At 38.6% G+C, this 269,687-nt stretch overlaps 1 protein-coding gene across 1 annotated transcript; it reads right to left on the bottom strand.

Moving 5' to 3' along the window:
- Nucleotides 1-104,009: 104,009 nt before the first annotated feature.
- mRpL15 (mitochondrial ribosomal protein L15) lies at nt 104,010-266,103 on the bottom strand. The gene is made up of 5 exons (XM_067145472.2): nt 265,789-266,103; nt 175,181-175,335; nt 162,446-162,611; nt 134,505-134,664; nt 104,010-104,477 (listed from the first exon to the last, which is right to left on the bottom strand). The coding sequence occupies exons 1-5, from the start codon at nt 265,888-265,890 to the stop codon at nt 104,173-104,175; spliced, it is 888 nt and encodes a 295-aa protein (XP_067001573.1). The 5' UTR covers nt 265,891-266,103; the 3' UTR covers nt 104,010-104,172.
- Nucleotides 266,104-269,687: the final 3,584 nt, after the last annotated feature.

Below are 269,687 nucleotides of genomic sequence, written 5' to 3'. Positions count from 1 at the left end.
AGAAATCATAAGAATAGTTGTATGAGAGGCATTGCCATAGTTAATCTTAAATCTGGTTCACAACACGATCAAAACAAACACATCCTCACATTACTGCGTATAATTACATATCCTATGTGTCCACTGACTCATGTAAATACACTCGCACATTTTTATTCTAGAAAGAAACTAACATTTATCGTCAACTGTCATTAAATTACACTGACAATATACGATAACAACAAACTAAAACAAACCCACGTTTCCAACATATCCGGCTACTAGATTCGCCATCTTTGAACGATCGAGAGTAGCATTAAGGTCTGAGGATTGGAGTCGGTCTTGGTCACAAAAATTAAGATCGACTACAATATTTCAGACCTTAATCAGGACGAATATAAATGAATAGTGTGACGACGCTCTCTGAATCACATGTTAACAGACACGGTGTACATGTTCTCCGCCACCTGCAGCGCTGCCGTCGATAAAAGTCCAAATACACGCGCTTTTTGTCGGCTTAATGTGGAAGTGTGTAAACAGTTTGTGATCTTTCTTCGGTAGTTTTGTACGTTCTTCAGTTTTATACGTGCAAAATATCTGGTGTTAACTTTTCGTGAACTCAAAAGTGAAAAAGATTAAGCATTTGATAAGTGGGACGTATACTTTGGCATATGCATCAATTTACTAACGCTTGTGAATTTGCCTACAACTTGCTATGTCCCGGGTTGCAAGTCGGGTTACGATAAACATTCGAATGGAAAACGGCATTTTTTACACAGAAAAGATCCCACTCTAATCTCAAAGTGATCGAAGGCTATCCCACGTCAAGATCATCCTTTAAGTGATAGTACCTTTAACATTATTTTTCAGTCAGATTAGAGCTATGGCAAAAGCTGTTGTCAAAGAGAACGCCAAAAATCATAAGTACAGCTCAGAAAAAAGTACTACAAACTTACTTTTGATCGGGGTAATAATAGGAGAACTCTGGAGGAATTCATGAATATATACCCAGGTATGAAAATAATACATGATAAATTAACCAAAACAGAATACAGGGGAATGATATGGTGGTTGATGGGAGTTTATAAAAATAAGGCATTTACAGAAGTTGCAAATGCATGTTTATTGTGTGAAAAGGAGTTAGGAAATGCACATTTCTTGAGACAGTGTGAAAGTACAAGAGCATTACGGGTTAAATACTTGGAAGCGGAAGAGATAAATAAAATGGAAAGAGAATCTGAGTACTATACTCTTGTCAAATTAATAAACAGGGAATGGAGAAGGCCAGGGAAACTATCAAAACTATTCACAATTATAAAAAGCTTGTGGGAGAAAAAAATGAAATTAGTGCATGAGGGAAGGGGCACATGCTACTGAAAAAAATGAAACAGCGAAATTAGCACGAGTACACATGGTTGAAAGGATATTATGGGACACTTAAGCTACACATACAGGAATGCATGCTAGTATTTCAGGATGAACCAAGTCTCGGCTCTCCTACTTCGGACGACCGAAGTTGGAAGAGGGAGACTCCAAATCGACCAGTTACCCGTACACTGAATAAGAAGTTTAAAATCATTATAGTCAGTAGAAGAAAACATACGGAAAGTAGTTATCTCTGAAGTATCATCTCTGTATGGGTTAATAATAACGAAGTTTTGTAATCATGTATGTACATAAAACAACTTTGAGTCACAGATATGGAACATTATAGAGTTTAACTCACTAATAACTAAGGACGACAATAATTATAAGTTTTGTATTATTTTCGTTTTTTATATCTGTTCAGTTTTGTTCCCTTGTTCCTTAGGTATTGTATATTTCTAATTAGTAGATTCAGTTCATTGATATGTAAGCCGTACCGTATTACTTCTAATGAGGTTGTTTGTTGTTTGTCTGCCTGTTTTATTTTACTTTGGTTTTGTTAGTTAGTTTGTTTTGGCTACCTTCTAATGAGATTGTTGGTTGTTTGTCTGCCCGTTTTATTTTATTTTATTTTGGTTTTATTTTAGTTTCGTTTTGTTAGTTTGTTTGTTTTTGGCTGCTGACGTACAGTTGGAAGAGGCGGGGATAGGCCTGACCTATCTCAAGCTAAAGTGTTGATTCGGTACGTCTGCACATGTAAAGTAGAGTAAAGTAGTGAATAGTGTTAGGTTAGAGGAAGTAAGTTGTCAATGAGACAGTGAAAGATGAGCCGAGTTATGAAATCCGTCTCGGCAGTGAAATATAGGTGTGACAGCCTACATGTAGAGCTAGGCAATCCGCACACATGTGGGTTGTTACAGGAAGGAGTGGTGAGGAAATAACATTGACAGCTTAAAGGGTCTATGAGGTATCGGTTTCCGAGCCTCATGAGACATGTCTGGTCGTGACATCCCAGGGAAGGGTGGTAGCAGTTCCTCACCAGGGATGATGTCGCGGCCAGACAGATTTAGGATTTAGTATATATTCATGTAGTAAAGTAGTTAGTTTAGTTAGGTGGTGTGTTGCATGTGGAGCTGGCGATCCGCCCATGTGCAGGATGCTACAAAGTAGATTTAGAAGTAGTTAAGTAGTATATTTATGTAGTAAAGTAGTTAGTTTAGTTAGGTGGTGTGTTGCATGTGGAGCTGGCGATCCGCCCATGTGCAAGATGCTACAAAGTAGATTTAGAAGTAGTTAAGTAGTAAGTAGTTAGTGTCTAGCTATAGTCTGTGAGTGTTTATTTTATTGGAACATTGTAACTGGGCGAAAGCCTGTTATGTTCAGTTCAATAAATTCATTCATTCATTCATACTTTTGATCAGCCACTATTATCAAGTTGGGAAGATGAACAAATATTTCCTTTCACCAGTTCAAAAATGAATGTTATTCATCTCTTCTGTGGGGATATTGTTAAACATGCAAGCAAAGTTACAGATTTTACAGCATGTATTGGTTCTCTGCAAAACAATACAGAGGAGTCCGGCTCGATGGCTAAATGGTTAGCGTGCTGGCCTTTGGTCACAGGGGTCCGGGGTTCGATTCCCAGTAGGGAATTAACCAGAATTGGTTAATTTCGCTGGCGCGGGAGCTGGGTGTATGCGTCGGCCTTTCATTCTCATCACGACGCGCAGGTGGCCTACGGGTGTCAAATCAAAATACCTGGGTCTGGCGAGCCAACTTTTCCTTGGACACTCCCGGCACTAAAAGCCATACGCCATTTTATTTAATACAGAGGAGACAAAAGGCAGTCCTTTTTCAGTCCTAACAAGTCTACCAGAATATAATCACACACTCAACTATCCCATTTACCCATCGAATTAATTATTTGTTTCCTCATGTAGAGGAATTTGTGAGAAATTTTAGTTTACAAGAAGCATTATGGTGAGAAATATTTCAAGAATGCCTGGATAGTTTACCTCCAATTACTGTTTCTCATGGACTTGGCTCCTGTACTGAACATTGCTTAGGACTTTGCACCAAAATTAATTTTCCATTATAATACGATGCCAATTTTATTTCCGAATAGAAGAAGTATGGAAAGAAATGCAAGCTCGTACGACCGCAAACATACCAGGAAAATGTCAAAGGTGTCCAGTTAGCTGACTGATGGGGTGAAGTGTTGGCAAGATTAATTAAGCTAAGCATGTTAATGTATTCTTTAAGTAGTTATATAGGAATTAAATGTGTATGCCATACCGGTACTGTACCTTTACGTTACAGTTGAAACGGTCATTAACATGGAGATGTAGCGGATAAAAATGGCGCAGAGCAGCTTCAGGCGGCGTAAATGTATACGGAATGTAGTCATATGGCAAGTCGATCGTAATTAGAAGGCGGAGGCTGATATTGACCGGCGAGAAGGAAAAGAGTTCCTAGATAGAACAACTATGGTCCGTAAAAGTAATTGAAGTCAGTCGATTCTTAACTCCTTTGAGAGAAGAAAACTGCGCTTAAGAAGGATAGCAATTTTCGCTGCAAATTAAGAAGAACATTCATCGCGACAGAGAAGATTATCGTAAAATACACGGTCAAAAGAGGGATACAGCTATTTTACATCCGTAAAATAACTCAAAGGCGAAAGGAATACGTACAAACTTCATTTCCAAATATCGAAGTAAAGAAAGCCTACGGACTAGTGGAACGGTGACGAGAAAAAGGCCAGTAACAGTACAATAAGTGGCCGTATATTATCAAGAAACGCAGAAATAACTGTCAGAAACTCTAAGCAATATTCATTAGGCGATATATTTGATAGAAAGCAGGCCTAATTGAAAAAATATATAATTTTAGAACACTGTTTTATTAGTCATAAGGAATATGAATACCATCATACGTATTGGAAAACCTAAAATGCAAGAGATTGATATGTATGCTACAAGATTTCTGCTGTCTTTTCATTGCATGGACACTGGAAACGTGATGGAACTCGCTTAAACTGATGGTGAAGGACTGCTCAAGATGCCATGGCTCAAGCCAGACTGCCTGACCCGTGCCCAGCCGTGACGTGATCCTGGATCATGGCTGATTACTCAGAGATGTCGTAGTTGAAGAAGAAGCCAGCAGCTAACCAGCCGACACGAGATAAGCAATATGTTTCAAGGTATTCATTTAAAATTAGTCTTGAATGATGAGAAATATTTATATGAGTGCAAAAGTGCCTACAGATAAATTATATGTGCCAATAAGTGAATACTTGTGCGTGAATTTTAGTAAGTAACCGCAAACATGTGCCATTTAGAGTAATAGTAATGCCGTGCTCGTAAGATAATTTTAGGTTAATGTAAACAGAAACTGAATGTGTATATCAACGTTTAACAGCCAATCTACTTGGAAAGATCAATTAGTGACGAACCAGATGAGGTTAAGAAAGGAGTCTGTGATGTATGAAATGTAACCTAGATATTACTAATACTAGATCGGCAGACATGGCTAAATACAATTATGAAATTAGAAGAAATTGATTTAATGTTAGAAAGTTCCCATTTATGAATAGATATTGAAGTCAATGGACTGTTTTAACCGTAACAAAGAAGTTGGATGAGAATATGATTTAATATGCGGAGGTATCGGGAGGAAGAGATATATGAGAGTAATGTAATGATATTAGTGGTTGGAAATATTAATTGTTCCTTGTATAAGCAATGGCTGGATGATGTCATTGCGTAATTCAATGTTGGTTACGGTTATGGTATGGTAGATAACACTGCAAACGATGGAGTTAGGTCATGTCTGAATTAATATAATATACAGCCCAAATATTAAATGGTCGATTGGTAGTATTTACATCAAAGACATCGCTAGGTTATTTGAATATCAGATAGAGTAAATATAGGAGTATGAAGGAACATCGCTTAACAGGACAAACGTCTTATAATGTGAATGTGGATTGGTAGAGCAGATTTTAACCTAATTTTGGCACAGCGGTAAATGATATGAGAGTTGATTTGAACTGCAATGGCACGTAAATAATCGTTTGGCGCGAGTTTCGTTGTTTGAACTGACTGATTATCTTAGTTGTGGCACTCACTACTGAGAATATTTGATTTCTTCTGGCACATATGAAAGAATATAGTAATGATATACTTGGTATTAGTATAGATAGAATTATTTAAAATGCATTGATGTTTTGGTAACATTACTAGGGAAACATATTGCTTATCTCATGTCACGAACAAGTCATTACGAAAATCCAACGGAAATCCAAAGAAAATCCAAATAAACCAAAAAGGAAGAAATACCACTCCCTCCTAATAAATAAAGATTTAACCCTCTCCTACCCCATGATATATGTTGAAATGATGAACTGTGGTCATACAACAGGACGATAATGATAAATAATGAATGCAAAGATTGTAATTTAACGAATTTCAATTATGTTTATGGTGTTAACTTTTGAATGCAAGGATAGTAATGTAACTTAACTTCATTTTCTTTTCGCTGTTGCCCAGAACGTAATTTTTATTTCATTAATATGATATTAGCATGCTAATAAATTAGATATAGGACTATTTATGCGTTTTCTTTCTGAGAGTAACTTAAAATACGTAGCCATAAGGTAGTATAAGAGCTAATAATATATATTTATGTTAAGTTAGGAGCATTTTCGCGGAATATTACTAGGTTTTGGGGGAATTGAATGATTAATTATGTATATTATCACTCTTCAACGGAACCTGCGATTTGTTTATATGATTGGAGAACCGAATTGAAGTATTTTACCCTGAGTAGCTAGCTGAACATATACTTCCAACCACCGTACATGAAATACGCAGTAAACCCCCGCTTTATGAAGATTCATGGAAGTATTGATAGGTGGAAGGGTGTAGTACGTAACAATCATGTGGCTGCCTGCAGAGTTATAGTACGTTTATATTACGTAGCATGTACACTAACAGTTGAACATTGGTTTTTAAGGTTATAATTGATAATTGCAACTGAGTTTGGTTTCGGGGTCAATTAATGAAAGATCACTTAGCTCTATAGACACATACACGTTTGAGATATTCGTTAAGATACTAACGAACCAATTTCAGAAATAATGTCATTAAATCATTACTAAATGCAAAATACTCCCTACTTATTTTTCACTTATTACTTTCAAAACAAGGAACACTATATCTTAATTTGAACGAAGCACAGATCGCACATAAACACAGTCATCGGTCAGTAAACAGAATACATAGTCCTGAAACATCACAATAATTAACACACGGTTTTAAATAATTTATTTCAACGAATTTCCGAATTGTCACACCAGATATCATTTAGAATCACATGTTCGGAGACAACTGATCACCTTCTATCTACACCAGCGCCGAGTTGTGTAGGAACATATCAACCAGCAGAAATCGTCACACTATGCACTTCTATTCGCCCTGCCTTAATATTACTATCGATCGGCGGGAAAATGGTGGAATTCTTGGTGGTCGTAAGGGATATGTGATTCGCACATGGTTATGTTTGTTTACATTGTGTTTAGAGGATAAGAAATACTATTTCAACCGCGTTATTGAAGGATAAAGTATATATGCAGGCTTCAACGAGTAATTCATATTGTGTAGTGTTAGGGATGTAAATAATTGTTCGTAATAGAGTCTACTGTTGTGCTGTAATGGCTGTAGCACCCTCTAAAATGGACCGTTCGTGCTGCGTACTAGGTTGTAGATGAATTTATACTGTTGAAGATACTTCACTGTTTAAATTCCCTAAATATGAAGCTTTAAGGGAGAAATAGATAAGGAATATACATCGGGAAAATTAAGTCAAATGTCAAACCGTGTAACGTATTGAACTAAGATTTGTGATTAGAAAATATATCTTTCCAACAGAAAGGCGTGAGTATTTTACGGAGACGGGTTGAATTTTGTCAAGTGCTGCGAGCATGATTTGATCTACTTTTGATGACTTCAAAACAAACTCCTGGTTCCACGTAACTTAGTAATGAAGGATGAGAGTGTTCCTTTTATTAAGGTACGGTACGCGATGATAGTAGATTTCACAATATCCATTAAGAAATGCCTATTTCGAACTGTAGAGTGCCTTGAGTGTGAAGGTGTTTTATAAGAAAGTAGGCGTGTTCCAATCGAGACCTGCATTACACCTGGGATACGCTGTACAATTTAGTGAGCTAATTAACAATTACGAACATATTTCCACCTGCAGTAGGATTTATATCCCAGTGAATAGTTTGGAGAATGTCTTGATTCCTGATAGTGATATGGATATAGTTAGATGTAGGAAAACATTTGCTTTAGAATTATATTGGAATTACAGTATTAGTTTTAGCTTAGGGTACAGTATCCACCAGCGCTTCTGATATGGACTGCTATAACTTCTTGCACGTATCCAGGAGCGTATCAGTTAATACAAAGATTAACATCATGACTGTGTCATCATGTAGGCGGTACCTTTGACAGAATATGTTCCTAAGAATACTATTAAAGCTTGCTTCTCCCCAGTTGTATTCACCAGACCCAAAGTTGCACGCTTCAAGACTTTTCCCTTGAGGCGGTAGAGGTGGGATACCTCGCTGAGTCCGAGGGGTAAACGATTAAGAAAGAAAGAAAGAAAGAAAGAAAGAAAGAAAGAAAGAAAGAAAGAAAGAAAGAAAGAAAGAAAGAATAAATAAATAAATAAATAATAGATCAACTGAGATGTGCCTAGCCTATATGCTCATATTTGATTACTTTGAATGTTCTACCGTAGCAATTCTGCCTTAATATTTCCGTATCTACTCAGTTAGGATTGCGTTGATGGATATCGTCAAACCTACCAACATATTGTACCTTAATAACAGGAACGCTATCATCCTTTTTACTATTGTCCCCGTCAAAATTGTACTCTTCGTGTATACAAGTGTGTTTTCTAATAGCCGATGTTATTTTTACGTCATATATTATTTTGAATATATTAATGGGGACAGATACTGAATTTTATTCAGCCATGTATTGTGGCGAGTTCAAGTCGTCATCGTGCTTTATTTTTCTTTCTACCCTAGGCAGTAGAGAGTGTGCGAAATCACGCGATATGCTTTTCAAAGCTCAAGGCTAAATTTGTGTCTATCGAGTGTGCGCGATATTGGAACATTCTGAAGCAAAGTGAGCCAAATCACACGACAGGTTCCCTTACAACCACCACGAATGTGAAGCAAATGTGTAGTAAAAACGCCAATCGTAATGTTTCTAAGAGCCCGCGCCTCCAAACTTTAATGATATTTAACCCAAGTGAAACCGTTCTAACCTTCCCTTTTATTCCAGATATTCTTGATCTATTCATCGTAGAGAGAGCCAAATTTCGCTTGAGACGTGACATATTTATTCTGGTCTGGCAAAACTTGTCGTAATTCTCGTTTGTCAGTTTCAGGTTACACTAAAATTATACGGAAGGAGACGGCAGACCAAGGATAGAACGACTGCACCAGTCTCAAGAAAGTCATCTTTAATTTCAAGAGGACCACTTCGATCAACGCGGGATTCATCGTCAACTGCAAACATGTTGCCGCATCAAAAGGAAGGACATGAGGGGCAAGGAACTTAGCAGACCACAGACGGAAATCGAGTTTCATCAGTAAAATTTAGTACCGTACAATTTTGTAAATATTATCTGTCCATTTACTTAGAAAATTTAACCATCTTCTTCAGTAGAATTGAAGTTCTATTAGTTTTAGTAGTTTTGAAATACTTTCTTACTGCATCTTACCCAGGTACAGGTAGATTTGAACGTGTGTGTATTGGATTCTATTAGACTAGAAGTACGGTACCCTATTTTGTCTTCTGAAATATTACCACCCCAGTGTATTTTCTAAAAACAAGAAGTTAATAATTAATTGCCCTCCCGGATAAATGCTAATTTAAAGGGCCATTTATGAATGTCATAAAGCATTGCAGGATAAATTCTAGGTTGTGGTTCATTCAATGCATTGCCACGCGATGTTGCAATTGTGTCATCTTCCAGTAACGTGTATTTCGATTTCAGACGTCTATGGTAGATTCAAAAATCAATAATAATAATAATAATAATAATAATAATAATAATAATAATAATAATTGGAGACATATATGTCCTGAGTGATAAATGAAAGTATATTTGCTCATGTGGAATAAAATGAAGTTGTGCTCAGCTGTAGAAATATTTACCTGGAAAATGGTATGCCTACGGGCAAATATATACTTTTTGGATGCATTAATAATGTGATACAATGCGTTCCGATGAAAGGGGAGGACGCGTTGAAGAGTTTTACAGCATTTGAATAATATTAATAAGATTTTCTAGACACTCGATGACCACGTGGTAGAGTAGAGTCATTTTAACCCAGGTATCACAAATGATTTTGTAATATATCGTCGTTGTAATGTCAGAGGAATATTTAATTAAGTAATTCATATCCAATCAGAATTCATTGGTCAATTGTTGGAAGTATAGAATTTAATAGAAGGTCATCAATCGATGCAATCAAACCTTCTTTTCCCATAAAATTCATGACTTAAAATAAAGCCTGGGATTCGAACGTAAACTTGTAAAGAAATTTCAAGTATCCTGAGTGCATGGAATGAATGTGGTTGTAGTTAGAAACATTTTTCAGTGTCATTTACTTAAATGTTGTTCCATAATCTGCCCTCGTGTTCATCACGGTGTGCCATATTATTTCGGCGCTGTCAGTGCATTTTTCCTTTACTGAGGATTATTTGTTTATTTCTTAAGCCAAATATTAGTGACAGGATTAATCCATTTATTAAGTGAATTAGTTTGAACTGAATAAGATCGGCCAATTTGCTAAAAACGAGCAAGTACCAGCAAAGGAAATTATAATACTGCAACTTAAAATGTAATTAACGTCTGTAAAGCTTATTTAAAGTCATAGTCGACTCAAATATTCAGATATTTTAGGATGCTTAGGACAAACATGAATTAGGGTTTGTTAACCAAAATCTTGAATCAGTTGAGAGACTATATTCATTTATAGAACATCCATTATGATGCTTAAATCATGTCAAATTATGCCTGGAAAATCGTCGACAAATGTAGACATGATTTTTTCTGTAATATAATGTACAAATTAGGTTTATGGATAGCATGGTCATCGACTAAGTGTACAACGTTGGACATGTACGTAGGTGGATCAAAAGGTTAGTTGCACTAACGCGCCGCAGCAGCGCGCTGTGTGTGGCAAACGTGGGCACAGCGGAGAAAGGGACAGACACTGGCCACACATCTGTTAGGCAGGTCGCTGTGGTGTCTCGTCTAGTATTGTGTGAATAGCGGATAAATGCAATGGTGCGTCAACTGGACGTTCACTCCAAATATGAGGTCCGTGCGACAATCCGATTCCTATGGGCCAAAAGGAAGAATTGCACGGACATTCATCGTGAAATTAGTGCTGTGTATGGGGACGGGCCATTTTCCGGCAAGGTATCGTGAAGTGGTGTCAGAAATTCGAAGCCGGACGCAAGGATACCACGGACAACCATCACGAAGGCAGGTCCACAACGTCAAGGAACCGTGCAAAAGTCAACAGTGTGAATGCGATCAGTAGACATAACCGGCGCATTAAACTGAGAGAAATCGCGACGCAGCTGAACATGTCGCATGGCAGTGTGTTCGCCATTGTTCACGAGGACCATGGATATATTAAGCTGTGTCAAAGATGGGTCCCACGTCTTCTCACCGATGAGCAAAAGGGACAACGTTTCCAATCCTCCCTGGCATTTTTGCAACGTTATGCCGCAGACGGCAGCGGGTTTCTGCGGCGCATGGTCACATGCGACAGGGTCCACAACCACTTCACCCCCGAAACGAAGAGGACATCAATGGAATGGGTGCACCCCTCAACCTTCAGCCGGTAAAGTTATGGCGACAGTGTTCTTTGACATGGAGGGTTTGCTGCACGTGGAATTCATGCCGAAAGGAACGACGATCAACGCGGCGTCGTATTTTCAAACTTTGCACCGATTGCGTAAAGCGATTAAAGAAAAGCGCCAGGGTAAATTGAGCGCCGGTGTCATTTTGTTGCACTATAACGCAACACCTCACAAGGCCCGCCAAATTAGAGAACTGCTGCAGCGTTTCAAGTGGGAGGTCTGGCAACATCCACCCTACAGTCCCGACCTAGCGCCATGTGACTTTCATCTGTCCGGTAAGCTCAAAACGGAGCTCGGTGGTCGACGTTTACAGACCGATGAGGAGGTGAAGGCCACTGTTTCCGAGTGGTTACAGAACGCTGGAGGAAATTTCTATACATACGGCATCAACAAGTTGGTTGTGCGTTCGCAGAAATGTTTAGAATCTCTGGAAACTATGTGGAAAAGTGACGTCACAGTGTATGTCGTTATAGTCGTGTTGCTGTTGTATAGGTGGTGTCATAAATGGCCATAACTGGGAAGTGCAACTTATTTTTTGATCTGCCCTCGTAATTCCTTTGCGAAGTAATGGACCTGGATTTATGTTTAAAGTCACTGAAATGAATGTCTATGGCATAATTTATTACGATAGATCAATTATCCAAGTATAGAAATGAGGTTATTTAATTTTGCACAGACACAATACGTGGCTAATTTTATTATTGAATGGGTGCTTGCAAAAACGGGCTAACCAACAAATTTGGAAAAAATGAGTTAATGTGCTGCCATCAAATGGGGAAGGTTCAAAGTTACTTCTGTGAGTTGGACTAACATGAGACAATCCTGTGTGTTGAGATACAACGCTTTGGATTTTATGCCATTTTATTTAGGCCAATTTTGTTATTGCAAAATCGGGCTAACAGACGTTTACGGAGGAGGCCGTAAAGTTGGTGTTGCTGTATATGTAGGTTATCAAACATTATCCCCATGTATACTAGAGGCTTTGGGGGTTTCTTGTGTTTTTGTGCCAGATGAATGGAAGGATTTAGTAAAAAGAGCTAGAGTAAGAAAGCCATTTCAAGTAGTAAAAATGACAAGTGATTAGTTTGTGAGCACTCAACCTTTGCTATAAAAATTAACCAAGAGAATGGTATCAGTAAATAAGCAAAGCGTACTAATTAGTAAAGTTTCAGGCATACTATTTATGAAAGATGTACCACTTAAGTATTTTAAAAATATTTATATGGTATTGTCGAGGAATATTATTGTGTTGACATTCACAAAAGGAACAGTAATGGTGGTTGGCCATCACATACTAGTGTTCAGCTGTCACCAAAGTACAGTGTTACAAGGCCAAAAATTCCAGCAAAGCTTAAGGACTTGCTTGAGCTACTTGAATATGTCCCTGCAATATATCACCAGTATTACAGAGAACTGACAGCTGGCAATGGCCAAGAGGTGACTGAGGAATCATTTTCCAATACATTAGAAGATGACCCATATGACTGACGATTGTCCCATGAGGGAAAGTTATGTCATATTTCAAAATATGTCTGAAGCATCTTTATGACTAAAAAACCCACGGCAATTATGCCCATGGAAGGGCTATGACCGGCCCAGCGACCGCTACTCAGCCCGAAGGCCTGGAGATTACGAGGAGTCGTTTGGTCAGCACGACACATCCTCTCGGCCGTTATTCTGGATTTTAGAGACCGAGGCCACCATCTCACCGTCAGATAGCTCCTCAATTCTAATCACGTAGGCTGAGTGGACCTCGAATCAGCCCTCACGTCGAGAGAAAAATCCCGGACCTGGCTGGAAATCGAACCCGGGGCCTCCGGGAGAGAGCCAGACACGCTACCCCTACACCACTGGGGCTGGCATCTTTATGTCTAGTTTACTGTATAAAACACCTTTTTGTATTGTATGATCATAAAATAAAGTTTGGTTACGAATCTAATGTAATCTACAGTATTAACTATAACTAAGTCAACGCAGAAGTTAATTTTATTCCATTTTTTATATTTTATTTTTCCAAGCACTTTTCATTTTTAATACAGTTCCAATATATGGTAGACCCTATAGATAATATAAAGGCACTACATCAAGGTAAAATAATGAAACAAATATTATTTTGATGGTATAATTTTTGTTTTTTGACATTTGCAAAAGTTGATTTAACACTGTTCCGACAAAATGTTGGTTAGCCCGTTTTTGCGAGCACCCATTCTATTGTACTTTATCTTGCACAACGAGCTAGAATAACATAGAGAGGCGGAAGCGCTGCCTGGGTGAACCTAATAGAACGAACGTCCGCCATGTTTCCTGTTGTCACACAAGCAAGGGGGCATGGACTTTAAATGACGAAAAGTGTAGAAAATGCGCATTTTAGAATCGCTGAGGGAGAATTAAAGTCCGTTGCCGAAAGCTTGAAGCATGAAAGCGAATACCGCCACTTCATCATATTGCGGCACGAGGCCAACATCACGATCAGTTGATTGTAGCGTAGTTCGAAATCATCGCACACTGACATACGAATAGGCCTCGAAATCGGAACAAGAGCGTTACCCTGCTTGGCTGTTGTGGTTAAGCGTAAATTAGAATAAAAACGGTGGACATAAATATTTATGACAGGAAACCTTAAAATCATAGGGACCTATAATAGGTTACAACCTCATTCTGTTCATATTTTTAAAATTATTGCATCCTCATGAGTACTGTGTTCCTTTCTTAATCTGTTTACCCTCCCGGGTTGGTTTTTCCCACGGACTCAGCGACGGATCCCACCTCTACCACCTCAAGGACAGTGTTCTGGAGCGTGATACATTGGGTCGGGGGATACAACTGTGAGGGAGGGCTGCACCTGCTATGCTGAACAGGGGCCTTGTGGGGGGGAGAAGGAAGCGGCTGTGGCCTTAAGTTAGGTATACCATCCCGGCATTTGCCTGGAGGAGAAGTGGGAAACCACGGAAAATCACTTCGAGGATGGCTGAGGTGGGAGTCGAACCCACTTCTACTCAGTTGACCTCCCCAGGCTGATAGAATCCCGTTACAGCCCTCGTGCCCCTTTTCAAATTTCGTGGCGGAGCTGCGAATCGAACCCGGGCTTCCAGGGGTGGCAGCTGCTCACGCTAACCAGTGCACCACAGAGGCGGCCCATGAATACTTTACCACAATAATCGTTTAGTGTAATTATTTATTATAATATAGGGGGGATTTCATGTTTCTCCCATTACCATATCATACTCGGATTACTAGCTTGAAAGTTGTCCAGGGCCGATGACCTTCGATGTTAGGCCCCTTAAAACAACAAGCATCATCATCATCAGAAAGTTGTCCATTATGAAGTGTGGCATAGTTTTAAAAACCAAGGCAACAGACATCTACAATAAAGGCTGTATACATTTCAAAAATAGCAGAAAAATGCTGTATTTATCATACTTGGTGTACGTTTGAACGAAATAAGTGATTTTTGTGGTTACGTTTTCTTGGCGGTGGGCTTTCCATTTCCTTTATTTGTAAATGTAAATGAAAATTAAATAGGGCTGGAAATGTACAGAGGATAAGCAACTGAATTGAGTGGGATACCATTTATCTCTTTTCGCCCTTACAACGCATTGTTCAGTTAATTCCTTGTTCTTTAAACGAAATCTGAAACAAAATTCGACAAATAATTACCGTGGCTATCCGTACTTTCGCTAAGTAAACAATAAAATGGATTTAATTACAAACAGAAATTACAAAAAGGAATCTCGGCTGTAATTCAGTAATACTTACTTAAAGTACGATATATTGGTTTTATTACTCCGATTAGTACAACCATACGCTGAGCTTACGCCTGGCATTCTTGAAAGCGAGAATCTATCTTTTCACTTCTTAAAACTTAGGGAATTAAATTGGCATGCACGATCTCCCTGTCACCTCAACATATGCTCTCGCGCCAATTAGCTTTGTTTTGACAACCGTTAACATGGCTGCCCCTTATCAACTTGCTTCAAGCAGGGAGCGCTGATGTCAGGTAACAGCCCCTCTATGTTATTCTAGCTCGTTGATCTTGCAGAATATTCCAGATATATAGTCGTCGTCCAAAATCCAGCAATTTGATTTTTGTAAATTCATACATTTTTAAACTTCTAAATTCGTGAGTCATTCAGGCAACTTCTAGCAAGAGACGAGTTTGTTAAATATTGATTTTTGTTTTTGTGCATATCTTAGAATAAATGTAAAGCCTGTTTAAATAATTTTCTTTTGTGTTGACGTCAAACCTTATCTTTTAATTGCCTGTAAATTGGGAAAGCTGGAAAACGAACGGTCCACCTTGGGATCTCTCATATACTCGCTGAGTTACACCGGGTAAATAGGAGGCACTATGTTAAGTGAAATCACCTGGTTATAAAATGAAATTCATCCATTGCATGTTATATTTATTTGCTTACATGTTTCGTTGTGTTAGTATGTGTTATTTTCATTTTCAACGATGCAAAGGCAATGCATTAACCGAACACATTTCAGACGGTTGAGGCGCTGGCCTTCTGACCCCAACTTGGCAGGTTCGATCCTGGCTCAGTCCGGTGGTATTTGAAGGTGCTCAAATACGTCAGCCTCGTGTTGGTAGAAAGAACTCCTGCGGGAATATATTCCGGCACCTCGCCGTCTCCGAAAACCGTAAAAGTATTTAGTGGGACGTAAAGCAAATATCATTATTATTAACCTAACAAGTGCATTCTTTCGTAATCCTCTTCTTGTTTATTGTGCAACATTTCAATTATTGTCTTCAAAGTACATGTTCTTGACATTAATCTTGGAGTTCCTGAAGGAATGTATTCTAATATGCGAAGCTTCCACGTCGAAATGATGTTATTTAGATGACTTCCTAACTTTGAACAGTCGGCAGCTGATCCTTGTATTATGTGCACCATTTTGGTTTTAATATTACTGTCTGAGATATTGTAGTTGGTCTTGCCCAAATCATTAATCTCGAAATACTTCTTCAGGAATCCGCAGAGGCCATCGATTCTCCTGAGGTTCCAACATAGAGCAATAATACCGTCAACTTAACCTCCCTTTTAGGAGATGATTTCCACGTTCCAATCATTTTTAATGGCTACTTTATGATTACATAAACTTAGATTTTCGTCTAACTTTGGACTTAGTTTAACGTCTAATCAGTACATGTTTCGTCCCGATTTGCGAGTTATCTTCAACTAAAGAAGCGCGCAATTGGAAAACTGACGCAGGCAGTAAAATATTAGGTGATATAAAATTGTTTATACTCCGCACGGCTTTACTACTAAACTGACGTTTTGGCCAATTTTGACTCTAACTGGTGGTTCTGCGCTGACACATAGACATCCAACCAATCCCAAACTGCCATTCATATCGACAGAGTGCGGTCTCGAAACGTAGCTGCCAACTCTGATATTTACATTCACCACCTGGTTAACCTACCTACCCAGCATGTATGGTATTCGGTCCGGTTCATGATCTTTTGCATTATCCTTCAGTAATTTGTGTTTTTTCATATTAGTTTTTATCTCTTTAGTATAGCGTAGTTTACAGTTTAGCATAGCATGAATGAGTAAAATACAGGTTTAGTAGTTCAGTGGATAACAATAGCTGCAGTCTTATTTACGTCCGTGCATTCGTTAGTGTGGGGTCGAAGGGGTAGTATGTGGTCATGTGGGTTCACTTCTTGCTGGTAGAAGTGCACTAATAAAACACGGAAAATGCCGATACACGCTGTGGCTCCTGGGTAACGGGTACACAGCGTGTATACGGCTAAATCATTAGGGCGAAAAAGGCGAGTTCCCGACGCTTCAAATGGGGACCCACCAGCTAAAGGGGAAACCACGAAAGAAAACATCGGCCCTCCAGGAATGCTGGGGGTTGGCGTTGGGCTGACAACCCAATCTGTAAAAGAACTCTCGTTACGAAAACTTGTGATAGTACATATATCACACCCCCGAATTATATGTAGAAGTTAGAGATATTATTGTCAGTATTCGATTTATTATTATTATTATTATTATTATTATTATTATTATTAACATCAACATCATCATTATTATTATCATTATTATTAGTATTTCATTTGTATAGTTTGCCATTTTTATTTGTAAGCTGGAAGATATCCACATATGTAAGTATGAGTAATTTGTTTTGCACGAGTGAGAAAACATTGCTTTAATAACTCTGGTAATTTGAATGAGTAATGTGGCTACCCGAGTTTTTGTTGTGATGTACTTGTGTCGGGACATTCCACGAGTCATGTATATATCCCAGCCTGATGAGATGAGCTTGTTGTTGTATTAGGGAAGTTCGTATGACTCATATGATATACCCGAGCGTTTGTTATTGTCTTGAGACCAAGTATAAGTTCAGGGCTTGGTCTTGACTAGAGATCACTCATGATTGGCGGGCAAGGACCAATCCAGACGTATCATCTGAGAGGAAGGGGAATGCCGAAGTCTTTATATACTCCGACATCACAGCGGAAGAGAACTACTACAACTACAACCAGTGACACTGTATAAGAGAACCACTCGGTACGGACAAGAAGGACAACTGACGCACTGTACAAGTAGGAAGTAGTGCTGGATACACGGTACTCGAGTGACACGGCTGCAATGGACTGGACTTCAAACGTTTGTGGAGCGTAGTCTTGTTGTGTTCATGGAAAGTGACTGATCAACAAATTGTGGAGGGCGCACGCATTAAGTGTTGTAGTACCTGTGGAGGTCTGGCATTATATGTTGGTGAAAGCTATCTCAGACTTTCCATAATTTACGTTGAGGATCGCCAGACGTGTGTATATATCTTTACAACAAGTGTTAAAATATGTGAACATAGTATTACAAGGTACAGTATCTGTGTGATGTGATAACTGCCGATTATGAGAATCGGTGAGTCGAATCGATATAGAGACAGTGAAGGGTATTTATCTCCATACATGTACATTGTTCATCGGACTATCTGCAAATGGTAGCTTAGTTCTCGCTTTCGTTTTCCCACGGTTTTCATTATTGTTGTTGTTGTAAATATGGAGTCTTCCAGCAATATTTTGTGTGTATATTATATGTATGATGTTGGGTGTTGATGAGGTGCTCATGCACGGATTTTGTTAAGAATATAGTTAGCTATTTTAGAATCAGTGGAGTTATTGATGAACCTAGGTGCAGTTCCTACTTATTTAGTCGTTTTCAGGAGGTTAGGTAAGGCCTGCAGCAGATATACCAGTACGCAGCATTATGTACACGCCCTGGGATATAAAGTTTATCATGCTGTATCAAAATTCGAGGGATCCATTCTGGTGAACTCTGGCGCCCATACTACGGACATTTCGATTAACTATTTTTATTAATTTAATTTATTTTCAAGTATTTTATGAAGTTTGAGTAATGTTATTTATTTATATATTTTTATTCATGATTTTATTTATTATGGTAGTCATCAAATGGTTACAAACTGAAGAAGAAATAGCCAGCCTGACCTTTTTACGACGACCTCGCAAACGTGTAAAGGACTTGAGAATTGGTTCGTGGAATGTTTTAACGTTTTACCAAGCTGGGAACCTAAAGAAAATTGCTCGAACAGTTGGATGAGTATCGACTATATATTACTGCTATTCAAGAACTGAGATGTATTGGTGAAGGAGTGACACAGAGAAAGAGTCACGTGGTATTCTATAGTTGCCACACGAAGGATCACATGCTTGGTACTGGTTTTATTGTCAATAAGCAGATAAAACATCTTATCAGCAGTGGCGTATCCTAGAACCTCCACCGAGGCATGCAACTAGTAACCATGCAGTAACACAATGTATTAAGTAAATTTAATTTCTACTCACCCTAATTACATGCAGGTGAACTCGACCCTGCGATTCGTTTTGCACAATTCCTTGGTGAGGTCATTATAGACGTCCTCACGTGTGTTCATCTCGACAGGAAGAACCTTTCCTATCCTTTTCTATAGATATCAATGCTAATGCAGAAAGACGACTTTGAGAATTGCGGACGAAAGGTTTTATTCACTTTAGGGCCGAGAAAGTGTATTCTACAGAAGGTGTTGTGCAGGAATAGTTGTAATCAACATGCGCAACTTATAAAGCTACGGAAGACAGCTGTGAAGACCACTGGTCAATAGAAATTTCTGGATTTGAGCCACAGTCTTAGAAGTGTTCAGAAGTGAACATTGCCCTCAATTCGGATTTAAGTCGTACTATATCAAAATATTTTCCATAAACTTTAATCAATTTACTGAATTGCTCTTCAGAAAAATCACCAGAAAAAATGAAAATTCCTTACAATCAAGCATTTCAATGAAGGACAGACCTCCTAATGAATAGAAGCGATATTTTAACTGTAGTAGAATAATATCATGTACCGGGAGATTTGGCTGTGCGGTTAGGGGCGCGCAGCTCTGAGATTTCATCCGGCAGATAGTGGGTTCGAACCCCACTGCCGGTAGCCCTGAAGATCGTTTTCCGTGGTTTTCCATTTTCAAACCAGGCATGTGCTGGGGCTGTACCTTAATTAAGACCACGGCCGATTCCTTCCCACTCCCAGGCCTTTCCTCTCCCATCATCGCCATAAGACCTATCTGTGACGGTGCGTCATAAAACAAATTGTAAACAAAGAAAATGTAATATAATGTATTTCCAGGTAAACCCTCCTATATTAATCTTTAACCAAAATTGAATTTTCTTTTTTCTCTTCCTTGGTGTATCAATTTTAACTTCTCTTCTGTCCCAGATGTTAGAAAATCTACTGTTTCTCATTATAGATACTTTAGTTTCTAAAGAATTCACTTCTTTTGTGCAATACCCAATGTCTAGTGTCTTAGATTGAAGGATGTTACATGTAACAACAATCATTGAAAATATTTCATGAAAAACATTCAGAAAAAAATTGAACTGAAATTCCATTAACTTCGCGAGAAACCAGCTTGGCTCATATTGTTATCCCAGTTCACAGGTTCCTCCGAAATATTTTCGTAAAGCTCTTAGAGAGGAGTACGATATTCCTCGATGGTCTATACTAAACGGCTAGAATACTGTAGTTCCACCTTGTTGGAGCTAGTTTAGGAAACCTTTCCTTGAGAATAATGTCCATCAGATCAGTTATCTTAGAATTGCTAAACATTTCGCAAAGCCACTCATTTTTGCGAAGAATGTGCGACATTCTTTTGTGCATGACACGGTTTGAGAAAGGACCAAATTAAGCTTATGAGCGCAGCAGTGGGTGAATACAGCCTCAGAAACGACTTTCAATTTAGCTTGCACACCATTCAGCTGACCTGCAAGCACCGCTGCTCTATCGAAAGTCTGCGGAACTAATTTTTCGCGTGAGTCAAAGTTATCCAGACACTCAATCACTAGTCTCACTAATGCATTCGCTGCCCTATCAGAACTCACACTATAGAAACCAACAAATCTTTCAACAAGATCACCATTATGAACGTATCTGGGGACAATAAATAACTGTGAAAAGTTCGAAACATCAGGAGTCTCATCAATCATAATTCCTATGCATTTAGCTTCCCCAACATGATTTTTTTTATTTCAGCGGTCATTACGTTGCAGATGCTTTGAATGAAATCTTTCTGAATGAGTGGAGAGAGTCCTGTAAATACACTCGCTATTGTGAAGTGACTGTTTAATTTTTCATAAAACTCGGCTAACAATTTATTTAGTTCTGTGTAATTTCCTCTGTTGTTGAACTCGCTAGGCTCATTGTGCCCACGGAATGATAAGTCTTGCTTTCCCAAAATAGCATGTCACTGCAGTCAGCCGTTTCAGAATTTCCCTATTTTTCTTAACGGTTTCGTTGTTCCTTAGAACATTTTCCTACTTCTGCTTATCCAACTACAAATCTATCCTAATTTTACCAAAGGTACCTAAGGATATCCATGCGTGGATATGACAATCTCGCAATAGCAGTGTGCAGATTGTTTAGATCTGCATATCCACGTTTCTTGCCGTTCCAATGGAATTTTCAGCAACAAACAATAAGCAAGGCCAACATAATAATTTGTTTAGTGACTCAGAGCAGCAGAGCCAAACAGTTTTACTGTAAATTTCTGGATTTAACATGTGAACACAATTCTTATTTTCTGTTTTTAAATTTGTGAGCGAAACTAGAGGTCTCCCGGCTTTAACTATTTGAATCTTTTCATCAAACGAACGGGTAGTAAATGACTTTTCAAACAGATTTACAATTATACCCGTTTTAGACTTATCCATCGTTAATACCACATATGCAAAACATATAATAAAACACCGAAACGACGAATAGCACAGTATCAGAACACAAAGAATGAACTCAATAATTAGCAAAACACACAATGAATGAACTCACTAGTTAGCGAAACTGCTTTGAGATATGGTAACTTTCTTAATGGGGCCCTGGACGATTTGCCTAATAGTGAGAGTATCGATGAAATCTGGAAGAATTTTTAAGACGCACCATTAAAGACTGCAAATGAAGTTTTAGGAAAGGAAGAGAAAGTTTGGCACAACAATTGGTTTGATGAAGAGTATGCACGAGCAACAACCTTGAAAATGAAGCATACAAGAGAATGCTACAAAGGAACCACACCCGAAAGGCAGTGGAACAGAATCGAACTTCCAGAAGAGAAGAAAAGAGATTGCACAAGAAGAAAAAGAGACAGTATGAGAGGAAAGAATTGGAAGAAATGGAACGGTTGAAAGGGATGAATGATGTGAGAGCCTTCTACCAGAAGTTAAATAAAAGTCCGAAGCATTTCCAGCCTATAACAAATTTGTGTAGAAATAAATATAGCGTAATACATGCTTTTTGTTCAGTGTAGCTTTGGAGAAAGTTATTAGAGATGCGATTATCAACACAATGGGAACCATCTGATATAAACCAGTTCAAATTTTTGCATATACAGATGATATTGATTTAATCGCAAGAACACCAAGAGCATCGAAAAAGCAGTAAAACAGATGAATTTACAGATTAATGAAGAAAAACTAAGTACATGCCCGTAACCAAAAAAGACTACACTAGTGAATCTACATTCATAGGAACTGACTCGCACAAGTTTCATGTTGTGCATAGCTTTACCTACCTTGGCTCAGAAGTTAATTTGAAGAACAATGTTAGTACTGAAATCCAAAACCGTATACTGTCTGCTGACAAGTGCTATCATGGCCTCAGAAAACATCTGAAGTCTAAGTTTTAGTAAAGCCTGTATTAATATATGGGGCTGAGACCTGGACACACTGAAAATCTGATGAAAGACAGTTCGGTGTATTTGAAAAAAGGATTTTGAGGCAAATTTTTGGGCCAGTGGAAGAAAATGGTGTCTGGAGAATAAGATATAATCATGAATTGTATAATTTATATAACGAACCAAACATTGTTAACTGCATAAAGATCAGAAGGTTGAAATGGGCAGGACATGTGCTGCGTGCTAATGACAGGATGATAAAGAAAATATTTAATGCAGTACCAGAAGGAAACAGGGAAGTTGGAAGATCAAAGTTAAGGTGGGAAGAAGAGGTGAGAGAGGATGTAATGAATTGGAACCAAGAATTGGAGGAGTTATGCACTTAACAGAAAAGAATGGGGAAAAGTTCAGAAGGCCAAGTCCCACTAAGGGCTGTCGCGCCAGTGATGACGCTGCTGTATTCGTTAGTGTACTTAGTTCGTGCCTGTTTAGACTGTCTCGGTGTATGTCGGGAAAGACAAGTGGCAAGAATATGACTCTCAGATCAGTGAAGTGTTTCATTTACAGGCCATAACATCTTTCCTGCACCAGCCATTAGCAGCGAGTGATGTGTTTCTTCCTCATTCTCTTTTCTTCTTAATAATGTATTCTCTTTACTAGTGTCCAATGTTGTTAGTAAGTGTAGGTTTTGTGAATCTGTTTTCAATCCCAATTTATTAACGTTTCTGAGTACGTTATTACATTTCAAGAGGGCTTTTTACAGCGGGCATATTGCATCAGCTGTGAAGCATGGTAATATTCCAATCTATGAAGAATAATGCACACTAATGAAAAAGTTTTGCGGAGTGTTGTTTTCCTTTCTCCCTCCTAGACACCCTGTTGTAATTTGATTAATATTTATAGTTTGTTGAACGTATATATATGTACAATTAGTGCTGTTTACTTAAGTTAATGTGGATTTTTAGATTCTATATGGACGGGGAAAATCCTTTAAACTGTAGTTGAAGTTTGGTAGGAATGTAGTGTTATCTTTCTATAATGAATGTGTAGTTAGGAGTCTGAAATTAAAAGGGAAAAGAAGAATGTTTATAGAAGTGAAAATAAACCTTGTAGTTTGGAAATGGCGAAAGAATGGCAAATTGTTCACCTCCCCGCTGTTCCCGTTAGGCCTGCTGTACGTGTTTTGTCTGTTGTGTGAATGTACGTGTTAAACAACTGAGAGAGTGAGATGGCGGGGGAAGTAGGGGTAATGTTGAGGTGAACGGAACTAGTAGAGGGACAAGAGCTGGTGTATTTTTTGGGTTTCTTTCTAATACATTTTCTTTGTGACTCTAAATTTGAAATCTATTCTAGGAGTATGTTTACGCTTTCAGTAATCTCATTAGTATTGAAGTGCTGCCTGTGTGGATCCGTGGTAGAGTGTCGGCCTCCGGATCCCAAGATAGCGGGTTCAAACGCGGCAGTGGTAGTCGGATTTTTGAAGGGCGGAGAAAAGTCCATTCGATACTCCATATCGTACAATGTCGGCATGTAAAAGATCTCTGGTGATACGTTTGGTATTTACCCGACAAAATTCATTAAATCTCAGCCATAGACGCCCAAGAAAGATCCGGTTTACTCGGTCTGACATCTAGTGGGCCTAGAGTAAAACGGAACGTCGAAAGTGACGATCAGACAGCCAGATGGCGTCAAGTCGAAATGTCTGCACACGGTAGCTGACGCCATACGATTATTATTATTATTATTATTATTATTATTATTATTATTATTATTATTATTATTATTATTATTATTATTATTATTATTATAGTATTGATGTTAGGGTTCTGTTTTTGTTCCCTTTCAATATAAAAGTGTTCGATTATATTCATTACTTTACCTTTATTTAATGTGTCTAGGATTGTTTAATTTTATCTATTGTGGTAAATTTATTAGTTCAGCCTATCATTTGTGAACTCATGGCCGAGTACGCTTTGTGTCTTTCTGCTTTGATTTGTCCCTGGTATCGTATTGAAAAATTCCTCCCTGTTTGTCCAATATAAATTGTTTTGCAATCCGCGTATTGTAGGCTATCTATTCTGGAATATGGGTATCTGTTATTTTTTGTTAGAATGGTGGTTATAAAGTAATTATTGGTTAGTGTCGTTGGTACGGAAAGCTAAATTGAAATTATGCCTCTTGAAAATATTGGTAATTTGGTAGATGTTGCTGTTATTGTAGATAAAAGTGGCAAAGTTCTTCTTATTAGTCTGTTCTTTTATGAGTTGTGTTTGTGGTTTGCATTTGATTTTGCTGCATAGTTTGTCGATATAGTTTTTCGTGTATTCGTTACTGATTGCTATTTTATATATGAGGTTAATTTTCTTTTGTAAATGTTTATTTTATAGCGAAATATTGTAGGCACTGTTGAGCATGATCAAAACTTAACTTTTTGTGCGCTTCAGAATGGTGCGGATCCTTCTGTGCTGTATTTACAGTTTGGATAGGCTTTCCAAATAGTGCGTAGGACAGAGGTTCTTTTTTCTTTTCTATTGTTAAATCTAAAAAATTGAGTATCCTGTTATTTTCAGTTTCTCATGTAAATTTAATATATGGGCTTAAATTATCAATTTGCTCTAGAAAAATATACTACTGTCAATTTGGACATCTATTATTACAAAACTGTCATCTACGTAACTTAGCCAGAGCACAAACCCTTTCGCGTTATTTAGTATTTCTTCTTTGTAAATGGTCCATATAAATTTCGGCAAGAATGCGAGAAGCTGGAGTTCCATTTCGGAGTCCTTTTGTTAGTATATTGTGTTGGATGATAAGTAGTTGCTATTAAGAGTAAATTCAAGAAGGCGTATGAATTTCTCTATTTCTTGGTTGCTCAGTTTTTTTATTCTGCATGAAGTTCTTCTGGATTCAAATGAGCTTTTTCTTTAACAGGAATATTAGAATGCATGTTGGTAACATCGAGCGATTTTAAGGCAAAAAAGGCATAATTTCAATATAACTTTCTGTACAAAAGCGCTAACCAACAGCTACATTATAACCACCACAGCCTAACAAAAATTAACAGATACCTACATTCCGGAATATACAGTATAGGCTAAAATGCGCGGATTGCAGAACATCTTATATGGTACCTAAAAACAGGGAGAAACTTTTCAATATGATACCAGGAATACATCACAGCAGAGAGACACAATAAATACTCGGCCATGAGTTTAAACGACAGACTTAAATCATAAATTTATCACAATATAGAAAGATTTAACAAACCTACACACATCAAATAAAGGTAAACTAATACATATCGTTGAACTCAATTATATTGAAATACATCGAAAACAAAACCCTAAATTCAGCACTAATGAGATTACTGAAAGCGTAAACATACTCCTAGATTTTTCAAATGTTAAAACACAAAGTAAAGTTACTAAGCAGAAACCGAAAAAATACGCCAGCCCTCGACTCTTCACTATTTCCACTCACCTCAACACTATCCCTACTTTCCCCTTAGTATCCCCTCTTGTCACTTTCGCTGATCAGCTGCTCGACACGTACACTCAGCCAACAGACAACACACGTAAACCAAGCCCAATAGGAACAGTGGGGAGTTCAGCAATTTGCTATTTATTCAACATTTCCAACACTACAACAAGGTTTTCTTCACGTCTACAACTATTCTTATCTTCTCTTTTCATTTCCGACACATAACTCTCATAACTACACATTTATTATCGAAAGATAACACTAGATTCCTACCAAATTACAATTACAGTTTAAAGAAGTCTCCCCTGTCCAAATAGAAACTAAAAATCCACAAGAACGTAAGTAAACAGGATTAATTTCAGATATACACGACCAACCATCTATAAATATTCATCAAATTACAATGCGGTGTCAATGACCAAAACTAGCTCCTAGAAGAGAAAGAAAAGAAGAATACACTTAACAAAACTTTTTCATTAGTGCGCGTTATTCTTCATAGGTTGGATTATCACCATTCCTCCTTAAGTGTAACCACACATTTTACCAATGTTGTGAAAATATATTTAATAATTTAAAATCGCCTAATATTTCATTGTCTGTCAGTTTCTGTATTGCAAGTTTTTTAACTGAGAATATCCCACAAATCGGGACGAAACATGTACTAATTAGACATTAAGCTAAGTCCAAAATTAGACGATAATCGAAGTGTATGTAATCTTAGATTAGCCATTAAAATTATTGGAAAGTGGGAATTATATCTTAAAACCAAAGCTGAGTTTTAACGCATATAAGGAACCCCACAATGAAATTTATAAACAGTTAATATAGACGAAAATTTTCAGCAGGTAGTCATTAAGTAGACACCCGCGTCCGCCTAAGGCGGCTTTGCTCCCAAGTCCCGAAACACTTGATTCAAACTCTGGTACCAACAGCATCCAACATGTTTCAATCCGTCTAGCACTTCCTTCTTGGGGCATTCAGTTTCATTTCTGTAGCTCGGATAATATTTTCTTGATCTTGTTGATTACACCTTCACGCCGTACTTCCTTTTAATGATGTACTTTAAAACTATTTCTATGTACACCAGAATCTCTTCATCAACAGTAGCATTAAGTAAGGCAGTGAGGACGTCAAACTTTCACTCATACTGTGCTACGTGAGCCATACCAAGGCGAATAGAACTGAGTCTTGCCACAGGAGCATAGGTCTCGCCGTAATTCATCCCAGGATGTTGAGAAAAACCCTTTGTAACAGCCCTAGCTTACCGTTTAATTGCAGAACCATTGCGCCATATTCGTTTCTCAATACTATCCGACTCCCGACAGTTGAACAATTCTTCGGACGCTCCACCAAATCCAAGGTAGCATGCATCAATATTGAGGAAAACACTTCGGCCATCGTTTGTATCCACATTTCTTCATCAGTACCAGAGATTGCGGACTTAGTGGAAACTTCCGCTATGCACGCGACATATGGATGATCTGCGACTTCATCTTCAGTAACCTAGTGGTTTCTTTCTCGGCCCAATTTTCCTGGGAGAACCTTCTGAGGCCTACTCGGCCTGTGCTTCGTCAAGAAGTCCGGTTCGATCTCTGATTCCATTAAATGCGGTTGTATATCATTTTTCTGAACTTGAACATTGATCGATTCAGCCCTGTTTACGACGTCGTCAAATGTTTCCATTATCGACACGTTCCTCTGCTCTGTTGTCAGCGCTCAGATCGTCAACAGTCTCGACGATATCTGTCATCTGTTCTGGGCAAAAACCTTCATAATGACGAACATCCATTTTTGAGTCTCTTACAGGAACTGCACGCCGTGCGAAATCCCCTCGACGTTCCCCGGGGATCTAAATTCTGTAGGCCTTGGAATCCGTAGCAACGCCCAAGAACACGTCCTTTCGCGAACGTGGCTCAAACTTGCCTGAGCTCTTGGTTCGACTTAAACAGCAGACCAACGAACCAAAATCCTGAATGTTCCCCACATATGGTTTTCCTCCCAACCAAAGCTTCAAAGGGGGTATTTTCATCTAATGCAGCAGTTGGGCAGCGATTCCTGATGTGATTCGCAGTTGACACTGCATTTGACCAGTACGAAGATGGAAGGCCAGACTATCACTACTTGCCGAGCCATTTCAATTAAGATGCGGTTTTTCCGCTCGGCTGTCCCATTCGCTCAGGGTTGTTCCAGACCGTTGTAATGTGAATAACGAAATTAATAAAGAAAACTGTGCCATTTGCAAATATTTACAAAAAATAACTCTGTTTAGCATGAAGGGACTTCTCCCAAGGCGATTGTCATTAGGCTGACGAGGCTCAAAACTTGCTTCATTACTTTACCTGCTTCTATTTAACCCCTGAAAATGAATCTTGGTAGAATGCCAGGTATTTTTACTCCACAAATAAGATTTGCTGTAAGTTTCACTATGTAAATTTAATACATAAAGAACATACATACATTATCCTTATAGATTGTTATGTCTTTCAGCGTTCATTCTGCACGCCACTATGAATTTAATAAACGTCGCCACAATCCTCGATTTGCAACTAGTGTTGTGGCCTCATTTATTTCTATACCTCTTATGTTTAAATCGTTAGAAACCGAGTCTAACCATCGTCGTCGTCTTGGCCTACCTCTACTTTTCTTACCCACCATAACAGAGTCATTATTCTCCTAGGTAACATAGCCTCCTCCATTCGCTTCACATGAACCCAACACCGAAGCTGGTTTATGCGTACAGCTTCATCCATCGAGTTCATTCCTAAATTAGCCTTTATCTCCTCATTCCGAGTACCATCCTGCCATTGTTCCCACCTGATTGTACCAACAATCATTCTTGCTACTTTCATCTCTCTTACTTCTAACTTATGAATAAGATATTTTGAGTCCACCCAGCTTTCGCTCCCGTAAAGGAAAGTTGGTCTGAAAACAGACCGATGTAAAGGTAGTTTCGTCTGGGAGCTGACTTCCTTCTTACAGAATACTGTTGATCGCAACTGCGAGCCCACTGCATTAGCTTTATTACACCTTGATTCAATCTCACTTACTATATTACCATCCTGGGAGAACGCACAACCTAAATACTTGAAATTATCGACCTGTTCTAGCTTTGTATCACCAATCTAATATTCAATTCTGTTGAATTTCTAACGTACTGAGATCAATTTAGCCTTCGAGAGGCTAATTTTCTTAACATACTCATTGCACCTCTTTTCAAATTCCAATATATTAGACTGCAGGCTTTCGGCACAATCTGCCATTAAGACCAAGTCGTCAGAATAGGCCAGACTGCTTACTACATTTCCTCCCTGCCATTTTATATCTTCCAGCAGATGATCCATGTAAACTACGAACAGCAAAGGTGAAAGATTGCAGCCTTGACTAACCCCTGTAAGTTCCCTGAACAAATAACTCACTCTACCACCAATTCTCACTGAAGCCCAATTGTCAACATAAATGCCTTTGATTGATTTTAATAATCTATCTTTAATTCCATAGTCCCCCAGTATAGCGATCATCTTTTCCCTCGGTATCCTGTCATAGGCTTTCTCTAGATCTACGAAACATAAACACAACTGCCTATTCCTCTCGTAGCATTTTTCAATTACCTGGCGCATACTGAAAATCTGTTCCTGACAGCCTCTGTATGGCCTGAAACCACACAGGTTTTCATCCAACTTCCTCTCAACGACTGATCGCACCCTCCCTTCCAAGATGCCAGTGAATACTTTCCCTGGTATACTAATCAATGAGATACCTCGATAGTTGTTTCAATCCTTCCTGTTCCCTAGCTTATAGATAGGTGCAATTACTGCTTTTGTCCAATCTGAAGGTACCTTACCAACACTCCATACAAATTTTACTACTCTATGAAGCTATTTCATCCCTGCCTTCCCACTATACTTCACCATTTCAGGTCTAATTTCATCTATTCCTGCTGCTTTATGACAATTGAGTTTATTTACCATCCATTCCACTTCCTCCAGTCTAACCTAGTCAGCGATCGGGACAAACGTGCTGAGTTGAGTGTGCCGGTAGAGCGGGAATGGAGTGTGTGCGGTGAATGGAAGAAAAGACGGGAGGGAAGAGGAAGATGATTGGTGTGGATCAATATCGGGTAGTGATCGGAAGTTGGCAGGGGAGATGGAAGAAGGAAACAGTAAGGAATAAAGGAGGTAAAGTGGAAACAAGAATGATGGGTGAAATGATACTGGTGGCAGCGGTGATTATAGTACTGCTAGCTATAGGGGATGTGGAAGTTAACCCCGGCCCGACTTCCAGTGGCAACATGGTCTGGGAAGACGTGGAGGTCATAGGAAGAGTGGTTAAAGAAGTTGTGGAAGAAGTATGCCCGTTTGAGCAGATTAAAAATATGTTGAAGGAACAAGTGAAAGAATTTGAAAATATGAGGTGCTGGATACAGGAAAAATCAGACGAAACGATGAACAAAGTGGAAACCAACGAGAGAGAAATTATATCACTCAAGGTGAAAATAAGGGAGATGAAGGAAGAGATGGTGAAGCTGAAGGCAGAAATAGAAGACAGTAGCCAAGACCGCAGGAAGAAATGCTTATTTATATATGGAGTACCGGAAGAAAAAGGAGAGGACAATGTGCTAACAATTTACAAAATAGTGGAAGTCATACAAAAAATGATGAAAATTAACTTTAGTGGGTTTAGCTTTGGTGTCGGTTTGTCTGACTGATTCTTTGTCTGTTTGTTTATAACATTTCCACCAACTTCATATTTAGAATCCAACGGTGCTTGCGTAGGTTTTAGGGCACAAAGTACTGAAATGGAACATAAGAATCCACCTATTCAATGCTAAATTATGTGAGAGATTCTTAAAACACCACATAGTCATTTATTTATTTCATGGTATCTGTTTTGGCAAAGTGATTGCCATCATCAGCCATAGGGAGTCTACAAGGACATATACAGTGACACTGACATGTTAGACCTTATAGTTAAAAGTACAAAAAGTTGGATTAAAAGAGACATGGGAAGAGAAGGGATTAAGAATATAAACACTCTGAAAAAAACATTTGGTCAGGGCTAAATTGCAATGGTTTAGAGCCTACATTAAGAGTCATCTACTAGTGGTAACCGATGGACAATGGACCAGATTTTGGACTGTGACGAAATTACGGGAAATGGTAGAGAATATGAAGAACGAAGTGGTAGTGCGGAAGAGAGTGGAAGAAATGCAAGTTAGATGCAGTAAAGTTGGTGATGATGGTCATGGGGATAAAGAAAAAACCAAGGAAAATAAGGCATTGGAACAGAGCTTGCAGCAAGAAGAAACTAGCAGGGCAGAGAAGGACGCGCGTGCTATCTTCGAATCGATCATAGAAGGAGCCAAGGAAGCAGCAATTGAGATGAGGAGGGAGACCAGGGCAAGAGTTAAGGAGCTGAGGACGGAGGCCAGTGTGAGAGAAGAAAGGAAGATACAGGCAGTGAATGTGGGGGGGGGGAGGAGGAAGCACAAGATGTGACAAGTGCACATAAACGAAGTGAAAATACGGCTTGGAGAGAGAAAGCAGAAGCAAGAGGTACCTTGGCGAAAGGGAGAAGCTTGAGTCTAAAAGAGATGTGGAGTAAGACGAGTAATTTGGACGTAGGCGTAGTGACAAGAAAAAAAAAACAGCAGCAGTAAGTAAATGTTTAAGCTCATGAGAAAGTGGAGGATGTGTGTTATTTAAAAATGAGATAAGAGTGATTAAGCAGTTAAATTAGTAGGCGATGAAGTGTGTATATTAATTACTGCCATGAGATGGTATAGGAAGGCTGTAATTAAGATGAGGCGGGTATTTGCTAGTAAGCAAGAAAGAGAGTGACTGTAAGCATGTGTGGTGACTTAGTAAATAATCACGAGGTTTCTTGATTAAGTTAATGTGTGGAGATGGATGGTATAAGGTAGTAGAGTGGATGTAAAATTTGCGATGGGGTAAGGCTGGCGTATGAATAGGGAGATAGTGATGTTTGGGTTGTAATGTATGGAATGGCTAGCAAGATGGTCTCATTTAATGTGGAGAGTTGCCTGAAGTTTTAAAAGAAAATAAGTGTAGCGAGATAATGGAGTTTAACAGTGGACAATAGTAAAAAACGTAAGGAGAATAATTGCACACCGGCACGACAGGGGAGGTAAGACGAAAGCTGGGTCTGCAGCTCAAATAGAACATCAGAGAGGTCAGTGTTCATGAAGGATTGCGCTGAGTTGCGAACCAGGCCGGAAGTGATATGTAGTTTGTTTAAATGACAGATGCCTTCTGCTGGCTCTATTGTACTCTACACAGTAATATGTTATTATTTCAGTTACTTATTATCATACTGCCATACTGCCTTCTGCCATGGCCAACAGACAACCAATAAGGGTTGATCTCGGGCCAGGCGACAGTGTTTATCCTGCCTCTTTGCCATGTTATTATTATTATTATTATTATTATTATTATTATTATTATTAGTAGTAGTAGTAGTAGTAGTAGTAGTAGTAGTATTACATATGGTTTTGTTCATGTATCTGCCTATATGGTGGCATTCTTTTCCTTTTACTTTTGTGAGCTGGTTTAGGTCAGACTTGTTATTTTTTCTCCCCATTAATGGATCATATACATATTATGTAGATCTGGAGAAAGAATAAATAAAGATAATAAAGGAACATTCCACTTCCTCAAGCGTAATTTCACCAACATCATTTTCCTCCTCCCCATGAGCTTGGCTGTTCGCAACACCACCAGGATGATTTCCTTTTACATTGAGAAGATGTTCAAAATATTCCCTCCACCTCTCCAGTGATTCCCTGGGATCTATTATGAGTTCACCTGAATTACTCAAAACACTGTTCATTTCCTTTTTCCCTCCCTTCCTAAGATTCTATATTACTGTCTAGAAAGGTTTCCCTGCTGCTTGACCTAGCTTTTCCAGGTTATTACCAAAATCTTCACACGACTTCTTTTTGGATTCAACAACTATTTGTTTCGCTCTGTTTCTTTCATCTACGTACCAATCCCTGTCTGCCTCGGCCCTTGTTTGGAGCCATTTCTGATAAGCCTTCTTTTTACGTTTACAAGATGCTCTCACTTCATCATTCCACCAAGATGTTTGCCTTATCCCATCATTACACACAGTTGTTCCTAGGCATTCCCTTGCTGTTTTTACTACAGCATCCCTGTATGCCACCCATTCACTTTCTATATCCTGAACCTGTTTACTGTCCACTGTTCGAAATCTCTCACTAATCAAATCCATGCACGTCTGTCTGATTCCTTGTCCTGGAGATTTTCTACCCTTATTCGTTTGCAGACAGATTTCACTTTCTCTACCCCAAACCTAGACATACTTAGTTCACTATAGATCAGATGGTGGTTTCATCGAAAAATCCCCAGAAAACTCGTATATTCCTAACAGATTTCCTGAATTCAAAGTCGATTAAGATATAGTATTATGGATCTGGTACCTCTAGCCTCCCATGTGTAGCGGTGAATAGCCTTATGCCTGAAGAATGCATTCGTAACTGCTAAACCCATACTAGCACAGAATTCCAGCAAACGCTTCCCATTCCCATTAGCTTCCGTATCTTCCCCACATTTACCAATCACCCTTTCGTATCTTTCAGTTCTATTCCCAACTCTCGTATTGAAATCGCCCATTAGCACTATTCTATCCTTCCTGTTGACCCTGACCACGATGTCACTCAATGCTTCATAAAACTTGTCAACTTCATTCTCATTCGCACCCTCACATGGTGAATACACGGACACTATTCTAGTCCTAATTCCTCCAACTGACAAATCTACCCACATCATTCGCTCATTTACGTGCCTAACAGGAACTATGTTCCGTGCAATGGTATTTCTGATAAAGAGCCCTACCCCAGACTCTACCCTTCCCTTTCTAACACCCGTCAAGTACACTTTATAATCTCCTATATCTTCCTCGTTATCTTCCCTTACCCGAATATCACTTACTCCTAGCACATCCAGATGCATCCTCTTTTCTGACTCAGCCAGTTCTACTTTCTTTCTTCTATAAGCCCCATTAATACTGATAGCTCCCCATCGAATTCCATTTCGTTCGCCAAGTTGTTTTCAAGGAGTCCCTCGCCTGTCAAATGGGAGTGGGACTCCGTTACTCCCATAGATCCGAGGCTGGACAAAACAATAATAATGTAACGAAACAAACTCATTTTGCCGCTTACACAAACTCATATATGACCAAAACTGACAACCACAGATGTGCAATATACCCACAATTTAGCTACATTCACAAGGGACAACTTTGACCTCGAACGCTCGGAGACGCTCGCAACCATTCTTAGAATAACAAGCAATCATAAACAAAACAGTGGTGTGCGTCATTCCATGCAAAACCTTGCGTTCTACCTCAAGTAACATTTCAATAGAGAGAAACAAAGTAACAAGATATCATTACCATAGGAAGGAAGTTATATGTAATTTAATGGCGTCAGTTTATCATTACATTTTCAATCAGCAGCGCCAAAAGCTATCTGCTTAAAGTACTTGTAATAACGCAAAACACAAATATACAGCAGTACCACACACCTGAAAGTGCTTATATTAGTACTCAAAGTGCAGATGCGCGATTTCGATATAGTGGTTAAAACAAAGTGGAAGAGAACAATGTGCACATCTCACTAAAGCCACCTTACAACGTTCCAAATCACTTTCGCATTCACGCAGTCCAATATCAAAAGCCTTACTAATTACATGTTCAAATGATGATGTTGGTATGTCAATGTGATAACCTGGCTTTCGCCAAGCATATTGCAACATAGACTTATACGTATGTGTAGCAAATTGATAAGAAATCACAGAGTGAAGTTTCACGATGAAATAACGATAATGTATCTCCACTTGTTTGTTTGGCACATTGTAGTCTTACAAAATCAATGAACCTTCTGATATAGAGTTTATATTGCCGAAAGCAGTAAACATCAAGTGGTTGGCAATATTTTGTTGTTTTCGGTGGCAATATCTTCAGCATAACATCTTTGTTTGGAAAACTTGCATCTAGAAGGGTACGATCTGTATGACCTGCCCAGGAATCACACAATAATAGGCTCTTTTCATTTGTTACATTTTGGCAAGGACTGAAGTTAGAAAACGTTCCATGTGTTCTTCATACTGGAATTGACTCTGGTCACTGTTATAAACATTACCTTTCTCCACTTCTTCCTGTGTTATAAACATGTTCACTTCTTCCACAAACTGTTATGCCCTCTGGCGTATAATATTATCGTCTTCTATGTCCTTACGTGTGACAAATGTAGCAATATGCCTGGATGAAATGCCATATTCAGTTTTAGATGGTCGATAAAGGAAATGGAAGCTTTGAAATTGACCAAGCCAACCACTTTAGACACTTCTAGTGACCACATCTGCAGATGCCAATAGTGAACTGTAGATCCATACCTCCTTGCACCATCAAATTGCGATGTTACATACTCTTTTATAGTTTGCAATTGCGACAGTCTGTTTCCTTTAAAACGAGCACCTGGTCCCCGCTTCCTATACACATAATTTGATTTACTTTTGATGCACTTACAGCGCTTCATTAGTTTGCTATAGGAATTGAAGCCACGATTGTAATAGTCTTCATAAATGTTCTTTAGTACGCTGTCATCAATATATTTTAATACACTGGACTCGACTTTTTGGGTGGAGAGAGTTCGTACTCACTTTGAATTGACTCTTCCTGCTGCTCCGGAGATGAATGTCGTGTACTGCTTGAAGAACCACCTTCTGGTTGCTCCTGTCCTTCAAAATCCGTATATCTATCCAGCGTAACGTTGTGTATTTCTGCGTCATCGCCATTATATTTCTGCATTGTTATGTTATATAATATATCCGTGAACTCCACATCCTCGGCCCCGATGTGATTTCCATATTCTGCACGTCGCAACTTGGTCCGTAATATTTGGACCACATGCGTAGGATTAATTCTCTTCGTGATATCACTGCACTGTACACAGTTTACACAGTAACTCGCTTGCGAACCTTCCAAGGGACAAGTACGTACTGCAGCCTATACCACTCACGCAACTGGAGCACTGGTTAGTGCATGTTCACTATGCCACATTTTAGTGGCGCCAGCAGGCAAGTGCGGAAATGAAGCACACTACTGTTTTGTTTATGATAGCTTGTTATTCTAAGCATGGTTTCGTGCGGTTTCGAGCGTTCGAGGTCAAAGGTGTCCCTTGTCAGTCTTCATATATATTGTACCCGTAACTGACACGCACGAAATTCCGCGTGTAATGGACCATGATAAGTACGCAGGGCGTGTGCGATTTCAGACCAGGAGAGTGTACAGATACGGAATAAACATTCTATATACGGGCCACACAAACTTCATTAATGTTAGCGAATGTAAACTGATTCCCTGTGGCTTTATTAAATCATTGTAAAATTGAACTAGCATCAAAATTAGATGTTTAAGGTATTCATATACGTTCCATTAAAAAATCCATCATTTTACACCGAAACTTTTAAAATTTTGTTAGTAGTTAACAGAAAGGTAAATGAAGTCTGTTATGCTATCATATTGCCCAATTTAAAATTTAAGGGGTGTCCAAGAATTTGTTTCTTAAAAAAGATGGCACTTTTTTGAGACTACCTAGCAACTACAGAAATGCTTTTATTTTAATGTTTTTTCACTTAACTATTATCATTAGTGTTCTTGATGTCCCCTACTACATGTATTAGTTTATCATGATTACACGAATAATTATAACACATTCTCTCAAAAATGCAAAATTTCAAAAATAATTTTTCATTTCTTCGTACTCAGTTTTGAATGGGGATATATTTTTTCTCAGTTCTAGTACAGGACATTCCCAACTTAATTATCTTCAATTTGAGACCTTTTTGAGGTAGATACCTGAATTAGATCTCGACTTATTGTTGTTCGAATTTGAAAAGAAAACATGATTCTTAGTTTTGAGTAAATTAAGTTTAAAGTTTTGTATTATGATTAGACCTCTTTCTTTTTAACTGAAAGTATTAGAATTCTCTCGCTGCATAGGTGGGACCTTCCTCTTCAAGTTTCTTGTCCTCTTTCAGCTATCTTCTTCCCCTGAGGTACCTCCTTCGCTGTCTTTGTTCAGCAGTGCTCTGAAGCTGACTTCTGCGTACACGTGCCTCATCAGCTTGTGACACTCCCGATGCTGAATACATACCAGGCACAATCTTCATTCTTCTTAAAACCTCTATTTCAACCTTATTTCCACAATTGAAGTGTAAAACAGCATCCATGACACCCAGTTTGAGAGTGGACAGCCCCACATATGTATCTTTTCTACACCTCTTCCATACCGTAGCGTTGAATGACTCATTGGTATTTTGAGTCAAACCATGAAGACATTTTGATTACATTTTTGGATCACAGAGCCTTTCATACACAGGCTTCATTGCATGCAGGACTTCTAGTGGTATTCCTGCTTTATGCTTATAATTGTCAAGTAGATTGCCAGCTTTGGCTCGTTGGTATGAACACCAACTCTCTGCTCCTATAGGGCACCTGTGATGGGATGGCCTGTCTTTATGGGCAGTCAAATGATACAATGTTGCCCATATAGCATTTGTCATATCTTTTATGGAACTGCAGTTGGAATGCAAAGCAATTCCAAAATAATTCTCACACTTGTCTATCAGTGCCCCAGTTAATTTGCCTCGACCACCCATCGTTTTGTTATGTTGTACAATTTTTCTAAGAGCTGTTCCTAAACGCTTTTGGTAGTGGCCCACACATTCCAGTTTATTGACTTCTTTACCATTGTATGGATTAGAATCACACACTGCCCTGTAACTTTTGGAATCCCCATCCCCATAGAAATCTACATACTCCAGTCCTCTATTCTCACTTGAGCGAGAAAATATTTTTACTGCCCCATGAGGTTCCATATTAAGCGAAGACCCACTGTAATTTTTGGCACAGACTGCAGCATGATCAGCCTTCCAACCTAAATAGGATGGGGAATGCTTATCATCATTTGCATGCTTCTTACATCCAATAGAGTTTCTGGACATTATCTCAACACCTAGAACTTTGCCTGTGTCAACAGATATTGCACATAAAACACCAGACAATGAAGAATAGCCACGTTTCTGCCATGTACCATCTACGGAAACACCACATTCTTTATCTTTCTTCTTCAGAACTTCTTGGGCAGCAGACTTCATGCATTCTTCGGCGTAGGAAGACACAACACAAGATAAAGTTTTCACATGCTCATTATAAGCCTTTAGGCAAGGGTGGTGGAGGGAGGTTCATGACGCAAGCAAACTTTTTGGCATCACTGTATCCACAACCTACTAACCTCATGCTATAAACAAGGCGTCTGTTTACCTCGGGAACGTGTTCCTGCCTTTTTGAAGAGCAAATTGTCTTGCTTTCATAACCACACAATTCACATACCGGTTATATGAACGCTACTGATCCACGAAATATCACTGTAATATTTGTCACATGTGAAAGGTAATCATTGATTTACTCAAATAAAGTCTCGAATCCCAGGTAGATTAAGAAATACCGTCGTTACTAGCAAGAAATATGAATACGTACTTATGAGCTGTAAACAGGAGTCCATCATGTTGCATTCCGCTGCTCGCGCCGTCTTTTGTTTGTTTCTTGAGGTCCAGGGCTGGCACCGATGAATGGGAGTGTCATGTCTGTGAATTCTTATTATCTTTGTGCATTTGTCTAGCGCGAACAGTTCAAAAGGCAAAATGGAGGTGAACAACATGAAGGATGTTATCGCTTTTTTTGACGACAAAAATCACCATGTAATAAGGAAATTACTAGACCTAAATCTCGTGCCGAAGCAACCGGAAAATAGCATGATCCCTGGACCAATAGATATATTACTTTATTAAAGGAACAGCACTATTAGACAATTGACAGTTGAAGTGACACGACACCAAAGCATTACCGTGAGCAAAGACATGACACACGAAAGTGTTGTGTTACACACAAACAAAACACGGAAGCCCTGCGACGCAGAAAAAATTGTATATAGCTGTAAGGCAGTAAAGTATGTATTCTGTAAAATTAAATATTTCCATTATTTCTTAATCTACCTGGGATTTTAGACTTTATTTGAGTAAATCAATGATTACCTTTCATATGTGACAAATATTACAGTGATATTTCGTGGATCAGTAGCGTTCACGTAACCTCACATACCAAACCAAGAACTACAGCCCATCCAAATCTTTGATTTTCGAAATTCATAACCTTCAAGGAAGAGCACTGAAAGCAGCTAGGGCATGCTACAATATTTATTAAATTCTTAAGACAATCTGTGTCAACAATTATGTTAAAATTATCAGCTCCTAAGTCACAGTCATCTGAAACACTACCATCACCTGTAGGTCTGATCTTCGATTGTGATGCACAACTTTGTCCAGTACTTACGACATTTACATTGTTTTCGTTTTGACTAGGTTTTGTATACCGGTTACCACGAAAACTACGTTGTTTCTTTTTAACGTTTTAATATTTAGAGCCCATGACAATGAATATACATCCAAATGCACACAGGCAAACAGGCAACGTGACAATATTTTCACTCAAAACATGCAGTTATGGAAACCAAGGAAGCTGCCATTACCAAAGATTATTAGTATTACTGCTGAATACAAAGAATACGCATGTGGAGCCATCTGTGGAGAGCTATTCTGTAACAACAAGCGCCAAACTTGAATTTAAAACATCGACATGAACCCTGAAATTCTCCGTGCAGTGATGCCACGCCCACCTCAGACCGAGACACGGGTGCACTGTTCCCTTTAAATCAATTTTCTGAGCATATTTATGCATGAAACATGCAAGAACTATACATTTTCTTAAAGCAGAAGAATTAAGCTTTCATCAGGAAACATAAATGAAAAAGTGAGAATTCCGTCCAAATACGTCATTTCAAACGTATATGAATACCTTAAAAAGCAGATAAAGTTAATTCTTGATGTTAAATTTCACTTGTGATAGACGTTTAATTTTAGTAAAGTTTGTTCTTGAAAATTCAAACGCTCAATTCAAATGAAATGAATAACAAGTAAACCAAGTTTCCTTTTGAATTAACTAGTCAGTTTGATTGACCATAAAATAAATCAAGTTTTTTCTTGAAGTGCCTAAGTCAAAATTATCGAAACTAACCCAATTTCTCTCTTGAAACAATTAATTGCTCGACTTATTTTGAAATTAAATAAAGTTTTAATTCACTGGAAAGTTGTTTTATGGCGTGGCTAGTCTTAATTATGCTATAAATGTTCTTCGTAGTCCCACTCATTAGCAAGTTCGTTGGTAAGACTTAATACTACACTGGCTTTATAAAATCGTATGTTATTTGATAAATTGGAAATGACTTATGAGCTCGAAAGTCATCTTGAAAGTCACTATAAGAAAAAGTTGCTTGGAAGATTAAAAGTGACTTGTAGACTGGAAAATTAAATGATAAGTCACAGTTCATACTGTTGTTTGATAACAAAGATGTATATCAGGTTTTTGAAGTGCTGACTCCGTTTGCCTGTGTTCTCAGAGGTCCGTAGAACCATGTCCACCGGCGATCAGGAACACCATTACTGGAACACCATAACCACGCATCTCCCGAAACTACCACACCTCCATCGACGGAAGTTCACACGGTGATGCATGTGGCGCCAAATTGCACACGCCACTTCGAGTGATATAGGACCGTCTGTTCTTAATTAGCAAGTCTAACGATGGAGTGATTTTGAACCAAGCTTCCACTTAATAAGGTGATAGAATATTTATGATATACTGAATGCACTATATTCCGACCAGAAGTTTCAATGAAGTTCGAAAAGTTTAAGCAGTGTGTGTCCATTCTACTTCATACATGATGATGTTTTAAAACTCTGTCTATGTTCCCTTACGTAAATTTAAGAAACAGTCTACTATTAATCCAGCACCATGAAGTATTAATATTCGATTTCACAGTCTATGTCCCACTGCGTGAACAAATAGGCACACAACTTCAGTAAACAAAGTCTTAACCAGTTGGTTACTTGCAGAAATTCAACACGTAAACTTGTCTCATTAAGTTATAAGTTTGACTGTTCTATAGCACATGGTATAAATTAATAATGTCCAACATATGACACTTGTGTTTATAAGTAAACCACGCATAAGTGTTTAAGTGTTCGAGTGCTTTATATGAGTCTTTTAGAAAGGGCGGAAAACTTTAGAATGATGAATTGTACCGCAGTTAAAAACCTAGACCGTACGTCACCAGTACCGAGTTCGAAGTTCGGAACTTGCCACTCACGCACTAAGTTGAGTCGCACAATTGCCGGCAAATCGCGTGCAGCAGACCTTCACCAGTCCCTGCTGTCGGTCAATTTGTCGTTTGATTTTTTGTTTCTTCGTGGGGCCCCCGAAGCCCCCCCCCCCCGTGGCAATCAGCTCAATCTATATCGCCTCCGACATGCTATAAATTTCTAAGAAGGAAAGATATAGCAGGGAAGCAGGGAAGAGTGGGAAGTGATACAAGGAGTATCTGCCGGTTTCTGAGTTAGACTCGCTACCACGGTGAGAATTTGTGTTGGTAAGGTGGTGTTAAGGGTCAGGGAAAACCACATAGGAAGAAAAGAGAAAGAGCCTACATGTAAAACCTGACAGTGTCGTTTGAGATTTTAGGCTCGCCTTATATACCAGAGCTTGAACCTGAGCGTAAACGTCATTTATATGATTTGATATTTTAAAATCTAAATATCTCCTCAAATAATACGGCTATCAACTTGAAATTTGAACACTAGCTATCTGTTATCGCCAGTTATAAAGTTTTATTGTCCATTCTTGGTATCTCATCGGGAAAGGGAGATATAAAAGCTTCCAGATGATTCTCTCTGACGTGCAGGCCACATTCCGTGACGTCGTTGTCGTGTCTTAGCAAGCTTTAGCGACCTCACTAGCAGGAAACGTTGCATTACAGGCTACAACGCGCACAATTTGAACTAATGAAACACACCGTGGAGTTTCCAGTTCAATCACGGATGGTTCCTGTTTCAATATATATAAAAATAATTCCTAGTTCCAGCTGGCTAAAGTGGAATAAAAATTAAATGTTTACTCCACAAAGTGGGGGTAGGGGCGACTGCCCCTCCTCACCCCACGCCCTAATCGCCGCTACTATTTGTAGACACGCCAAAGATGCAGAAAAGGAAATTTAATAACGTATTAATTTATACACGTGTAGACATTCCACTCGATGGAAGAGTTGCTTGTATGAAACAAAAACTAATACTGTTCGGTGAAGTATGTGTGTAGAAGGCATACGTCTGTTTTGAGCTTCTGTTGCATTACGACCAGATTGTCCAGGTTAAAATAATATATGTGTATTCGTCGCTGCTGATCACACTAGCCATTGCTGATACGCAGACAGCAAATATAGTGTGGCTGTACCATACACCAGCCTAGAACTGTGCGGTCGAAAACGATGTTTGCTAATGCAAGGGGTGCATTGGACCGGTAGCTCTGAGTAACACGCTGCGAGCGACACTCCGTTTCTTATCCCTTCATATTCTGACGTAACCTTCCCGCTGGCAGTAGTTCCCCTGTGAAAATCGGTTGGTAGATATCCCATTCATCATTTGTGCATGCGGGACATTTATAAGTAGAAAATACGGCGTTCGAGAGCCACCTGGTATATATTAGGCCTAGTTGCACTTATTACATACCTCAAATTAACAATCCAATAAGCACTGTCTGATCGTACTAGAATTCCACTTTATAGTGAAAGCGAAAGCTTAATTATACACTTCCTCTTCGCTGACGCCTTGAGTTCTCCGAACTTCCAACAACTACTTCCAAAGGATGGTCTGGTCCGTCATTTCGCTCCCAGTCACTAATATACATCAATCGCCTCTTTGGATCACAGATGTATGTACATAGTGCGCCATCTCCCGCGTCCAAGATGATTGCGTCGAAGAAAACTCCAGCCAGGGTCGGTAGGCATCTAGGGGTAATATCGAAGTTAAATTTAATTTTTTTTCCTTTTTCATTTTTACGTGGATTCCAGATCATGCAGAAACGCAAGGACGCATTTCTTCGATCAAAAAAATATTGATGGACGACTCCACCAAACGCTCAATAGTGATATCGTTTTTCATAATTGGGCTACCTTAACTTTAACTTACGTACTATTCAAACTAACTATAAATGATATTAAATTATACCTTTTTTACTAATATTTATTCATTGAAAAGGAAATATGATGGATAAATTGTAAAGTATCTGCTTGAAAATCCAAAAATTAACCAATTGATTCTAATTACAGTGTTCAAATTATTTTTATATAATCATTAGTCGCCGTATGAATTAATATAATCGTCATTGAAATGGATAGCCGCTTCATATTTATCTAACATTACACAAGAAAATAAAAGAAATAAGGTATTTACAAATTCGCGTGAGTTAAATACAGTTAAATTAATTGTTCAGCCTATCTCACACAAAACGTTCTTCATTTTATCGAAAGTTCATATTTGATTTCAAGGACAATGACTTTCGTTGTTCATATTAATTATTTCATAAACTTGGCATAAAGAATAAGATAATTTTCTTACCTGGGTAGCATTCATGGGCTACAATTCATTCAAAATTAAAATCCTACTAGTGATTAGCATTGCGTTAAAATATCTATTATGTTTCAAAATCAAATAAACATACCATAAATAACCAAATAACTTCTCAATTGAATTGGAAATCCCATGTATGACCTCATGAAGTTTAACTTTAAGTATAGGGAATACCTACCATGGATGAAGATTTCAAGGACTATCAACTTCTCAATATTTTTAATAAGAAGTATTAATGACTATGCATGCCAATAAATGTCTGCCATACTTGAACTACTATCATATGCAACCTATAAGTAGGTATCTAATGTTGAAATATTTATTTAAACGAATAACCACGCATATTAGGTTTTATTTTGATGATCGATTCCTGCCATATTATTCATACGTATCGTATCATGCTGCCCTTTTTTATGTGATATGGATTATCTACCAATGATACATCTTTATTGCTTCAATAAGTATAAACGATCCGCGTCTGCGCCAATATTTTATTCTTTCTCTTCTCATATTTCATTTCAATCATATCCTCGCAGCATTAACATATTTTCTCAATCCTTTCCTTCCTATCTTAATATAACATCATCTCATATCTCTATTCTCATATTTCACTTCATATCTAACGTAACACATTACAATATTCATCTTAAATAACCCACATTGACGCAAAAATTCTCTTCATTTCTAAAATAAATGAATCTCCGGACCATTATTTACATTTTCATTATCAACACGTCTTCCGTCTATCTATATAACCATACCTAACCTTTTCTCACACAGTTATGGCAACAGGTAACCTATATTTGCTAAATACGATATCCATTATTTCTCCTAACTTCCTACGGCTTCTATTCTTAAAATATTTAACACATGTTATGGCATGATATACACTTAAGAAAATGGAAACTGCAGCACCATGAAGGCATTGGTCGTTTGTGTTGATTTTCAAGATCTGGAACGATGCCATGTAGGTATGTAAACGATCAAAGTTTCAGACCCATTGGATTGTTGCTACAGGTCTCCCCACGTGATTGGTCGCGGAGGAATCAACTCCAGTATAAGGACTCTAGTGTAGCGCAGTTGACTTGCAGTCTGTGCAGTGAAGTGTTCCCCGTCAAACATGCCTCGACGACAGAGAAGAGCACGCTATCAACAACTGTCGCCGTTTGAGAGTGCTCGGATGATTGGGCTGTGTGAGGCTGGATTATCGCTAAGGACTGTCGCTGCACGTGTTGGCCGACAGGTATCTACGGTTCAACGTGTATGGCAGCAGTGGTCAAATGAAGGTACCCACACTCGCAGACCTGGCACAGGCCCAGCGCGACAGACAACTGTGAGAGGGGGTAGCCGCATCATTCGGATGGCCCGGATGGAACCCCATGCAACAGCAGCGCAAATTCGAGCAGCTGTGGCACCCCACGTTACACAACAAACAGTTGGTAATCGCCTGCGTGCAGCTGGCTTACGAGCCCGTGTCCCTGTAGAAGGTGTTCCATTGACCCCACAACAGCCACGTGTAAGGATGGCCTGGTGTCGAGAAAGATCGACGTGGATCGACGAATGGCATAGGGTCGTCTTTAGTGATGAATCGCGCTTCTGTCTTGCCCGCAGTATCGCCGGAATCGTGTGCGCCGACGTACCGGGGAGAGGGGCCGCCCAGATCTTATTGTCGAGAGGCACATGGGGCCAACAACAAGCATTATGGTCTGGGAAGCTATTGGCTTTAATGTGAAATCACAATTAGTGTTTGTTGAGGGCACTATGACTGTTCGACAGTACGTTGATAGGGTACTCAATCCAGTGCTTGTCCCTATGATGGCGAGCATTGCTAATGGGATGTTTCAGCAGGACAATGCCCGGGTTCACATTGCAAGCATCTCCAGAGAAGCTCTCCACGACATCACAACCGTAGAATGGCCCGCCAGATCCCCGGACCTCAGTCATATTGAACATGTGTGTGACATGATGGGTCGACAACTGGCCAACCGTCCTCAGCCACACACAACTCTGGAACAACTGACCCGTGTAGTGCAGCAAGCATGGGTCACAATTCCTCAGGAATCGATCCAGGGCCTTATTGACTCCATGCCTCAACGAATTCATCAATGTATTGCAACTCGTGGTGGGCAAATCCTATATTGATTGTTGTCCAAACTTGCGGTCAGAGGGACCTAACCGAACATTCGTCCTGCATGTTCAGTTGCAGCAATGTAGCACCACTCCTTCTGGGTGTTGCAATTTCCATTTTCTTCAGTGTACTATAACTGATTGATATCGTAGAAATCACATTATCATATAATATAGTCTCTTCCCTAATTGGATATGATCTTATTTTCTTAAGGAGACTGCCTAATTTCTTCCTTAAAACGACACACTATTGGGTCACTCGAAAGAAAATAGCTTAGACTCATATGTCTCGAAGATCTAAACGATCTACCACATAATATTCTAAATACAAACAATCTACAATGCATGAAAACTATGGAATTCAATTGATATTACTCTGAAACTTATCTTATTCTCCGCCTGCTGGGATTGCGTTAATTCTGTCTAGCCATCAGTTGCATTGGGCAGTCCCGTTGTTTCCTCGGGAATCGAGCTCTGCTTTGCCCGTGAAATCGGCTGGGTTTTCTAGGAACAGCTCCCCCCATAAGTGTCTTGCGCAATCGGGAAATACAAAATCATAGAAGAGATTAGTGAAAACCGTTACCTACGAGATACATAAGGCCGGGAAATACAGCACACTAGACTCGGCCTCGAGATACTTCCGACAAGCGCCGCTAGAATTCTCTTTACTGAGTTGTCTCGCCTACTCATTTCAACACGTTCCAGTACGAAAACGTATAAAAATTCATTAAAACTAGCAATTTCAAAAGACATCAAACAGATGTGAGATAAAAAAGACCACGAGCAGTTGTATGACTTACTTTCTACAACGTATTTCTTACACTTTGCTTAAACAAAATAAGTAATTCACGAAAGAAGCAGAGAAGTTTATTTCACTTCTTCCCGTTTTCTCTAATTCTGTCTCAGTGTATCCGATAAACTGATCGAGATTGCGGTCATAAATAACTTTGGGTTTAATCACCACCTTATAAATTATCAGCTATCCTACCTTTTCCTCCACACATCTGATGTTGCGACATTCGTATTGAAGCCGTTGTTTGGAGAGCGATGTTATGTCCGTTTCTCCATTAGAAAATACTACATAATTTTTCAGCATCTTCTGATGTGGTACAGTTAGGCAGTGCAAGGTTTTCAAATCTGTAGCCGGTAGGTGCTTTCCTATGCCCTCCCCTTGCGGGTGGGGGAGGTAGAATAACACCCACGATATCCCCTGCATATCGTAAGAGGTGACTACGGGGCCTTCAGCTGAGTCCTGGCATTACTTCCACTTACTTGTGCCAGGCTCCTCACGTTCATCTATCCTATACGACCTCCCTTGTTTCACTCTTGTTCTTTTCAGATCCCGACGGTATTACGTATGGAGGCCTAGGGAGTCTTTCATTTTCATGCCCTTCGTGGGCCTTGTCTTTTCTTTTGGCCGATACATTCATTTGTCGAAGTGTTGGACTCTTTCTATTTTTTCTCTTTGATTAATGTTATGTAAAGGATGGTTGCCTAGTTGTACTTCCTTTTAAAACAATAATCACCACCACCACCACCTTCCCTATGCCAGAGGATGTAAATTTTTAGCGTCGTTTTTCCGTATTTCACTTTTTCTTCCCTTAAGATTCAAATTGTTCTAACATGAATAAAGCTCCTAAATGATCATTTGTACCATTACTATTTATATTTGGTTTACTTTTGGTCAAGTTCAGATACCTTAAATAATTTTTCTGATTTCATTACCGTACCCTACTTCTCAATATGAAAACTGTTTTCCGTAATCTGGCACTTGAAATCTCATCAATATATATTTAGATTTAACAGAGATACTCGCAGCCTTTCCTTGGCATAGAAACGAGACTTGTAGGTACTTCTTTTTTGTTTGTGGATGACGTAGGTCAGTTATATGCTGATCTTCATCGTTATCTGAATCAGAAATTTTTCTAAATTTTGATGGCAATACGTCATTTCTTGGAGCTGGAGCCTTCCTGGGTTTGACACTTTTCTGTTGTGAACAGGATATACACTAAAAACAGAAGGAACTTCGTTGGAGAGAATGCGCTTGATTGATATGCTTACACTGAAATCAAATGTATTAAAATGCAAGCTGCATACTCGCGATTCCAAACAGCTTGCCTGCATTTCTCTCTTAAACCGCACTCCGAAGGAAAATTATGGAACGTCACATTTTCTTGCATTTTAGCGGTATCTTAAGTATCGAGGTACACAACAGTACACCATATTTTTCAACCTCACGGACACTCACCGACAGAAACGATACGCAAAATAAATTGCATAAAATCAACACAAAATTACAATTACTCCGTACATCACAATGTTAAATTCCGCCAAGTGCCAAGATCTGTCTAGGGAGGTCTGGTCACGCTACCACAATCCTTTGTGGTGGTGCCATATTAGGTCTTAAATATCGTTGTTATGCGGGCGTGCCCGATGTAAGAATGTGAGTTATTACTTGTATTTTGAAGAAAAATGGGATACTGCGCCGCACGAAATTGTCAAAATAAGACTACTGACGGAATTAGTGTTTGGTTTCCCGAGAGATAAGCAAAGAAGAGCCCCGCGGGTACAAAATTGTGGCATGACAAATGGCAACCTACAGATAATTCCGTCTTGTGCGAGGTTAGTGAAGTTATACATTCGTATTATTCCTGAATAATAATATGTTTATGTTAACGATGTTTTATTTGTATAGGTCTTATTATGTATTTTCTTCTAGCATCATTTTGAAGAATCGCAAATTGAACTAAAGAGGGCAGATGGAGGGAAACTACTAAATGGAATTCCATCCCAATTTTCAACGTCCCTAATCCACCCAAGTCTTTGACGTATAATAGGAAACCTCCCAAAGAAAGAGAATAACAGTGTTTCAAAACAAGCAAGAAAAGCAACAGGAAATGTATGATGTTTATGAAAATTTCCTTTTCATGTGTCCGGCACTATGGCTAAATGGTTAGCGTGCTGGCCCTTGGTCACAGGGGTCCCAGGTTCGATTCCCGGCAGGGTCAGGAATTTTAACCATAATTGGTTAATTGCGCTGGCACGGGGGCTGGGTGTATGTGTCGTGTTCATCATCATTTCATCCTCATCACGACGCGCAGGTGACACACCTACCGGTGTCAAATCCAAAAACCTGCACCTGGCGAGCCGAACTTGTCCTCGGACGCTCCCGGCACTAAAAGCCATACGCCATTTCATTCCATTCCTTTTCATGTAAACTACAGACAGAATCATTCTAACACTAATGTTGTTCCTCTGCATTTTACAATTATAATCAGAAGAAACAATAGGCCTATCACTTCAAACCAACAATTTGTGTCCAGCTTGCCATCATTACTACAATATTGCAGTCTTATACGGTACTGTAGTTATTATTTACAGCTATATTTCATTCGTCTTAAATGCTCTCTAGAGTACGTTATATGGCTGGACACATACATAAATACACTCGCTTCATTCGCACTAACCAACTACTGTAATTTAATGTACCGTAGCCTAATATATTATCTAATGTAATCCCTAAAAATAGCCTAACAGAGGTTAACTCAACTTAATAGTGACTGAATTTCTATTTCTCATGGAATCGTGTATATCAATAGCTTTAATTTTCTGAACCATTATTATTATTGTGTTGTTTGATTCATCAGTCCATAGACTGGTTTGATGCAGCTCTCCATGCCACCCTATCCTGTGCTAACCTTTTCATTTCTACGTAACTACTACATCCTACATCTGGTCTAATCTGCTTGTCATATTTATACCTTGGTCTACCTCTACCGTTCTTACCACCTACACTTCCTTCAAAAACCAACTGAACAAGTCCTGGGTGTCTTAAGATGTGTCCTATCATTCTATCTCTTCTTCTAGTCAAATTTAGCCAAATCGACCTCCTCTCGCCAATTCGATTCAGTATCTCTTCATTTGTGATTCGATCCATCGATTCTTATCATTCCAGACTGATTTTTATACAGATTATAGATAATTCTTCGTTCCCGGTATTTGATCCTAATCACCTTCTAAATCTTAAATAGCTTGGTCCAATCACATTATCAAATGCCTTTTCTAGATCTACGAATACCATGTACGTGGGCTTGCCCTTCTTGATTCGATCCTCTAAGATCAGACGTAAAGTCAGGATTGCTTCACGTGTTCCTACATTTCTTTTGAAGCCAAACTGATCTTCTCCAAACTCAGCTTCAACTTGTTTTTCCACTCTTATGTAAATAATACGTGTTAAAATTTTGCAGGCATGAGATACTAAACTAATGGTGCGATAGTTTTCACACCTGTCAGCACCGGCTTTCTTGGGAATAGGTATAACAACATTCTTCCGAAAATCGGTTGGGAATTCTCCTATCTCATAAATCTTACACATTACATGGAATAGCCTTGCCATGCTGATTTCTTCTAAGGCAGTCAGTAATTCAGACGGAATGTCATCAATTCCAGGTGCCTTGTTCCTATTTAGGTCTATCAAGCTCTGTCAAACTCTGACCTCAAAATTGGGTCTCCCATTTCATCAGCATCAAGAGCCACCTCTTGTTCCAGAACCAAATTATCTACATCTTCAACTTGATACAACTGTTGGATATGTTCCTGCCATCTTCCTGCTTTGTCTTCTTTCCCTAGAACTGGCTTTCCATCTGAGCTCTTAATATTCATACACCTAGATTTCCTTTCTCCAAAGGTTTCCTAGATTTTCCTGTATGCAGCTTCTACCTTTCCTAGGACCATTCAAACTTTGACATCCTTGCACTTCTCCTTCAGCCATTCTTCCTTAGCTACCTTGCAACTACTATCCACTTCATTTTTAATCGCCTGTATTCTTTTCTGCCCTCTTCATTTCTAGTATTCTTGTATTTTCGTCGTTCATCAATCAGGTCTAGTGTCTCCTGAGTTACACACTGATTCTTAGTTGATCTCTTCATCCTTTCTAACATTTTCAGCAGCCCGACTGACTTCATTTTTCATGACTATCCACTCTTTCTCTATTGTGTTTCCTTCAGCCTTTTCATTTAGTCATTTGGCAACATGTTCCTAGAAACAATACCTCACGCTCTTTTCTTTCAACTTGTCTAGATTCCATCTTTTTGCATTCTTTCCTTTCTTCAATTTCTTCAGCTTCAGATGGCATTTCAAGACCAACAAGTTGTGGGCAGAGTCCACGTCTGCTCCTGGGAAAGTTTTGCAATCCACTACCTGGTTTCTGAATCTCTGCCTAATCATAATGAAGTCTATTTGATACCTTCCAGTGTCTCCAGGTCTGGTCCACGTATAAAGGCGTCGTTCGTGGTGTTTGAACCAAGTATTGGCAAGGGCTAAATTATGATCAGTGCAGAATTCAACCACCCAACTTCCTTCTTTCCTTTGTCCCAGTCGGAATTCTCATATTGTATTACCTTCTCTTCCTTGACCTACCACTGCATTCCAGTCTCCCATCACAATTAGATTCTCGTCACCTTTAACATATTGTATTAAATCTTCTGTCTCTTCATATGTTCTATCGTTTTCCTCATCATCCGCTGAGCTAGTAGGCATATAGACCTGCACTATTATGGTGGGCATTGGTTTTGTATCTATCTTGAGGACAATAATTATTTCACTATGCTGGTCGTAGTAGCTTACCCGCTGCCCTGTTTTCTTATTCATTAATAAACCACTCCTGCATTTCCTCCGTTTGATTTTGTGTTGATAATTCGGTAGTCGCCTGACCAAAAATCCTGTTCTTCCTGTCAACGTACTTCACTTATACCAACTACATCTAACTTTAGCCTATCCATCTCCCTTTTCAGATTCTCTAATCTACCGCAACGATTCAAGCTTCTAACATTCCACGCTCCGACTCGCAGAATGCCAGTATCCGTTTTCCTGATGATCGCCCCCTCTCGTGTAGTCCCCACCCGGAGATCCGAATGGGGGACTAGTTTACCTCCGGAATATTTTACCCGGGAGGAAGCCATCATCATGACATCATTCATACAGAGAGAGCTGCATGTCCTCGGGAGTTAGTTACGGCTGTAGTTTTCCGTTGCTTTCAGCCGTGTAGCAGTATCAACACAACTAAGCCATGTTGAGTATTATTATAAGGCCATAGCAGTCAATCATCTAGACTGCCGTCCTTGCAACTTCCGAAAGGCTGCTACCCCACTTTCGATGAACCATTCGTTAGTCTGGTCTCTCAACAGATACCCATCCGATATGGTTGCACCTGCGGCTCGGCTATCTGCTTCATTGTGACACGCAAGCCTCCCCACCGCGGCAAGGTCACATGGTTCGCAGGGGAGGATTATTATTATTATTATTATTATTATTATTATTATTATTGTTATTATTATTATTATTATTATTATTATTATTATTATTATTATTATTATTATATGTATGAATGTGAGGACTCATCTAAGAGCCCCGTGGTCGCCAACCCATGTTCCCTAGTTAGGAGCTCCTGACGTCCCTTTCAGTCGCCTCATGATAGGCAGGGGATACCGTGGGTGTTATTCTATTACCCACACCCACAGGGGAAATCTATTTTGGGTTGTGACGATGACGAGGCCCTTAGCTGAGTCTTGACATTGCTTTCACTTACTTGTGTCAGGCTCACACCTATTCTAGCCCATCCGACCTCCCATGGTCAACACTTGTTCTTTTCCGACCGCGACGGTATTAGCGCATTCGAGGCCTAACGAGTTTTTCATTTCCACGCACTTAATGGCTTTCATTTTTTGCCATTACCCTCATTTTCGGAGTGTTGGCTCCCTTGCATTTGTTTTCTTCTGATTAGTGTTTATAGAGTATGGTTGCCCAGTTGTACTTCCTCTTAAAACAATAATCACCACCACCACTTTGTACTATATAGCGGTATGGGTTATCAATAAACTAGTTAAGAGTATCTAAGAACACGACGGGGTCAGGAATGGAATGAATGAAGCTCCCATCTAGCGGCGAGGATATGAATTTTGCCGGCTTCCGAAGCCTGTTGCACTCCTCTGGGGCAATTATTAATGAATGACAGATGAAATGATATTGGTGAGTGTTGCTAGATGGAAATATGACAGGGAAAACCGGTGTACCGGAGAAATACCTGTCCCGCCTCCGCTTTGTCCAGCACAAATGTCACATGGAGTGACCGCGATTTGAACCGCGGAACCCAGCGGTGAGAGGCCGGCGCGCTGCCACCTGAGCCACGGAGGATCAATTTTTTTGCCTTAGAACCCAAAGAAATACCACATGAATGGATAACAGCAGTTACCATACATAATGACCGAGCTCGATAGCTGCAGTCGCTTAAGTGCGGCCAGTATCCAGTAATCGGGAGATAGTGGGTTCGAACCTCACTGTCGGCAGCCCTGAAGATGGTTGTCCGTGGTTTCCCATTTTCACACAAGGCTGTACCTTAAGGCCACGGCCGCTTCCTTCCCATTCCTAGGCTTTTCCTATCCCATCGTCGCCATAAGACGTATCTGTGTCGGTGCGACGTAAAGCAAAATAGCATAATTTAATGCACTCAACTCAAGAGGCATTCAGTGTTTGTCAGCATACTGAGATAACCTTTTTAAAACGCAGTATCGGTAATTACTATCTTAATAAATAAAACGCTGAAGGTAATTTATTTAAACTGTCTTTTAGTACTTTAAGTACAGTACCGGTACTTCAAGTTCAGTATTTCATGTACCGGTAATAATATGATACATGTACTGTACAGATTTCTACGTTTCTGTCAATAAGATTACGTATTTGACAGATGATATTAATAAGAAACACAGTAAGACCAAGTTGTAAGGATGTAAAAGAGTAGGACATGAGCTTTTCTGTTGATTCTTGTTTCTCAAAATATATATATATATATATATATATATATATATATATATATATATATATATATATATATATATACAGGCTCTGTTAATGTGAATGTATTCATATCATTTAAGTGTTATACAGTTATATACAGTAGACATAAACCATAGATGCCCAATTAAATTCCTTATGAAAAATAGTTGGTATTTTGTTTTTATTTCAATGCACGGTACCGAAATCCTCTAAATTCGAATACACTTGCCTTTGGTTACGCTCGCTTAAAGGCCCAATATGGCGGCTCCATAAGTAGCATTCGTGACTTGACCTCCCTAGACAGACCATGCCAAGAGCAGAACAGAAACCTGACATGTAGCGGCCAAACCGTGAACGCGGTCGGGCCCGTCTTTTCAGCGGCAAATTAGTAGCTATGTCCCGGCCTTGTAAATCTCGTAGGAAACAGTGAAAACATATTGACAAATGCAAAGCCTTATTGTATGATAATGGTCGTGTCGGCTTAGATATTTATGTTTTTTTAATTCTATGAAGATTACCAATATGTCTGTTTTAGCTTTACGTATTTATCTCAATTGTAATTGCTAGTTGTATTTGTTTAGCTAAAATTGTGTATTCTAGTCGAATCTTTCTTCTTATAAGCCAAGGCCCGTTCAATGCCCTCTTCTTATGATTTGGGTAGGTGAGTCTTGCCATGTTTTCCGTATTCAATGAAATTTTTTATGTTAATATTAAAATTATAGGTATTTTACATGTACAAGCGTATAATATCTCTTTCTTCTTTAGTTGATATTATAACCTTGATGATTTCGTTCCGAATTGTTCTTCTTGCAGCTAAATTGCGTGTGGTTTTTCTTTCAACGTGCATTCAATTCGGTTTTACTTTTCTAAGCCAATACCGACTCCAATCCCCAGACCTTAATGCTATTCTCGATCGTTCAAAGATGGCGACTTGAGTAGCCGGAATTGTTGGAAATCTGGGTTTGTTTTGGTTTGTTGTTATTGTATGTAGTCTGTGTAATTTTATGAAAGTGAGCGATAAATGTTAGTTTCTTTGTCTAATTTAAGTATGCGAGTTTATTTATATGAGTCAGTGGACACATACGATCTGTAATTATACGCAGTAATGTGAGAATATGCTTGTTTTGATCGTGTTTTTACCGTTGAAGAACAAGAGTGTACTACTATACGCGAGCTTTTTCTTGAGCCCGTTTTTTATGGGGTGAGGGGTAAGGAGGGAGCGCTGACGGTTCCGGTTATACTGCCAACTGGGTGGAAATGAAATCTGAATTGAATCGACAATATGATTGATCGATATGAATTTTCTAAACATTTATTATCTTATGCCAACAACTCTGTCACACATACATTATTTAACAATATATAACATTTCTCGATGCGAATCTTGTCCCTAGCATGAATTATATAGTTTGGCTTTGCTGTGTAAACAACATCGGTACTAGTTCGTAAAGTGTACGCCAGATGTCGCACAGCGATGCATAGTTTGTGCTTCAAAGATTGCCAATATGGATGTCGAAGATAACCGAGGTCTACCGATTCAGCACTAGGGATCTCAGGGCTAGAGAATAGGTTCGCGTATAGTAGGTGGACCAGGTTTTAGCACTGCCTGGTCGATCTGCATCCGATGGCAGTAATCGGATGCGGATCGAGCAGGCAGTGGTTTTAGTCTAACTATGGCAATGCCTCTCATACAACTATTCTTAAGTTTCCTACGGAACAGAACATTGACGATAGAAATGGATTAGGAATGCACATCGTGATTATTTTGAAGTCCATGACAAAACTGTAGCGTGCATACATCATTTTGAGAAAGAGTCTGAGGTTAGGGAAGCCATTCTCTACTTCCAAACTCTTCGCGTTCCTCGAAAAATATTAATTTAGATAAAATATAATTGATTTAGTGCTGGACAAAGTGGAGGAGGGACAGGTTTTTCTCCGGGTATTCCGGTTTTCCCTGTCATCTTTCATTCCAGCAACACTCTCCATTGTCATTTCATAGCATCTATCCTTATTAATAAATAACTTCGGGAGAGGCGACCCCATCGTAATAATAGCCGATATTATGCTTCATTCATTCCATCCTTGACCCGGTCAATGACTGGAAAACAGGTTGTAGGTTTTCATTTTTCAAAATATAATTGATATTGTGTTATTCCGTCAGTGTCTATGTGCTTCAATGTGTCAAGTGATTTAGATGCATGTTTATTTTACAATAATCTGTGCTTTGCCTGCGTAAATGTTTGGCTGGATCTTGAAGTATAACAAAACTTATAAGCTGGGTTTTTAAAGTAGGGTTTTACACTGCCAACACCTTCCGATTCATGCTGCGGTTATCTGTTATCAAGCAGACTGCGTCGAACTGAAGCTCGTGCATGTGATTAAATATCAATGTTTAGTCAATAGAGTTTTTGCACTCAAGTTGTTTAATGGGTATAGTCCATCTTCGTAGTAAGCGTCTTTCTGGACGACCGGAGGTGTGGCCTGGCCTCGTGTGCGAGGAACTATGGGAGCGTTCGCGCTGGTGGTGGGGGAAGAACTTGAACCTTTCCTCCAGCTGACACAGTCGAGTTCAGGCAGCGGACGTAGCCCTGGGAACTGACTGAAATAGTGTGGAAAGCTTAGGCGCGATACATTCCCGGGTCGGGGTGGTCATTATGCAATGGCTCATTGGTGTACATACATCACACTAACTCAAAGGTGTAGGAATTACTTAATATGATAAACTAGTGAAAATAAAATAGTACCGTACATTGTACAAATCGAGTCTTATATTTCGATTGTCTGCCTTAAAACCTTGTCAATTAACTACACAGGCCTTTGAGCATAACATTCTAAAATTTCAGTTCTATTCCAGTACGGAAATACTTCGTAACTTTCGTCGTAAATGTTGGTGACGTCAAGAAATCAGAGGGTCATGCCTAAAAGAATTCATATCGGATGATGCTTTCGACACAACGTGAAATAAATCTCAGTGTATAGTAAAAGTGGAGGTCAATATTTTGGCACTCTGTAGCCTTTAATTTATTCTTATACATTCTTATTATACATTCTTACGAATATGAAATCTGTTATATAAAATTGAAAGGTTTGAACCATTTGGTAGAAAATCAATTGAACATAAGACAGTAACTTGCAACTGGTAATACTGCGAATAAAGGAAGTTCGTTTGAAACTGTACTGTACTGTATACCAAGGAAAGGCGCATCGGTACGCGCTATCAGTTCATCAATCGCCTAACGAATAGGAGGAAGTTGTTTCCACTGACAGCCTGGAGATATAATCTACTTAACGTGATTTCTGGTGAAATACGTATAAAAGAGATTAATTAATGCAAATTTGTCGGGAAAATGCAGAGAAGAAGCATTAGTAGAAATACTTCAGCTACTTTCATAATAACATTAACAATGTCTACTTTTCTTGTCCATCAGAAGAAATATAATAATATATAATACTCTTGAATAACCTGCTATTGTTATGACAGAGAACAGATCTCCTACAGCAACAGCAGCAACAAAAACAACGAAAACAGCAATAAAATGCTCCGGAACAATAGACAATATAAATCTGTCTCATAAAATCAGAGCAAAAATATTATCGGATTTCTTACGTGTTCTATGATCACTTTTGTTTAATATTCGAAGTTCGGGGATCTTATTTACAAATTATTCAGAATAATCTTCACTCTCGTTTGAATCAGTGTCATCTGAAGTTTCACCGAGGTTGATGTCGGACTGGTCTAATTCTAATTCCTTATGCATGTTGTTGTCACGCTCCCAGTATTCCTGCTCAGTGTGTTTTACGTGGTCGCAACATTTTTTTCCGTTTGTCTTGCGAATACTGTGCAAGCAATATCCGCAAAGAGCTTCCTTTTTGTCGAGTGTGTCTGCTGTCAAGTCACGAGTGATCTATAAGACAGAGAAATATTTCGTACAGAATAAGCATTTTTATTTATATTGGGAATAGGAGCGCGTCATTTATGAACAGTGAAGGCATTAGAGATGCTATGGCACACATTTTTATGCTAAAAAACTAATTATGCTGTATTACTATTAATTGAGATATATATTTTTTTGCTAGGGGCTTTACGTCGCACCGACACAGATAGGTCTTATGGCGACGATGGGATAGGAAAGGCCTAGGAGTTGGAAGGAAGCGGCCGTGGCCTTAATTAAGGTACAGCCCCAGCATTTGCCTGGTGTGAAAATGGGAAACCACGGAAAACCATCTTCAGGGCTGCCGATAGTGGGATTCGAACCTACTATCTCCCGGATGGAAGCTCACAGCCGCGCGCCTCTACGCGCACGGCCAATTCGCCCGGTGAGATATATTCTTATCACGGACCTCTCCTTTGATATCTCCCCAAACCGCCTCAGTGTGATTGAGATCTGGATGATATGTTTCATATGTTCACTCATGGTATAAACACTTTCACGTGCCTAGCCTCGCAGTGGTCTCCCAGATTTAGAAGAGGACCTAGAAGCCATGCTCGTCACTTCAGTAATTTCAACTTAGCCCGCACGTAACAACACGCGCCGCTTGAGAGACGTTTTCACTTCAACGCTAGCCTGGCGACTGGACCTGCTGTAGGAGTGGGGGGACGATAGCTCCCACCACTGCATGCGCAACCATTTCTCGCGCAGGACGCTTTCAACCAAAACGGACTATAAAAACCTATTATATATTTAGTGTCTGAACGTTTCATTACTAAGGTTACTATCATTGTGTGAAGTGCTGTTATGCCTTATGTCAACATTACCAGGGCCGTTCATTGGGTTAAAATAATCATTTCGGGTGTACTTGGGCTGAGTGATTCAGACGGTCAAGGTGCTGGCCTTCTGACCCCAAGTTGGCAGATTCGCTCCTGGCTCAATCCGGTGGTATTTGAAAGTGCTCAAATATGTCAGCCTCGTGTCGGTAGATTTACTGGCATGTAAAAGAACTACTAAAGGACTAAGTTTCGGCACATCGACATGTGTGAAACCGTAACAAATGTAGTTAGTGGGACGTAAAGCCAATAACATTATTATTTCGGGTGTACTTCCTATTCGTTGGGTGCTGAATTTAAGAAAAAATCCACCTCTCCAAAACTAAGACAATAAATTATGTTTCAAAGTTCTCATGAGAGCGAATAAATGGAAGAATCTCATACCTTAATTTATTTTGAAACATTCAAAATGATATTAGAAGTATCATTTTAACAGTTTTATCGTGTATTTTCATCTATCCAGCGAAGTTAAATATAAGAAAAAGCGTTATTGACGTTTCTAAAAATCAGCTTGTTGGTCTTTTTTCTGGTAGTATATATGCGATTCTTGTTGGCGAAGCATTTTCATACGTGTAAAAGTGATGATGTTACATTTATCATGTTAATTTACCGCCGTTTATATAATTCGTACGTGATATTTTCGTGTTAGCCAATACCAGCAATCCGGCTACTTCGGCCGCCATGTTTCTTTGATATTACGGTCTGAGGATTGGAGTCGGTCTTGTCTAAGCGTTGGCGTTAATAATTCGACCATTGCCTGATGTCCATCTCACAAAATTATCGAGGTCATGTTGCTGTTGCTCACAATCTTGTTTATTTCTCTATACAGAATAACATCATCCGAAAAAAAGCCTTACCTCTGATTCCACTTCTTTACTCATATCATTTATATATATAAGAAAACATAAAGGTCCAAAGGTTCAATAATACTGCCTTGAGGAATTCCCCTCTTAATTATTACTGGTTCAGATAAAGCTTCGCCTACTCTAATTCTCTGAGATCTATTTTCTATAATTATTGCAACCCAGTCGGTCACTCTTTTGTCTAGTCCAATTGCACTCATTTTTGCCAGTAGTCTCCCATGATCCACCCTATCAAATGCTTTAGACAGGTCAATCCAGACACAGCATATTTGACCTCCTGAAACCAAGATATCTGCTATATCTTGCTAGAATCCTAACGGCTGAGCTTCAGTGGATAACCTTTTCTAAAACCGAACTGCCTTCTATCGAAACAGTTATTAATTTTGCAAACATGTCTAATATAATCAGAAAGAATGTTTTAACAAAGCTTACATGCAATGCATGTTAAACTTACTGGCCTGTAATTTTCAGCTTTATGTCTATTAACCTTTCCTTTATACACAGGGGCTACTATAACAACTCTCCATTCATTTGGTATAGCTCCTTCATGCAAACAATAATCAAGTAAGTACTTCAGATACGGTACTATATCCCAACCCTTTGTCTTTATTATATCCCCAGAAATCTTATCAATTCCAGCTACTTTTCTAGTTTTCAACTTGTGCATCTTTTTGTAAAACTTTTCCAAGAACTAAGTCCAGCGGAAGTGGAGATAGACATGGATAGAGATAAGATAAAATAGGTCATATTCAGATGTATGAAGTACCTAGCAAACTGGAAAGCAACAGGACCTGATTTTGTATATAATTATTTTATTAAGAGGATGTATGCACTACATCAGAGGTTAGTACAACTAATCTACGAAATAATTCAAAACTTAGACTGGATCGATGAAGAGCTTTATGCTGGGATAACATATTTGATTCCAAAAGTCCTGAATGAAAGTATACCGCAGCTCCTAAGGCTAATTATATGCCTTTCGAATGTATTCAAATTAATTAGGAAAGTGTTCGCGATAATAGTCAACGACTTCTGTGACGTGAACAGTATTATTTCAATAATCAAATGGGAACACGCAACCGATGTCAAGGCGCTAAGGAACAAGCACTTATAAGCAAAACCATGAATGAAAGGTACAATAATAAATTGTGTATTGCTTGGGTGGACATTCACAAAGCATATGATTCGTTGTCACATGCATATCTAATTGAATGCCTACGGAAGATACATATGCCAGAAAACATCATTAAATTTGTCAGTAGGACACTTGAAAAACAGAGAACAACATGAATATGTGGAAATAAATTGGTTGGTGACGAGAAAATAAATGGACGAATATTACAAGGAGATGCTCTATCACCCAAGTTGTCCCTAATTGCCATGGAATCGTTGAGCAGAATCTTAAATAAGAACTGCGAGAAGATCCTAGCAGATGAACATGGAAGAATTAAATGCAACCAGCTCATTTTCAGCGATGACATTAAATTGTTTGCCAAAGATGCGCAGACATTGAACGAGCTGAGCCAGTGGACGAATCAGTGTCTCAACAACATGGGTTTTACAATCAATCAGCAAAAGTTAGCGAACAATATCAATTCGAACCATATCTTTGGAGAGAAGGTAAATGATGTGGAAGGATACAAATACATAGGAATATTAGAAAATTCGAGAAATAATTAAGCCCGAGAATTATGTTATCATAGCCAACAAGTTTGAATCATGGGTAACAAATATATGCCAAACATAGTTGAACGCGAGGAACCCGTTAGCAGCAATAAACGAGTATGCGTTGTCCAACGTTAACTATTATATTGGCCTGATCCCGTACGAGCACGAAGAATTTAACAACATTGTTCTCAAGGTGAGAGGAATCTTGAGATGGCACAATATCGTCAGAGCAGCAGGTAATATTCAACGACTGTACCTGAAAAGACATGAGTTAGGAAGAGGACTACAAAATGTTTTTGAGAAGGCCGAATTGATTTTACTTGAATTATGTAAATATTTGTCAACAATCACAAGGACGAAGTTTATCGCAGAAAGTGAAAGAAGAAATGCAACCCATCTTGGACTGATTGAAGAACATTTGAAACGGAAGTACCTAATTTAGGAAGTAAACGACATAACGGTAAAAGTAGTTAAGCAGAAACAAAAACAGATGCGAATGGATCGAGTCATGGCTAAGTCAATGCATTCCACATTGTTCCGTGAACAACAGGAGAAATTTGTAGACGAAAAACAGTCATCGTTATGGCTGATGAGGGGGTATATATCTCCGCAGGAAGAAGGAATGTTCTGTAAGATACCAGACAGGAACATCTTCTTTAGTTATGGGTGTATATTCCAGAGGTGCCCACGCTTCAACCAGGACAATAAGACAGTAGACCATCTGGCAACACAATGTGGACGAATGCTTAATTGAGACTACAAGAAACGCCACAATGACGTTGTCAGATGCTTGAATTTCATGTTCACCAAAAATAATTTTTTGAATAATTCTAAGAAGATAAAGAACTATGAAGTGGAAAATGTCATATCCAATCAGCGGATTAGAACAAAGTCAGACGTCACCATACAGACTGAGCTCCGCATTGAACACAACAAACCGGTTCTGATGATACACGACATTGTAAAAAATGAAATCCTATTAATTGAAGTTGGAATCACGAAAAAAGTGTCCTAAAACAGACTGAAACCACTAAAGGAAGAAAGTACGAGATGCTAGCCAACGAACACTCATTTATGTACAATGCAGCCAAGGTGACGATGGTCCCTTTGGTAACAAAGTGGGACGAGCTAGTCACCAACTTGTTCAAGATGCACATGGACAAGTTGGAAATGAACAAACAGCCTACCTACAGGCCATCCTACTAAAAAGGCGTGAGAGTTTGCTAATCGACTTCAGACGAGGCATCTTGAATAACGAGTTGTGGATGGAGGACTTGCAAAAAATGATGGAGCAGATGGAGGAACTCCTGGTACCGTAAATGTTGTCTAGAAAGAGTGTATATAAATATGTAGAGTCATTGGATGTAACATGGACTTGTAATCTAATTGAATAAATTAGTGTTATTTATCTGGTTGTAAATATCATTGTTAACATATGCAAATTTTAATACTTATTTAACATTAGTTACTTCCTCTATCTGGACATTATCCTTGTAACCAACAATCTTTACAGACTGCTGACTGCATACTTCTGTCTTTTGAAGATCCTTACATACACACCCCCTTGTTTATGAATTATTCCTGGATTGTCCTCCTTGGAACGTGTTTCTGCCTTAAATTACCTATACATACCCTTCCAGTTTTCACTAAAATTTGTATAACTGCCAATTATGCTTGCCATCATGTTACCCTTAGCTGACTTCTTTGCTAGATTTAATGTCCTAGTAAGTTCCTTCAATTTCTCCTTACTTCCACAGCCATTTCTAACTCTATTTCTTTCCAACCTGCACCTCCTTCTTAATCTCTTTACTTCTCTCTTATAATAAGGTTGGTCTGTACCATTCCTTACCACCTTTAAAGGTACAAACCTGTTTCCACATTCCTCAACAATTGCTTTAAACCCATCCCAGAGTCTGTTTACATTTTTATTTAATATTTTCCAGCGATCATAGTTACTTTTTAAAAACTGCCTCATGCCTGCTTTATCAGCTCAATGGTACTGCCTAATAGTCTTACTTTTAAGACTTTTCTTTCTATCATATTTATTTTTAACTACGACAAAAACAGCTTCATGATCAATAATACCATCTATTACTTCGGTTTCTCTATACAGGTCATCTGGTTTTACCAGCACCACGTGTAGGAAATTTGTGGAGGTAAGGAGAAATTGAAGGAACTTAACAGGAATTTGAATCTAGCAAAGAAGTCAACTAAGGAAAATATGACCTCTGTGGGTGAGGGACGCAAATGACGAATACATCCACGGTATACCCTGCGTATCGTAAGAGGTGACTAAAAGGGGACCGTGGATTGGCGACCACGGGGCCATTAGCTGAGTCCTGACATTGCTTCCACTTATCCTTGCCAGGCTCCTCACTTTCATCTATACTCTCCAACCTCCCTTGGTCAACTCTTGTTATTTTCCGACCGCAATAGTAATAGAACATTTGAGACCTAGGGAGTCTTTCATTTTCATGCCCTTTGTGGCCCTTGCCTTTCTTTGTTACTTCATTTTCGAAGAGACGTATCCTTCCTTTTTCTTCTCTCTCTCTCTCTCTCTCTCTCTCTCTACCCCCGGTAGGTTGGGACGCAGACTAAAAATACACCTACGGTATCCCCTGCCTGTCTTAAGAAGCGACTAAAAGGGTGACCAAGGGATGACTGAATTAGAAAAATGAAACTACTTGCGATTAGTAATCTCACGCTGGGAACATCATGAATCGCCTTTACTTGCGCGTAGTACCACTATGCAGTGGCGAAGCGTGAAGTAAGTAAGGGGGTAGACAGAGTTTTCTCTATTTAGACTATATTAATCACATTATATATATATGGAATTTTGTTTTCGGCTCATACAAATCTGAATTCAATATTTTATTAATGACTGAAACTAAGGCAAACCCTATAATGCTACGTGCACTGGGAGTTGTCAAATAAAAACATACTTTTAGAACAAAAATAGCAATATATTTCATTGTTATGTAGATTTAATAATATAAATATGAAATAAATAGATTTTCGTACAAGTCACCCTAAACAATACTTTTGTAAATGAGTTCAATCCGCCTGTCCTTCATTTCAGCAAATATATTCTATTAGTCCCGTCTTGAAGTCGGGCGTCTTGCTAATATGCCACAGCAGTTCCTTCTGTATAGCTAAAGTACCCTAGTTAAACAGTCTCTGGTTGTTCATCGAATTCCCTTAATAGGTTTTAATTCGTTTGAAGACACCCATAGCGCGTTCACTAGCAACTGACGTTAACGGAATAAGAGTAGCGTTAAAAATGTTGCAAAGTTTGGGCTGTGAAGAACTGGAAGAAAAGAGACAAAGCTGCCCGATTAAGTGGTATGTTCCGAGCTGTCAGTGGAGAGATGGCGTGGGAGGACCAGTAGACGAATAAGTTTGAATTGCGTTTATAAAAGTAGGAAAGATCACAATATGAAGATAAAGTTGGGATTCAAGAGGACAAACGGGGGCAAATATTCATTTATAGGAAGGGGAATTAGGGATTGGAATAACTTACCAAGGGAGATATTCAATAAATTTCCAATTTTTTTGAAATCATTTAGGAAAACAACAGATAGGGAATCTGCCACCTGGGCGACTGCCCTAAATGCAGATCAGTATTGATTGATTGATTGACTGATTGATTGATTGAGCAATATATTGTGCCCCGTGGTCAGCAAATTATTTTCCCAGCGGCTCAATTTCTTCTCAGGGTATCCATCAGTCAAGTAAAATCTGAGTTTTTACAGTAAGTTGCGTTTTACGTGAGTTGAAAAGAATACCGGTCCACCGAAGACGTATCACCGAAGAATTAATTCACCTAAGAAAGTACCGACTACCGAAAACCTAAAAAATTCTTACCATGCATCAATTCAATCAATAAATTACTCAACTTAACAACTAACTTATAAACTAAGCGTAAGAGAAAGAATTCATAACACATTCGTTCTAGAAAAATAATATAATAATATTTATTTAAATAAAATATCGACTTACGAAAAAGTAGTGTGAATTTGGGTAGTATTTTTATGTTATTATACCTGAATAATAGTTCAGAGTCAGCGCTGGCTCAAATAAAAGAAAAGTAATTGCAACGATAAGCTATTTACACATATTCATACTCATATTCATGTTGAGATTCATATCCCTGTTCATATTAACATTCACATTCCGAAATGAGATCAAAATGAATCTTACTATTCACAATTGGGAACATGCATCATTTTCAAAAATAGTTTTTTTGAAAAGTACACCAATGAAATAGTATGTAAACGTATTACATTGTGGTATGTTGCCTTGTTTTCTACCATTAAAAAAATTTAATAGTGCCTTTCCGCAAGGCGAGTGAAACGGCCTCTGACGTAAGCGGCGCGCTGTGACGTCACGATCCAGTACCGGATGGAGCTCTACCAGCCGTTGTGCATCAGCCGTTGCTAAAAGCCGATTGTTTATTATTCATGATCGCGAATAACTTCAAAATGACAGAAGGAAGGTTCAAAACAGCACAATCAGACAATCTAACATGTGTAGATGTCATCATTCTTGAAAAATAGTGACTTTTGTGGCCGCAGAATTTTGCGGATAAAAAACAAGTTTGTAAGTGGCATCTTTTATATACGTGCAATGTACTGTAACCCATAGTATTAGAATAACAACTGAACCTGGATAGATATCACATCACTTTCAACATTTCCTTCTAGACTGATTCCCCTATTAAAGAATAACATTACATTTTCGGGCTTTCAGCATTAGTAAAGTAAGAAATCGGATTTCAGCACTAACATAAACATATAGGTAGCATTATAGTACTAGTCCGCTTCTGTGGTGTAGTGATTAATGTGTGCCACTCCCGGAGGCCCGGTTTCAATTCCCGGCTCTGCCATGAAAGTTGAAAACAAATAGTACGAGGGCTGGAACGGGGTCTACTCAGCCTCGGGAGGTCAACTGAGTAGAAAGGTTTCGAATCCCACCTCAGCCATCCTCGAAGTGGTTTTTCGTATTTTCCTACTTCACCTCCAGGCACCTAAGGCCACGGCCGTTTCCTTCCCTCTTCCTTGTCTATCCCTTCCGATCCTCCCATCCTCCAACAAGGCCCCTGTTGAGCATAACAGGTGAGGCCTCCTGGGCGAGGTAATGGCCCTCCTCACCAGTTTCATCACCATACTCAAAGTCTCACGTTCCAGGACACTGCCCTTGAAGTGGTAGAGGTGAAAGCCCTCGCTGAGTCCGAGAGAAAACCAACCCTGAAGGATAAACTGATTAAAAAAGAAAGAAAGAAAGAAGGAAATAAAGAAAGATCATAGTACTATAGGGCTATAATCTATCATTCCCAAAAAAATATATGTTTATGGTTGGGACAATTGACCTACCCACTTCCGGGGCCCATAAAAGAGAATTAAATATCTTTGTGGAGGGAAAAAGTTAAACATGGTAAAGGTAAATATGACTTCATCTAGTTTTCACAAGTCGGGCTGAGTGGTTCAGACTGTTGAGGTGCTGGCCTTCTGACCCCAACTTGGTAGGTTCGATCCTGGTTCAGTCCGGTGGTAGTTGAAGGTGCTCAAATACGTCAGCCTCGTGTCGGTAGATTTACTGGCACGTAAAATAACTCCTGCAGGACTAAATTCCTGCACATCGGCGTCTCCGAAAATCGTAGAAGTAGTTAGCGGGGCGTGAAGCCAGTAACATTAATTACATTTGGCTTTTAACAAGCTGAGCATATCACCCAAGAAAAGTGTCCTGGTGACATTTTAGTCACTCAATACAAGAATGTCTATGGGTGCTGTGACTTTAATTTTTTTTTGCTGTTTGCTTTACGTCACACCGTCACATAATGGCGACGATGGGACAGGAAAGGCCTAGGAATGGGAACAAAGCGGCCGTGGCCTTAGGTACAGCCTCAGCATTTGCCTGGTGTGAAAATGGGAAACCACGGAAAACCATCTTCAGGGCTGCCGGCAGTGGGGTTCAAAACCCACTATCTCCCGGATGCGAGCTCGCAGCCGCGCGCTCCTAACCGCACGGCCAACTCGCGCGGTTTTTTTACCCTTCGGTTTATTGACTTGGCTTGTATAACCTAAAACTTAGGCTAAGTTGGATTATATTTTAAACACCTACATCACTATTTTCACCTGTGTGCAATTATGTTATTTATTTCATTAATATTATGATAATTATTATAATTGAGCATTGTTAACTTATAAGACTCCAACAGACAAGCATTGGTTTTGTGTAGAGTTATACATTTGTTAAATTCACGTCGTTTCCTTTCATGATGTACACGCCTATTCTTTGTTTTTACCAATTAAGCTCTTCAATAAAGACATACATAACTGTCCCATGCCAAGATATATTGGTAGAATTAGAGCTGTCAAAATGGTTCATAACCCCTTTGATTTATTATCTTGACATGGATCACCCAAAACATAGGTTAGGTTTGGAGAATACTTTAATAATCAGCATTATTTAATGCACCGTTTATTACTTTCATATTCCAAGATGTAATTGAAGCATTTAAATAAAGCATCATACATTAAAATTTAAAGTTTTACCACTAGAACAGCTGACATGGAAAAGTGATTTGAAAATTCAAACAAATGCATGTTACGTTAAAATCTTCAAAAAATAAACTGTAGACTTTTCCGATATATCACCAGCATTTCTCCAGCTCGCCAAAATCCATTTCTCCCTAGTTTTAGCGTCTTTGGAACGTTTATAAACAATTTGTTTGGGATGGTATGCGATGTGCTATTGCACATCGAAACTCTACACCATTTATAAGTTTTCTGCCTCACTATCTGCGCAGGATTCATTTTAAGTCTAAAATATACCACTCAGATTATTATCCAATGTATAGACCTCGAATTTAACCATACTAGACACTAACGTAAAGTAGAAATACGCGAAGTGTATCCTGCTTCTCACAGCACACTACGTGTTATTTCGTCTGCTAATTCAGTCAACCTGTACGATGACGTCAGGCCAATGAGATCGCGTACTTGCGTGACATGACATTTTCGTAGATTTTTATCATGTTTGGAGTTATTATTTGTACATTCTGATCACATTTTTGAATTCTGCATGCAATTTTGTATCAGATTAGCATATTTTTAATTAAAACCCCGGATCATGCATGTTCCCTATTGATCATTGAGCATTCACAATCCTCCATTGAAATACTTCATTAGGTTGACGAAAATACAGTCATATTAATTATATTACTTATTCTCATCACATTCAAATCAATTACGTCTTAATAAAACGTTTAGTTTACCAGAATGAAGCGCAGAAATAACTAAATAGATTAGTTAGAATGTAAATATAAATTTGAGCATATCTTTGGATATATGTCTCTGAAAATTAACCCTAGGTAAACTTTTAACTCATAAATCTGATCTCATAACTCTGCGTTCATAAATTTGAACTCATATTGTTTGGTCCTTCTTCTTAAATACGCTTCAATAACAGCTTTCGGGCTAAGGCAATACTTCCCTAGTGCCTGTGACATCTGGCTCCTAGCCTACCATTTACCTATTCATTATATTTTTCAAGAAACGTCAATTCAAATAATCTCTGTGTCAAAAGAAACAAATTATCTATCTATGTACGCAGTTTCTGATCCACACACACATCTATTTCCGGCTCAATGTGCTTTCCCTTTCTCATATTACATAGTATTTCTCATCCTTGCAAGCTACTGAGTTCATATGGTCAGTCAGAATGAAAATAATACGCATTCATGTTCGGAAATGTGTTACCGCATCAAAGAATATCATGATTACATTTGGCCATGAACATAGTTAAATAATATATCAACGTACTCTCGTATTTAACATACAGCATCTACAACTGTCATATGATTCTGTCACGAATCTCAATTCTATTATAGTATATATCAATCTTACCTCAATTAGGTCATCCACGCGATGTGCTCTCTTTCACGTACTCTATTCATTTGACACGAAATCTCACCTCATATAAATGTAACATAGAGTTTCTTTAGCAAATAGCATTCTTATCCACACCAAAGCACATAAATAAACATCCACGTTTCAATATTCATAAATACATTCCGTCGAATAACCATATTACAACTTCATTTCAATACACAACTATCACTTCATTTGCATAATCTCTACCACAAACATATCGCCGATTACTCTTATAATGCTATGCTAACTATCTCAGAATTGCTTTTCTATTGAATGCATTTCAATAACCATGTATATTCAAACCCAAAACAGAGTTCAGTGCCCTCATGTTACAGAGCAAAGAGTACGTAACTCAAATACATTCATATCTGACGCGCGTGCCAAACGTGACGTAAACATTGTGCAAATTAATACGAGATCTATCGAAGTTCCACAATACCTGTTAACTCATTGCTATCAGCTCTTAATACAAACACTTCATTCATTTACTCATGCCACATTCTACTTATTCTGACCAAGTGCGGTAGCGCGAATATAATGTAATAAAAATCTATTCTACACTGCCATATTATATTATAGCCTTAAATATCTCACACTTCACTTGTATAATTCACTTGCATTCTTAATTAAACGGTTAATATTACCAACTAATCAGCACATGCCGAACTTAGAGTGCGCATGCAGATAAAAAAACTACGCAACTAAAAAAAATGTAAAGACTTAGCTCGTTTGATGTTATATCTGGTCCAGTTGTCGCTCCAGTGCTCGGATGTGGTTAGACCCGCGGTTGGAATCCGGGTCTGGTCATCCTCCGTCCTCCCGTTCAGAACCGCCTTCTGGTGGGTTGAGATTCTCCCTCATCATGGTCTGGACATCAGGTTGGACATCGCCTTCCTCGTCATGTGCTGGTCACTTGGTTGGGATGTACCTTTCCCCAGTCCGGGCCATCTTGCATTTTTAGCAGGCACACATCATTTCAGTTCTGTAGGCAGCAAAGATATTCATTTTGGAGAAGGAATCTGTCATTATATTTTCCATTTTTACGATGATATCTCTTCAGTTGATATTCTTTTCCTTGTTCTTCGGGATGTAAATTTTTCTTTGGTCGGCATTAAGTTCTCCGTATATAAGAATTTATATATCAGCTTTTTCTGTAGAACTCGAAATTGACTCTCCTCCTTCTTGAATTGAGCTAGGATAGTCTTCTTCCCGTTTGAAATTATTTCTCCCCTGTTACAGTTGGTCCTTCTTTACCAAACGTAAGACGATTGCTCACGGGATCCTGCTAGATCTAGATCACCGTATTTTACTTATTTTTTTATTTCTCGGCTCTTCTTATATCGTCCGCTGGTGAATTATTCCGTCAGTTTTTGAAGACAATCCTTATTCTTCGATATTTTCTTCTCAGTTCTTATATATTCTTCCGATATGAAGCTCGTTTGGCAGATGCGTCTTCCCTCTTGCGATGCAAATTTTTAAGTGAAGTTTTTTTAACAATCCCTTCGCTGCTATATTTTTTTAAAAACAATCACCTTGACTCTCTACTGTCCCGTAGTGCCTTCCAAATTGGTTCATTCCGAGACGTGTGGCCTTCTATGACATCGCACTATCTAGAAATTCATAGTATCTCATAGATCGCATGGGCCATACCTTCCTACGCCGCCATTTTGCAAACGGTCTATGAGATGTGAACGGGCACAATATATATGAATTTCAGCAAGGAATCACCCTATACACACAGCTGCTACTCTGTGGCACGAGCTTTGAGATAAGAGAAGAATTATTGTAAGTACACAAACTGTGCACAAGAGACTCCATGGTGGGGAACTAATCAAGATAACCCCCTCAGGACTCCTCCACATGGTGGATTGCATTCAATAGGCTATAGCACATCAGACTTGGGCACGGGATCAATGATCCAGAACATGATTCACTGAATTGGTTTACACCCTGATGATGCCTCCCCTCGTGTGTGGAGGGCAAGAGAGGAACGTTACAATGAACTGTTCTCGGTAGAATATCACCAACATCTTGGAGGTTCGGCGCTATCCTGGACAGGCATTGTTTCACATTCAACGTGACGGCTGATGTGTACAACGCAACACTCTCCAACCCATAGCAAGTCATTTTGCTGAGACTGTAGGAGATGTATTTACTAGATAAGACGATAATGCTTGTCCACATCATGCAGCAGCTGTGAACATAGATGGAAGGATAAGTGATCGGCAGAATGGACTGGCCAGCATCTTCCCTAGACATGAACTACATAAAGCATGCATGGACTCTTCTTAGAGTAGTAATTTCAAACCATCAACATCCACCACTAACGATTCAGGTCCTAAAACATGCTGCCATCAAGAGGTGGGATTGTTTGCCTCAAGAAATGTTCAATAATTTGATACTGAACATGTCCCGCTGTATTCAAAAGTGCCACAAGGTTCGTAGAGGACAAACACGCTGACTTGTGGATGCATTAAAAACTGTCTTTAATTTGTGGGGTTTAATTACATACCAAGTGTTTTAATTTTAACAATGGATCCTAAGTTATTGAGTATATTTTCATTGTACTTATTATTCTAAGTTTCACATGAAGCAATATGATATCGGTTCTACTTGAAAGCAACAGAAACTGGTATACACTGAACATTGTTTGACTGGGGTGTATTTTTACAGGGACATTAACAATATATATATTTTATACATACATTATAATTAATTACAAAAGGAATCAGATAGCATTAAGTACATTCAGCAATACAATATTTACAGAGAATTACAGCAAACATGAAAGTTCAAATAACATACACTAAATTTAGAAACAAAAATTATATCACTCCTGCCAATAACCAACTGTTAAATGCACACGGGGAGCGAACATTCAAATCATATTTTCTGCCAAAAATAATATTTGAAATATAACAGTAATGTACAGCATTATTTTCAGCTTATTAAGGACTTTCAACCACTTTCAACTTTCAACTTGTGAGGTTACTTTGATTTATCATACGGAGTTGTAATTCATTGTAACTTCTGCCGCAACTTTTCCGATATTTCGTATAGATATCCGTTCAAACTATTACGAAGGTAATAATTTATTAAATTAAATAACACCTATAAACTTCAATTTAGAAAGAAGTTAAAGAGAATACACGGTAAAGTCACTGGATAATTACGGTATTTAACAGTTTTGGATTGTTGATGACTGTTGCTACATGCACATGATAGTTGTGTAAATAAATACAAAATCAGCTGATTATTACTTTACTTCGATAATTTGTAGTTTTAGTTCCCTGCATACTTTGTACTTTCCACCTTCGTTTATTCATCGAGTAAAAGTTTATAATCAAATTCCTATATCCCAATAATATTGCAGTTCAAGCCCCCGGCGTAGTTTTGACAGAAATTATTTAGACAACCTCTTATTTTTCAGCATTTTAGGACACTTTTATTCTCCGTCCCGCATAGCAGGGAAAATAATAGTAATCCACCAGCGGTAAAAATTCATATACCCACATTTCAGTTGAGAATTATAGTGTAGATACAGTACGGTATGTTTAGATAGTACCGTATCTTGCCTGCTATATTCGTGTGTATCTTTTGCGAGTATCAATTAGAGCATAGCACTAATAATAATCTGTCTAAGCATTTAGCTTTGTTGGTAATCTTTGAGTACAGTAGTTCTTGCAAATTTGAAACTTGCAATTTTCATTTCTGTCTGTGCTTAGTAGTGACATACGGTACCGGTACTGTAATTAGAATACGCCTGAACATAGTTTAAAATTATTGTAGTGTACTGTACATTAGTAGGGGCTGCCTCGCCGAGGCGGTAAAGGCATGCTCGGTTCACCCTGAAGGACGTGGGTTCGAATCCCCGTCGGGAAGTCATAAAGTTTAAAACGAGATTTTCACTTCCGGAGGTGCACATGGCCCTGAGGTTTACTCAGCCTACACCAAAAATGAGTACCAGGTTAATTCCTGTGGGCAAAGGCGGCCGGGCGTAGAGCTAACCACTCTACGCCATCAACTGCCGAGGTTACGGATAGTGGAAGCCTTTACCTTCCACCCCTCCAAGGGCCTTCATGGCCTGAACGGAGATGACTTTGCTTTTACTGTACAGTAGAATACGAGTAATATCCTATTAGAATTTAGCATGCTTATTATTGTAAAATATTTGTGTAGTGCCGCTATATTAGAGGTATCCATAGAAACGCTTACTAAAGTTCTATTGTTGTAATTAGGAGAGGCTTAATTGCAGTTTAGAATTGTGTAATTCTTGTGTATTCCATTCAGTATTCAGTAATTAACAGCAGTTTTCATCCTGTTAGGGTGTTGCAGGATATAAATAGAATATGACTAAGTAGTATTGTAGTGTAGTCGTATATTAATTATCTTATTGTCGTGTGATCTTTGAGTACTATCCCAGACAATATATTCCTCTGTTCATTTATTTTTTTGCAAATAAGTTATTTTCTTTTTTCTTTTTATTTCATTTTTTCCAAGAATGGCTAAGGAGTGCAAGTACAGGAACTGTGAATGTGGCAAGGCATTGAGGTGTATGAGGGAGGAGTTGGAGAGTTTGAGGGAGATAATTAGAATTCTCACAGAAAACAGGAAGGAGATAGGACTCCCTCAAATAATGTACAGGTTACAGTAGGTGTACAAGAGGGAGCGGAAGGAAAGGGGAGAGTTGTAATAGACAGGTGGTCTAATGTTCTAAGGGGAAGGAGATTGCAGGCTAAGGGCTCTATTCAGGATCAGAATTCAGGACAGGTGTCTGTGCAAAATCAGCATGAGTCACTCCAGGTAGAACAACAGAGGGAAGATGAGGAACAGGGAACTGTTGCTCAGATGCGTGGAAGTAGGGGGAAGGGAAAAGGTAAGAAAGGGAAATGTAGAGTAGAGGATAAGACAGGTGGAACAGGGTCATGGGAAAGAGAAAAGGGAGGAGGAAGTAGCTTCTGCAGCTATCAGGAAAGATAGGGCTGACCAGGAGGGGAGGAGATCAAATGAGGTGGGTAGGGTTGAGGCTCTGGGACATGTGGAGAAAGTGTGTGGAGGAAAGGGAACCAGGGTATAGTGTTATCCAGGAATTAGGTTGAGGTAGATGTTGCGGAAAGTAGAAGAGAGGGAGGAGGGAAAGGAGGTGGTGGTAGTGTTTCACGTTGGTACTAACAACGTAAGGCAAGCTGATATAAGTACCAACATAGTTTGAGATGTGTGGGATCTGGTAAATGCAGCACAGGTGAAGTTTAAGGAAGCAGAGATTGTTATCAGTGGAATACTGTGTAGGAAGGATACTGACTGGATGGTGATTGGGAATTTAAATGAGACTATGGAGTGGGTGTGTGGTAAACAAGAGTGAAATTTCTAGATCCTAATGGGTGGGTAGGAGATAGGGATCTGTGCTCAGATGGCCTTCACTTAAACTGCAGTGGTACATGTAAGTTAGGATATTTGTTTGGAAGGGTAATAGGGAGATACATTCAGGGAAACGGGGTGGCCTAGGGAGCGGTGATAAGGGAACGGGTAACTGGAAATCAAGTAGGGATGACATAAAAATGTTAGTGTTAAACTGTAGAAGTAAAGAAAGGAATAGAATTAAGTAATTTAATAGATATAATTTACCAGATATTGTAATAGGAGTTGAATCATGGCTGAGAAATGATATAATAGATGCAGAAATGTTTTCATGGAACTGGAGTGTGTATCGTAGAGATAGGATAGGAATGGTGGAAGAGGGAGTATTCATTCTGGTGAAAGACCAATTTGTAAGCTACGAAAAAGTTAAAGGTGACACACATGAAATTCTAGGAGTAAGGCTATTTCTAAAGATAATAGGCAACTTGATGTCTTTGGAGTGTATAGACCGGGAAAGGGTAGCGCTGATGCTGATTCAGAATTATTTGATAAGGTAATCAGCTATGTGGGAAACGATAAGGAACGGAACGTGATAATAGCGGGTGATTTCAATTTACCAAATGTCAATTGGGAAGGTAATGTGAACGACAGGAAGCATGAACAACAAATGGCAAATAAATTAATATGGGAAGGGCACCTGATTCAGAAAGTGATGGAACCAACTAGAGGGAAAAATATTTTGGATGTGGTGCTAATAAAACCAGATGAGCTCTATAGAGAAACCAAAGTAATAGATGGTATTAGTGATCACAAAGCTGTTTTTGTCGTAGTTAAAACTAAATGTGAAAGAAAGGAAGGTATTAAAATTAGGACTATTAGGCAGTACCATATGGCTGATAAAACAGGCATGAGGGAGTTTTTAAAAAGTAACTATGATCGCTGGAAAATATTAAATAAAAATGTAAACAGACTCTGGGATGGGTTTAAAGCAATTGTTGAGGAATGTGAAAATAGGTTTGTACCTTTAAAGGTGGTAAGGAATGGTAAAGATCCACTGTATTCTAACAGAGAAGTAAAGAGACTAAGAAGGAGGTGCAGGTTGGAACGAAATAGTTAGAAATGGTTATGGAAGTAAGGAGAAATTGAAGGAACTTACTAGGAAATTGAATCTAGCAAAGAAGTCAGCTAAGGATAACATGATGGCAAGCATAATTGGCAGTCATACAAATTTTAGTGAAAAATGGAAGGGTAGGTATTTTAAGGCAGAAACAGGTTCCAAGAAGGACATTCCAGGAATAATTAATGAACAAAGGGAGTGTGTATGTGAGGATTTTCAAAAGGCAGAAGTGTTCAGTCAGCAGTATGTAAAGATTGTTGGTTACAAGGATAATGTCCAGATAGAGGGGAGACTAATGCTAAAGATGTATTAAAATTTACATGTGATAACGACATTTACAATAAGATATAAAAGTTGAAAAGTAGAAAAGCGGCTGGAATTGATAAGATTTCTGGGGATATTCTAAAGACAATGGGTTGGGATATAGTACCATATCTAAAGTACTTATTTGATTATTGTTTGGTCAAAGGAGCTATTCCAAATGAATGGAGAATTGCTATAGCAGCCCCTGTGTATAAAGGAAATGGTGATAGACATAAAACTGAAAATTACAGGCCAGTAAGTTTGACATGTGTTGTATGTAAACTTTGGGAGGCCATTCTTTCTAATTATATTAGACGTGTTTGTGAAATTAATAACTGGTTTGATAGAAGGTAGTTTGGTTTTAGGAAAGGTTATTCCACTGAAGCTCAACTTGTAGGATTCCAGCAAGATATAGCAGATATCTTGGATTCAGAAGGTCAAATGGACTATATCGCCATCGACCTGTGTAAAGCATTTGATACGGTGGATCATGGGAGACTACTGGTGAAAATGTGTGGATGTTAATTATATTTGAAATGTGTATTTGAAATGATTAGTGAATGGAGTATAATTATTTAAAATTGTTTAGTGGTCTTGGTGGTGTTATTAGAATTGAATAGTGAGATGATGGTTAAAGAGATGATGAACGTGACTACGAGTGGTATATGCTTGGTAGTATTTGAAATGTCTAGTGTTTTGTATATATAGACTACAGATGGGTATGGTAATTTAGGTGAATGTGATGATTAGAGGGAGGATGAAGTGATTATTGATTGTGATGATCGATGGTTGAAGAGAGTGATTAGAGTTATTGTTCTGATTGGTGTATGGAGGTTGGTCACTAGGATGATCAAAGTTTGTGAGTTTGGTGATATACTAAGGGATTGATCAGAGTTATTGTGGTGGAAAGATAAGATGTGATGGTATAAGTATTATGGAGAATGGAGTGGGGTAAGTGAATAATTGTAATATGGTGAGGTGAAAGGTCGGAGGATGATGAGAGTGGTAATACAATGGTGATATAATAAGAGACTGATTAGAGTTATTTTGGTTTATGAGTTTTATGAGATTGGGTTATGATGAGGTAAATGGTAAAATGCGATGGCATAGTTGTAGTTATTATAAGTAGGAGTAGAAAGATGAGTAATGCTATTTTATTGTATGTATAATGTGTGAAGTAGTTCATACAGGAAATGACAAGCGAGGAGATTACAGCACACTAATGCAGCAGATTGTGTAAGGCTTTGGCTGAATCAGTGAACTGGAGTAGGTCAGCAAGTGTGGAAGGTAGTAGTTAGGGAATGTGCGAGGTTCGCAAGTTCAGCCAGAAGGGAGGTGGAGGTCATTAAACCTCCATGTGCTGAATTGCCATTCTTATATTTTACCTTTGTATAGGCTATTTTCCAGTTCATGTATTGCCAGGTCTATCGGGTTTCCATACAGGAGTCGCCGGTGGGCTATTTAATGTAATTTATTGTTTTGGTTATACTAGTAATCTTATTTATTATGCTTTTTATTATTATTATTTCATTATTACTTTATTTAGGAGAGTAAAAGTTGAAGGTGTTTGCCCAGGTTGGGCAATATTATTTTTCTCCATTAAGGATCACTAAGATAGGAAATGCTGTATATCTGGAGGGAAATAATAATAATAATAATAATAATAATAATAATAATAATAATAATAATAATAATAATAATAATAATAATAATAATAATAATAAAGAGTATTCGGAACCTCAACCTTTCAGTGCTTTTACACGAAGCCTTACTCCAGCAGCTGATGTTAGACAAGTTAGATCCTGCTACCCGTAAAGAGTTTGAAATTAAAGCTCCCAGCGATGATTTTCCGAGACTTGCTGAGGTATCCACCTTTTTGGAAGAGAGGGCACAAGTGTTAGAATTGATGATGGCAACACGGGAACAAAGGGGGAGCATGGCAAATCCACCTAAGTACCAGCATATGAGAAACAATGAAAGCCCAATTTGAGTTAACTCATACATATCTACAAGGGGGAAGTGTGACTTTTGAGACTTAGATCATCCGTTACATTGATGCGAAGGATTTCTGCAAGCTAACACAAGACAACGGTATGATTCTATCAAAAGGAAGAGTTTATGCTTTAACTGTTTCAGGCATCATAGTGTCAACGTGTGCAAATCTGATAGCTGTAAGACAAAGTGTAACGTAGGCATCACACTTTGATTCACTTCGACAGTGCCACACACAATCAAACGACTACAAACATGGTTGCCCAAGCTAGGAGAGGTACCGGTATTAAGAGGTGACGAACAAGGTCAGAGTAATGCTAGTTACTGCACACTAAAATTCAAGCCACAGTCGCAAGTAATGCTGTCCACTGAACAGTACGAGTTGCAGAGAACAATGGTCGAATTCACCAGTGCTGAGCTCTACTTGACAATGGATTGCAATCACATTTCATAACAGAGTTGCTTGCAAGTAAGCTGAGGCTGCAGTGACATAGAAACTGTATTCCAATTAGTAGTATAAATATCACTGCTGTCACCGCATCTCCAAGTGTTGACGTTAGTATCATTTCTAATGTGTCCAGATTTGAAACTGCTATAACATGTTCTATACTCCCTCACATAACAGGCGATATTCCAGCGAACCATATTGATTGTAAATCGTGGGACCTGCTTGAGGATATCACATTGGCAGATCCTCACTTCAACAGGCCAGGACCAGTGGATATGCTCATCGGTGCTGAGATTTTTATGCAGCTGTTGCAAGAAGGGTGGTGCAAAATCTGTGATGTATTACCCATCTTGAAGAATACTGTGTTAGGATAGATACTATCAGGTCCAATAAAGTCCCAGGCTCGGACTAGCGAGATAGCAGAAACTCCACCCACTTCATCATTTTTCCTCAGACAGGACGATGACCTCAACAGGAAGATGGAAAAATTCTGATCAATTAAAGAAGTGACAACTAGAAGAATGCCCCTAACCAAGAAAGAGCAGCACTGCGAGGAGCATTTCATAACTCACACCAAACGGGACAACAGTGGACGTTTCATTGTGAGGTTGCCTACGAAGGCAGAAGGTCTGCAACTTGGAAACTCTTACAAAGTAACGGACAAATGATTCAGACTACTGGAACAGAAGTTTGAGAAGAGACCTGATCTGCAAGCTGATTACGTGAACTTCATGGAGGAGTATGAGACGCTGGGTCATATGAAGCTGGCCCCAGATATATGCAAGTATGAAGAAGGATTCTGCTGTCTCCCACACCATGGAGTTTTGAAGGCAGAGAGTACCACTACTAAGACACGGGTTGTATTTGACCTGTCCTGCAAAACTGACAATGGCGTTTCCCTCAATGACACTCTCGCAGTGGGACTTACTGTTCAACAAGATCTACTATCAATTGTGACAAGGTTTCGCACAGATCAGATTGCGATGACGGCAGACATTACAAAAATGTACCGTCAAATCAGAGTAGACGACAAGGATGTCCACTTACAGCGCATAATCAGGCGAAAACATCCATCCGAGCCGCCACGCACCTACCAACTGAAGACTGTAACATACGGTACATCCTCAGGGTCCTTCCTAGCCACAAGGTGTCTAACTCAACTGGCTGAAGAAGAAGCCCACGTGTTTCCTACAGCATCTCGCATGTTGAAGCTGGACTTCTACATGGACGATGCATTGTGTGGTAGCGATACAGTGGAAAATGCTATACAGCTGCGAGGAGAACTATAAGAGTTGCTGCAACGCGGAGGCTTTTCGCTCTGCAAGTGGACTTCGAATCACTCCGCTGTACTTGAGACGATACCAGCAGAACTCAGAGAATCACAGTTACCCCCCCTACGATCTGATAAGGAAGGCAATATTAAATGCTAGGATTGCTGTGGCATCACTTTCTTGACAAGTTCCAATTTGATGTTCACATCAAGAACAATGGAGGCCCTACAAAACGAAAGGTGCTCTCAATTATAACCTCTATATTTGATCCACTAGGGCTGATAGGACCAGTAATCGTAAAGTGTAAAATTTCCATGCAGCATTTGTGGCAAGAAAAACTAGGATGGGATGAACCACTACCATCTCCTTTACTTGAGGGCTGGATTCAAATCTTTACTGATCCTCCAGCACTGAACAACATTCATGTAGACAGGTTGAATCTTTGTATGGGAAGAGTCATCCAAATACAAGTTTGTGGCTTCTCAGACGCTTCTGAACGGGCCTACGCAGCGTGTGTGTATATCTGTAGTACCAATCAACACGGTGAAGTTTCGGTACATTTGGTATGTTCGAAATCCAGAGTTGCTCCTCTGAAATAACAGTCTCTACCTAGATTAGAACAGTGTGGGGCTTTTTTGTTGGCACGTCTGGTGGATAAGACCACCAAAACCCTGAATCTGAAAATCGACAACACTTTCTTGTGGACTGACTCGACAATAGTACTCTCGTGGCTTGCAGCTGAACCAACGAGATGGAAAATGTTCATCGCAAATCGTGTCTCTGAGATAAAGCAGTTGACTGAAAGAGCCAAGTGGGGTCATGTTATGTCAGAAGACACCTCGTCCGATGTTCTTTCAAGGGGAGAAGGAACATTCAGCCTACAACATAATGAACAATAGTGGCAAGGACCAGCGTAGTTAGTACAAGACTCAAGTACCTGGCCCACTAAGGATTCAAACGATTCTGCAGACAAACTTCCAGAAAGAAGGGATACGGTACAATGTTTAGTTAGTGCCATTCCATATGACGAAGTCATGACAAGGTTCTCATCTCTCCGTTGTTTACAGAGGGTGATGGCTTACTGCAACAGATTTGTTTTCAATTTCAGAAGACACAATGTAAGAAAAATGGGACCATTATCTGCAGAAGAGCTAGCGATGGGACTTCAGATATGTATCAAACTTGCTCAACGTGTGACATTCACAAGAGAAATAGGCGAGTTGAAGTCGAACTCATCAGTTTCACAGCAAAGTTCAATATGAAATCTGAACCCATTCCTAGATGGGAACGAGGTATTACGAGTAGGACAACACTTACAAAACTCTTTGAAACCATTTGCAGAAAGGCATCAAATCATATCACCTCAGCGTCATAATGTAACCCAGTTGATTGTGGTGGACGAGCATATTCAGCTGCTACATGCAGGTGCAAATCATGTAGCAGCTTCTCTTAGGTCCAGATATTGGGTAGTGAGCATAAGGAAAGTGGTACGAACTGTCATTCACAAATGTGTGAAGAGTTTCAGACTATGAGCCTCAACAGCAACGTAGCTCATGGGGCAGCTACCTTCTCCTTGAGTGACTCCATCGCGGTCATTCTTAAATACAGGAGTTGACTACGCTGGCCTGTTGTACATTAAACAGGGTGCGACCAGGAGCAAGGTCAAGGTAAAATGCTACGTAGCATTGTTCGTTTGCCTTTGCACCAAGATGATACACTTGGAATTAGTTCGTGACTTGACCACACAGACCTTTATTGCCGCCTTATAAAGATTTGCAGCCAGGAAGGGGAAGTGTACAAACCTATATAGTGACAATGCTACTAACTTTGTAGGAGCTAGAAATGAATTGTTGAAGGTGCACCATTCAGAGCAGTGGAAGACAGAAATGCTGAACAACGCAGCGCAAGAAGGATTCACTTGGCATTTCATTCCTCCTGATACGCCTCACTTCAGGGGACTCTGGGAAGCTGGAGTGATATCCATGAAACGTAATTTGCGAAGAACTGCTGGCAATGCCTGATTGGCACATGACGAGATGTATACACTACTTTGCCAAATAGAGGCATGCCTAAACTCACGACCGCTCGTTAGACTCTAAGACGACCCTGATGAATCCTCATACCTAACTCCTGGCCACTTTCTGATCAGAGCTCCCCTGCTATCCTTCTCTGAACCTGACCTTGGTGATGGTGTGCACTGTTATACATCCTGATGGCACTACATTCAGGGCTGCAGCAAAACTTTTGGAGACAGTGGTCGAATGACTATCTTAATAACTTACAACAGCGGCAGAAATGGATGACGAGTCAGCCTAACCTTCAGCCTTAAATATCGTCTTAGTTAAAGATGACAACATGCCTCCTTTCTCTTGGCGACTTGCAATGGTTGAGGAAAATCATCCTGGGAAGGATGGACGGAGTGCATACCATTCCAATACGCACCAGCAATGGAATTTTTGAGGCGTTCTGTACATAAGGTATGTCCATTGCCGGCTCAAGACTGATACTTGCAAATACATTCAGTGTCTCATTTTGTGTTGGTGTCAAATTCTTTGCTCTTGTATTGTAAGATTTTAATTATGGTCAGTGTCCTTTATTGTTTGTGTTTAGTGCTGTACTTTTTATTGTAGGATTTGAATTTGTTCATTTAGGTTTCATTATTTGAACATCTGTGTACATTTCTGCTAAGTTATATTGGTTGAAGTTGTGTGTGTCTCGTATTTGGCATATGTATTGATGGTGAAAGAACTTCATAATATGACTAAGTGTTTAATTTAAATTCAATATTTCTTGTAATTGTTAAATGTGATACATTTAGGTGTGGCGGTATGTTTGCGATTGATCTGAGCGCCACTTCCTGAGGTTGTTTATATCGGGAGTGGTCGGGCACCTTTGCGTGCAATCGGGTGTGTGAGTGACTAGAAAACAGCATGGCTGCCGGACTATGGTGAAATGTGCTATACAGAAAAGTTCTGTAAATATCTAAATCAGGGCCTTCCAAACAGCGCTCCCCAAGCACTAGCACTCTGGCCGCGCTTGAAGCCAGTGCTCCGAGCGCTTTGGGGAAGTTAGTTTCGGTAGTGGTGGGAGGAGCTTGGCTGGCTGAGTGAGCGGTCTGCCCACCGCACCGAGGAGAGCAGCCGATCCATCAGTCGCTAGTCTAGCCTACAGTGACTCTTTGGTCTCTATATGTATAGAGTGACACCGAGGTGTCGTTTTAATTCGTCTTCCCCCGCCCCCCTCCCTAACGTTTTTGTTGTGGGCTAATCGCCGTTGAAATTCGTGTCAAACTATCTTCGTTCCTTTTTTTCCTACTTGTTTTATTTAATACACTTGATCTCCGAGCATTGCGCTCAAAGTCTGGGTTTGAACTTATGAAAAGAAAGTTCCTTGTATGTGCTGATCTCTACACAGAGTGTTCGTACTACGATGCTCCGCCCCCTAACCAATTAGAGCTCTCTGCAGAAAGATCTCTTCTTTGTTCATCCTTGCTCAGTGAGAGTGGCCATTAAGGTGTTGTGAGTAGTAAGATATGGATCTGTGTACCGTGTGTCTCGTGCGAGAGGATTTTGGCGTGCGTTATGGATTACGGCTAAAGTATATGTGTGAGGGGGCTCCTTCTCTCGCATTCAATATATTTTTAATGTAATCTACATCTTCTTGGGAGCGTCACCAGACTGTATGTTTTTTAAAAAATTCCTTATGGTTTTATCATCATTCAGTATTAAAATGGCGCTATGGCGTCATCTCAAGTTCTGGATTTTCTTCCGTCCTTTCGTGAAATGGAACTTCTTTTGGTATGGATCTACTTTGAAAATTTACGGGATTATGTGGCATGTGGGACTCTAAATAGCTTTCAGTCTTCACATCTCGGCTTAAATTTTTTTAAATTATTATAAATCAAAAATATAATTCGGGTTCGTTGTTAACCGAGGTGTTCATGCTATTGAGCGTGTACTGTAAGTGCACTTAAACTTGGGGTGAAGCTGAATTATCATATTAATTACGTTAAAAATTTGAAAGATTGCGTAATATTTGATTTTGATATGCTACCAAATCACCCCACTAGGTAATGTTTTGAACCATTTGAGTTCTAACCAAGAGGACGGAAATTTTATTTCATTTTTCTCTGTCTTAATTTCAATTTTCTTGGTTCATTCTTTGTTCTTTTAGTGTAAAATTATGCTTTACTCTTTCGTTGTTCAGGCTATTGTTACCGTTGTAACTTTTGGTTATGCTTTGGTACATGGCGTTCGTACGTTGCTATGACGAACGGTGATTAATGTGATTGTTGATAAAAAGAAGAAGGGATGATGCTGATAATTTCTGCTTTCTCGGAGACTAGCTATCTTGTGTGACGATTCTATTTTATTGTATGATTTCCCCTTGCTCTTATGAAATTTTTAGCTTGCATTTGAGCTATTTAATTTTAAATTTCTGTCTTTATTTCTCCCTGTGTGAAGCAGTCGTCGTGATAATTTTATCTGGACTGCCGGTAGCCCTTCCTGTTGGTGAGAACTCTGTGGTTAAAGAAGTAATATTTTAAAGTATAATTATAAACAAAATAATTATTTTATTTACCCTATTCCTCTGGTATGTTGAGGCCTCCAAGATATTAGTTTATGTTATGACTAGTTTATTTTCCTTTTGCATTGGTCGACCATGATTTGTCATGTTAACTTTTCCTTTGGTATTCTAACTTAACTTAATTTTATGACTGTTTCTTTTTAAATTTTACTGCGTGAACTATTTCCCTGTTACTAATTTTTCAGTTTAATTTCCTTTTGAAATAAATCGTATTGTATTTTCTTTAATGAAAACACGTGCTGTTTATCTTTTAAAAGGTAGTATTTTGATACCAGATACTAATATTATTTATCCACGGGTTTACTGAGACACCTTTCCATCATTTCAGGTAAGTTCTCTTCTTGTTTATTTTGGTGATGTTTTGAGGGTGTCTGATTACGCTTCCTGTTTTTCTTTATGAACTAGCTCATTTGTGTACCAGCTAGTTTGTTTTCCCCTTTTTTTAACTGCCGTTTTCGTAGTGGTTGTGTGTTGGTCTACGTAATGGGCCAGTAAAGTGGTAGCAGAGCGTGGTTTTATTTTGTTCAGGTGTTGTGGGATTCATGTAGGTTTGTTGCATCCTCAATTTTGTAATCTGGTCTGTTGGAGGTGTCTATGCTGATAGTTGATTATTTTGAGTGCCGGCTGCTCATATCTACTGTAGGTTGATTGCACCCTTCCTAGGCTCCATATTAATGGTACGGCATTAAGTTGTTGAAGGACTAGCAGAAAAAAAAAGAAGCAAATATTGTAATATAAAATTGTAAAAAAGAGTGCAGCGATCTTGTCTAATATCTTATTTGTTTGTTTCATGTATGTGCGATATGGAGTCCTATCTTTTACTTCATCTGTATTGATGCTGAGCTGAATGATTTACCGATTTGCTGATTATGATTTTGAAACCCTTCTGGTAACTGTGTGGTGTATGCAGCCTCTCTGCTTGGATGCTTTGAGGTGACCTGTAATATTTTCTTCCTTATTCTTGGCAGATTTGGTGAGTGACTGCATGCAACTGATTATCCTTGGTTGGTGAAAGTTGAAATTATTGAACAACTTGGTGTTGTGTATGACTTGGTTGGCTCAGGGTTATAAGTGTACTACCGTTGGCTACATGTTCGGTATTGTGTGTGCTGGCTGTCAGCTTGGTATTTTTGCTATCTACCTGTGTACTGTGTTTGCGATTTCAGTGAGAATTAATTTTACCTTAACTGGAAGACCTTATCCGATCATTTACGTTTGGGTGAAGTTCGGTCTGTTGCTATTTGTGGAGTGATAGTCTGCGCACTGGGAGCATTTTATTGTGTTATCTGTTCTGGGCTTGGTTTTGGCTCCCAGACTTAATGTTGATATTATTATCATTATTATCATGGTTTCCTATATTGTGCTTCGGTGGTGTACATGCTAACCGTTAATTTATCTTCTTCTTAATTATATTTTCAACTGCGTTAACTCTGGCATGTGAAACTGGTGAATAATTTACCTAACATCTAGGTCTATTTCTTTGTGTAAACTGTTATGTACTGAAGTATATGGTGGTTCACGGTACCCTCCCATAGTTACTATCTGTGACCTTGTCCTGTAAACTTTAATGAATTTATGTAATTGGTGGGTGTTAATCTTACCTGAACTTGTGGGGTGTATTTATCTGATAGTAGTACTAATTTATGGCCTAACAGCTTTTATTGGCTTGCCAGTACTGGTTTTTCTGAAATTATTATACCCCAACTCTCGTGAATTATTTATGCTGGTTATGAATTAAATGTGGCACATGATGTTTTAGTAATCTATGGCTTGTAACTGTCCCGGTATTGTTAAAGCTTATTTATACTACTGCGGTAAGTGTTTGATGTTAATGAATTATTTTTGCTGTTGCCTTTCATTTTCTTGCCAATGTTTAACTTCTGCTGCTGTTGGGTTAGTTCTTGAAAAGTTTATTCCTTCTTTAGCTCTTAAGAGCCTTATACCGCAACATTGCTTTAGACCACAGTACCTGAATGAAAATTTACTAGCCTATATTCTAGATTTGAAATTCTTTTGTAAAGTATTCAGGATTTCAGTCCCTGAAGAAGAAACGGTGGCTCAGATCCTAAAAAGAATATCTCCTTCATACAGATCCTATCTTTCCCTTATGAAGTGCCCCACTAATTTTATTGAATTAGAGGCTGCGTGTTCCTTCGCAGAGGATGTGAAGCACGGAGACCAATCCAGATCTGTACACCTTCCTCCTCCCTCTACTAATCCTAATTGTTCTGGTTATGCTAACGCGCCCTGTAGTGTGAACAAAAAAAAAAAAAAGTTATGTGTGCAGTTCTGCTGAGCACCTTAAAAATTTGTGTTCATCCAAAGGTCATAAACCTGATATTTGTTGTTACCTATGTGGCTCTAAGCAGCATACTAAATATTTCTGCCCTAATTCAATTCAAAGGCGTAGTAAATGTCTAAAAACTAATAACAGGTCTTGTAAATTTCAAAATTCTGGGAATGTAGGTAATTTGGATGAAGTTATTTGCCCTCTTAACTGCAACAAAATATGTGGTAATGTTGTTTCTCAAGGTACCTTCAGTGGTGTTGAAGTAAACAATGAACCATTAATAGGGAACATGCATAATTTAAAAAAATTTTTTTTTGAAAAGTACACCAATGAAATAGCACATAAACATATTACACTGTGGTAAGTTGCCTTGTTTTCTACCATTAAAAATATATTTAAAAGTGCCTTTCCGCAAGGCGAGTGAAACGGCCTCTGTCGTTACGATCCAGTACTGCATGCAGCTCTACCAGCCATTATGCATTAGCCGTTACTAAAAGCCGATTCTTTATTATTTGTGATCGTGAATAACTTCAAAATGATAGAAGAAAGGTTCAAAACAGCACAATCAGACAACCTACCGTGTGTAGATGTCATCATTCTTGAAAAATAGTGACTTTTGTGGCCGCAGAAATTCGCAGATTTAAAGCAAGTTTGTAAAGTGGCATCTTTTATATACGTGCAATGTACTGTAACTCATAGTATTAGGATAACAACGAACCTGGATAGAAATCACATCACTTTCAACGTTTCCTTCTAGACTGATTCCCATATTAAAGAATAACATTACATTTTCGGGCTTTCAGCATTAGTAAAGTAAGAAATCGGATTTCAGCACTAATATAAACATATAGGTAGCTTATAGTACTAGTCTGCCTCTGTGGTGTAGTGGTTAGTGTGATTAGCTGCCTCCCCCCGAGGCCCGGTTTCAATTCCCGGCTCTGCCATGAAAGTTGAAAACAAATAGTACGAGGGCTGGAACGGGATCTACCCAGCCTCGGGAGGTCAAATGAAATGAAATGTCGTATGGCTTTTAGTGCTGGGATATCCCAGAACGGGTTTGGCTCGCCAGGTGCAGGTCTTTCTATTTGACTCCCGTAGGCGACCTGCGCGTCGTGATGAGGATGAAATGATGATGAAGACAACACATACACCCAGCCCCCGTGCCATTGGAATTAACCAATTAAGTTTAAAATCCCCGACCCGGCCGGGAATCGAACCCGGGACCCTCTGAACCGAAGGCCAGTACGCTGACCGTTCAGCCAACGAGTCGGACAGGGAGGTCAACTAAGTAGAGGGGTTTCGAATCCCACCTCAACCATCGTCGAAGTGGTTTTTCGTATTTTCCCACTTCTCCTCCAGGCACCTAAGGCCACGGCTGTTTCCTTCCTTCTTCCTTGTCTATCCCTTCCGATCTTTCCATCCTCCAACAAGGCCCCTGTTGAGCATAGCAGGTGAGGCCGCCTGGGCGAGGTAATGGCCCTCGTCACCAGTTGTATCACCATACCCAAAGTCTCACTGCCCTTGAAGCGGTAGAGGTGAAATCCTTCGCTGAGTCCGAGGGAAAAACCAACCCTGAAGGATAAACTGATTAAGAAAGAAAAAAGAAGGAAAGAAAGAAAGATCATAGTAGTATAGGCCTATAATCTATCCTTCCCGAACAAATATATATTTATGGTTGGGGCAACTGGCCTACCCACTACCGGGGCCCATGAAAGAGAAACATTAAATATCTTGGTGGAGGGAAAGAAGTCAAACATGATAAAGATAAAGATAAATATGACTTCATCTAGTTTTCACAAGTCGGGCTGAGTGGTTCAGATGGTTGAGGTCCTGGCCTTCTGACCCCAACTTGGCAGGTTTGATCCTGGTTCAGTCCGGTGGTAGTTGAAGTGCTCAAATACGTCAGCCTCGTGTCGGTAGATTTACTGGCACGTAAAATAACTCCTGCAGGACTAAATTCCTGCACATCGGCGTCTCTGAAAACCGTAGAAGTAGTTAGCGAGGCATAGAACGAGTAACATTAAATACATTTGGCTTTTAACAAGCTGAGCACATCACCCAAGAAAAGTCTCTTGGTGACATTTTAGTCGTTCAATACAGGAATGTCTATGGGTGCTGTGACTTTTACCTTTTTCTTTCTTTTCTATTTGCTTTACGTTGCACCGTCACAGATAGGTCTCATGGTGACGATAGGACAGGAAAGGCCTAGGAATGGGAAGGAAGCGGCCGTGGCCTTAATTAAGGTGCAGCCCCAGCATTTGCCTGGTGTGAAAATGGGAAACCACGGAAAACCATCTTCAGGGCTGCCGACAGTGGGGTTCGAACCCACTATCTCCCAGATGCGAGCTCACAGCTGCGCGCTCCTAACCGCACATCCAACTCGCCCGGTATTTTTACCCTTCGGTTTATTGACTTGGCTTGTATAACCTGAAACTTAGGCTAAGTTGGATAATATTTTAAACACCAACATCACTATTTTCACCTGTGTGCAATTATGTTATTTATTTCATTAATATTATGATAATTATTATAATTGAGCATTGTTAATTTATAAGACCCCAACAGACGAGCATTGGTTTTGTGTAGAGATATACATTTGTTAAATTCACATTGTTTTCTTTCATGACGTACACGCCTATTTTTGTTATATTATAGTGTTTAGCTATAGCGTAAATTTCTTTACAAATGTAAGCTCTTCAATAAAGACATAAATAACTGGTGCAAGCCAAGATAAACTGGTATAATTAGAGCTGTCAATATGGTTCATAACCCCTTTGATTTATTACCATGACATGGGTCACCCAAAACATAGGTTAGGTTTGGAGAACACTTTAATAATCAGCATTAATTAATGCACTGTTTATTACTTTCATATTCCAACATGTAATTGAAGCATTTAATTAAAGCACCATACATTAAAATTTAAAGTTTTACCACTAGAACAGCTGACATGGAAAAGTGATTGAAAATTCAAACAAATTCAACTTACGTTAAAATGATCTTCAAAAAATAAACTGTAGACTTTTCCGATATATCACCAGCATTTCTCTGGCTCACCAGAATCCATTTTTCCCTAGTTTTAGTGTCTTTAGAACATTATTATAAACAATTTGTTTGGGATGGTATGCGATGTGCTATTGGACATCGGAACAATACACCATTTATAAGTTTTCTGCCTCACTGTCTGCGCAGGATTAATTTTAAGTCTAAAATATATCACTCAGATTATTATCTAATGTATAGATCTCGAATTTAACTGTACTAGACACTAACATAGAGCAGAAACACGTAAAGTGTATCCTGCTTCTCACAGCACACTATGTGTTATTTCGTCTGCTAATTCAGTCAACCTGTACAATGACGTCAGACCAATGAGATTGCGTACTTGCGTGATGTGACATTTTCGTACTTTAATTTAGATTTTTATCATGTTTGGAGTTATTATTTGTACATTCTGATCACATTTTTGAATTCTGCATGAAATTTTGAACCAGATTAGCATATTTTTAATTAAAACCCCGGATCATGCATGTTCCCTATTGCATTAATATGTTCTGGAAGTGTTGTGAACTTGATCAATTCTGCATGGTATTCTAAACTGAAGAGTGCTTGTAAATTACCTACATTACAACCTGTTGAGGTAAAATGTGTCACTGCTAATGGTAATAATATGGTAGTTCTTGGGGCTGCGAATCGTGAAATTGAGAATAGGAAATTTTACCTGGAGAATCCTGTGCCTTGTAGTAGCTAATCTATCGCGCAATATGATTTTAGGAACTGGGTTCTTGTCAAAGACTGGATTAGTTTTTGACCTTCAGGACAAAAGATTTTGCTTTAAATTTTCTCCCACCTGTAAATTTGACTTGACTGATGCTCCTAGGGGTGCTTTTAATGTCTCTTGTGTATCTGGGTCTGTACCAGATGAAATTAATAGTATTGAAGACTTAAAACTTGATCATTTGAGTAAAGAAAAGGCTGAGAAAATTCGTGCCCTCTGTAGTGAATTTCCGGAAGTATTCACCAGTAAATTAGGTCTGACAGATGTCCTTGGGTATGATATTGAACTAACAGGTACCCAACCCGTCAGATCTCCTCCGTATCGACCCTGTCCTCCGCGTATGCTTGAACTGAAAAAGATTATCGAAAAAATGCTCGAAGAACGTGTAATCCGACCTTCTACCTCTCCTGTTTTCCTGGTTCCTAAGCCCTCTGATGGCTTCCGTGCTGTTGTGGATTATCGTGCCTTGAATCGTCAGTTGATCCTTCAGTCTATCCTATTACCTGCTTTGGGCGGTTTTCAGGGGCAAAATTTTTTACTGTATTGGACCTTAACCAGGCTTACTACCAAATTCCTCTATCTAAGTGGCCCATACCACTTACAGCTTTCATTACTGATTGGAATCTGTATGAATTTGTTCGTCTGCCTTTTGGATTGAGCTCTGGTGCGGGCGTTCTAACTCGTTTACTTGATTCTATCCTCTCAGAGGTTAAATTTAAATTTGTTTTTAACTACCTTGACGACCTGGTGATATTTTCAGAAACCTTTGAGGAACATGTGAACCATGTACAGGAAGTTCTTGAACGCCTGAGAAAAGCTGGTCTTACCGTTAAGCTATCTAAGGTAGCCTTTGCCCAACCAAGTATGTCCTTTCTGGGGCATGTTGTGTCTTCAAATGGAGTTTCCATTGATCAGTCTAGGACACAGGCTATTCGTGAGTTTCAGCCCCCTAAAGATGTCAAAGGCATTGCCCGTTTTGTGGGAATGGTTAACTTTTTCCGGAAATTTATTCCAAATTTCGCTGAGGTAGCAGCTCCTCTCAATTATTTGAGGCAGAAAGATGTGAAGTTCTTCTGGGGTCCTTCCCAACAAGAAGCTTTTGAGAAATTGAAGCTCGTTCTGTCGAATGCCCCTGTTTTGGCCATACCTGATTTTAGTAAACGTTTTATAGTTCAGACAGGTGCTTCTGGAAAGGCTATTACTGGTGTACTATATCAAGAGTATGAGAATGGATGCAGACCTATTGCCTATGTATCCAGAATCCTAACTGACCTTGAGAGCAAATACTCTATAAGTTGGAATGCCTTGCTATCCTGTTCGCCCTCGAAAAGTTTCGGCCCTTTGTTGAGCATGTGAATTTTGACCTTGAGACGGATAATCAGGCTCTCTTGTGGGTGTTGAACCGACCCAAAAGAACTGGAAGGTTTACTCGATGGGCACTTCAGATTTCTGCCTTTAATTTTCAGGTTAAACATATCAGAGGTACGGAGAATGTCATCGCCAATAGTTTAAGCAGAATGTTTGATGGGGAACTTTGTCCTAATGTAAAATCTAATGTTGAAAATTTTGATGAAGATAATGTTGTTGGAGTTAGTGCCATCCTTTCTGATCTACCTTTACTTTACCATGAATTCGAAGATCATCAGAAATCTGACCCTGAATTAAATGAGATGATCAACAAAATTAAAGAAGGGATTCTAGTAAAGCCTTACTCCCTAGTCAAGGGTGTCCTGTGTTGTAAAGGTCGCTGAGACCATTGTTTCAAAATTGTTGTTCCAAAGGTACTATTACCAATTATCTTCAAGTATTATCACTACTGTCCAGTTGGGGGTCATTTAGGGATGTTTAAGACTAGGCAGAAAATTAGGCAGTTTTTAATTTGGAAAAAGATGGACCGTGATATCCGAAACATGGTTAAATCTTGCAAAATTTGTGCCATCAGTAAACCTAGTCTGAACAACCATGTTGGTTTGTTATCATCTTCACAAGTCTCTTGCCCGATGGAGTGATTATTTGACTACGTGGGACCAATGGTTCAATCTTCTCTGGGGAACACCCACATTTTTGTGTGTGTTGATACGTTCTCACGGTTTACCTGGATTATTCCCACTAGGTCTACCACTTCTTGGACTACTATTAACTATTAACATCTTTTGGCCCTCCCAAGTTTCTAGTTTCTGATAATGCCAGTGCGTTCACTAGTCATCTGTTTAAGAAATATCTATTTGAGTTGTGCATCTTGCATGTTACAACCACCCCATATTATCCAAATCCATCTTATGCCGAGAGAGTGAATAGAAATTTGAAGTCTGCATTGATAGCCTATCATCACAATAATCAGTCTAAGTGGGACTCCTGTCTACATTGGTTAGCTCATGCATTCAACTCTACTATCCATGAATCTCATGGTAAAACACCTATGTCTCTCATATTTTCTTATACTCCATATTCCCCAATGTCAAATGTGCTTGGTATTGATGATCTTTTGCCCGATCTGTCTAAACCATATTATGTTCGAAGGGTCTGGGATGAAGCAAAGAAGACTCTGCCCGTCTCGTATGAGAAAGCCAAGAAAAGGTATAATGTTGGTAAGAAACCAACAAGGTTGAAAGTTGGAGATACAGTCTTCATTAAATGTTACCCCATCTGTAAAACTGTTAAAAAATTTTCTGCCAAGCTAGCGCCTAGGTATCAAGGCCCTTGCACTGTATTGCAATTTCTGTCCCCGGTATCAATGTTAGTGATCCGGTTGCTAAAAGAATTAGGCGAGTCTATCTGTCCCAGATTAAGTCTGGTTAATGTGCAGTATATTTCCTCCTTTCCTTCCTTAATAATACTGCTTGGTGAAGCACTTGGGTGTTGGTATTGACATGCGACTGAGAACTGCATTTCAGTGAGCTAATTGAATTTTATCCCCTTATTGTTTAATGTAATTGTACCTGGGGGTATTTATTTTGGTAAATGTTTCAGTGATTATTGAACCTTGGTTTCATATGTTTCTATCGGTTCCTTGAACTGTTATGGTTTTCGGAGTGAGCACTGTGGTTCTGTGCTGTGTGAAGTTCACCTTGCGGCTGCTACTTAGATGTTTGTTACTACCGAATAATATCTGACCTGTGCACCTTATGTTTTTCCTTTACTGGGTTTTGACATTTATTTCTCATGCCAAGTCTGGTATGATTGTGAGTTGGACTATGTATTGAGTATTGCGAGTCTGCCATCCGTCATTTACCTGCTGATACTATGGTATTTCAAATATGTTATGATTATGTGTAGCAGATATGTATTTTTCCTCTTGCACGGGGTGTCTATTTTCTTGTAGTCGGACTATTGCTTGTTTGATTTTTATTTCTTCACCTGGGTGATTGTTTCTAAGATTATTAAAAAATTGGTTACAGAATATTACCTAATAGGGTGGTAGATTTAAACATGGATTATCATCAGTTCATATCTTTGGCCTGCTAGTGGTTTTGTAAGCTTAATCCTTATTTATCTCTTGAAAAATTTTCTTGCTCAGTTTCTTAATTCACCCCTTGTAGCAAAAATTTGTTTAGATGTTGTGTTTTATGTGTGCTTCTGTATATTATTTTGGGCATATTATTGGTCTGTGATAATTTACTCTATTTCCATGTACCTTCCACGTTTGCTTTAACGCTTTGAAATTTATCACTACTACTTGTTGCTGATCAGTCGCTGCAGTTCTATGCTCTAGGTCAAACTTTTGGGCGGTTGTTAGTTATTGGGGAGGTCTGTTAATCCATGTTGGAGTTGGTAGCCTGTTTGCTTCGTGCATGGACCCTGGGTCTTTACGGTTTTCCCTCCTCTAACTATTGGTTACTGGAACCCCTTCATTTCTAAAAGTTGTGTAGCCCTCTTCGCAATTATTCTGGCGACTGATGGTGGTACGTCTATCCTAAGTAATCTTTGTCTAAAACCTTGCATGACTTGTGGAATTTCTGATGTCGAAACTAGTAATCCATCTTATTTTGAAATTTTAATTTGTTAAAAACTACTTTTCTGCTATTGGTTGTAAAAAGGTTATCCATTATTTTTAAAATTTTTTTTTGCTATTTGTTTTACGTCGCACCGTCACAGAGAGGTCTTACGACGACGATGGGACAGGAAAGGGGTAGGAGTGGGAAGGAAGTGAAAAGGTGTGAAAATGGGAAACCATGGAAAACCATTTTCAGGGCTGCCAACAGTGGGGTTCGAACCTACTATCTCCCGAATACTGGATACTGATACAGATGTTGATTCCCATAGCGAACATGAAATAATTGTCCTGAATGAGTAAATTTATAATACCAATATAATGGTCCGTTATTGGACATTATAAATTTTCCAGCTAACTCATTCTTGGTTGCCTGCGTTTCGCCCTCGTGTGCCAAGTTGGGCTCATCAGTTGGTACTTAGCACACCTACCAAGACGCAAGGCTAGTGCATACCGTGGAGGCCACCGCATAGGTTACTTGAAGCCACCAGCAGTGCCAATGCACTATGAGAGACTATGTCTCACTTCCAAAAATTGATGCCTGCCTGGCCATCAGATGATACAGATGTTGATTCCCAAAGGGAACATGAAATAATTGTCCTGAATGAGTATATAATACCAATATAATGGTCCGTTATTGGACATCATAAATTTTCCAGCTAACTCATTCTTGGTTGCCTGCATTTTGCCCTCGTGTGCCAAGTTGGGCTCATCAGTTGGTACTTAGCACACCTACCAAGACGCAAGGCTAGTGCATACCGTGGAGGCCACCGCATAGGCTACTTGAAGCCACCAGCAGTGCCAATGCACTATGAGAGACTATGTCTTACTTCCAAAAATTGATGCCTGCCTGGCATTATTAACTGAACGTTATTGTCGACTGTCTGCTTCTTACTGTTTATGACAAACTGTTGCTTTGTTCTTTCTTTTTAATTATAATAGAAACCTTCTAATGTCATATCACCATTACTTCCACCAATTGTAATTTTACTGACTCATTGTAATATCTTTATAACCAACTTAACTTTAATTCTTTTACTATATGCTAATTGTAATTTTAGTCTCTCCAAGGTTTTTTAATTTTATTTCCTTCTCAAAAATTCTACTTTAATTTAAAATGATCACGATTACCAGAAATTAACCATAATGAACCCAAAGTTACCTACAGTAAGATCATTACCCAAAATTCATAAAAAGGAAGTTCCCATTCGACCTATAATTAATAGTATGAATAGTCCTACCTATGAAACTTCTCAATTCCTACACAAATTCCTGAAAAAACATTTCAAATTCAACAACTCCAACCCCATAAAAAACTCGATCGAACTTTGCAATTCCCTAAATAAATTCAATCTACAACCAAACCACGTTTTATGCTCTTTCGATATCACCAACATGTATACAAATATCCTTATCAATAATACTATTAATATCATATGGAACAATCTATCGAAACATAGCAAATTGAGTAAAATCAAAATTGATGAGTGGTTAAAATTACTTAGTTTCGTTTTAAACAATAATTACTTCACCTTCAATAAGAAAATTTACAAACAGGAAGGAACACAACAATATTATCAATAACATCAACGGACTCTGTCTTCGGCATCGTTATGTCGATGAAAAAAAAAAAGGCAGTAAGACGCAGACAGTCGACAATAACGTTCAGTTAGTAATGTAATAACGTAGCAAACTACCCTCTCTCAGTCTAATGATTCAACTGTAACACTTCTGTATCGACTCGAATGTCAATCATCCACACATTCTTAAGAACATTGCAGTATTTGCAACAAATTGAGATGGTCCATAAAGGCCCTATTTAAACATCGTTATTCAACTTCGCATTTTTATTTTTATTAAACTGAACCATATCACCAAATGCCATTGACTTTCGATTTATCTCTAGTCAACAAGTATTGACGGTCACATGACCGTATTTCACTATTATTTTAAGCTACATTTTTATTAAATACGACCATCATTGTCATTTTCGTTGTAACCGCTGGTCGGCCAACATAATTATTAGCAATCCTATCACTCGTTTATGACAAACTGTTATTTTGTTCTTTCTTTTTAATTATAATAGAAACCTTCTAATGTCATATCACCATTACTTCCACGTAATATCTTTATAACCAACTTAACTTTAATTCTTTTACTATATGCTAATTGTAATTTTAGTCTCTCCAAGGTTTTTTAATTTTATTTCATGTATATATAAATCAGATGCCTGTTTCTATTTTTAAGTTAAGATAATGGCTGATGATGCCTGAATTCAAGGCAAAACATGTACCATTTTAGTTAATATGCCAAAGTAAACCAACTAATGTATGACATTTTGTATTGATTAGGTGGTAAATTCAATAAATTAACTTACTGATATTATTCCATGCCATAAGACCTACCTGTGTTGGTGCAACGTAAAGAAAAAAAAAATTCAAAGTGTTTTTGGATGACATTGAAGCAGAGTAGTATCCGGATATCCCCTACCATGCAGAAGTAATATGGCTGAGCAAGGCGAAGGTGCTTCATCAAGTTTTTTTGCTTGCGGAATGCAATAGATACCTTTTATGACATGAAAGGGCGGCCCAAAGTTCTTTTGCCTGATCAGTGGGTGGCGGACTTGGCCTTTTTAATCGACTTTACTGCCCATCTGAATACTTTGAACACTTCACTTCAGGGCGAAAAGCACAATATCTACGATAAATTCAAGTATTCAAAAGAAAATTAATTTTGTGGGAAAACCAGTTGCATGCAAGGAACACAGGACATTTTCCATTACTTGAAACAGTGAAATAAGGTGTCGACTTTGATGAATACTTGCAGGTAATTCGTTTACAAGAAGAGTTTGAAAGGAGATTTTTCAGAATTATCAGAACTCCAAGCGGTATTAGATGTATTTGTTCGAACATTTTCTCTTAGTGCAGACAGTCCTCCACAGCTATTTCAATTAGAGTTGCTTGAACTGCAGTGCAATGTTCGTCTTAAAGACCGCTTCCTAATGTCACGAAGTTTAGAAGAATTTTACAGCGGCTTTCCGCAAGAAGAATACCCCCTTTTGTATAAACATGCACGTTGAGTTCTGTCAATGTTCGGCTCAACGTACATTTGTAAGCGTTTCTTTTTGGTTCTTAAGCTTACCAAAAGTAAACATCGTGCAATGATGAACGATAGAAACTTGTGTAATTGTTTAAGAATATTGGTAAAATTCTTTTAAATTTACCTCTCAGATATGTTCAAATTTCAGTTGTGAATAAATCATGTTACTGTAATCTTTACTTAACACACTTGATTTCATTTCCTGCATATTCCATACAATGGAGTACATTTCGATTTGTATATGTGGTATATTTGTTATGGCAAAACAGCCCTATCACTATGATGTCAACAAACCCACAAAAGCCGTTGGATGCACGAACTGTACGTACGTATCTAGTCAGCACTGTCCGAACATTGCCCGTCTCAGGTCTCCTCGGTGCCACACTATAGTGGTGGTAGGGCAAGGAGCGCTAGTCTGACTGCCCATTGCTCCCCGAGCGCGGGCGCGCTCTTGGAGCGCAATGGCTGGATGGCTCTGATCTAAACCATCACGTGAGTGACAGGTTAAACAAATGTATCACGATGTGTATATAGCATAATAAACCTAGTATATGTAAAATTAAATACATTTCATCTTTCTATGTGTATGAACCAGCATGTGGTTCTGAAGGACCTGTCCGAATGAGGTTGGGACACTGATTCTACTTTTTTACTCATGTCATTTATATACAGGGTGTAACAAAAATGTACGGCACAAACTGCAGGACACATTCCTTACACATAGACGAAGAAATTATGTCTTACAAACATGGGTCCAGAAACGCTTTGTTTCCATGTTACACCTCATTTCTGAAACTCATTAATCATGGGAAACACACAAGAACAGGACATACCAGCACACCACATCCAACTCTTTCTCACAGGAGATGTTTAATATGCCCTCCGTGAGCTTTGATACATGCTTGCTAAGGTTGTACTGATCACTGGAACAGTTGATGTTACTTGTAAACTAGCAATGGAGTAAGTCGCATGGCAGCAGGGACATGTACAACAAAATAAAACGCTGGCAGTGCACCTATGATAATGACACCGTAACCAGATGTACAAGAGTGCATGTTCCCCATGATTAATGAGTTGGAGACAATGAGGTGTAACATGGAAACAAAGCGTTTCCGGATCCATATTCTAGATCTGGGTCTGCTCACAGTGCAGATTGTGAGCAACTGCAACGTGACCTCGATAATGTTGTGAGATGGACAGCAGGCAATGGTATGTTGATAAACGGGGTTAAATGTCAGGTTGTAAGTTTCACAAATAGGAAAAGTCCTCTCAGTTTTAATTACTGCGTTGATGCGGTGAAAGTTCCTTTTGGGGATCATTGTAAGTATCTAGGTGTTAATATAAGGAAAGATCTTCATTGGGGTCATCACACGCATGGGATTGTAAATAAAGGGTACAGATCTCTGCATATGGTTATGAGGGTGTTTAGGGGTTGTAGTAAGGATGTAAAGGAGAGGACATATAAGTCTCTGGTGAGACCCCAACTAGAGTATGGTTCCAGTGTATGGGACCCTTACCAGGATTACCTGATTCAAGAACTGGAAAAAATCCTAAGAAAAGCAGCTCGAATTTTTCTGGGTGATTTCCGACAAAAGAGTAGCGTTACAAAAATGTTGCAAAGTTTGGGCTGGGAAGAATTAGGAGAAAGAAGAAGAGCTGCTCGACTGAGTGGTATGTTATATGTGATAAAATTCATTTTTGGGTCCGTATTGAAAATATTTGTATTAAATAACACTTGTATGTTTTATTGTTCATCCACCTATTCAATACAATACAATTTTAAAAAATAGGACATTGTCCTTATTAAAACTGTTGACATGAAATTAGTATATTAGATGGTACATGTTTCGTCTATCAATAGTAGGCATCATCAGCCATATTTTTCACCTTAGGATAGATCAGGTACCTGATTGGAAATAATTTATGAATGCTGTTAAAAACTATGTCGTTTAAAATGTATTGGAGATTGTTAAACAACTATTACAATATAAAAAATGTAGTATGCTGTTACTTGACAATATTTGTGATAATATTGGAGTCTAAAAACATGACAATCATTTGAGGATTAAGACATATTAAAAGATATTACAATGAAGATAAAAAAAAAAAAACACATTCTATTTAGTTGTCAGATGGCGTATTGTTAAAAACTTATGGAAGGTTGAGCAATGGTAATGGTCGTTGGTTCTTGAAATTAATAAATGTTGATTTTTATTTATTTGCTTATAGATTTTGAAGAATTTTTATATGGCCTGGTTCTTTCTGAGATGATATTAGTTGGAAATGTTGGTGCCGTAGGCTATATTGAAGTATTTGTAGGCATCATTAGACCATCTTCTTTGATGTGGTAAGAGTTTGTGATGGGTATGGGTCTTTGCTGATGAGCGTGTTGAGGTAATCGTATTAGTTGGAAGAGAACGTTGTTGTCATTCGGTGATTAGCCAAAGGTATGATAAGTTCTGTAATTAAAGAGTTAATTTGAAAATTTAATGAATAACCATAATTGGAATTAAGGGGCCGAATAGTGGAAGTTAAATGAATAGTGTTGACACTTACCCCTTCGACCGTTGAGATGTTAGTTTACGTTGAGAGTTTTAGAGTAACTGACAGTCGCCGAGCTCTTACTACGCGTGTTGTATTTGTGAAGTCTTGGTGGAGGGGGTTGGGCTTGAAAAGGCGTGGCTGAGGGCCCATTTGCTGCGTGTGAGGAGGAGTTGTCGGCAGTGGGAGGAGGGGAGGGGGGTGGTGTGTGTGTTGGATTGGTGGGCGTGTTTACTGATTTGGTGCTAATATTTTGTAAAAATTATTCAGAAGGAATGGTTTTTGTAATAGAATTGAAATCTGTTCATAAAGAAGACTTTCGTTATCTATTACGGCATTTAAGTTCTTGTCTTTGTTAAACTGTTGATTTAAGAAGATGTATAAGTTTTCGTATTCTGTCATAGGCTTACCTTTTTCAATTCCTTTTAAAATTTGTAAATCCTGATCTATTGTAGTAAATTTGTGACCTGTTTCTTTCATGTGGTTGCTCATCGCAGAGAAATTATGTTTTTGGGCGTTATAATGTTCTGCATAACTAGTTGAAAAACAGCGGCCAGTTTGACCAACATAAAAAAAATTACATACGGAGCATTTGAGTCTATATATACCCGAGCTTGAATATTTATTATTGGTTGAACTGACTGAGTTGTGATAAAAAAATTAATTTTGATTTGTATTCTGTGTCGTGTAAGCTATTTTTACATCATATTTTCTTAAGGGATTGGTGATTTGATGGATTTTTGGGTTGGTATATGTGAATTTTGAGAATTTTGGTTTTTAGGTTTTATTGGAGAAAGGTTTGTAGTTAATTTTAGTCTGACTTTATCTGGCTATTTCTTTTATGAAATCTAATTCATTTCTTAGATTATTCGGTGAAAGAGGGATTTTTAATGCTCTGTATACTAAACTGTAATAAGTGGCTTGTTTATGGGAATTTGGGTGCAAAGATTTGTTTTTTATAGTTATTGGAGTAAATGAAGGATTGCGGAAAAATTTGGAAATCAAATTTGTTCATAACTCGCGTGACTTTGATGTCTAGAAAATTGTTGTTTTCGTTTTCCTTTGTGAACTTTATATTATCGTCTAAATCATTTAGAAACGTTAGGATGTTATCACTATTGTTAAGTTGATTATCAATAATTGCTAATGTGTCGTTGACATAACGGAGCCATAAACCGAGTCTGTTAATGTTTTTTACTATTTTATTGTGTTCTAGATTGTCCATGTAGATGTCCGCTAAAATGCCGGAGACTGGGTCTTCCATAATTAAGCCTTCTTGCTTATATATTTTGTTGTTGAAAGTAAAGTAATTACTATGTAAAACAAAACTTAGTAACTTTATGAATTCGTCTATTTCAATTTTGCTTAATGCGCTGTGTTTACTACAATAGATCAGGATTTACAAATTTTAAAAAGAATTGAAAAAGGTAAGCTCATGACAGAATACAGAAACTTATACATCTTCTTAGATCAACAGTTTAACAAAGACAAGAACTTAAATGACGTAATAGATAACAAAAGTCCTTCACGCAATGAAGATCCATAGATATGTTGTTCGATAGTGTTGTGACTTTGTATCTGACAGAGTGTAAAAACTCACCCATTTGACTGTTCTCCACTATTCATAAACATTGTGAGACTTTACCTATCATTGCGTGTGCCGTACTACCATTCATAATATTACGTACTGTTTTTCTTTTAAGTGACTCACAATTTCTACCCCCATCATCAATTTATATTTCATCTTACACCGATCCAGAGTTCACTTAATCTTTTTCTTTTTCATGTGCATTGTTTTTCATGTTTTTTATGTTTTGAACGGCTGACGATGACCTGGACTAGGGTCGAAACCGGTCCCATTTCTAATTACTATTAAGTAAGAATGTAATCACTACATTTCTTTCTCTTATGTATTGAATAGGTTGAACCTCTTTTTCAATTATTTAATTTTTAACGTTAACACTTTCAATACGGAACAATGAAATTTTTATCTTTAAATGAAGGGGTAAGTGTCAACACTATTCATTTAATTTCCACTATTCGGCCCCTTAATTCCAATTATGGTTATTCATTAAATTTTCAAATTAACTCTTTAATTACAGAACTCATCATACCTTTGGCTATTCACCAAATGACAACAACGTTCCCTTCTAACTAATACGATTACCTCAACACGCTCAACAGCAAAGACCCATACCCATCACAAACTCTTAGCACATCAAAGAAGATGGTCTAATGATCCCTACAAAGACTTCAATATAGCCTATGGCACCAACATTTCCAACTAATATCATCTCAAAAGGAACCAGGCCATATAAAAATTCTTCAAAATCTATAAGCAAATAAGTGAAAATCAACATTTATTAACTTCAAGAACCAACGACCATTACCATTGCTCAACTTTCCATAAGTTTTTAACAATACGCCGTCTGACAACTAAATAGAATGTGTTTTCTGATTTTTATCTTCAGTGTAATATCTTTTAATATGTTTTAATCCTCAAATAATTGTCATGTTTTTAGACTCCATTATTATCACAAATATTGTCAAGTAACAGCATCCTACATTTTATATTGCAATAGTTGTTTAACATTCAATACATTTTAAACGACATAGTTTTTAACAGCATTCATAAATTATTTCCAGTCAGGTACCTGATCTATCCTAAGGTGAAAAATATGGCTGATGATGCCTACTATTGATAGGCAAAACATATACCATCTAATATACCTATTTCATGTCAACAGTTTTGATAAGGACAATGTCCTAATTTTTAAAATTGTATTGTATTGAATAGGTGGATGAACAACAAAACATACAAGTGTTATTTAATAAGTGGTATGTTACAAGCTGTCAGCGTAGAGATGGCGTGGAATGACATTAGTAGATGAATAAGTTTGAGTGGTGTCTTTAAAAGTAGGAAAGATCACAATATGAAGATAAAGTTAGAATTCAAGAGGACAAATAGGGGCAAATATTCATGTATAGGAAGGGGAGTTAGGGATTGGAATAACTTACCAAGGGAGATGTTCAATAAATTTCCTATTTCTTTGAAATTATTTAAGAAAAGGCTAAGAAAAGAACTGTTAGGGAATCTGCCACCTGGGCGACTGCCCTAATTACAAATCAGTACTGATTGATGATTTGATTTGAACATAATTTCTTCATCTACGTGTGAGGAATGTTTCCTGAAATTTGTGCTGTACATTTTTGTTACATCCTGTATACAAGTAAACATAAAGGTCCAATAATACTGCCTTGAGGAATTCCCCTCTTAATTATTACAGGGTCAGATAAATCTTCACCTATTCAAATTCTTTGAGATCTATTTTCTAGAAATGTAGCAACCCATTCAGTCACTCTTTTGTCTAGTTCAATTGCACTCATTTTTGCCAGTAGTCTCCCATGATCCATCCTATCATATGCCTGAGACAGGTAGATCACGATACAGTCCATTCGACCTCCTTAATCCAAGATATCTGCTATATCTTGCTAGAATCCTACAAGTTGATCTTCAGTGAAATAACCTTTCCTAAACCCATTTACATGCAATGCATGTCAAACTGATTGGCATGTAATTTTCAGCCTTTCCTTTATATACAGGGACTACTATAGCAACTGTCCCTTCATTTGGTATAAATCCTTCATGCAAACAATGATCAAATACTGTAAGTACTTCAGATATGCTACTATATCCCAACCCCTTGTCTTTAGTATATCCCCAGAAATCTTATCAATTCCAGTTGCTTTTCTAGTTTTCTACTTTTGTATCTCATTGTAAATGTCACTGTTATCATAGGTAAATTTTAATACTTATTTAGCATTAGTCACATCCTCTACCCTTGTAACCAACAATCTTTACATACTGCGGACTAAATACTTCTGCCTTTTGAAGATTCTCACATTCACACTCCCCTTGTTCATTAATGATACCTGGATTGTCCTCCTTGGAACCTGTTAGGAGTGGAGAGGAAGCAGCTGTGGACTTAATTAAGGTATAGCGAGCATTTGCCTGGTGTGAAAATGGGAAACCATGGAAAAACATCTTCAGGGATGCCAATAGTGAGTTCGTAGATATGTATCTATAAAATTCTATTATTTTCTTTACAATACTTCTACAGTTTAACACTAACAACTTTATGTCAAACTTAACTTTCTACTCCCTGTACTCTCATATATTTCCCTGGTCCTCCCCGTTTCCCTGAATGTACTGCCTTATAACCCTTCCAAACATACCTTGTAACTTATAAATAACCACTGAGTTTCAAGCAAAGGCGATCTGAGAGCAGATCCTTATCTCTTACCCACCATTAGGATCTCCAAATCTCACTCCCATTTTCCCCACATACTACCCACTCTATAGTCTCATTAAATCCCCAGTCAGCCTCCCACTGATATATTCCCATTTCAACATACATGACAGAAGAACTCATTTCAGAGATTAGGATTATTATTTTAATATTAAGGATAAAAGAATAATATGATGGCTATATTGATATTTACTAAAAACTTCAGGCTAAATGCATTACAACTTGATTAGTCAATCATTGTGTAAGTTGAGGTATTATTGATATATGCTGATTTATACAACAATAATGTTTTTGACTGGTATTTAGATGTGCTTTCTAAAACTATTTCATTTTTCATGATTGCTCATAAAATTGTTTAAGATATGCATCTGTAGGCTTCAATATGACCCTATCTCGCAGATTCACAACCCAACCTGGCTCTAAGCCAAAGAAAACCTGTCGAGGATCTTTCCGCTGATTCAACAAAGAGTAATCTTGATCTTTTTCCACCACTGGCAGTTGGTAACCATATTTCTGTGATAAAACAAATCTCTCCCATGAGACTTTGTCTGGGTCAGCCAGGTACCCTCTGTTCACTGGATCCACGTAGTAGTCAACAGCAGTTGCAGGAGGCAGCATTCGGCGAGGTATGGGCTGACCTAAGTGAACACCACATCATAGTATGTTAGAATGAATTAGTAATAATTTGCTCATTAGTTGCAATGATGGTAAGTTATGTAATACTTTTCTCTTCTTAGCAAGTACAGAGAAGTAAACAACAACAAAAATTTCAATAAAGAAAATTTATAAACTTCTATAGATTTTCTTTAAACTGATATGTAAAGGAGAACACAACACAAAAACACATATTTTGTTATTCATTGATAAATACAGTATGTAGTAATGAGAATTTAATATTATTTATTTAGTATCCAAAAACAATACAGGAACCCTATTTTACCACAGGTATATTATGGTTATAGTTTAAAATCACAACAAAGAGATGTTCTTATTAATTTAGTTTACAAAATATTTTATTAATGAATGTGAGAAACTGCACATAACAACATTGTCTCTTGAGTACATTATACAGTGGTTTCGAAAATTTCAGGTTACAACCAATCAGGTGACACTGCAAAAAATATCTTTCCATTTCAAACACTGGACACTCAAATATCAAATGATGCAATGTCTGAACTGATCCACAAAAGCATAAGCAGCCGTCTGAATCATTAAGTTTAAAGTGTTCTAAATACAATTTAATTTTCCATGACCAGTTAGAAATTGAGTTAAAACAAAATTCGGCACTAATGCTTTATATAATAGTCGATTTTGTACTTCTGGAAAAATATTTCTCGTGTAACAGATCCTTTAAAACTGCATGTCCATTAAATATTCCAGCAATGTAGAATATATTGCCTGATTTGTCTTTGAACATAACATATTGGAGATTTATGATATGCAATATCCAACGAGACGTAGCAGCTGATTACCAGTAAACCCAGTGTGATCTCTAATCCAAGATGTTCAGATGTGCAAACACTCTTGAGCTATTAATCCAGAGCCCCTACATCCAACCATTCTCAAGGTACATGTGGAAAACTGCTCGTGACGTCACTGTGCTGTCGAGACTACCTGGCAGCCTTAACACTGTGCATCAACTTGGGCAGTCTTTTCTTGCACTTCATTTGCTGCTGCCATGTTCTTCTACTGCCACTGTTAGTGGGCTTAATTGGACTTACACTGGATGTAAATAACACTAGTCCATATCATTTTGGGCCAGAATGAACGTTTGTTGATGTCCATTCAGTTAGATATCTTGATATGATATACTAAACACCACAGACCGAGGCAGCATATGAAACTGGTGTAAATGTAATGAGTATACCATCATGGGTATGAATGAAGAAAGTGTCTGTTGTTGTGAATTAGATAATGTAAAAGCAGTGAAATCGGAGGAATTTATGTGTATAACAAGAAATGCCTCATTTACAAGGCTTAATTCAGACCTGAAATGTTGATAATGACAAGGCACAACATGAGCTTATAAACAATGAACAGGGTAAAGAAATGTGTACTGACATCTTTAAATCCATCGAACAGAACTTGGAATTTTATTTGTTACAAAAAGTTCACGCCTTAGTAAATTCATGGATTGCGATTGATAAAAAGAACAGAGTTGTTCTAGTATCATGTGTTGTCAACACTGTAAGGGACACATTTCCAAAACCTGATGACACCTATGTGGGCTTCAAACTGTAAATAAAAACAGTAGAATTATGTAAGAGTTTCGTAAGATTGTTTACGAAAAACATAAATAATATATTATTTTGAGGTGCAGTAAAGTACCTCATTTATTGTTTCAAGTGAACTTGTGAGAAGTGCTTGTTGATGAGGTCATCCTTGAAAGGTCGAGGTATTGCAGTTATGTTTTAGGCAGTTACAGATCCATTGCTTGAGCTTCAGGTGAGGTTCTACTATAGTTAGTTTGTAAGAGGTTTATTTTGTTCATTATTGTTTTTTTCCATCCATCGCTTGATGCTTCATATTTCTGTTTTATCCCCCAGGCTGCTGCTGATTTTCAGTACTGAGATTTGGTACCGACTTTCAATTTATTGATGTTCCAATTTTAGTCCAGTGCACAAGAAAATAACTCTTAAGAGCGTGTTTCAAGTAAAGATTGTGATATCTTTCTAGGCTTCCAGTGTGAATGTAGTGTTTTATATGTCATTTCTCATCCTGGGGTGGTGCAGCTCTTTCTAGACACACTCGCAGTGGAGGGAGTTACATGTACCATTTTTACCAAATAACAAACTTCTTCCTGCCATTCGTAAATCTTTGGCAGTACGGTACTGGGAATCGAACTCAAGACTCCCGAGAACAGCAGCTAATTGTGCTAACCATTATGCTGGCAGATATTCTTAACTGAAAAGCAAAGACATATAGTATGACTGATGCATGCTTGCAATGCGCGGGTCGGACATGAAACTATTCACACCTATTTGTGTGACGTCATCAGAGCTACAGTAGGCCTACGCTACGAAGGCAGACATTTCTTAACTACAAAACACAGATGTATCGCATGACTTTGACGCGTGTTTTCATTGCATGGGTCGCACGGACAAAACTATTCACAAATTTGTGCAATGTCATCAGAGCTGCAATAAGAATTGTACCCGCTTCGAAGTGGAATCGTTGTTCTTCTCTGATGAATTACTTTGGGAGAGGAGTCTTGTATGCAAGATATTTTCATTTTCTTCCTCTTGAAAAGTCGAGGGGGGTCTAAAACATAAGTAAATACGGTATAGTGGGAAGGCAACGATAAAATAGCTTCATAGAGTAATAAGATTAGCATGGGATATTAGTAAGGTATTTTCTGATTGAACAAAAGCAGTAATTGCACCTATCTATAAGTAAGAGAACATAGAGGATCACAACAACTATCAAGGTATTTTAAAGATCAGTATACCTGGCAAGGTGTTCACTGGCAGTTTGAAAGGGAGGGTGCAATCAGTGATTAAGAATAAGCTGGATGAAAACCAGTGTGGTTTCAAACCACTTCATATACTTTTACAGATCTAGAGAAGGCATGACAGAGTACAGAGGGAAAAAATGTTAGCCATACTGGAGAACTATGGGATTAATGGTCGATTATTGTATTTATGATGACAATTGGGCTGGATTGAGAATTGATGGCAGACCGAGTTCTTGGTTCATGGTACTTACAGGGGTTAGACAAGGTGGTAATCTTTTGTCTTTGTTGTTCATAGTGTCCATGGATCATCTACTGAAAGTCCGCCTCCGTAGCGTAACGGTTAGTGTTATTAGCTGCCGTCCTCGGGGGCCCGGGTTCGATTCCCGGTACTGCCAGAAATTTAAGAATGGCAGGAGGGCTGGTATGTGGTTGAAATGGTACATGCAGCTCACCTCCACTGGGGGTGTGCCTGAAAAGAGCTGCACCACCTCAGGATGAGGACACGAGTTTTTTTTTATCTACTGAAAGGTATAAAGTGGCAGGGATGGATTCAGTTAGCTGGAAATGTAGTAAGCAGTTTGGCCTATGCTGACAACTTGATCTTGATGGCAGATTGTGCCAAAACCCTGTAGTCTAATATAACAGAACTTGATGTTCTCCCAGGATGGTAGTATAGTAAGTGAGATTGAATCAAGGTGCAGCAAAGCTAATTCAGTGAGTTCGCAGTTGTGATCAACAGTATTCTGTAAGAAAGAAGTCTGCTCCTGGATGAAACTGTCTTTACACCGGTCTATTTTCAGACCAATTTTGCTGTACTGGAGTGAAAGCTGGGTGGACTCAGGATATCTTATTCATAATTTAGAAGTAACAGACATGAAAGTAGCAAGAATGATTGCTAGTACAAACAGGTGGGAACAACGGCAGGAGGGTACTCTGAATGAGGAGTGTGCTGCTCTACATTTATACTGCATGCTCTGGAAATATACATATATTTCTGGTACTTATCTTCTATGGTTCACCTTATATACAGGCCCATTTCTACGTTACGAACTGTCACCCACTAGTGCCCATCTCCGACTTTTCGCTATATTGCATGCGCAGCTGTTTTCTTCTTATTCTATGACGTCAAGGTCCTCACCTGTTCTTTCATTGCTCGTATTTTCTCGAACCACCTTATGGCTTATAAATACTCTCCACCTCGTCCGTCCGACAAGTGGAATCGAGAGCATACTCATTGTGTATGCATGAGCACAAAGGACTTCATCTGAGAATGTGAACTGTATCTCTGCTCCATGATTCTTCATGTGCATTTTATCAGGTGAGAGATATGGAGACAATTTTATACGAGATATTTTCTTCTACGGCTGCCTTGGTGGGAGTTGGGCGAGTGATACCTGGGTCATATTCCGGAGAGTTGCAAAATTTTGGGGGACAGAACCTAATATCATGTATACTGAGGTGGTTTATGGAATACGTGCCTCTCATAACCTATTCATCGAATAATTTATATACTTTTCACATTGTGGTTCTCGGATCCTTTCTCCCAGTTTCTTTTCATTTGTCCTCGGTATTCAAATTTATACATATCAGTATACTGTGCAGATAAAACATGATCCCTTGGACCAGGCTTCATTATAAGTCAATCTATACTTGTGTTACTAACTAGACTGTTTAACCCCTTCTTTTATGCCTGAGGGCTTGTAAGTGTAATTCTCTTTCTAAATCACCCCACTATTGTCTAGCTTGGTCAGCTTGTATTCACTGTCCCTTATCTACCGTGGCATGTACAGTGCATAGTCGTGTCATGTTAACAGTTGGTTAATTAATCTTTTCTTAATTTTGGATTGCTTATGCTGTACCCCTTTCATTTGGGAGAGGATTTATTAATTGATAATGCATGTGTCTTGGCAATGATTGAATTACGGTTGTCAACATTGTAGCTTTTAAATTGATATTTGAGGGGTTAAATTACAAACAGTTTTATTGACCTCACACTATTTGTATAGTTCCCTTGAGATTATAGGAGATGGACAGCTAAGGGGTGCAAGTGCAGGAACTGTGGGTGTGGCCAGGCATTAAGGAGTATGAGAGTTTGAGGGAGATATTTAGGATCCTCTCAGAGGTCAGGAAGGAAAGTAGGCCTCCCTCAAACAATGTACAGGATACATTAGGTGTAAAAGAGGGATGGAAAGGAAACGGGGGGAATTGTAGAAGAAGGGGAAGAAGATTGCAGGCTAAGGGCTCTATTCAGGATCAGAATTCAGGACACGTGTCTGTGAGAAACTGGTACGACTCACTGCAGGTAGAACAACAGAGGTAAAATGAGGAACAGAGAGACCTGTTGCTGAGAAGTGTGGAAGTAGGAGGAAAGAAAAAGGTAAAGGGAAATGTAGGACAGAGGATAGGAAAAGACAGGTGGAACAGGGTCTTGAGAGGGAGTAGAGGAAGGAGGAAGTAGCTTCTGCAACCGTCAGGAAAGATAGGGCTGACCCGGAGGGGAGGGGATCAAATGAGGTGGGTAGGGCTGAGGCTCTGGTCATGGGGAATTCCATTGTTAAACATGTGGGGAAAGTGTGTGGAGGAAAGGGAACCAGGGTAGAATGTTACTCAGGAATTCGGTTAAGGCAGATGTTGAGGAAAGTAGCTGAGAAGGAGGAGGGAAAGGAGAAGGTGGTAGTGTTTCACATTGGTACCAAAAACGTAAGGCAAGCAGGTATAAGTACCAACATTGTTGGGGATGTGTGGGATCTGGTAAATGCAGCACAGGTGAAGTTCAAGGAAGTGGAGATTGTTATCAGTGGAATACTGTGAAGGAGGGATACTGACTGGAAGGTGATTGGGGATTTAAACGAGACTATGGAGTGGGTATGTGGGAAACTCGGAGTGAGATTTTTGGATCCTAATGGCTGGGTAGGAGATAGGGATCCACGCTCAGATGGCCTTCAATTAAACTGCAGTGGTACGTGTAAGTTAGGAAATTTGTTTAGAAGGGTTAGAGGGAGGTACATTCAGGGAAACGAGGTGGTCTAGGGAGCCGTGATAAGGTTACAGGGATCTGGAAGTCAAGAAGGGATGACATAAAAATATTAGTGTTGAACTGTAGAAGTACTGTAAAGAAAGGAATAGAATTAAGTAATTTAATAGATATATACTTACCAGGTATTGTAATAGGGGTTGAATCATGGCTGAGAAATCTTATAAGGGATGCAGAAATAGTCTCACGAAACTGGAGTGTGTATCGTAGAGATAGGATAGGAATGGTAGGAGGGGGAATATTCATTCTGGTGAAAGAAGAATTTGTAAGCTATAAAAATGTTAAAGATGACAAACATGAAATTCTAGGTGTAAGGCTCATCTCTAAAGATAATAGCCAATCTACTGTATATAGCTTATTGTAATATTTACATTTCCAATGTATCCTTATTTTGCCATATGAAATAATAATAATAATAATAATAATAATAATAATAATAATAACAATAATAATAATAATAATAATAATAATAATAATAATAATAATTGTACCGGGAGGTACACCTCAACCCCGGACATTTAAATGAAGCGCCCTGAAGAACACTATCTATTAACTTACATAAAAATTGAAACATCTAGTACAAGAAGTTGGGACTTAGAGCAAAAGATGCCACTACTAAATGATGGAGTAATATGTTATTTTAAAGTTTTCTAACCTGACTGAATTTCTTTGTTTCAGTTTGGTGTATCACAGGAAGTTTGGACTTTTCTCCATAGATGCCTCTATTAAAGAACTGATGTCATGCACTCTGGTGCAAAGTGGAATAATTGGAGACTTAAAGAAGTTTTGAGTTTATGGGTTTTCTCAATTGAATTGACTTTCATTATTTTTGATACTTCAAGGTTTGCAACACTTCCTTCTCATCCCGCCAGCTTTGGTTTCTGACCAATCAGAAATTTTGCGTATTTATTTTTCAGCCAATCATAGGTTTCTTGTAACTTTTTGTCTGTCCAATAAAATGAGAGGGTGTGTCCTGATTTAGTCCAGAGCCTTTTCAAAACTTCCTCTCGGGTATAAAAGTTGTCGCTTTTTCGAGTTAACCTGCCTTTCTGATCGTCGTCTCACTGAATGTGTGTGTGTTAAGACAGGAGGCTGGGGCCTCAATCTTCGGCAGGCAGAACATCAGCTAAGGTAATGGCCAACAGTTTTTCCATCTAAGTAGTTATCTCCGCAAGCTGACCCAAGGGGAAGGTTCTAATCTTTAACTATGTAACTATCAATTTCCTAAAATGTAAATTTTCTTCCTTCTCATGTAAAATTTCATGTAAGTCCTAAGGACTTAAACTGTAAATCGGGGATAGAGAGTGTGTTACCCTCTTGAATTCCCCTTCAATTAATCTTGAGGTGACTACGATTTTGTAACGGCTTTTCTTTTGTAAATTATAAATGAACTTGTCCATCTAGTCACCTCAGTAGTTTGGGATTAGCCTCTACATCATCGGGCCGCAAGCCCAAGTAGGGTTTTAACCTTAGTTTTCAAGGAGTGCAAGTGTACACCTCGATACATTTTTGAGTTTGGGCCAGTAATTTAACCTATTCTTTTTCACGAAGGCCCATTAGATACCCCTGTATAAAATAAAATGTAATTAATATGGCATTGTAAATTATAGGTTGTGCCTAGAGAGGCCTGAAGGTGTAATTGTATTCAGCAGAGGCGCTCTTTTCAGTCTTGTAACAGTCAATGGTTGCCTTGAGTAGGCCGTAAGAGAACGGGAGCGCTGTCTCCTTGGTAGAATTTGTAGAGCATGTAAGCTCTTTTGTAGTAATGTAATAGATATTTGTGTACTATTGCGCGGTGCCTTTGGAAGGCCGTAAATTGTAACCGTTGGAGCAAAGTGCTCTTGAAAATTGTGTTTTGGGAGATATCTCTCCTTGTCTATCTAACTAAACGCAACATTTGCAATGTTTGGACCTTGTAAATTATGAGCTTTAAGCTCAAGATTGTAAATAGTAAATTACCAATTCTTGGTTTCTCTGTTTTGTACCAAAATTGCTCTGTGTCTGAAATCTTGTTCTTTCACCTAGTGAAGAGTTTTGTTGAAATTTAATATCTGAAAAGAAATATAACCTTTATTTTAAAGTTTTAAATTAATCTTTGACTATCGTAGATAGACCCATTTCCACAAGCACCTTCTTTCACCTCTGTGAGCCACGAAAACATGATAATAATAATAAAAGGCAACCTGATGTCTTTGGAATGTACAGCCCAGAAAAGGGTAGCGCTGACGCTGATTCAGAATTATCTGATAAGATAAGCAGCAATGTGGGAAACGATATGGAAAGGAACATGATTGTAGCGGGTGATCTCAATTTACCAAATGTCAATTGGGAATAGAATGTGAACGGCAGGAAGCATGACCAATAAATAGCAAATAAGTTAATATGGGAAAAGCAGCTGACTCAGAAAGTGATAGAACCAACTAAAGGCCAGAATATTCTAGTCGTGGTGCTGCTAAAACCAGATGAGTTCTATAGAGAAACTGAAGTAATAGATGGTATTAGTGATCACAAAGCTTTTTTGTCGTAGTTAAAAATAGATGTCATAAAAAGGAAGGTCTTAAAGTCAGGACTATTAGACAGTACCATATCTATATATATAAAAGAACATGTCCTGACTAACTGACTGACATGTTCATCATCGCGGAGCCAAAACTACTGGACATTAAGGAATGGAATATTGAGGATACATTTATATTACAATATAGGTGCTCGCTAAGGGAGGATTTTTAGATATTCTGTCGCTAAGGGGGTGAATTTTTAAAATGAGTGTATCTATATCTCAAAACTTTAAAAGTTTACAGATATAAAAATTAGTATTTAGAATCTCCTTTGAAAAAGAAAAACATATTTTTTTATTTTCAGAAAATCCCACTAGGAGGGATGAAAAATGGTGAAAAAGGGGTTTAATACCTTTAATGAAGATACTTATATCTCAGAAACTGAAGGTATTACAGACCTGAAAATTGGTGTCTGGAATCTCCTGTAGAAATAAAGAAACCTGTATTTTTTGTTTTTGGAAAATGCAATTAATGGGGGTTAAACAGGAGTGACAAATGGGGTGAATTTTTAGAAAGACTATATCTACAGTATATCTCAGAAACATAAAATGTTACAGACGTAAATATTGGTATTCGGAATTTCCTGTGAAAGTAAAGAAACTTTGGTGATTTGTTTTCAGAAACTCGACTTAAGGGGAACTAAAAAGTGGGTGAAATTTCAAAATTAGCATCTCTACAGTATATCTTAAAAACTTAACATGTTACAGAAGTGAAAAATGGTATTTTTATCTCTATTAAAAATAAAGAAGTATGCATTTTTTGTTTTAGGGAAAACCACTTGGGGGGGGGGGGGTGACTGAAAATGGGGTTTTATATAATACTGAAATCTCAAAAATTGAAGATGTTACAGATGTGAAAATTTGGAATCTCCTTTAAAAACAAAGAAAAACGCATTTTGGGGAGGAAATCATTTTGGGAGGAGGGACTGAAAAGGAGTTGAATTCCTTTTATGAGGACACATATCTCAAAAACTGAAGATGTTACAGCCGTGATAATTGTTATTTAGAAGAAATTTCACGTAAGAGGGGGTGGATGTGAAAAGAAGTGAAAAAAGTGAATTCTTTTTATGGGGATACTTATATCTCAAAACCTGCTTCTTAGTCTCCTTACTTCACTGTTATAATATAGTGGATTTTTACCAATCCTTACCACATTTAAAGGTAGAAAAATGTTTCCACATTCCTCAACAATTGCTTTAAACCCATCCCAGACTTTGTTTACATTTTTATTTACCGTTTTCCACCGATCATAGTTACTTTTTAAAAACTTCCCTCATGCCTGCTTTATCCAACACCAGCAAGATACCTGTGCTTTGCTTACGGTATTATACTGAAATTTATAACTGAATGCTTAAACGTGTTATATATAATCCATCGAAATTTGCTATTCGCGATCTGACTCATTTTCTGAGAGATTACGGCAAAGTTCCTCCCATTTTTCAAACTTTCTTTCCAGTAATCGATTTCCTGGGCTAGATCCAGGTATTTCGCCCGGTCAGTTGGGTCCCTAAATCTTTGCCATCTTTTCCTATAAGCATTTTTAATACGGATCATATCTTTGAAGAGATCCGGCATGGGGTCTTCTTGGGTGCCTTGGCGGTACTGAACCTGTGGCCGGACTGTATTCGTAGTCATTACCTGGCCAGGACCCGAAACCAGCGCGGGTCCGCACATTTTGATGACGGTCCAGATGATTATTATTATTATTATTATTATTATTATTATTATTATTATTATTAGGGTGGGTTATGTTAGTTGAATTTAGGTTGTTGTTGTTGTTATTATTATTATTATTATTATTATTATTATTATTATTATTATTATTATTATCATCATCATCATTGTTCTGGACCCTGCAGCAAGATGCATGACTGCTACTTGGCGGTAAATTACATCTGCTGCCATTGTCACTGCTGACAATGTGGCCAGCACCATTGTCATGCGTAGGCAATACGAATGATAAACTTCCATGCATTATTGACCTTATTATAGAGGTGAACAATTGCACGGTCAATATCATTCCGATCATTTATTTCAAATGTGTTAAAATTTTTATTTATATGCCAGGAGAATCTACTGTAATGTAACTTTAAGTTCTCCAAAGGAAAATATGGCTCTTGAAAACGAACCCAGCAAAGATTAAAAATGATCGGTTTATGATCACAATCAAGTACATTGTGATCAGTAAAATCAATTGGTCTCAACTCCTTTTTCACCCCACCGCCGTTAAAACGATCCCGCCCTCCCCAAAATAAGAAGGCAAGTATCCCCATAAAAAGAATCACTTTTTCACTTCCTTTCACCCCCTCCCCCCCCCCCCCCCCCCCCCCCGTTAAGTGAATTTTCTTCCAAATACCAACTATCACGACTGTAACATCTTCATCTTTTGAGATATATATCCTCATAAAAGGAATTCAACACCTTTTCAGCCCTGCCCCCAAGATGATTTTCCCCCCAAAATGCATTTTCCTTTGTTTTTAAAGGAGATTTTTAAAGGAGATTCCAAATACTAATTTTCACGTCTGTAACATCTTCAGTTTTTGAGATTTCAGTATTATATAAAAAGAATTCAACTCCATTTTCAGTCATTTTTACACCCCGCCCAAGTGGTTTTCCAAAAACAAAAAAAATACATACTTGAATGATCAGCATACCAAGCTTCAGGTCAGAGAGTCCTAGGTTTGATTCCCAGTCAGGTTTGGGATTTTAGTCAAGTTTGGCAATTCCTCTGACTCTGGGACTGGGTTTTGAGTTTGTCTTAGTATACATATCTTAATTTACACATTATAATACTAATCACCACAGATCCCACCAAAGTGAAAAAAATAAAATATAAAAAAGAGAAGACTTCTCTGAAGTTAGCTGGAAAGATTTATCCAGTTGTGAGTTTGCATGCCAGGAAAGGCTGGAGAGATATTGCAAACTCAACACAGTACCCTCCTGAAAATTATGATCTAAGAAAGTCATTCCAACAGATTCTGCATACCTTAGTTCAATTTAACTACAGTTTTAATATGTCGAGAAAAATTATGATATCAAACAGAATACGAACAAGGAATGAAAAGAATTAATTGATAACTACTCAAAGCTGAAAGTCACAATATATTGAGGTTAAATAATGCCTAAGAACGATCCTGACTTCACTATTGTTTTTAACACATTTTAATTCATGTGACAGGCGAGAGATGGGTTAAATAGCACTTTTTATTTACTCCAAGAGTTGAAACAACTTCGTTACCAGAATACAGAGGAGTAAAGTGGAACGTAATTAGGATACTTCTGAACGTAGTTTAAAAATTATTGTAGTGTACTGTAGTATTTATTAGAAATTAGTGTGCTTATTCTATTATTGTGAAATATTTGTGTGGTAGAAGTATCTCCAGAAACTCTCTTACTAGAATTCTGTTACAAGTAATGAACTTCATTCCAGTTCCATACTGACTTTAAATATCTAAAATAAAAATCTAAAAGAACTGAATTTTATAAAGTCCACCTGTTCAACACACGTTTGCCATTTGATGAATGGTCTGTCTAAAAAGCTACATAGGACATATTTTGACCTAGCCTAGAGGTTATCAACAGCTAAAATAACATAAAGAAGAAAGACATATATTAAAACAGTGATAAATAAAAAAACTGAGATAAAATACAATCAACAAATGCAATGGAAATCTATTTTTAAAATGTACATAGCTTCTATTTTTAAAATACACTAAACAAATGCAATGGAACTCTGTGTTTAAAACGTAATTAGCTTCAAACATGGACGAATTTAGTTGTAAGTGTGGGTCCAACCGTATTTAAGACAACTATTGGTTGACAGGAGAAAATACTTAAAAATTGTAGACTGTTAAATGTTGTTCTATTTGTCATGCTTCTGGAAATGGAGTGAAGTTTAGAAAAATCCATTACATTTATGCACGGAGAATACAAGTATAGCCAGGGGGAAATAGCGGTTGAGGGGAGGGAGAGTGAGTGGAAGGATGGAAGGATGGACCAGTAATGCGTGTTGTGACAGACTCAATTGATCAACGTATCACTGACAGTACAACCCTCCTTAATAAGCTAAATACTTGTGACCCCTACATAAATTCACAGTTGAATCTGAAACAGACAGATATTTAAATTTTCTAGATCTTTAACATCTAAGGAGCCAGACAGCTAACATGATCAGACAAGATTCACTGCACCCTGGAACTCACAAAAAGGCCTCTTATTGCAGTATGAGATATAGAGCCTTGAACATTCCTATGTCCAAAAAAAGCTTATAAGAAAGAAATTAACACCATTCACACTTCAGCACACCTTAATGGGTTTAATAGCAATTCATTGGCAGAATTCTCAATAAGATAAAAAAATAAACCCACCACCACACTTAAATAACAAAAGGATAATACTGATTTTGTCACCTTCACTTTCAACAGCAATAACCTATATCAAACATCAAACATAAAAAACAGAACCTCAGTGTTGCCTTTAGAACTTCTAAAATTTTCTATAACACAAACACACTTAACAAATCTGATAAACATTTGCAATCAGGGGTCTACAAGTTGACATGTAACCAGTGCGACGCCAGCTATATTGGACAAACTAGGATAAACTTTCAAATCCGCTACAAAGAACATTTTAATGAAGCTAAACACCAAATATTTTCCGCTATGAGTGAACACATGAAAGATCGCACTCATTCTCCACCACAGATAAACTAGATATCCTACATATAACAAACAAGGGAACTTTATTAAACATTTTAGAAAATATTTATATAAATCTCGATCAAAAATCCAATCCCATCCATAATCTTAACGAAATTCAAGTAAAAACAAACATCCTGGTTGACACAATAATCAAGAAAGATCTTAAGCAAAGCTCAATTATGTCTGTCACAACACGCATTACTGGTCCGGCCTCCCATCCTTCCACTTACACTCCCTCCCCTCACCTGCCGTTTCCCCCATCCAACACAACATCAGAACGGTCGCCAGTCAACACCAACCCAACCTGATCTATACAAGCACAGGGCTGCAGGAAAGAGGAAGTGAGTAATATTTTGCGACTCTTCATATTATCTTCTACTTCATTTTTCATTCTCATACTCGGCTTTTTGTATTCACTTTTAGATCCTGGTTATACATGTATTCTCCGTGAAGAAATGTAATGGATTTTTCAAAATTTCACTCCATTTCTAGAAACATGACAAATAGAACAACATTTAACAATCTTCACTATTTTTAAGTCAACCAATAGTTGTATTAAATACGGTTGGACCCACGCTTACAACTAAATTCGTCCAAGTGTGAAGCTATGTACATTTTAAACATAGATTGATGTAATCACAAACATGCACACAAAATGCTATCACTTGTGCACACTAGTTTTATATGCAATTTATTTCCACATTGCACACACATCAATAAACCACCATTTTGAACAAATGCCTAACACGAAGAATAAGAAGACTGCAACAAATGAATGTCAACTACCAACTCAACAAAACCAATTCACATATTTCAAACACTCGCTAGCACGACTTCCACACAAGTCTCATCAAAACAACTCCTGTTAAACAATAACTCAACACCACCTTCGAGACTGTCTCTTTATATATGTTGCCTAGCCAGGCTTCCAGAAGGATATTACACAACATATTTTCTCGTAAATTCTAGAATATTACACAACATATTTTCTCGTAAATTCTAGAATGCCTAATTTCCTAGTTATAATGTAAAGAACTTTCTACAACTATTTAGTGCCAAAGATACATTATTCTGGATATTGCAGTGTGTTGCACAATATTGTAGTGGATTAATAGTAATAAATTTATACTATTAATTATGTCTTCTTAGATTAAATAAACTCATATTAATATATATACAGTAGATGTTTCATGACATAACCTCACAAATAATACAATCATGATTTCTACCAAATAAAGTCGGGATGTAACTACGTAAATAATAATAATACTACTTCATAGCCATACCTCACAAATAATAATAATAATAATAATAATAATAATAATAATAATAATAATAATAATTTGAGCACGATATTGGCATTATTTACACATGGGTTAGAGAATATTATTTCCCAGTTATATTAGTCTATTACACTTGCATCAAGATTTCCATTGCATTTGTTAATTGTACTTTATCTCAAGTATTTTATGTATGTTTTTTGTATAGACCTATACCTTCCTTAGTGTGGCGATGACCTAGTTTTATGGCCTGATACTGTTTGGAGGGATGTACTGAAGATATATTGCATTTTGAGTACCAATTTAGTACACTAAATTTGAATGACTATTGCATGCAGACATGGCAACTTTCAAAAGTAAAAAATCAGGAGAAATTTGGCAGCGAATCGTGACGTATTATGACACATCACTGATGGCAGAACATGTACTAATTCATTATAATTCAATACATTTAACAACTCTATTTGGCCTACATATATATTTTTCATTATTTATATGTGAATACTAAATACTGGGTTAGGAACATGTGACTTCTCATCCTTCAGCACGCTAGACACATTACGACTAACTGTTGTTCATACACCCGTAGCTGACTTAGCCCTCTTCAGAAACTCAGAACTAAATATTTCCAAGAAACAAAGCACAACTAACTTATTAATAGAGTAATTCAAATATGAAAATAAATTTTTTTTTACCACAGCACTCTAATACTATTTCATGTGGATTTAAAGCACTCTTGAGATCAAAAGCAATTAACTTGTGTTTCTAATGTAGGTGAATATAATGAATTCCAAAACGTCTAGGTCTATATTCAAAACAGTTTTCAAATTTGAAGACAAATCAGTCATAGGCACCACAGGTTTCTGCCTTTGATCTGGCAAAATAGTTCTAAAAGCACTTAATTTTGGCTGAAGTAGTGGATTCTTCATAGCTTCTCAAAGGTATTGAAGGTTTTTTTTTTTTTTTTTTCAGTGTACTCTTTCACAGATTTCTCAATGTGATCATAACTGATCAACACAGCATTCATTTTCCAAACATCTTATTGCAACCCGGGCGATTGGAGTGGAACATTGATGATTGATGATGATTATTGCAATGAACTTGTATGGAAATGCGGTGTTTGTTGCTGTGTCTGTATATTTAGCATGTTGAGCATGGCTCTCTTTGCAAAGACTGTGCAGACATCAGAAAAAATTTAAAGGGTCCCAGTCAATTTTGGAGATCCCAGTTTCCATGATTTAATTCACGGTATGCAAACTGCATAAGCCTATATCAAGAAGAGATTTGGCCTTGGGGTTTAACACTTGCAAATGATTTTCAAGTTTTTAATAAAAATGAGGTTAGCATTCGGCCCATCCATTGAGGCATGCAAAATACTGCCCAAAGGTAAGGAGAGTCCATATATAAACCCATCTAACAAGTGATCCGCAGTTGCCCTGCCTAGAAATACACTATTCCAATATCTTGTTGCAACTTTTGAAGATTTACATCCCTAAACCTTACACACAAGTCCATTTGTCCTCTTTGACAAATTTGTCTAATGATTCATCAAAACAAACAACATAGTCAGAGCAATGTTTAAGTCATTTTGCAAACTTTCTCTAAAATATGGGGCTAATCCATTATTTATAACATAAGAAGCCTTAGTCTTGCCCATAGTAAAGTTTTTAGCAATTTTACTGTCTGAGAACATTGTTTTACAGTAAATGCTGCAGAGGTTTCATCACATGAGTTGAGAAACATCTTTCCAGTGACAACCTGGAGAGCCCATATGGCTTCAGCTGATGTAACATCTTTATTCACACTGAAAGTCTTTAAACTCCTTTGACTTGTTTGTGACACTGCTGATTCCTTACTACCTGTGTATGTAGTGCTAAATCTTGGCTGCATATCTTCAAGTGGAGATAGAGTAGAGGTATTCTTTGTAAAGAAAAACATTGTTGGCTGGGGACGCTTAGCTTTCATGTATTTTATATGAGTAGGTCCTTTAACATGAGAAGTGACTGCTTGTTTACCCATATTACTAAGTTTGAATAATTTACAATACACTTTACATTGCATCATTTACCAACATGTCCAACCAAACACTCAGTTCTTTACTGTCTAGCCAAAGTTTATTAAATGTACTGTACACCGCTTGTTAGCCATTGTCATGAGTTTCAAGAAAGCATCCTAGAACTGAAATAAAAAAGAATAACATAAAAATGGTTGAAAGTGACACAAGGGCACAACAAAAATTGTAGAATTGTTACACACTTCTTTTGAAAAAATACCTGAAAAAGAAATGCTAAAATAGCCTGGGTTACAACAGAATAGAGCCTAATAATATCCCCTAAAATCCATCATTGGGGAAATTTCCCTGACTTTCCAGATTTTTTGTCTATTTCCCTGACTTTCGCTCAGCAAAATTTTTCCCTGACTCTCCCTGACTTTCCAGAATGTGGACACTATGCATTTCACTAGTCAGAATGTTCGGAAAATTGTTAACGAAACACCTAAGGCCAGAAAATGATGCCTTACTTATAGCAGAAATATTTGCAAGTTCTGCATTAATTAAAACTTCATATTTGAACGGAAATTTGTGTACCATGTAGTCACATGATGAAGAGATACACTTTCTAACAAACTTAAAGAATATGCACTTTTCCTCCAACTTCAAAAGTGCTCACCAAAACAAATGCAGAGTTCTCTATCATCAAATCACAATCATCATTTTTATTTGCTGGAGTATGATAATTTACATCAAGGAGAGAGGAAGAGCTCTTAATAATGTGAGGTTTCACAAACCTTGCCATCACATTTTTCAATAGTAGTTCTTTCACAAGTGAACTATGTAGTGCAAGTGGAAAGTTTTTTTTTCCCTTTATTTGTGAAGTACAAAATTATGTTTTATTTATTATGACCTAACCTGTACTGTGTAAGATTGGTGACTTGTGCATTTGTAAATAGTAGAATTCTGTTCTATATTTCCTGGAAGGATCCAGAAAGTTATATGAATTATGGAACAGGGTGTGTTGTTTTGTGGGTAATGTATTCTAGAAAATATTTCTGACTGTTCTGGAAATACGACATTCGCGATCAGGCGTATTCTAGAATGTTAGTCAATGTTCGCGATCAAAAGTAAGGTTGTGATTGGTGAGTCTAGGTGGCGATAGGGAACTCGTGCACGCTGATTGGCTGCCTCCAAGGCTGGAATTTCCTATATATATAGTGAGCGAGGCAGTGTTCGAATTAATTCGGTATCTTGAATTCTGTCGGTCTTGGTCTATCTGTCTGCGAGCAGCCTATATGGTTGACGTCCCCCAGTTTCCGGGATGGCACTCTCCTCGGGTAAGCACGCTTGAATTCCGTTCCTGCAAAAATTTTCATAATGTTCCAATTAGCTTTTCATAAAGGAGTCTGCCCTAAACTCGCCTAGATTCACCAAATTAGTTACATATGACGCCTTAGTTTTTCAGCTGGGCTTACCTGTTTGTTTCCGAGGCATTCCCATTCCTTGTTTCACTAAAATATGTAGACTGTAGTTTAATATTATTTCCCTTGGGGTTTGCCTCTGGTAGTTCTGTATCATTTGAGGTATGCTAGATTTTGGAGAACCTGTTTCACATTACTGTAAATGGCATTGTACAACTGCACTGGTAACCAGATGTATAGTTGATTTGAGATTTGAATTTACACTGCTACGAAATAAGCTATGTATATCACTGAACTTATAGCTCGTAACTTGGAATTGTATTTGGAATGTATTTGTAAAATTATTTTGTAAATAATATTTTTCAAATCCAAGGATCACGGCGATTTATTTTCGGAATCTGCTATCTAAGCCATGTCCATGCCTTTGGTAGGTTCCCAGCCCTTTTCACCTTCCTGGTTTGTTGTTCACTAGTTGGCCCTACTGATATTTACGTACATGTTTTGGTGGAGATCCGCGTAATGCCAGCTACTGTTTTTCCGAGTGTGTAGTGATTTCTTATATTGTGTGGTTTGCTCTTACCTTCCCCTTTTAACTCTGTTTGTGCCTTGTTTTGTGTTACCACTGTAGTAGCAGTAACAGTTCCTCCAAATTTGACTTCAATAAGTGGATGTACGGTATACTTGACTGAAGAGCTACGTTTGGATTCTCAAAGATATCCATAAAACTTGAGAGAAAAAGGCAAAAAGAATTATGTAAATTTGATGAAAGGAACATGAACAGCCGTTCTTCATGAGACAAAGCATGGCTCTTAGTGTTATCAGTAGTTTCATTTTTTGGGGTGAAACTGATGACTGGGTTTTCCTTTTAACTGAGGAGTGTGGTGAAATGTTATGATAATGCTTCACCTTTTCAGACAAACAAGACACATCTGCATTTAGACTGTGCTTAGGAATTTTGTAAGTCTTCTAAGTTCCCATCTGAGAATCCTTACTCACAATTTCACTTCTGAATAAAGTAACCAAAGGGTCCCACTGTAGCAAAATTCTATCTAAACACCTTCTTAGTAATAACCATTGAGTAGGCACATGCTTTAAAATTTTCCTGATCTTTGTGTTGTGTACAGTCTGAAATTCTCTGAACTTTTCTTTCCTCCTCGCACTCCTTTCCAGAATATATTGATTATACTTTCATCTACATTTACAGGCAAGCAAGCTGCACCTATCTCTGCAACAAGATTAATTAGGTGACAAGAGCAGTCTATGATGATTATGTTAACTATTTTCCCTCTTCAAACATCCTGCAACACTATTCTTTAATCCTACCATTACTGGGTGAGGAAAGCAACGGGAAACTACATCACTCCTCATTTCCCTAGTATGCCTCTTGAGTGACGCCTAGGTTGTCTATAATAGCTTTTGGTGGAGCTGTGGAGGATCAAACCAGATTCGGGCTGAATACTGTCCCCTTCAGATTTGGCCTACAATAAGCATTTATTATATTTGCCTGTATAAGACTTTAATTCATCAGAGTCGACGATATTCCCCAGCCTTGTTTAACAGAGACAGCTCCCAGCAGGTCGAGAACCGGTATTTCCAAGGGGGGAATGTATCGATTTTTTCCCTGCAGGCGATCAGCTGTCCACGTGACACAGTGAAGGAGTGAGCCAAGGTCACCAAGACACGTGGCCTGTATATGTGAATCTCCAGCGGAAGAAATTTCTAGAAATGAACGTCAGACGTCAACCAATTACGGACGATTATAGTGACACACCCCTTTCCCTGGATATGTATAAAAACCCGTGTTTCCGGAAAAAACGCTCTCTAATCTCTATGCTCCGTGCTGCTAATCGTTGCTCTACTCCGCTCAGCGCTACTCTGCTGCGTGCTGGAACTTCGAAGGGATTTCTTCTGTACACTTCAAGATGTTTATTTATTAAATCATTAATAATTGAATCTACCTTCGTTACAAGTTACGTATTTTTCATAATTAATTTCATCGCATGTGTGTCTGGGACATATTCTAAAACCATTTGTTAGTTTCAGCCTCTACTCAACGTGAAGAGAGAAGACACCGCTATGTGCTGGAACGAGTACATCAAGATGCTGCCGTGTTATGAAGAAGCAGCCTGCATCTACTTCATTTGGATTATTGATGCTACGATGTTCTACTAAAAATGTAGGCGTCTTCAAAATGGGGAGATAGCGACCCCGGGGCAGAGAGCTGACCACATGTTCCAGATCATCGGCGAAGATCCAGTTACATCATGAATTTGAGTACCCTTTAATAATGTGTATCTGTTCATCTTTGTAGAAATAATGCTTTCTTATTCATTAGTGGTAATATTTCTTTTAGTCTTGCAGTAGATTTGAATATTTTCATTCTTCTTTCCGATGGGAGATGGTACTTTTGTCATTCATGTGTGTGTGTGATTTTTGATCTCTATTAGTTTAGCTAGAACGTGTGAATGTCTTCTACGATTATTCTAGCTGTCCCATTGAATAGTCTAGAGTGTTTAAAAATTATTGTCCTCACCGATAATTAGCAATTTAATTTTGAAAATAATTTTCTTTTGAAGTCGTGTGGGACAGACTTTCGATATGTTGTGTTACGCCGGATTTCTATGTAAAAGTTTCTTCATGTGTGATTTTAGGCGCGTTAGTGTCGTCTGACATTTGTCGAATCCCTATTTCACGAATTTAGATCTCGCACATCTAGTAATAATAATAATAATAATAATAATAATAATAATGAATTTTCATCTCGGGTTAAATAAATAATTAAGGATCACGAGTTTAAATATTGCTTGATTATGCGTGTGTAATGTTAATGTGTACTCGATTAGGGTAAATATGAGCCTGGAATATGGCAGATTCTCGTTGGATCATTTATTATAGTTTATTGACTTCTGGATGGATTATTACTGTATGTTTGTGACTTGTGAATCCATTTGTTGAGTCTTATTTGGAGAATGCGTTTGTGGAACGTAATTTCTTCATGTGGAGCATGTGTAAATCGGTAGATGTATCGTTGAGTAATAATAATGTCGTGACTCATGAACCATTAAGGCGAATGCTTGTATTTGACCTTTCTATGTGCATTTTTGTAGTCGACAATTTCTTCAGGAATCAACCGCCGATTTTACCATGGACAACGTTGTTAATTTCATTTCTTTGTTAAGTGATTGCCTAGACTTCAACACATTTCAGAGGGACGTAAGATAATTTTTTCTTTGTCCGATACCATTATCGAGAGATTTCCAATATTTAGGAGTAAAAATCAGAAATTAATATTCAAAGGCTAGAATTCGCTGTAAATAGTGTAAATAATTCTCGTGTGCCCTGGTGTGAATGCTATGTGTGTGAATGGTATTATTTCAGTGTACTGTAATATTTCTTTGACCATGATTTTGAATCTTATCAGTGTCGTTTTTTTAAGATGGCATAAAATTTTTGAATTTAAACCTTTAAGGAATTTTATTGGTTATTTAAGTAGAACAAAGTTTAGAGTATCACACGGTAATGAATAAGGAAGGATCATTTCCGTGGACTCGATTCACCATTTAAATTTGTAAAGCCGAAGTTGTTAAAAATGTATCAGAAAGTGTCAAATATTAAAAGGTAACTTTTCATTTGTCAAATGAAATAATAAAAGGTAACTTTTTATTTGTCAGATAAAAATATGAAAAAGTAATTTTTTTGTTTGTTAAACGAAATATTTGAAGAAGGTTGAGGAAAACAATGATTGTACAAGCACAATAGTGCAATATAATTTAAGTCCAAGGGAGACATATTTTGAATTATATTTTGATAACATTTTAATTTAATTAATTTTCAATTTTAATTGAAATGAGATTTTATTTGACATCCTAAGGAAGGAATAATTTAGTTAAACAAATACTGAGATGAGTGAATATGATTATTTAATATTCAAGAGAAAGGAAATCAGATTAATTTAATTTTCATTTAATTTGTTAAAATTAATTAATTATTGAAAGGAGGTCCTCCTACAAAATAATTTTCATTTTGTTATAATTTCGTTAAGCCAGAAGTAGGCTAATCCAGGTGTGTATTTTTACAGAATAATGTCCGCCAACATTAAGGGATATTTGGTGCAGACAGCAATAGAAAAAAATAACTGGCAGAGAAGAATTAATTTTTATTTTATCAAGATTATTAGTCAAATTTTATTGTTGTTAAATGTGTTAGTTCACAATAAATGTCAAAACCTGTTGTTTTATATTTGTGTGTTATTGTCGCTAGTCCTTGTATCTTTCCCTGCCTTCAAAATTAAGTAAAGCCAGAAAAAGAACGGTCCACCCTCAGGACTCTTGTTCTCTGGCTGAGCTATGCCCGGTAAGAAGGGGGCAATACCCAACATACATACCATTACTGAAGCATTATCAGCACCAAAAGCTAGGCAGTTTTTTACTGGAATGCAGAATTCCTGAAAAGTTGAGAGCAAAAGGTTGGCAATGTTAGCTCTAGTAGCATCCCAAATTAGGCACAGAGAGTAGACAACTCTGAAATTCAACGAGTTCAGGCCTAGAAAATGTTACAACAATACAATATATTTTCAAGTCGCTTTTATTGGTACCATCAGCAGTGACAGAAAATGCATTCACCTGCAAATGTGATACAATTTTTGCCCTTTCTTCCATGCACATTTCTGTAATGATAGCCACTGTTTTCGTTCTAGAACACCCATATCATTTAGCAATTTCCAAATCAGGAGACATTTTGCAAAAAAACAAAGACCCCGCATGGTCGACACAATTTACAAGCAGGTTTGTATTCTACGATAAATGACGTAAATAAAGCCTTGACATTCGTCACAGGCTTTACATCTTGGTTTTTTACAGGAAAAGTTCAGTTTCTGATTTCTTTCTACACACTGGACACTCTCCTTATGTTTTTTCATTTGCACATGTTTGAGTATATCGCACTTCCCGCCATGCGCAACTGAAAAATCACACCTACATATAGGCACTGTGCAGATAGATCGAAATGCTACTATTAGCACTACATAGTGGCCTGTTTTGAAACAATAGGTGAGGCATAGTGCGAGAGTCTCAGTACAGCATGTGTGACATTAGAACAAGTTGCGGGTTTAAAGCGATTCAATTCGGGGATCTAAGTGAATCATGCAATAAAGGAAGAAACCTTGTTGTCAGTGGCCATGTGAACAGCGTTGAAGAGTTCATTTCGAATGGTTTTGGATACATCACAGGAAAAGTCACCTGACTGTCACTTTGCCGCCTTATATCGTGAAACTTAAGGTAGGCAAGGTGTAGTTAGGTAACAATTTATAAAGTTTATTTAGTAAGTATTACTTAATGCATGTTTGCTAAGTTGTACGCATTTTTATTTTGTGTTCAGGTTGACCAGAATCGTAATGTCTCTACCAGCGAATGTTCCTGTCCTGCCGGCGCCAGAGGAACTTGCAAACACGTAGCTGCGGTAGTGTATTATATAAATAATGAAAGTGTTGTCTCCAAAACAGACCATCCGCAACAACGGGGAAAACCGAGCCCGAAAACAATGTCAACAGAAAAATATAGAAAATTGAAACGCGTAGAAGAACTGTTCGATAAAAGGACTTTGGAGACATCTCTTCCCCCCTTCGAATTAACTGAGGATATTTTAAAACACATGCCTTGCAGTCTTCGTATAATGCTTCGAGCAGAAACAAGTACTGAAATCGAACAATTGTGAAGGGCCGTAGTCACCTCATTGATAGACAGGGTAGTGAATGATGTGGAGAGAGAAGAATGTGAGGAAATTGTGACATAGCTATTAGGCTACATTTACAAGTCTATAATGACGTGCGCTTGTCAGACAAATACACCTTTCGCACTGTGAGTAATGAAATGTTTTTTACCAGCCAAGTACAGATTGATACAGATCATATAATTAAAGTCCTCCTGGATACTCTATCTCAATCAGGAAGCCCTTGATGGTTTCAAGAAAGAAAGAAAGAAAGAAAGAAAATCTGCTAGCACAAAAGCACATCGGATCAAAACTAGGCAACACAATATTGATACTTTAGCTCTCGCATTTGTAACTGAATCTGTAATTGGGGGAGCTGCTTTGAACAATCTTTCTTACGGAAGTGAAATGGAAACTGAAGCAACAGAATGCTGTGGAAGTTCATTTGGTGTTCATGTTATTCAATATCGGTTAATAATCCACAAGAAACAACCTTGGATTTTTGGATCTCCAGATGGCATAGTTCTCAAAGGAAATGTAGCTGACAGAGTGTTAGAAGTGTCCATCTTCCTGTAAAGATAAACCAATAGTAGATGAGTCAGGAAATGTGCGAGAAAATGTACTCTGATGAGCAACATAACATACAGTTAAAGACAAGTCATATGTATTACACACAAATACAAATACTGATGTACGTAACTGGCTTGAGAAAATGTGATCTATATGTATATAGCAAAGCACAACAGTTGACAATACCTATTTATCAGGACAATAAGTATGTCGAGGAATGTCTCACCAAATATATTTCAATAATTTCTTGCCAAAAATTAGCAGTATTTATTAATTAATTATTTGTCAATTCTTGCTTGCTGTTGAACGCTGAACAGATCAAAATGTAAACAAAGAATATATCAAACAAACTGATGGTAGAACAATTCTTAAACTATTCTTTAATTATTGGAGGATGCAAATTCGTTAACACGCAACACACATGCATGATGTCATCCACGTGTGGAAAAAATTCTGTTGGTAATTTCTGTAATATACTGTATATTTTGATTCTCTGAATACACCTTTTTATGTGAATTCTAACACTCACAATATTGTGAGTACTCTCAACTTCCTCAGTCGTTAATCTCCCGTCATGTAAGAATGGTGGTGTCACAATTACAACACCGCGGCCAGATAAGTTAGTTCTGATGCCAGGAAATCCTTTATCGGCCATGACCTCATCGCCAGGTTGAAGGAAAGTTAATAAACCACTGTCGGTTGTTATGAATGAGTCGCTAGCTCTTCCACCGTACCATTCAGATTTGAAGGTGATCATACCACTGGGCGTGATTGCAATTAAAACTTTTGCAGTGTAGCAACCCTTGTATTGAGAATAGAAATACACTCTCTGATCTACTTGGGGAGGCTGTTCAACCCTAAATTCCGTGCAGTCAATAATGACTCGACAATTACCATAATTTCTCTTAAATGCTGGAGGCATTGTTTCTTGAATACTTTCCTTACTAGGCCAGAATATGAAATGTTTCGTACACAGTATCAGTTACATAAGCACGGTCGTAAAAATATGTCAAATCGTTGTCCTCTGAACACTGAACAGCACTCTCAAAGCAGAATAGGACAGTCCGATTTCATTTTCACTAGGAAAATCAGCAATCTGGTTTCTTTACATAATTTTGAAATGTTACAGTTTGGTAATAACGCAAGCAGCAAGGCAAAGACGTTGAATTTCACACCTGTTAAATCATGCATTTGTGTATTGTTCCTTATGGAACTGTGGCCTTGGAAACCTGGACCCTTGATGTCTGAATGATAGTCTTCCGTTCCACACATTTTATCATGTTTCGTAATGTCCCCTCCCAGACCGAAATTAAGTGGAATACATGCTTGTGTATTTACGTTGTTTTCATTTATTGAACAAGAAAACATGAAGTCTGAACAATGAAAATCAGATGCATCTGTTCCCACGGATGCATCCTTGATTATGTTACTTGGGAAAACTGTACTTGAAAATTTTCTGTCTGATTCTTCCTTTTCCAATCGCTTGAGTTGTCTGTGAAAGCACTGTAAGTTGAGCCCCGGCAACACATTCCTCTTCTTGTATTCATCTGGAAATACTGTCGGAGCATAGGCTGGACTTAGTGGGTGTACAGATCTTCTGTTTCTGATGAAATGTGCACTACATATTCTTGAGTAAGTCATAGGTTGCCAAAGTGATCCATCAGTGCTAAAAATTAAAACCAAAATTAAATTAAATCAGATCAATTGAACTTATTGCAAATATGTGCAGTACGTATGTGTAGGCCTACTTACTTCGTTCAGTTGGTGCCTTCCTGGATTCACCGAAACAAGGAAACTCTTAACTATAAGCACTTTTACTGCATCATATTTCTTTTTTTGATGTTTTGGCCAAAACATATATTAAGACATACAACCAAGAAGCACTACTACGTGACGTAACACGAGCACTTATACATGTCCTGCCCCGGGTAGATGTCTATGGCATGCTACTTCTGAGGTTAGATTACTCGCTTGCAACTTACACTTCCTATTATTAAGCTATTTGAGTATTTGACTGTATTATAGACCAAAGAAGAGCACATGGCCAGGTACCGTGCCTGGTATTGACATCTGGTTGTGATTATTAGAACTACTATCGACCAGCCATACTCAAGTAATAATAATAATAACTTAAATGTTTCCACCTTTTCAATACAATATATTCACAAATTTACAAAATTATACGGTACTAGTTTCGACCCATCTAGGGGTCATCATCAGCCGTATTGAAGCAAAGATCATTTGTGGCGAAATCCTAAGACAATATTATTTTAAAGAATAACAAGTGAAATGAGATGTTATGGTAATAGTTAATAATACAAGGAATATACATAATAAGAGGTTTTTAACAAAGAATAAAGTATAAATGGGGTGTTGTAAAAATTATAATCATGGAAATCAGTAAGTTCTTGTATTGAAATGAAATATGGCTTAGGAAGAGGGCTTAAGGTGGGGCTGAAGGGTGCGGGAGAAAGTGTAATTGTCTTGGAAAAGTACCTTTGATTAAATTTAGGATTGAGTTTAGGTTGGCTGCATTATTGTTTCTGAGGAAAGTGATAAATAGATTATCCTTTCTATAAAATGATTGCTGAAGCCGTTGAATTTTGCGATTCCGCGGATTGTGTTGAGTTCGTTTTTTAGATCTTTATTGGACATAGGTATGCTGAAGGCTCGGTGAACTAGGCTGTTGTATGTGGCTCGTTTGTGGGACTGGGGGTGCACTGAATCTTGGCGAATGGTGGAGGCTGTTTGAGTGGGTTTTCTGAAAATTTTATAACTGAAAGAATCTGAGTTTCTAGTGATGGTTAAATCTAGAAAGTTGATTTTTTGATTTGATTCGGATTCTAGTGTGAATTTGATATGAGGATCAATATTGTTGAGTCTTAAGAGGGTGGTGGGTGCGTTAATTGATTTCTCATTCATGATTACAAAGACATCGTCGACATATCTGGCCCAAAAGAGAATGTTTTCGAATTCGTTGTCAATTTTGGTGTATTCGAGGAAGTCCAGGTATATTTCTGCTAAGATACCTGAGGCCGGTGACCCCATTGCCAAACCATTTTGTTGATATATGACATTGTCAAAAGTGAAGAAGTTATTGTCGATGATAAGTTTTAATATTGTGATAAAGTCTTGTATCTCTAGTTTGCTTAAGTGGCTGTTTTTGTTTAAATTGTTTATAATTATCGGAATTAATTTTGATACTTGTATGCTTGGGTACATGTTTACAATATCGAAAGAGTGGATGGAGTGATCCGGTTGCAAATTGAACTTGTTTAGTTTTTCTACTAGCTCAGATGTGTTTTTAATAGACTTTTTGGATAAGAATTGATAATTTTTTCTTAAGAAACATTGGATGAATTGTGATATTCTGTATAAGGGGCTTGGTCTATAGTTGATAATTGGCCGGATGGGAATTCCGGTTTTGTGAATTTTGGGAAGAGCTTTAGCAGTGGGGAGTCCTGGGTTCATATGTATGAGTTTGGATTTTTCCTGTTCGGTAAATAAAAATGAAGTGTTTTTAAGAGTTTGTTTAAGTAGTTTTTGAATTTTTTGGGTGGGGTCTTTTTTGATTATGGAAAATGAGCTGTCTGTGAAAAAGTTTTTTGTTTTTTCAATATATACTTTTTTATCCATGATAACTGTTGCATTGCCTTTGTCAGCTTTGGTTATGATGAGTTCGTTGTCTTTAATTTTCTTCTTGAGGGCGTATATGCGCTTTTGTTCAGCAATTTTTTCTTTATTATTGAGGTTATTTGCGGGGTTGGTTAAATTGTGGAGGATATCAGTCAGTTTCCTAAGCCATATTTCATTTCAATACAAGAACTTACTGATTTCCATGATTATAATTTTTACAACACCCCATTTATACTTTATTCTTTGTTAAAAACCTCTTATTATGTATATTCCTTGTATTATTAACTATTACCATAACATCTCATTTCACTTGTTATTCTTTAAAATAATATTGTCTTAGGATTTCGCCACAAATGATCTTTGCTTCAATACGGCTGATGATGACCCCTAGATGGGTCGAAACTAGTACCGTATAATTTTGTAAATTTGTGAATATATTGTATTGAAAAGGTGGAAACATTTAAGTTATTATTATTATTACTTATATATTGTTCAATACGGACCAAAAACATGAAATTCATAACCATCAGCCATACTCAGCCATATATCAACAGAACGAGGAAATGTGCAGGAGTTTAAAATAATATGAAAATTCCTGAAATTGCTTTGAAAACCAAGGGATCGGTCCCGGCGATCGGGAAGAACGATGAAAAGTCAGGAGTCTCTCGCTTAAATCGGGAGAGTTGGCACGCCTGTGCACGTTTCTGTACCGGTGTGTGTGTGCATGTGTGCGCGCGTGTGCGTGCGTGTGTAGGGGGGGGGGGGGGAGGGATTTGTATGTAGATGAAGAGAAGTATAGTGATGAACACTAACCCCCAACAGGAGGAATTAACCAAATGCATTTTCAGCTTGAATCCAGGCCCCTCTGGACTGAAAGCCAGTACAATGACTAATCAGCCAACAATGCAGACAGACAATAAATGAATAATACGATAAACCTTTCGAGTGCATAAACAAACCTTACTTTACATTCTTCAGTAAGAGTCATACGCTTACTGGACAAGTTGTGCAGGTACGTCGCATCCACGTTAAGCCATTCGCCGAAGATTTGATCATGCAATTCCACAAAATTGCGGGGATGCTGATGTCGGCGTTTTGCCTGCTGTTCCAACATTCCCAGAGATTTGCAATGCGGTTTAAGATAGGTGATTTTTCAGGCCATCAAAAGGTAATAGGGTGGGGGAGTGTTCATAAAACCAGTCGCATATGTGTCCTACCCGATGAACTTTGCTGTTGTCATCTTGAAAAATCAGGATATTTATAGTATACTCAGCAAGTAGATGTTAACTGAAAGACAACACATGATCATACAGAATGTTTAAATAAACATGCTGGTTTATGTTAGTGGTCACCTTAGTGAGCGGGCCCAATCCATGATACGAAAAACACCCCACAATATAACAGACCCACCTCCAGCTTGAACCTGACCTTGCACACAACCAGGATGAAATGCTTCATTTTGGCCTTAGGTACATGCGGCGATGTGCGTCATGGAATATAGGCAGAAACTTGATTTGTCTGACCACATTACATTCTGCCAGTTAGCTACTATCCACATCTGACGATTTCTAGCCCACGGAAGATGCGGTTTTATGTGCCTGTGTGAGCCATGGCCTCTCACGACGTAACAGACTCCAGATGTTCATTGCATGCAGTTCCCATCGCAATGTTCTTTAGCTGACAGATTGTGATGGACCTTCATTCACTGACTGCAGCAATTCCTGTCAGGTTTGGAAGCGATTTTGATTCACAAGCCGTGAAACACGTCTCCGGTCTCTCTCAGTCAGGATCTTTTACCAACCACAATTCTGATGTCGGGTTTCATGGCCATGTGTAGTACACCACTGCTTGTACGCACGTTGAACAGTCCACTGTGAAACGCCAACACCGTATGGCCATGGGTACGACTAAACACAATTGCCCGTTTTTGACACTCTGTAACATCCTTACATCTATCCATGTTAACGTACAATGTCCGCTTGAAACATCAATGTCTCATCGATTGCTACTGCCTTATGGTCACGTAGAGGCAGTGCACTTGTGGTTGAGCACGAGACTCATTTGCTGCGCCACTTGTGCAGACTTAACGATCCATCTGTGTGTGTGCACTACAGTGACTAATTTTTTGTCCAGTGAACTTATCTACTAGGCTGAGGATTAAAAATAGAAAATGACAGCACACAGAAGTAATGATTTTAAAGGAATTCACATGTACAACAATATCAAACCAATAAAATTCAATACAGACCATTTAAATTGAGAACGTTGTTTTAAAAGCCATTAGCAAGGCTCATTTAAAAGCTTAAAATATTACCTTTGCTAAAGAACTTCTCTGGATTTATTATTGCCCAAAGACTGACAACATCATAAAATGCTGTAATAATAACACCACCATTCCTCTCTATGGCAGCAATGACAGGCTCCGGGGCCCACTGTACCTCTATGTTGATTTTGGACTTAAACTGATCAGCTCCCTGGAACAAAATTACCGTTTAATACAAACAAGTATGTAATAATTGTCATATTGCCTCCCATATTTACATTTAACAGAGAGATATGAGGATAACTGTATTATAGTCATGCACAAATAACAACATGGTACATAGAGGTTTGAAATTGCACTAATTCTGGTAGTGTTTTTTGTTTTTTTTACAATTTGGCTTTACGCTGCACTGACATAGATAGGCCTTGTGGCGATGGTGGGATAGGAAAGGGCTAGGAGTGGGAAGGAAGTGGCCATAGACTTAATTAAGGTGCAGCGCCAGCTTTGTCTGGTATGGCCACCTCCCAAACAGGGGCATATTTTCCTTGCATGCAAGGCATTCATTGCATGCATTATGATAGCTCAAAGAAATGTCTGAAGTGATGTCAAGCAGGAAGCACGGATTACCCCGTAGCGAGATGAGCTCTCTTCGGGACGGATCCCATATGGCTGCTCCATTTTCCAGGACTGGTCTTAACGACATTAGCCAGCCCAAAGCTGTGTGGAGGTTTTTTGGATTTAGGTGCTGTTGCTATTAATCCATTCAAAGGTAGAAGGTCCTTTTAGTCAGCTGAACTTGGTGAAAATAGAGATGTGTAAATGCCTTGCGTAAGACAGGAACCTCAGCTGCATATTCTTCTAATTTTAATTAGATATGTTGTAGTTATTCATCCACTTAATGCATCAATATTCCCCCATGTAGTGACATTTTAACCCAATTAGTGACTTCATGATAGTTGGAAACACTGAATCTAGCAGCTGCCCAAGTTCAGTGAATATTACCCAACAAACACTTAAACTGAGCAAATAAGGTCTATTCACTTTACAGTATTATTGGCTTTCTTGCATAAACAAATAAGAAAATAACATAAATATTAATATTTCTACTCTTTGTTAATGTGGAGAAAAAATATTCCATTTGACTGAACACAATTTATAGGCTGACCTAACAGAAAAGTTAGGGTATAGAACCTGGAATAAGAACGTTTATAATGCAGAATGTCATTTCATCAAATAAAAAGAGCATTTTTTATATTCTTTAAGTCACACCAAATAAAAATAAAATCAATCTGAAAATATATGCAAGCACCAGGCTATATCACCATTGTGTCTGAAAATATTGCTGACAATGTTGTCGAAGAAGTACTGACACGCAGCAGGTATATCTTAATACTTTGATAGAAATTTGCACAATATTGAACCTTAGATAACTGAACTTTACAGGCCAGAGTTTTAGACTGAAATACAGTATTTCACATAATTTTTTTTGGCACCACAGAATGATTGTAAGAAATTTTTATTTTCTTCTTCAGTAAATTGATCGAAGTCTATGGAAAATATTTTGATATAGTTCGACATTAATCCGAATTGCTTGTTGTTTTAAGGGGCCTTAATCCGAATTGAGGGCAATGTTCACTTCTGAACACTTCAAAGATAAGACTGCGGTTTAAATCCAGCAGTTCCTATTGAATTGACCACTGATCTCCATAGTGGTCTTCCTGAGCTTTATAAATTGTGCACATTGGTTACTATTCTCGTTACATAATCTGCAGAACGTTCTTTCTCTGCCCTAAAGTGAATAAAATCCTTCGTTCACAATTCTCAAAATCAGAGTCATCTCTTTGCATCAGGAATGATGTCTATAGAGAAGGATAATCTTGTCGAGTTGGAAGCATGTGAGGAATTCTACAGTGACATCACTATTGAATTCTGAAAAAAAAAAAAAAAAGAAAATATATATATATATATATAAAAATCAAAAAAATCGCAGGGTCGACTTCACCTACATGTAATTAGTATCAAAGGGTAGGAAAGGGTTCAACTATTCAATACCATTAGCTTGTATAGTGTCTTATATAACTGGGACTAGTTTCGACCCCATACACACTCGGTCATTTTCAGCCACGATCCAATTGGAAAAACATATGCTCACAGACAATACATAATGAATTAAAACAATCTGGTATGTTTCAATTTACAATCCAAATTTTAAAACACTGACGAAGTTCGAACAACACATCCAAAATTGAAATCAAATTACACTTCAAAACTGTTGCTGTTGGTGCCGAACTATGTCGTCGCTCCGACAGCAACCAAATGTTCCCGAGTTGATTTGGGAGTTGGCATTCCCCATCTGCATAGATGAGCCACTTGGTTTATAAATTATGTTTTGTACAATAGTAATATGGGTAATGGTTTGTTGAAGGAGAACATTCATAACTTGAATAGGTACTCCTTTTCATCAGATGTAGTGATCTATTGTTTAATTTGGTTTGAAGTGAATGTACCTATGTTCCTCATAAATTGTGTGCATTTGGTATGGATACCAACACCCTTTGATAGTGATCAATTGTCAATACGGACCATAATGAAATTCATAACCTATAACTGTAATTAGGGCGAGTAGAATTTAAATTTATTAAATACATTTTGCTACTTCATGGTTACTCGTTCCATGCCTCTGTGAGGAATCCACGATACTCTACTGAACACAAATATAAGCTTTCAGCTGTACTATTATTGACATACATATAACTGAATAACACAGTCCTATGAAATGACCAAATAACATAAACTATTTGTAGACCCAATTGGGGGCATCAATAGTTTTCTTTTGAGGTGTATTTGATGATATCCAGATAAACATAGGTTTTTGGCAGTGACTATGGAGACATCTGTTGGGCAATGACTTATTTATTACCAAGCAAGTGGCTACGCAGGTTGGGTCACATAGCGGTCAGCTTGCTTCGGGAGATAGTGGGTTCGAATCCCACTGTCGGCAGCCCTAAAGATGGTTTTTTGTGATTTTCCACTTTCACACCAGCCAAATGCTGAGGCTGTGCCACAGTCGCTTCCTTCCCACTCCTATCCCATCGTCGTCATAAGACCTATCTGTGCCAGTGTGACGTAAAGCAAGTTGTAATATATGAAGCCATCTCCTTTCAGTTTTGACTCAGTTAAAATGTAACTGTTAGGCTTTTCAGTCTGCTGAAACTTATTTTGAGTAAAAATTTGTATAAACTATCTGAAAAAGAAAACATGTGGTAACAAAATTATACCTGAAAAAGAAACAACTTAATTAAAATAGAATGGCCAGGTGACTTGCCTTTCCGCATGTTCTTCAAAGCGTTTTCAACCACTGACCAGGTCAGGGAAGGCTCACTTTCACACTCCTTCACTTTCAGCTTCTGAACTTTCTCCTTCCTTCTCCACTGCATCTTTTCCATCGTATAACTGCACAAAATAGTTCCTCATCACTTGTCTTATGTACCTGTCTCTCTCCATACAACCATTCCACCCTCATTTCCTATAACTTTCACCGGTACATAAGGTTTTCTTCTATTTTTCATAATGCTGTAAAAGAGTTTTTGCTGTCCTTTTCTAATTTGGCAGTGAAATCCAACCAACATTTTTTTCTTTCTCCGATTTAATTAATCTCTTAGCTTTCCCTTTGGATTTTCAATAAATGGCGTTCCGATTTTCAGGCATTATATTCCTGTGTTAGACAGTACTCATATAAATTTAACCACTATTTGAAAGTGAAAATCATACTAAACTATAACTAAATTTCAAACTTTCGTGTGTTTGCAGCCAAAGTAATGTACTTTGTTGACGTGAATTGAGTTTAGTTTTTTCTCTTTTCCTATATTAATTGATTTACATAATTGTTGCATCATTTAACAAGGTGTTTATTCCTAGCATTTATGTTCTATCAGGTTATTAGTTACCGGTGAATATCAGCTTTAAGTGGGTGATCTGTATCTGTTTAAATTTTTCGGGATGTTACTTCTGTTTATTTTATATGAGAACCTGGGTGGTGGTGTGCTAACTTGCATCTTAATATATTTTCTTCATATTTTACATAATTTTCAAGAATTTTCTCTTCACATAGTAATATTTTGAGTTTATTCCACGTTAATTTATATTCCAAAATATTTGAATGAATTTTCATATTAGTAAGATACGTGCTGTACAGGTAATTGTTGTGACCTTATTATCTACATCATCTTGAATTGGTGCATGATGACATTGCACAACATCCCATTGTTAATTTGCCATTGTTATTGGCCTTTTTCCTTGGTTCAAGGTGGCCTTGGCGAGTGTAGTCTTTGTTTTATGTTTATTATTGTAGTGGCATTTGACGTGAGAAGATGCCGTGACGCTGTCGTGTTGTGGTTGTTGTGCCAGCTTGTAACTGAAATTTTGGTTGTAGGCCGTGTTAATTGTGTAATCTGGTATTTTTCGTATTATGATTTATTTGTAATTTGGTTCGAATTTGAGACTATTTCATTATTTTCTATCTGGTGATGTGCCTTGCCATATCTCAATTTGGGTAACATGCTGTTCTCAGTCAAGCGTACTTCACGGAAGGGAAACTTCTTGTTCTTACTTTAATTTTCATTCTTATGTTTTAATAATAATAATAATAATGTTATTGGCTTTACGTCCCACTAACTACTCTTTTGGTTTTCAGAGACGCTGAGGTGCCGGAATTTTGTCCCGCAGGAGTTCTTTTACGTGCTAGTAAATCTACCGACATCAGACTGAAGTATTTGAGCACCTTCAAATTACCACCGGACTGAGCCAGGATCGAACCTACCAAGTTGGGGTCAGACGGCCAGCGCCTCAACTTTCTGAGCCACTCAGCCTGGAATATGTTTTTCTGTGGGTCCTTGTGACCTTCATTGTGTTATGCAATCTCATCATTCTTAATTTTGTGAGTTAAGTCTTGATGTTTACCAGTGTACCGGATCATGAGATGTGAAGTACAAAGTCAAATATATCTCAAATAAAGGAAATATTATCCAACATGAATTGAAAGAATAAGGTATGTGTAATTTTTTTGGTTGATCTAACTAATTAAATATGATAGTAACACTAATACAAAATAATTGCCAGAAAATTGACTTAGTTAATATGATGGTGTACGAAAAGAAAATATCCTACTTAATGATGTACTTACTGGAGACTTAAGAGACAGGTACACAAATTGATTTAAGGAAGGAGAAACAATAATGTTAACATAGCCTCACCAGGGGAGGAGATATGTTATGGATTTAAACTTTTTGGATAAGCTAGGGAGATATTTATTCACAAATACAGTATACTGTACACAGGCATGCTAAGAATCATGAATTTAACAGCAGGGTTACATTCTCTTATAGCTAGAAGACATTGCATTGTAACTTTCCCACAACTTTTATTGTTTGTTTAAATAATAGCAAAATGAGTGCATATTGTATGTCTACAGGAAGTCTACTGAAAGCCTGTATTCCAGAGAATTTAAAACTAATTTTTGCCATATTAAAAAGAGCCAGGTCACCAGCATGTCTTGTCATACGGATGGTGAGTGTGCTATTTACCAACTGATGAGCCAAATTTAGCACACTGGGGCGAAACACTGGCAACCAGGAGTGAGTTTGCAGAAAAATTTATAAAGTCTAATAACAGACCAACTACATTGGTATTATAAATTTACTCATTCGGGATAAATATTTCAGGTTCCCTATGGGAATCAACATCTATATCATCTGATGGCCAGGCAGGCATCAATTTTTGGAAATGAGACAAAGTCTCTCATAGGACATTGGCACTGCCAGTGGCTCCAAGTAGCCTACGGAGTGGCCTCTATGGTATCCACTAACCAACCATCTTGGTGGATGTGCTATTTACCAACTTCAGCTGGAAAATTTATAATGTCCAATAATGGACCATTTATATTGGTATTATAGACCCCATCATTCCGGTAGTCTGACCCGATGGGCCATTCCAATTAGATCTTTCAATTTTGATGTTCGACACATCTGTGGCAAAGAAAATGTGATTGTGGATGGCATGAGCCATATGTTTGGTGATGTTTCGAACAATACCAACAAAATTCAAACCCCTAAATTACCTGATTTGTGTATGTGCTTATATGGGTGTGTTAATGCCTTATTGACTAATTTTCCCCTGTTGTACCAAGACATTACTAAGCGTCAATGTGCTAATTCTGAGTTGAAACCTATCATTGACAGTATTAATGCTGGTAAACCTGTTAAACCATATTTTCTCAAGAACAGTGTTCTGTGTAGCAAGTCGCAAAATGACCATAAGATGAAAATTGTTTGCTCTCATATTCTTATCCCTGTTTTTTCAAATACTATCATGATACTAGTTTGGGGGGACATTTGGGTGTTTTTAAAAATAGACAAAGATCAGGCATGCATTTATTTGGAAAAATATGGATACTGAGGTTAGAGAATTAGTTAAAACTTGTAAGCAGTGTGCCATTAGTAAAGCTGCTGTCAACATTCATATTGGGATGTTAGCATCATCTCTTGCAACACGGCCCATGGAGAGGCTGTTTATAGACTATTGGGCCCGTTACCTAGAATGGTCTGGGGGCACTGGTTTATGCTTGTGTGCGTTGATGGTTGTACCCATTTTTCCTGGATTGTCCCGACCCACTTTACTAACACTCTCACTACCATCGATTGTTTGAACTCCATCTTTTCATTGCTTGGACCTTCCAAGTTCATTGTTTCTGACAATGCAAAATCTTTTACCTCACTTATTTAGAAGGTTCTGTTTTGTACTTTCCATATCTCATGTTACCACCACGCCCTATTATCCCCAGCCTTCATTTAGTGAGAGGATGAACAGAAACCTAAAATCTGCTCTAATTACATTTCATAGTGATAATCATGCTAAATGGGATACTTTCCTCCACTTGTGCAATATGCATTTAACTCTCCGGTACATGAAACGCATATGCAAACTTCCATGGCAATCATGTTCAATTTTACACCCAATTCTCCTCTGTCTAACCTAATGAATATTGACCAGCTTTTCCCTGATAACAAGAATCTTGATCGAGAAATGTGGCATAAGGCTAAACAGAGATTAACTGTTTCGTATCAAAGAGCTGCTGAAAGATACAATAAAGGTCGCTGACCTGCTAAATTAATTATCGATGATGACGTTTTAGTGAGAAGTTATCCAAATAGCAAGGCCGTGAATAAGTTTGCTTCTAAATTAACCCCTCGTTTCAGTGGTCCTTGCACTATTCTAGAGTTTTTCACTCCTGTTACTCTATTAGTGACACTAATACTATGTGTATTAGGCGAATTCACCTTAGCCAAATCAAATCTGCTTGAAATTATGTAAATAAAAGGTTAAGATTATATGCTCAAGCTTCTTTTAACTAAATTGTATTAGCAGTTATATAATCTTGGAAGACTTGATGCTTGTTATTAGTATTACTAGGAATTAATTGATGTACTATTCCTTCAAGTTATAAATTAAATGTATGTTAAAGGTAATAGTACCTTAACGATGATGTGGATCCACAAGGTAATAAGCAGAGCCCGGATTATATGTAATTACATATTCTGTTCCCATATATGTAGTTAGAAGTAAAGTTAAAATGTCTGTGAATAACACTAAAAATACCATTATTTCAGGAGTTTAAAGTTACATATTTTTACATATTTCGATGCATAACAAATATTTTGATAAATATTACATATTTTAACTATTTTGAAGGATTTAGCACATTTGAAAGAAAACACTTTTTTTTTTTCACTACTTTTACATCAATTTTAGTTTTTTAATTAAACACTTGAAAATAGTTTTAAAAGCCTGTACTTCTCTAACATCTAAAAATAATTTAATAATTTAAAGTGAGGAATTCTGTCAAAGAATCGCGTCCCTTAGCTATGTTGATGGTGAAAGCCTTGGGTGTCTCAAGCTGTGTCTATCAATTTTCCCTTGCACAAACTTTGTCACATTGTTCTCCTCTCAGATTTAGTGACTCTTCTTTTCTGATCCCTTTGTCGATCCTCGGTTTAATGTCATATATCAAAAGCGCCCTTTCTCTCTATCTTTCTTTCTTCTTCTTCAGTTATTGCCCATGCTTCACTTTCATGAAAGGCTACACTCCAAACAAAATTCTTCAGAAACATTTTTCTAATAAACATATTTGTGTTTGAGATCAAATTTCTTCTCTCTTAATAAGGACCATTCTTGCTTGAGCAAGTCTACAATTAAATATTTCTTTGCCAGGTAATTTGAAAAATGCACCAATTACTTCATGTGAAGTTGAAAGGTCTCTTTCTATAAGAACATCTTAACAAACAAAAGGCATTCGATGACTGCAGAAAATTAGGAAAAATATTTAGTTATTAATTCTTACAAGACGAAACTTGGACACTACTGTACAGCACAGTGGTAAAGCCAGAGGGTCTCTATGCTTCAGAGAGCCTGACAATGAATAAAAAGGGTGAGCTTCAAGAACTCAAAATAAAGGAGAGGAGAATCTTAAGGAAAATTTTAGGACAACAAAAAAATGCTGATGGGGAGTGGAGGAATAAAAAAAATGATAATCTCTACAAATTCACCGAAAAAAATCTCTGTCACCATGTGAAAGCGAAGGCCAAAATTATATGGGCATCTAGAAAGAATAGATGAAAAACAGCTAAGAAAGTATTCAAATACATCACTGGACTGAGAGCTATGACGATGTGGGTCGAAGAGGTAAAAAGAGATGCAATAGAAAGTGGACTTACAATGGATATGATTCACAACAAAAAAGAATTTAGAAGCCGAGTGGACATCAAAACATTCCAGGAGAAACCACCAAAATGTAGACCCAAATTGGCTATATCTGAAAAAGAAAGGAAGATTAGAAGTGAAAGGATGAAGAGGTTCTGGGAGGAGAAGAAGAAAAGGAAGAGAAATCCTTAAGTTCAATGCGGTCCATACGTGGCCAAATTTGGAAACAAGAAGAATTGTGCCTCCAAATGAAAATTAAAGGTTCAGTTAGTTAAAAATAAATTGCTTATCCAAACTGAAATTAAGTGGACTAATTGACATTAATACTAAAAGATTTGGTACAACAAATAATTAGGAAACTTCTAAAGTTATTCTAGAACTTCTTAATCAGTTTAATGGTGCTGTAAGCTCCTCTGGCCCTTCGCTGTTGCCTTCTAATTATGTTGCAGCTATATGGACGTCCAAGTAACATCATCTCTGCTGAAGAAGCAATCGAAGATTTGGTGGTGCATTGCTTGTGGTGCACTCCTTCTGTGGAGTATTTAAAGAACTAACAACAGCTTTGGCATGTGATGATCTTACTAGCCATGTCTTCATCGCGAACGTGTGCCTTGTACAATACTGACATACCATTTTGGAACTTGTGATGACTTAAAGTATGACACATGCTTCAGTATTATCTTTCAGGTTGATGACCGTTCTCTAATTATTATTGTGCTGTTCTGTGAACATTCTTTCCTTGAGATGTTATCCTTCGCATCACTTGATTGAGATAATTTTGGCTATTATGGTGCAATGTTTCGAACAGTTAACTAGAAAAACGTTAAACTACTCATCTCTTCATTGAGATAACTTTCATTTGAGTTTTGCGGGAGAAGAATGTGACCTTAGCACGGAACTTAATAACATTTGGAAATATTTGGAAATTTGTGTCATTGGTGTTGTTACAACTTAATTTTTCATTTCCTTAAGTTACGAGGAAATGCAACTGGTTTACATTTGAGCGCTATCTGTTGGCGTGACTATTAACTAAACGTTCATCCAGTAGGTGACGCATCAAGTGGCCACTATATATAACTGTGACAATGTGGCAAATAATCAGATACAAATAAAAAGTGTGACCTTTGTAGTTTTGAAGAAGATGGAGTCGTATTCAGATGGATTTCTGCATTCATTGCAAAAGATGAAGTACAGAAGTTTGGAATATGATCCTGGCTAAGGATCAAACTAAGAATCATTCCTAAAACCTTAACACCGGCGCAAGACGTCGAAATGTTTCGTTTCACCTTCAGTTCATCTTGGACAATTATTGTTTTGATGCCCTTGTAGTAGTTTGAATTTTCATCATGTAACCTTATCTTAATTAAGTAAATATTGATTCTGGAACTTTAAATGCAATGATCAAATATTCATCATCATCATCATCGTCATCATCATCATCATTTCCCTTTATCCAGCTGTAGCCAGGTAGGGGCAAATATGGTTCCTCTCCACTTTCTTCGGTCTTTTGGTAAATTCTAAATCGAAATTTTATGTATTAACAATAATTATAGAAAATATGATTTTCATTCAGTCATTTATATCTGACACCTTCTTACCGTATGAGATATTCGAGAGTTTATTACAAAGTGTATCAACAACTAAGCATTGCTGATGAGGTAGTACTGTTATGCCATCACAGTAGCAAACTAACTGGCTATGATGGTTGTTGTTGTGATTGTCTTTATAATATGCAAAAATAATAATAATGTTATTTGTGTTACGTCTCACTAACAACATTTACGGTTTTCTGAGACTCGAGATGCCGTAATTTTGTCCCAAGGGAGTTCTTTTACGTGTCAACAATTTATAGCACCACACACGATTCCATAATATGTTGACTGCATTTTAATCAGTGCAGTGTCTACTTCAGATACTGACACCACAAACACTGTTCACGTAGTGAACCTGCTAATAGCCAGGCTGAGTAGCAGTTCAGATGGTAGAGCGCTGGCCTTCTTAGCCCAACTTGGCAGGTTCGATCCTGTCTCAGTCCTATGGTGAAGGTGCTCAAATTCGTAGATAGTGGGAAGTAAAACCAATAACATTAACATTATTATGTGCTAATAACTTATATTTCTGAATATATTTCGAGGCTCATGAAATAATTCAGTATCCGTGATCCGATATACAGTAAATATGTAGAAAGAGATAAAAATGCTGGTCCATAACTTGATTTTTTGGCTTACACTGCGTGAACCATCAACGATAGACCCCAAGTGTAAGCGTACAAATTGTAGAGCATAGAAACCTCTACAAAAAAGTCCACGATAGTATATACCTATTTCCAATCGTTTGCCCTCTAGAAGCGATTTTATGCTATAGTCAGTGTAACATTAAATAAATATTTTGATATTATCCTCGAATTCCTCATCGAAATAAATTGTTTGACCTCCTCCAGTATTTTATAAGGATTACAATGACCTTGTTAAGACATTATTTGCATGAATGGTTCAGAAGTTATGACCATTTTAAATTGTAGTGGTAATAAGTGTCAGCAGGACGGGCGAGTCCTGTCCTCATATCACATGACGTCACGCAGAAGGTGGCCAAGGAGAGAAACAAGTGAGCACGATGCGGGAAATATCGCCCCTCTACCACTTTGAAAAAAAATAAACAAAACAACTCCTCCCTTTCTATCTTTACCTTCAACGAACAAATCTACAAAGTCACCAACATCTTTAAAAAGCACGATGTAAAAGTAGTTTTCAAAACCAACAATAGGAATGCACAAGTCTTACATAATGCCACATCCATAAACAACTTCAATAGTTATTCAAAATCAGGAGTATACAGGATTATTTGCAACAGTTGTAATTCTTCTTACGTCGGACAGACCGGGAGGAATTTTAATAATAAGGTACTCGGAACACGTCAATGCCCTGAAGTACAATAAATTTTCAGCTGTAGGACAGCATATGCATGACTACAATCACAAATTCACAGACATAAAACAAGATATGGAAATTCTAAAAATCATCAACAAAGGACCCCTCCTTAACATTACCGAAAGCTGCTTCATACATTTGGATCAATATTTCAACCTTTTTAGGAAAGCCAAACATCCTTTTTGACCTTCTAATTCCCATTTTTAGAAACATCAAACCAACAAGTCATAATTCAGTTTTTCATAATATTCACAGCACCTTTCCTCAGCAGCCATCCTTTTTCCCACATCCTTTCGCCCCGCCTTAATTTCCCCTTCCCCTCCCCTCCAACCCCCTTCTCCTTCATGACCTCTCATCTTGCCCCACCCCTCTCCCCTTGCCCACCCCTTTGTTCCCTTTGTTTTCCATTGAATCTCACAACCGTTAGTATGAGGCACACACAATATAGGCCACACACCACATGCCACAATGAGACGTAAGTCTCATATAACCTATGCCATCTAACTAACACACTCTCTCCTTCAATTCATTAATTTAATTTTATCTAATTTTATTCAGGTTAACTTCATGGACACCGCAATGAATTGCAAATTTTATACCAGACACAATGTATCTGTTTTAACCACATCTCCGTGTGCCATCCCGACAGTGTCCAACAACATTTCAGCATGATTTTAACAAGCACTATGAGAGCATTTTATTACGTTGACTGATGTTGAAACACCATTTAGCAGTTCTGCATCAGCTGGTGGTTATTTACAGCGGCGTCCAGTGACTTGCATACGGCTAACACCACTCAAGTAGATTTGGTGATTGACTACAGGATCAACATTTACCAGTTCCCATTTACAATTGAAATTGCACGATTAGCAGTGATGGAACTAACAGTTCTATGAATATTAGTACATGAAAGAGTTTCGATCATGAACATACTCAAGATGCTAAGAATTTAGAGCCTAATTCTTCTTCAAATTTACTCATAATTTCATCTCAGTTTTAATGTCAATTGTATCTTTGTTCATTTGTTTTATGTCAATTGTGTGTACGTACATTTGTTTAGTTATATGTTTCACATTAAGGCTGAAGATGGCCAGCCCAGGCCGAAACTAGTCCCTAGTTAATGTAATTCAAAATATTGCATATTATAGTATTGAAAGGCGGACCATTACGACATTAATTTAATAATTATTATTGTGATTACAATTCAATATGGATCAGATCCATGATGTTTATATCCTATGATAAGATAACACACCGACCAAGACGCATTGCTAGTGCATACAGTGGAGGCCACTGTTTAGGCTACTTGGAACCACCAGCAGTGCCAATGGTCTATGAGAGACTTTGTCTCATTTACAAATATTGATGCCTGACTGGCCATAGATGATACAGATGTTGATTCCCATGATGAGTCCAAATTAGCACACTGGGGTGAAATGCTGGCAACCAGGAATGAGTTAGCTGGAAAATGTATAATGTCAATAACAGACCAATATAATGGAATTATAAATTTACTCATTTGGGACAAATATTTCAGGTTCCCTTAACAACAAAATAATTGGAATAAGAAAGCTGGGACAGGAACCATGCATGATCACTGACAGAATGAATATGGCGCCATAATGCAAAGCCGTGAAAGGAAAAAAAAAAAGATGACCAGAGCAGGGCATGATGGGAATGCACGTATGCATTTTGCACATCGTGATGTCACAATGTCACCCAGCACTTCGCTTAGAATTAAACATTTGTAATTTTACATGTGGAAAGTAAAAAAATATTGATTTTCTGTAATAATTATGCCCTTAACCATAATACCATAATATTATCATGAAATCTGTACAAATGACGGAAAATTCGTAATGGTTGGCAGATCTGTGTAAGCAACAGAACGTAAGGAAAACATCACAAAATTCCTCAAACAGATAACCACGCGGGACGTAATGTATTGGTTAGCAGAATCATGGGACGAAGTGAAGCTAGAGACACTAACAAAATCATAGAAGTAGATTTTATTGAACATAATTGAACAGGCTTTCGCCCAATTGCAATGTTCCCCTATTCGAAATTCAAAATAACCACAGAAGTGAACATTTATAAACAAATAAAATCAAGCTAAATCTACTATGTGGCCTCTCACATGGGCAGATAGCCAGTCCACATGCAAGATGCCACCCCTACATACAGAATATTTTTTAGCTAAGCACTCACTACTTACTACGTAACAACCCCTAAATCTACTATGTAGTTTTTCACACATGGGCGAACAGCCAGCTCCACATGCAACACGTTACCTCTACATCTAACTAAACTAACTACGTAACTACATTAAATCTATACTAACTCTATCCTAAATCTGTCTAGTCGAGACATCACCCCTGGTGAGGAATTGCTACCACCCTTCCCAGGGATGTCACGACCAAACATGTCTCATGAGGCTGGAAACCAATACCTCCCTTAAGCTGTCATGTTATTTCCTCACCACTCCTTTATGTAACAGCCCTCATGTGAGCAGATTGTCAGCTCTACACGTAGCCTGCCACGCCTACATTCTTCTGCCGAGACGGATGCCATAACTCGGCTCATCATTTCCTTTCTCACTGACAACTTACTTCCTCTAACCTAATACTATTCACTACCTTACTCCACTCTACACGTGCAGACGTACTGAATCAATACTTTAGCTTGAGATAGGTCAGGCCTATCTCACCCTATCCCAGCTCTACGTTACCAGCCAAAACAAACTAACAAATAAACAAACAGGTAGACAAACAACAAACAAATAAACAAACAACCTAATTAGAAGGAATACAGTACGGCTTCCATATCAATGAACCGAAATACTACTAATTAGAAAATGTTCAGTACGTAAGGAACAAAGGAACAAAACTAAACAAATATAAAAATGGAACACAATACTAAAATTATAATTATACTTATTACTAACTTGAACTCTATAATGTTCCATATCTGTGTGTCAAAAGTTGTGTTATGTACGTACATGGTTACAAAAATTTGTTATTATTACCCCATACAGAGATGATACTTCAAAAATTAATAATTAACCATATATTTTCTTCTACTCAATATAATGAATTTTAAACTGCTTATTTAGTGTGCGGGGAAAATGATCAATTTTGGAGTCTCCCTCTTCCAACTTCGGCTGTCCAAGGTAGGAGAGCCAAGACTTGGTTCATCCTGAAATATTAGCATGCATTCCTGTATGTGTAGTTTAAATGTCCTCTAATATAATTTTAATCATGTGTCCTCGTGCTGATTTCACTGTTTTCAGTTTCTTCAACAGCATGTACCATTCCCTCTTTCATCACTTTCATTTTTTTTTGCACTTCATCAGCATGGACCCTTCCCTCATTCACCACTTTCATTTTTTTCTCCCACAAGCTTTTTACAATTATCAATAATTTTGCTAGTTTCCCTGGCCTTCTTCATTCCCTGTTCATTAATTTGACAAGAGCATAATATTCAGATTCTCTTTCCATTTTATTTATCTCTTCTGCTTCCAAGTATTTAACCCGTAATGCTCTTGTACTTTCACACTGCCTCAAGAAATGTGCATTTCCTAACTCCTCCTCACACAATAAACATGTATTTGCAACTTCTGTAAATGCCTTATTTTTATAAACTCCCATCAGCCACCATATCATTCCCCTGTATTCTCTTTTGGTTAATTTATCATGTATTATTTTCATACCCGGATATATATTCATGAATTCCTCCAGAGTTCTTCTATTATTACCCTCAGCTCTTAGCATTTGTATTTCTATATCTGCTACTGTCTGTGCCACTTTCCTACAGACTTTTCCTTCTTTTAAATCTTTGTCCCAATAATTCCCCATCTCAATTCCTTCTAGTACTTTCTTTAAGTTGCCCGCCCAGTACCCGTCATGGTACCTCATTTGGTGTCAGTAAGCTATATCTAGAATTTCTCCCCTCCTCCCCTTTGTTTACCTAAACCAATATTTTATTATTCTCTTAACTATATCCACCTTTATATTAATGTCTGTACACAGTAATCTTGCTCCACTATTCTCTGTACATATTAGTAAGCCTGTCATTATTTTAATAAATCTACTAGTGACTGAATCAAGCATTGCGATTTCATTTTCTGTGCTCCATACTTCTGAAAGGTATAACATTTAGATTTTATCACAGCACTTAATACAATTCTTTGTACCCTAAAATGAATATTAGGCATCCTGTTATCTAACTAGCTAGGGCTGCTGCACCGATCATTTATGCCCTCTTGACGTGTTCAGACCATTTTCCATTTCCTGATATTATAATTCCTAAATATTCTAACTCAAGATACCACTTTTCCTTTTTTGCTAATTTGTTCCCTTTTTTTCACACCATTAGTCTAGTTTGCTGTGCGTTCATTTTCATATTACATTCTTTACAGTACTTCTCAATACCATCAATACTTTTTTTTGCATTGCAGCTGGCGTTAGTGTGAACAGGAGTATGTCGTCAGCAAAGACAAGACCAGGAATATCCTGATTTTTAAACATGGCAGTCCAAATCTCTCCTCACCTTCAAATTCTAGTATATCATTAATGAACAACAGAAAATAAAATCTGTGACAATTTACACCCTCGTTTCAGACCCATTTTAGAGATAATCTCTCCTACTACTACTACTACTCCTTCCTTCACTCTCACAGTACACTTTACTTCAGCAAACATCTTTTCTATAGCTCTTATCATTTTACATGACACTCCAACTTGTTCAAATCTAAGAATTTCATTTTTGTCCGTATTGATCTGAGAATGGAAGATAGGAAACTTAAAACGGTCCACCTTTTCAATACAAAATTGTTATAGTTTATTACAACATATATTTACATTTGGAACTAGTTTCGACGCTGTTTGGCGTCGTCTTCAGCCAAAATGTGGGAAATAGGCTAGCATGTAGACATTTATATTACACAAGGCGTTATACTAAACAATACACGCCCTGCTCCTCTTCATCTCGCGCCATAGCTTTACCGCCTTATGTCCCGCAATAAACATCATAGAAACCTGCCCCCACCCTACACGTAACGCTGCAACAATACACCACAAATACTGGCACAGTCAACCTCCAAACTCTCAGAAAACGAATTCCTTAATACCAATTTTATATTCTCGTCGAGCTGAATACCGGACCTGTGAAGATTACAAGATTATTTTGTGCTTCTACAGAAGGGTGGTGTTAATGAAGCTACGTAATATAGAGAGAGGCTTTCAAAGGTGATTAAATGAAGAAGTTATATCATGTTCAAGATCATGCTTTCACGTCTCTGCACAGTATTTAAAATACAATTTACCGTTGGTCTTTATAGCTATTGTTGAGAGTGAAGGAGTTTTTCCTGTTGTGTATGTTTATCAGGAACTCAAGGGAGACTTCATTAGTTAGTCCGAACATAAAGAAAATGATGAACTCTTCTCAGAAGAACTCTTAAGGTTTCACCTTACTTTTTCCTGTCTGCTGGCTCTTCAGAAGTGTGTACGCATGCGTTTTGCATTCAGGAATCATTCAAGGCAAATATTTTCGCACTGCAAGATGTGTGGTTAAGGTTATTTTTAATATGTATAACTTTTGCTTTCTCAACGATTCATTTGTTTCTATATTCGTCCCCGTTTTTATCTCCTCGTAAGATGTGTATTGTTGAATGTAACACCTTGTGTAAAAATTGGGTTAAATGAAGAAGTTATTTCATGTTCAAGATCATACCTTCACGTCTCTGCACAATATTTTAAATGAAATTTACCGTTGGTCTTTATAGCTATTGTTGAGAGTGAAGGAGAATTTCCTGTTGTGTGTATTTATCAGGAACTCAAGGGAAACTTCATTAGTTAGTCGGAACACAGAAAAAAATGATGAACTCTTCTCAGAAGAACTCTTAAGGTTTCACTTTACTTTTTCCTGCCTGCTGGCTCTTCAGAAATGTGTGCGCATGCGTTTTGTATTCAGGAATCATTCAAGGCGAATATTTTCGCACTACAAGATGTGTGGTTAAGGTTATTTTTAATATGTATAACTTTTGCTTTCTCAACGATTCATTTGTTTCTATATTTGTCCCTGTTTTTATCTCCTTGCAAGATGTGTATTGTTTAGTATAACGCCTTGTGTAATATAAATGTCTACATGCTAGCCTATTTCCCACATTTTGGCTGAAGATGACGCCAAACAGCGTCGAAACTAGTTCCAAATGTAAATATATGTTGTAATAAACTATAACAATTTTGTATTGAAAAGGTGGACCGTTTTAAGTTTCCTATCTTCCACTCCAACTTGTCTCAATCTAGTAACGATTGCTCCCCTGTTCACAGTAGCAAATGCTTTTTCTAAATCTATTTATGTAATATAGAGCTTACCTCCTTTTTCTTTACATTTTTGTCAATACGAATTCTCACAATAAAAAAAATATCTGGTGTTCTTCTCCCTCTTCTGAAACAACTTTGAAATTTTGACAGGATTGAATGTCTCTCTGCCCAGTTCCTTAGTCTATTTGCTAGTATACCAGTACAGTATATGCTTTTCACAATGTATCTAATAAGGTAATTCCCCTATAGTTTCCTGTATTTAACCTGTCCCCTTTATTTTTGTATATAGGGCATATTATCTCCTCTTTCCAAGCTTTCGGGAATACCCCTTTCTCAAAGATTTTATTGAATATCATTGTCAAAATTTCCAACATGCCGTTTCACTCTCCCACCTCTTTCCAAAATTCATATGCAATACCTGAAATAGCTCCTGATTTTCCCTTTTTTGCTCCTTGTAACATGTTCCTTAGTTCCTGAGTCAAAATAGCCTCATATAATTCAGGCAGAATGACATAGGTAGCAGGAAGGGACCCTTTTCGGAGGCAGTCCTACCCAGGGAGTGGCGCCCCTGCCTATGTAAGTCCTAGAGCACACTGACCCAGTGTGTAACATCTGGTAAGGGTCCCAGCTCAGGGTTACGAACGAAGAACTCAATGACTTCTACAGCGGAGAAGGTGGACTTCGGAACGGTGGAGATGGCAGAAGAGGCAGCCCTGTATTCAGAGATAAATATGAGTACACCCTGCTGCCTTGTAGGTTGAGGTGACTGGACACCAAAGGCTAAGGGAGAAAACCCTGAAAGAAAATCTCCGTCTGTGTTAGGCTCAGCAGGTCAACAGAGGAATACTGAAGAAGTTGCTTTCAATAATAATACGAGCCTCGGATGTAGGAATTCACGACGACGACATAGTTTGGTGCGAATGGCGGTTTACAGCCCAATGTTACACCAGCTACCAAAACCAAACGAAGACAAAGTATCAGAGTGGGGACATTAAATATCCTGACATTGACAAACAAAACTGAAGAGCTGGTCGACCTCATGGAAAGGAGGAAACTTCTGATCATGGGCCTGAGTGAAACAAACTGGAAGAAAACTGGGAAAATGAATATCAGATTGGACTATAGTCTCTACTGGTCTGGAAATGAAGTAGAGTCTAAGAATGGAGTAGGATTTTTAATGCTTGTAGTGAAGTTGAGTTTGTTAGTGAAAGGATAATTAAGTTATCTGTGAACTTAGGAGGGAAAAAGTACAATGTGATCGAAGTCTATGCTCCACAGGTAGGATGCTCAAAAGAAGAAAAGGCCAACTTCCTTAATAACTTGGAAGAACACACTGAGTATGACAATCTAATTGTAATGGGTGATTTTAATTCACAAGTTGGCTCCCAACGAACAGGATATGAATCCCTACTGGGCCCTCATGGAATGGGAAACAGAAATGAAGATGGAGAATGTATGCTAGATCTATGCATGACAAACAACCTGATAGTGAGTAACACTGGTTTAAGAAAAGGGACTCCCATAAAATCACAAGATATAGCTGGAATGATAAAATAGGTACAGTAATAGATTACATTCTGTAGATCAAAATGTATGGAAAAATGTCATTGATGTTAAGGTCATTCCAAGTGAAGACCTTGGTGGAGACCATAGACTGTTGGTTGCAGTTATTGCAGAGGAAAGACCTCCTAAAGACCGAGCCAAGTGTAAAGGAAGAATTCAGGGAAGGTGTCCGAAGGTTGCTGCCGAGAGAAGAACTGAAATTGGTAGATGAAGAATGGGATACTGTAAAGAAGGTTGTGGTTGGTACAGCAGAAAAAGTATGTGGACGACAGAGTCAAATAAGAGAACCTAAAGAAACTGCCTGGTGGAATAATGATATTAAAATGGCTATTAACGACAGAAACTGTGCAGGAAGATCCTTATATCAAGCAAGAATGCGGGGAGATTAACATGAAATAGAGGAGAAGCTGTCACTTTACAGAAAGAAAAAAAATACAGGTCAAACAGTTGGTTGTCGCTGAAAAGCAGAAATGCAAGGAAGATCTCGCTACCAAAATAATGCAGGATGGAAATAAAAAAACTGTTATACAGTATTGTTGAGAATAGAAGAACTCAAAATGAATCTATCCAATCTGTAGAACTTCTTAATGGTGAGGTGACTAGGGATAAGACCAAAATATTGCAGGAGTTCAAAGGCACTTTGAAACTTTGCTGAACTGTTATGAAAATGTCACTCCATTAGACGACGAACCTTATGATTTTGGCAGCACAAATACCACTAGTCTGACATGGTTGGAAGTAGAGACAGCAATATCTAAGCCAAAAAACAATACATCAACTGGATCAGATGAATTAAGTGTTGAGATGATCAAAGCACTAGGAGAGGTAGGACAACAGTGGATGTACAGGGTACTAAATAGAATCTGGAAAGAGAATGTAATACCCAATGACTGGAAGCAAGCAGTCATCATCCCATTGTTGAAAAAAGGTGATAGAAAGAAATGTACCAACTACAACTCTGCTGTCACATGGCCTCAAAATCTACAAATCCATCCTTGAGAGCAGGATTAGAAAATATGTTGAACCTACACTTGAGGAGGAACAACATGGATTTAGACCTCATAGATCAACTATAGACCTCATTTTTTCCACCAGAATGCTCTATGAGAAGTATTGGGAGAAAGGTAAAACACTGTTTTTTTGGACATCGAGAAAGTATATGACCATGTACCACGCAGGCATATATGGGAATGTTTGAGACATAAGTAAGTGCCCGATGATATCATAGCACGAGTACAACGATTATATGATGAAACCAAATGTTGTGTCCAGGTCCAGGATGGAAGGTCAGGTTGGTTTGAAACGAAGAGTGGAGTCCAGCAAGGAAGTTGTCTTTCACCACTTCTCTTCATAATCATAATGGATGAAGTTTCAAAAGCGGTTAAGAGAAAGGATCCAACAACTAATGCCCTGGTTTTTGCTGATGATGTAATGGTACGGGGTGAGAAAGAAGCAGAAGTACAAACTAGACTAGATCTCTGGCATGAAGCTCTTACAACCTTAGGTCTCAAAATCAGCAAAATGAAGACAGTTGGCTTGGTGATGAGTAGAAACTCTCCAACTGTTCATTTAAGAATTGGAGATGAGGAGATGGATATTGTAGAAAACTTCCAGTATATAGGTAGTGTTCTGTCATCAGACAATACCATACATTAAGAGATTAGTAACAGAATACAGAAAGCTTCCAAATTCTATCACGCTGTACGTCAAATACTTTCGGATGAAACTTTTCCGTTAACTTCCAAGATCAGCTTGTACAAAATATATCCAGTACCTATATTGATGTATGGCCTGAAAGCAGCAACACTGACTGGACCAACAAAGAGTTGTCTTCAGGCAACAGAAATGGAGTTCCTCCATTCTACATACATACATACATACATACATACATACATACATAACATACATACATACATACATACATTATAATTATAGACTGTTATGCCTTTCAGCGTTCAGTCTGCAAGCTTCTGTGAATTTACTAAACGTCGCCACAATCCTCGATTTGCTAGTGTTGTGGCCGCATTTAGTTCTATACCTCTTATCTTTAAATCATTAGAAACCGAGTCTAACCATCGTCGTCTTGGTCTACCTCTACTTCTCTTACCCTCTACAGCAGAGTCCATTATTCTCCTAGGTAACCTATCCTCCTCCATTCACATCACATGACCCCACCACCGAAGCCGGTTTATGCGTACAGCTTCATCCATCGAGTTCATTCCTAAATTAGTCTTTATCTCCTCATTCCAAGTTCCCTCCTGCCATTGTTCCCACCGGTTTGTACCAACGATCATTCTTGCTACTTTCATGTCTGTTACTTCTAACTTATGAATAAGATATCCCGAGTCCACCCAGCTTTCGCTCCCGTAAAGCAAAGTCGGTCTGAAAACAGACCGATGTAAAGATAGTTTCGTCTGGGAGCTCACTTCCTTCCTACAGAATACTGTTGATCGCAGCTGCGAGCTCACTGCATTAGCTTTACGACACCTTGATTCAATCTCCCTTACTATATTACCATCCTGGGAGAACACACAACCTAAATACTTGAAATTATCGACCTGTTCCAGCTTTGTATCACCCATCTGACATTCAATTCTGTTGAATTTCTTGCCTACTGACATCAATTTAGTCTTCGAGAGGCAAATTTTCATACCATACTCATTGCACCTATTTTCTAGTTCCCAGATATTAGACTGTAGGCTTTCGGCACAATCTGCCATTAGGACCAAATCGTCAGCATACGCCAGACTGCTTACTACATTTCCACCTAATTGAATCCCTCCCTGCCATTTTATACCTTTCAGCAGATGATCCATGTAAACTACGAACAGCAAAGGTGAAAGATTACAGCCTTGTCTAACCCCTGTAAGTACCCTGAACTAAGAACTCATTCTACCATCGATTCTCACCGAAGCCCAATTGTCAACATAAACGCCTTTGATTGCTTTTAATAATCTGCCTTTAATTCCATAGTCCCCCAGAATGGCAAACATCTTTTCCCTCGGTACCCTGTCATAAGCTTTCTCTAGATCTACAAAACATAAACACAACTGCCTATTCCTCTCATAGCATTTTTCAATTACCTGGCGCATACTGAAAATCTGATCCTGACAGCCTATCTGTGGTCTGAAACCACACTGGTTTTCATCCAGCTTCCTCTCAACGACTGATCACACCCTCCCTTCCAAGATGCCAGTGAATACTTTGCCTGGTATACTAATCAATGAGATACCTCGATAGTTGTTGCAATCCTTCCTGTTCCCTTGCTTATAGATAGGTGCAATTACTGCTTTTGCCCAATCTGAAGGTACCTTACCAACACTCCATGCTAAGTTTACTACTCTATGAAGCCATTTCATCCCTGCCTTCCCACTATACTTCACCATTTCAGGTCTAATTTCATCTATTCCTACTGCCTTATGACAATGGAGTTTATTTACCATCCTTTCCACTTCCTCAAGCATAATTTCACCAACATCATTTTCCTTCTCCCCATGTGCTTGGCTGTTTACAACACCACCAGGATGATTTCCTTTTACATTGAGAAGATGTTCAAAATATTCCCTCCACCTCTCCAGTGATTCCCTGGGATCTATTATGAGTTCACCTGAATTACTCAAATCACTATTTATTTCCTTTTTCCCTCCCTTCCTAAGATTCTTTATTACTGTCCAGAAAGGTTTCCCTGCTGCTTGACCTAGCCTTTCCAAGCTGTTACCAAAATCTTCCCAGGACTTCTTTTTGGATTCAACAACTATTTGTTTCGCTCTGTTTCTTTCATTTACGTACAACTCCCTGTCTGCCTCAGCCCTTGTTTGGAGCGATTTTTGATAAGCCTTCTTTTTACGTTTACAAGCTGCTCTCACTTCATCATTCCACCAGATGTTCGCCTTTTTCCATCTTTACACACATTTGTTCCTAGGCATTCCCTTGCTGTTTCTACTACAGCACCCCTGTATGCCACCCATTCACTTTCTATATCCTGAACCTGCTTACTGTCTACTGTTCGAAACTTCTCACTAATCATATCCATGTACTTCCGTGTAATTTGCTCGTCCTGGAGATTTTCTACCCTTATTCGTTTGCAGACAGATTTCACTTTCTCTACCCTAGGCCTAGAGATACTTAGTTCACTACAGATCAGATAGTGGTCTGTATCATCGAAAAATCTGCGGAAAACTCGTACATTCCTAACAGATTTCCTGAATTCGAAGTCTGTTAAGATATAGTCTATTATGGATCTGGTACCCCTAGCCTCCCATGTGTAGCGGTGAATAGCCTTATGCTTGAAGAATGTATTCGTAACAGCTAAACCCATACTAGCACAGAAGTCCAGCAAACGCTTCCCATTCCCATTAGCTTCCATATCTTCCCCACATTTACCAATCACCCTTTCGTATCCTTCAGTTCTATTCCCAACTTTCGCATTGAAATCGCCCATTAGCACTATTCTATCCTTGCTGTTGACCCTGACCACGATGTCACTTAATGCTTCATAAAACTTGTCAACTTCATCCTCATTCGCACCCTCACATGGTGAATACACGGACACTATTCTAGTCCTAATTCCTCCAACTGACAACCCTACCCCAGACTCTACCCTTCCCTTTCTAACACCCGTCAAGTACACTTTATAATCTCCTATATCTTCCTCGTTATCTCCCCTTACCCGAATATCACTTACTCCTAGCACATCCAGATGCATCCTCTTTGCTGACTCAGCCAGTTCTACTTTCTTTCTTCCATAAGCCCCATTAATATTGATAGCTCCCCATCGAATTCCATTTCGTTCGCCAAGTTGTTTCCAAGGAGGCCCTCGCCTGTCAAATGGGAGTGGGACTCCGTTACTCCCATAGGCTTGCTTAAAATGTTCTGAGCTCGGTAGATTCATGAAGCAGGATGCTACCCTACTTACACATAGTCCAAGTGAGGTCTCTCCTCTAACGGGTTATGGACCACTGGTGGATTGTATAGTCCTAGTCGCCTGAGCACAAGGAGGGCCAGGACTCAGAATATGTCCGAGATGCCCACTCCCATTCCACAGTAACTGGTATCCCGACTCTCAGGACCACTTACTAGGCCACTCAGCCATTGCCCATGGTTCACGAACTAGGACGTGACTACAGTGACCCACAAACAAAAATGGATAAAATAAGGAATGTGGATATCCAACAACAGCTTGGATTGGAAAGAAGCTTGCTGGAGACTCTAGAAGTGAAAAAATTGCAATGGTATGGTAACATGAAAAGAATGAACCCTCACAGGACTCCTCGAACATACTATGAACACAATGTTCTTGGGAAGAGACCAAGAGGAAGACCTCGTGATGTTTGGGAAAAGCAGATAATGAAGGACCTTAAAATTAGAGATGTGAACTGGTGTCACATATGTGAGCAGCATCTGTGGATGGATAGAGCAAAGTGGAGGAGGCTCGTACACAACCGCACCCGGCTTGCTGGAGCGAAGAAATGATGATGATGATGATGATGATGATGATGATGATGATGAGAATGACACTCAAAACCTTCAAAACAATAATCCCCTCATGATGAGCTCTCCATTTGTCTTCTTTATTAAATAATTTCTCGAAATACTGGACCCATGTACTATGACTTACATTGGTCCCCCCAGAACCAGACTTCCTCTTGATCTGATTTATTTTATCCCATACTTTTCTGCTGTCATTGTCCTTACACTTTTTATTTATGTCTGCAGCCATCTTTTGTTGCCATTCCAACTTCATCGTTCTTAACAATGCTCTGTATTCTTTCCTTCATTTACAAAATTTGTTTCTAGCTACTTGACCACCATCCAACCTGTATCTCCTAAGTGCCTTCATAACTAGCGACTTTTTCTTTGCACATTCTGTAATATACCATCCATCTTTTATCTGTGTTTTACCTAGATTTTGCTTCATACATTTTCCTGCCATTCCTATTAAATTTTCTATTCTGGTTAGGGCTTCTTCAAATATATTCTCTTCTATCAATTTTACAATACCTATTTTCCAAATCTCAAAATTCTCTCCATTGCAAGTCTTTGAATTCATTCCCTTTCTCTCCAATGATACCTAGATATTTTCCTCTCCTTTATGCTATCGTAAATGATCTCCTGCACTCTTATATCTTGAATCATTAATTTTATAGATACTGGCATATGATTTGTCTCCGCCCAATCCCTAACACTTATCTCTTTGATAACTTGCAGACTATCCCTACAGCATACAACTAGGTCAAGTATACTGCCCCCATTTTCTACTATATAGGTTAGTTTTCCACTCTCATCTCCGAACCACCATCCATTCAATATATAAAGCTCCTCTACCGCGCATAATTCTAGTAGTTTTCTTCATTTCTGTTACATTCTTTATCCTGGCTATTTCTATTAACTACTAATACCTCGTCCTCATGTTGACTGTAAAATGGCTTCTTGTTGGCTATCCTTGCGTTAAGATCATCCATAATTATAATGCTTGCCTGATCGTACATACTTCTCATTCGTCTCATTTCTGTCGCTAAATTCTCAAAAAATTCATTCTGCGCAAATGGGGAGCACAAAGGTGGATTGCATATAAAAGCTATACATATTTCATTCCTCCAATTGACCCTATCTAATATTCTTATCCAGATTAATTCATTAAACTCCGATTCTAAGAGCTGTATCCTATCTTTTAAGTCATCTTTGATTACCACCGAGATTCTGCCCGATATCCTTCCTCTAATGGATCTCCTTGATCTATACTGACTCCATACAATACACCCTACTATCTTTAAGTCTTTCTTGTAATCAGATCAGGTTTCTACAAGCCCAAAGATGTCCATTTCTTCCAGTAGCTCTTTAAAGTCTTTGTTACCTCTTTTATTCCATATTTTTCAATATTAACACATGATACCTTTAACTCTAGTTATTTTTTACTTCTATGTTCTACTAAACTCCCTGACTTACTTCTAGTCATTCTAGATCTTTCCACTTCCATTATACTCCCCTCCAGAGAGCAAATAACATCCTTCTCAGATAGTTCTTCTGTGATTTTTACTCTACTACTTGAACCCATCCCCTTCTGAAAAAAGCTTACAAATTTATCATCTGTGTAAGTCTGAAGAGAAGTTAAACTAGATTCTTTGGTGTAAGTATAACGGCTTGTTAAGTGTTGAAATCCTTAAGACTTTAGGAGAGATGTCTGGCAGCGTTGCTTGTGTGAGGTGGTCTGACAGTTGCTTTATCTCTACTCCTCACACCAAAGAATCTAGTTGAACTCCTCTTCAGACTTACACGGATGATAAATTTGTAAGCTTCACTACCTAGGCAACATACTGCATATTTAAGAGAAGATGAAATAATTTGCTATTTAAATGAGACTTGATCAAGTATCCTCTACTAGCTATCTTTCCATCTAACCAGCACTTCACTTTGAATATTATTAATCATAGACTCTCGTTCATTAAGAAAAAATTTTATTCTATAGAAGATTTTAGCAACCCACAAATCATTTTAAGCTGAAAATACTGTTCTCCTGTATATAATGAAAAATCTGTGTAAATAATGTGATTCCCTTCGACTTCAATTATCAACATTATGATGTTAATATATCTTTATTTATTTCATCTCCATTTGATGTGAACATACACAAATAACACATCCCATTAGAACTTTAAAACATATTCAACCAATTCATTCCAAATGTGACCACAATGTTCCTAAACATCAATGTATATTATTGTTAACAATTAGATTTTAAGAATAGTTTTAATATAACATCCACTTCAGAGCTCTGACCTAGATTACAGAATTTATGGCTGATGAGGTGTGCAATGACAGGGGAAACATGTACCATTATATGCTTAAACCTTAATATAATGATTGTATCATAGTCGTAAAGTATTGAATAGGTGGTTCTCAATAAATTCATTGTAAAAATTTTAATATATTGAATTTCAATATGGTTTAAATGAAAACAGTAACTTGTAATTCAACCGTCTTTCTCGATATACTCACTGTTTCCCATGTTGCACACTCTTAAGCAATCTTCACTGCTATGCCATATGTACAGATTCTTCTTCTTGTAACACTATGTCCTTAAAACTTAATTTAACAAACTCACATGATATTCACTATTTTATATTACAAATTAGTTTACAAAAATTTCCTAACCTAAAATTGGGAGATCATACTTTTGTACAGTTACACACTCGCTTCAAGGAATACACTTTAGCATTACGTTGCACAGAAAATCACCAGGACAGTGTTACGTACAACATGAAGCATCAATGCCACCAGAACCTACACACTGTAATATGACAGTAATATCAATATCCAGTTTCTATACCGAAGAACTTATTTTCTGTACTGAATGTCGATAATCCTGTGAGTGAAATTAAATGAGCCAAGAATACATAAAATTATTTAGCATTAAGTTCATTCCTACCTCATCAGTAAGCTGAATACCATAATGGCGCTCATCTGGATGCAGTGCCAGCAACCCAGAACGACAAAGAGCTGCTAAGTCAATTGGCTGTTTAGGGTCTATCCGGTTTGTGTCAATCATCTTCTGAAGTTGAAGAAGAGATAGGGGTTGATACTGTCTTCGCAAACTGTAAACACAATCCTTGCTGGATTATCCAGTTGACAGTTGTTCTGAACTTTACAAATTAAGAAAGACAAACTTTTCTCAATCTTACATGTTAGAGAGTAAAAGTGAAGTAATACAATGCAATACAGTGAAACTCATTGATTCAGCCAAAAGTAACTATTCTCAACCTTTATACTGGTCTTCCAAGCCCCTCCTATCACCTCCACTCTTCCTGAGATATATATAATAGGCAAAGTCATTCCGCTATACACACTGACTGAGCAAAAGTCATGGGATAGTGGAGCACTGATGCGCAGGTGTGTTGTCTGCGCACCACACGTCCCCTGTGCCAGCGGCAGTTGTATAGGAGACCTTGTGAGCAGTGACTGTGCATGTGACAGGTGTAACATGGAACGTCATCGTGAGGTGACACCGTTCGAACGGGGTATGCTGGTCGGTGCCCGACGGATGGGAAGTGCGATTTCGGAAGTGGTGCGGGAATTTGGCTTCACACGATCAACCATGTCCAGGATGTACCGTAAATGGTTGAATGCGGGTGTCACCGTCCACAACAGACGAACGACCAGCCGTCCAGCCACCCTCGATGACCGTGACCGGCGACATCTGAGACGGATTGCCAATAGTGACAAGACGGGCAACCGTGCAACAAATCATGGTTCAATTCAACACAGGCAGTGCTAGACACGTCTCTCCGTGGACAATCCGTAGGAACATGGGTTCTATGGGGTATGGGAGCCGGCGCCGCACAGGGTACCACTGTTAACCCAACATCATCGAGGACAACGATGCACATTTGTCGCTAGTCACTAGGGATGGACACTGGAACAATGGCGTAACGTGATATGGTCGGACGAATCACAATTTCAACTTCACCATGCCGATGGGAGGCACCGTGTATGGCGCAGACCACATGAAGCGATGGATCCCGCCTGCCTCGAAGGTGTGGTCCAGGGCGCTAGTGTCTCTGTTATGGTCTGGGGTGCATTTTCCTGGTATTGAATGGGCCCCCTAGTTGTTCTGGAAAAGACTTTGAATGGTACGCAGTATGCTGAGCTGCTCAGAGACCATCTCCACCTATTTTTGGCCTTCCAGCGCCCAGACGGTTCTGCGGTGTTTCAAGATGATAATGCACCGCCACATTGCTCCCACGTCGCCTGGGAATGGTTCCAGGAACATGCAGCGGAGGTCCAACGACTGTCATGGCCATCCAGGAGACCCGATATGAAGCCTATCGAGCATATCTGGGATGTCCTGGAATGCAGGCTCCTTGCCATGGATCCTGCACCCATGAACAGACCAGCATTGGCGGCTGCTCTGCAAACGATTTGGTGTCAGCTGCATCCATAGGGCTACCAGGGACTTGTCGACTCACTTCCACGGCGTCTCACTGCAGTTCGCAGGGCCAGAGGAGGCCCCACTCGCTATTAGGTGACTATCCCATGACATTTGGTAAGTCAGTGTATACAGTATGCTAAAAACATACACAAAAGAGGGCAGTTCAACTGTTCAAACAGCACAAAGAATAAATTCATGTTGATAATGATAAATAAGGATGACAATAGATTTCAATTTCCTCATGGTTCAGGAGGAGGATTTCTGTTATAGGAATGGTACCTTAAGTATTTTGTATTACCAACTTTATGGGGTATACTGGTTAGCCACTCAACAATAAAAGATAAAACTTATGAGACTCTGCAGATAAGGTAAACAACCAACTTTACACAAATCTTTTCAAACTTGAGGGAAAACAAAAACAAAACTGAGTCTTGTACACATGGCAAAAATACAAGTGGCTGCTCTCTAGAACCTAAGTTTCCTTCAAGTGCCTTTGTTACTATTCAGAGAAAAGCCATGTTACATGTCGTCTGTAGCATGGGAACATAAATATCTGTGTGTGTTGCTGATGCTGCACATCAAACGTAGCTATCAATGGAATCAGGGTAAAAGGTCTGAACCCACGGGATATCCAATCCAGTTCAGAGAGACAAAGAGGGGCAGATAAATTCGAACACAGGCAGTGCTAGACACGTCACGAAAAAAGTTACACTTTTTCATTTCAATAGTCATCACAGCAGAGAACCAACGTTACACAATGCAGTTGCACAGGGAAGCAGAAAAGATGGGCTCAATAGAAGCCAGTAAATCAAATACAATTACCTAATAAGATATCATCAATCGAAATAAGGAACAAACATAAGCATTAATAGATATAACAAATGAATCAAGCCTGATCCACATTTACACAAAGTATGACAACCTGCGATAACACATACTTGAAATGATGAATACCTACTGGAGTAAAAATATGAGATACAAAAGGGGATAAATTAGCAACTGACCAGAGGATTAATCCCGGACACTTAATAATAATAATAATAATAATAATAATAATAATAATAATAATAATAATAATACTAATAATAATAATAATAATAATAATAATGTTGTTCAGGTCAACATATTTTTTCAAATTCATCCTGTCCATCACGGAATCCAGATACTTCTTCCTCGGCCTTCCCCTTCCCTTCTTACCCAGAACTTTTCCTTCCAGCATAGTCATGAGGAATGTGTTATGTCGAAGTATATGTAAGAAACAAATAACTGGCCAAGAACAATAAGGTCAGAAGTGTTCCTCTAAATTTATGTTTACTTTCACATAAAATGATGTTTAAATTGGTCATAAATGGTTCCAAAACCACCACCACAAAATATTTCAGTTAAGTCATTTGAATGAACACCCCAATTTAAAATCCAAGATTTTCTATAATTTGTGCAAGAATGAGGAAAGGGAGAACCATCATACATCCATGCAGGGCCTGCCTGTTTTAGATGATCTCACTAGTGTTTCAAACAAATAAACATAAAAGTGCTACGGTCCAGCAATCGAACCATGAAGCAATTAACATACAGTTTGCTAAGGAATGTCCAGCATACAGAACTGACCCAAAACACAATCTAGAGTTAAAATGACAGTTTAACTTAATGGACTAAGCCCCTAGTCTACCTAATTGTCCACAATATGATATCATTACTTAGTAGGCCGGAATATATTGATTAAAGAGAGCAGTCACATGGTGAAGACACCATCAAACTAGACTGCATCATCGTGATAGGTCCATGTTGGCTGTAAAGTAAGAAAAGATAAAGCTTTCATGCTTGTGACGAGAGTCTACCTTGGCAACGGGAATTATGTCCTCTTCATTGGACCAGCACTAGACAAGTGAATGAATATGAATCACCAAGCATGAGATTATATGTGGTCGGGCAGAGGAGGAATCTGATACATCACTACCAATCACCACACCACACGTCAACACCAAGTTCCAGATCAGGTAGAAGGTTACATACAGGTAATAAGGTGATAGTTGTATAACACAGTAGACAGGCAGTATGGGAATAAATGGATTAGTTTATGTGTAGCTGCAATATTGCTAGTATGATGTAAAGCAGATCCATAGGCAAGAGGAGATTTTTTGACGGAGCAGTCGAATGGTGGTGCCGATGTAGAGTAGGATCACTGTGCTGATAATGAGGCATTGCTGAATTCAGGTAGGATGATAGTTACACGCTGGACCACAATTTGACGTGCCCTGATATCTATGTTACTACTGTAGCATAACGGTAAAGTTGTGGACTGGAATTTGTGAAGATGTGCAATTGAACACTCACTAGGGCGTTTTTCTTGAGAGAGAGAGAGAAAATATAATTGCCCTCATCTCTTTTATGACTGTTTTAGTAATTAGCTCCAGGTTAATGCATTTATGACTATCATTATTTCTTATGACATCATGGCTGCAAATAGAAAGAAAAAAGATTTTATTCTCAGCAAAAGTATCGTTCTTGGCATAAATCAAAGAAAATTTAAAGTCAAACTGTTAAAAGTCAAAAAAAAAAAAAAAAAAAAAGGTCAAGATTCAATATTTTGTCAATCTTCCTCCCAATTCAATCACATCTTGCATGGAACTAACTAGTCTTTTCATATAACAACTGTTCTCAGCCACGGTATCCCAGGCATCCTGGACGAGCTTCCACAAATCATCAGGAGGGGAAATGGGTCGATCTTTCTGCATATGCTTCTTTATTTGTGTCCACATATTCTTAACTGGGTTAAATATAGTAAAGTCTGGAAAGCAATGAGGCTAGCCTATGTTCAATATCTTGAATTTTCACAAACCAGTATCAACTTAATTGAGATGTGTAGGCTGGATGATTATCCTGCCAAAATTGAAGAATTCTAGTACAATATAACAAGCTAGCATAAAGAACCGTACAGCATTCCAATAACTGTTTATATTTTTACTCATTCAATTTCCTGGCAATGGATTATGCCCATTTCACGAGAAATCACCCCCAACACGATAGACATTCTTTCACTGTAGGCATGAATGGCGTCGTATCTGTGGTCACATTGGGTCCCAAGGTGACAATATAAATAAGTAGTTTTTATTTGCAGTAGAAATGGTCATTAGTAGGGCAAGGCATTTGATGATTTTGCATCTTTTTGGTATGAAGGCTGAAAGATAGCTTGAGTACATATACATGTGTTTCATGAATTGACTGATTAAATAAGTGCAATTTGTTAGGGCATTTGTTTTTGCATTTTTTGCCGTTTACAAGAGATAGGTCATTTTTGGAACAATTTTAGGTCATTTTTGGCATTTTTAATTGTTTTCTGGTAAGTGTGATATTTTGTTATAGTTGGATATTTAATTAATATTATTTATATTTACAATACTTGTCTATTATGTTTAGACAAATAACTTGCTCAAGAAAGAAAGTAGACTTGCAACATAACCTGCTGCCACTAGTTTTCAAGGAAAGAGTATTTTCAACTAGATTACACCTCCAAGAAAACATACTATAAGCAGTACCTGCTTCCCCTATATGTAAGACACATAATGGACTCACCCAAGCTGGGCATTGCTCCTTATCTTCAGCTAGATAAGAAGGAAGTCAGTTACCCACGTGCTGAGAGTCGAGAGAGTTCTTTGTTGACAAATACTGTAATATGCCCAAAGTTAAAGGAAGTGCAATTGTTAAATTAAACCATTTGTTACACAATGTGGAGAAAATATTTTTTCCACTGATGGGAAAATATTATTTTGTAAAGTTTCAGAAAAGTAGTTTACAGTTGAACAACATGTGTCGCGAGAAAAACATAAACGTGGTGTGCTGCGAATTGAAGATAAAAGAAACCATGGCTTACACCAGCCACTCTGGGTGAATCTACAACATTTTCTCCGTTTTGTGAGAAACTGTGTACAACATTTTTATGCGTCTATATTCCACTGAACAAATTGAACCATCCAAAGCTGCGTACATTCTTGGAAGAGGAGACTGGAAAATCTATACCAGATCCCAGTACGTTAAGAAGAACCTACGATGGAAGGTGCTATGAGAAAACGTTACAAGAAATAAGGATAAGTGTAGGAGACAGAAATATATGGGTATGCATAGATGAAACAACAGATAGTATGGGACGATATATAGACAATATTATTGTAGGCGTCCTGGAAACAGGGAATAACGGAGAACCATTTCTACTACATTGTGAGCAATTGGACAAAGCTAACTGGTCAACAATTAGCAAACTGTTTGACCAGTCTTTGAGGCTATTGTGGCCCGATGGCATTCGGAATGACAATGTGCTGCTTTTAATAACAGATGCAGCACCCTACATGGTGAAGGCTGCAAATTCGTTGCATACGCTCTTCTCAAAAATGGTGCATGTCAGATGCCTAGACCATGCGTTACATCGGACCGTGGAGGTGGTACGACATCATTTTCCTGAAGTTGACAAGTTAATTGGGTGCATAAAGAAAGTGCTTTTAAAAGCACTATCTAGAGTTCTAGCATTCAAAATAGAAGCTCCTGAAATTCCCTTGTCCTTTTCACCTGTTTTGACTAGATGGGGAACGTGGATTGAGGCTTGTTGTTATTACTGCGAGAACTTTGAAGTTGTAAAGAAAGTGGTCTATTCCTTCGACAAAACTGAGGCCTGAGATATTAGCTGTTTGACATGGTTCCACAAAGTGGTGTATGAAAGAAAGCGACGAAGAAAGTGTAATATGGGCTGTGATTCACCTTGGTTTTTCGGCACCTGAGGCAGCTTGGCATTTCCATGTTTCAGAAACGACAGCTCGGCGATGGGTGCAAAATTATAGACTTGGAAATTATTGGCCAAGAAAGGTGGGAGTGCTTAAGGAAAATTTCAATATCAAAAAAGATGCCTATTGAGTGGCACAGGATGAAAGGAATCCCTTTCATATCATTACTACTTTGAATACAGTTGTTAATTTTCCTGTCCATGACTAGACTGTGAGAAATTGTTTAAGGGCTGCAAATTTGAGACCTCGACTTGTCATTCCTAGGGAAGTTCATAAGCAGGAGCATATGTGCTAGGAGTAAGTGATATTCGGGTAAGGGGAGATAACGAGGAAAAGATAGGAGATTATACAGTGTACTTGACGGGTGTTAGAAAGGGAAGGGCAGAGTATGGGGTAGGGATGTTATCAGGAATATCTAGAGAAAGCATATGACAGGGTACCGAGGGAAAAGATGTTCTCCATACTGGGGGACCATGGAATTAAGGGTAGATTATTGAAATCAATCAAAAGCATTTATGTTGACAATTGGCTTCAGTGAGAATTGATGGTAGAATGAGTTCTTGGTTCAGGGTACTTACAGGGGTTAGACAAGGCTGTAATCTTTCACCTTTGCTGTTTGTAGATTACATGGGTCATCTGCTGAAAGGTATAAAATGGCAGGGAAGGATTCAGTTAGGTAGAAATGTAGTAAGCAGTCATGCATATGCTGACGACTTGGTCTTAATGGCAAATTGTGCCGAAAGCCTGCAGTCTAATATCTTGGAATTTGAAAATAGGTGCAATGAGTATGGTATGAAAATTAGCCTTTTGAAGACAAAATGTATGTCAGTAGGTAAGAAATTCAACAGAATTGAATGTCAGATTAGTGATACAAAACTAGAACAGGTCGATAATTTCAAGTACTTAAGTTGTGTGTTCTCCCAGGATGGTAATATAGTGAGATTGAATCAAGGTGTAGTAAAGCTAATGCAGTGAGCTCGCACTTGCGATCGACAGTATTCTGTAAGAAGGAAGTCAGCTCCCAGACCAAACTATCTTTACAATGGTCTGTTTTCAGACCAACTTTGCTTTACAGGAGCAAAAGCTGGGTGGACTCAGAGTATCTTATTCATAAGTTAGAAGTAACAGACATGACATGAAAGTCGTGAGTACTTGGAATGATGAGATAAAGGCTAATTTAGGAATGAATTCGATGGATGAAGCTATACGCATAAACCGGCTTCGGTGGTGGGGTCATGTGAGGCAAATGGAGGAGGATAGGTTACCTAGAAGAATAATGGACTCTGTTATGGAGGGTAAGAGAAGTAGAGGTAGACGAAGACAACGATGGTTAGACTCAGTTTCTAACGATTTAAAGATAAGAGGTATAGAACTAAATGAAGCCACAGCACTAGTTGCAAATAGAGGATTGTGGTGACGTTAAGTAAATTCACAGAGGCTTGCAGACTGAACGCTGAGAGGCAAAAGAGTCTATAATGATAATGTATGTATGTATGTATGTATGTATGTATGTATGTATGTATGTATGTATGTATGTATGAAGATCTTTCCTTATATTAACACCTAGATACTTACAATGACTCCCAAAAGGAACTTTCACCCCATCAATGCAGTAATTAAAACTGAGAGGACTTTCCCTATCTGTGAAACTCACAACCAGACTTTTAACCCCGTTTATCATTATATCGTTGCATACTGTCCATCTTACAACATTATCGAGGTCATTTTGCAGTTCCTCACAATCTTGTAACTTATTTATTACTCTGTACAGAATACCACCATCTGCAAAAAGCCTTATCTCAGATTCCACTTCTTTACACATATCATTGATATATATATAAAAAACATAAAGGTCCAATGATACTTCCTTGAGGAATTCCCCTCTAATTATTACAGGGTCAGATAAAGCTTCACCTATTCTAATTCTCTGAGTTCTATTTTCTAGGAATACAGCCACCCATTCAGTCACTCTTTTGTCAAGTCCAATCGCACTCATTTTTGCCAGTAGTCTCCCATGATCCACCCTATCGAATGCCTTAGATAGGTCAATCGCGATACAGTCCATTTGACTTCTTGAATCCAAAATATCTGCTCTACTTTGCTGGAATCTTACAAGTTGAGTTTCAGTGGAATAACCTTTCCTACCCAAAATTCCTTCTATCAAACCAGTTATTAATTTTGCAAACATGTCTAATATATTCAGAAATAATGCTTTCCCAAAGCTTAGATGCAATGCATGTCAAACTAACTGGCCTGTAATTTTCAGCTTTATGTCTATCACCCTTTCCTTTATACCCAGGGACTACTATAGCAACTCCCCATTCATTTGGTATAGCTCCTTCATGCAAACAATTAAATAAGTACTTCAGATGTGGTATTATATCCCAACCCATTGCCTTTAGTACATCCCCAGAAATCTTATCAATTTCAGCCGCTTTTCTAGTTTTCAACTTTTGTATCTTATTGTAAACATCATTGCTATCATAGGTAAATTTTAATACTTCTTTAGTATTAGTCACCTCTTCTATCTGGACATTATCCTTGTAACCACCAATTTTTACATACTGCTGACTGAATACTTCTGCCTTTTGAAGATCCTCGCATACACTCTCCCCTTATTCAATAATGATTCCTGGAATGTCCTTCTTGGAACCTGTTTCTGCCTTAAAGTGCCTATATATACTCTTCCATTTTTCACTAAAATTTGTATGACCACCCATTATGCTTGCCATCATGTTATATACCAAAGTGGGACAGATTGAAGTGTTTATGATTACAAATTTTTGATCGGAATCCAAAAGCGGTGAAGAAATGAGGAGCTCTATGGTGATTTTGAGCTTATTTAGGACCTTGACAGACAAGAAAGTAATTTCATTGGAGAAATTTACATTCAAATACTTAACAGATTCTCCTTTCTTCAGACATGGTATCAGTTTTTTTATCTGCCGTGAATAGTTTTTCTTTTGATAGGTGACCATGTTTGATGCATATTCCTTTATATTTTCCAATATTGATGTTAAGTCCAATTTCTTGTGACTGATGTATGGCTTCATAAGCAAGTACTAAAGCTGACTCAGAATCTTTTCCAACAATAACTACATCATCAGCAAGACTTAATACTGTTAGAGCTCCACAATCTGGACTCAACTGAAAGCCATATTGGGTAGATATCGACGTTTCGCTAAGGTCATCCAGAATATGATTGATGGAGAGATTAAACAGGATTGTAGACAGAGGAGAACCTTGCATAACTCCCCTGCTTATCAAGAGAGGTCTTGTTTTACTTCCCTGCATCTGAATTTGTGTGACTTTTCCTGCTTGCAGATTAATGATTAAATTCGCAAGTTTGGTTGGAATTGGTAACAACTTTAGTGTCTCATTTAAATGAGCATGACCAACATTGTCAAAAGCTTTCTGTATAGCTAAGGAATATAGTAGTCAAATTGGCTTGTTTGTTTTTGGCTTCATGGAGAAGAGAGTCGAATATCACAGTGTTGACATGCGTTCCAGGAGTTGATAAATCCTTGTTGATTGGGGTTTAAGACAACATGTTCACAAAGACGTCTGTGAAGAACATGCTCAATTAGTCTTCTTACTACTGAACAGATTGTGATAGGTCTCTTCTTAATATTGAGTGTATCTCCACTTTTATGGATTACAACAGTTCTGGCCTTTTTGAAGATAGAAGGTACAACCCCAGTTTTCAACATACGTGTGACAATGTGAGAGATATTGTGTCGACTGCAATACTGTCGTTGATAACTCTGACAAGGATATGGTCTGGGCCAGGTGATGCGTCTACAGCTATATGATTAACAGCAAAGCTGATTTCATCTGGGCTTATAGTGTCATTAAATAAAATGTCAATTTGTTCCCTATAAATATCACTTGTATGAGATGAGTATTCAGATCGAATCATGTCATTAGGTTGCCCGAGAATTTCAGAGAAATAATGAAATATTTCATTCAAAGGAATTTTACAGTTTTCAGCATTGGAATTTAAAACAGATCTAATAACCTTTCTGCGCTGATTGTAAAAGTGGTACTGGATAAGCTGATGTTTGTAGTTTTGCGGTGTTTTATTCGGTCCCGTTTTGTTGCCCATTCAGGATTGGTTGTTTGTTTATATTTCTTTTGATTGTCTGTGGTTTGTTCATTTTTCCTATAATGGTAGTATTTCCGTGACAGATGTTTGGGGCTAGAAGTAGATCAATCGCAGAAGCCAAGAACTCACACCAAATGTTAATCTCATGGTTAAATTATTCATCTGCCAAATTTTAAAAAGTCTACTTCGCCACATCATCATTTTCTGCTTAAATCCATGAGGTAAAGTGTCGACATCGTTAGTTTCCGTGTTAGCATGAGGGTCACTTTCTTATTGTTTTGATATTTTGAGATGGATCAACCCCCTGTCGATTTCTAGAAACTAAAATCTAACGGTGAATATCAGGATGAGCTCAGCTGATGCGTATTTTGATCCCACAGGAATTGAAGTAATGATGTCCGCAGTGTAGACACAGACAATTTATATTGTCAAATGCCTGATTTGAAGAATTCGCAGTGTGTCTAGCTGATAAACTTGGATGAAGAGTTTGAGATGCCTGAGGAATTCCTAAATTAACGTGCAATTGTTCATTATCTACACATGATGAGTCCTGAGATAGTGGCTCATGAGCTCTTGCTATGTGTATGTTAATGCCCCTGTGATATATCTTGCATTCAATAAATGTAGGCACAGCTCTTGAAGTGCTTGATACTTCCCGAGAATCGACCATGCTCTGGAGCATGTGACTAATCTGCAATAATGCTATTTTTGAATGATAGATCTTACTAAGTCAGATAGTTCTATCCAGTACTAACACAAAGGTAAACAGCTGATGTGAAGTGTCAGAATAATAATAATGCTTATATATCATCATTTGTTCAACGACAGTGGTACAGAAATCAACCAACGAAGCCGTCATAGAAGGTACCCCACAATAATATCACGGAGGTTGTACATTGAAAATGTCACAGAGGAAAATCAGATGCAGATAATTAAAATAATCTATACGATATCATAACGGTTCTACCACAATACTACCATTCAGCTAATTATATTGCATCCAATCAAATGTCCAAATGCAGCACCTAACCTACATTGTTAGTATCGTATATAAGTAGATTAGACTGTTTGGCCACAAATAATATGGTGACGAGATGATACAATTCTTACTCACAAGGGCCTAAAGACTGTCATAATTGTCCTAATCGGAGATTGTCTTAGTTAATCTTTAAAATATTTATGATATAGAATAACATAGCAACCATCTGATGAATGTAAACAAACACCACGTGTACTAACCTATAAGTATACGACAAAACGTCCGGCTCCATGTCTAAATGGTTAGCGTGCTGGCCTTTGGTCACAGGGGTCCCGGGTTCGATTCCTAGCAGGGTTGGGAATTTTAACCAGCATCGGTTAATTTCTCTGGCATGGGGCCTGGGTGTATGCATCATCGTCAGCATCATTTCAACCTCATCATGATGCGCAGGTCGCCTACGGGAGTCAAATCGAAAGACTTGCACCTGGCGAGCCGAACATATCCTCGGACACTCCCGGCACTAAAAGCCATACGCCATTTCATTTCATTTCATACAACAAAACAACTATAAACGCAAAAAATGACACAAGCCACCACGTAAACCACAAAACATAACCAGAAAATACATAATAAACATGAATATTAACCATAATAAAATGTCAACATATCAAGATCAGGAAGTGTGTCTTGACTACCAAGTCACCGCTTTCTCTGCTTCGGTAATAAAAGAAAAGGCTGACATTTCAATCGCAGTGAATCATCCAAAAGCCAGATGCTCGAGAGATTTCTTTCCATTCAGCATTATCTGGCATTGAATAACTTGTAAACTAGCGCTGTTATCTATTGTAAATCTAAAAATTTCTCATATAACTTACAGAAGAACCAGATACTAACTCATGCAATTTGTATAAACAACAAGCTGTCAACCTAACAGAACTTGGATTTTATTACATGCGTTTGCAAGTGTCATAATTTTCCTCTTTTCGTCAATTAACACGTATGTAACAGAAATTATGAGGTTCAGCGTGTTTCTTTTTAATTAATTCATACTTTCTTCGCTTTCTTTGCCCCTAAACTTGGCGTGAGACAATCAGCTGTTGGAGTGGATGGGAGGAATATGGCGGCATTATGGACTTCGCCACACTCTACTAATATAATCACTGTAGTATCAAGTACAACATTAAGTTTCAGAAACAAACTAATTACCAAAGTTTTCATTTTTATTGGTGACTTCTTCAGAACAAAGCTTCAGCCAGTAAGAAATACCCCTTAAATATTGGTTTTCATCAGCCAACTGATGCCATATAACCACTTTGTTACTTTGTTGCACAGAAACACATGCAAAAGAAGAAGAAAAAAGCAGTAGAAAATATACTTACTGGTGTCCTTTATAATATGGTTGCATTGGAAAGCGAAGATAGAAGGGATTGTTGCCAGTCTCATACCCAAGTCTCATGAAATTCTGGCGCTGCCCAGATCCTTTATTCCCTGCGCCATGTTTATCTCCTCCATGTTGAGCACGGCCTCGTTGAGCCTAAACATACAGGCAACAAAATAAAGGTCAAACCATAATTTCTAATGTTGTGTGCAACAATGTTACAGGTCATTTGAATTCTCCACATTTATTATACAGTGCAGTGAAAACTGTCCAAATGGAAGTGAATGGGCCACAATATTCTTTTTTCCATTTTGGACAGGTTTCTGTTTATTCAGGTACAGAATAATTGAAAAAATGGTACTGTTTCAATTAATTATTAAATATTTGAAATCCCAACCTGGCAAGAGCTGGATGAGGGAAATGGATGATGATGATGATTATTATTGAATGATTTTTCAGACAAAAGACTTGCTACGAACTACTTGAAATAATGTTTAACAATACTTGCATTTCAAATGTCACTTTATAGCTATAGCTTTATAGCTATGTTGCAAATTTTCCCAAAATGGTTCTTAAAATGAACATTAGAATATAAAATTTACTGATAACTAGACTAATTTTAAAATTACAATAATATACTATTGTACTGTTTATAACTACGCATCTTCACCTTCAGCTGCACCTGCTTGGTACTGCACTGAATGGCACTTCTCTCCACAGATTCTTTTACCCAGCATAAAAGATTAAGTTCCTACAAATATTTGGCCGCAACAATGTTGCGAGCACCGATTCGCAACACGTCCATCCATGGGAAATTATGGAGCGAACGCATCGAGCGGGGTTCGATCCGTGACCTCCCAGTCAGAATTCCTAATAATAATGAGTAGTTTAAGTGTAACATATAAAGAGAAGACAAAGCAAAAACAGTGGAAGTGAGTGATTAAGTGTAAATCAAATATCAGTGCAGTGAATAAGTGCAGAATTACAATTATAATTAAAAGCATTCTTAAAGCTAGTCTCAACTTGGAACATTCAGTGAGCTAGGGAGTGAGGCAATCTTGAGCAATAAGGATATTTGTCAGAGAATGAAGTAAACAGACCAGAAGGTCATAATTGCTCAATTTGGGTGGACTAGTGAAAGGCAAGCATGTTGTTGGTCACGTAGGAAAGTGCCCTGTAGACTATGAACGCACGTAGTGGTGCAATAATTCTTTCTAGAAAGATTCTGTGGAAGGTTACCAAACACATGGATGTACACGAGACGGGTGGGACCACACTTGAAGTAACCAATAGGAAGCTAACAAATCAGTAATGTTAGAGAACATTGTAGTAGGGGATGATTTATTCTATAAACCCAATGAAGTGATAAAAGGTAGTGACAAGAGAGACTCATGGTCATTCTGGTAACTTGGAAAGGAACGGTCTCTCGGGAAGGGACGGTCACTAGGTCACTTGGCAGAGAGCAGTCACTCTGTAGAATATAGTCGGTGAAGATAGCAGTATATGGAGTTAGTCAGATCAGGCAGCAGTTGAGCCCGCCATCAGTTAGTGAAGATAGCAGTACAAGAAGTTATTCAGATTAGGCAGCAGTTGAGCCTGCCAAGCAGTAGAACTGGTTAGTTGTGTCCCATAGGGTAAAGCACAGAGACAGTATGTAGAGAACTCACTGAGTGTTTGAGGAGACTGTAGCTTCAGTACGTGTCCACCTTAGAAGGAGTTCCGTGTTCACGAGTCCTGAAACTGTCAGGGAAGATTCAGAGGAACCCTACAGCGAGGATTCAAGAAAGAAGCTTCAAAACCCGAGATATGTATCAACTAGTTAAGAGACTTTAAAGACTGAAGAGAATTTATACGTGTTGTATAGTGAAATGTAGAAGTGTGTGTACTTTCTAAAGAAATCAGAGACTGACAAACTGATTATTTAAAATCAATGTAGAGAGGAGAATAATCACAGGTGTGTTGTATTTTAATGTAATTGGTAAATTTGACAATTTGTTTAGAATAAATTAGAGTAAGAATTTAATGGTGTCAGAAAGTGTTTTCAATCGAGGTCAATCTGATATATGAACCCTAGTGCCCAGCCTGTCCATTCCCTAGGATACAACAACAAATATCAGTATGCGCCTTACATGTTTAAAGCCTTTAGAAAATCTGAAGATTGTAGGGGCATTGTAGTCTTTCCAGCTCCTCTTCATTGCCACCGTCATGAATGTTGTCACCATTTCTTTTTTTTCTTTTGTAGACTGTTAGTTGTACTTGTAAAATATCTATGATTTTAGATATCAACTTTGGTTAAAAAAGTGGGATACTATCTATCGAGAAAACTGTAATGTAACCTAGATAAAATGTGTGAAAAATTTGTCAACAAATTACTCTATTATTTTAATGAAACATGTCCATATAAGTCTGATGTGTCTATACATAAGAGTTTGAAAAGAAAAACATGGTATACATTAGAGTTAGCTCAGCTAAGGAATCAAGTCCTAATGCTTAGTAACACGACCTTAGTAAATCCCGAAAATAGAAATTTGTTTATTCAAACTAGGAACCTATACTGTAAAGAGGCTTGCTAGAATTAAATACAATGAAGCATACATTTCAAATTCTAGTAAATAAGTGTAGGGCTGCTTGGACAGTGATAAAAACTGAAAGCAGTTTAAAGAACAAAAACCAAAAACTCCCAAATATTTCTCCTGATGAATTTAATGGCCACTTTTTAAACTGTGTCCCAGTAAATGTCAACAAAAATTTTGTCAGGCTCAACGCACAGGGCTTATGTTCATATTCACTTCACAATGATGCTAGGGCAGAATTCAAGTTTGAATTAATCTCACCTTATGATATAATTAACGTGGTAAAAGATTTTTAAAACTCAAAAGGTGAAGACTATTTTGGTCTCTCAAATCATGTTATAAAGAATGTCATTGATGTTTTGCTGCACTCTTTTCTTTTATAACAAATAATGCACTTAAGTTAGGTATATTTCCAAAGATATTCAAAATATCAAAAACTATTCCCCTTTTTAAAAATAAGGATAAAGATTGAGGCAGTTGTGAAAAACCAGATGTATTTATACTTAGATAAAAATAATATTTTCAGTTAATCACAATTTGGTTTTATGTCGGGCAAATCCACTATTCAAGCAATAGAGAACCTAGTTAATGAAATATTAGTTGCTTTTGAAAAACAGAAAATAGCATGTACTGCCCTGGTAGACCTAAGTAAAGTTTTCAATAGTATTCCACATAATATTATAATTGATAAATTGAAATTATATGGTCTGGATGGTGAAGAACTTGCTTTCTTTGAATCATATCTGAAGAACAATAATATATAAGTAATAATAATAATAACGTAAATGTTTCCACCTTTTCAATACAATATATTCACAAAATTACAAAATTATACGGTACTAGTTTCGACCCATCTAGAGGTCATCATCAGCCGTATTGGAGCAAAGATCATTTGTGGCGAAATCCTAAGACAATATTATTTTAAAGAATAACAAGTGAAATGAGATGTTATGGTAATAGTTAATAATACAAGGAATATACATACTAAGAGGTTTTTAACAAAGAATAAAGTATAAATGGGGTGTTGTAAAAATTATAATCGTGGAAATCAGTAAGTTCTTGTATTGAAATGAAATATGGCTTAGGAAGAGGGCTTAAGGTGGGGCTGAAAGGTGCGGGAGAAAGTGTAAATGTCTTGGAAAAGTACCTTTGATTAAATTTAGGATTGAGTTTAGGTTGGCTGCATTATTGTTTCTGAGGAAAGTGATAAATAGATCGAAGAGTATGTTGGGTTTCTCTGAGATTTCATTGAGATTGTGACTGGCATTAAAGTATTGGTCTAGGTGTATGTAGTAATTTTCCATTATGTTCAGTAAAGGGCCCTTGTTTGCTAATACGAGGATGTCCATGTCTTGTTCAGATACCACGAGCACACTAACGCAATAAAATACAACAAGTTTTCAGCCATCGGCCAACACATGCAAGATTATAACCATAATTTCACCAATATTGAACAAGACATGGACATCCTCGTATTAGCAAACAAGGGCCCTTTACTGAACATAATGGAAAATTACTACATACACCTAGACCAATACTTTAATGCCAGTCACAATCTCAATGAAATCTCAGAGAAACCCAACATACTCTTCGATCTATTTATCACTTTCCTCAGAAACAATAATGCAGCCAACCTAAACTCAATCCTAAATTTAATCAAAGGTACTTTTCCAAGACATTTACACTTTCTCCCGCACCTTTCAGCCCCACCTTAAGCCCTCTTCCTAAGCCATATTTCATTTCAATACAAGAACTTACTGATTTCCATGATTATAATTTTCCCATTTATACTTTATTCTTTGTTAAAAACCTCTTAGTATGTATATTCCTTGTATTATTAACTATTACCATAACATCTCATTTCACTTGTTATTCTTTAAAATAATATTGTCTTAGGATTTCGCCACAAATGATCTTTGCTCCAATACGGCTGATGATGACCCCTAGATGGGTCGAAACTAGTATCGTATAATTTTGTAATTTTGTGAATATATTGTATTGAAAAGGTAGAAACATTTACGTTATTATTATTATTACTTATATATTATTCTCAGTTCAATACGGACCAAAAACATGAAATTCATAACCATCAATATCTGAAGAACAGAATGCAAATGGTTGTTGTCGGTCAGTGGCGGCGCGTGACTTTCATCACTGGGGGTTCAAAAGAAGAAAAAATTGCCTCCCCCCCAACCTCTCCTCTCCCCATCTCCGCCAGCTTCTCTTCCATCGTAGGCCGTAACCTCCTAAACTAAGATGACATAAGTTCTAGAAATGTGATCAAATACGAGAGGAGCAGAAAATACGGTAGGCCTACATGCCGAGTTTTACCACATGCAAAATAAGAAATAACTGCTTCATTGAAGTCCGCAGAGTCTCGAACAAAGTTTCTTTCAATTGACAACATAGCAAGAGCAATAAGTCTATCCTCGGCCATTGTGCTGCGCTAGAAAGTCTTTATTCTCTTCAGGGTAGAGAAACACCTTTCTGGTTCCGATGTCATGGGAATAGTATAATAACAACTATATTTAAAAGTTTTCATTGGTATTACCTTGCCGCTATTCTTTGCCTCAATGATTTTTGAGTTAAGTTTCTCTCCAAAAGGTAATTATTCCAAAGAAGGAAAATTAATAGGTGTTTAGTAAGTAATGATATATTTGGGACAAGATATTAATTGGAATTTGACGGTTTAATGTGACTTTTGGTAGTAACGATGCTTTTCAACACTAGCGCTAGTTAGGTGCACTATTCTCTGTTGCCTAGTAAAATTCCCGTAAGGCCAACAGATGGCAGGCACATTCCCCAACCCCAACAACACGGCTAGCTATAGTCTTGAGACAGTGGCCTATTGCGCATGCGTAAAGAACAGAGATCCGTTTCTGCGATATCCTGGTCTTGCCTTAGTGCTGGCTTTCGTCCCCCCGCACCTCGCCACTCCCTTCGCCTATGTACGGACGGAAGGATCGCCTTTGCAAGGGGGTTCATTCCAGACAAGTATCCAGCCACAGACCTTGCGCAGCTCACATGAATTGAAAGCCAGTACGAGTATATTACGGATAGAGGGACTTAGCAAGAGCTTCGAGATTGACAAGGGAGTTATGAAAATTACATAGTTGAGTACAATTTGATATAAACTGGAGGTTCATTGCTCCATTGCGCTATACCAGAAACCGCCACTGTTGTCGGTGACAAAAAATCAGAACTTCAAGAAACGAAGGAATCCCTCAGGGTTTGATATTAGGTCCACTCTTGTTTGTGATATTTAGTAATGATTTACCACATTTTATGCATAATAACACTACTCTTTTTGCAGATGATACAACTTTTTTGGAATCGATTCTGATCTACTCTGCTCAGTCGTTTGTAGATGATATGTTAAATAGGTCCAATGTGTGGTTTCAGGCCAATAGTTTAACCGTAAATGAAGAAAAACTGGAGAATGTAAATCTGTGAGACTTTTAGGAGTATATTTAGACAGTAAAATTTCTTGAGAAGCACATATAAATAATTTAACTATTAAGATACGAAGGTCGATCAAATATAAACGGGATTTTGGTTCCTGAACATCAACAGTTGGTAGGACTGACCTCGCGCTTCTGCTATGCTTAGGCGGGACTGTTAGGAATGGAGAGAGCATGCTGTTCGATATTTTCTGCTGTTTCGTCAGTAACGCTCACGATGTCAGAGCAACCAGGTGCACCCCTCCATTGCGCAATACATAATTATAAAATTTCTTGCTCGTGAAGGAGTTACAGCGGCAGAAATTTGCCAGAGATTGACTGCACAGTTCAGTGATCAAACATTGTCAAGGATGCGTGTGTTTGCCTGGCATAAAAAGTTCAAGGAAGGATGAGAATGTGTGAAAAATCAGCAACACAATTGCTGTCCTCGGACCAGCAGTACAGACGAAAACATTTGTGCAGTTAAAGACATTATTCATGACGATCGACAAGTGAGAGTACCGGTATCAGAAATTGCAGAACAAGTCGGAACCAGTTATGGGAGCTGTCAAGCAATCATCACAAATGATCTACAGTTCCGTAGTGTTCATTCCAGATGGGCCCCTCACCTTTTGACTGAAAATCTGAAGTTGAGACGTTTGGAGGTGTGTGAAAGGCTTACATCATTCTCCTTATAGCCCGGTCTTATCGCCCTGCGATTTCCATTTGTTCGGACCACTTAAAGAAGCTGTAGGAGGGCATCGATTTGAAGATGACGAGAATGTGGAAGACTTTGTGCGTAACTGGCTGGTGACATGACCCTGTTCTTTTTACAATTAGAGCATCAAAAAGCTCCCCATCCACTGGGACAAATACATTTCCAAAGCAGGAAACTATGTGGAAAAATAAATTGTAATTGCCTTGTGTTTTTCAATAAATGGATTTTAAGTAAAAAATAAAATCCTGTTTATCCTTGATTCCCCCTCATATCTAGAGTTCTTTTTCTCCTACGTAAATTAAAAACATGTGTCAGTCATCATATTATGATTGTTACAGCATACTTAGCCTTTTTCCACTTCCACCTGCAGTATGGCATTAGGCTTTCGGGAAACAGTCCTGGGGCTATTGTTTTTAATGTCAAAAAAAAGCAATTAGAATTTGAATGATATTAAACAAAAGAGATAGCTGTGTAAATTATTATGCAAATTACATATAATGACTGTACCTAGCCTGTATATATATATATATATATATATATTAATCTGTTATAAGTCAAAGGAAATTTGCAATATTATAAACAACTTTTGGAAATATATGAATGTAATACCAGAAGTCGCTCCATGTTAGATTTACCTTCATTTAGATTAAGCAAATGCATAAATAGCCACTTCTATTTGCAATATAAGTATTTTAATAAACTTCCAAATATTCTTGTGGAAGCATCAGTAAGGGCCTGTACTACGACTGTCAGGTAAACAGCCAGATACGTAGGCTGCAGTTTTGCAAACTATAAGTTAAATATTTCCTGCATACTTCCAACGGATTTTAACCACGGGATTGTAATGCAGAAGATGTAGTAACGTTTTTATTGGGTTGGTAATAAGGTTACTGAAAATATAGTGAAATTTAGCGCGGTGGTATACGCGTTCCCTGGTGTTTTCGTTTGTTTAGCTCTATTCCTTTTGAAATTGTATCGCTAGAATCCAGTATCAGACTCTTATTAAGCTATAATGTGGAAGTTCAAGTCAAAAACAGAATTAGGACTGAAATATACACATACGAAGAAATGTTAAAATTAATTAACTGTATAACGAATCTGAAACTGTTATAGAAAATGAAAACACTGAAAATGTAACCTGGACGCAAAAGTTAAGATTCAGGTTATGTATTTTTTTTTGTCTAGTACTATTTACGAGGATGCACGTAACGGCGAAAGTAAAGTTCATATTCGTGATTAATGCCACTGATCCAGCGTAGGATCATTAATTTTATTAATTCAATTTATTGTTTGCTCATTGAATAAGTAGTTAGTTTCTTTCTTTTCAATACAATGTGAGAATAGTAACTGGCATACATTTGTCTCACTTTAGCGTAAATACTTTTGTAGCAAGTTGTTATGAAGTAAAAGAAATATAACCTTAACATCCTCATTCCACGGACGAATCGCCATGAACGTCGTATACCTTTACTCCATATGTGCGTCGCAGATAGATTTGGAATAGAACCCACACTTTTGACACGCATTTTAATGATTAGGAAATGTGTACTATCACCTCTAGTACCCTACTGACTATCAATTAGAAGGTAAAAAAATGTTAGACTTTTGGGACTCGAACCCACAAAAAACTGCATAGCAGCAAACGATGCTGCCCTAACGACCACGGCTACCCATAAAGCTCCATGTTGACTGCTTGTGTGCTACTGTACTCATATTAGTCAGTAGCAACAACTTGCTAGTTTGGGAAACCTTTAAGATGGTTATGAATTTCACGTTTTTGGTCCGTATTGAACTGAGAATAATATATAAGTAATAATAATAATAATAACGTAAACGTTTCCACCTTTTCAATACTACAATATATTCACAAAATTACAAATTATACGGTACTAGTTTCGACCCATCTAGCAAAGATCATTTGTCTTAGGATTTCGCCACAAATGATCTTTGCTAGATGGGTCGAAACTAGTACCGTATAATTTGTAATTTTGTGAATATATTGTAGTATTGAAAAGGTGGAAACGTTTACGTTATTATTATTATTATTACTTATATATTAAACCTTTAAGAATTCTGTGATAGCTGGACAGGAAGCATAACATACTTTATAAATATATACATAGATTACATTGTAACAACTTAATTTCGCACAGCATCATGCAGATGTAGATTCATCTTGATGTATAGCCATCTTGAATCTTTACAGTAGCGTCCCCGATAAGAGCGTTAACAGCCTCTCCAACTTCGGCATAGCTATACTCGAGAATATTTTCCCAGACTGCACATAAATGGAAGTCGTAGTACGTGTTTTCAACCGAACTTCCAGATAAATGTCCAAACTGCCAAATAAATTCATACCACACTTTGATCTGGCTGTCGTAGTACACGCCCTAAGTAAATTTAAAACTACTCTTAAAACATGGATAACATCAAAGGTTTTTAATGATATAAATGATATCTTTAATCCATATTTTGGTAATCTTAAAATAAAGTGATTATGTGAAATGATTATTTTGTACTTGTGAACTTAATGACGAAGGCTATTGTAACTATGTTACTTAATGACTAATAAAGAATCTTGAATAATTTCTACAGCAAAATCCACTGTCTTGATAAGAAGATACATCACTATAATCAATGCACAAATCCATGTCAAAATTTCCTGCTGAACACAGAAGGTGATTGTTGCCAGTGGCATACCCATGTCTCATGAAATTCTGGCAATGCCCAGATCCCTTAATGCCTGTGCCATTTTTATCTCTTCCATAATGAACATGGCCTTGGACAGCCTACATACAAAGGAGGCAGATCAGCTTCTGATTCGTCCATCATTTTCTTCAGAATATGAGAGAAAATCAGCGTGCTTATATTGTCATAAGAATCCAATTTACAGTGTCTAGTAGAGAAAGAAGATTTCGTAATGTCACTTGCACTGCTTGCCCCTTCCATCCTTGCAATTACTGCCTGCAGAACCAGTCTTCTGTCATGGCTTTAAAACGTGTAAATCACACTTTGACCCATGGGCTGAGTAACATTGTAGGTGTTAGGTGGAAGCCAAGTCACATGTCACAACAAACAACTGAATGTGTGAGAAGCACATGGCATTGTCAAGAAATAATAGCACATGATGATTCTTTCTCTCCATCCTGGCATTGAAACTTGTGAGCCATTCCTCCATCAATGCAGCAGTCATCAGGGCTGTTTTGTTTGCTCTCCAAAGAACTGTCAGATTATGTAAATCCAGTCGTCAGAAGCACCGAGGCTTAGCTGATTTACTTATCACCAAAGATTTTCTACGTTTCCTTGCCATACTGCCACAAAGAAACACAGTGAGATATGATTTTTTCTAATGCACAAAGCGATTTGGTTTCATCACTGTAGTACACATAGTTTGGATGAAAACCGTCCAGTAATGCTTTTACTTTTTTTTCTGCCACCTGGAAACAATAGATCAGGAAACATCACTTGCTTCCCCACACAGTTGATTCCATATGATTTTGTGTCGTTTTCAGAAGCTTTACACCCATCCAATTGGAGCCTTAAACTCTGAGATTTTCAGTTTCTTTTGCAAGTTCAATGGCCTGGCTTTGCAGAATGGGTAGAGAAATAGGCATGTTCTTTGAATGTACTCCCATTGCAGTTAAGTAATATCTTCATAATCTGTTGCTTTCTGCTTCCTTTTCATGTCACCACTATTACCCACCATCCACTCAGTCATGATGCGCTCTTTATTCTGTAACATATTACAGACCTGAGTTTCGCCACACTGAACTGCAACATTACTTGCCTTACACTTAATTTCTCCTTTTGCTTAAATTCGATAACTTTCAACTCATCACAGTGCCACTTTTATGCAGCAGTACTGATCACAAAAAGCATTTAACTGTTTGACCATTAATTGTAAGCTGTAAGTATAGATTACTACAACCACATGTTTGCACTTGTCCTACTGTGAAAAAAGAGGGTATAGAAGGAATAGGCAGTCAAGTGTGAAATATTAAGGGCAAATAATTTTTTTTCAACATCTGTATGGGATTGCCAATTTTTCTTTCTAATTTAGACTTTACTGTGCTGTGTCCTATCAATAGGTCAACAAGTAAGCTGCTCTCTCTTTTATTGCCATCTGCAGTTCAAACTTATAAGACAGGATGGCAACTCTCTTCTCTCCACAATAATGCAATAAAACTATGGACCTAGCCTATGTGACCACTACACTATGAAGAAAACTTACTTTTGCCTCAGTGACCTACATTTAGTTTCTTTGAAAATATATGCCGTTTCAAAATAATTTTTTTTCTTCAAAACAGCCTGTATTAAAAAAATAAAAAGCAGCTCATATCCTTACTCCCAAACGCTCCAACATTTTCATAACACTACTCTTTTTATTGGAAATCACTCTGAACAAATCGTGCTGCTTTCCTTTGAATCTTTTCCATTCCTCAAACCAAGTAATTCTGATGAAGATCCCATATACTGGGACCATACTCTAACTGGGGTGTTACCAGTGATTATACGCCCTCAAGATGTCAAGCATGCCGAACATGTGGATGAGTGGACAGAGGTGTTGTGGATGTTGTACGAACTTCTTTAAATACCAAGGTATTAAGGCATTCTGCATGAAAAGGGGTGGCAAAATCCACTTAAAGGAGACTCTTTATGATATATATATACACTGACTGACAGTGACAATGCAACACCAAGGAGGAGTGGTTCGAAAGGGATGAAAGTTGGGGAAAAAACAGAGACGGCACGGACGAATAATTGATGTTTATTTTAAACCGATATGCAGGTTACACAATGCGCACGGCATCGACTCAGTAGGATGTAGGACCACCGCGAGCGGCGATGCACGCAGAAACACGTCGAGGTACAGTGTCAATAAGAGTGCGGATGGTGTCCTGAGGGATGGTTCTCCATTCTCTGTCAACCATTTGCCACAGTTGGTCGTCCGTACGAGGCTGGGGCAGAGTTTGCAAACGGCGTCCAATGAGATCCCACACGTGTTCGATTGGTGAGAGATCCGGAGAGTACGCTGGCCACGGAAGCATCTGTACACCTCGTAGAGCCTGTTGGGAGATGCGAGCAGTGTGTGGGCGGGCATTATCCTGCTGAAACAGAGCATTGGGCAGCCCCTGAAGGTACGGGAGTGCCACCGGCCGCAGCACATGCTGCACGTAGCGGTGGGCATTTAACGTGCCTTGAATACGCACTAGAGGTGACGTGGAATCATACGCAATAGCGCCCCAAACCATGATGCCGCGTTGTCTAGCGGTAGGGCGCTCCACAGTTACTGCCGGATTTGACCTTTCTCCACGCCGACGCCACACTCGTCTGCGGTGACTATCACTGACAGAACTGAAGCGTGACTCATCGGAGAACACACGTTCCGCCATTCCCTCATCCAAGTCGCTCTAGCCCAGCACCATGCCAGGCGTGCACGTCTATGCTGTGGAGTCAATGGTAGTCTTCCGAGCGGACGCCGGGAGTGCAGGCCTCCTTCAACCAATCGACGGGAAATTGTTCTGGTCGATATTGGAACAGTTAGGGTGTCTTGCACATGCTGAAGAATGGCGGTTGACGTGGCGTGCGGGGCTGCCACCGCTTGGCGGCGGATGCGCCGATCCTCGCGTGCTGACGTCACTCGGGCTGCGCCTGGACCCCTCGCACGTGCCACATGTCCCTGCGCCAACCATCTTCGCCACAGGCGCTGCACCGTGGACACTTCCCTATGGGTATCGGCTGCGATTTGACGAAGCGACCAACCTGCCCTTCTCAGCCCGATCACCATACCCCTCGTAAAGTCGTCTGTCTGCTGGAAATGCCTCCGTTGACGGCGGCCTGGCATTCTTAGCTATACACGTGTCCTGTGGCACACGACAACACGTTCTACAATGACTGTCGGCTGAGAAATCACGGTACGAAGTGGGCCATTCGCCAACGCCGTGTCCCATTTATCGTTCGCTACGTGCGCAGCACAGCGGCGCATTTCACATCATGAGCATACCTCAGTGACGTCAGTCTACCCTGCAATTGGCATAAAGTTCTGACCACTCCTTCTTGGTGTTGCACTTGCTCTGTCAGTCAGTGTATATATTTGTTTCATGTCGCACTGACTCAGACAGGTGTTATGATGACCTCACTTTTATTGCAGTTAAAACTTACAATCAATGATCAATCAATTAATCAATACTGATCTGCATTTAGGGCAGTCGCCCAGGTGGCAGATTCCTTATCTGTTGCTTTCCTAGCCTTTTCCGAAATGATTTCAAAGAAATTGGAAATTTATTGAACATCTCCCTTGGTAAGTTATTCCAATCCCTAACTCCCCTTCCTATAAATGAATATTTGCCCCAGTTTGTCCTCTTGAAATCCAACTTTATCTTCATATTGTGATCTTTCCTACATTTAAAGGCAACATCCAAACTCATTCGTCTACTGATGTCCTCCCACGCCATCTTTCCACTGACAGCTCGGAACATACCACTTAGTCAAGCAGCTCGTCTCCTTTCTCCCAAGTCTTAAAACTTTGCAATATTTTTGTAACGCTACTCTTTTGTCGGAAATCATCCAGAACAAATCGAGCTGCTTTTCTTTGGATTTTTTCCAGTTCTTAAATCAGGTAATCCTGATGAGGGTCCCATACACTGGAACCATACTCTAGTTGGGGTCTTACCAGAGACTTATATGCACTCTCCTTTACATCCTTACTACAACCCCTAAACACCCTCATAACCATGTGCAGAGATCTGTACCCTTTATTTACAATCTCATTTATGTGATTACCCCAATGAAGATCTTTTCTTATATTAACACCTAGATACTTACAATGATCCCCAAAAGGAACTTTCACCCCATCAACACAGTAATTAAAACTGAGAGGACTTTTCCTATTTGTGAAACTCACAACCTGACTTTTGATCCCGTTTATCAACATACCATTGCCTGCTGTCCATCTCACAACATTTTCGAGGTCACGTTGCAGTTGCTCACAATCTTGTAATTTATCACTCTATAGAGAATAACATCATCCGCAAAAAGCCTTACCTCTGATTCCACTCCTTTACTCATATCATTTATATATATAAGAAAACATAAAGGTCCAATAATACTGCCTTGAGGAATTCACCTCTTAATTATTACAGGCTCAGATAAAGCTTTGCCTACTCTAATTCTCTGAGATCTATTGTCTAGAAATATAGCAACCCATTCAGTCACTCTTTTGTCTAGTCCAATTGCACTCATTTTTGCCAGTAGTCTCCCATGATCCACCCTATCAAATGCTTTAGACAGGTCAATCGCGATACAGTCCATTTGACCTCCAGAATCCAAGATATCTGCTATATCTTGCTGGAATCCTACAAGTTGAGCTTCAGTGGAATAACCCTTCCTAAAACCGAATTGCCTTCTATCGAACCAGTTATTAATTTCACAAACATGTCTAATATAATCAGAAAGAATGCCTTCCCAAAGCTTACATACAATGCATGTCAAACTTACTGGCCTGTAATTTTCAGCTTTATGTCTATCACCCTTTCCTTTATACACAGGGGCTACTATAGCAACTCTCCATTCATCTGGTATAGCTCCTCCGACCAAACAATAATCAAATAAGTACTTCAGATATGGTACTATATCCCAACCCATTGTCTTTAGTATATCCTCAGAAATCTGATAAATTCCAGCCGCTTTTCTAGTTTTCAACTTTTGTATCTTATTGTAAATGCCATTGTTATCATACGTAAATTTTATTACTTCTTTGGCCTTAGTCTCCTCTTCTATCGCGACATCATCCTTGTAACCAACAATCTTTACATACTGCTGACTGAATACTTCTGTCTTTTGAAGATCATCACACACACTCCCCTTGTTCATTAATTATTACTGGAATGTCCTTCTTGGAACCAGGCAACTTTTTCTCTCAATCAATATAGCGGTAAAACTATGTACCCAGCCAACACACTACCTTTTCACTGTACTGTCCAGAAAATGGCCTACAATCCTTAGGACCTGGATTCTATAATGATCACTGTGGGTTCGTATTACTGATTGTTGTTCTAGTAATCCAACGCACAATTCCTAGCTCCGGTCAATATTCAAGGTTGCCAGTAGTCTGTAGCATGATTGATCTAGTAAGAAGTGGTAACATGAGAGGTAGTATCCCACTTGCAAAACCAAGCTTCATAGCATAATTATGTTCGTTATTGTTTCTAAACACAAATTTTGGATTTATTCCATTAATCTTCTGGTATCCTAATACAGCTTAGGCTAGAGTTACCATACTTTTAAATACTGAAATGAGGACAGATCCGCTGGCAACAAATGAGCCATTACACAATGTTTTAACAATTTCAGTACTCACTGTATGTGTATACATATAATTATAACAGTATTTAGTAACTAAACGTAAGAAACTCTGTTTTATTATTGCATATAAAACATGTTGCAAATTTATCACGTGACAGTGTAAATAAAATTTAAACCAAAATACTTTGGAAATAAAATTACAGTCAATACTACAGGCCTTGTAACTGTACATAATCCTAACCCCTTGCGAAGAAGTCTTGGCGATTACGGCATTATTCACACTAAATTAGAGGTTATGTATTTATTAATGTATTACCAGTATAAGTGTCCGGCTCCATGGCTAAATGGTTAGCGTGCTGGCCTTAAGTCACATGGTTCCCGGGTTCGATCCCCGGCAGGGTCGGGAATTTTAACCATGACTGGTTAATTCCCCTGGCATGGGGACTGGGTGTCAAACTGCATATACAGGATGGACCACATAAGCCGAGACTGTACAATATCTCGAAAACTAAGCATTGTATACAGAACTCTCTGGAATAAAAGTTGCTTGATATTAAATGGGAAAGAACATGCTATTTGTCGGGTTTTATTTGGATGGTAATTTGAGGGTCATGTGACGTTTTTTAAATGGGAATCAACATTTTTTATTTTGTTTTTGCATTGCTCATACAAAACTAAACAGCTTTTCATCCACCATTTTTATAAGTACATGGTTCTATCCCGGGTGTATTCAATGCAACACTGATGACAGGTAAATACACAGAGTAATACTAGTTATTGTATACGCATCGGACCTTAGCGTAATAAATGTTCAAAATGATTCCCTTTTTACCTCAATGCATTTTCCAACTCTCTGAATGAACGATTAATGAGTGTGTAAAAGCATGTCTCTGTCAATGCTGGCATTTCGTATGCGCGCCTTCATGTTGTCCGGAGTCATTGGTTTTTCACAATACACTCGATCTTTCAGGTAACCCCATAAGAAAAAAGTCCGGGGATGTAAGGCCAGGGTCTTATGGCGACGATGGGATAGGAAAGGCCTAGGAGTTGGAAGGAATCAGCCGTGGCCTTAATTAAGGTACAGCCCCAGCATTTGCCTGGTGTGAAAATGGGAAACCACGGAAAACCATCTTCAGGGCTGCCGATAGTGGGATTCGAACCTACTATCTCCCGGATACAAGCTCACAGCCGCACGCCTCTACGCGCACGGCCAACTCGCCCGGTAACTGTTATTTAAAACATCCCGAGCAGTATATGCACAGTGCGCAGGGCATCCGTTGTGCTGATACCACATTTGCTTCCTGGTTTCTAATGGTACATTTTCCAACAATAACAACAATACCTCCGTTAAAAGGTGTCTGTACTTTCCACCTGTTAAGGTGCCATCAATGAAGTACGGTCCAATTACCTTGGCAGCTGAAATCCCACACCATACATTAACCAACCAGGGTCTCTGATGTTCCACTTCTCATAACCAATGTGGATTGTCCACAGCCCAATAGTGCATATTGTGTAAATTTACTTCACCTGATTTGTGAATGTACACTTGTCACTAAATACTACTACCTGAAAAAAGTTAATATTATTCTGCAGTATGTCCTGTGCTCACCTACAGAATATTAGTCTATTCACAAAATCATCACCATACGAGTTTTTGATGTAATGACATATGGTAGCGATGGAATTTAAGCCGTTTCAATATTCTGAGGACACTGCTTTTGAACATTCCCACATTGGTAGCTAAAGTGCAAAAAATGACATAGGGGTAGTAATTCACAGCAGCTAGCACCGCAACTGCCCTATTGTCATCCGTAGCGGTTTGTCTGTGCCTCCTTTTCTTTGGCTGGACACTACCTTCTTCAATAAAATGTTTTATCACATGATAAAATGAAGCTCTTGATAGAGTTCTTCTATCAGGAAACCTTCCTGGTAACACGAGAATAACTGGTTCTAAACCTCTCTCAGATTCCCGTAAATAAGAACCATTTCCACTTTGTCTTCTTGTGAAAGTCGGTCCATTTCAACCCACAGACCACTGCGTATGCTTCAAATGTTCAACAACTTGCATGGAACTAATGGTTGTTACTCGGTGATCACTAATTGTAGTAGGTACGTACTACTGGTGGATCCACCTAGACTCACAGGCAGATGCAAGTACACTAACAGCAGATAGCAGAAAACCGTCCTACCATGGAAAGTAAACAAAACAATGGACACAGTGTCTCAATGCCTCCTCGCAGTAGTGTTATGCTGGACTGTGTCGAATGGGTCCAACCATTCATTGTTATTTGATCTTTTCTAAGTTATTTTTTCTTTTCTTTTCCTTATTCCATACAGAACAGCTAAGGAGTGCACGTGTTGGAACTGTGTGTGTGGTCAGGCATTAAGGAGTATGAGGGAGGAGTTGGAGAGTTTGAGGGAGATAATTAGGATTTTCTCAGAGGGCAGGAAGGAATGTAGGCCTACCTCAAACAATGCACAGGATACAGTAGATGTAAAAGAGGGATGGGAAGGAAAGGGGGAATTGTAGAAGACAGGTGGTCTAATGTTTTAAGGGGAAGGACACTCTATTCAGGATCAGAATTCAGGACAGGTGTCTGTGTATGAGTAACTACAGATAGAACAACAGAGGGAAAATGTGGAACAGGGAACTATTGCTGCAAAGTGTGGAAGTAGGAGGAAAGCTACTTTTTTTTTTTTTTTTTTTTTTTTTTTTTTTTTTTTTTTTTTTTTTTTTTGCTAGTGGCTTTACGTCACACTGACACAGATAGGTAAGGAGGAAAGAAACAGGTAGAAAAGGGAAATGTAGAGTATAGGATAGCAAAGGACAGATGGAACAGGTTCATGGCAGGGAGAAAAGGGAGGAGGAAGTAGCTTTTGCAGCTGTGAGGAAAGATAGCGCTAACCAAGAGGGAAGGGGATCAAATAAGGTCGGTAGGGTTGAAGCCCTGGTCATGGGGGATTCCACTGTTAGACATGTGGGGAAAGTGTGTGGAAGAAAGAGAACCAGGATAGAGTGTTATCCAGGAATTAGATCAAGGCAGATGTTGAGGAAAGTAGAAGAGAAGGAGGAGGGAAAGGAGAAGGTGGTAGTGTTTCACATTGGCACCAACAACGTAACAGGCAGGTGTGAGTTGGAACATAGTTGGGAGTGTGTGGAATATGGTAAATGCAGCACGGGTGAAGTTTAAGGAAGCGGAGATTGTTATTACTGGAATACTGTGTAGGAGGGATACTGACTGGAAGGTGATTGGGGATTTAAATAAGACTATGGAGTGGGTATGTGGGGAAACTGGGAGTGAGATTTTTGGATCCTAATGGGTGGGTAGGAGATAGGTATCTGCGCTCAGATGGCCTTCAATTAAACCGCAGTGGTACATGTAAGTTAGGAAATTTGTTTAGAAGGGTTATAGGGAGGTACATTCAGGGAAACAGGATGGTCTAGGGTGTGGTGATAAGGGTACAGGGATGTGGAAGTCAAGTAGGGATAACATAAAAATGTTAGTGTTGAACTGTAGAAGTATTGTAAAGGAAGGAATAGAATTAAATAATTTAACCCTCAACTGACGTTGTGAAAACTTTGGTACGTAAATGGCGTTGTGGGGTCGAAAATGATAGCATAGAATGGATGACAACAAACACCTTTTATTTAAGTTTCAAAAATAAATATTCCTTACCTACAATGAGAAATATCTTTACTGATTATATACTGAAGAAGAATGGAGTAGACTGGTAAGAAAGAAGGCTAATTAAGAACCTTTACATTAACCAAACTGTCCAAATCAGAATAGGACATGATCTGTCAGAAGGGAGCAGAATTGGCAGAGGGGTGAGGCAAGGCTGTTGTCTTTCACCAACACTGTTTAATACATACCTGGAGGAATTAATTGCAAATTGCTTTCATGGAAAACAAGGAGTGGCAGTTGGAGGAAAAAGAATTGAATGCATTTGATTTGCAGATGATATGGCGGTTCTAGCAGAAACTAAGAAAATAAGGAATGCTATGTTGGAAAAATTGAACAGATCCTGTAAGAAGTTAGGCATGAAAATTAATAGGAAAAAGACCAAGGCAATGATAATGGGGTCAAAGAAGGACTCAACAGCTAAAATAATACTTTCGGGGAAGGAGATTGAACAAGTGTCTAAATTCAAATATTTGGGAAGCATAATCAGAAGTGACCTTTATTGCTTGGACGAAGTGAAGACTAGAATTGCAATGGCCAAGGAAGCATTTATAAAACAAAAGACACTTCTGAGTGGACCTCTAAATAGGGACTTTAAGAAGAGGTTAGTGAAGTGCTTTGTGTGGAGTGTGGCACTTTATGGGGCTGAGACTTGGACATTGAGAAAAGAGGAAGAAAGAAGACTAGAAGCATTTGAAATGTGAATCTGGTGGAAGATGGAGAAAATCAGCTGGCAGGAAAGAGTAAGGAATGAGGAAGTATTAAAAAGAGTGGGTGAAGGAAGGAGAATGATACTGGAATGCATTCAAAGATGGAAGAAAAATTGGTTAGGCCACTGGTTGGGACAAAATTGTTTAATAACCGAAGCACTGGAAGGGAGATACAAGGGAAACTGAAGAGAGGAACAGTTAGTGGACAGTGTAAAGGTGAATAGAAGCTATTGGAAGATAAAGAGAATTGCTAAAGACAGAACAGCGAGGAGAATTCATGCGAAGACCTGGTGATAGGCAGACCACCAGTGATGATGACTGATTATAGATTGTGAGATAATGCACAACTGTTTTACCATCACTGATTTTAAAAGAAAATCGCACTCCCATGAATTAAACTTAAATGAAAACAAATTTTAAACGTTCATTGTTCCAAAGCAAATTCAAAGGTACATTTAAATATTATAGTATACAAAACTCATAAAACTTTTGAATTTCACAGTCATTTATGTCATTTTCACAACCACTCAAAACCAACTACATGTCGTCTTTTCCACAAGCCTTACACACCCCGGAACGGCAAGTTTGGCAGGTTGGACGGTCACATTTCACCCAGTACTGATTTGTTTTTGTTTTTTTTCAGCAGAGCGAGGACACAGTACACATCGCTTCCTTTTTGAGTTTTGATTGGATGATTGCACCTTTGGAACAGTTTTCTAATTCAAAATTCTTGACACTACCATTCACAGCTCTTTCATAAGTCGGTTATTGACAAGTCTTTCAATGAGGTAGGGTTCAGTTAATTATCTGGTCAATGTTTTTAAAAATTGAAAGCGAGTGACAGGTGTGTAGTTTTTGAGCAATGTCTGTACAATGAAAGAATGTATTCCAATAATAATGATAGTGAAAAAAAATCGCGAAAGGCCATCTGCGCATCTTTCTGCTTGTGTTGTAGTTAACACACAACTGGTCAAGGGCATCCACTCCACCTTTAGTATTATTATAGAATGTTGTGATTTCATCTTTTCCAGTTTCAGAGTTTACAGATTTGCAACGGTGCATAATGGACACAAATAACACAGCTTTCCCTTTCTTCAGGACATGAGAGATTAGTGTGAGGTCGCCAGTGAAGCCATACTCTAGAGCCCACCATACGCTTCCTGTTTGGCTGGAATTCAGGAGGTATTTCCTTTTTATTCTTTCTGATCGTTCCTGTGTAATTTGCGTTTCTTCAGTTCTGACATGAGTTCTATTGAGGTGAAGTAATTGTTGGCTGTAATACTGTGATTTGTGCCACAGATTGGTTTTGCTAGTCTAATCACAGACTGAGTCGGTTTCTGAAACTTTTTCTTCCGCTTGTAAACCAACTCCATCGGTGTCTTTTCCAACATATAGACAGGCATTCAAGAGACAGTTTGTGTGAGCATTAGCTAATATCATTATTTTCAGTTCATACTTTTCTGGCTTATTTTGCACGTATACCGGTACTAAAAATTTGCAATGACCTCAAAAGCCGACGAACATTTCGTCTACACAAGCATGAGCACCTATGTTGCAACATTTCTGAGAATTTTCGACCATCCTCTGAAACAACCATGACACTACTGCTGCTGCAGGATCACTTTCCTTCCTTTCAGCCCGGCTGGTCAGATCATCAAATCTCAAGCAATATATTAAAATCAAGAATCTCTTCTTCAATAATGTCCTATGAAAAATGTCCCTTCCTGATCCGTCTATGGCGAACATTGATTCAATACTTTCATGATTTGATTTAAAAATAGCAGTACAATAAGGTAACACTATCAATGCTCTAATTTCTGTGACATTAGTGTCTCTGAGTTCTGTTCGGGTTTGATCAGAATAATGTGACCGGTATGAAGCAATGTGTCCAGCATATCTTCTGTAAATAAACACTGCCACGATTCTAGTGGGCTGCACGAATCTCCGAATCTGTTCACACTTCCTTTTAGGGTTGGAAGTTTGACAATAATGTTGTGACTTTGACGTCTCACTTGCCTGTTGGGTTCGGCAGGTGACCACTTATATCTGTTCCTACCATAGAAAGATGACGGCTGGTTATGGACATCTAGGTTGTCCGTGAAACTTCCCTCTTCATCTTCCTCACCTTCTTCTTGTTCTGAATCAGTGTCGCGCTCAGAATTGTAATCTGGATCACTTTCATCTGAGAGATCGCTGTCGTCACTTCTTTCGCCATCTTCCTCTAAAACACTGCTGATAAAGTCTGTGATCCTAGCATCACACACTGAAATGCCAGGGCGAGGTGTGTAAGCCATAGCAAGGCTTACACGAAGAAAAAGTACCAAACATGCACTTTGAATGAAATATGAACACTTACAAAATTTTAAGTCACGACAAACTTCGTAACACAAACGCCACTGTGGGGTCGTAAACGGCACCACACAATATTTAAATCAAGTTAATGAAAAAACCAATATTTACTAAATGCTTTAATGCCGGATAGCAGTTGACCTTGCATTAAGTGATAGCTACAGTGAACGGCGATAGCCAGAACGGAATGCGGAGGGAGCATCAGGGTTGTACAAAGTCACTTGTATCTTTAAAGACCCCACAATGCCAGTCAAGGGTTAATAGATATATACTTACCAGATATTATAATAGGAGTTGAATCATGGCTGAGAAATGATATAACGGACGCAGAAATTTTCTCACGGAACTGAAGTGTGTATCGTAGAGATAGGAAAGGAATGGTAGGAGGGGGAGTTTTCATTCTGGTGTGAGAAGAATTTGTAAGCTACAAAAAAAGTTAAAGATAACAAACATGAAATTCTAGGTGTAAGGCTCATCTCTAAAGATAATAGGCAACTTGATATCTTTGGAATGTACAGACCAGGAAGGGGTAGCGCTGACACTGATTCAAAATTATTTGATATGATAATCAGCTATGTGGGAAACGATATGAAAAGGAACATGATTCTAGCGGATGATCTCAATTTACCGAATGTCAATTGGGAAGGTAATGCAAACGACAGGAAGCATGACCAACAAATGGCAAAAAAGTTAATATGGGAAGGACAGCTAAATCAGGAAGTGATGGAACCAACTAGAGGGAAGAATATTCTGGACATGGTGCTGGTAAAACCAGATGAGCTCTATAGAGAAACCGAAGTAATAGATAGTATTAGTAATCACGAAGCCGGTTTTGTCGTAGTTAAAAATAAATTTGATAGAAAGGAAGGTCTTAAAAGTAAGACTATTAGGCAGTACCATATGGCTGATAAAACAGGCGTGAGGGAACGCCATGCAGGTCCGTACAGTACCAGTGCGGATTATTTCAGGTTTTTTCATACTGATCGTTAGTTATCTGGCAACTCTGCTTTACATCGTCAAGGTGTTACTCCCTACAATACCTGAAATCAACAGAGGGGTTTTTGGAGTGTTTGTTGGCGGTGACAACTGCTTGGAATTTGAGATCGTGTCACAAGGAATAAAGATCACTGCCCGTCTAAGATAAGTTGCTTTATTTTGTTTATAAATGTTGATGATACAATTTTGTATCCCCTGGTTTATTATCCTGAAATATCAGTCCACGGCTTGAAATAGCAAGCAATTGGTCAGCATTTCTGTGTTATGACACTAGTTATTCCGTTGGTACAGTATGGTACCGCACAGCGCTTCCCATACCTTCCTGTTCCTTTTATCCTCCTTACTTCTAAGTGCGATTCAAGAGAAACAATTCACACTGTTAACGAAGATAATGATTTCTATGGGCCATGCAATTGTATAATTGTAGATCACAACACACGTGGAGAGCACGATACATCGCGTCTAATAATGTGTGAAATTACTTTCAGTGGCATGATGCTTGAGGAGATCCTGTGCATTCTTGAAGAAGAGGGTGCTGATGCTGAACCACTGGAATCCAATGTATTATCTGATGAAGACTCAGCTGGGGAAGATGAAGGGGGTCTCACAGATAACCTTACGAGATGTCAACTCCGAGCACAAGCTGAAGTAGTGCTGAAGGAGCAAATTCCACACAGCAGTAGAGAATCCATGTCTGATAATAATTCACGGCCCACAAAGAGAGCGAAATCAGCACCTCGTCCACCAACTACCTGGATGGCGGATGATATACACTGACTGAGCAAATGTCATGGGATAGCGGAGCACTGATGCACAGGTGTGTTGTCTGCACACCACACGTCCCCTGTGTCAGCGGCAGTTGTATAGGAGACCTTGTGAGCAGTGACTGTGCATGTGACAGGTGTAACATGGAACGTCGTCGTGAGCCGACACCGTTCGAACGGGGTATGGTGTAAGGAACTTCATCTTATTTTTCCGTATTGAACTGAGATCACAATTATTTAAAGTCTATCAGGTTCCACCTTTTCAATACCAATACAATGTTGTCAGACGATATTTACAACATTATTTATTACAGTACATGTTTCGGTGCTCTATTATGTCACCATCATCAGCTGATTTATAAAATGTGAAAAAACTTGGCGATCTAAATATTAAACAAAATATTGTCATACTTAACTCATACATATACATATTTACATACAACAGAATATTGGTTAAATCCTAAACATCTATTATGCTATATTAATTATCCTTAATATGTGACAAGAGAATTCTTGTAAGTCATGAATATAAAATTTTTCTCATCTGGTTGACGAGGTGTCTTTACATTCCTTAATGTCTGTGATTCTATGCTCTCGTACTGTCTAATTAGCACTTAAAATTGAGGAATTAAAATTGCATGCAGTCTATTTGATGTTAAAATGTTCGTTTCATATGTATATTAGCTACTTTTGTTGGATAAAATTCATTATATATAATAATTGTTGAAAATTGAGCCGTCTTCTTATATTTATTAAGTACTAAAACTTCGTATTTTTATTGCTTTATGCGTGGTTGGAACTGTAATTAATTTGTCCTGCTGTTGTTAGGCGGACTTATCTTCTCAGTTCAATGGGAACCCTGCAATGATGAAACCCAATATTAAAAGAAAAGCGAGAAAATTGATAAAGAAGCTGATTGAATCTAACTGTTGATACGGCTGACTCACCTCTAAGGCTGCATGCAATTTTAATTCCTCAATTTTAAGTGCTAATTAGACAGTACGAGAGCATAGAATCACAGACATTAAGGAATGTAAAGACAACTCGTCAACCAGATGAGAAAAATTTTATATTCATGACTTACAAGAACTCTCTTGTCACATATTAAGGATAATTAATATAGCATAATAGATGTTTAGGATTTAACCAATATTCTGTTGTATGTAAATATGTATATGTATGAGTTAAGTATGACAATATTTTGTTTAATATTTAGATCGCCAAGTTTTTTCACATTTTATAAATCAGCTGATGATGGTGACATAATAGAGCACCGAAACATGTACTGTAATAAATAATGTTGTAAATATCATCCGACAACATTGTATTGGTATTGAAAAGGTGGAACCTGATAGACTTTAAATAATTGGGGTATGGTGGTCGGTGCGATTTCGGAAGTGGTGCAGGAATTTGGCTTCACACGATGAACCGTGTCCAGGGTGTATCGTGAATGGTTGAATGCGGGTGTCACCGTCCACAACAGACGAACGACTGGCCGTCCAGCCGCCCTCGATGACCGTGACCGGCGACGTATGAGACGGATTGTCAATAGTGACAGACGGGCGACCGTGCAACAAATCACAGCTCAATTCAACACAGGCCGTGCTAGACACATCTCCCAGTGGACAATCCATAGGAACATGGGTTCTATGGGGTATGTGAGCCGGCGCCGCACACGGGCGCCACTGTTAACCCAACGTCATCGGGCACAACGACGCGCATTTGTCGCCAGTCACCAGGGATGGACACTGGAACAATTGCGTAACGTGATAAGGTCGGACAAATCACGATTTCAACTGCACCATGGCGATGGAAAGCACTGTGTATGGTGCAGACCACATGAAGCGATGGATCCCACCTGCCTCGAAGGTGTGGTCCAGGGCGCTGGTGTTTTCCTGGTATGGAATGGGCCCCCTAGTTGTTCTGAAAGAGACTTTGAATGGTATGCGGTATGTTGAGCTGCTCGGAGACCATCTCCACCCATTTTTGGCCTTCCAGCGCCCAGACGGTTCTGCGGTGTTTCAAGATGAAAACGCACCGCCACATCGCTCCCACGTCACCTGGGAATGGTTCCAGGAACATGCAGCGGAAGTCCAACGACTGCCATGGCCACCCAGGAGCCCCAATATGAACCCTATCAAGCATATCTGGGATGTCCTGGAATGCAGACTCTGTGCCTTGGATCCTGCACCCACGAACAGACCAGCATTGGCGGCCGCTCTGCAAACGATTTGGTGTCAACTGCGTCCAGAGGACTCACTTCCATGGCGTCTCACTGCAGTTCGCAGGGTCAGAGGAGGCCCAACATGCTATTAGGTGCCTATCCCATGACATTTGCTAAGTCAGTGTAGTTCCTACAGCAGTCCGCTTCCCTAGTGCAAATTTTTCCACGTTTTGAAATATGACGCTGACCAAAATATTTGTGTCGATTTTTTACTATGAAATTGTGAATTTCTTATGCTCTGAAGCTAGTAAGTATGCCCTTTTTATTTTTATTTTTATGAAGTAGATCCTGAAGTAACCTCCAAAGAAATGAAAATATTCATTGCCACTTCACTTATAAGTGGCTATGTGCGAGTGCCTGGGAAACGATGATATTGGGAGAATGAGGCCAACGTTCACTATGAGTTCGTCAGCAGTGCCATGCGCCCAGATCACTTTCTTTAAATAATGAGATTCATTCATTTTGCAGATAAAATTACTATGGCTCCAGATGACAAAATGTAGAAATTAAGACCTTTCATCAATATCGTAGAGAAAAAAATGTCGTCAGTATTTTACAACAGAACAGGACTTGGCCTACGATGAGTGTATGATACCATATTATGGGAGATATGGGTGTAAGCAGTTCATAAGGGAAGAAGCCAAACAGATTTGGCTTCAAAGTGTGATGTTTGAACACATTTGCTGGAAGAGTCTTTTCAAGTTTAAAGGAAAAAAATCCCTTTGCAGATATACAGTACGAAACCAAATTTGGTAAAGCTACAGCTCCCTTAGTATCTATGATGGACCACCTACCTGATGCTGTTCAACATTTGCTCTATAGAATTTATTGTGATAATTTGTTCACCAGTTTCAAATTAGTGAATCACATTCGCTCTCAAGGATATGGATTTACTGGCACCATTCAAAGAAATCGAGTCCCGAAAGACTGTCCACTGACTTCTTTCACTGAAATGAAGAAAAAGAAATGAAGCACATTCAAGCACGTTACAAGTAAAGAAGAAGGGATAATTCATAATTGTCCCACGCTGGGTTGACAATGCAGTAGGTACTGCGGTATCATCCTGGCGGGGTGTGCAACCTATATCAAAAGTTAGTCAGTACAGTCAAGCAGAGAAGAAAAATTCTCAGTTCCATGTCCAAAACTATTCGGACAGTACAACAGCTGTATAGATGGCACCGATTGTATGGACAAAAATGTAGCCCTCTATAGGATTGGTCTACGTGGTAAAAAGTGATGGTGGCTAATATTTACATGGTTTTTAGATATCATAGTGAACAATTTGTGGATGCTGTTGAGGGAATAGGGCAATGAAATTAAGCAACTGTAGCAGAGATTGTAATGACTTAACTGAGGCATTATTTGCACCCTCCTAACAGGTGAACGTCCATCAACGTCACATGGAAGCACCATCGGAATAAGGTACGTGCAAAATATTTATTTTTGATGTATATATTTGGGTGGTATTTTGAAGAGAAATAAATAAAGTTGTTCTCACTTCTTTTCTTTTTAGAGTATCTGACACCTTGTGGTTCAATGGCCTAGATCACTATATCGCGCCAATAAACCAACGGCCGCGATGCGAAGAATGTGTCAAGTATAGTGTGGGTGAGTGTGAACTGCTTTTTGTCGTTTCACACTAGCGAAAGTTGAAAATAGGTGACTATGTGTCACGTCTGAGTTAATGGTTTTTCTTTTTTTGTTTTTCTTTTCCTGGCAATCCTAAAGAGATGTTGCAAATGAACCCATAAACACCATCTATTCTTTTTATGTTTAACCCAAAAGCTATGTCAAGTGCCGTAACGGTACAGTACGGTACCAGGCTGTCATTTAGAAACCATCCATCCAATTGTTAGAAGAATGACTTTTGAATGGTCTCTAATATGTGAATGCTGGAAATATTAAATAAAAATTAAAAAATAAAAAACTGAAAACTCCGGTATTCCCGGATTAAAAAGTAACTAAGATCAGTGGAAAACGGTAAATAAAAATGTAAACATACTCTGGGATGGGTGAAAACAGGTATGTATATTTAAAGGTGGTAAGGAATGGTAAAGACCCATTATATTATAACAGAGTAAAGAGACTAAAAAGGAGGTGCAGGTTAGGAAAAAACACAGAAATAGCTGTGGAAGTAAGGAGAAATTGAAGGAACTTACTAGGATATTGAATCTAGCAAAGAAGTCAGCTAAGGATAATATGACACCAAGCATAATTGGCAGTCATACAAATTTTAGTGAAAAATTGAAGGGTATGTATAGGTACTTTAAGGCAGAAACAGGTTCCAAGAAGGACATTCCTGAAATCATTAATGAACAAGGGGAGTGTGTATGCGAGGATCTTCAAAAGGCAGAAGTATTCAGTTAGCACTATGCCAATTATTATTATTATTATTATTATTATTATTATTTCGTATGGCAGAACAAGGATTATACATACATCTAAATAAGTAATTTACAAGTCAGCATTCAAAACTTAATGTCCAGACTTTTCAGCCAGTCCACTGCTTCTGTAGAGGCACTATGTAATTCTTGAACAGATCCATTGAATCTTCTTTTTGGGCAGTCCATAACAACGTGCTGGATGGTCTGAGGCACATTTACACAGTCGCAAAATGGGTCTTCAGATTTTCCCCATTTGTGAAGCCAGAATTCACACCTTCCATGGTTTTTCCTGATTCTGTATAGAGAAGTCCATTCCCTTCTCGGTAAGTTGAAACCAGGAGGAGCTCTACAAGGATGGTGGATTAAACCCAGGTGGTCAGGATTTGAAGAAGTCCATTCTTCGTGCCAGATCTCATCAGCATCAAAATGTGTTTCCAGGACCTACTCGCCTAACTTCCATGATGGGTTTCTGGACTTTAATCTCTTCGGTTTCTGAGGGTTGCAGTCCTGATGTAAGGGCAGTTGAGGATTACTGCGAAATTTCTGCCATTCTCTTACAAGAGCCAGTTCTCTTCGTATGTGAGGGGGATGGATGTTGGATAAAACAGGTAACCATTTTAGGGGTGTCGATTTGATGGTTCCTGATATTGTCCTCATGGTATCATTCAGTTGTGTATCAACTTTTGAAGTATATACACTGTTAAGCCACACAGGGAAGCAGTATTCTGCAACTGGATAGATCAAGGCAAGAGCTGATGTCCGTAGTACTGTCACGTTTGCTCCCCATCCTGTTCCACTGAGCTTGTGTAATATGTTGTTCCTTGTTTTTATCTTGGCTGCAGTGTTAGAGAGGTGTTGCTTGTATGAAAGTGTCCGATCCATTGTGACGCCCAGATACTTTGAATATAGGTTATACTTAAGTTTTTGGCCTTTGAATTCGACTTGAGGTACATAGTTGGCTTTTTGTTTATCTAGACGGAAGCAGCTTACTTCAGTTTTGTTCAAGTTAGGTTTGAGTCGCCATGTACTGAAATATTTGTTCCGGTTATGGAGATCCTTTGTGAGTGTAGTTTCTGCTGTTTTGAAGTCACTCGAATGGGCAGCCAGAGCTATGACATCTGCATATATGAATTTCCTGCAAGTAGTTTCTGGAAGATCTGCAGTATAGATGCTGAACAGTAGGGGAGCAAGAACTGATCCTTGGAGTAAACCATCGTTTAGTATATAGGGCTTACTCTTATTGCCGTTTAAATGTATTTTGAACGCTCTATTGCATAGCACGTTGTTCAGCAGTGTTGCAAGGTTCTTACAGGGAATGATCTTCAAGAATTTCAAAATCATCCCTTGTCGCCATACTGTGTCATAAGCTGATGTCAAGTCCACAAAAACAGTGATGGTCTTCTTCTTGTCTTGAAATCCGTTCTCAGTGTGGCTGGTGAGTGCCAAGACCTGGTCACAGCAGCTTCGGTTAGGTCGGAATCCTGCTTCTTCAGTTGGTATGTGTTGGAAGGCTGTGGTTGTGATTCTGTTGTAAATCATTCTCTCCATTAACTTGTAGCAAATACTTAAGAGTGCTATTGGCCTATAATCTTCAGGACTATCTCCACTTTTTCCGGGCTTTAGAATGGCAACTATTTTAGTTCTCTTAAGCAAGGATGGAAGCCTACCACATCTTAAGATGTCATTAAAGAACATAAGTAACCAGTGTAGAGTTCTAGGTCCACAATGTTTCAGGAATTCTGAATATATCCCATCCACTCCTGCTGCTTTGCCTGGTTTTATTTCTTTTAGAGCTGTTGAGATTTCTGCAGTTGTGAATTCCCCTGAGAACTGGGGGGGGGGGGTTGATTCAGTCGAGGATAGCCTAGTTTTTAGCTCTTTCTCAAGTTTTTTTGATTCATCTTTATTGACATTTTCTGGTATTTTGGGTAGTTTGATGATTCTTTTAGCTACATCTACTGGAGATACCTCTGAGCTCTTATTAATATACTTGGGAGTACAGCTACCAAGTTTTCTAAGAAGAGTCCATGGTTTTCTGCTTGAGTGTTGGAAATTCATGCTTGCTGTCATTGAGTTCCATTTATCTTTTCTGGCAGAATCTAGGCAGAATAATAGTTCCTCAAGCAATGGCAAACTACCTCACTCCTCGTCTTGCCTAGTACGCCTCATTATAGTGCTGCCATTGGTTTTTGCGGTTTCCTTATAACCGCATAACCTTTGGTGGTGCTATTTGAGGATCCAACCAGCCTCTGGGCTGATGACCTAACAGACAGACCTAACAGACAGATAATAGTTCCTCAGCGACTTCTGTTCTGTTGCTGATTTGGTATTCTTTGTACAGCTCATCACATCTTCTATTCCATCCTGGGATATATTCTTTTCTAAATCCTCTGGGAATGTGTTTCTTTGCTATGGAGCATGTTAAACTAACAAATCGCTTATAGTTGTCTAGTTTGGGTGGAATCCACTGGATATTGTGATCCACCTCCTTAGTAAACGCTTCCCAGTTTGCTCTTTCAAAATTCCAGCGAGGTACAGATGTTGATCTTATTATTGGGACTTCAATGCCAATTTTTAGAAGAATTGGTCTATGCTGACTTCGGGGAAAATTGTTCAGTACTTTCCTGCTGCACTGTAAAGGTCTTCCGTGCTCGTCCCTTGAAACAAAACAGAGGTCTGGGTTGGTGTCCTTCTTCCATCTTCCTGAGTGAAAGTAGCCTCTCTCTTTTGCATCGTACACAAGGAAAACATCTTCTGTTTCAGACCATTCTAACACACCAAGACCATCTGATCTCCATACCCCCAGGAAGTACTCCTACTGTTGAAATCTCCCATGATGGCTGCCGGATGATTTACGTTCTTGATGGCTTCATTACACCAAGGTTGAGATGGTGGTTTGTAAATGTTTACTATTTCCAAGTCTGCAACTTTAATCCTGGTGGTGAAAATGTTATCAGAGCTGATGTCAAGAATTTTTACGTGCTCAATATTATTTCGAATGTGCGTTGAGATGCCATAGGTTTTATGGAAGGTAGCTGCAACAAGACTGAATCCTGGTAGTTTACATCCGGAGTGAAGTTGGTTTTCATTCTTGCAATGTGTTTCTTGAAGTAGTACGACATCTACATGGTTAATACAGATGTTGATTCCCAAAGGGAATTTAATATATTTGTCCCGAATGAGTAAATTTATAATACCAATATAATGGTCCGTTATTGGACATTATAAATTTTCCAGCTAACTCATTCTTGGTTGCCTGCGTTTCGCCCTCGTGTGCTAAGTTAGGCTCATCAGTTGGGACTTAGCACACCACCCAAGACGCAAGGCTAGTGCATATCGTGGAGGCCACTGCATAGGCTACTACATTGGCACTGCTGGTGGCTTCAAGTAGCCTATGCAGTGGCCTCCACGATATGCACTAGCCTTGCGTCTTGGGTGGTGTGCTAAGTCCCAACTGATGAGCCTAACTTAGCACACGAGGGCGAAACGCAGGCAACCAAGAATGAGTTAGCTGGAAAATTTATAATGTCCAATAACGGACCATTATATTGGTATCTACATGGTTGTCGTTAAGCCGTTTTAAGAGGTAGTCACTTTTGGATCGGCTTATGCCCTCAACATTCAGTTGTAGGACCTTCAAAGTGGGCCCTGGAGTGAAGTTGGTTTTCATTCTTGCAATGTGATTCTTGAAGTAGTACGAAATCTACATGGTTGTCGTTAAGCAGTTTTAAGAGGTAGTCACTTTTGGATCGGCTTATGCCCTCAACATTCAGTTGTAGGACCTTCAAAATGGGCCCTATGTCCTATGCAAAGACTGTTGGTTACAAAGATAATGTCCAGATAGAGTAGGTGACTAATACTAAAGAAGTATTAAAATTTACCTATGATAACGACGACATTTACAACAAGATACAAAAGTTGAAAACTAGAAAAGCAGCTAAAATTGGTAAGATTTCCAGGGGTATACTAAAGACGATGGGTTGGGATATAGTACCATGCGAGGAAGGGGAGTAAGGGATTGGAATAACTTACCAAGGGAGACGTTCAATAAATTTTCAATTTCTTTGCAATCATTTAAGAAAAGGCTAGGAAAACAATAGACAGGGAATCTACCACCTGGACGACTGCCCTAAATGCAGATCAATAGTGACTGATTGGTTGATTGATTGATTGACTGATTGATTGATTGATTGATTGATTGCGCTCTTAGAACACATTGAATAGTAGGACATCTTAAATTTCCTTTGTAAAGTGAAAATACTTTTCGCTGTTATGCATGTTGGTGTATGAACAATTGTATGTACCTGTTCATAAATTTGTTATGATTACTAACGTATTTAAGTGAGATCAATTAAGGATGCGAAGGTCAGTGATATATTATACTGTATTTTTTTAATAACAGTTAGTATCTAAATTACAAACAAATTACAATAAGGGAGGTGAGGTCAATGACATGTCGCTTGTAAGTAAACTCTTAAATGGTGAATAATATTCGACATGTCTTTCTGAAAACACTAATGACGAAGTAATCTCTGAGGCTTATATGTAATCAGAACAAAACTTTTCAAATGACTTTGGAATTACATCATGTGCACCAATAAGGAGGCCAATTACATGTAAAGACTACTTCCCAGTATAACTGACAGTTTTGGTGAAAATGACCTTTTGGCACTGTTGGCATCCTTAACGAGTCCCTCATCTGCATCAACAATGGGAATTTCAAAGTTACGCATTGTTGTAAAAAATTGGCGGCGAACAATACCACTTAAGAGGCGGCCGGAGCTGAACGGCCGGCCACCAGTTCAGTAGTTGTTATAACATGGGTCAAAAGTTTGTAAGAGTTTTTATAAGGAAATGGAACAAGGTAAAATTATTTTGTTTTTATAGCGTATGGTAGTCTGTGATACACTTTTCATTAGTGTAAAAGCATTTCAAAACGAAATGTCAGTATAATTATAAGAATGGTAGTTAAAATAACAAATCTCTGTATAAAACTGAGCTCTGAACTGCGGTTTTCCTCAAGTTGTTTTAAGCCAAGACGGTGTTCAAATTAGAAGCAAACTATACCGTAAGAAAGTTTATATTTTTTTCGAATTGGCTGTTTTAACATATTTTAAAATTAGGGATTCTTTATATATTTAATCATGATTTTATTAAAGTTCTGCTTATTGAGTTACGAGTGTTGGCCGAATTCTAGTGCTGGTAGTTCAGCCAGTTTCCGTCAGATGCCGCAGCGTCTCAAAGTGTTGTCCTTGAAGAGGGATGATGACAGATTAGCTCTTACCTATGCAGGGATATGGTGAGATCTTCAGCTGCTGTCAGTAGCTTCCTCACCCTTGCTTCATAACAAGCGATAACAAGCAGCAGGGGACACGCTGACACTATTTTGTTACTCGCTAGTTGTGGTATGACCTTTCAATAGCACTTTATATTTTTTGGTGTCCGCACATTCCGTACTACTTGAATTTTGAGGACATTTTGTACCACCTAGGTCGTTATCTACCTGCGAATGGCTTTCCCGTAATCCCCAAATAGTTACGCCAGGACAATTCGTACCACTTGATACCAAATTGGAATTCCATTTCCACGCTGACAGGCACACTTTAGAAATCAGAAACAAAAATAATTTATATTTGCTGAAGAAAACTTCTATATTATTTTAATAATTGCCCTTTAAACTATACTTATCACTTATGTTTACGTAGATATCATAAGAAAGTCGATTTTTTTAAGTATAAAGCCTGAAAGAAAACAACACAATGGAAATATACATTGTGTTTGGGCGCAATGTGCTTGACGATTTAAAAAATCCAATAATCATAGTACCATGGTATAATAAAACACGACAAAAAAATATGGTTCTAAGGCATTTCGTACCACTTGACCGGCTGATTACCTGCGAAGTGGCAATTAATGACTTCAGAATTTTAGGAGAGGACATTCCATACCACTTGAAAGGGAAAGGGATTATTGCGAAGTAAAAACAATTTCCTAATGAATGCATTCATTTGTACATCCATTGTCCACTACTGGTTAACCTTATGTCGGGCGCAATTGACCCTGATTGGCGCGCGTGTTAATTCTCATCTCATATTCGTCATTCGGGGGGAAGCTAGCTACTTAAATCAGTGTGGTTGAGGCTGTGTAGTTTGTTTTTTTATTGTGATGGGCTTAACACAGACTAAAAAAATTATTGCTGTCCACCTAAAGGAAAAAAAGAAGACTACCGGAGCAGCTACACAAGTACATCGAAAACAAAAAGTAAGTTGTAATTCAATATCTTTATTGTCCAGCAGTCAGGTACTTTCTACCTGGAGTATTCCGAAGTTAATTATGTTTTGATAAGTTGTTAGTGGGTACTCTATGTAGCAGAATCTGAGTTTTCGACCTCGAAAAACCTGTGCTAACTTAAGGGGAGCCGAAAACCTCTAAATATTTAGACTTTTTTCATGTTCTCGCTTATAACTTCCAAATCATATGTTTTTTAGCGGAAAACACCTATTTACAACATTGAAAAGCATTAAATTTCCTTCACACATCACTGGTCAAAATTATCTTTTGACCCAATAGTTACCAAGATACATTGGTTCAAATATACGACAAATTTCTCACATTATCAAAAATAGCAGAAAATGCAAGTTTTTGCCTTATAAATTTCATTTTTTTAAATTTCTACATAAATTTTGTTAAACAGTCTTTAATTTCAACACAAAAACATCATGGAGCCTGCACGTCTCGCATACGCAATACCCTTTCCCCTCAAGATACCATACTTACACCCCCTCTTCCCATTCCAAAAACATTTAAATTCTATACTCACAGCCGTCTTAACGTGGTTTGACGAGTGGGGGTGGGAAGTCTGCTCAGCAGCTGCCTCATGATACTAAATAATAATAATAATAATAATAATAATAATAATAATAATAATAATAATAATAATAATAATAATAATAATAATAATAGTACATTTTACTAACTCTATGGGTATAAGGAGCCATCCCCGTGGTGTAGGGGTAGCGTGCCTGTCTCTTACCCGGAGGCCCCGGGTTCGATTCCCGTCCAGGTCAGGGATTTTTACCTGGACCTGAGGGCTGGTTCGAGGTCTACTCAGCCTACGTGATTAGAATTGAGGAGCTAGGGACAAACGATCATATAGCCTAACCCTGCTTTCCTGCCTCATAGCAAAAGTTATTATCATTATTATTATTATTATTATTTCGTTTCACCCTCTTTGGGGTACGTTTAATCAATCATTTCTCTGTGTGTTGTTCGTTTCTTAGTACCCAGTATTTCTTCATTCTTTCTGATCTTCGTTTCCTCCTGTCTTCCAAAATAAAAGATTTGGCTTTTAATGTAGATTTGTCTTGGAACCTTATATTTTTGTCTTTAGTTATTACTTTAGCTGTTCGACCGAATAGTGACTTTTTAATTCTACCAGGTCTTTTTCGGTTTCTTTAAACCAGTTCGGTTGAAGAAGTCAACGATTTGTTCGGGTAATCTATTAGAGTCAATCCTGAAGAGAAGATGACGTTAAAAATTATCCTCCTTTATCGCATTGTATCTGAGAGTTTTTCAATTTTCTTGTGGTGTGTTTCATTCTGATGGTGAGATGGCGGCCCCGGTCTAGAAAGCCAAGAATAACGGCCGAGAGGTTTCGTCGTGCTGACCACACTACACCTCGTAATCTGCAGGCCTTCGGGCTGAGCAGCGGCTGCTTGGTAGGCCAAGGTCTTTCAAGGGCTGTAGTGCCATGGGGTTTGGTTTGGATATAAGAAGAATCGCCACACAGTGGCACATGAACAGGCCAGGAAATCGGAAGAAGAACATTAGCCTGCTTGACTGAGGTGGTTGAGCGTAAATTACAATAAACACAGTGAACATAATTGAGCATTTACTGTAAGACTGAAGTACTTAAAACGAAAGGGGCCTATCATAGGTGTCTTCCGCTTAAAGCACATGGTATAGAAGTTATAAGTGGAAACATGAAAAAACTCAAAAAATTGAGATTTTCCGGCTCCCCTTAAGTTAGCACAGGGTCCTCGAGGTCGAAAACTCAGATTCTACGCCACAGAGTACCCACTAACATATCAAAATATCATTAACTTCGGAATACTTTCCAGGTACCCCCTTCTTTTAGTACCGTACCTGACTGCTGGACTATTAGGTCTAGGACCTAGGTTGTTGCCAAATTCTAAAACACCATGTAGAAGTAGACATATTTCTTAAAATCATATACGGTAATAGAATTATTAAAACATTTTTGAACTCTTATAGTAGAGGTATAATTAATGACTGTTTGCCTAACCCTATAATATCAAGCAAATAATATAATTGATTATTATGAAGTATAGGCTGTTGAATTTTGTTGTTGTTTGGCTGTATTTGTTTTAAATTTAGTGTACGTTTGGGGGGTTTACACTCATTGAATTAACAACGGTCGAGTTAACTATTTATTACAATACCGATAATTTCTCTCTTTTCAGGGCACAAAACATCTCTCCTAAAATTAATAATAATGATGAAGCTAATAACCAGAACCAAGAAAAATCTTACACTGGAAGAGGCTCAAACAAGGGCAGCTTCATATTACAAGAAGGCAATATTGTTTATTTGCAGTATGGACCCCCAAAGGAATTAAAACCGAACTCGTACAGAGAGATGATTACTTTTGGCAGAGCATTTTACTGTTACTTGATCGGTTTTTACAAACGTTGCATTCTTCCTGAAATTATAGACCCAAGACAAAGTAGATCTATCCCAATAAGAAACCCGGATTACATATTACAAGCCCAACAACGAGCAGAAGAAAGATAATTAAAGATCAGCAAGCAAATGCCTCAGCGAACACAGAGTTGAACATCATGCATTATAAGTAGGCCTATCCCATCTATGTATTACGATAGTGCATTTTATTTGTAGTCTTCTGTAAATATTATATTTCTCTTTTATTGAATAATTTAGGAATTTTCTTTTTGCTCCTTTTGAAGAGAAAAAGGTCTGTTAAATATCACATGGCATACTTGCTCGAACAATGCGCTTTAACTACAAAATTATAAGATATTAGAATCATTCCGTATTGACGGTTTTCACTTTACAATGGCGAAAAATGAGAGTATCCTCTTATTCAATACATCATATATTCCGTCATTAGACGGAGCAAACAAATTCAAACATGTTTCGGCTCGCTTGAGCCATCTTCAGTGAAAAAATTAGGGGGGTTGGAATAATTTACATAATATAAGTTGAAAAAATGCTAAAAAACATAATGAAAGAGCAAATGAAAAAACAAACAAAAGAGAGCCTAGACTGAAACAAAATTAGCACAAATATACAATATTTACATCAATATGCAGACCAAAAACAACTTATTGCGACAAAATTCAGTGAAACAGGTGTTAATTTAAAATAATAATTGAAACAAAAAACTGCGTTAACCTAAGAAACAAGGGAATGAGAAAACAAATGATGCAGATGGAAATGAATAATAGTAGCACATGGTGAGGTTGTGGACCTCAGTCTACAAATTATTGGTTTAGTAAAAATGACAAAACAGTTTGAAATTGCTGTCAAAATCATCCTAGTAGAAACCCATCACATCAAATTGGTCAGGAGGAGAGCGGGAGCAAACATTTTTGAGAAACCAAGCCTGATATAACCTTTTCGCCTGCAGGTTATATCAGGCTTGGTACGCAGTATGTTAAGCTGCTCAGAGACCATCTCCACCCACTTTTGGCCTTCCAGCGCCCAGACGGTTCTGCGGTGTTTCAAGATGTTAACGCACCACCACATCGCTCCCATGTCGCCCGGGAATGGTTCCAGGAACATACAGCGGAGGTCCAAAGACTGCCATGGCCACCCAGGAGCCCCGATATGAACCCTATCGAGCATATCTGGGATGTCCTGGAACGCAGACTCCGTACCATGGATCCTGCACCCATGAACAGACCAGCATTGGCGGCCGCTCTGCAAACGATTTGGTGTCAGCTGCGTCCAGAGAACTACCAGGGACTTGTCGACTCACTTCTACGGCGTCTCACTGCAGTTCGCACGGCTAGAGGACGCCCCACACGCTATTAGGTGACTATCCCATGACATTTGCTAAGTCAGTGTATATTTACATGATTATCCAGTGATATTTCATTTTCAGGGTTTTTCCTTTCAATTCTGATTTAGGATATTTACATGATTTACTAGTCCAGTAATATTCCAGTTATAGTTTCACTGCAGTTTCTGGCTTCCCCTTCGTGGTCTTGGTGAACTCCATAGCTGCAGAACAATTATCACCACTTCAACACGAAACACTAGATGTCACAAAGAATCAACTGTGGCAATGAACTCTAAAGGCTATCTATCTACCGGGTGGACCTTCCCCTCCCCTGTTTCTGCATTACAACCCCCCTTGAGGCTCCGTGCAAGTGTCACTGTTTGAAATACCCATTACAGCTGGGACAGATAGAACGCAACCGTTGTTGAATGAAACAGTTACAAGAATATAACCGTTCTTCAGTTGCAGTGCGGTGGTGGTGGTGATTGTTGTTTTTTAAGAGGAAGTACAACTTGGCAACCATCCTATATATAACACTAATTAGAGAGAAAAAATGGAAAGGATCCGACACTTCGAAAAATGAAGGTATCTGCCGAAGAAAGACAAGGGCCATGAAGGGCATGAAAATGACTCCATAGGCCTCTTTACGTAATACCGTTGGGGTTGGAAAAGAACAAGAGTTGAGAAAATGTGGTCGGATAGGATAGATGAGATGAGAGAATATAGTCTACTGCAGTTGGTTATTCAAGGGAAGATACAAGGCAAAAGAAGACCAGGAAGAAGGTGCATTCCTTGGATTGATAATTTGAAGGTTCAACTGTTCACTACTGAGCAACATCCATAGCAAGAATCTCTATCATGATAGCCGACTTCCTGAAAGGAGATGACACTTGGAGAAGAAGAAGAAGAAGGATAGATGAAAGTGAGAAGCCTGGCACAAGTGATTGGAAATAATGCTAGTACTCAGCTAAGTGCCCCGTGGTCGCCGACCCAGGCTCCCAAGTTCAGAGCCCATACGGCCCCCTTTAGTCGCCTCTTACGACAGGCAGGGGATACTGTGTGCGTTATTCTATCACCCCACCTACAGGGGGAAATTGCAGTGCGCCTTAGCTGTTGCATTCTCCATCATCACCGTTTCAGAGTTTCATAACGAGTAGGTAGGCCTATACAAAACCGTCGTTTACAATCCTTGTATTTCTTGAAAATGGGGTTTTCCAACGTAACTAGAATAACTCACAGGTCAGATAGGTCATTCCGGGGAGCAGGGCTGCTATTGGCTAATGCGCCTGACGTCACTGAGAGCGAAAATACAGTGGTTTTTTTTAGCTTAGTAGTCACTCTAATTACACTCCACTCAAGTCATGAAATACAGAACTGATTGATCTTTAGATGCTGTAACATTTATTAGTTAAAACTTATACGAAAACATACGACTTCAAATCCGTCTTTGTAAAGACAAAGAGACTCTCAAAACGGCTCAAAGGATGGAACGCAAGCCTTCTGACCCCATGGCAGGTTCGATCCTGGCTCAGTGCTGTGGTACTGGAAGGTGCTCAAATATGCCAGCCTCGTGTCGACACGTTAAAGAACTCTTGTGGGACAACATTCCGGCACCTCTGCGTCTCCCAAAACACGTTAATTGATCGAATCCAAATTTTAACACAATATACGATGGGAGGTGTTATACATTGTTTATATATTTCAGAACTGTTTGTTTCCAAGGAAAAATCTGTTATATTTTTGTAAGGCTTTTTATTTGACTCAGGGTTGTTGGAAAATTCCGTTCTTGGTCGCGTTACAATCTTTATCGTATATCCAAAGTATCACTGTATGACTATGAAATGCATAAATGAATTCACTTCTTTTATATAAGTTTGTATTTTCATTGGATAGAATTATATTATGTATCGCTGACTGACCGGTACAGGGAAAGACGTGAAGCGGGGATGGGGCTGATGCACTAATTCATTTCAACATCGGAAACAGTACGTTATGTTTATAAAATGGTGGACTGTTTTGCTCAGCACTAACCCAGGCTCAATAATTTCCTGGAATGTTTCGCATTCCGTACAAATGTCAACACCACCAGCTCCGTGCAAATATCACAACTTCCTGGTGACACGCTAGAGGGTGAGAGGGGAATCGCTCGGCCTTGGCATTCCTCACTGACATCTATGCACGCACGATGTAACTATCAGTGGAGTTAGCTGTCGACAGCAACAAGACTGGTGGCGATATTTTTTTCAACAAAAGGTGGATCTTGATCTGACTACGGCCGCCTCTTTAGTATGTATTCAAAAGTAAGAGATATTATTGTCATTATTCATATTATTATTATTATTATTATTATTATTTCATTTGTATATTTATTATTAATAGTTTAAGCTATGGGGTACTGTGTCGCAGACTTTCCATAATTTATGTTCTGGAACAGCATGAGTGTGTTGCTTGAGTGGTGTTTTGTACAAACGGATAGGAAAACAGTGCTATTTACAACTCTGAAACTATGCGCGAGTCATATGGAACTGCCCACAGTCCGTTGATATATTTTTGTCTTGGTACCCGGAAGAGGTTCAGGGCGTGGTCTTGGTACAGCAAGAGGATCTTCTAGTTGTGATTGGATGGCGAGGATCAATCTGGATGTATAATGTTAGAGTAAGGGGAAGCTGAGGTCTATATAGGCATGTGAGGAAACAGCAAAGACTTGAATGAAAAGTTTGGTAGTAAGAGGAGATGTAACTTTTGTGGAACGTGGTTGACCTACAAACTGTGGAGTGCTTAGCACTTGGTACTGTATCACTTGTGGCGGCTTAGTGTCTTATACGTTAGTGAAAGCTATGGGGTACTGTGTCTCAGACTTTCCATAATTTATGTTCTGGAACAGCATAACTGTGTTGCATGAGTGAATGTACGTTTAAACCAAGTAGTATAAAGGTACAGTATCTGTGTGATATAACAAGTGCCAATAATGAGAATATGCAAGTTGTGTTGATACACAGAGACAGTGAAGGGTATTTATCCACATATACAGTGAAACCTCGGAATGAAAGTAACTTGGTCTACGAGTGTTTTGCAAGACGAGCAAACATTTTAAATAAATTGTAACTTGATAAGCGGGTGAGGTTCTGCAATACGAGCGTCACGTGTGCCTACGATTTCCCCTCCCCTGTGCCTTTGTTGAATGGATAAACGTGGTCTTTGGTCCTGTAGTGAAGAAATACCTTTCAGAAAATAATCTGCAGCTCAAAGTCTTGCTAGTTATGGACAATGCTCTTGCTCATCCTCCAGGCTTTGAGGCCTTGGGGACGACTTACTGACTGAAGGAATTCAAGTTCATTAAGGGTAAGTTCCTTCCTCCCAACACTACTCCAGCCTATGGATCAGCAAGTCATTTCGAACTTCAAAAAGCTATACACCAAAGCACTATTTCAGCGATGCTTCAAAGTGACCGAAGGAATAAACCTTACCCTCCGTGAGTTTGGGAGAAATCATTTTGTGAACTGCCTGAAGATCATTGATAAAGCCGGGGATGGAGTCACCAAGAGAACTCCACTTCCGCTTGGGGAAACTGTGGCCTGACTGTGTTTCTGGACATGACTTTGAAGGGAATGTTGGTGACAGTGAGCCGCTGATTGTTGATGAAATTGTGTCCTTAGGGAAGACTATGAGGCTGGAGGTGAATGACGTGGACATTCAAGAGCTTGTGGAAGAACATAGCCAGGAACTGACCACCAACGAACTGATGAACCTGCATCGCGAACAACAGGAGGATGTTATGGAGGAGATCTCGTCCAGGGAAGAGGAGGAGGAAAAGTCAATGGAATCTCTCACTTCAACTGAGATTCAGGAGAAGTGCAAAATTTTGTAGAGAAACACCACCCAAATAAGGCTGTATCAGTGCAAGCGATGAACCAGTTCAATGACAATGCAATGTCATATTTTCATGAAATACTCAAAAAGAGGCATTGCCATTGGACAGGTTCTCGTTAAAGTTGCACGAAAAGAAAACAATTCCAGTGAGCCAACAGATAGCAGTGATTCCGTTCATGAAATTCGTGCTACACAGTAACTTTTCTCATGTCATCTCACGTCTCCCTCACACCAACAATGATTCAATGGTAAGGTAAAGTGCACTTTAATTTGTTTTACATTATATTTTGTTTTAGAAATGGTATGCAAACAAATATTTTTGTGTTGTGGATGCATCCTCCGCGTTTCAATTGTTTCTTATGGGAAACTTGCTTTGATATACGAGCGCTTTGGATTACAAGCATGTTGCCGGAACAAATTATGCTCGCAATCCAAGGTTCCACTGTATATGCTTTGTAATGAACTTTCATCGGGCTAACTACAAATGGTAGCTTGGTCCTCACTTTTGGGTTTCCACAATTTCTGTTGTTGGATGATTGTAAATATGGAGTCTTCCAGCAGTATTGTGTGAGTGTATTTTATATATATTTTGATGTGTTGATGAGATACTCGTGCACGGATGTTATTCAGAATATAGTTAGTTCTTTTAGAATCAGTGGAGTTATTGATGAACCTAGGTGCAGTTCCTACCTATTTAGTCGCTTTTAGAAGGTCATGTAAGTCCTGAAGCAGATGTACCAGTACACAGCTTTATGTACTGTACACGCCCTGGGAGAGAGAATTATCGTGCTCTATTAAAATTTGAGGGAACCATTCTGGTGAACTCTGGCGCCCATACTACGGGCATTTCAATTAATTATTATTATTATTAATTTAATTTATTTTAATAATTTATTCAGTTATTTATCCATATATTTTGAATTAGATTACAACTGATTCCCAAGTGTGAGGCGATTAAGTATTTTATTTTACGGTATATATATATATATATATATAGGTCTCAACTTACAAAATTAAAGTTAATTTAAAATTTAACAAAGGTTATATTTTCTTTTCAAGATCAAGAAATAACAAGTATAACAGGTACTCAGTAGCATATCAACAAATTAAGAATGTACAATTGCAATTTGTTAATGGATTTGGGCTTCGAGCCCCCAGACACGCAATCCTTGAGCAATGAGCCCAACTTTACCTATGTACAAAGTTCAACAAAGGGGCAGAAAACCCCAATCATGCCAAGGAGCACTAGCTCCCAATTACCCAGTTAAGCCTGCTCGAGGCACACAGAAACCAAATTTAAGAAAGAGCAACCCGCTCTCAAAGTTCAAGCCTATTCAAAGGCCACACCAAACTCCACCTTCAAGCTGCCCTCCAGGCACACAAGAACAGGGGTAAAAATACCCAACCTACTGAGGCCTATTCAGTAAAGAAACAGGACAATTACATGGCCCCAAAATACCAACTTGAGTGGAGGCGTAACTTGCACTCCTAATACACTTTTTTTTAAACTTATTTGGCACTAGGCCGCTTATGCAAGGGCTAATCCCATACTACGGAGGTGACACGATAGGAAAACTTTATTACATTACGAAGAGAAGGAAAACGGTTATGAAAACCTAGTCACCTCAAAACTAAGTGAGTGGGAGCTCGAGAGGGTTAGGCACTCTCTATCCCAATTTGTAGTTAAAGAGACAGGATTTAGACCAAGTGTCTTTTACATTTTAAAGGAAAGTTATAGGCTATTATAAAAGTTTCGAACCTGCCCCGAGGGTTAAACTGCTGAGCTAGCAAGAAATGAAGTTATAAAATGGTCATTACCTGATGGAAGAACAGCTGCCCGAAGGAAGAGGCGCTTCCCGCCCCCTGCTACATAATCACACACGGATAGATGTTACTGAAGTGGCCCGGAGACCAGAAAATCAGCAGTTTAAATACCCTCATGGAACATTCCAGACCTTTCAAGAATGAGAACCCACACCCCCCTCAATTTTATTGGGTAGCATAAAGCAACATCTCCATATCGGAGAAGACATACGTTATTGGTCAAAAATTAATTAGAGAAATTCAGGATTGGCTAAATTCAAAACAAGCGGAAAGAGAAGGGTTATACTGCCAACCCAAAAAATAACTGAAAGATATTAAAAAAGAACAAACTTATGACTACAAAATTTCTTCAAAAAAGTTCTTTCACTTCGCACTAGGGTGCACAATTGTAGTTCTTAAATAGTGCCATCTAGAAGAGAATGTTCACACTTCTTACTACAGAGAAAACAAAAACGAATCGAAACTGACATAGTTCAGAACACTTCAAAATTTACAGTAGGGACATCTTCTGAGAAATCTTAGAATTAATGTGGTTGTTAAAGTTCAGGCTTCCTCCAGTAGAGGAGTTTCAACTGGCGCAATGTTTGAATTAGCGGCGTGGAGGTGTACCGCCCGGTACAGCCCTCCCCCCCCCAAAAAAAAAGTCCTTCCAAGGGGTGACACAGAAGAACACCAAATTTTGTTTTAAAACAAGGTCCAAGTTATGATGTTGATATAGAAATTATTTACAGAAGGATTCACAAAAAGGTTTTCTTAAGGTGGTTTGATCCAGTTTCAAAATTCTTTGTAGTAACTTTTGATTAAATGTCTTTATGCTGTAGTAGTTGAATTCAGAAAGAAAAACTTTTAATTCTTGAAAGGAAAAAAAAATGTTCTAAGTCCACCAGATGTTGCAGTTGAATCCAAAAATGTAGTAATTGTAGATATGGAATGTCCATGTAGCTGGATAAGTACATTAGTTGCCTATTACTTGATGGCGAGACCAGCCGCAGCAGCTTGTGTCCAGATGAGGCCGCTCAGACCCCTCAAGTACCCTGAGATACCGCTCTCCCGCACTATGAGAGGGGTAGTGGTGGTGAAGCACGCCGCACACGCGACGACTGTTTACAGTTCGCGGGCAGTTGCCGGAGGAGCGCCGCACATCAGCCTAGGCCGGGAGGAGGGCTCCGGCTCGCCGTACGCTGGTTGTCCTCACTGGAGTAGATCGGGCCCGTTCTCTACTACAGGAGCGGAACGGCGCCGCACGGCTGCGGGGGCACTGAAACATTAAGATCTCGGCAGCAGAATTTTGTTGGACCATAATGATTTTAGGGTACAGTCACTGTGGTGAGGCTGAGGGGCCAGCGGCGTGGAGGTTTTATTTCATTTTAATTAGCCACTGGCGTGTTTGAGCAGGAGACGGGAGCATGGTAATGGCCATGGCGACGACAGGATAGCAGTTTAACTGGTCGGGGGAGGTTGTACAAAGAATATTTTAATACAAGAGACCTAATTCAAGGGGCAGAAGGCCTAAAAATGAAACCAAAAAAAATAAAATATAACCTTCCGAATTCTTTCAAAATGTGACAAAAAATTAAAACCCAGCTAAGTTAGCGCGGAAGTTACACAGGTTTCACCTGCGACAGGTGAACCCTAAATATCCTCTCGGTGGCTGGATTGCTTAATAATAAAGTAACGGGTGTAAGGAAATCAAGAATAATACATGGCCCATGAAATCTGGGGGCAAGCTTGCCCGCGGGAACAAAATTCTTGACCATAACCTGGTCGCCTACCTTCAAATGGGTGGGTCTCCGTCCACGATCATATCTTTCCCTAACCTTTTCATGAGACACTTTAAGATTGGCTTTAGCCTTCTTCCAAAGATCTTTAATATTATCAGGAGCTATTGTCTCAGGTAGAATGTCACTCAGAGACCAAAGGTTAGAGAGCGGCGTGTTTGGAACAAACTTGAACATCAAAGAAGCTGGAGTAAATTTATGGGATTCATGAACCGCCAAATTCAAAGCAAAAGCTAACCAATGCAGGGATGTGTCCCACCTAGAATGATCGTCGTGATGATACGCAATAAGGGCCGATCTCAGATTACGATTGACCCGTTCCGCTAGAGATGGTGGAGGATAATAAGCAGAAGTAGTCACATGAGATATGGACAGATCAAAACAGAATTTACGAAAGAGATAGGATGTGAAAGCTTTAGCATTATCAGACACAATATATTGACACGGACCGAAAGAAGCAAAAATGGAATTTAAACAAGTAATGGTGGACTGGGCGGTAGCCAGCTTAGTTGGAAATAACCAAGAAAATCTTGTAAAACCATCTACACATACAAGGATGAACTTGTTGGCATTCCCCTTTGACTGGGGGAAGGGTCCTACGTAATCCTACGTAATCGATGTAGAGACGTTCCATGGGGCGCGACGCTTGATGAGAAGACAAAAGCCCTTGCTTAGTTGACATGGTAGGTTTACTAAGCCAACATGATTTACAAGATTTTACCAATTCACGGATTTCTCCGTCCATACCCTTCCAGATGAACATTTCACGAATCTTTTCTCGGATTTTGAAGATGCCTAAGTGCCCCCCTAATGAGGTCTCATGATAGTACTTGAAGATCATTGGTACAAGACCGGCTGGAACTACAACTTTCATTTTTTGATCATGCCTCGACGGGCAACATAAAACACCATTCCTCAATACATAAGGGACGACATGTTCCCCAGAAGAAAGGGTTTCCATAATGGGAGCCAGCACTGGATCTTCACGTTGATATTTTTCAATACCCCTAAACAACATGGGAGCATCAGTCAGAATGGCATAAACCTCGGGTCATATGGACTCGGGAGGTGACGAACTATCGACCAGTTCATGGGTCTCTACATCATTGGAAAACATACGGCTTAGTCCGTCTGCCACAACATTTTCAGTACCTCTGATATGCCTAACATCAAATTGGAAGGCAGAAATTTGGATGGCCCACCAGGCTATACGACCAGTACGACGCGGCCTACCTAAGACCCAGCTTAAGGCTTGGTTATCAGTTTCCAAGTCGAACTTGACATGTTCCAGATAGAGATGGAACTTTTCTAAAGCAAATAAGACTGCCAAACCTTCGAGCTCATAGATGAAATAGAGTCCTAGAGGCATAGGCGTTGGGTCGCCTCCCTAGTTCAGTCTCTTGAAGAAGGACTGCAGCTACCGCCGACGACGACACGTCGGTTTGGACGATGAATTTCTTGGAGGAATTGTGCATAGCCAGGACAGGGACATTACACAGAGCTAATTTGAGATCTTCAAAAGCGGCTTGTTGAGAAGGTCCCCACTCAAATTTGACGCCTTTCCTACATAGTAAGTTCAAGGGCGCCGCTCTATTGGCGAAATTTGGAATAAATTTCCTGAAGAAATTCACCATACCAATGAATCTGGCATACCTTTGATGTCCTTGGGAGGCTTGAAATCACGGATGGCCTGTGTTCTAGAGTGATCGACTGCAACACCATCGGGCGACACAATATGCCCTAGGAATGACATGGAAGGCTTAGCGAAGGCGACCTTGGACAACTTCACAGTTAACCCAGCCTTACGAAGGCGATTGAGAACTTCTTTCAGATGATCTAGATGTTCTTCGAAAGTCTCCGAAAATACGACGACATCATCAAGATAGTGGTACAAGTACTCAAATTTGATGTCGGAGAAGACCCTATCTAGCAGTCTCATAAGTACAGCTGCTCCCGTGGGGAGCCCGAAAGGTACGCGGTTGTATTCATACAAATTCCAATCCGTGGCAAACACTGTAAGATGTTTAGATTCTTCAGCCAGAGGAATTTGATTATAGGCCTGGTTCAGACCCAAGATGGTAAAGAACTTAGCCTTCCGAAACCATGAAAAACAAGAGTGAAGGTCTGAAAGGGGCACAGATTGTAACACCACCTTCCGATTGAGAGCCCTATAATCAATCACAGGCCTGAAGCCACCTTGGGGTTTCGGGACTAGAAAAATAGGCGAAGAATACGCCGACCTAGGGGGCTGTCACACAGGCTCGATCGAACGACTGCGATCAACCGACTAAGAAAACAAACCTACAGAGGGCAGTGGCACCAGTCACACAGCATCGATCGTCAACGATCAACTACGAGCGATGAAGATCGACTGGTTTGTGAAAACAAACGTGTCCGTTTTTCAGTCGCAGTCGTTCGATGATGGCGGACGCAACATAGTCATCTGTTGATGAAATCGAAACATTAATTTGCTTAGTGTATGAAAACAAAGTGGTGTATAATCCTAGACTCCCTGGATATAGTAATAGGGAGACCGTGAATTTTGTATGGCATTCTATAGCGTCGAGAATTGAGACAAAAACTGGTAAGTAATTATTAGATTGATTACGATTATCTTATGAATAGTGTTATCTTAGGTTATTTATTGATAAAATATATTATACGGAATAGATTGGTAAAAAAAAGTTACACTAGGAGAAGTAGTAATTATCATTCTTGTAACTTAATTGAAGAAATGTTTGGAAAACATAAGCAGTGCTTTCCTGACCTCAATCTCGTACCTAATGAAATGAATACCACTGTTCGCTTTAATGACAAATAAGTGTAGGCCTATGCCATAAGTAGGCCTACTACATGTATATTTTCTTTGTCTCAATATTCTGATTCATTGTTTCAGGAAAAAGTTGTACCAAAACATGGCAAATTCTGAGGGCTGGATATCGAACATGGAGAGATAACATCCTCCCTCTCCTCCCAGGTTCTGCTGTACAGAAAACATAAAATGGGTTTACTTCAATGCCCTCAACTTTCTGGAACTCTTCATTGCTGGAAGAAGGTACATTTCAGTAATATTTATTTTTCAAAGTAGGCCTACACTACAGACCAGTGTTCTAGTTGTGAAAGAGTGAGGGGAAGATTCAGTCTGTAGGCCATAAGTTTCACCCATCTGTTCATCAATTTATCAGATATAACTGAAAGTAATGTAATATAATCTAACCTAACAATCATCTTACTAAAATAATTATTGAAAGTAACAATTTCTTAAACAGATGTCTTGTGTCCAGACTAAAATGTAGCTCCAATTTAGAAGAATTGCATTAATATGTTGTTCATTTTTTTTTTAGCCTTTTCACCAAGCTGAAATAGAGGAGGAAGAAGCAGAAATAATTTGTGTTGGAGGGGTCCAACTCCTACAGTTCAGAAATTACTGAAGGGACTTCAACTTCCAGTCCAGTGGCTTCTGCTTCTACAAACAGCTCTGCTAGCAGTTAAAAATAAAAGAAACAGAAATGTGACAGTGATGTGTTAAGTGAATATTTAGAAAAGATACTGAAAATTGAAAAGAAAATGTAGGTAATCATAATCAATGTTATTTTTAGTGTCTTCATGATGACATGGAAAGAATGAGTGTACTAGGTCGAAGGGTTTTCAAAGTTAAAATTCAGGAACTGTTGTATACACTGTTAGACCAAGAAAGAATCTAATAAAATTTATGTTCTTGAGAAATGTTCTACTTTTTAAACTGAATCAGTTTTTTTATACTTATCTATCAATATTTATTGGAATCCTCAGTGAGTTATGTGTATTAACACCTGATGGGAAAGAACCTTAACTGCAATTTTTATTAATTATTAGCATTATTACAACATCTTCATTTGTATATTTTATGTGGTAGAACATGTATGGTTTACAAGGAAAGGAGTATTTTGAAATACATGTAGTAGGTCCTTTCTGTGTGTATGTAGTAAGCAGTTCTACAGCACAGGTGGTCTGAAACCAGACTGGCGTATTGATAGTTCTGTCCAAGAGCTGACTTCCTTCTTACAGTATACTGTTGATCGCAACTGCAAACTCATTGCACTAGGTTTGTACAGCACAGGTGGTCTGAAACCAGACCAGTGTAAAGACATAAGTAGTTTTGTCCAGGAGCTGACTGCCTTCTTACAGAATACTGTTGATCACACCTGCAAGCTCATTGCATTGGGTTTACTGCATCTGTATTCAATGTTGCTTACTATACTGCCATCCTGAGAGAATACACATCCTAAATATCTATTTGAAATTATCTACCTGTTCCAGTTTTGTATTCTCAACCTGACATTCAGTTCTATTTTAGGTGTCTTCCTTACTGCCATCACTTTAGTCTTGAAACGACTAATTTTCATATCATATTCATTGCATCCGTTTTGAAGTTGCAAGATATTAGATTGCACAGTTTCAATAGACCAAGTCGTTCGTATAGGACAAAATTCTTACTACAGTTATACCTGACAGAATCCCTCCCTGCCACCTTATACCTTTGTAACTTGGGTAGCCTTTATCTCCTCATTCCAAGTACTCTCCTGCCATTGGTACCTGTCTGCACCAGCAATCACTACTTTCATGTCTGTTACCGTACTTATAATTTATTAATAACATATTGGCCTACAGAGGGCATCAAGGTAGACCGATTATTTTATTTTTTTGTGCTGTAGATCCATATAAACAATGAAAGACGAAGATGAAAAATTCATTTGTAACTATTTTGACAGGTGTTTCTACCAAAGTTTTGTAGATTTTAATCTGCAACATAAAAAGCTGTATTTTGTGTGATGTGATATTAAGGGGATATGATGGCAGAACATGTACATATTTATAAAAAATATATTCATATGACAGTTACATGCTTGTAATAAAAGGTTGAGTAGATTAATTACCCTGTAAGTCAATCCAAGATCTTACAAGACCCATACACCCTACTCTGTCAAACATTAATTTATATAATCGTATTTACAAACAGTTTTGACAGGCAATGTAAGATATAGCAAAATTAAATCATTTACCACCTGAGCAACAGGTCTAAATAACATTTTACTGTAGACGGCAATGGTATTTAGTTGTTAGAAAGGCATACTCTTCACTTCTAAAAATAGAAGGCAAGGTACTTGTTATTAGCACCTATTATTTTTTGCAGTGTTTGGTTCTCATTTTTGGTGAAATTGAAGGCAAAGTTTTCAATTTCCTTGAACTGATTCATAAGGAAAGTATTTCAGGATGGATAGATAGGCTTGGTAGTGTTCATATCAGTAAAGAAGTTACATATGAACAATACACAGAAAGGCAAAATCAACATTGAGGTAAGAAAGAGAGTCCTACCAGACCTTTGCAGAAAAAGTTGTTACTCTGTACCAAGGAGTTTACCAGTAACTTGGATGGAAGTGCAGGATTTATATGAATTGGTTTATTATTGCCAAGTGAGCAATTAGACCAGCTTGCCAGTGCAAAGTTTGGGGAGATAGTACTTTATGCTTAGCGATGAGCGTAATAAACAAGACCTTGTTTGTAATTTACATGTAGTTGTGACAAGTAGGCCTATCAGTCTATTACACTGCCAACTTACTTATTAGAACAATATTAAAGAAGCTTTTCCTATAGTTATTAATCTAGTGTACAGAGCACTAGCCTCACCTGAACTCCTCAAGAAATGTACACATATGTAAATACACAGAACCCTAGAGAGAATTTACTTTGGAAGAGATGTCCATAGACAACCTTTCTTCACAGCCATTTGGTAAAATTAGCTGCTTTTGAAGCTGCTGTAGTCTTCAATGATATAAATTAAGACAGGGTGGTCATTCTTGCAAAGTTTGGATATGGACCTGGATTCTTTGCACAAAACACAGTAGGCCTACAGAAATTCAGCAACATGCTTGTCAAGAAAGCAATATGATACTATTCTGAACATGGCACAATAACAAAGAAGAGGAGAGGCAACAAGAGATTTGCAGAGGATCATGAGGGAGAGAAACAGTGTAAGGAACTCCATTGCTTTTATCATTTTCACAATATTCAGAACATATGTGCATTTTTCTTTCTTTTAAAATTATTTACAGGATTGTAATGAAGACACACTATTTCTACATTAGGTAATGTAAATTTTGACTGGAAGCATATCTTGATATGTCTATTATTTTGGTAAGTGGGATCTCACCAAGAGGTATGAAAAAAAAAAAAAAAAAGCTGTTAACCTCCATCTAACAAACACCTCAAAATATCATTTTAAAAGACAGTAATTATGACCCAAGATCCAGCATCATTAAAACAAATAAGCATAAATGGTATTAGTCTTATATTTGAAGTACAATGAGCCACTGTTGTGAGGCTTTTGTTGGAATTTTCACCCTGTCAAGAATTCTGGCTGTAGTGCTCTATGAATGGCATCACATATAATAGGAACAAATCCACTGATGTATTGTGAGCAATCCTAAATCTGTATGAGTCACCAATGTCCAGAAACCTGTAGGCCTAAATAAATATATTTCCACTGTTGATTGTAGCACCTTCAAATTATGAATTCAAATTGATGTACATAACAGTTTTCAGTCCTTTTTATCAATACTTTATTAGAATCCTGTAGAATGCAAAGAAATGTACCTGCCACTAATCTTTTATTTGATATATTTTGCCACGGACATAACAGTAGTTGTTTCGGAGGTGAACACCACTTCTGACTTTAAACCTAAAAAAATCGTTGTGAATATTGAATTTAACGATAGTATCAGCCTTTCCTCAGAACTTACACTTTTCCTGTAATTTGTTTGCCTGATGTTTATTAGTGACTTCATTTCTTCCTCTAATTCCTTATACCATAATTATTGATGGGCATTCGGTACTAGTTCCTGAATTTTTCTTCGTCATTCCACAACGAAGGCACACTTGGGTGGAATTCTCCATGGCGCTTTACCTTGTCCACTGCGATCGTCTGGTTCTTTCCTTTCTCCTAATATATTCATAGGTTAGAATCATATTTCCACCCGAATTATCGCTTTCACAACACATTATTTTTCTCTCGTGAATATGAATACGTCTGTAGCCTGTACGGTACTGGGCGGGTGTATCAGCTGTTTCCGTGCAGTCGATTCCTCTCGATCGATGAGCAGTGTGACAAGGTAAATGAATTTAGTCGTTAGTACTCGATGCCAGTTGGTCGCTCTTGATCGTTTGATGCCCTGTGTGACAGCGGACTTAGAGGGCCGAATAATACCTTCCTTTAACATTTGATCGATGATTTCTTTCAATGCCTTCATTTTAGGTGGATATAGCCTATAAGGTGGAAAACGGACAAGAATCGAATCTGTGACCTCAATTTTGTATTCAATAAGGTCAGTAACACCAAGAGTATCCGAGAACACCTCTGGAAACGACTGACACAGCTTACGAATACTATCAGCCTGCTCCTCAGGTAGATGTCTAAGATCTAACAACATCTCATCCTGGGTAGGCGAAATAGATGAACATGATACAGAACTACACTTTAACAAAGGGATTTTACCATTAGAAGCAAATTTGAATGTGCACGACCTACTCTGAAGGTCGAGCACCAGACCAGTGTGGGACATGAAATCTGCTCCCAATATAATGGGGCAGGACAAGTGCTTTGCCACAAACAATTTAACTTTCCAAGTAAATTTAGAAATCCGAATTTTGGCATATACAAAAACCTAAAATTTCTAATGGAGAAGAATTAGCCGAAACATATTGAACTGAAGATGAGCAATAGTCAGGAAGTTTACAAACAGTTTTCAATTTGGAGTACCATTCAGCCGAAATAATAGAACACACACTGCCTGAATCTAATAAAGCTGTTACAGGTTCATTATTTAATTCAATTTTGAGAAAAAAAACAGGTGCGGGGGTATCCGCCGCAATCCTAAGACATTCTTTGGGACCTTCAAAAGATAAATTTGAAGACAGAGTTTTCCCTGAAATTTCGACATGATTACTTGGGGCTGAGCCTCGAGAAGAAGGGTTCGCCGACTCAGCCGAAGCCCCTAGTCACTTATTATTATTGGCCTTGGTGGAAGTTGCACCAGAAGTTGAGCAGGAGGGAGTGCTGTTAGCATTAGGGCAGTTCTTGGCAATATGTGAAAACGTGGCGCATTTAAAGCAACCTTGGGATGAACTTGCTCCATTATTTGTCCTACTAGATTTGATCAATGGACATTTATTGCGAAGATGGTCAGGCGACCCGCAAGCGTAACATTTACGGGGTGTGATGGGTCGGCGAGGTGGAGGCCGAAAACTACTGGAGGATGGAGGGGGTTCTTTCGCGACACGCAAGGTATCGGCATATCTGACTCCAAATGGTAATTCTAAATTCCCATGGAGGGAATTAGATATTTTTCCACCAATAGAGCATATCAAAAATCAGATCAAAAATTAGATGTTGGCTTTTCAGGCGTTTGCTCTATTAACCAGCATTTCGCCTTAGGTCTGACACTAGACTCGTCAGAGTGGGATGTGTCAGACCCTACCCACTGATGCTGGGGTGTATGCAGGTGAACTTATCAGAAGCCTCTTATGTGGCACAGTCTGATAACTGCATACGGGAGATAAAACTCCACAATGGAATTAATGCCCGCCTAGCAATTCCAAATGGTAATTCTAAATTCCCATGGAGGGAATTAGATATTTTTCCACCAATAGAGCATATCAAAAATCAGATCAAAAATTAGATGTTGGCTTTTCAGGCATTTGCTCTATTAACCAGCATTTCGTCTTAGGTCTGACACTGGACTCGTCAGAGTGGGATGTGTCAGACCCTACCCACTGATGCTGGGGTGTATGCAGGTGAACTTATCAGAAGCCTCTTATGTGGCACAGTCTGATAACTGCATACGGGAGATAAAACTCCACAATGGAATTAATGCCCGCCTAGCAATTCCAAATGGTAATTCTAAATTCCCATGGAGGGAATTAGATATTTTTCGACCAATAGAGCATATCAAAAATCAGATCAAAAATTAGATGTTGGCCTTTCAGGCGTTTGCTCTATTAACCAGCATTTCATCTTAGGTCTGACACTAGACTCGTCAGAGTGGGATGTGTCAGACCCTACCCACTGATGCTGGGGTGTATGCAGGTGAACTTATCAGAAGCCTCTTATGTGGCACAGTCTGATAACTGCATACGGGAGATAAAACTCCACAATGGAATTAATGCCCGCCTAGCAATTCCAAATGGTAATTCTAAATTCCCATGGAGGGAATTAGATATTTTTCCACCAATAGAGCATATCAAAAATCAGATCAAAAATTAGATGTTGGCTTTTCAGGCGTTTGCTCTATTAACCAGCATTTCGTCTTAGGTCTGACACTAGACTTGTCAGAGTGGGATGTGTCAGACCCTACCCACTGATGCTCGGGTGTATGCAGGTGAACTTATCAGAAGCCTCTTATGTGGCACAGTCTGATAACTGCATACGGGAGATAAAACTCCACAATGGAATTAATGCCCGCCTAGCAATTCCAAATGGTAATTCTAAATTCCCATGGAGGGAATTAGATATTTTTCCAGCAATAGAGCATATCAAAAATCAGATCAAAAATTAGATGTTGGCTTTTCAGGCGTTTGCTCTATTAACCAGCATTTCGTCTTAGGTCTGACACTAGACTCGTCAGAGTGGGATGTGTCAGACCCTACCCACTGATGCTGCTAATTCCCTCCATGGGAATTTAGAATTACCATTTGGAATTGCTAGGCGGGCATTAATTCCATTGTGGAGTTTTATCTCCCGTATGCAGTTATCAGACTGTGCCACATAAGAGGCTTCTGATAAGTTCACCTGCATACACCCCAGCATCAGTGGGTAGGGTCTGACACATCCCACTCTGACGAGTCTAGTGTCAGACCTAAGACGAAATGCTGGTTAATAGAGCAAACGCCTGAAAAGCCAACATCTAATTTTTGATCTGATTTTTGATATGCTCTATTGGTGGAAAAATATCTAATTCCCTCCATGGGAATTTAGAATTACCATTTGGAATTGCTAGGCAGGCATTAATTCCATTGTGGAGTTTTATCTCCCGTATGCAGTTATCAGACTGTGCCACATAAGAGGCTTCTGATAAGTTCACCTGCATACACCCCAGCATCAGTGGGTAGGGTCTGACACATCCCACTCTGACGAGTCTAGTGTCAGACCTAAGACGAAATGCTGGTTAATAGAGCAAACGCCTGAAAAGCCAACATCTAATTTTTGATCTGATATCTGACTCCTTCGGCTGAGACAGCCATAGCCTCTAACTCAGCGAAAGTTTGCGGACGCGACGCAAAACACAAGTATGATCTGTAAGGTGGTGAAATACCTTCTACAATAGCCTGAACAATTTGATCTTCAGGGAAATGTAGGGCAAACACCCTAGTGTAAAACTTGATGTCTTGGATGAAGTCTGCCAAATTCTCATCCAACCGTTGCACTCGGTAGTAGTACTTTTGAATGAGCAAAGACCTAGCTCGAGTGGGGATAAAATTTACCAACAGATGGGCATGGAAGTCTTCTATGGATGACTGTTCAGCGACTGCCCTAACTATCTTATCGGAGAGAACACCAATGGAATAAGGGTAAATTATCTGAAGGATTTGACACGGAGACAGAGAAAAAACAAGGGCATGATCTTGGAATTCAACTAAAAACCTTAAGAAAGCAATGACATCAGTAGTGGAGTTAACAGAAAACTTGGAAATACCTCTAAGTAACATAGCTAATGGATGGGGTAAACTGCTGAAACCAGGTGACATAGTAGAAAGGGGCCTAAGTGGCGGAGAAGCCGATTCCAAAGGTGCCCTATTTAACACAAAGGGTGGAATGGACGTGCGACGATCGGACTTAGTTTCTAATGGGGGAGTGGTTTTTTGAGTAACTGTTGATGTTCCATTTTCTTTCCCTTAGGAAGAAGTTTCCTCGCTAACAGTGTTTACCGCCAGGGGCGGGTCAGTTTTGGGAGGCGTTACCCCCAATAACAAGTGACCAACAGTACTGGACAATTTAGAAATGTTTTCAATGAGGGCACTAGCCTCCTTTCCCTGAATGTCACTCAACTTGAGAGACAATAGATCATTAAGCCTATTATAAAAATGAAATAGTCGAGCTTGCACACGTTTAAGTTGGTTAGGGGATGGGTTCCCTTCTTCAAAAAAACTAACTACAGATGCTAGCTCAGTAGTATTGTCATTGATCGTGGAGAGAGCATCGTCAATTTCATTCTCTCCCAACGTTGGGGTGGTAATAGGCAACTCAAGGGAATCTTTAAGTTTATTAGCATCCAACGCAACCGTGCCTCCAGATTGAACGTTTCGGAGAGATAGTTCATAAATTAATTCTTCTTTACGCAAATAGAAAGGATGGAGAACCTCGCGAGGGTCGGACATGATGACAGAAAATTTTTAGAAAAAAATCAAAAAAAATTCCAGCAACTGAGAAAATTACTAGAGTTTGAATTAAAAACAATGTTTAGCCGTCAAAGGGGGCTAAATTGAGACCCATTCAACCACGCTCTGCTACCACTTGTTACGATGTTTTGTGGACCGGCAGAGGTGAAAGAAGGTGCTGGGATGAATAGGTCTCAACTTACGAAATTAAAGTTAATTTAAAATTTAACAAAGGTTATATTTTCTTTTCAAGATCAAGAAATAACAAGTATAACAGGTACTCAGTAGCATATCAACAAATTAAGAATGTACAATTGCAATTTGTTAATGGATTTGGGCTTCGAGCCCCCAGACACGCAATCCTTGAGCAATGAGCCCAACTTTACCTATGTACAAAGTTCAACAAAGGGGCAGAAAACCCCAATCATGCCAAGGAGCACTAGCTCCCAATTACCCAGTTAAGCCTGCTCGAGGCACACAGAAACCAAATTTAAGAAAGAGCAACCCGCTCTCAAAGTTCAAGCCTATTCAAAGGCCACACCAAACTCCACCTTCAAGCTGCCCTCCAGGCACACAAGAACAGGGGTAAAAATACCCAACCTACTGAGGCCTATTCAGTAAAGAAACAGGACAATTACATGGCCCCAAAATACCAACTTGAGTGGAGGCGTAACTTGCACTCCTAATACACTTTTTTTAAACTTATTTGGCACTAGGCCGCTTATGCAAGGGCTAATCCCATACTACGGAGGTGACACGATAGGAAAAATTTATTACATTACGAAGAGAAGGAAAACGGTTATGAAAACGTAGTCACCTCAAAACACAGTGAGTGGGAGCTCGAGAGGGTTAGGCACTCTCTATCCCAATTTGTAGTTAAAGAGACGGGATTTAGACCAAGTGTCTTTTACATTTTAAAGGAAAGTAATAGGCTATTATAAAATTTTCGAACCTGCCCCGAGGGTTAAACTGCTGAGCTAGCAAGAAATGAAGTTATAAAATGGCCATTACCTGATGGAAGAACAGCTGCCCGAAGGAAGAGGCGCTTCCCGCCCCCTGCTACATAATCACACACGGATAGATGTTACTGAAGTGGCCCGGAGACCAGAAAATCAGCAATTTAAATACCCTCGTGGAACATTCGAGACCTTTCAAGAATGAGAACCCACACCCCCCTCAATTTTATTGGGTAGCATAAAGCAACATTTCCATATCGGAGAAGACATATGTTGTTGGTCAAAAATTAATTAGAGAAATTCGGGATTGGCTAAATTCAAAACAAGCGGAAAGAGAAGGGTTATACTGCCAACCCAAAAAATAACTGAAAGATATTAAAAAAGAACAAACTTATGACTACAAAATTTCTTCAAAAAAGTTCCTTCACTTCGCACTAGGGTGCACAATTGTAGTTCTTAAGTAGTGCCATCTAGAAGAGAATGTTCACACTTCTTACTACAGAGAAAACAAAACCGAATCGAAACTGACATAGTTCAGAACACTTCAAAATTTACAGTAGGGACATCATCTGAGAAATCTTAGAATTAATGTGGTTGTTAAAGTTCAGGCTTCCTCCAGTAGAGGAGTTTCAACTGGCGCAATGTTTGAATTAGCGGCGTGGAGGTGTACCGCCCGGTACAATTATTATTATTATTATTTAGATAGATTACAATTGGGTGCCCAACGTGAGGCTGAATGATTGGTACATCTGTTACGCTTATAAGCATAGGTGCACTTGTCAGATGTGGAGGGAATTCTAAAAACGATGTCAGTGAAGTGAAGTGTTTATGTACGTGATATGTATTTTGGAGTAAGAAGAAATGTTTTAGTGTGTAGAGTATTATAAAATTGAGAAATAGAGAGGTTGTTAAAGTTTTTGGTACTATGAATCAGGATAAGAGAGGTCGAAATAATTCCACCACACTGAATCTATCCAATTTAAGTGAGAGTAGCGAAATGGGTGAGGAATCGAGTAAACCGTCTCAGACTGAGAATATAGATCAAGGGGAGGCTTTAACTCCTAGTATGCCTAAATTACTATTTAATCAGTTGAGTAAAGTGCTGAAGGGTGAATTAAATTCAGTTAGTATGGAACTGTCCAGTAAAATCGATAATCAGAGTGTTGAATTAAATGCTGTTAACAGTAAGATTGATAGTCATAGTAAGGAGTTGGAGATTGAATTGAGTTTTTTAAGTAATGAAATATGTAGTATTAATAGTGAATTAAATTCTGTTAGTACGGAATTATCCAGTAAGACTGATGGTCAGAGCAAGGAGTTAAATTCAGTGAGTGTTGAATTGTCTAGTAAAATTGATAGTTTAAGTAGTGCTGCGAATGGTACATACATACATAGATACATACATACATACATACATACATACATACATACATACATTATCATTATAGACTGTTATGCCTTTCAGCGTTCAGTCTGCAAGCCTCTGAGAATTTACTAAACATCGCCACAATCCTCGATTTGCAACTAGTGTTGTGGCCTCATTTAGTTCTATACCTCTTATCTTTAAATCATTAGAAACTGAGTCTAACTATCGTCGTTTTGGTCTCCCTCTACTTCTCTTACCCTCCATAGCAGAGTCCATTATTCTCCTAGGTAACCTATCCCCCTCCATTCGCATCACATGACCCCACCACCGAAGCCGGTTTATGCGTAGAGCTTCATCCATCGAGTTCATTCCTAAATTAGCCTTTATCTCCTCATTCTGAGTACCTCCTGCCATTGTTCCCACCTGTTTGTACCAGCAATCATTCTTGCTACTTTCATGTCTGTTACTTCTAACTTATGAATAATATATCCTGAGTCCACCCAGCTTTCGCTCCCGTAAAGCAAAGTTGGTCTGAAAACAGACCGATGTAAAGATAGTTTCGTCTGGGAGCTGATTTCCTTCTTACAGAATACTGCTGATCGCAAATGCGAGCTCACTGCATTAGCTTTACTACACCTTGATTCAATCTCGCCCACTACATTACCATCCTGGGAGAACACACAACCTAAATACTTGAAATGATCGACCTGTTCTAGCTTTGTATCACCAATCTGACATTCAATTCTGTTGAATTTCTTACCTACTGACATCAATTTAGTCTTCGAGAGGTAGAATAGATTAATTAAACTGCAAGTTTGACCATCAAAGCAAGGAAATTCAAGAGGAAGTCAACAATAAGGTAGAAGCTCAACGCTTGGAACTGACTGAGAAAACTGAATGCCAATTTAATGTAGTTAGGAAGGAATGTGTTGAAAACAGCAAGGAATGTGATAAGAGAATAAAAATAGTGGAAGATAAACTCGAAGAAGCAGACAGAATTAAAACCAATCAGAATGTTGTAGCGAAGCAAATAGATGAGAACAATGAGAAATTGGAGAAAGACCTTAAGTCGGCAGAAAGAAATGCCAGAATGGTAGTAGAAGAAGGAATTAAAGTATGTCATGTGAAGTTAAGGCAGGAGATCAGTCAAATCCAAATAGGTAATAGTATATGTAGTAGGTACAAATCTTGTACAAAGGACTCCGAATTACCCAGGTTTAATGATCGGCACTTTAATCCGATGGAATTCTTAAAAACGGTGCAGAAACTGTTTTCTCTTGGCTCCAAGTTTACAGACAGGGTATTTTGAGTTGGGAGGAATTTAGGGAGAAATTTAGTGCTAAATTTTGGAGTGAAGCTATTCAGGGAAGGGAAAGAGATCACGTGCTATCTGGAAAATATAGACCTCACAAAGGTGTGTCTATGATGGAGTATTTCTTGGCGCATGTTCTGATCAGCCAGAATATTGGAGCTCTAGCACCAGACAGAGATACAGTTCGCCAGATGTTGAGGCATTTTCTTGAGCAGGTCAGACAAGCTGCATGTATGAAGAATATTGTTACAATTAAGGAATTAGAGCAGCTTTTAGAGAGGTTTGATGCTTTGTAAGGATAGGGAAGGACTAGGCAGAGTGAAGGTGGAATTATGGTAGTAATGGGAGACAAGGTAATCAGCTAGGGGGAGTTAGGAATAATCAGAATTTCAGTCATTCTAGGCAAGGGAATCAGGGTGGCAATTATGGAAGGGAAAACGACACTCTAATCAGGGAGTTAATCACCAGGAATATTATGGAGAAAGATCAAATCAAGGGGAATCAGAAAGTAGGGGGCATACGGATCAGATCAAGATCAAGTGCAGAGACATGGTAATAGTGAACAAGGCACTTCACGTAATTTAAACCGGAATTGGACTTGCTAGTTGGGTCAGATAGGCAGTCCAATACCGAAATTCCTATTCACGCGATGAAACAGGTAATATACAATTTAGACGTGAAAGAGGAGTTATTGAATGACCAAGTGGTTTTTTTTTTTGCTAGTTGTTTTACGTCGCACCAACACAGATATGTCTTATGGCGACGACGGAATAGGAAAGGCATAGAGTTGGAAGGAAGCGGCGATGGCCTTAATTAAGGTACAGCCCCAGCATTTGCCTGGTGTGAAAATGGCAAACCATGGAAAACCATCTTCAGGGCTGCCAACAGTGGGATTCGAACCCACTATCTCCCGGATGTAAGCTCAAAGCCGCGTGTCTCTAACCGCACGACCAACTCGCCCGATGACCAAGTGTTTTGTGATCAGGAGGAATCTGAAGATGATATGCTCACGCCTGTGATTGAAGTTGAGATTTGGGAGAACAACGTCAAGGCTTTATTAGATTCAGGTAGTGAGAAATCTTGTGTTAATCTTTGGTTTTATAATGATGCTAAGAGAAAAAAAGGCATATCATTGAGGAAATTCCTGTTAGTAACACGTTCATCTTGTCTGCGGTAGGCAGCAAATCACATAGAATTAAGAGTCAGGTGGCTATTCCAGTTAAGAGGGGCAGTGAGACTGTTTTTCAGGTATATCTGTTGGTGCCTAATTTAGCATACCCAGTGATTTTTGGGGCTGATTGGTTGGGTAGTCAAGGTGTTAAGTTAGATTATGATAGTGCGACGGTTTAATTATTTTGGGGTAGTTCTCGTGTTTTGATGAAATTGGAGTACAAGATTGATGAGGGAATTTTTGTTCATGAGTTAAGTTGTATCTAAGTAACTTACGTTGTTGAAGTAAATAAGTTTGTGATAGAGAGTCACAGGTGCCAGGTGGAGGCTAGTCACGGAGACCAGTTCCTCGAGGCTGTGGATAGAACGAATTTAGTTCAGGAGAAGAAGGATTGCTCATTTTCTTTGTCCGTAGGTATAGGGATGTTTTTAGTGGTAAGCCTGGTAAAACTCACCTTTATGAACATAAGTTTGACATCACTGATCACTCGAGTTTTGTGGGACTGCGGTACCCTATCCCACATGTTCACGCCAGAGCATTAAATGAGGTCATATCGAAAATGTTGGAAGATGGAATCACTGAACCTTCAAGTAGTCAACACCTGAACCCTTTAGTGGTTGTGGCTAAGAAGGATGGGAGTGATTGTATGAGCTTAGATGCGAGACAGATGAACAAACGCATCGCACCCGATCAACGACGACCTGAGTCTATCGAAGACCTGATCCAATGTTTCGATGGTAGGAAATGGCTCACGATGGTAAATTCTAGTTTCTGGCAAGTTCCTTTAAGGAAGGAAGGAAGGAAGGAAGATAGACAATACACAGCGTTTCTTTATAAGAATAAGTTATTTCAGTTCACACACGTCCCTTTTGGCATGAAAACATCATCTGCCGCACTTATCAGGGTATTAGACATTGTGTTAGAACTCGAAACGGAAGATTTTACCACCAGTTACGTTGATGATCTTGTCATTGTGTCACATACATTTGAGGAACACATGAACCACTTAGGGATTGTTTTTCACAAGTTGAGGCATGGGGGGTTCACCTTGAAACTAAATAAATCTACATTTTGTGCACATCACATAACATTTCTACGTCACACTATCACACAACATGGTTAAAATCCAGAACAGATGAAATTAGAACACATTTTCAACACCAGGACACCACATAATGCCAAGACAACTTTGGTCCTTTTTGGGAGTTTACAACTTTTTTAGGAGGTTTGTAATTAGGTATTTGTTTCTCGTAGAGCCATTTAGGAAAATCCTTAAGAGTAATGCTAGGTGGAATTGGGATCCGGAGCATGATACAGCTTTCACGCAACTCAAGCTAAGTTTTCGAGAAGCTGCCATGCTAAAATATCCTAGATCAGGCCGTGAATACTTAGTTATGACTGATGCTAGCGATAAGGGGATTGCGGAGGTCTTATTTCAGGAGGATGATGAGGGTAACCTTGGGATTGTGTCTATAGCTAGTAGGGGACTTAGTTGAGCTGAGAAGACTAACACCGTTAATGAATTAAGAGTTGCTTGCCATTGTGTACTTCTTGGGAAAATTCAGAACGTGTGTGTTAGGAACTAGATTTAAGATTATGACATTACACAATGCTCTGATTTTTATGCAGATGTGTAAGTTAACATCTAATTGGATGCCTCATTGGATTCTTGCCTTACAAGAGTACGACTTTGACATATCTCATGTCAAAGGGTCAGACAATATCTAGGCAGATTTCTTCAGTAGAAACCCTCAGGTATCTCATGAAGACATTGTTGCCGATCAGTCAGGAGGCATTTTAGTATGTACGGAAAAATGTTATGATCGTAAGGAAGAGAAGATACGTTTGTGTAAGATTAATGCTGAATAGAGGAAGGAGGATGACCTTGTTCAGATAACTGGGGAATTGGAGGCTAGTGAGCCTGACACTCAGATTAAGAAAGGTAATACAAGGTACTGATTACATGGTGATTTACTGGCTAAGTAATGTTATAACAATGTCTGGTGTGTGATAGTTCCCAGCGCAAGGAGTTGCGACATTTCAGTCTGGACAAGGTCTTGTGTGCTCTTCAGTACAATTTCATGTGGAAGAATTAGGGAAGGGATGTTCGGAAAATTTTAGCGACTTGTGACTTGTGTCAGCGCTGTTAAGATTAACAGGCAGTTAGAGGATCCTAGACAGGTAGTTTTAATGCAGGCACCTGGAGAGCTGTATTTATCCACATGTATATGCTTTGTAATGAACTTTCATCGGGCTGACTACAAATGGTAGTTTGGTCCTCACTTTTGGTTTCCCACAATTTCTGTTGTTGGATGACTGTATATATGGAGTCTTCCAGCAGCACTGTGTGAGTGTATTTTATGTATATTTTGGTGTGTTGATGAGGTGCTCATGCACGGATGTTATTCAGAATATAGTTGGTTATTTTAGAATCAGTGGAATTATTGATGAACCTAGGTGCAGTTCCTACCTATTTAGTCATTTTCAGAAGGTTAGGTAAGGCCTGAAGCAGATGTACCAGTAAGCAGCTTTATGAACACGCCCTAGGAGAGAGAATTATCATGCTCTATTCAAATTTGAGGGATCCATTCTGGTGAACTCTGGCACCCATACTACAGATATTTTGAATAATTATTTTTATTAATTTAATTTATTTTAGTAATTTATTCTGTTATTTATTCATATATTTTGAATTAGATTACAATTGACACCCAAGCGTGAGGTGATTAAGTATTTTATTTATTCATATTTGATTATTTTAATCATATTGCAATGGTTATTAATTAGCATTATTATTATTATTTAGATAAATTACAAGTAAAATGACAGATATATATTTTAAATATCATGTAACTGCATTATCTCGTTTCGCAGGGTTTTGTGAATCAATAGGGTTTCCCTCACATTTTTATAATTCCTGCCAATTCATGCATAGTGAATTGAAAGTAGCACGATATTGTTGCTGACAGCAAACTCTGTTACAATCAACCAGTATAAGAATAAATTGACAAGAGGGTCCACCTTTTCAGCCAACTTAGTGGCCATCTTCAGCCATATAAAAATTAAACAAATTATGTGATTATGTGATAACTAAAACATATGTATACCAGACAAAGACAATGTTGTAGGAACAAATATAACATTAAAATATATATAATAACAAAAATTAAGGTTATGATCATCTTGTCACAAGATGATGTCTTTAAGTTGACCTCAGGCAAAGAAATAAATCTGGAAATGATAGCCAGAATTAGGAATGAATAAATATACAGAAATAAATTAAAAACAAAAAAAAAATTATTTAGGAGACTTACCTCTAATGTCTGATGTAGAACAAGCACTGACTTGCTGGAGGAAGCAGGCAGGCCATGTAAACAAAGGAGTGGATAGGGAACAAGCACTGACTTGCTGTAGGAAGCAGGCAATGTGAACAAAGGAGTAGATAGGGAGAGGAGGGGAGGGGGTAAACAAGGGAGGGGACGGGGGAGAAGGAGAGAAGGGGTGTCTAAGGTGGGGCTGAAAGATGAGGAAAGAAAGACTGCTGCTGAGAGGGGAATTTAAAGAGATTTTTTAAAAAAATCTTTATATCTGAGGCATGTTTACTAAAGATAGGAAATAAAAGGTCAAGTAAAATGTTTGATTTCTCTGAAATTTAATTTAGATTGAAGTCAGGATTGAAAAACTGTTCCAGATGTATTAAACAATTTTTCTATAATAGTGTATAACTTTGAGAATTTTCATGTCTTGGTTAATATTAGTGAAGTTATGGTTAGTATCACCCATGAGCTGTTCCATGACCAAAAATCTGTTCACCAAGTCAGGTGTTTATAGACTCAAGTGTAAGAAGTGTAACACATCTTATGTCAGTCAAACAGGTAGGATCTTCCACACAAGTTACTTAGAGCATGTTAACACTCTGAGCTCTAACATGAAAGAAGCAGGTCATCATTTCACTATAGATGAAGACCACACTATTATTAAAAAAGTAGGTAAAGGGAAATTAATGAACGAATTAGAAAACATCTATATATTTTAGACCAATATTACAACAAAAATTTAAACCTTAATGATATTACTGATGTCAAAATCCCATTATACGAGATTTTACCAAAATTGTTGCAATCATCAAACCATAAACATAACAACATAATAAACAATCTAAAATTATCATCTTCCAGGACTCCTCCCACTTTAAGAAACTCAACTCGCTCCCCATCCGCCCCCACTAGTCAACCGCACTCAACATAAACTTAACGCCCTGCCCAACCCACCCCCACCTCCACACCCTGCCCCGCCAATATCACATTGATATAACACTAGAAGCGCAAATGTCAGTCATTCAAACGCTACCATGGAAACTAATTAACATTACAACAGTCAAAATGATAAATGAAATTACACACAACATATTTTCTTCGACTCACCTCATCTTTAACCAAATTAACATTACAACTGTTGAAGGGGTAAGTAATTTCACACACATCGTTTTTTCTTCGTTCTCTCCTTCCCCTTTAATTTTATTCCTTAACATTTCACTCCCCTCTTGTTTCAGATATAACACCACAAGCTCTACTCAATCTCGCACATTTTCCTTTCGACTTTTAATATAAGAAGCTACAACCACGTCTACCTACTAATATAAATATAGCTACGTTTCTGATGAGTACTTGTCCCCGCTCCTAAGTGCTTTATGAAGTTTGCCGTCTTATGTTTTCACGTAGATTAACAACTTCAACAGACAAACAACTTTGGATTTTAATTTAACCACCACTAAGAGTGACTTTTATCCTAAATTTTTTTTGTTTTTTGTTTGTTAGTTGCTTTACGTCGCACCGACACAGATAGGTCTTATGGCAACGATGGGACAGAGAAGGGCTAGGAGTGGGAAGGAAGCGGCCGTGGCCTTAATTAAGGTACAGCCCCAGCATTTGCCAGGTGTGAAAATGGGAAACCACGGAAAACCATTTTCAGGGCTGCCAACAGTGGGGTTCGAACCTACTATCTCCCGAATACTGGATACTGGCCGCACTTAAACGACTACAGCTATCGAGCTCGATATCCTAAATATGAAGCTATTATAAGCTCCTTACGCCATCTCCAGAGTAAGGCACCATATTTTACCAGTTTTCATTTCAACGCAGCAATTTACATATTCATTTTGAACTTTTAACTCACTACTTCTTACCACATTTAAAAACAAGATATTCGTAAAAATCTATAATAAGGATTTATTGTAAGAATTTTGTCATCAGAGTACTTATAACTACTGTCTTCCACTTGCTAGTCTTTTTTTTAGACATTTGTACCTACAACAGTATCCTCTTATTTATATTTTAAACCTTCGTTAAAAACTACGAATAATAACAATCAGGATCCTGATTATTCATTCTTTCAGGTATGAGATTTTTAGGCTGATGATGCCCTCATTATGGGCGAATCATGTCCCTGTATCTAATTTGTTAAGATCTATTTCTTAAATTTAAATAAAAAACTCTTATGTATTGAATAGGTGGAATTTATAATCTAGTATTATTCTTTGACTTTAAGTGGTATGTTCCGAGTTGTCAGTGGAGAGATAGCATGGAATGACATCCGTAGACGAATAAGTTTGAGTGGTGTCTTTAAAAGTACGGTAGGAAAGATCACAATATGAAAATAAAGCTGGAATTCAAAAGGACAAATTGGGACAAATACAGTGGAAGCCGCTAATGATCACTCTGGGACGCAGATAATTTGATAATTTGATAACGCTTTTCAGGCGTTTGCTCTATTAACCAGCGTTTCATCTTAGGTCTGACACTAGACTCATCAGAGTGGGATGTGTCAGACCCTACCAAGTGACGCTGGTGAACAAGAGTTTCCTATAAACTTTACCAAGTGTGCTTAAAGATCAAGAAAACAAAATGGGACCATGTCCAGCAACTCAAAAGTGTAATTCCTAAAGACTGTCACTCCTATTATGACATCATTCCACAAGCTATAAATTCTGTATCATGTTCATAGACTCTCATTTTATGTGGCGCAATTTAGGTATTATAAAAAATTCATGGATGTTGGACTCTTTTTTTTAATTTCATGGTAAATCTTATGTATCAGAAAAAATTTGGAATAAAAGTAATGTAAACAATTAGATTTAATCTTTTATTATGGAATCTAGCGGCAGCGCGTCGGCCTCTCACCGCTGGGTTCCGTGGTTCAAATCCCGGTCACTCCATGCAAGATTTGTGCTGGACAAAGCAGAGGCAGGACAGGTTTTTCTCGGGGTACTCCAGTTTTCCCCGTCATCTTTCATTCCAGCAACACTCTCCATTATCAATTCATTTCATCTGTCAGTCATTAATCATTGTCCCAGGAGTGCAACACGCCTCGGCAACCGGCAAAATTCCTCTCCTCGCCGCAAGGTGGGGGCTTCATTCATTCCATCCCTGACCCTGTCCATGACTGGAAAACAGGTTGCAGCTTTTCATTATGGAATCCAAATACCATGCAACTCAAAGTTTTCTGAAAATTTAACTGGTCCAATACTGCGTAACTGATCATGTAATGGATTTAACCCTTTCACTCTGGTTTAACGAGTACGGTGGCATGACCCTCTGGACACGATTAGCGAGTGGCTCACCAAGCCCGCTGTACGGGATACTTGTCTCACTCCGCTCTCCCGTCCGCATACTGCTCACGACGTGCGGAGAGAATAGGAAGAGGTTAAATGTAATTTATTTTATTTTTAATGCAGAACTCCACCTGCAGCCACCTTCTGAGAAACGTATCTATTAGTCTCCTTGCACAGAAGAGTTATAATACTCATGTTAAACAACAAACGAAAGAAATTTAACATGCTAGCATTGTCCACTAAACTTTCCAGTCCAAAATTGGCTGCGTCGAAATTATGGTTCTTTGGATTCAGGTTGTTCTTTTTCCAATTTAGTTTCCTGCTCAGTAGTTCAGACACCTGGTCTTCACTCTCACTATCTTCGTCTTTAGTCAAATCGTCGAAGCAGGCTGGCCTTTTAGACGACAAAGTGGTAATTGAAGTAGAAAACATGCCTGAAGTAGGTGTGATTGAAGTCGTTCCATCACCAGAATCAGATGATAAATCACTATCATCATCATCTTCTTCAAAGTCACTACCCAATATGAGGGCAAGAGCTTCCTCCACAGTATATCTTTCCTCTGTTATCAGGCCTTTCACAATTTAAAGCGACTGAAAGATAAATCGAGAAGCATAAGCACGTCAGTACAAGAGAGCAACTAGGCGCAAAGTGAGTAGGCCTAGCACACTGTACACATTAGTTTCGTCTTCGAACTGGTTACTCCTGTTATCTGGTGATCATAGCCATAACTATAAACTCCCAAGTCAGCTACGAGAGACCTCCAAGGCCGAACTTCCCCAGAAGTCTATCATAGCGAAACGAAAAACAGCCGAAAGACACGCGACTTCTACAGCAGTCGACCGGCTATGAGGCACAACTCCAGTACGACTGCTACAGCAATCCAGTGGATGCGTAGCACAGTTCCCTCCCGACCGCTAGAGCAGTCGACCTGAGTGAAAGGGTTAAAAATAATAATAATTCATTCAATAATACTAAGTATCTAGCGAGACGTTTACATCACAACATCAAAAATAATAAAATTCTCTCATATTATTTTGAAAAAAAAAAAAAAAAAATTGTTTCTCCTGTAAACTTTGAGTTTTGTCAGTTTCGTGGTATTAATTCTTAAGGGACAATATACTGTCTATCATATGCAGCTTGTTGGTGCCCTCTTCAAAGCCAGATTGTAGGGCTGATTATTTGTCGACACTGGAAGTTTTTGGAATATGCAATGAATACAGCAAAACACCATACATTTAAGCATTACTCATATCATGTGTCATATGAGTTCACCCATGTGTACACAGAACTCAGAAATCTCATATATTGGGATAATTTTTTAATAAAACAGGATGTGAATTTTTTAAATGCCACAATAAGTTTTTGGAAGAGACTGTTGGTCAACTCATGATATTCCATTAATGACAGCTTTAAAGCTGAGTTGATTCAAGTAATTCTATTAGGAGTACTTCGAACCAAATCTCGGTCTTATGGCGACGATGGGATATGAAAGGCCAAGGAACGGGAAAGAAGCGGCCATGGCCTTAATTAAGGTACAGCTCCGCATGTGCCTGATGTGAAAATGGGAAACCATGGAAAACCATCTTCAGGGGCGCCGACAGTGGGGTTCGAACCCACTATCTCCCGGATGCAACCTCACAGCTGCACGCCCCTAACTACACGGCCAACTCGTCCGGTAGTACATAAGTTAGTACTGTGAACTGTTTATTTCATACGTAGGTTGTACATCAAGGTTTGGTAAACCTCTTGCACAGTGTAGGAAAATTTAAATTACTGCTCAGGAAGAGCAAATATTTACAAATAACATCTGAACTGGACTGAACTCATAGAATACTCAAGTGTGTATGGAGAGAGAGAGAAAAGAAGGTGCCTGAGGATTGGGAAAAGGGGGTTATAACACCGATATTCAAGAAAGGAGATAAGAAGATGGGGAGTAGCTACTGAGGAATCACCATCCTCTCCCATGTTGCCACGATAATGGAAAGGATATTGGAAAGAAGAATTAGATAAAAGCTGGAAAGTCGGTTACAAGAGGAACAATTTGGATTCAGAAGTGGAAGGTAAACACTAGAACCAATTTTTATTCTGAGACAGATGATGAAAAAGAGCTGGGAATATGAGAAGGATATAGTAATGATTTTTATAGACTTAGAAAAAGCATACGACAGCATCCCCAGTATAAAAGTTTGTGAAAGCCTGACACACAGGGGCATTGGCAAGGAACTAATAACAATGATAAAAGCAATACTGTATATAATAACTGTTACAACAATGTAAAGACAACAGTGGGTACAACAGAATGGTTTGGAATTGACAATGGGCTAAAATAAGGAAGTATGTTGTCACCTTTGCTGTTCATAATGGTGATGGGTGATATCATAAAGACAGCAAGGGAAGATTATAATGGGGAAAGAATGAATGTAAAAATATTATCATCATTAAAACCACACATATACAATTAACCTAGTCAATACTTAAATGATAGGCTCCTATGTTAAATGTTTATTACCACATAACATCCCGTACACGTTTCGAGAGCTTCAATTTTCTCTTCTTCAGCAGTTATAAAAATTGCCCAAAAAACTTAGACCTATTATCTATAACATGATAATATACACCGTCATATGGTTACAAATCTACTTATAACCTGTAAAGCAACTTATTCTAACATCTAGTTAGACTACAATCTGTGTTGATAATCAAACAATGCACTTTCTCATCAAAATAACTTCTACTCATTGTGCTAAAATAAGTATCCATTTCACCGAAACTTATTAAAACCTTCCACTCAGAGTTTGCATCTTCTACCAAATGCAGCTTCCTCCTCTGCTATCAATTGTCCTTAACCCGGCATTACTCACTAGGTCTCTACGAGCGCCGTTACTCGCTAGTCAGCACAGTGCTCACCTTCATTTTAAAAGGCCAAAATGTGCCCATATAAAGATGGAGGTATTTTTAATACATCAAATTGAGTGCAACCTCACTTCTCAAAACCATTTCAGCTCTGTCTAATAATAATAATAATAATAATAATAATAATAATAATAATAATAAGGATCGAACCTGCCAAGTTGGGGACAGAGAGCCAGTTCCTTAACCGTCTGAGCACAGCGCTGGGAACATGAATACTTAAATTTAAACAGTTATTTATTTAGGAACCCTAATAATTATATTAAACAAATTTGAGGTAGGAGGATTATGCCAGTACAAAATAAATTATTCAAACATTCAAATGGTGTTTTATTGAATTTTGGGAAGTTGGTAAACTTTTGTAATGCAATACAGGTTTACGCGTGAGCGAGCACCAGCTGACCACCGTGCCGTTTCGCTGCGGACGAGTGAGAACTGGGTCAGCCGGTGAAGGTCACCACGTCACAGAGGTTACGTCACCTAGCGAGCCGATAGCCAAGGTGGAGCGACATTCCAGAGAAATCTGCTCACAAGTTTGAAGGACGAATCACGTTGCAGGATAGCTGACAGCCAATGAAAATCAGTGAAGGTGTCAGATGGTCGGAAGACTTTTCTAGAAAGAAGTCGAACAGTAGAGTTTCTAGAAAGAAGTCGAACGGTAGAGTTACACGAAAGAAGTCGTACAGTACAGTTACAGGAGAGACAGCGAACAGTGTATTTTCCAGAAGAGTTAGCAAACAGTGTTATTAACTGTTCACCTCTTGTACTGCACGATGACTATTATTAAAGAGTGCTAATTCACATTTTCGTAAAATCAATTCAGTATAGTGCGATATTATTGCTGCCGGGTGGAACTTTCCAAACCACGGACAGTCAACGCACTCATTACGCCGAGCGTTACTGCAAGAGTTTGTAGAATGTTCCAGTAAGAACTACAAGGGAGGATGACCATCGAAAGAGAACCTTCGAGAATAAACCAGGCCTATGAACACCGTCTTGTTAGTAATATAATATATTACTCGAAATTCCGTCAGCTCAACGATGTACTGTAGACTGGTAAATGTGCTCGAAAATTGAAGTTTTGGTAGGACTGAACCCCAGTGTATATCATTGCGCCAGTTAAGTACCGTAAGACAATCTAGTGATATACGAGTGTGGATCCAATTTTTATAATAAATTTCAGTTTCAGCTACCTCCGCGAACACCAGCCATCAGCATGGAGCGAACCAGAAGGAAATCCTGGAATTTTCTAAAACCATGCTGGAGTGATTCAATGCTATTGGACTTCACCAGGGTCATGATGTGTTAAACCGACGTGTGCAAGCCAGCACGATGAATTTGTTCGTCCACAAGCCACTGTAGTGAAGAAGAGGAACCGACATCTATAGCGACATCCAGACGCCGGAGATTTACATCGGAACAATAAGTACTTTTGTTACATTTTTTCTCTTTCAGTAGATGGCTAGTTGGATTGTATTCTTATTTACGAAATGTAGTTACTTTAGTAATGTCTGTATTTAAGTGGTGGCGATTGTAGAGTAGTCATGGATTCATTGATTCATCAGTTTCATTTTTTTTCTCTTTTGCATTTTCTTGGGATATTGCTATTTGATTCAGTGATTGATAACCCCAGTTGCTAGTGAATTTCACAACGTTATGAACAATTAAGGTCTTCGAAAGGAATTATGGGGGAATGAAGCCTAATAATAAGCATAGTAATAATAAGAAGAATAAAATATGACTTCATAAAAAAAATCATGATGATGAGGATGAAATTAATTAAAGAAGATTAAAACTATAATTAAATCGAAGCTTTAATGAACAACTGGTTTGTGAAATAAGATTGATTTTAGAAGGGAAGGTGACTGCTGTGGACAGTAGGCAGCTCATCGACGCTTTTAGGAGCAATAATCGGGGAGTTAATAATAATAATAATAATAATAATAATAGTAATTATAAAAATGAATCAGAAATTTTAAATGGTTGCTGAAGATTAAAACTAAGTGATGATTGTGATGATGGATTTTTATGATGATATTTGACGACATGGGACCGCGAAGATTATAGTGATTTATGGTGATATAATTAAGTGTTCAGGTAATAATAATGATTTTCCGCCCAACAACTGGTATTGTATAATATACGACTCGATTATTATTTTTCTTTTCCCTGAGGGTTACGAGCGTGTTCTTCAAAGTTCCCTAACCGATGGTGGTGATGATTATTTCTTCGATGCTATTCTTTTACTCATCCTATTTTGTCGTTTAACACAAGTCATGGTGAATCTTTACTATTATTGGCTAATAATGCGAGGGTCTTCAACCTAATTCTGAAGGGAGACATAATAATAATAAAAATAATAACTTCGACAGTGTGATAAAATCTGTTGATAAACAGTTGGGGGAGATTGTGTTACTGCACGACAGCTTATCCCTGTGTTTCCAGGAGTGTTTATTCTTTCAGTGATTTTCTTGTGATTTATTGTCCAATGATATTGTAGTTCACGTTGATTGCGCGTTTTGCTACATGATACTCTATCTATCCACAGTGTATTAGTTAGTGAGATATCGTTTCATATAGTTTTTATATGGTTTATAAAATGAATACAGTCGAACGAAATCTATGAAAGAGGGGAAATATGCCAAAGAATTTCCAAAGAGTTTTGTAAAGAATTTCCAAAGAATTTGTTTAGAATTTTCTAAGAGATTTTCAAAAATGTGTCAAAGAAGTTGTAAAGAAATTCTGTCGAAGTATCTTCTGATGATAATGTTTGAGATTTCCAAGTGTTTTGCAAGTTGATTTTCAGAGTATGGGAAAAACAGTTTTTTTATTGTGCTAAATCTTCTAAAGCAAGATAAAGGAAACTTCTAGAAAGAAAATAATAATTTATATTTTCAGATGAAAGACATTGTAATTTGGAAAGAGTTAATTGGTGGGAAGTTACCCAAACTTTCACGAGGAGGAAAATAATTTATAAAGATTGATGAAGCAAGGGAATATTGTAAATTTCATGGTTTAATGTAGCATTTTCCTTTTTTTTTTTTTATCATAACAACATTTTCGCTAATTTTGTGAATTGGTCAAATGTTGCAGTTCTTTACATGGAGAATTGACCTAGGGTATGGCTTCGGAGAGTGTTTCATTGAAGATGAAATTGAAGCTAATGGAACCCATGAGCATGCTGTGGACTCATATTTATTTTGCTAACGAGAAGCAGTTAATTTAAATTATGTTTGTGTAAATATATTTTTACTTCCTTTTTCTTGCACTGTCCAGACTGGTTTTATATTTTAATAAATAGTATTGTTATTTTGTTCTGATTTTTTTTTCTCCATGTTATGTCACCTATCCAGTCACTTATGGCCCTGCAAATATAAATTTTCTGAAGGTCGGTCCCGAAATAGTAAAGTTGGCCCTGCGAACGGTCCACCCTTTTGGGACTCTCGCTCCGCTGACTGAGCGACCCCGGAGAAGGGGACAATATAAACCAACATAACAGGAAACAAATATTTTACACAGTTAGTCATCATTTCATTTACATTCGAACTACACTCACTTGTCACTTCCATTGATTTCAGCATCATTTTCGGAACACTGTTTGCACATTATCACAGTATGTTCTTTGCAAATGGCCGCAGCACACTGCACACATAGAGCGATCGTTTTTCTGTTCTTCTTGCATGGACAATACATGCACTTTTGACGTTCTACCCCAAGAGGACCCTGCTGTTGCTGCTGTTCCACTTCAGGCAAACCAGCTTATCTTCTTATCTGCATTTTCAAAATTGCATCCAGATTTACAACTGATGATCGTGTAACCAAGTGAGATTTTACCATCTCTGCTCAAACATTTCAGATACTCGCGCCCTAACTCGGTATGATCTGTGTTGCTGTGATAAATGATTTGGCTATTTATAGCAGCAATATTCAACAGTGAAAAGAAAACAGTGAGGGGCTACCTACAACTTACTCGAACTACTGAATATAGACTCTTCATTTCATCGACAACATCAACTTCGCCTTTACTAAGGTTGTAAAAAGTTATCACCTCCGATTTCTCCATATCTTCAGTATCTGGATCAATTTTGTCATTATTGTGCATTGTAAAAAGCATGAGAATATTTTTGTTTCTTTTTGAAACATAAGACACCAAGAGACACTTTTCCCCATACCCGAACATGCTGCTGTAAACTGGTCTCCCTCTGACGTCAAGAAAGGAAGGAGGAATCTCACGTTTATTTTTCCTGAGTGTGCCGACAATCGTCATACGGTGATTTTCCAAAAGATCGATGGCTGACGGCACAGAGGTAAACCAATTGTCTATTGTGATATTACGCCCTGTGTTGGCAGCCAATTGCCTCAATTAGTCGTTTCACCACGCTCCTTGCGCTATTATCCATTTTATATGGGCCATCAGGTTGCTGTCCTGCATAAATTTCCAGTTTCAGGGTATAGAATACCCTCGAATCCACCAAAGCAAACATCTTAATTCCATATTTATTAGGTTTTCTAAGCATAAATTGCCAGAAGCTACATCGCCCTCAAAAGCCCTCCAACATCTCACCTACAGTGCAATATTCACCAGCTTGGTACACATCTGAATAGCGGAAGACAAAATCATCGAACAACTTCCGGATGGGAGCTAGTTTGTCAGTTCTTTATCTTTCTTCTCTGTCATAGATACTGTCAATCGCACAGCAAGAAGCAGTATGCAAAACCGGTTCTTGGACATCACAGTGCGAAAGAATAATGGAGCAGTTGAATTATTTACCCAGAGATCGTTCAGGATGGCATGTGACAATTTAAACACTTCAGCCATATACAGTAAGCCTATCAAAGCCCTAATTTCATCAATATTTGTATCCGGAACATCCCTAGGTCTATCATAATTTACCCTCATTTTAGCTAAATATGCATTCGTATATGTGACAATATTCTGCAGAGTTTCCGTAGGAAAAAGCACTTGCCACGATTCAATAGGTGTTTTGACACATTGGGCTTTCCTTTTCCCTCCAGGTAAATGTGACACCAAATTATGTCTCCGTGTTCGAATATTTGTAGGGGGTGCATGGAGACCCCACTTGGTAATTCCATTCCTTCCTAGAACGAATGGAATGTGGCCTTCAATCAACGAAAGTGCCTCATCTTCCTCAGAACATGCGGACACTTCTGTTTCAGAGTTATGATCACTTTCGTAAACATCATCTGTTTCATTACCATCACTTTCATTGTTCAAGTCCACTTCCTCCTCCATTTCACTCAACCACGAAAGTATCTGATCAGTGGATGCCATTATAGCTTGGATAAATTCACCAACAACAGTTACAGTATAGATATTTCACACTAACACAAGCATAAGACAAAACTCAATTTATACAATCTGAAAAATTTGAGTAACACTGTTACTCGCTATTGAGGGCTCCGCTCATCAGACATGCACTGTCGCATCTAATAATGGACTAAGGGTCTTTGTTTACAAATATAACGGAAATAACTGGCACCTTCCCTTCCTAACAGACTTTTGAAAGGTATAGGGAGTTTCAAAAGAAAAGGTCGTGTAACATTCCAACAACAAGCAATATACTACGGAGGTGAGCACCGCGCTCACCTAGAGAGTAACCGCGGGTTAAGCCAACACCAACTAGATATGTGTTTATCCCCTCACTATTGAAATGTCATTAGCAGACCTCAGATTTTAGGCAACAACCTATTTTGTTCCTTAAGAGATAACTTAAAATGAAGCTGTATTTACATGTTTCATGTATTTATAAGGTTAGAAACGGTGGTCCTATAGTGCCTAAAAATGCCAAAATTGGCGTTAAAACCTATTTTTGCCTACATTCCTATAATTGCTATATTTTATCCCTCAATCGATTAAACACGCTTTTAATTTAGTCAGAGAAACTTAAATACTTGCCACCTCGTTTTCAGTATCTTGAATAGTATTTTCTTGAAATTATTTTCAGATAAAATGTGAAGCTGTAAACCAATTACCGCTTCCCAGAAGTCCATAAGAACCTCCCACTGTGAATACTCCCTTTGTCCCTTAGTCTGTGTGTCACGAGGTGGGGGACAGTGTCCACTGACCTGCTGAAACGAAACTCTTCATTCCATTCTGTGAGAAACTTTCAGTGCGTCCGTTTGCTCAGTGTGTGCATTATGCTGAAAGTGGCAGCTTCCAAGACATCCTTAATTAAACAGTGGTTGCAGGAGTTTCCCCATTTCGCGTCGGATGGAAAAATTACATTCTGTGAGATTTGCAGCGAAGAGGTATGTGAAATTTGTTTTATATTTCACTCTGAAATACGTACTTTGGTGTGAGAGTTGTACTTAAAACGTAGGCGTTCTGTCCCTCTGTTGTATTACGTTTTATATATTTTATACATCAATTCAGCATACATACACTAAACGAAGTATAACAGTAAATATGAATTGGGAATTGTAGCCCATCCCGATCCCTCGATTTTTTGTTTATAGAATCGTTAAAAACTGGCCATGTTTGTGTGGTACTGTAAGGTCTATTCATTTCGAAGAAAGGCAAATTTTCAAGCAGGTTTTAGACGAGGAATAATAGTACAAACGTACTGAAAAATGAAAATATCATGCTGCCGTAGGGAACCTAAAAACGCGAGGTGGAAATTGTAAGAAAATTAGATCTCCACTTTTATAAATTGTAGGAAGTGTATGACAGATTATACACATTCTAAATATATACAGCAATGATTGTTTTAATAAGCATAAGCATACAGTAAATGTAGGGAGGAAAAAAAACACGGAATTCAGCCATGTGCGGGCATCAGTACCGGTAGTAAAAAAAATGTTGGCCAACATAGTCTAACCGAACATAACAAAACAGGAAAAGAAATGAAATTCACCTATACTGTGTTCGGCTCCTTGGTTGAATGGTCAGCATAGTCGCCTTTGGTTCGATTCCCAGCCGGATCGGAGATTTAAACCTTAAAAGGTTATTTCCTCTGGCTCGGGGAGTGTGTTTCTGTACTGTCCGAAACATTCCTGAAACTCACACACAATACTATTGTCCACTACAAAAGCACGCAGTTTCCTGTACACGGCAGATGCCGCTCACCCTCGTTGGAGGGTCTGTATTACAAAGGCTGGACCAGGATAGGAATAGTCGCATGGAATTATTACCTCTACTGCATCACTTAAAGATCCAGGGAGCATGTCTACTGGAGGGATCAGGAAGCGCTACAAGGCCCTATGAATTTGAATAGTCTTCTGTGCACATTTTCATCTGGCCTATAGACTTGCACGATATACACAATATTTGCGACTATTTATAGTTGTCGTCGTTTCTAGGTGTCCAGTGAAAGGCGACATGTCCAGGGGATTAAACATCAGGAAAATCTACAAAGAAAGTCAAATCTGAAACAAAGATTATTAACAATGGAATTGCTAAATAAGGGACGAATTCCATGCGGACTTATGCAGAGCTCTTGTGTCGGCAAATATTCCCTTCAACTCGCTTGAACATCCTTCCTTCGATAGTTTTTTTAAAAATATTGACATCGGAACATTCCATCTGAATCAACTTTAAGAAAAAACTACCTGGACACACTTTACAAAGACACAGTCAGGCGGATAAGGGAAGATATAGGAGACTCGTACATCTGGATCTCTGTCGATGAGACTACTGACACTCTATGTCGTTATATTGCCCACTTGATAGTCGGAAAATTAGATCCCGACACGCCATGTTTGCCATATTTGATCAGCAACAGACAGTTAACTAAAACCAATCAGGAGACAGTTGCTCAGTTTGTAAATAAAGGTCTCAAGGTGCTTTTCCCCAATAACATGGATGAAAATAAGGTGCTTCTTATATTTACTGATGCAGCCGCCCAAATGATTGCTGCTGTTAAGTTGCTGAAAGTATTTTACCCTGCTTTGATTCATGTCACTTGTCTTCCTCATGCTATGAATCGCGTGGCTGAGCAGATACATGCTGAATTTCCTCAAGTCAACAAGATGATCTCCTCCACTAAGAAAATTTTTGTAAAGGCTCCGATACGAATCAAGTTGTTCTGCAATGAATTACCTGATCTTCCACTGTCACCAGAACCCATCCTTACGCACTGGCGGACTTGGCTTCAGGCCATTGTGTACCACAGCGAATATTTTGATGCAATCAGAAGTTTTTTCTCGCCCTAAATGAAGATGCCATGGGCATCACTTCAGCCAAAAATGTTCTAAAGGATGTAACCATTTCTCAAGAAACTGCCTACATCAGGTCCCATTATACCTTTTTGATCCCTGTTATTTCTGCACTTGAGTCTTCTGGGAAACCTGTTTACGAACAATTGGATTTGTTAGAAGAGGTGAAAGCTAAAATCAGCTTAGCTCCAGGCCCCGCTGGGGATAGAATTCAGGACAAGCTTAATAAAGTACTAAAGAAGAACCCAGGACTGTCAACGCTTCGTACTGTGGCTGATGTTTTGATTGGAAAAACTAACGTTGAATGTGACATCTCCCCGTGTCTTGTACCAAAATTCAAATACAGCCCTGTAACCTCTGTTGACGTTGAGCGTACTTTCTCAGCCTACAAGCTAGTGTTGTCAGACAAGTGGTGTAGTTTCACAACAGAAAATCTAGAAAAAGTGCTAGTGATTTACTGTGCAACAAATTATGGGCAGTAACATGCTTGTAATTCAATGTTTTATTTATTAAGAGATAAAAACTCAAAAATGTGGTGAACCATTGTGTATGTGAAATATTGTATTAACATGTTATTGCCTTATTACTTGTATGCATTTAGAGTTATTATCAATTTAGAAAAATAAAAATGGTATTTTAATTGATAAGTGCTTATTAAAATATGTAAAACTGAAGCTGCCTAAAACATATTTTTAGACCCTATTTTTACATATTTGAGAGCCTATTTTAAGCACCTAAAATACAAATTTTAGTGCCTAAAAATCCAGGGTCTAGTCATTAGTCACCTGTACACATGCAGAAGTAACTTGCTAGGAAATTCAATGTAGCAAAGAAGTCAGCTAAGAAAAACATGATGGCAAGCATAATTTGCAGTCATACAATTTTAGTGAAAAATGGAAGGGTACGGTATGTATACGTACTTTAAGGCAGAAACAGGTTCCAAGAAGGGCATTCCAGGAATCATTAATGAACAAGGGGAGTGTGTATGCAAGGATCTTCTGAAGGCAGAACTATTCAGTCAGCAGTATGCAAAAATTGTTGGTTACGAGTCCAGATAGAGGAGATGACTAATACCAAGAAGTATTACAATTTACCTATGATAACGACATTTACAATAAGATACAAAAGTTGAAAACTAGAAAAGCAACTGGAATTTATAAGATTACAGGGGATATACTAAAGTCAGTGGATTGGGATATAGTACCATACCATACCAAATGAATGGAGAGTTGCTATAGTAGCCCCTATATATAAAGGAAATGATGATAGACATAAAGCTAAAAACTACAGGCCAGTCAGTTTTACATGCATTGCATGTAAGCTTTGGGAAAGCATTCTTTCTGATTATATTAGATATGTTTGCAAAATTAATAACTGGTTCAATAGAAGGCTGTTCGGATTTAGGAAAGGTCTTGGATTTAGGACTGTATAGCAATTGACCGAGTATTTCCGAGTATTTGACAGGTAATGTTCGATTATCACGTGGAAATGTAGTCCTTCTAGAAGATGTGGAACACCGGGGAAAAGAATGTGGTTATACTGCAAAGGAACAAAAAGACGAGTTTGATGTGTGTGTTTGAACGGAAATACTTGTCTCAATAGCAGCTTTCAAACAACACATCACGTCTGTTTGCATTGGTTATATCAAGATAATATTTTAGATCAATCAACTTAATGAAGATAATTTTATAACATTCACCTTTTCTTTTGGACAATTTTAGCACCGGACCGCAAAATATAAACAAAATTCACCTCAAGTTTTCAACCATTGTAGTCTATTGAAAACTTACGTTGACAACTGCCCCAGCAAGTATATGCTGAATTTTCTTACAAAGAGGATCCACTTCAGTACCAGACTGTGCCGTTTTCAGAATTTTAAATGACACAGACTTTCTTTTAGACAAAATTTTAAATTTGTTTACAATGATTTTAACATGTACTGTATATGTCAAGTCCCAACATCATATTTTATAAATATTATTCTGTATATTAATATCATAAGAAATCACAGTTCAATTTTTACAAATTATAAATGCCATTGTCCTCAAAACAATGTTTGTTTTAAGATTAAATGAATATGGCTGATGATACCCAATATAAGAAGGGCGAAACATGTCCCCATAATATTTAGATTTTCTATGTTTAATTAACCACATAACGTGGTGCTAATTGTATTGAATAGGTGGGGTAATAAATATTCTCCTTCTGTAAAGTAAGTGAGATAAGTGGTATGTTCCGAGTTGTCAGTGGAGAGATGGCGTGGAATGACATCAACCGATGAATAAGTTTGAGTGGTGTTTTTAAAAGTAGGAAAGATCACAATCTACATAATATAAAATAAGAGTTTTTGTCTGTACATTGCTCAGAATTTAAAAAGAATGATATTTCTTTCTCGGTCGTGTCCACAATAACAAGGAAATGTACTTTTTAATTTTCCATCATCTCTGTCTGTCTATATGTACGGCCATCAAGAGAAAATGGCTGAAGAGAATTTAATGAAAATCGGTATGTAAAGTCGGAGAATGAGCCACTATAATCTAGGCTATAAATAATTTATTCATGCTAAGTAGAATGGTAGTTTAGGGGAAGGCCTAAAATTTAATTCTCAAATATTTGTTATTAGTGGTCCTATCGATAAATAATACATAAGTTATACAGAATTAAATTTTCGATCATTTATATCTAATACATTTTTACCATTTCGATTTTTGTTGCTAAGTCCATATCAACACTGAGCCACGAGAAAATGGGTGAAGAGAATTTAATGAAAATCGGTATGTAAAGCTGAGGAATAAGGAACTACAATCTAGGCTATAAACAATTTTATTCACGCTGGATGAAATGGTAGTTTAGGGGAAAGCACCTGAAATTTAATATTCAAATACCTATGTTATTTATTCTATCAATAAGTACTATATAACAAAAGTTATCATTTATGTCTTATTCTGTTTCACAGTACCGACTATGATAATAGTGGTGGTGGTGGTGGTGGTGGTGGTTATTGTTTTAAAAGGAAATACAACTAGACAACTATCCTTAATACTAATCGGAGAGAAGAAATGGATCCGACACTACGAAAAATGAAGGTATTGGCCTAAAGAAAACCACAGGCCATGAAGGGCATGAAAATGAAAGACCCCTTATGCTTCCATACGTAGTACTGTCACGGTCAGAAAAGAACAAGAGTTGATCTAGGGAGATCTTAAAGGAACGATCGCTTGAAGATTAAGACAAGAGGGAGTCATGAAAGAAAGGAAGACTCCCTTTACATTAGATGCTTTAATATCAGAGTCAGAAGAAAACTAAATGTGAAGGCCTACAATGAATGAAGCTCATAAAACTGATCAACAATAACATTACCTTAACCATTGTTTTTGTAATATGCTTTGTCTCTTCTGTGGCCACTCATCTCAGATAGATGGGATTACCACTGTGTACAGAGTATAACAGCCTGCCTGAATATTGGCGGGAAGTAGCTGGGGAGTTTGATAACTTTCTTCTTTAGCATGCCATTCCTTAGCTCTGGTTCATAAATTTCCTGATACTACTGGCATGTAATTCACTGGCTCATCATAATATTCCAGCTATTGGATGCCTACTCTGAGGCACTGATTGGAATGAGCAGTGTGCACACTTAAAGGAATAATGGCAGAGGAGTGTTCACGGCTGTCTGCGGCCTGGTCATTCCAGCTCGGGAACTTTGGGCTGTTAGGTCGGCAACGTTAAAAGTGAGAAATGTGCGATTTTTCATTTGATCAAGTATTTCTTATGATAAAATTGCTTTTAATGCAACGTTAATACTGACTTCATTGTTATGGCGTACGTTGATTTTGCTTGGGAAAACCACAAATACAGTCTTTCGGAGGATGTAAAAAGGCAGATGAAGAGTGTCTGCCATTATAATGAAAACTTCCCAACGCGATTGACTGGCAGTAGGCAAGGGGGCCTGCGAATACAATGAAGATTCCCTAACCCAATCTTGGCATGAAAAAGACGTATGGTGACTTTCCCATCGCGTTTATGGGGTAACGTTAAGAGCTATGCAATTTAATATAATATTACTCACAATGTGTACACTACTTAACCTAGAATTCTGTATACAATGTAGAATTCCAAAGCGAAACATGGGTACATCAGCTAGTATAAAGATAAAGTTGGAAATAAAGAGGACAAACTGAGGCAAATATTCGTTCATAGGAAGGAGAGTTAGGGATTGGAATAACTTAGCCAGGGAGATGTTCAATAAATTTCCAATTTCTTTACAATCATTTAAAAAAAGGCTACAAAAACAACAGATAGGGAATCGGCCACCTGGGCAACTGCTCTAGATGCGGATCAGTAGTGATTGGTTGAAGAGCTGGTGGAGAGAGGGGGGAGGGGGGGGGGGGTGAAGGAGGAGTGGTGTTGAGTTGGAGAGATGGAGGTGGGGTTTGTTTTTATTATAGAAGTGCTGACAAATATATGAAATGAATGTTTCAAGTAGAATGTTACTTTTTCGTTGACTTCATTTAAATTAAAAGAGGGGTTCATAAACTGATCTATATCGATGTGGATGCTCTCAAGAATGTTGAGCAAGGTGCCTTTCCGTTCAACTCACAAGAACTTAAGGTCTTTATCTACCGTTGTATATTCATGACTGGATTCTTTATGATGATCACCCATAGCTGAAAAACTATTATATTTGAGAGCGTTCCGATGTTTGGCGTATCTTATGACAAAATTGCGGCCTGTTTGACCGACTTAGCTGGAATTACAGGATTGGCATACTAATTTGTAAACTCCAGAGTTCATGTAGCCTATCTATTATTATTATTATTATTATTATTATTATTACTGTTGACAGTGTGCAGATTGGAAATAAGCCTGAAGTTGGTGTGGGAGGTTCTAAACGCTATTTTAATGTTGAGATTTTTAAAGATATTATAAATTTGGCAAATACTATTACTACTGAATATGAAAGTGGAAAACTTCTCTTTAGGAGCGGAATCTTTTTCTGGGTAGTCTTGGGTCTGCTCTTAAATCTATTGATGATTCTGTTGATGTAGGTTCTACTGAAATCATGGTATTCTGCGATATTGTAAATAGTATTAATTCCTTTTTTGAATTTTTTTTTTTTTTTTTTTTTTTTTTTTTTTTTTTTTTTTTTTTTTTTTTTTGCTAGAGGCTTTACGTCGCGCCGACACAGATAGGTCTTATGGCGACAATGGGATAGGAAAGGTCTAGGAGTTGGAAGGAAGTGGCCGTGGCCTTAATTAAGGTACAGCCCCAGCATCTGCCTGGTGTGAAAACGGGAAACCACGGAAAACCATTTTCAGGGCTGCCGATAGTGGGATTCGAACCTACTATCTATCTCCCGGATGCAAGCTCACAGCCGTGCGCCTCTACACGCACGGCCAACTCGCCCGGTTTTTTAAATTCTTGCGAGATAAAAGAACAGTTAATGTTCTGAGTACCATGCTATTGTAAGCTGCTTTCTTATGTATGTCTGGATGCAGAGAAGTTTGTTGGATGGTATTGATCATGTGGGTGGGTTTTCTCCTCCCTCCCCCCTCCCCCCCAGCTCCCAACCTCCCTACCCGTCTCCTTTCACTCCTCCAATCCTCGCAAACACAGCTGAGTCAACAACAGACATGACCAGTAAGAACAGGACCGTTAAATTTGAGAAGGTCAGGCCGTTCGAGAAGACAACTATTTAATAAGTAAGTTTCAAGTTTTCTTCAATCGTCGCCATAAGACCTATCTGTGACAGTGCAACGTAAAGCCCCTAGCAAAAAAAAAAGTTTTCTTCACATTTATTTTTTACTTATTAGTTTCTCATACAACCTCATGTTTTCCATTACAGATTTGAACTTCATTGGTGGCTTCCACTATGTGTCACATTTGTTTTCTTCTCGAACATAGTTTCTCATTTTTCACAGCCCTCTTGACTATTTAAAAATAAGGCAAACACAGCTGAGCCAACATTAGACACGATCATTGAGAACGAAACCGCTAAATTTGAGAAGGTCAGGCCATTCGAGAAGGCAACTATTTAATAAATATGAACTTCTTTGGCAGTTCCCACTATGTGTCACATTTTACCTAGCACTTGTTTTCTTCTCAAAAAGTTTTCGTTGCCCTCTTAACTATTTGGGATGGTGACTCAATGAAGAGAGGCTGTCATTTTAAATTTTAGCACAGTGAATTCTTTCTAGTTTTTTAATTGTAACACACTGCACGTTTTAGACTGAGGTCCACAACCTCGCCATAATCACTTATTGTTTAAATTCCATCATGTCTCATTTGTTTTCATTCTTTTCATTATGTTTTAACACATTTTTTAGTATCAATTGTGTAAAAAATTTAACCTCTTTTTCACTGAAGATGGCTCAAACAAGTTGAAACATGTATGACTATTATTACTCCATCTAATCATGGAGATGTGTATGCACTGAATAGGAGGACATATTAAATTTGTAAAGTACCAAGGGAGATGTTCAATAAATTTTCAATTTCTTTGCAATCACTTAAAAAAGGGCTAGGAAAAAAATAGATAGGGAATCTGCCACCTGGACGACTACCCTAAATGTTGATTGATTGATTGATTGGAGGTCAATTGAATACAGATGAGAACAAATGAGGTGCTTCTTGATGGTGAGCTAGCGGCCCCAATCTAGAACACCAAGAAAAACAGCCGAGAGGACTCATCATGCAGACTACATGTAGCGTCGTAATCTGCAAATCTTTGGGCTGAGCAGCAATCACTTGGTAAGCCAGGACCATCCGGGTTGTAGTTGTGCAGGGCTTGTTTTTTCCTTCTTTACCTTCCATGTCATTAAGTATGATGGGGTATTAGTGTGGAACTCAACATTATTTACCTGTTTTCAGAATATATGCTGTGCCCAAAGCACAAGGGGCTTAGTTATTATTTACGTGTATATGTAAATATAGCCAGCCCCCGTGGTTTCGGGGTAGCGTGACTGCCTCTTACCCCGAGGCCCGAGTTCGATTCCCGGCCAGGTCAGGGATTTTTACTTGGACCTGAGGGCTGGTTGAAGGTCCACACAGCCTACGTGATTAGAATTGAGGAGCTATCTGACAGTGAGATAGTGGCCCCGGTCTAGAAAGCCAAGAACAACGGCTGAGATGATTCGTGCTGACCACACGACACCTCGTAATCTGCAGGCCTTCAGGCTGAGCAGCGGTCGCTTGGTAGGCCAAGGCCCTTCAAGGGCTGTAGTGCCATGGCGTTTGATTTGGTTTTTTTATATGTAAATATAGTCATTTCACTGTCATGAATATGTTCTTCCCAATAAACGACCACAGACTGTAGACTGAGATACATAAAGAGTTGGGTTTTGTGGTAAAGCTTGTGTTGATCCTTCACGAAATACAGTTTACAGATCTCACCTGATGCAGCTCAGACAATGTTACAACGTGCTAGAGAAGGCTGCCAGCTTAGGAACTAGTGACAAGATTATTGGTCCGTATTGGCTAGGTCTGACCATTGAGAGGGGGGGGGGGCAAGCAAAGCGTCCAACAGGCCTCTAACAATCCCTGAAGTCCTGCTAAAAGTTTAAGGTGCTAAAAGGTAAGGTTACGGGCGCACAACATGACAATTTAAAACCCTGCGGTTTTCTTATTTTTAACGAAGCTGTAGTTTTGCAGCAACATATGATGCAAGCAAGCTCTATTAGAGACAATATTGAAAAATTTTCTTCATGAAAGCAGCTGCCGGGCTGAGTAGTTCAGCTCTGGCTCCGAGATGGCAGGTTCGATCCTAGCTCAGTCCGATGGTATTTGAAGGTGCTCAAATACGTCAGCCTCGTGTCAGAAGATTTACTGGCACGTTAAAGAACTCCTGTGGAACAAAATTCCGGTTCCTCGGCGTCTCCAAAAACCGTACAAGTACTTGTTGGTGGGACATAAGACCAATAAAATTATTATCATTCATGACAGCTCACCAAAGCAGGCCAATAGTAACACAGAAAATGGTCACAAAACTCACACTTACAGAGTCTACATTTGTAATTCTTCTATATCAGTAAGAAGAGTACTTATAGGGGCGGGTCCGTGGTTCTCTGGCTTCATAAAGGATCTGTCCTCTACACTACTTCACGTTTCGTTCAAGTTATTTCAATTTCTTCATCCGCGAAGGGTCAACGGAAAAATATCCTGGATGTGGTGCTGATAAAACCAGATGAGGTCTATAGGGAAACTGAAGTAATAGATGGTATTAGTGATCATGAAGCTGTTTTTGTGGTAGTTAAAAATAAATGTGATAGAAAGGAAGGTCTTAAAAGTAGGACTGTTAGGCAGTACCATATGGCTGATAAAGCAGGCATGAGGCAGTTTCTAAAAAGTAATTATGATCGGTGGAAAACGGTAAATAAAAATGTAAACACACTCTGGGATGGGTTTAAAGAAATTGTTGAGGAATGTGAAAACAGGTTTGTACCTTTAAGGGTGGTAAGGAATGGTAAAGACCCACATTATTATAATAGAGAAATAAAGAGACTAAGAAGGAGGTGCAGACTGGAAAGATGATGATGATGATGCTTGTTGTTTTAAGGGGCCTAACATCGAAGGTCATCGGCCCCTAATGGTACGAAATGAAAGAACAAAAATTACAAAGGCATCCACTGACCAAAATAAAAATAAAAAATGTCATGAAGAATGAATGGATGGACAGGAAACAAACAAAACACAAAACAAACAAAAACAAAAACCAGTGGATCGGATTCAATAGAGAACGAAAATAACAGTATTACCGACCAAGGTACCACTTATAAAGCACAATGATGCTTGGTGTCTAAAGGGGGTGCAAAATCCACGTCTAAGGCCCCACAGAATGGTACATGTCGCGAGTAAAATAGAACCATGGTATGTGTCATGTTGGGGTATTAATCAGAAGTAGCGAAGACTCACGGTGTTCCACAAAAGATGGTACTACTCACAAGTATTGTACTTCGTACAGGTAACGCAGACCTATGGTGTTTCGCACACAATGGCGTCACTTACAGCCAACGCAAACCGATGAGTTTCCGCACCTAGGGTACTAGTCACGGGTGCCGGTCCCAAGGGCCCCGTGGTGTTCCGCACATAGTGAGTACTAATCACAGGCAACGCAGACCCACGGTGTCGCTCATATAGTGGTACAACTCACAGGCTACGCCCAGACCCGCGGTGTTGCCCACATGGGTACAACGCACGGGTACTGGAATCCACCAGGCCAGGCTTTTTACTGCAACGAATCACAAACATATTTCGTACCATATTAGTGATACTACTCGCAAGTACATGCAACCCATGGTGTTCCCCGCATGATGGTACGAATCAAAAGTAGTTGCATGGTTCTAATTCATTCATCCCTTGGTCGCCCCTTTTAGTCGCCTCGCACGACAGGCAGGGGATACCGTGGGTGTACTATTCGTCAGCCTCCCCCACCCACAGGGGGTGTGTGTTTGGTCCGCGAGAGGTATTTTATTTCCCTCAAGTCCGCCGGCAAGCCGGTTAGGACCCCCCTATCCGCCACCTGGGACGCGCCACGTGGGAGTATCACCTCTCCCCCTGCTACGCCAGCGTACCGTAGTAGGTTCGTGGAGACTGGAAAGAAATAGAGTTAGAAACGGCTGTGGAAGTAAGGAGAAATTGAAGGAACTTACTAGAAAATTGAATCTAGCAAAGAAGGCAGCTAAGGATAACATGATGGCAAGCATAATTGGCAGTCATACAAATTTTAGTGAAAAATGGAAGGGTATGTATAGGTATTCTAAGGCAGAAACAGGTTCCAAGAAGGACATTCCAGGAATAATTAATGAACAAGGGGAGCGTGTATGTGAAGATCTTCAAAAAGCAGTATTCAATTCTCTATAGAGTGATAAATAAGTTACAAGATTGTGAGCAACTGCAATGTGACCTCGAAAATGTTGTGAGATGGACAGCAGGCAATGGTATGTTGATAAACGTGGTTAAAAGTCAGGTTGTGAGTTTCACAAATAGGAAAAGTCCTCTCAGTTTTAATTACTGCGTTGATGGGGTGAAAGTTCCTTTTGGGGATCATTGTAAGTATCTAGGTGTTAATATAAGGAAAGATCTTCATTGGGGTAATCACATAAATGGGATTGTAAATAAAGGGTACCGATCTCTGCACATGGTTATGAGGGTGTTTAGGGGTTGTAGTAAGGATGTAAAGGAGAGGGCATATAAGTCTCTGGTAAGACCCCAACTAGAGTATGGTTCCAGTGTATGGGACCCTCACCAGGATTACCTGATTCAAGAACTGGAAAAAATCCAAAGAAAAGCAGCTCGATTTGTTCTGAGTGATTTCCGACAAAAGAGTAGCGTTACAAAAATGTTGCAATGTTTGGGTTGGGAAGAATTGAGAGAAAGAAGAAGAGCTGCTCGACTAAGTGGTATGTTCCGAGCTGTCAGCGGAGAAATGGCGTGGAATGACATTAGTAGACGAATAAGTTTGAATGGCGTTTATAAAAGTAGGAAAGATCACAATATGAAGATAAAGTTGGAATTCAAGAGGACAAACTGGGGCAAATATTCGTTTATAGGAAGGGGAGTTAGGGATTGGAATAACTTACCAAGGGAGATGTTCAATAAATTTCCAATTTCTTTGAAATCATTTCGGAAAAGGCTAGGAAAGCAACAGTAGGGAATCTTTGAAATCATTTCGGAAAAGGCTAGGAAAGCAACAGATAGGGAATCTGCCACCTGGGCGACTGCCCTAAATGCAGATTAGTATTGATTGATTGATTGATTGTGTGTACTAAAATTCATCGTTTGTCTAGATGGGTAGCTCAAGTGAGCGAGTCACGATCTGGCTTGGTGCGAAACCCACAGGTTGCCTCTACCGTACCTTAGTTTAAAATATGAAACTCGATACTCAGGAGTAGAGAAAAACTAGATCGTTCCATAACATTCGAAGCACAACATATCACTGTAAACAATGTCGTGGAAGTGATTATTGTTTTAACGGGCAAAACAACGAGACCATCAGTCTCTCTTATACCAATACACTCACACAGATGCCAACTGTTTACTTACTTTTTTACGTGCCCCAGGATTGTCCCTGATATTTCCTATAGTTACCCGAGGTAAAGTACGTAACATTTCCAGAGCTACGTTATATTTTCTCACTCCACTCATTTTTCAATTACGTTTTTTTTAAAAGCAACCCTAAAACAGGGGAAATTTCAAATATAACTATGTTCTCACGCGCAACAGCTCACTGAAAAACTACTGAACGTTTCGAAAAACTTCGACAATTGGCAAAAGTTCAGTTACTACAGCAGTTTTTCAGCACAGACATCTATACTAAAGCCCTCTTCCACGACTATGCGTCTACACGACTCCACGAGACTAGAGATGGTGTCTGGTGTTTAGCGCTACTGGCAAAAAAAAGTTGAATAATGATGCTCGAAAATGGTCTGTTGCTATGGCAACGATAACAGCGATACTACATTTAAGGATTCGATGGCCACGTGGGTTGGTTTGCTTTGAGTCGCTTTTGTGATATTCGGAGTATTACTGTGCTAGCAGTGTTAGTTGTTGCTGATTTATGGACTAGTATTTACGTGTTTGTTTTCTGAATATTGCTTTCGTTAGTTATGTTAGTTTATGTTTTATGTAAGTTAATCAGTGGTTAGCAGTACAGTCCTATTCCGTTGTAAACATGTGCTTTTGTTGGGGTTATTGTCAGAAACATGATTTGTTAGTGATTATGAACTCTCATATTTAACGGCAATGGCGTGTTCTGTCTTAAATGCTCGAGCTTCGGAACGGGTCAAATTTTATTGAATTGCATTAGGCCTACATATTTGATCAAATATTCAGCCTGTATGAAAGGGTGATATGCAGCTGTTGAAGTAACTATGACAACACGTCAGACAAATAGGTTAATGGCCGAGAATTTATGACGGTTTCGCAGTCACAGAGGATTGTCTGCATCTCTTCATAGTTGACAGATGATCGACCAAGCACTCGACGGAGAAGAGTTTTGAGCATTCCTACTAGTCGTTCCCGCCAACCTCCCCACCATGGCGAAGCTGGATGATTAAAACGCCAATCTATCTTCCGCGCTGAACTGTATTGTGAGATTGCATTCCAGTCCAGTTTGTGACAGGAGTTCTTAATCCCAACAAAATTTGTTCCCTGGTCACTGTAGATAATGACAGGTCTTCCTTGTTTGCTGCAGAATCGTCTGAAAGCTTGTAGAAAGCTGTCTGTGGATAACGAAGACACCCGTTCCAATTGAACTGCACGCTAAACTCCGCAAGTGAATAAGCAAACCCATGCCTTCTTCGAGGTTTCATCATCGGCTTTGATGTAGAGAGGACCAGCAAAATCAACTCCAGTAACTTCAACAATTCTTGCATCACGCCTTCTACTCTCAGGTAATGGTGAAGGATGAGTTGCCAACCTCTTTGAACTGTGACGTTTACAAATCATGCAGGAGTAAATAACAGCTCTAATTGTTTGTCCACCTCCTAGAATCCAATACTGTTGCCTCAGAATTGACAAAAGCATCTGCGTACCAGCATTACAGTTGCTAAGATGGGCGTCCATAATCAGTCGCTGAACGACTGGGTGATCAGCTTTTGGGAGCACAATGGGATGAGAAAAGTCCCTGACATCATCCCGGTTAGATATCTTGGTCATCAAACGAATCAATCCCTGTTGGTCAACAAATGGAAGTAAGCTCTTTAGTTTGGAATTGAAAACATCTATGAACACTTCTCCCTGCACCCACCGTAAAATCTTCCTTTCTGCCGTGACAAATTCCTCACTTGTCAGGTCACGATGCATGCGTTGAGCTTTGCTGATGCGACAGTTGGTCAGAAAGCGCAACATCCAGCCTACCATCCTTACAATTTTCTTGTACTGAGAAAAGTGTCGGTAATACCAATCTTTTCTGAATTACCTGATATCAGTGAAACGACATTCTTCCTTCTCTCCGAATTTATCTCTTACTCATTATAAGAAAAGTCAGTTTGTGGCCAGCAGTCTGGATTTTCTCTCAACCAACCAGGGCCCTCCCACCAAAGGCATTGTATCAACTTCTTCACTGAACATCTACGTGGTGGAAGATCTGATGGGTTTTCTTTTCCAGGAACATGTCGCCATTCACAACCACCTGACAGTTCTCGTATCTCTTTAATCTGGTTCATGACAAAAGCATCCCATGCTTCACTTCGCTGAATCCAAGCGAGAACAGTTGAAGCATCTGTCCAAAAAATTGCCTTAATATCGGGAATACAATAATCCTTTACAATCGATGCATATAATCTCGTTGCTATTGAAGCTGCTAAAAGTTCTAACCTGGGAATGGTCAATCCCTTGCCTGATTTTCCAGTTGGTGCAACTCTTGACTTGGCAGCCACCAAGTGAACACTCACTTCACCCACTTGCTCAACACGCAGAAATACAACCGCTGCATATGATGTCTGGCAGGCATCTGAAAAAATGTGAAGTGTCCAGGAGTCGTCTGGGCTGTTGGAGTTAGACAACCAACGAGGAATCTTGACTTGAGCTAAAAAAGGAACTTCTTCAAGCCAACTCAAGAATTTCATTTTGATCTCTTCATTGACTTCTTCATCCCATGTCAAACCTTCCCTCCAAGTCTGTTGAAGCAACAATTTTGGTATTAATGCTACACTACATGTGACACGCACCGGATCAAAAATTCTATGGGCAGCACTCAAAATAACTTTCTTTGTTATTTTCTCGAAGCTAATCAAAAGAAGGTTATCTATGTTGATTGCTAGGGAATCGTCGGACTTGTTCCATAAGAGTCCTAACACATTGGTGGGTCCGGAAACGTGATTACTTCCGGTCAACTCCCACCCTCGAAGACAAAATTGCCGTTCCCTCATGACACCTGAAGCTACATCAATAAACTGTTTAGCTTGTTCTTCATCGTCCAAACTGGCAAGACAATTATCAACATAGAAGCTATGGGTAAGAAGCTCCACAAATGACTTGGGCCATGGTGACTTCCCTTCCTCACACAGTACTAATGTATTTTCAAGGTGAAGTTTGATTAATGATTCTAATAGAAAAGGACTTGGAGAAACTCCAAATACAACACGACAATGTTTGTATGTCTTGAGACTTCCATTTCTGTCTAACCATAAGAATCAAAATATTTCTGTCTCTCTCGCGAATGCTGATCTAGAGAAAAGCTCTTCTTAGGTCTCCAACAACTCCCAACTTCTTCAGTCGGAAACGTGCCAACACAGAAGGTATTTTCTCAATTAAATTAGGGCCTTTCTCAAGACATTGATTGAGGCTGGGCTGTTTATTTTCTTTAGACGAGGCATCGAACACGGGGCGCACTGGTGTTGTTGATCCAGGTTTCACAACGTGACGATGAGGCAAATAGTGGCAATGAATATCCATTTCCTGAGGAGGCACCTCTTCTATCACCCCCTTCCCTCAGCCAATCATCTAGTACTTCCTGATAAGCATCATAGTAACCGTCAGTCTTCAATCTCTTAACAGTAGACATCAATCACTTCAGTGATAATTGGTGGTTATCAGGCAGTGGAGGATGGTTCTCAACCCATGGGAGGTGAACTTTAAAACGCTCTTCTTCAATGACTGATACTGTATCAAGGAAATGTTGCTGTGTAGTAGACTCAATCTCAGATCTACTGCGTTTCTCAGATGAATCACTAATCCCTAAAGTATCTAGAGTCCACAAATCTGTGATGGTGCTTCTCTCGTTAGCATAGCGGTCACCACCATAGCCAAAGTTTTCTCATTCCTATGTTCTGAAGGTACTTTGCCCATTAAAATCCATCCCAAACGAGTTTCCATGGCCACCAGTCCAGTACTTAGTATCTTGTGGCCTCCTGTAAAGAATTTGCCTGCAACATCAGCTCCAATTAATATTTCTATTGGTCCATAAGATTCGATGTCACTCAAAACAATGTCCTGACTAC

This window comes from Anabrus simplex, chromosome 4 (genome assembly GCF_040414725.1).
Source record: "Anabrus simplex isolate iqAnaSimp1 chromosome 4, ASM4041472v1, whole genome shotgun sequence".
Lineage (NCBI taxonomy): Eukaryota > Metazoa > Arthropoda > Insecta > Orthoptera > Tettigoniidae > Anabrus > Anabrus simplex.
The sequence above is the reverse complement of the archived record's forward strand: the minus strand, read 5'-3'. Positions and strand labels throughout refer to the sequence as shown.

What these genes read in the sequence shown, in the direction of transcription:
- mRpL15 (XM_067145472.2), bottom strand. Translation starts at nt 265,890, where the DNA reads ATGAGTGGAGTGAGAAAATATAACGTAGCTCTGGAAATGTTACGTACT. An exon ending in CCATATTATAAAGGACACCA is followed by an intron (nt 162,612 to 175,180) that starts GTAAGTATATTT and finishes TTGTGTTTACAG; the next exon opens with TTTGCGAAGACAGTATCAAC. An exon ending in GTATTCAGCTTACTGATGAG is followed by an intron (nt 134,665 to 162,445) that starts GTAGGAATGAAC and finishes ATTTTGTTCCAG; the next exon opens with GGAGCTGATCAGTTTAAGTC.